General features: G+C 42.9%; 2 protein-coding genes and 2 long non-coding RNA genes across 5 annotated transcripts; 3 read left to right on the top strand and 1 right to left on the bottom strand.

The window, feature by feature from the left end:
* Window positions 1-2,717: 2,717 nt before the first annotated feature.
* Window positions 2,718-22,381, top strand: MRPS31 (mitochondrial ribosomal protein S31). Its single transcript, XM_040543161.1, has 9 exons — window positions 2,718-2,871; window positions 4,608-4,898; window positions 5,260-5,418; window positions 10,294-10,440; window positions 13,458-13,531; window positions 16,826-16,969; window positions 17,785-17,834; window positions 18,242-18,371; window positions 22,056-22,381. Exons 1-9 carry the CDS (start codon window positions 2,783-2,785, stop codon window positions 22,265-22,267), a joined length of 1,296 nt encoding a protein of 431 aa, XP_040399095.1. The 5' UTR covers window positions 2,718-2,782; the 3' UTR covers window positions 22,268-22,381.
* A 1,733-nt stretch (window positions 22,382-24,114) lies between these two features.
* LOC121062880 lies at window positions 24,115-36,688 on the top strand. Of its 2 annotated transcripts, none has more exons than XR_005815717.1 (4): window positions 24,115-25,181; window positions 32,318-32,388; window positions 33,348-33,459; window positions 33,747-36,688. It is a non-coding gene; the product is annotated as an uncharacterized LOC121062880 (long non-coding RNA). The 2 variants fall into 2 exon arrangements; XR_005815718.1 differs by lacking the exon at window positions 24,115-25,181 and adding an exon at window positions 28,655-30,849.
* An 11,420-nt stretch (window positions 36,689-48,108) lies between these two features.
* On the top strand, window positions 48,109-117,952 carry FOXO1 (forkhead box O1). The gene is made up of 3 exons (XM_040543170.1): window positions 48,109-48,967; window positions 107,128-108,484; window positions 108,860-117,952. Exons 1-2 carry the CDS (start codon window positions 48,290-48,292, stop codon window positions 108,469-108,471), a joined length of 2,022 nt encoding a protein of 673 aa, XP_040399104.1. The 5' UTR covers window positions 48,109-48,289; the 3' UTR covers window positions 108,472-108,484; window positions 108,860-117,952.
* Window positions 117,953-254,789: 136,837 nt separating this feature from the next.
* LOC121063637 lies at window positions 254,790-255,759 on the bottom strand. Its single transcript, XR_005816113.1, has 2 exons — window positions 255,632-255,759; window positions 254,790-254,910 (listed from the first exon to the last, which is right to left on the bottom strand). It is a non-coding gene; the product is annotated as an uncharacterized LOC121063637 (long non-coding RNA).
* Window positions 255,760-267,275: the final 11,516 nt, after the last annotated feature.

Consider the following 267,275-nt stretch of genomic DNA (forward strand, 5'->3'; position numbering starts at 1 on the left):
GGATATGGACAGACATTTGCAAGCGATTTGCCGCAGATCAACAAGTGACTTTTAAGATATCACATTTATACTCCTAGATTTTTGGGAATATGGCGTAGGATACAGTGGCTTAAGCAACCATCATGAGGTCTAATATCACTTCACTTCACTGAACCTGTACAAAACTCCATTTTTTTTACCTTTTGGTTAAGAATTAATTGAAATGCTTCCAATCGGGCTTTTCCAAAGCAACGCCCAGTTGAAAACAGCAGGACACTACTGTATTTGCATACATGTATTTGCATGCATCGAGACACATAGAGACATTTTAGCTTAGACCCATAGTGTTTTCTCTCAAATAAAACTGAGCACCCCTACTTTCAAAGCCCAAACCAAGGAAAAAGCATTATCAATACCATAAAGTTAAATGCATTTTTTTTTACCGTCAGTTTAATGAATTGTAGGCTTCAGATATGGGTGATTTTTTCCATACAGTTATCTTCTTGTCAAAAGTCCTTTTAAATGGTTTGGGGCTATTCTTCAGAATGTGGCAATTCTTAAGGAAGAGCAGACTTATCAAATTTTGAATGACTATTGCTTTAGTGTAGAAATAATTGCTGAGTCTGTGGTAAACATTTAGTGACAGCAAATTAATTGTGCATCTCAAATGAAATGAAACACTTAGAGATTACTGTTTACTTGCAAGGAATTTTCAGCTGTGAGTTGACTTTTTTTTTTTTTTAATAGGACTGCAGTGCTGTTGGAAGATCCAATTGGTGAAAATTATCTAACACCTAATGCAGTTGCTGTTTGTCAGCTGAAACATCAGATCTTGGGTGTTTCAGCATGATTGTTCAGAACCATATACTTCGGGCAGACCGTCAGGCTTGGTGGGCTGTAGTTTGGACTCCACAAAAGATGTGAAAGTACTTGACAGGTTGCCTGGGGGAGTTAGAGCTGCGAAATCCACACTGCAATGAGCACATTGCCACCATGTGGCTCCCTGTGTTACCTGCATCCCTTTCTGCTAAGTCAAACGGTACTTTTTGCAAGGATTTCCTTGTAAAATGCATTGCTTTCCATCCTGCAGGATCCCAACACTACGAGCCTATCTCCTGGGCCCACCATCTCCAGTCAACCATAGGCAAACCACTTATTCTCTGAAAACTATTTTGCCTTTCCTAATGCTTAGGGAAACGTTCGCTGTCCAGGAGGATGAACATCAACTCTTCTGAAGCATCCTGCTGGAAGAGCAGCCAAAGCTACAGATATGAGACCAGCAAAACTCACCCAGCACCTTACAGTAGATGTTGCCCAGACTATTTGGAGAAGTGGGTCAACCCATGCAGTGCTGCATGGGGATTGCACAAGGAAGAAAAAGTAAGATGGTTTCTGCATGTAAGGCCATGTTCTTTATTAAGGCCATATTTAGTTGTGGACAGATTTTGTCCAGAAAAAGAAGGTAGTCAGGTCCTGAATTGTTAACATATAGAAAACTAACACAATCAAGCTTTTGTTGGTTGTTTATTTGTTTGTTAAAAGTAATTTGGGATCTCTTGAGGATCTGGAGGGTCTGGAACTGTGATGGAGTCCATACACAGCACAGACCAAAAAAAAAAAAAAAAGTCATTGATACCTTTGCTCTTTTTAGGACTTCAGATTACCCTGTGGGTCCAAGTGGCTGGTGGTATAAATTCTAATTAGAAACTACCCATCCTGAGGAACACAAAAGCTTGAAGTCACTTTTTTTCCCTTCCCTTTGCGGTGTGTACTTTCTGCATTATACATGTGAGCAGTGTGATTCTCATCTGCCATGGATGTGGTAGGAAAGCACAGGTGTAAAAGCCATTACAGAGGCATAAAGGACCTTCACTCTTCCCTGGGTACCTGAGAAGAAGAAAGGTACCCCAAGAAGCAAAGCAGCAAACAGGGGTTGGATGCCAAAACAGTGGAACCAAATGTGGAACCAAATATGTACCACAAGTGCAGAACTGGATGAAACCAGTGGCCTGGTGTCTTATATTTGATGTTTTCAGCACCACAAACTTGGAGAAAGGTGAGAGGCACTTCGATAGGCTGGCTGTAAAGGAAGTTGCTTTTAAATCCCTTAAAACAACTTATGTTCTGAAATACAAGATCATCTGTCCTTCAGAGGGGTTGACCTTGGTCTTCAAATGTCATCACAGAATGGCTTAGGTTGGAAGGGATCTCAAAGATCATAGGCAGGGATGCCACAGCAGTACAGTTCCGGATGTAATCTTTCTGATTTGTTTATATCTTTATTGTTCAAAGAAAAAAAAAAAGGAAAAAAAGACACTTTTGGGAATTTAAATCAGCTGTTGGCAAAAATATCAAGAAATACATACTTAACTCTGGGGGATCTGGTGTTGGTAGGCCATCCTCCCATTGAGGCACAATTGGTGTCTCTATCTCAGAGCCAACTTGATGACTATTCAATGATGGAAATAATGAGAGTTAGCTCATTAATAGAGATATAAATGAACATGAATCTCTTTTCTTCCACAAAATCTTTCAAGGTAGGGCTGCAGACAGAAGCCGGTACAAGCACCCAGTCCTGCAGACTCCTTAACGCTGCACCTTCCCTGAGCACGCCGAGCGTCTGTAGCGTTTAAAAGCTTTAAAAATTAAAAACTTCACACCAATACCCAACCTCTCGCCGTGCTGGGGACAAAACGCGACAAAAACGCGACAGGGCAGGGCGGAACCCTCGGCTCGCGGCTCCTGTTCCCGGCCGGCGGCGCTGCGGCGGAGGCAGGGAGCTCGGGGCCGGGCAGCGGCCGCCATGTGGGGCTGCGTCCCGCCGGCCTGGGGCTGCGGGGCCGGGCGAGCCGCCCGCTTCTCCCTCCTCTTCCTCGCCGGGCGGCCTCGCAGGTACCGGGCCGGGCACCGGGACCCCAAGGCCCGCAGGGTGCCGGGGTTACCGCGGGCAGGCCGCCGCAGCCCCTCGCTCTATCCTTAACGCGGGGCCCCGGGTGGATCTGGCGGCTTTTGGGGCTGTGGGGGCTTTTGTAGGCTGGGTGCCTTGCTCTCTGGGTGCTTTCCAGTGCTGTAAGCAGGGATCCTTGAATGGTTTTAAACACCGCGCAGCCTGAGGTAATGAAAGGCGGGTGTTTAGGGAAGGTGTGCGGAGGGCAGCTCTGTCAGGCAGCAGGGATCCTCACCAACGTGGCTCTGAAGCCTTGCCTCCGTTACCCCGTCGCTTCGCAACAGTGAGGTTTGGGGCTTAGTGTTGGAAATTTAATAATTTATCAAGTGTAGAGTGACTGGAGTAATAGTAAGGTGCCCTCCGATAATGCTAGTTATTTATTACTTTTTGCTAAAGAGAGTTGTATGGAAAAGATGGGCAGAATGGCAAAATTGCTTCGGATCAGCTGAAGTATTTTGAACCACAATTAATATTCCAAGTTTTTTTTTTTTTTTCTTCTTTACTAACTTGAAGGGGGTTCCTAAAAAGCAGTTTCGAATTGAAATATTTAAATACTTCATTTTAGGTGGTTGAAGAGAACTGTTCTTTGGATTTTATGGTAGTTTTTCCTAAGGAATCCAGTTGCATCCGTGTTTCAGCAGTATCCTAAGCAGCTCTCTGCTGCCCCCGGCTTCCCGTGCTCACCTGCACCGTGCCAGTTTTGGCTTCTGTGCAGTGATGTGGTGTGGTCAACTAGGCAGAGGAGCTGTTCCAAATGGAAAAATAACCAAAAGAGCTGTTTTGCTTGTTGCTGGGTGATTTTACTGCAGGATCCAGTTTCTCATATGGCTGCACAAGTGCCTGGCTGCACAATGTGGGGTTTGTGTTTCATGCTTGTAGGACTGTGAAGGTTGGATGTGGTTAAAGGTTGGACGTGGTGCTGAGGGACGTGGTCTAGTGGGTGACATTGGTGGTAGGAGGACGGTTGGACCAGATGATCTTGGAGGTCTTTTCCAACCCTAATGATTCTATGAAGGATCAGTGTGAAAGTACATGGGTGTGAATACACGCTGATGTTGCCAAATTCAATTATTTATTTATTTATTTATTTATTTAATGCAGGGTGGCAGTGATCTCTACTGCTTTATTTTAAAAGTTTCAGTGAGTTTTCTATAGTACTAATGAATTTAAGTATTAGGTACCAGTAATGTGTTTTCTTTTTTTTTTTGAATAATCATGTGATTTTTTTTTTTTTAATCTAGGCTCATGCAAATTCACGTTTATAAGGTCATAGTACCTAGCACAGAATAAAGCCAGCAACAGTGTTAAAATGTGGGGATTTTGGATTGTCTGTAGCCTAATGTAGGGATAGACTTAACATTTTGTTTAAGCTCCTAGATTAATCAGAGTTTGTTTGTGGAGGGAATAGAGTTGTTTATATGCTTTTTGTGCTGAAGAAACCATAAATAGGCAAGGGTTGTAAATAAGAGAAGGTCTTTAGCCCTTCTTGAAGAACAAAAAGTACATTTAATATGTACTTAACGTACTCAGTTTGCACATAATTAGGCCTAGACAGTTGTAAATAATGTTTTTTTGTAGGCTTACAAAATTCAGCTGTGGAGCCTGTTCATAACTTCAGATTTGTTTGTTTGTTTATTTATTTATTTATTTATTTATTTATTTACCTTTCTGTATTATCTAGCAAAATTCAGAAACTCTTCAGCACTACCAGTGTGCTGTCTACTGAGAAAGACAAATCGACCACTTCCCCAGGCAGCACCACTGAAGTGGCATCGAAGAGTCCGGAGGGTGCAGCAGAAACACCAAAGCAGAAGTTGTTAAACATTATTGGTAATATGAAAGTAGAAGTGACCTCCAAGAAGAAATTTCAACAGCTAAAAACACATGCGATCAAGAAGCAAGCCACAGACAAGCAGGAAGGCCTGGACAGTAAAAGTAGCACATTTCAAGAAGCTGCAGAAGACACCCAGCGGTAAAGTATAACATACGCACTTCTTAACCAATTTTAATTTCTTTTTTTTTCTTCCAGATTGTTTTTGTTGTTATCTAGGATAAAATAAAGCATCAACTGGTGTTACCAAATAAAGAATCTTGTAAAGGAACATAGCATACAAATGTAGCTTGTGGTAAATCATAGAATTGTAGAATGGTTTGGGTTGGAAGAGACCTTAAAGACCATCTAATTCCAATCCCCCTGCCATGGGCAGGGACGCCTTCCACTAGACCAGGCTACTCAAAGCCCCATCCATAACTGCCATTTCTGTATTGTTATTTTTTATTGTACTAAGGCTTTAATGCTTTTGTATTTCCATATCTATTGTGTGCCTTAACAGAAGCAAACCTTTGAATCGGGAACTGCTGGAGGCTGTTTCTGCAGTCGCATCTTCCTTACCACGCAGCAAGGAACAGACAGAATCAGAACTACTTGCACAACTAAGAAGACACGAAGAAACCACAGATAAGCAGAGAAGGGGGGGAACTATTAACATACGGTCTGTATACTGAATTTTGTTCTCAGTCATGCTTGAAGTTCTAATTTTGCATTGTCATCTTGAAGGTGGCTGGATTCTGTGTTGGAAAGATGGCCCTAAAAGACAGGTTGTCCTTGGAATTAATGAATAATGGGGTTATCATTGGTCTGCGTTACTCCTTGAATTTTGGCAGAAATCAACTTGTTTTCCTGTCCAGGATCATTATTTCATTATTTTCTTGGATAGACTAGTGAAATAAGGGCTTCTTTCTTTCTTTCCTTTTTTTTTCTTTTCTTTTTAGTTTCAGAAATGTTAACGTAATGGAGGGACTTGTAGATGTTTCAGACATTCTGTCTGGACCGGTGAATTTTCATGACAGCTCTGAAGAACTGAGCTGAACTAGAGCAACTCTATTTATAGCCCCACCCTTCCTTTCAAAACTTTCCAGTCAACCCAAGAAACTCATCTCTTGGCTCCAGTCCGTTTCCAGTGCGGGTTTCAAACAGATGAGAAACATTTGTTTGGAAATTGAAACAGTTGTGCATATTGCTCTTCTTTTGGATGACAGCTAAACACAGACTGTTTTTTTTCGGCTAGTATTCAGATAATTACTCAGAAAATAAGGCATTAAATCCAGATGAAATGCTGAACTAAACAGAAAGCTGTATCTTCAGCAAAATAAGAATGTGAAGCCTTTATTTATGGCTCTTTGCAGCGTGAACTGCAAGATGGTTATTACCTTAGGTTGAATTTATTCTGTGGAAATGAATTTGTCCCAAACCAGGATTTAAGTTTGGCCCATGTATTATTATTTGTAGGTTGCTGTAGGGATTTGTAAAGGATTTGTTTGTGCTTTGTGTGTTTGTCAATGAACTGCAAGCAGAGTAGCCAACAAACTACTGATGTTTGCTGCGGATGTCTACGTTTTAAGTGAGTGCGAACTAAGGAAGAATACAACAGATGGGTGCCAATAGATTGAGTAATTGGGATGCACAATGCTCAGTGAAAAACTTGGTTAAACAAAGTGTGTGTTCTTCAGGGGTTGTCAAAGAGAAAGGGAGAAGCTATGCAAGTTTCCCTTTTAGCCTGAATTCAGGATTTTTCCACCAAGAGTGCTAAGGGTTGTTGTGGAGAGCAGAATGAAATCCTCTCCAAGCATGTGAAGTCCGTGCTATTAGGTTGAAGTATGTTTTTAGGTAACGTACACAAGCATCTCCAAAGGCTGCGTGTGTGCTGTTTTCATAACCTCCTCTCAGTCTGAATATGAGAGACCTTGAGAACTTAACAGAAGTTTCTCTCTCCACAGGCTTTTGGAGCCAAATTGAATAGCTTTGAAGGTTAAAGATCTGAATGCTTTACGTAAAATCAACGTGTTTCTGCATTCTTCTTGTTTTAGTGCAGTATTACCAAAAAATGTGAGACACTTCCTAGTATAAGAATAGTAATAAATGAGGAGTGCTTTGTATAAAGCACATATTCATTATGCTGGTAATTACCCGTGAGGTTATTCCATCTCTGTCCCTGGGGTTTTTGGAAGAGTAGAGTACACACATGCCTTAATAATGGTATAGTCTGTGGGTGGTCAGCTTCAATGTAATTAGAACAGCAATTCCGGAGAAGATGTTGGAGGGTCATGCTGTTACTGACCAAGCTAATACATGCAGTGGCTAACCTCATGTGCACCTGCACCACTTTCTTAAGATCTACACACTGTTCTCTAAATTTGGTTGTTCTGCTTCCTGGCAACGAGGTCTCTCTCTCTCCAGCCACCCATTGCACTTATCCTGAAGGACTTAACGCAGCTGTGGCTGCTGTGGAAAAATGAAAGCGTCCGAGGAAGTTACAGTCTAAGCAGAGAGGCTTTGTTCTGCTGAAAGAGAGTTTAAATTCTGAAGAAATTTAAGAGCTGAAGTCCCTGCCTTGCGTGGCTCTATGCAGTTGATAGAGGTGGTTAGATGTGATGATACTACACTGTCTTTTAACATCGTGTGGATGGATTGCTTTGGTTAGAAAAATGCAGACATTCAAATGTTGCTATGGTTAGAAAAAATTTCCTTTTGCACACAGCCTTTTAGTTGGTGAGGAATGCCACGATGGGCTTGCAGTGCTTTGAGTTGGCAATTTCTTTGACTCCCTGAGCCAGCTTTGTGAACTAGCTTGTTTCCACCTTGAAAAATATATATATTTTTTTAACATACGCTGAAAAGGCAGTTTTCTTCCTTAATGGTTGGGTAACGCTCTGAAACTAGCAGAGGTGGATGGGTTGTCTAGAAAGAGAAATAAATCTTGCTGATTGTCATGACTGAAAACTTGGCTAACAGCAACGTTTCCTGGTTGGACTCTGAGATTAATTTGGTACTTTTGGCTTTCTGGTCAGTATTAAAAATGTTGATTTAAAAGGTCCAGTAGCCCTCAGTCTTGCTTGGGCATGACTTCATTTTCCAAAAGTACCTCTCTCCACACAAAGCACTAAAGTGCCTTTAAAATATTAGAAAGCAATTGCTTTTTTTTTTTTTTTTTTTTTTTCAAATAAAAATCAACACAAAATAACAATGTCTGAATAAAAAGAGAATATGGTCTGTTGAACTTTTTTTTTCATAAAGCTTTTGCATTCAATATACTTATAAATTAAAAAAGATGGTATATATTCCTCCTTTGTTTAAAACAATTTAAAGATGAGGTACCATCAGAAGTGTCAGAACCATATAATGCTCAATTGCAAAAAAAAAAAAAAAAAAAGGAGACCTCTATTGTCATTTTTGAGGGTATGAAATGTGTATTTTCTAGATCTTTTGATTTGTACTGTTTTTTTTTTTCGGTATTGTGGCCTGGCCTCCAGAGGTCTCTGTTGTACACAGTTGTCTCTTTGCCTTGTTTTGTAGCTGTCCCGAGGACAGCCTGTTCACAAGGAGGGGAAAATATTAATGACACAGGAATTTTATTTATTTTGGTGTGGAATGAAGTTTCACTCAGTGGAAATTACAACAGCACTATACCAAAATAAAACCGGTGGCAACACAAGTTGAAATTTCAGCTCCTGTTTTGGGTAAAGAAGATAAGTAATTTGGAGCTGAAGTCTAAAATATATCTTGAGCTTCCTGGATCTTTGTTTTTAGTGTCATAATTAACAGCTGGTAATCAGGATGGAGAGAGAACCAGTGTTTGCTATAAAAGCTCAACCTCTTCCCATCTCTGGAAAGCAGAGAGATCCAGGAACTTAGATTCTTAGCCTCATCTTGGGACGTGAGGTTTTATCATGCAACATCCAAGCACTGTAGATACGCTGGGGCTGGAATATGAATTTATAATCTGATGTTTTTCGTTACAGAAGGCAATAGAAGCGTCTTCGTAATTTTATTTTTAGGGAATGAAGGGGCGCTATTAATTATGGAGTGATGAATATTGCTGCCAATAATATTCCTGTACCAGCGCTGGGGTGACATTGGGACTTTCTGACGAGAAATCTGATGCCGTCGACTGTATGTGCTAATAGATGGGTGGCATAGCGTGTCCAGAAGGAAGGATGACCCCCCATGCAAAACCCCAACTAAATCGAGTTCTGTCATGAGGATTGCTTCTTGGAAGAAGCCTGATCCCCCCATAGCACAGGAACACCACAGCTGGGTCGAGGTTGAGCGGTTGGGCTGGGCCCCGTGTGGCTGACCTTAGGATTTACATTTGCTTGACCCTTGGAAGCGTGTTGGGTCTCTGGCCCTACACCAGCTCACTGCTGCCAGCAGGCACTAACTAGGTAGGGCAATTTGTAGTGTGATAGGTGCAAGTCGTCAGAGGTGGTTTTTCCTTTAAGATTAAAATGAAGTGATTTAGAGCTTATTTTTGGATGCCTTTCTTTCAGAGCAGGTACTTGAAGAGCCGTGCTACTCTTGTTCTGCCATTCAAAACCACATCTAACGCTGAAGACAAAGCCTTATTGCGTTGCTGTGGCAATTAGCTTTTACAATTTTGTAGAAGTATTTCTTGTTAATAAAATCTCTTTTAACTTAAGGTATCAAAAGCATGGTTTGAATTTAATAAAGCTTTTCATAAAATGGATACACAGTATTTTTTACTCAGTCTGTTCTTGTTTTCTGCGACCACCTTGATGTCTTCAAACTTGAGCACTGCAGTTTTGGATGTCTGCACGTTATCGGAAGCAGTTAGGAAAAGAGGAATGATCACCTCGGTCTTTACCAACCCGCAGACACAACATTTAAGGGGGCACGCAGGCTGTATGTTCCATCCTTTACGTTCAGAACAAGCTGCAGTCTGCACTGGAAAAGACAGGAGCGTTTGTTCTTCCTGTATGAATTTGGCTACAGAATTCTGAAGGAAGATGTGGCCTGTTAATGCTGTAATATGATTATGCAATGCAACAGATTGCAGTGGATCAGGAAAGGTGACCTACTTATTAGGGTGGCATGATTGACCCATGTCAGCTGATGTGCGAAGGCGAGCTTCTTTTCAGTCTGCAGCAGCACAGCTCTGTCCCTGGGCAGAGCTGACTCCTCTCCAAAAAACCTGGTTATTTTTACTTCCTTATTTCCGCATATTCCTTGTATCCAAAGAAATTTCTCATGTACTTGAGCAAAACATACCTAATGCACTCTCTGAATATGGGTATGCAGATAAATGATAATTTTCTTTTAATTGGAAATGAATAAGTTTCAAAGAAAGCCCTCATTGTAGGCTAAAATACCACTTTTCATTTAGAATCTAACAACTGAGATGGTTTTAAAAAGTAAGACTTAAGTATTTGATGAGTTAAAAATAGATGTATTTTGTGAGGAATATATAATTATGAAACCTATGGAAAGTAGATTTTCTGATTGATATATGTGACAAGCTTCATTCCCGTGTCAGTTTGTTGACTTTTTACCTTTACATTTTTAATTTCAGCAATGTTATTTCGGAAATGTCAATTAAAAGGCAGTCACCAGCTAGGAGAGGTGTGATGATATCCAATCGCATTTCCTTGGCGATGGAGGAGGATGGGCAAAGATTTAAGCCTGAGAGACTCTCATCTCCTTCTTTTGACTCCAGAAGGTATACTTTTGTTGTGTTATTTTAAATTTAGTCATACGTATTCATGATACCACGATGCTTCAAGTTTTAAAGGAAATTTTAAAGTATTTTTCAAGAAGTGCTGTTAACATTGAAATTAACTTCCGTGAGAACACATTGGTTAAAGTTAACAAGGCAATCAAAATATTAGCCCTTTTCTGATACTAAATTTTAAATTTTTAAAAATGCACGGTGCTGAAATGTAATTGCCTTTCTGTTTTAACCAGTCTAAATTATTCTCACGCACAATATAATTTTATATCGCTTTGCTAACTTTTTGTGGGATGGATGCTTTGAAGTCTTACTTTCGTCTAATGGAAAACTTTGATAAACATTCTGTTCAGAAAAAAAATGAGCTCTGTTGGGGGTTTAAAGAGATTTTGAATGTATTTATTTATATATCTTGATTGCCCATGATATTATAGCTGCCTGTAAATTGAACTTCATAATTTACATGATGATTTCAGGCTACTTCATAAAGTTCTCTTGCTGCCGTTTTACCTGGCATGTCCATTTCTTAATTCATTAAGGAGTGCTTTTTACTCCTATAAGCTGTGCTTTCATGCCTGTGTTCTTTTAATTTTCCCATGGCAGCTCATGATCACGTTCCTTCTCAGAGTCTTCTTTCTCTTGCAATTCTGTTTTTAGTGAGATTAACTTTAATCATTAACATGCAAATTGACACCCTTTTCTTGGGGTTAGAGGCTGGAAGCTGAGGGAATAATTTGTGTTTAGGGTGGATAATCCTGAAGAAAGAATTTACATAACTAAGAAAAAAATAAGCATAAAGTTGCAGGTGAGTAGATGTACAACAGTCTGCCCTTTTTGGCTGAGACATCTAGTTCAGTATTTCATAAACAGAGAATTATGACTTCCCACAAGGAACTAGTTGGAGCTTATGCACTGAGCCATGCAGAACGTGCAGAAACCTCAAAGCGTGTGTGGCCAGTCGTTAGAATCACTTAGCCTGCTTGCTGAGATGTTTCTGCCTAACTTCCTTTTTCTGAGCTACCAAACTGTTAAGGTATGCTATAAGGTGTGAATTATGTCCTGGGACTTCTTGTTGTTATAAGACAGTTATAAGACCAGGAGCATCCTTGTGTGATGTCAAGTGCAAGAGGTGCTTCTTTTGTTGGAAGCTGAAAGAAAGAAGTGGAACGAGGTTATAGACCAAGCCCTTGGTAACTTAGATATTTTCTGCTCTGGGATTTTCATTCCGCTATGAGCTGCCATTCATTCTGCTATGAACTACTTAAGGAGCAAGGGGACAGTCTTCATTATCAGTTGCTGAGTAATAGCTCCATAGATAGATATCTTTAATCTAGGGATAATTACCAGACAGGGTTGGTAGTCAGATGAAAGTCATTTTGTTATTAAGCTGTGATTCTTGGCTGACTGAGAAACAGTTGATTTAAGGTGTTGGATTAAAAGTTTTTCCAAGTTTGAAAGAATAGAAATAATAAGATCTATAAGTATATACTGAAAGCTTGAACTATTACATGTTCATGCAGTATATATTATATCTTTGATAAAATTTTCATTATTAATATACAGCATAGTAAAGCAAATTTCACTTCCTTTTGAGAACATTTATTATATTTATGGTATCTGAGGAGCCGTCTCACCTTCTTTGTGTGATGAAATTCTCTGTGGTATATAACTTAGGAACAATACTTAAAAAAAATATTAAAAGAGTTTTTAACATCTTTGTGATGAACAGTCTCCAATTTCACTCCCAAGTTTCCTTCTGCATCTCTGAAATTCTAGCAGGCGTACTTATCTATTGATAACATGCAAAGAATGGGTTAGGAAGATGATGTTTAAATTGAGTTAGTACGTTTCAATGAACTGGATGATGTTGCTTTATAGTAATGAGAGCTAGTCATTTTAAAATAAATGTTCTTCCAAGCCACGCTTGTATCTTCAGCCAATGTTTTTGGGAGTTACACACAGATAGGAAAATATAATCCCAAATCAACATTCTTTTAAGGCTGTGTAATTAAGACTGCTCTATGCTGGAATAGATCCAGGGTAGTTACATCAGTAAAATGTAATATGACAAGAGCAGGTTTGCAGAAGTGGTTGTGGCCATCAGAAATCTGCAGTAAAACCAGAGAGGTGAAATTTTGTGGTCAAGAAAGGCAGGTGTTGCCAAGGTAGCCATAAATACGTGTTAACGTAAAGTGGGAACTATTAGAATTTCAGTGGAGGTCGGCACAAATAAAGAAGATCGCATGATTAAAAGAATCATTTGTTCTGAAGTTCGGCATGTTTTACAGTAAAGGCATTGTTTTTTTCTTTGTTTCCATTTATATCAGAATTTATTTTGATTAGTTGTTGAACCCTTGGGATTTTTGAACTTATTTTTGAGTATAGGCTAATGCTGAAGATAAATATGTTTAAAAATAGATGGTCAGAATAAAATATTTTTATACTTGGAAAGGAGAGCACCAGGGTGATGCTATTTAGAATATATTGTACAGCTAGGTTTTGTGTGTGTGCCATATGGCACGAGAGGTGGCTGTGTAATCTTCCAAAAAGGCTATTTATGTCAGAAAGCAGGAATTGTATCATTACGCTGTTGCCTTTTCTCTTCCTGAATTGTGCAATAGTATTTACAGAAAAAAACACAAATCACCAAATTCCCTTTTTAGTTGCAACTCTGTGAAATTGTTTAAGGACTGTAGTTTGATACTGTTTAACTTCATTCAGATTTGTAAATATTTAAGTGAAAACTGACTGCGAATATAATTGATTTGTGCTCATTCTTTCACATAGAAATGTTCTGGGAAGCTCTGTTACAGAGTAATAATCCAGTCATAAACACTCTCTGGTTAAAAGCCTGAGGATTTAAAGAGAATCGCTGTCTCTTATTTTTTTTTTTTCTTCTCCAGAGATTTGTTAGATCATAAGAATATTTTGTGCTTTTAAATCTTGTATCTGGCAGTGTTGTGAAGTGTTGTGAAATACTAAATATCGTTTTTCTCTTTTGTTTATAGAAGTCTTAGAGAAGGAAAGAGGCTTAATATATTCACTAAGGCTTCTCCAGAAACGGAAAGCGCGCTGAAAACAGGTTAGTGGAAATTCAATAATGAAAAACCCAATGAAGCCAAGTTCTGAATTTTTAGAATATCAAGGGATTCACTGTTGTGAAAGAGACTCATGACCTGTTAACTTCCTGCTTCCAGACCTGTAAAAAAAATGCTTTAATAGAACTCTGCTTTTTAATAAACAAAACTTCCACGCAGTGTCATACATTAGTGTTTTCTGTACTAATTGGAACGTTCTGTTACTGAACTTTGAAGGGTAAAACCAGCTCTTTGTCACTATGATTGCTTTTGAGAGCCTTAAACCAGTCTGGAGAACAGGTACGTGGGCTCCATTGGTGTGTTTGTTCATTTTGCAAACTTGTTGAATTCGTTTAATGGCAAAGAAACGCAAGGCTGTGGTGTCAGGGAAACAAGCTAGCTCTACAGGTGGCTGTGCCAAAGCAGTGTGGAAACAAACTATACTGTAAGCCTGGTTGCTTTGTGGGCTTCTTTCATCTGGTGTTATGTGGGTTGCTTAAAAGATCCTGTAACGCCCAACAAACAACACCTTGCTTTACCTCCTCTAGCTAGTTTTTCACACATGAATACTTAAAATCCACACCAAATCTCCTGTGAGATTAAACTAAAAGAACACTGGAGAAATGGATATGACCCACCTTCATGTATCTCTGCAGGAAGTGTCTCAGTTGCCACGTAACTGGGATGGATTTCACACGTGAAGACTAGCACTGAAGTATGACTTAGCTTGAACACAGGCTGGGTTTTGGCTAAGGGTTTGTGATTATGGGCAAGAAATTTAAAGTCTCTCCCTCCCTTTTGCTTTCTGAACAATGAAACTGCATTTCTACACTACTCCTTGGTATGCTAATTTCTCTAAACTATCCTGAGATGCTTTGAAAAAATGCGTTATTGCAGTGGAATGGCTTAGAACTGTATATAAAGCTAACACCTGCAGAAGAAATAGCATTCTTCCTCTCTGGTGTCTTAGAAAATGATACTTTTTTTTTTTTCTGTTTCAAGAGTAAGATTGTTCATTTTTGTCAGCTTCTAGCTTAGTAGTTTTCTCCTTTTTTTTTATATTTGAAACTACAGGGAGAAATAAACCAATTAATTTAATTTCTCTAGTAAAATGACACATGGTGCTATTTGCCTCTTTTCAAGCAGCTGTGAGCTTTCTGAGTATAGCCCCCTCAGTGGTGGACTATGAAAGTTGCTTATTAGAATGGAATTCAGTTTGCTGTTTTTTTTTTTTTTTTTAAGGCAGTCGACTTCCTTAAAAATCTGTCTGTATTTCAGATAAAACCACAGTGAATGCTGCAGGATTTGGGTTTTTGTTGTTGTTGTTTTTTGTTTGGTTTGTTTTAGTTATCCTGACCAAAGTGGTACTCAAGTAATTGATATTTGAGTTGAAACAAATTTGCTGAGGTCAAATGATGAGAGTTTAATCTCTCTTTTTTGCATGGCACAGTGTAGACCCACTGTCATATGTAGTCACACCAAATACAAAGATACAAAATTTTTGCATGTTCCAGTTTTGCTAAAAGCAGTGTAAGAGAGCAAGTGGACTTTATTGGCTTTATAATTAGATACAAAGAAATAAGGTTCTTTCAGCTTTTTTATGTGGCATTTCCCTGTTTTATTCCAGGAAGCCTTGAGGAAATCTACCATATATTCTAAGCCAGAAAGCTTATTAAATGGCTTACTGACTAAGCCTGACAACCTCCCCCCCCCTCCAAAAAAAAAGAAGTCTTAATCTCAGGAAATACCAGCATGATACATGATACCTTGATTCATCTGCTTTCACTTTCTTGGCTTGTGTTAGTTGAGATCATGAGTTAAAATTTTATTTATAAATAAACTTCTGTGTTATGTAATGAATATTTATTTTGAAAACGTGAATGTTAACTAAGTAAATTGGCATCCTGAAAAAAATAGTTCATAACTGTTAGTGTAAAATATCAGTATTATTTTCAGTTGCACAGAGGTGAAAATACCATATATTTATGACCTTTACTGCAAGCTTGAGAACATAAGTTTCTGCTTTGCTCTATTAGAAGGTTTATTAGCAGCACGTTGTTAGAAGGTATTATTTAAGATGTGGACAATAATTTAATTCTGGTATCATTTTCTCATGTTGTCTTTTATCTGTTTATTCCTGCCTCCAGCCCTCAAATCAAAGTAGGCAGCTGGGGAAATATAGTTCTGCAATTTTCCCTGCTAAGTAAGAAATAATTTGAAAAAGTATCTTCCGATTTGATGCAAAAAATGAAAACACTTTCCAGCATACAAAAATACTGTTTGCACTTTGAATGTTTTCTTAAAAGGAGGGAGAAGTTTTTTTTTTTTTTTTAATTTAATTGAGTTGTAAGCCACTGAGCCAGAAATGCAATTATATCTTAGTTTCAAATACTTATGAGTAGTAAAATCATAACTGATTGGCCGTAATCCACTTCAAATGGACTGTAACACTTGAATTCACACCAAAATCTCTGTCCTGGGGAGATTAGGGTGAATTGGTAACGGGGAGACAAGAAAACAGAGGGGAGCAGGCCTTAGGCCAGCTCATGAAACAGCACCCCAAGGCACTCCCAGCTGTTCCTCCCTGTCCTGTGGTAACAGCTTGTTCCCTTTGTGTTCCCTTCATTTCAGGGATGCGGTTCAGGCTGGGCTCATGACCAGTTCTCCGAGGGTGGAGGGGCAGGAGCTCCTTGAGAGTGACTGCTGCCATATGAATACACTTGGATTTTAAAAATACGCTTGTATTTATTTATCAGGATAGATATATCCCCAAAGGTGCTGTTGGACTGACAGAGGAGTAGGACGTGAGGATTTTTCAAGCCCAGGAAGCAGAAATCAGGCCTCTTTAAGATGTTTGGGGAAAGGGTTGCCATCATTTGTAGATTAAGAGTTCTCCGTGAAGGGGAGTGGAGTTGAGAAATACCTGAACACTCCTGTAGTAAGCAAGATTGCTGTAGCAGAGTGTACCAGTCAAGTTCAGAGTTTGTCATATATACAAGGTGGAAGACAGAAAGGAAAAAAAAAAGTGAAAAAAATCCTGCTGTGGGTGAGGGTCCTAAAAATAAACTGTCCTTTACCTGTTCAGAGCTGTTTTCATAGATGTTTCCTAATTCAACGAATTTTCATTTCAGCAGAGAATTCTAACTAGAAAAAAGTGATGCTGGCATCTGAGGTAGAAAAATTTGCATAACTGAAAGCACTAGTCTCTGGAAAGGTTAAGGTTAAAGGATATACGTTGTTCTAGCCAACGAGAAATTTTTGGCATGCTTGACAGATCTTTAAAAAAATTTTGTGTTTAGTATCTTCACCAACGATTTGGGATCTGGAATTTGCGAAGGAGATTGCAGCAGTAACTGACCAGCCTCCCCGAAACGGTTTTGAGGAGATGATCCAGTGGACAAAAGAAGGAATACTGTGGGAGTTTCCAATTGACAATGAGGCAGGTATGGGCAGTGTTGACTTTTAATATTTGTCTATATTTATCAGTTTTGAGAATTAGAGCGTGTTACGAGACTTTGACTGTTTTAACATAGTGTTTCAGATGATGAATCATGTATTGATAGTAAACAAATGTAGCTTTCGAACGGTTCCAAGTTGGAGATTCTTCAGATGAACTCATTCTGGCACTCTTCAGGTGAAGTCCTGCAGGTGGTTTGGCTGATCTGAGGGCTGGCTGCTGCCAAGGCCGGGAGGACTCCCTCCCTCCCTCCCTCCCTGTCCTGGTGCTTTCAGCACCAGAGGGCTATTCAAGTCTGTTACGTAACACCTTTTACTCTGAAAAAGAAGCTTCTAGCAGAGGAAGGAGACTCTCAAGACTGCCGTGTGTTTTGTAATGCTTATTCTGTTCTTCAGTGTGGTTCTCGGATACAGCGACTAGCAAGAGCCTAGTCAGCTGTTTGCCAGTTCCATATCAGTACTGGCTGAGTGTTGAATCTGCTCTCTGTTTTATCGGTTTCATAAGAAAAAACAGTCTCAATATTCACTCATTCTGGGCATCTATCTTAACTAGGTATCTCTGTGCATTGTATTTGCTCCTATTTCCATTTATTTAAAAAAAAATCCTATTTCCGTTTATTTAAAAAAACAACCACCACCACTCAGTAAACAAACAAAAAAGCCACGTCCCTGAAGTTAAGCTAGCAGAGAAAAGAGAGAATGTTAAGGAAGGACTACAGAAAGCAAGTGTACGCTTCAGGAATGGGGGTTTCATAATTTCAGGGAGAGCTTGAGTGGTTTCTTTCTTTATTTTTTTTAAAAGACATCAAACAGAACTACTTGAGAGTGATTCAGTCACTGAAAGCAAAACAGGTTAGTATCTGAAGCTGGGAGTCTTTGAAAATCTGTCCTGTACTGAATTGCAAATTGCATAATGTGCTTCATTGTCTCTTAATATTTATTCTCATCCTATTTTGGCAGTTTCTTCACAGAATTTAATCGCTGCTCCCAGAATCGATCTGTTCCATCATGTAGAAGTCCAAGTATATTCTAGTCATGTTTTTGCAAGCTTAAAACCGCTGCGGCCAATGGTTTTTCTGTTGTAATGTGGCTGGAACCTTGCTGTCTGGGGCCCTAAGTGGACCAGGCGGCTTTGGCAGCCAGTGGTTTTTCTGTTGTAGCAGTGTGGCCGGAACCGTGCTGTCTGGGATGGGATGGCAAATGGACAAAGAGCCTTTACATATAGTTAAACAAGAATCTTTATTGATTTGTCCACAAAGACCGGTCATGTGGAAAATTCCGGCGGAGCGTTCCAAAATCTATCACCTCTCAGGTTGAAATATCAAGTCAGTGAATTGAATTCTATCAAACTGCCAGCTCTGTCGTGTCGCAGGCTGTTATTCAGACCAGGTACGTCAAAGTACAGTTGAAAACTTGAGAACCTCGTTCCAATTATTTCCACATACTGCACTGTCAGCGGCTCTGCAAAAGAAAGATGCCCCTTCCCACTGTTAATTCTGCAGTTTGCTAACAGTTAGCTCCCTCGATAGGAGGACGTTACCTCAGCTTGTTCTGTATCAAGAAATGCGTGATTTTTTTTTCTTTTATGCAGAAGCATGGGGCTTTAAAAACATCAATGTAATTAAATTTTCTATTGAGAAAGCTTGCGTGCTCAACTTTTAGCATTATGAAAGCCTTTAAAGTTTTAAATGAAATATGAAAAATAAAGAAGACAGCTTATAACTGCTTTTCTTGGCTTCAGAGCATCTCCAGTGTTCTCATTTGAGTGCTTTACCAAGACACTGTGCTGAGCTTTGAGGCATCGGCAGGGTCATGATGTTTAAAACTCGTCTGGCCCTAATAGGAACATCTGAAGATGTGGCTAGACTTACTGGCTTGCTGCAACAGCCAGTAAGTCTTCCCCCTTGCCCTGTTGTCAGCTCTTGCCTGCGTTTCTTTCCCTTTTCTGATACAGTTGAAGTCACTGTTAGGCAGCAAACTATCTTTTTTTTTTTTTTTTTTTCCCCTTCTCTCCTGCCTCTGATTAATTTTTACCAGATTAGCAAACCAGTAGCATAGCTTGCGTAACATCGTTCTCGCTCCTCCTTCCGTCTGGTTGCCTCTTCTGCTTCTAGCAGGGTTAGCTCTACTCTGTCATTTGCCATGGCAAAAAGTTGGGGAAGAAGTTGATTTCTGACCTTTTAAAACGATGCCTGTGTATTTTTGCCTTGATGACTCAAATCCCGAGGAGTGCAGTGGTTAAAAAGGACAGCACATGTTATTGGTGCTACTTTGCTTTAGCAACCCATCCTGAGGAACAAATGCTTCTGGTACGTCAGAGATTGTTATGGCATAAGTAATAGGCGTAGTGGAAGTCTCAGAAAATTAGTGCCTCGGTTGCCTCTGATGGCTTCTGTAGGCAAAAGATTGCCAGGTCCTGCTCTGGCTGTTTTGCTGAGATGCTTTTCCCGGCATTGGGGCACTTTACAAGAGAGGTGGCAAATGTTAGGCAGTCATTTTAGGGGAGGGATTGTTTTGCTTATTTTTGGTCTGTTCCAGGGACCTACTGTAAGGGCATGATTTATGTGGCTCAGAAAATATTTGGTCCTCTTTATTTACTGTGCGTTTGTCATCAAGACACCCTGTAAGAGTAGACACCCTGTAAGAGTAGACACCCCATTTGCATTTGAGATGTTGCCTTTGCGGGAAGGCTGGTCGTTCCTTTGGAAGGGTTAGTGTGTTAGAGAAATTTTTCCAGACTTTCTCTTTTGTAGTACACAGGGAATTGGAAATAGGACATTGAGAGTGACTTCTTGCTTTGGGGTTGATAAAGAAAATCCTCTACTTCAGGCTCCCACCATGCACGTCCTTTCAAATGAGGTTTCTGAGGACAGTTGAAGAGAGGGTGAGGGATGGGCTTGTTCTTCCCCTGCAGCAGGAGGTATGACTTGCTGGGAGTGGGGCAGTCATGCAAAAGTATCTCATCTAATCAGTTCCCACCGGAGGTCTCGGCCTCTGATGCTTGGGGCAATTGTGGTCTCTTTCTGTGATGCACGCTTTACTTTTTTTGAGGACTGAAATACGTGGTCTAACGGAAGTATTTGGACTTAGCACTTCATCCCCAAACCATATATCATGTCTTTGACAAATGAGAGATCAAAACAGATGATGTAATGTTCCTCCTGACCTGAATTTTTGTGTGAGATTATAAATGATTTAATTTATTTTAGATTAGAGATGAAAATCGGAGAAACTATTAACTAGACATACTCTTTTCCTCTACCCTTTATGTCCAAAAGAAGAGCATCAGAAAAGCCCATGCTTACTGGCAGCATTATTCAGGTTCTTTCAGTAGTGGGTTCATTGGTTTATTTCTCTTGGATTATTGTGACCAACAGAAGCATGAAATCTGGAAAGGATGTTAGCTTGTGAACGCAACCATCAGCATCTAGGTACAGTGAGATTCCACCTTCCTGGGCTGGGGGAAGGTCAGCGTGGGTGGCATGGTAAAAAGATCATCTCTGTGCTTCTCTAAGTAGATGTAGTTTTTCAAGCACTGTAGAAATACAAGTTCTGAAGCTGCTGTGATCTTTTTTTTATTTCTTTTAACATATCAGAAACAGTAGAGAGCTTCAGGAAGAAAGAAATACGCTTTCTCTTTCACAGACGAAGCAGATGAGTGGCGTTTAGCTGGCATTGGTAGACACTGCACGTATTTCTGGGAAAAATGTGCAGGGAAAAATAGACGTGTTTCCCAGCTCCTTCAGGCAGTGCAGTACATAATGTAGGAGAGACAGAATGCAAACTTAGTGAATGCGATACACAGGTTGAGAGTCTTCTCCGTCCCAGTATTATGCATCTAAAATTGAAGAAGCTTTAACATAGGAGGAAGCCTAGGACTGAGGTGGCTTCATTTTCTCATTTTTAATTCTGATGATTTAATGTTGGCAAATAATATATCATACCCTATCTAGTATAGGGGAAAAAAATGTACATCTATGGCATAGACGCCCCACGTTTGTTTTCTCGAAGTGTTCATGTGCAATATTTTTCTCTGATAAATTTTTACCTACAGTTGCAAGTGTTATTTACAAATATATAGCAGATTGGGATCAAATAAAGATTTTCATACACCTCTAACTGAAGGAAAATATTTCAATTGCAAATCCCATTTTTCTGTGTTTCTCCTTTTTTCTTCTTTTTTTTAATCTCAGGAACTGCGAAAGCAACCTTTATTTTCTATATGTAGGAATTTATGCTCTATGTCTTCTCGTGTATCATCATATGAACTACTACAGCTGAAATCCACAGGATGGAGGACAAAAAATTGCCATAGGATCTGAGCTGTATTTGATTAGAGATCTACACTAATCCCTTGTTCTACGTTCCTGTGCAACTAAATGCTTTTGAATGCAACATCTTTTGCATTGGTCGCTACTTACAAGTAGCAGCTGGTGTGATAGACGACAATTTTGCATCAGAATATGCTCACAGATTCAAAAAGCATTAGAAAAGCGGTTTCCCGTACCCATTTGGTAATGCTGGAGTGCTAAAACTGACTTGCAATGAACATGGAACTGTTTTGTAACAGTTCTGTATTAGATACTTCAAGAAGTTGCCTCCTTCGTTCAAGATGAGTTTGTATTCCTTAATCCTCTGCAGAATTAGACAATCTTTTTTTAAAGAATTTATTAAAAGTGTTGAAAATCTAAAAGGTGATACACCTTATGAATTAAAGTTTCACGTATTTAGTAAACTTTTTTATTTTTTTTCCCAAGAAGATTGATTTTTGGCATCAGCCTTCAGCAGGGTTACTACTAGAGATCCTTGTAAATGGGAGCACAAAATGGAAATAATATGGTAGATCAGTAGGATATATGCTGACATTTTTTGTGTGGAGGGAGAAATTAACATCTTTAGAATTCTGAAGTTTCTTACACTTCTTTGTGGTTTGTTTAATGCAAAAGGAATAAAAGGCACAGAACCATTAATTTTACTAATTAAAGGTTTATTTACAAGCTGTATTTTTTTATTTTGTTAAATTTACTGTTATATTATGATAATGACTTTGTCATTTTCTGTTCCTTTTGGTAGGGATGGATGATGATGCTGAATTTCATGAACATATCTTTCTGGAAAAACACCTCAAAGACTTTCCCAAGGAAGGACCTATTCGCCACTTCATGGAACTAGTCATCTGTGGGCTTTCGAAGAACCCATACCTCAGTGTTAAACAGAAGATTGAACATATTGAGTGGTTTCGGAAGTATTTTGAGGAAAAGGAGGAACTTCTTCAAGAGATGTGAGACCTGGGAGAGTGCTTAACCTTGACATGAAGAAAATGAAATGAGTGAAATACTGTTGGTGCAAAGTAGTCGCGTCACCTGAAAGTTGCGTTTTAAATAAAAAAGATCATACTTTCATGTGTGTCCATGCTTATGTAGATGTTTTTTAGGAACAAAAGAAGGAACTGAAAAATATAGATCTGTTAGAACGTGCATTTAAAATATAGTTTATCAGAATCGTCTTTTAAACTTGAAACTAATCTTCTGACCATAGAAGATATTAAGACTAATTCCAGTTCCTACTCACTTTCCATTTGATGTGTGTCTTCACAGGTTTGCTCATCTTTTACGTTCTTGAAAACTTGAAATGCTTTCATAGTTAAAAATTCCTGACAGCTTGAATTTTTAAAAGCTGTTTCTGAGACAGTAACATTTCATTTTGGTAGTTCATTATACACTGGTGTTTGGATGGTATTTGGAATACCATCTTGTTTCATTAATCATCTTTATTGTTTCATTTAAAAAATATTGTTCACTGAATTCTTGCTTGTTCTCTCCCATTTACAACAACCACTTCGGTAGTTATTTGCCCTATCGATATGCCCCTGTCTTTGTTTTTCCCCTGTGTTTCTTTGTAATTGATGCAGGAAGGAGGAAGGTTTGGAACAAAGGTAAAATACTGGCTTCACATGCAAACTATTTTAAATCAGAATTGCACCAAAGCAAAAAAAGTAAAAGCTTTCCTTTTTCTATGATTTAAAGTATTGTTGCTGTGTTATGCTAAGCTGTAGGACATGAGTTTGCCTGTCTGGAAAAGGATAAGACTTGGGTCGTGGAAGGGAGAAGCAGCTCTTTGATTTCTTTCTTTATTTTTTTTTTTTTAAACTCTGAGAGCAGCAAGGTTCAAATTTCTGTGGAAATCTTCAGAGACTTCCTGGCTTTGGAATAGAGAAAGCAAGAATTATATCAAAGTATCTCCATTCAGTCCTAGAATAGTTTTAATTTTCAGTTCAATGCCCAGTTACATTTTACTTAATAAATACCATTCTTCCTACGTGCTAATGATGCTGGGAGCTGCCTGAAGAGACCCAGAAAGCCTGCATGCTGCTCTACTTCAAGTCTTTCTAAAACCAAGGCACGGTCACTAAATTCACCGCAGCCTTTTAGAAATAGCCCATCTGTGTATTTTCTTTGCATCAAACCAGGGTTTGGTACAAAAGACAGGGCACCCTCACAAGCTGTGCTCTCATCGGAAGAGGTTTGGAAGCTTTAGTTGTGTATGAAAGTACTGAATTTTGCAGCACTGGGAGCAAGGTGAATGTTGTTGTTTAAACTGATTCGTTAGAAGGTCACTACTTCGACAAGCTCTTAACAAGAGCTCTTGGTGCTTAGGATCTTTGGAAAGCTGTAGTAATTCCTACTTAGGTGCTTAAATATAGATTTGGGAGTTAATACTAGGCAACAGGATTTGAATAATCAGACCTAGCTGTACGGATGTACGTATGCTTATTGGGGCTGTTCAAAGCATGTTAGCAGAGCCCAAGTGGCAGTGCTTTTATTTATTTATTTATTTTTCTTCTTTTTGCGGGGGGGGAGGGGAAGGTATGCACTACTTGACAGTCTCGAAGTGGTAGGTTTGTAGGAATTCTAAAGCATTGCTTACAGATTTGTCACTTAGAAGCCCCATAAAAGTTACCATTTTTCTTTCACAGCCCAAAGGAGAAAAGCTGGCTGCTGGTGTGTTCAGAATAAAGCTGGTGCTGGAGCCGTGGATTCCCTCAGTGTAGTAGTCATTTGGGGATTTCTTACGATGGCTGTTTTTTTCCTCCTTTGAGTGGCTAGGCGGTGTTACGTGTAACTTAAATGGATTCAGCATTAGGATCTGTCCAACACAAAACAGCATTTGTTACGTACTGCAGTCAGACTTCCTTCTTACTGCGTGAAGCTGAGGTCTTGTTAATGCACTGCTAATGCCATACCTCTGTGATACACCATACAGAGCTATAGCTGCAATGGGAACGTAGTACAAGGAGAGCCTCTGGTTGAGTAGGACTGGCTGAGCCACGACAAAGTTGTACCAGAGGTACAATGGTGTAGTGGGGTTTTCTAGTGCAGTTTCAGAGGGTGTCTGCCCATTTCAGATGAAATGCAGATGCTGGCCATTATGGTTTGGTGTCGGTAGAGTTGTGACCAGAGGCAAGCTAAGGATCTCAGGTGCTAGCAGAGATGCAGTGCCTGGCTGAGTAGAGTGGATCATGAAAATTGTGTGTATTGGAAACATGACAGCTTGTTCCCCTCTGCGCCTGTTCTCATCCTCAAACCAAACCCACACAGACATTGGGTCTGGTGAGCTTGCCTTTGGCCAGAAAATGAGGTGTGGTGGCAGGGTGGTGTAATTATTCTGGGTTGTGTGGTCGTTCCCTTCTCTATTTCAGTGTAGATACCGGAAGAAAACAAATCAAAAACCAAACCATGGACTGAAGGTGTAATGAAGCGGTTCAAGGCATAGGATGTATTACCACCCTGTTTTTGCCATTCAACTTTATCTCTACTTTCCAAGTGCTGATCCTGCCCCCTCAGTGGCCTAATTGATTATTGTAATGAGCTTAAACTCAAAGCACATGGTTGCAACTTAGGGTTAGCTGTTTTTTTAGCTCGTATTCAGGTGGATGAAGTTTGCTGCTCTGGTTTTGGGGTAGCGTACCAAGTAGATACTCCGTGGCGGTTTTTGGTTTGTTTGCTTCGTTTTCCCAGGAATATCAGGCACTCCTTCTCCTGACAAGCCTTGCTTTGTTCAGAGCCTCAGACCGGGTTGCAGCGGCGCAGTGCTGTCTTCAGGGCACAAACGTGTGTTGTCACACGTGAGGCACCCCTTGCTCTCAGCACCCTCGCTCTGCCAGGCGCTCGTGCTCCTGGAGACATCCATCTGCTTACGGTACGTGTGAGCCTGGCCACTTCACCTGTGAGAAGTTGGGCTGGGAAAAAACAGGCTTCTCAGGGCTGGTCCTTTGCCCAAAGGGAAAGGATGAAAGACCCACGAAGGGCTGAATGCTGTGTTAACACAAGGGGTGCCAGGGGGGTGTAGATGCCACCCACTTTGCTCATATACCAACCCAACCCTTGTTGGCACCCTCTGTCTTTTCAAGCCTATTCGATATGAATGGTTTGTTAGAAACCAGATGTGAAGCAGTTTCTTTTCTTTTTTCTTTTTTTTTTAAACCACTTACAGAGTGAGCATAAACAATTATTCCCCAGTGTGGTGTTAGGAGGAAGCTGGAGGAATGATGCTTGGTTGGAAGTCTTAGTCTGGTGTTAACCCCTACCAACCAGTCATACCGCAGCACTGATGCTGCTTCATGCTCCTTGGCTACAAGGATGAACAATTCCCTGAGCACTGGAAGTAACAATTAATTTCTTATAACTGGTTTCTTATAATGAAGGTGACTTAATTTAACCCTTCTGACCCTGGCAGAGGAGCTAAAATGAATGGGGTGAGTATGGAGGAAAATCTTGAACATGTTCCCAAACTGCATGCAGTATATTTTAATTGCTTAAACCATATTTTTTTTGACGAATGGGAGTGTTAAAGGAGTCCTGGAGTGCTACTCAGGTCCATTTTCTTCCAGTGCTTACAGAGATAATAAAATTCCAGCATGAAAATAGCTCCTCCTCGGGAGCTCGTGCTTTGATGTGAAGCCTGAAGCATCATGGCATTTATGAAAGAGGGGCCACACCATTGCTATCAGTAATGATTTAAAAGTAAATAGCTTCATTTTAGCTGGGATTGTGAGTTTAGTTGGCTTAACTCTTCTTCCTGACTGTTTGTGGACAGAGCGCGATGACTTCTGAGGTTGAAGGGCCTGCAGATGGACGTCCTCCAGGCCTGAAGGTCCTCTGGGAAGGCCGTGAGGTGAGACCAGGGTGCCCAGCACAGGGGTGTGAGGGACACAGGTCCCTCAGAGCCCGCTGTGTCCAGCAGGACGTGACAAGGCTGTAAATCTCACCACAGTTCTCAGTGGCTACAGGCATTCTGGTCTTGTGATCTCCACAAGATGTCAGTGTAGATTTATTGGATTAGATAGCAAATCCTTGTGCTGTTCCCCCGGCAGACTGAAGCCAAAACTTGTTTTAGAGCAGCACAATCGGCTTGATTGTGCTCGGGAATGCATTGCCCGTGGAGGAGCGAGGCGGTGTGCGCTGGCGTACCGGGAGAGGTGTGCGTGACACCCCGAAATGAGAGCAGGGCTCTGCAAAAAAGGGTAAAACTTTGGTAAAATCAAAGGTGCCCAGACTGCATCGGGCAATCTGAGCGGGGGAGGAGTCTCGTAGGTGTCACTTGAGCGATAAAGTGCTCTATTTTGTGCCTGAAGTAAAGTTGGAAGCCTGAACAAAATGCGGCAGGGCCAGCCTGGGTAGAGGGAAGGCTCTGAGGGCAATCGGGTCAAGGCACTTGTTTGGGGAAGCTTAACTGTGTGGTAGCCAAACACCCGCTTGGTTTCCTTATGTACATAAAGCCCCCTTATGATGACAGGGACGAGGTGGGACACTGCCAGGGAACCAGGCCCTGTCCTTCCTCACATCCCTTGCAGCCTTAGGGCCGCTCAAACCCAACTGCTCGGCTGTGGGCGGCCCTGCTGCCGCCCGCCCCCAGTCCCAAAAGCAGCAGCAGCGGCCGGGCGGCGATGATTCATTTACGGTCCCCGGCGCTGCACCCTGTCACCCACGAGGGAGGGGAGGCAGCGAGAGGTGACAGTATTTGTCAGCGGTGGCAGAAATAGCCGCCTTTCGGATTTCGCTGGGGAAGTGGGGAGGCAGGGGGAGGGAGAGCAGCGCCGTTCCCAGGCCGGCCTTGCAGCTGGGGTGGAAAACCTGTGGTAACAGCGGTGCCCTGTATTCCTCACAGGGTCCAGCTCCGATAGCCAGTGAAGTGTTAGCCCACCAAAATTTGCCTCTCTGCTCCCCAGCATTTGTATGGAGCAGCTCAGCTAGAGATGGGGGTGCAAATTTCCCCTCCCCTCTACACATTATATACAAGTTCACCCGGTGGGATTTTGGGGAGATCAACCAAGATGTGCTCCTAGGATGGGTGATGCTCTGCAAAGCCCAGTGGTTCCCACCACTAAGGTAATCTTATCTTTGGAGCCGATTTTTAATAAGATGAATCTTGATACTCCGCTCACTGTATAAGGGAAAAGGTGCAAACAAAACAGCTGCCCTGATTTCAGGGCAAAGCTGTGAGCTTGCTCCTCAGGTTGGTGATTAGCCCCCGAAATCAAGGACTGCTCAGGCAAATTACTGTTTTGCATATATGAAGATTTTACTGTGAACTCACTCTAAGCCTTCCTGGAGAGGGAATGTTTGCTGGGTGCTCTCCAGGGAGAAAAACGGAGCTGTAGGCACATACCAAAAGCTGGCCATAAAAACCTCCGAGTCTCTTGGACCAGGGTTATTCCACTCTGTGTACATTAGATATGATACCCACAAGATATCAGGGAACACAAAATTGTTTCTATAAATCTGGTCATGCACGTTTCTCACAAGTGATCAGACAAAAAGGAGAAAAATAGAAGGAACAAATACTTCTAGTTTATCCCAATTTTAAGCTGTAAATGAACATCATAGCAGCATTGGTTTCAATGTGATCAGTAGATGGTTTTTATTCAAAAAGTAAATGAAACATTGTTCTGATTAAATTATTGGATGTTAATTTTTTTTTTCCTCCTGTGTGGAACTTGATATTGCAAATTTTTATGGGGTTGTTTTAGGACAGTCACATGATACGCAGGCCGGAGTGTGGCAGTGCTAAATCAGATTGGCATTGATGCCCAGCAGCACTATCCAGACCCGGATACTGTGCCAGGATCTGCCTTGTGAGGGTGTAAGTTAGGGTTTCCTATGGCTCTGAAAGCCAAAGCGGCTGCCAGGTGCATGATGGAATTGGTTCTGCTATTGTCACAAGCTGTGTGATTTACTAACCAGAGGGATAAAGGCTGCCCAAAGCCACCCAAGGCATAAGCTAGAGCATTGGTGTGGGTGGCTGGGCTGCCCCGCATCCCACTGGGATGCAGCAGAGGTACGAGAGGTCTCCTGTCATGCTTCAGGAGGCAGTGGTCCCACCCAAAGTCCACCTCCCCATCTCCTGGTTTCAAATCATCTCCTACTTCTTAGTGAGAGACTCCTGCAGATGTCTTAGAAGTGATTTGCAAGCTTTGGATTCTACTTTGGAGGTTGATCAGCTCATGTCCTCACCCTATTTAGAGGAAAGAACCTAATTTGAGGAACATTTGCAAGTGTGAAAGTTGTTAACAAACGAAGCCAGGCTACTTTCCTTATCTAGTAATTTTTGAAGACCTTGTGTACAAGAATAGCTCAGTGGTCTTTCCAGGTGCCTGGAGTGCCTTCTCTGTTCCTACAGGGTTCAACTCTACTGAGTCCTACTGCTCACTTAGAGAAGTCATGGAGGTGGCATCTGAGGCCTGACTCTGTTGGTTGACTTGTACAGGAGCTTTGTCATTGCCATTGTTGGTCCCGACATCAATCCCAGTGTGAAAAACGATCAACGCCCACGCTGGGGATTTCAGACATGAGTCACCCCTGCTGCTGGGCTCCTGCTGAAGGAAGGAGACTTTGCTCGTGTCTTGCCTCACATGAAGCTCACCATGGCCAGAGGAAATGTCTTTACAGGAGACCTGTGGTGTCTGCAGTGGCTGACTTGTCTGGGGCATCTCGTGGCTGTGCATGCAACAAGGAGGAGTGTTGGAGGGGGTGAGCCCGCTCCACACAGTGTCGATCCTCTGGTACATGCATACCGTGTAACGCAGGGGTTTGGTTTTGGTGTAACTGCCGCTCGAGGCAGTTTTTCTGCAGTGCAATGATAATAGGACTGACTAAAACTGTAGCTAAAATACCCAGCCCCAACGTTTTGCCATCACAAAATGTTGGGCTGCAGACAGCAGGCTTTCTGAAGCCTCTGCCTGGGCTGGGCTGCGCAGTTGTTCATTTTCTGCATTGAAAACCGGTGGTGAGATAGGGAGTGGGGACAATGTGAGCTGAAATCCTGGACAAACGCAAAGCCCTGAGCCTTGAACCCTTGAAAAGTTTTCATTAAAAAGTCAGTGACCTGTTAAAGGGACATGTTTGGGTCTGGCACTGGGTACCATTGGGTGGGTTTGGGTGTGCGGATGCAGATCCTTGAGTCCCAGCCCTGTCTTTTCAGAAGATTTTAAAAAGGAAATTGGGTTTCTCTCAGCAGTAGCATCACTTGGAGTCTGAAACAGGCTGTGTGAGGCTCGTTTTGATTCGCCCCAGCTGTTGGCAATGGCTTGTTCCTTTTTGCTTCTCCTTCTGCAAGGCTTCCCCCAAATGGGCAGTTAATTAGATGCACATGGGGCAAGCAGACAGCTTTCACCAGTGCCATCACCAGCCCTTGAATACTTAAACCATGCTGTGAGCCAGCATGGGGTCTGCATCCCTCCCTGGACCACCTCTGGGACTCATTCAGGTGCTATTTTGGTGATGGGAGCAAGCCAAAACTCCATCCCTAGGATGCTCTGGCTTGCAGCTTCTCTCCATGCTGAACATTTCCATTCCCCATGCTTGGCCCTGCAGTGTGCCTCTTGTCTCAGCAGGCTGTGGTGGCAGCAGTCATGGCAATAGAGGAGTTTGACACCAAAGAAATGACAGGTGAGGAAAGGATGGCCAACTTGGAGATGGATCGGTGGTCACCTGAAGACTCTTCCAGCTACAGTTGATGCAGCTGCAGTTTTGGAGGCTATCTGAGGGCACATGAGTCCACGTTTTGGGGATGGGAACGGTGGGACAGTCCCAGGTACTGCTCTGTAGGTACCAAAGCTGGAGCAGTGCTTGGTCAGGGGGCCACATGAATGTCTGTGCTCTGCACCAGGATCCAGCCCCGTGCCTCGAGACTCAGCAGCAGCAGCAGTGGGGTGAGCACCAGTACTTTCCCACTTGCTCTTCCCTCTTCCCTGGGGAAAGCCCTGTTAATCAACTCTCACCACCACGTGGAAATGGGGAAGGGAAAACCCGCTCCCCTCCTCTCCTGGCCGTGATGGGAAAGAGAAGCAGCATTTACTTTCCACTGCCTTGTAGCTGGGAGGAGGAGGAGAAAGGAGGATGTGGAAAGGAAGAAAGGAGAAGCTCGTGGCATGGGAGGTCCCTGCTGATGACCACACTGGGATCCACTAAAACCTGAAATTGGCACACGAGCAGCAGTCTGCAGTGTGGCTCCCCTACTTGGAGAAGACTTGGTTATTCAGTCATACAGGGCAAACCAAGAAGGCAACCCAGAGAAAAATCAGTCCCATCTGTGGTGGTTGTCACGGGTGCTGCTGGGTGCTACTTATAACATTTAGTTCAGTGGCCGGAGAAGGCCACTTGAACCACTGCTTTGGGAAAAAAATGGCATGAAGTTGTTTAAAAAATAAATACATAGAAGGGGAAGTCCTGCTTTTTTTTTTTTTCTCTCCATAATTCTACCATTCTCATTTTATCAGGCACTGAGATTTCCTCCACACCTGAGCTGAATGAGAACTGAATGTGGCTGTTAAAAAGACAGGGAAGGGGAGAGCAGGACAGAGATGGAGGTGAGATTGGATTAATCCTTGCCAAATCTTAAAAAACCAACAGCAACAACAACAAAGCCCCAACAACTAAAATTATTAATTTGTCGGTGACAGAAGCTCCAGGGCTATGTGCTTGGAGCAGGGCAAATGCCTCGGGGCAAACAGCCTTACCCCAAGACCCACACCTCGGCAGGAGATGTTGGTTGTGGAGAAGGTGACCTAGGGCAGCAGGTCCGCACACAGCTATGGGGCTGGTGGTGGAGAAGGTGACCTATGGAGGCAGATCTGGATGCAGCTGTGGGGCTGTCACCATGGCTTCTGCCCATGGTGTGTGGGAAGGCTGCAGGTACTGTAAGAGCACCGGGCTCCTCATGGGACCAACCTGACTTGTGTGTGGGCTGCAGTTCTGCCTGGCTCTGCTTGTTTCCCTTTTTGTGCCAACACCATGTACCCAAGACTGGAGGGGTTGTTACTGCTGGAAGAGGAGGCAAAATCAGGCATCTAATGTGAAACATGGGAAGAAATTAAAATTCCACAGCAAGTTTTCTCCTTAAAGAAGAGAAGCTCAGGGTTTTGGGAGCCTGCAACAAGCTTTTAGCTTGGTCTTTTGGCTCCAAACCTATCCTATTATGAGCACAACCCTCATAATTTGCTGGGGTCTGGTGTAACTGGTGTGGGATGTAACATGCATAGCCTGCTCCGGCAGGGTGACGCTGCCCAGGACTAAATGACTCTGATAAAAATTAAATGTTGCTCTTAACATGCCTTTCCTTACTCCGATTCTCGCAGCTGGGCCATATAGAGCAGCTGCTAATTTGAATAGTTTCTGTGGCTCCCTTCAGACAGTCTTTGCAGCAGTTGCGTATTTTAATTGGCCTGTGGAAAGACATTACACCTTCCTGAACCATTTGAGAGACGTACTCACCCCCACAAATGGTGACATATGATTTTTACTGCACAGAAGCCAAATATAACAAATCAACAAATAGCCCATGGTATCTGATAATTCATGTGACGTATGTGAATAATTGCCTAGAAACTTGCAGGAAGACACTCAAACAACTTTTTTTTTTTTTTTTTTTTTCCTTCTGATTGTGACAAATGAACTGTGAGTATCAGGTTGCATGTTTTGGCTTTTAGCAGGAGCAGAGCTAATGCTTTGAGTCCAGGCCATCTCAGACTAACTCAGGTTGGTTCAAAGGTCCCTGCCAAGGGCTTGTCTACGGGACGGATCTGCTTCACCCTCTGCTAACACGGTCCTGAATGGATTTAGCGATGCTGTGGGAAGGTGCTTTTGCTGGGGGTAAGGCTGTCCACACCATGCCGTGCCACCGCAGAGCTCCTGCGCCGACCAAGACCTTTTACTCATGACTTGTGAAGTCAAAGTGTGCCAACACAACCCACTCGTCTGATATCATGTGCAGCACAAGCCAGTTGGCTTATTAGTTTCAACTAGAACATAGTTTTTTATTATTTTTTTTTCCTCCAGAAAAACAAACAAGCAAGCCAGACATTTGGGACTTAATAATTTCCAACGATGGAGAGTGTACGGCATCGCTGGTAAGTTGTTCCAGCGGTTAATTATGCTGATGAAGTCAATGGAGTTACTGTAAACTCGATTTATACCACCAGTGTGACTGAATACAAAATTTGGCCTACTTACCAGAAGGGAGCAGCGCTTTGAAGTCTCTGTATATCTTCAAATAAAATTATTCTCCTGCGGAAGGCATGGAAACGCAAGGCTGCTTCTAAAGAAGCTGTCAATTGGCCTCCAGTACACTGCTGGAATATCACTACCAAATACAAATTGCACACGTATTTAAGGCAGTTAATTGGGTTTCTTTTACACACACAAGCCTGTGTCGTCGTTAGGGCTATATTACTGCTGCCCGTGATAACATTTTTATCTGTTAACTTCCAAGCTGCTACGACTGACACCAGCTACTCACGGAATGAGTCAGCTAACTTTCCTTTTAACCGTTTGTTCTGCTCCCTGAAGGTGTTATGAGTGTCGCGTTATGACAAGCTGGTCGCCACTCGCTCCTTTAAAGCTTGTGTAGCAATTTTATTGTCCCAGTAGGCTGTTTTAAAAAATGGGACTAGGGTTTTTCAGTGGCTGGGCAAGAAGCAGATACCACTTCAGTGCAAGGACCTGAGTGAGAACAATTGTTTTGATTTATTTAAAAATCATCTTACGATGGAAATTAATGTTACGATATCCAGATTTTTGCTCCCGTAGGAACAATTCTTACAGGCTATCTGCTTTATCCAGTAACTGTCAAGGCAGATTTATATTTAAACCGAATTATAAGAAAATACACCGCAAACCACTGCAACAAATCGTTACTAATCGCGATTGATCTACCTGATTAAAGGTCTGAAATCTCTCCTGCAGTTGCATTAACGAATTGATAATCGCATTAAAATTACACTGCAGTTCTTGGTTCCTGCCCCTCACCCCGTGTGTTTGGAGGCTTTCCCTTGAGCCGATGTCCCAGCGAATGTCTTTTCCTTCCCAGGGGAAGCTTCTCAGGAGGATGTGGGACATTTGTCTCCAGAGAAAGAAGGGACGTAGCCTGCTATACCGTAGGGCGACGTTGTCCCCCATGCACCAGTAACACCCCAACTCAGGTAAGATGCTTTCAGAGTGGCTAACTTGTCTGTTCACATTTAAAATGTCTGTGGTATTCTTCTTGACTTCCTGTGCCTAACTGCTGGTGTTATTATTGCTGTGCACGGCCAAGTAGCTGCTCCTTCCCACCCAAGATGCGAATATAAAGCGACCCAGTGTATATTTAACTTTTCTTGGATACTTCCCAGGAGTATTTTGAAGCTTATTGAATCGCTCTGATGGTGTCTGCTTGATGTTTCAATAACCTCTTGTGGAAATGCTCACAAAGGATTATTCTTCTCTCCAGTCCGTGATGATTTACTTGCTCTTCCACCTCAATGTTTACTTCACGGCGAGTACAAGGGCCATAATACCCTGGCACTGACACACATGGTTTCCAGAGGCCACTTTCTCTTTGCTGGGAGAATGCAAGGAACCAAACCCCAGAGGATGTTTCCCAGGGCAGGACAGAGCACGCTTCCATGGGGCTGCAGAGGGGAGTGACAAGGTGCCAAAATCCCACTGTCAGACAGAGCTGAATGGGAGCAGAGGGCCATGAATGCCCTGTTCGTGTCTGACAGCATCTGAGGAAGCCTCCATAAAGTGTAACCCTTAATATCCATCATCTTGGGAGCCAGAAAAAGCTGACAGAGGAGGCGGGATGTGCATGGGAGATGGAGGAGAACATCCCCCCTGGGGGCTGGATGTGAGTGGAGGGAGGCAGGAGATGTGAGCGTAGACACCTGTGCACAAGCCTGGGCACCACAGTGTTACTGCTCACTGGTGTATACAAGCTTGTTTTAGGATGCTTCCTCCCTTTACATGTTTCTTTTCTGCTTAGAGGGGAAGTTCTCAGCCCATCCATGTAGTCAGAAAGCTTTGCGCAGCTCTCCTCAGTGCAGGACAAGGATGCTTGATGCCAGGAAACCTGTGTTCCCCAGGATTCATCTGTCCTCTTGGTTGTCCCATTGCCCGGTAGCCCATCTTTTCCGGCTGCTGTGTCACAATAAACCATGTCTGGAGCACAGCGAGCAGCAGCATCTCAGCCGTGTTTCGCAGCCGCTGGAAAAGGCACTGCTGGGAAGAGCTGCCAGCGCCTGCGTTTGGATGCTCCCATATCCCAGTACAGAGCAGGCGTCCCTCAAAGGCCAGAAGTGACCTGGATCCAGTGCAACACGTCTCCCTGAAGGATGCTGCTGCAAAGTGGTGCTTCGTGATGCAGTTGCTTCTCAGTGACAGGAAGGAGATAGGCGTGATATAATGCACAAGCTGCTCTTCATCACTGTGAGCATCAATGTGGGAGGCTTGCTCTGCTGCGGGTGGGTTTGCCCCACTCCTCTGCTGACCCCCGGTGCTGCAGCATTGTCCCAATGGCTCTGGCCAAAAGTCACCAGAAGCTCTCCTAGCCAATGGTGCTGGTGGTGGTGAAGGAGGCGATGACCCGAACTGTTAAGTGCATTATTTTTTGGAACAGTGGATGAGAAAATATTTGAGGAGGAAGAAACTAGTGTAGGGAGAAGAACCTGTATTTGTCACTGTATCAGGGCTGGGCTAGCAGGCTGATGTGAGCTAGGGCTGTTTCAAGCCAGACTCTTTTAATGTGGCAAAGGGTCTTCTGTAAATGTGGAAGGGCCACGTAGGCCTGCTTGGATTTAATAATCACCTGAAAGGAATCAAGAGCACCTTTGCGAGCACCTCCACAAGCACCCAATGCTTTTGTGAGCCTATGGTTTATCCTTGCAAGCATGCACATGGTTCTGAGTGTGCCAAAATTTCAGCTCATGTGGTGTCACAGAACATTTTCTGCTTCATTTTTCATAGTGTTTGTATGAATTCCCTGTTTTTACCCTCAGGTGTTACTCAGTTAGAGGGGTGGACTGGCAGAGGATATTCATCGTGGACCTGGACTGCTGTTTTAGAGACCTTGTGACTTGTTTGTTCATACTTCTACGAGCCCATGTCCCATGTATATCTTCTCTATGAGAAACCTGACATCAGATCCTAGCATTGCTCCTCCATTTCCACAAGCAGTTTCATGGTTTGCATGTTCAAGGCTGTGTTCTGCCTTTCTGAGTCTATCAATATTCTCTGCTGGAACAATCCTCTAACTCTGAGCCGACCACGAGATGCTGTGTTCAGCACAATGGGGTTTGCGCTTCAAAACCTCTCCTGCTGCCTCTTGGTGCTGCGTTGCTTTGTGAATCAGTGGCTCACTTCTAGCGATGAGGTTTCCCATTCATAGTCAAGATGATGTTTCAGGCACTAAGCATAGCTGCCTTCTGAAGTCTCTCCTGCTCTTGTACCCTTTGTGACTGCGCAGCTTGTGCATCCTCCTGTTTCTGAGTTTACAGATTCTTGCAAAAAGCTTTTACTTCTTTTAAATGAAATAGCTCTTTGAAGAGCCAGGCGCTGCTAGTGTGTGTATTTCTTTCCATGCTTTAGACCGTCTTTCACACCATTTCCTGTAAGTTCACTCTTAGTGCTTCTTGCTGGCATCTCCCTGAATTCTCAGCCTGTATCCCCTTTCTGTGCACTTTGCTTCAAAGTAGTTCTTCCTGTATTCAAGAAAAGACCCTAAAAAAAAACGAACTAACCAACCAACAACAAAAAAACAACCTCTCACAGCAGTCAGTGCATTCCCGGGATGTTTTGGCTCCAGTTGCTGCTGCGTGAGGTTCCCTCTCGGCTGGTTGCCCTTCCTCCCCACCGCTGGTTGCATGGCTGCTCTTTGCCCTGTCTCCACCTCTGATAGGAAATCAGCCTGCTCTGCTGGCCGATAAGGGGAGCCCTATGGCAGAGCTTCTAATGAAGACAAATCGTCATTATAATAACAGGTTTACAGGTAAAGTGGGTAATCTGAGAGGGAGAAACCTATCTTACTCTATAGAGTTGGTAGCACCAACTGGCTGCATCTGTAGCTCTTGCAGGCAAGAATAATCTGGTCTCCTAAGGCTACAGGTGACACTGACTATAACCCACCTAAGGGGATCACACTTTAAAATCAATCTTCTCTCCCTTTCCACAGACACCAGCTCATTTTCAGGTCAATCCCTTTATTTTTAAGTTGCTATTAAGTCTACCGCACTGACGTGGCATTTCAAAGTAAATTTAGTAGCAGAGGTTGAACAATACTCACAGATTAATAATTTATTACTGATGACTAAATTACTACAATCTTCCTGCCCTTTCCAGGAACACCAGTCCAATCCAGGTTCACACTTCAGTTTTTAAGTAACTATTAAGGCTTCAATACTGACATGGCATTCCCAGATTACTAATTAATGTAGCTTTTACCAAAGCAATGTACACAGGTGTTTTTAAATAATAGTGTATTTTATTAATACCACCTATACTGTTATTACACAGTACGATCAAACATACAATTTTAAGTTTAGCTGTGAATTCATTTCACAGGAAAGAAGATGGTTTGTTGTTCTAGTTGAAGGTCTTCCTGGTTAAGATAGTGTTGTATACAGCATGGTTTCGTTTCATAGAATCACAGAGTGGTTTGGGTTGGAAAGGACCTTAAAGATCACCTTGTTTCAACCCCTCTGCCATGGGCAGGAACACCTCCCACCAGACCAGGTTGCCCGAAGCCCCATCCAACCTGGCCTTGAACACCTCCAGGGATGGGGCATCCACAGCTTCTCTGGGCAGCCTGTGCCAGGGCCTCACCACCCTCTGAGTGAAGAATTTCTTACTAATGTCCAATCTAAACCTACCCTCTTTTGGTTTAAAGCCATTACCCCTTGTCTTATCACTACTGTCCCTGACAAAAAGTCCCTCTCCACCTTTCTTGTAAGCCTACTCTAGGTACTGGAAGGGCCACTTCTTCTCTGCAATCATGTGATTTACCTTTCTATAAAGCAAATGCTACGTCTTCATTGCTGTTGGACACCTGCAAGTCATCTCAAAACTTACCAATATGTGAAGGCTTTCCATCCAGAACTGAAGCAATGGCGCTACCCAACATGTTGCTGTCAAGCACAGAATTTGCCTCAAAAGTATCAATTGATATGTGATGTAGACTGGATCCAGAATTTGACAAGTCTTTAAAGAAATGCCAGTTGTCTGACAACCGTGAAGGCAGATAACATTTTTAATACTGCTTTGAAGAAGGACTTTCCTGGTCAATGTCCTGCCAGTCGTGTGGCTGTCAAGTTTGAGCCAGAGCTTACCAACGTGCTCCCTGACATGCCGTGATGTCTCATTTTAGGTAGACAGAGAGGATTGGGATTACCCTTGGAGATTGAACCAATTTGAAACTATTGAAACGGTTGCACGTATTTCTAGTGGTCTACAGTTTGGGCTATTTTTGCACCCAGCTGTAGAGGTTTGAAGGTAGCTCGTGTCCAGGCCAGAGCTCGCTCTTCCAGGTTGTTCCTTTCAGTCATAACAGACAGGCACCACCAGGGGACCGCTCATCTCTCCTGGATTTGGATAAGTGAATTTGTTTTGCCTGTTTTTCTTCCTCAACAACAAACGGAGCCAAAGGTGATTGGCAAGTTTTGGATGCCTGAGTCATGGCAGGTGAATCTTACCCAAACGCTGAACTGCTGGACGGAGCTGCGTGCTCCCCAGAAGCCTTGGCTAGCCCCAAAACGACTTGAAAGCTGCTCTTCCACCTCATGACTGTGAAGATTGCAGGTACTTTCCCCTTTGCCTGGAGATATTGTTAGAAGGCAGCAAAGGCCCGTTTTACTGCCATAACAAGTTAATTAGCTCCATCTTCCCCCAACGAAGCCAAGCAGAGGTTCTGTGGGAGCCACATGCGCTATATTGAGAATTAGGGCTTTTCTCCCGTGTTCTTGCTGTGCCTGCAGTGATATGGCTAACAAAAGCAGTCGTCTTTTCAAAAGGAAAATCACACTTCTGAATCGCTTCCAGCAGCCCGGATTGCTCTTTTGGTTTCTAACTAAACTTGCCGTTTTAGAAGAAATTCCTGTTGCGAATTGCCTGCTTCCCTCACCAAGCCCTCGTGAATCATCTACAAGGGAGCAACGCGGCGCTGCTACCGTGCTGAGCACAGCAGCTGCCAGGCTGCTCGCTTCGTCTGCTACAAGGCGATGCCCAACACGAGCACTCAGCAGCTTCCATGGGTCATTTACACGACTTTCAGTAATTTTGCATTCCCCCCTAATCGATTCAAGGAAGATATGACGCCCATGTTCTGCAAGTTTTCCAAGTAACTCTTTTCATAGCAGAGTTGCCTGTGACAAGATGTGTAAAAAGCCTCTGCAAATCAGGAAGCTGTTCTGTGGTGCAGTCTGTAGAGGAAAAAGTTCACTTTATGCTTTTGGTGCTTGGCTCTGCCAGTGCAAGATTCAACATCTCGCAGCTTCGATTTCTGCGAAGCGCTCTCAAAATATTTGTCACAGACTGCTTTTGCTTGAAATCTATGGGAGCGTAACAAGCTGTGCGAGACAGCATGCCAGCATGCTTGTGAAAAATCCCTTCTGGATGCTTGTCGCTTCTCTGCTTAGCATTTACCTTTGCACTTGCTGCAGCCATGGTCTTGACCTTGCATTTACCTCCATGGCAGTTACCCACTTCCTTGCTCAGCTGCACATCTCGGTGGCTGGCTCCAACGTTGTTGCACAAGCAGCAGGCTGGCAGCTAGACAGTAACCCCACTGAGGAAGAGATGTGCTGATTTCATCTGACATTGGCACATGAGTTTGCTTAAAATATCAAAGGCAGAATCCATTGACGTAGATGTTTTTGAAGACCCATTTGCACGACTTCACAGAAGTTTGTCAAATAGATGCTGGTTTTTTTTCCTTCTTTTTTTTTTTTTTTTCTGACCACTGTAAGAAAATTCTGGGTTCAATCATGGGGGGAGTCGCCACTACCCATGCTGCAGCACCGGTGTTTGGAATTAAGGATTGTGAAATCAGTGTGCCAGTGCTCCACAGCTGATGTTTTGCAAGCCACCCATCTGGCCGCTGAGTTACTTTGGCTGCTGCTTTCACAGCACCAGCAAGTATTGAGTCTCCTTTCTTACCTGCGGCTGGATCGAGCTGAAAGGTACGGATGGAGGTGATCTGGGCAACTCCTCCCGAAGGGACTTTCCTCTGGGCTGCGTCAGGCCACAGAGTAGTCTCCTGTGTCTGGAGAAACAAGAATTGAGGGGAAAGATTCTAATGCAGACCGCCAGTGCTACCAAACTGCAGTAGGACAAAGATATATTCATGAATATTTGTTAAAAAAAAAAATGAACAAAAATGAGAGGGTTTTTGGCAAATCAGAGATATTGGGCACTTGCTGTCTGGAGCCTACAGCTGTCAATAACCAGTCAGCTGCTAAGAAATTCAGTGTGCTCACAGTAAGTGATATGATCTCCCTTCTCAACTAGCAGACCTTTAGAGTCTTTTAGGAACATGATGGCATCTTTTGGGGCTTCTTTGTCCTTCTTCTTTTCTTATCTCAGCAAGTAAGCCTGTTCTTGAGCCACCTTCCCACCCTTCACAGAGACCTCCACCAGATGACTGAATGTCACCTTCTTTGCTCTTTCTCCCTCTCTTCAAGCTTGCAGATGATCGGCGCTGGTTAAAATCAATGCATTGGAGGGGGCTGAATGATACACGAGCCAACACTGTAAGATAAGGGTAAAATGCAATTAGTGTCTATTGTTCAGTCTCCAGGGTGACAAACGGAGATTGTTAGTGACGAACCAAGTCATCTCCCAGCCTTGGAGAGGACGAGAACCTTCTGTGCTTTTTGGGGGGCTGCAGCATGAAACCTGCCTGGTTTGGGAAACGTATTTTAGTGGGTTACTTACTGCTGTGCTGGGTTTCAGGTCTTGAGAAGGTGTACACCTGATTCACATCATAGGTACCCTACTGCTAATGGTGGCGTTGAGGAGGAAGGGTCTAGACAGGGTCAGACTGCTGATTGTATTGCAGTCCTGAAAGTTTTTAACTAGAAACCCTGGTTCTAATATTTAAAAAAATAAACAAAAAGCACCAAAACCACAACTCATTAGGTTCACATGATGAAGCAGCAAAGAAAGTGCCTATTTATGGAGGTTAAGGAGAATCCAGAGGGATGCAGATTGCCGTTATCTGTCTGAATAGTGCCTCCTGACATCACGAGTGGCTGAAGAGGCTTGTTCAGGAACAACGGGGACGGCAGCTGTGCTGAAGCCTTCACACAGTGCTTTCGGTAACAAGAGCTGCATTTCTTGTGTTTTGTGAGAGAGGTATGCTGTCTACATTTGCAGTGAGCCTCATGCACAGAGAGAATACTGCTGTTGAGTCTTGTGGGAAAAGCATGTTCCCTGCTTGTTTCCAAAGTGACTTCTCAAGCACGCCACAGAGATTTGACAAAGAGTAAGATTAGGTGTATAAGTAAAAGAGGGGAAAAAAAACTTGAAGAAATGGATTCACTGAAAAAAAATAGGAAGATATCAACTGAAAGGAAAACACATCTGGCAGATGTGGAAAAAATAATCAGTCCTGCTTTTCTGCACTGGATTTTGAATGTATATTGCAGTTTTGCAACAAAACCGTGTAAGACTCAAGTTTTTAACAAATCCACTTATGTTAAGGAATTCTTTAATATTTGTTTTTGTCCCTTCATTTTATTTTGACTCCTGAGCCCTCCTTTGAGTATCTATCTAAACACTCAGTAACCACAGTTCCTGAGTGCTCCTGGGCACTAGCAAGAAATATACTGATGGGGCCTTGGCATTTATTTAGGTGGGACAGGGAGAGAGCAGCTGGCTGTCCGATACATCACCTCATTGAGTCCCTGGCATCCTTGGGATCATCCTTGGGATCCCTGGCATCTTCATCCTTTTGACCTTGCAATGGTCAAAAAAATGGATCACAGGAAGTTCCACACCAACATGCGAAAGAACTTCTTCATGGTGAGGGTGATGGAGGGAGGTTGTGGAGTCTCCTTCTCTGGAGATATTCAAGGCCCGTCTGGACGCCTACCTGGGCAGCCTGCTTTAAGGAACCTGCTTTGGCAGCGGGGTTGGACCCGGTGATCTCTTGAGGTCCCTCCCAACCCCTCCAGTTCTGTGATTCTGTGATCCTTGGGCTTGTTTGTCTTCTCAGAGATGGAGGTTGATGCTTGGCCTTGCTGAAAGCACGGGTAAGCACAGAGGCTGCAGAGCTCCACAATTACTTCCAGCTCTGGCTCCGTTTACTACCCGTTAACTATCTGGAAGGCAGGCTGTGGAGAGGACTTGCTGCTTCGTGTGCGGGTGTAGCTGGGGTGAGTCCTGTAGGAGGCACACATGAAGACTGGCCAGCCTCCTGCAGAGCTTGCCTGTGGTCTGCCATCTTGCTCATTCAGCACCTCTGAAATATTCTCATGGGTTCTTTATTTTGCAAAAGCTGCAATATGGGGGGCTTTGATACACTGATATCCTGCATCCTCTTTTTTCATGGGCTGGCAGAGTTTCATCTCTCTTCATTTCTTGGTCATTCTCCCCCTTTCTATTTTTTTCTTTTCTTTTTCTTTTTTTTTTTTTTTTTTCCTTTTCCTCTCTTGTGGCTTATTCCATGTTGTGCCTTCTTTTTGTGATGTCCTTATCTCCCCCCACCCTTTCCTTTGTTTCTTTTTTCTCTCTGCTCACCTTTTCCCTTCTCACCTTTCACTATGTTTCCTGTTTTCCAGCAGCTCTGGCACCCACTGGGGAGGATGCAGTCCTCTGCCTCAATGAACTGATCCCCTAACATCAAAGGGGAGATATCAGAATCCACATTGCTGCCTGAGCCTCCACTTCTGTTCTCTTTCTCTCTTTTTCTTTCTCTTTCCCTCTTTCTTTCTGTCTCATGAGCTGCTTGAGCAGCCAGCAAGGTTGGTAGCCACAACTGGAGCTAAGAGTGAAAGTGGGTGGCTTTCAAGGAGCCGCTGCTGATTTCTCTGCAGCTGCAGCAGCATTTCTGTAATGTGTGGGTGTGCAGATCCGAAGGGCCCCTTTGCACCTGATGCTCTCCTTTGCTTTGAGCCCGTTCCTAAAGCCCATCGATGATCCCCATCTCCTCCCTGGATGAGAAGCAACCAAGCTACCTCCTGCCATCTGCCTTCTTACTACTGATGATGTGGCGTCAGCTCATCTGATCCTAGTCAAGGTTCACTCTTCAGTACTTGGCAGATACAAAATTGAAACTGCTGGTTGCTCTTTCTATCTGTTTTCATGCTGGTGTAGGGCGTGCTTCTGAGTTTAGGAAGAACCTGCTGGTGGGACCTCGCTGGTTTCAGTATTGTCTCCTCGCAGACCAGGGCTAAGCAAGGTTTGCATTTTCACCACCAGATCTCAACGCACTTAAACCTGTTAACAAACGGGGTCACAACAGACAGACTGTATTCATACTGGTTTTACAGAGAGGTGTACGAAAGTGCAGAACTACCATGATTCACCCCAAGAGAGTACATCTGCCTGGGTTGTCATTGCTCTGCTGTGGCCCCTTGGCCTCGCTGCATTTATGGCATGGGCAGTATTTGCATGGGATGTACCTTACCTATGGAGCATCCCGTCCACACACTGCCTTCTTTAGTGTCTTAGTCACCAGCAGAGTAGGAATATATGCATGTATGTCAAAATACTCTCTTACTATTATTGTCTACCCATGTTTCCATCTATATAAATCTAGTAGAAAATGTATATAATGATACCATGCATATGCATATGTGCAGCATACGCGTAATGCACTGATTTGTATGCAAATACATTGTAATGCAGATATAAATATGCTTTTCAAGCAAGAATGCAACAATGGAACAACGATTGTTTTTAAGAGTGAGCCTTTATTATGCCACTGTCTCTGTGCTGATTCTGGAATATACATTATTTTTCTTGTTGATGACAGGTAGCTATCACTTTTCCAGTGAAATAAAGGAAAAGAAGATGAAATAGTTGTCAAGCATTGCATTGTGCTGTGCCATGAATTTTCCTTCACACAGGCTCAAGAGAAACCACTGAATTATACCGTAACTGTCAAACATCCTGTTTTTAGTTTGTTGCTCAAACACAATAAAATTATTTAATATACAAAAGCTATCACATGAAGCTAGTCAGTTTTTCCTCAAGCAATATATAAAGGAAAACAACAAACGAGAAAGGCACCTGAAAATGTTGAAACACTGACTGCAGGATGTGGGAGAATATTGTAATGGATCGTATTTACGACAAAACAGAAACCCAACACCCTGGAAAACATACGTGCTGCTCGAGCTGTGTTTACTTCCAGGCACATTGGCCTTTGCATAGGGGTGGCTGGGTGATTCAGCTGAATCTGAAACCTGATAAACTCTTGCCTTCTGTTTTTACATCGCACCCAGTGATTGCACATGACACATTGAAAGCAGATAGAGCTGCTCAGACGCTACCTTTGGTATTTATTGTATTGATCCTGGTAAGGATCGTTTCTTGGGCACATTGCACTTCAGTCTTTCACCTCGGCGTGTGTGCACGTGGGTGTGAGATGATGCATACCGAAATGTTGGGTCTTGGGAGACTGGACCGCCAGAGACCTCAGGGAAGTTTTTGTGTCAAATATTTCATTCGTCAAATATTGCCTTCCTCTTTGGCTTAAGAAATGTGGTAGCAGCTGTGTGGTTCCTAATAATGCACACCTCATTTCAGCTCATTCAGAGAATAGGATTTTGTCCTAATACTAATACTTAGTCACAGCACCGAGCCTGCTGGAGTTCAAGAAGTGTTTGGACAATGCTCTCAGACATGTGGTCTGATTTTGGGGTGGTCCTGTGTGGAGCCAGGAGTTGGACCCGATGATCCTTGTGGGTCCCAGCCAACTTAGGATATTCTCTGTTTCTATGCTTCTAATAGCCACACTCAGTAAGAATCTGAGCTGCATTAATCACAGCAAACAGTAAAGTCATATTATTATTTCTTTTCTTTGACTGGAAAAAACAACGCACTCAAGGAAATTTGAATTCCAATTCCCGCAAACAATACATCTTAGAAATGTTGTTTCCATGAAATCTTGTCCTCAAATCCTAATTGCTCATGTTTTTGCAGATGATGAGAATGAAAGAGGCAACAGCAACATCAAAGGGAATGGTGGAAAAAAAGCACAGTAAATATTTGTAGTAGCAATTTGTAATAAAATCAGTCTTATTTTTGCTAAATGTTTTTTATATATATATATATAATTTATTTATTTCCTTGAAGCTAGAGTGGCCCAACCTCAGCAGCTGCTAGGTCTGTACCTGGATTTTGGGAGCCCACTCCCAGCAGCCCCATCTCCTGGCTTGGTGAGCTCAGTACCATCTTTGTCCCTCTTTGGCAGCTCGCTTTCTGCCCTGGTCGTGGCTGCTGAGCCCTTCTGCCTCCGGGAAGGAGGAGGGGGTTGACTGCAGGTGGTTCTTGCTGCCCAGGATTTCCACCTGTACATAGCAGAGACCGGATAGCTTCAAGTATGCTAGAAACTATTTGGTGGAATGATTTTTTTCAAGCCTAAGGACTGGGACTCAGTGGACCCGGATGCAAAGCCTGTTTCTGCACATGCATCTCTCTGTGGTGCCTGGTTGTCCTGTTAGCCAAATGCTCCGGGGCATGGCCACTATTGAATCCAGGCAGGCTGCAGCCCTTTTGGGGTGTATGGGTTCAGCAGTGTCTCCTGCCCATCACTTCTGGCTTGCACTGGTCCACCAGCCACTGATGGAGCCCTGAAAATCCTGGGAATTTCAGGGGAATTAGTGGTTACACATTTTGCACATGCTACAAAATGTGCTATAAAAGTCAGACACTGATGAGAGAGGGGGGAGGAAAATGAAGGTGCTGAGCTCCCCCATCCTTTGTCTGAAAGCCGTCTTTCTCCCAACACAACAGCTCCTGTGATACCAGGCACAAGAATGATGCTTCATCACAGCTTTTTGTTCTGTTAAAATGTCTGTTCTCTCTCACTGTGCACATACAGGTAGAGTAGGGAGCTGTACATAGAATATGAGTGCTTGCAACTTCATGTAATCTCCTGCTGAATGTGATCAAAACCTCAGAAGGTGAATTATACATACAGTAGTAAAAAGACAGTATAGATCCTTTATTTTGGCTGCCTCGAACCCAGAATATGAATAAGAGGCTATGCTTTTTTGCACTGATGATAAAAGGCAATCTTCAGGTCTTTCATTTGAAAAAATACAAGTTGATGCTAAGGATGATAGGAGAAATTGCATTGTAGAGGAGTAGAAAATGGGAGCAGGAGTAGGAGGAGAGAAATGAAAAGGTGGAGTGTAGGAGGAGGGCTGTGGGAGTAGAAAATGAATTGTGGTGCATCCATCAGCATTTAGGCATTGTGGGAGATGAGATAAACTTAACGCTGTCATTTGTAGATGTGGTAAAATTTCTTGCACTGAGCCAGCGCCGTGCTGAGCTGTTTTGGAAGGACGAAGCCCCCCTCCAGCAGCCGAATGGGACGTTTGGTTTGTGGCAGGGTCTCTGGCAGGTGGTCAGTGGTGGCTGGGGACATGAACACCCCAGCAACGTTTACCTTGCAGAACGAAACCTGCCGTACCGCGAATCGCCCGGCCTGCCTTGCTGAGCAAAGGCAGCGATGTGAACGCTCTGCCTTTCTTGCTCCTTGCCTTGCTGGCCCTCACCTCTCACTGAAGGCTGTTTTCTAACTGTATTTACTGCTGCAAGCAGGCGTGGGGCCTGTGGCACAAGCGAGGGCCCCTCTGAGAAGGGGAGGTGAGCAATGGCAAGGCTATGCAGGGCCAAGAGGGAGCAAGGCAGCGCTCGCCCTGCACGAGGATGCTGAGCTGAGGACACGCCAAGGCTCACTGAAAGCCCATCACAGCAGCTTTCTTCCTGCTTGGCCCAGCTGGCATCTAAGGAAAGCAATTTTTTTCAACATCTGCGTATACCAATAGAGGTCAGGGAACAACAGCTAGATTTTTGACCAGAGGACAAAAAAAAAAAAGAAAAAAAAAAAAGAAAAAAAAAAAGAAAAAGAAAGCAATGAGCACAAGACTAAAAAAACAATCCTTTGAAGAAAGCCTGGTAACAAATCCTTTTCCTTCAGCAGGATGGGTGCCAGCCTGGCTCCTAGATTTTTTTATTATTATTTTTTTTTTTACAGATGCCAATGGCAGGAAAGAAAAAGAAAATGTTTCAGTACTCCTGGACACTTCTTTTGTTTTGGCTCCCTTTTAATCATGCCCAGTTGCCACATGGCCTGGCTGCCTCTCACGCACACCCGCATCCCGTGGTCCCTGCTCCTCCTCATCACCAGGGTACTCGCCTGGGCTGCAGGGCAACTGCAGTGGCGCTGGATAATGCTGCGGGACAAAGCTGTTCCTAGCTGAAACATGGCATGCACGTTATTCGGTTGAACAGGGACTATTTTGCTATTAAAAAAAAAAAAAAAAGCAGAAATAAAAAATATTACTGCTATTATTAATTTTAAATCTCTGGGCTAAGCGATAGATTTGTGGGCTGAATCCTTTATAGGGCTTGGACAATGTAGAAGCAGCTTTAAAGCAACGCAACTCTGAGAACTGACACACAGCCAGCCTATAATAACCACCTTTGGCATGTGGGGAAAGAAACATGGCAAAAAAGATGCTTTCAGATTCGATCAGTTACTCCACACGTGTGCATACGTGCGCTAAGGACATAGCTGGGTGTCATCACGTGCCTTAAAAAGTGTTTTCATAACAGCGCGTGCATGCAGACGTATGATCTGGCAGTAAATTGCATGCCGTGGGCCTACGTCCAGTCTCGTCCTCTCCCTCCTAGTTATTGTTACTCATTTTCGGAAAATATTGGTTGAGGCACAACGGGCTGCAGTTAAATAACACTTCCACTCGCTGCCTTGGTTTGGAGGGACGAGGAACGGGCTCGCCGTGTGGCCCTGGACGGGGACACCAAATGCCCCGGCCAGCTGCAGGTTTTGGGGCTCCCAAGCCTGTTGATAAAAGCCCTCTGCTACTGAAAACAAGGCAGATTTTTCTACCGGGTTTGCCAGTTTGAGGAGAGGAACATCATCCCTGAGCTCACTTGTCTAGGCTAAGGGAATGTCTCGATTTTAAGCACAGCAAAAGTTCTGCGCCGCCTCGGACACACCTCCGGGGGCTTCGGGGCTGGGCAGAGGGGGGCGGCACGTCCCGGACCCTGTGCCACTTTTGGGAGGGGGTACGAGCCTTGGGGAGGGGATACAGACTGAGTGCCCCCGGAGGGAAGTGAGTACGGGGGAGAAATGAAGCGCAGCCCGTCAAGCCTCCGAGTGAGCCCACCCCGAAGCTCCGGCAGCCGCCCCGAGAGCACGTCCAGCCCGGGGCTGCCCGGCGGGGACAGGGCCGGGGGAGCCGCGGCCTCAGGGGGGGCGAGGGTCCCCTCGGGAGCCGTCTTGGGGACTTTCCCCGCAGCAATCTCCCCCCCTTGGGCCCCGCACCTCGCCGGGACGGCACCGGCTACCGCCTCCTTCTCGAGCTGAAGGGCTCTCGCTCCCCGTCGAGGGGAGGGACCCCAAAATAACCCGAAAACACACGCACGCATGCAACCCCCCCGGGAGCAGCCCGGGGGCACCGGCACCCTCCCGCCCCGCGGCGGGGGGCGGCGCGGTGCTGCCATTGGCGAGGCTCGGGCCGGTCCCTCCCCGCCGGGAGGAGGAGGAGGAGGAGGAGAGGAGGAGGAGGAGGAGGAGGAGGAAGGCTGGAGGCGGGCCCGCGCGGGGCGGTCGCTCCAGTCGGTCGCTGCCGCCGCCGAGGAGCCGGGCAGGGCGGCGGGGCCGGAGCCGCGCCGGGAGTCGGCGGCCGCGCCGTCGGGGCCGCGCCGGAGCCTGCATGGGGCGCTGAGCCGCCCCCCAAATCCGCCCCCGACAAGCCCCAAAGCCTCCGCCGAGCTCCCCCCCCCCCCGCTACCGGCCCCGCCATGGCCGAGGCTCCGCAGCTGGTGGACATCGACCCCGACTTCGAGCCGCTGCCGCGGCCCCGCTCCTGCACCTGGCCCCTGCCGCGGCCGGACTTCAACCCCCCCAGCTCGGCCACCTCCAGCCCGGCTCCGTCCTGCGGCGGGGCAGGAGCAGGAGGAGCAGGAGCAGGAGGAGGAGGAGGTGGTGGAGGGCAGCCCGAGGGGGCGGCCGGCACCGCCGCAGCCGTCGCTGCCGCCGCCGCCGCCGCTGCCGCCGCCGCCTCGGGGGCGCTGGGCGCCGACTTCATCAGCAACCTCAGCCTGCTGGAGGAGAGCGAGGACTTCGGGCCGCTGCCCCCCGCCGGCCCCCCGGAGGCTGCCGCCTGCCGCTGCGGGGACTTCCCGGCGCCCGAGGCCGGCTGCCGCCTCCACCCGCCGGGGCCGGTGCCGCCGGTGCCTCCGGTGCCCCCCGCGGCCGTGGCCGGGCTGTCGCCGGGCCCCGTGGCCGGGCAGCCCCGCAAGAGCAGCTCGTCCCGCCGCAACGCCTGGGGCAACCTGTCCTACGCCGACCTCATCACCAAGGCCATCGAGAGCTCCCCCGAGAAGCGGCTCACCCTCTCGCAGATCTACGAGTGGATGGTCAAGAGCGTCCCCTACTTCAAGGACAAGGGCGACAGCAACAGCTCGGCCGGCTGGAAGGTGAGGGGAGGGCTGGGGGCACCGCCGGGACCCCCCCGGGGCTGGGGGTGCTGCGGGGTGCTCGGCGCTGCACACGCCGGCTGTGCTGCCCGCCGCCCGCTTTGCAGCGCGCTTGTGCCTTTCGCGTCTTATTTCATTTTTTTTTTCATCTTATTTTAATTTATTTTATCATATTTCATTTTATTCTACCTTAATGGGTTTTATTTTATCTTTATTTTATTTCATCTTATTTTATTTAATTTTATTTATTTTATTTCATTTCATCTCATCTCATCTCGTTCCGTTTCACTTTTATCCCACTCCATTTCACTTTATCCCACCGCACTTCATTTATTTTATTCCCAAAAGGAAGAAAAAAAAAAAAAAGGAAAAAAAAAAAAAAAAAGAGCCGCTTCTGCCCTCCCCCCGCAGGGCTCGGCCGGGGCCGGGAGCGGAACGGGGGGGCGGCCGGGGCTCGCCTCTCTCCGCCCCCCCCCCTCCGCCCTGCCCCGCCGAAAGCAAAAGTTCACGCCGTGTCACGGCGTCGGCCCCGGGCACAGCGGCCGGATTTTGGGGGCTGCCAGTGTTGAGCCCCCCCCAGTGCCGCGGGGTGCGAGGGGCGCTGCTCGCCCCCGGGACCGCCCGGCCCCACAGGGGGGGGAACGGGCCCGGGGACTCGGGGCAGAGGCAAACGGGGCTGGGGAAGGAGAAGGGGCAGGACAAGGGTTGCAGAAACACCGTGCGTTTAATGAGTAAGCTGGCTTTGCCTGGATGGCCGCGCTGAAGTCGCCGTGCGGGAGCGGCTTCCCTATTAAATTGTGGGGTTTTCTGCGCTCCCAGGGCAGGGAGGACCGGTGGCGAGGAACCTGTTGGGCTGGGGGGGTTTCAGCGCAGCCCAGCTCGGTGTCACTTTGCATGGGGCTGGGCACCCACCGTGGTGGCGGCCACCCCCATCCCCGTGTCACCCCCATCCCCGTGTCACCCCCATACCCCTGCCACCACCCCCAGCCCCTCTTCTCCCTAGCCCCTACCCCAAATCCACCCACGACGGACCCAGAGCGCCTGCTTTTTCGGCATCCCGTTGTTGCGTGAGAGCGCTGTCAGAACGAGCTCCCGCTGCCTGCGTGAAGGCACAGCCTCCTCCTCCTCCTCCCTGCGAAGGATGGCAGCAAACGTGCGGGGTGCGTGTGCCGAACGTGGGATCGGCGTGTTGTGCTGCTGTGCTCCTGACTTGGCTCGTTAGGGCAGTCACACTGCCAGCTGTCGAGTTTTGCTCGCCTCACCTTCTAGTATCTGTAATATTTGCATTTTTTTTCAAGTCAAATCCTGCATTTATATAGATTTTTACTTGCCTAGCTAGGAGTGATTGTTACGTCAGATGTTCGTCAACGTCATGTTTTTACGGGGAGGCAGCACCCTGCTAGGGAAATGCAGATGGATCTGAAACTCATTGTCAACTGAAGGCTTTTAAGACTTTTAAAAAGTAATTTGTTAGTTCCTATCAATGTGTTTGACTAAAAAATTTAAAGGATAATTGTCTGAAGACATCTTTCACGAAAAAGCCTTAATAGGAGGGGAATGATTGATAGCTGACAACTTTTAGATAAGGTAACTTGTCACCTGAAAACGCTGTTTTTTTTCCAGTGGTGTTTCAGTCTGTCAGAAATAAAGCAAGTCGGCTCGAGTGCCTTTGCAGAGCGAGTCGGAGAGAACTGAAGGGAAAACAAACAAAACTAAAATCAGAGCAAAGAACTCCCAAGTTCAAGCAGGCACATCAGGAGCTTTGCTAGCTGCCTAACTTATTAGGTGTTTCTTATTTTATTGCTCCTCTTCCTGTGTTGCTTCAGCCACTGACAAGCCTCGCACACCTCCTTCTGGCAGAGCGGGTGCTGCCGATGCCCACGCACCCGTGCTGTGCTGCGGCGGGGAGAGCTGATGCTGGCACAGCCCTGGGACGGCAATACCCCGTGGCAGGGCGCTGTAGGTACCCCAAAAACACACACGTGCAGCCTACACGCTGCCCTCAGGCCTCCCTTTGGCCACGTTACGGGCAGGTGGCTCAGAAAGCTGCTGTGTTGGATCGTGTTGGCCGCGTGCTGTGTGGGTTTGGTGCTGTGGGTGCCGAGCTCTGAGTGGGGCTGGAGCTGGCCACAGCCCCTCAGAGCCAGAGCATCGCCGGGTCAGTGCCCGGGGTGCACGGTGTGTGGGTGTTCTGCAGCCTGAGAAAGAAAATGTTTTGTTTTGCTTTGCTTTTTCCCTCCTAAATAAAGCTTCGTCTTGTTGGAGCCTGCGTATTTGTAAGTGTAAACAAGGCACCTTTCAGATTATACACAAACTCTGAAATACACGAGGAATTGTAACAGAATGTGCACTTTATGCCTGGTGGCAAGGCTGTGTTTGTCACCCAGGAGTCGAGAGCTGCCTGTTGTAATGCTTGTGAATCAGCACGGACCCCACTTAATATCTGATGTTGAACTGCTTTTTCATTTTTTTGTTGAATAAAGAAGTTCAATGGTGTTGACATTATCTGTTGGAAGCTCGGAATAGCATCCAAGTTCTTCTGAGCAGAAACTTTCAAGTGGAAATGTGATTTTAAATAAGAGTAGTAAGGGTAGTAAGATAAAATTCTCACTGTTAGCTTACTGAAGTAGTTAAAACTGCTCTTGGCTGTACGTGCAAAATAGTTTACTCCAGACTTTCTTAGCACAAACTCTGCTTTAAAAAAAAAAAACACCCAAAAAAACTCGGTTGAGCTCCAGGGGAGTGAGGGCCGCCTGCCCAGCGGCTGGGCCCTGCCAGACCTGCCGCAGGGGTGAACGTGGGCAAGCACCGATAGCGAGCGGCGCTGCTCAGAGAAGGCTGAAGCAAGAACAAGATCTGTTTCCGAGATAACTAAGAAATTGTTGTGAAAGTTGCATGGAAGAATGAAGCTTTTGTCTCGTAGCAGTCAAGTGAAAGCGGTATTTTCTTCTACCTGTGCGAGTGGGAGACTGTGCATGGGGCTTAGGACAGTTTGTAGTCCACAAAGGGATTCATCATGGCCATAGATAACTTTTCCTTTACTCAAATCTGATAACTTTTTGGCTAATCATCATGTGCAAGAAATGAAACACCTTTGTGGCGGGCATATTTCATGATGTCTTTTCTTTACGTCAAAATGGTTGCGCTCTGCTGCGAAGGAGCTATCAGAGTTAAACTTACCTGAATGGCCTCAGGCTTTCAGCCTCCTATTGAAAATGTGTTCAAACCACAACCTGTAATACTATGTTGGCTACATGCAGCGACTGTTTGGACAGAGGTCTTCATTAAGCAGAAAACACAGGGTTTTGGTGGCTCCCATCTCAAGGTGGCTGCAGTGTTTGTTTTTCCCAGCGGCAGGTGTGAAGGCCGCACGTGCATTTACACCTCCTTGACTTCTAGTCCTAAGGAAACTTGATCACCCAAATTTATTTGTTGCCGTTGCTGAAGGAGTGAGGACAGATGGTATTGAGCTGCAGAAGGACGAATGGATGTAGGCCCGAGGACAAAACGGGTACAGGGAAGGAGCTTCGGGTGGCCTCACCATAGGCCGGTTCTGTGGTCTCCTCCGCAGTGAATCGGCCTCCGTGCAAAATTGGTGCTGGGGTGTGGTATATCCGAGTTGAAAGCCACGTGTGTTATCGAGCGTTGGAAGGCTCTGGGAAATCCGGAGTGATTGGTTGTCAAAAGCTTTTGGTTCTAGATCGGGGAATAATTTAAATCAGAGAAATTTGTGCAGAACTCAAGTAGTTAAAGTGGAAGAAGTAGATCTCAGCGAGGTTTTTATCGCACATTTCCACATCGAAATAGAAATGTCACTTTAATTAAAGATTGCCTTGATGAATTGCTCAGTGTTCCCTCAGTGCTGGTTGCACACCTGCAGGTATTTAACTCTGTCCCAGTGTAGTAGATCAGAGGCTTTCCTAGGAGGTTTGTGAACCCTTAGCATTGTGTTACGCATGCACACAACACACCCATGCGTGTGCATATAGGTATGTCTATCTGTTTGCTTCCCTATTTATGGATTCTGCCAGGTAAATCCTCTCAGAGCCATGCCTTTTTACATATGGCACTGGTAACAGCCTTAGCACCTGGAAGTTGCAGTTGTGTCTGCTCTGTGTGAGCTGCTGCGATCTCTCTTCCAGACCAGTTCCTGCCAATGCCCACACAGCTGTGAGTTTTACTTTTGGTGACTCGTGTACCTGCTCACTACCACTATCGGTCCTCGGTGGCAGCCTTCACTGCCTGCCTCTGAGTCACCAGCCTGAATCCTGCTTAGTAAGGGAAAAAAAAGGTTCATGGCTGAAAGTTCACCTTAATCGTTGCAAGGTGCCTGCACCCTCGTAACTAGTGATAAAACTCCATGCTAACCCTTCATCGCTTGTTCCTTTTAAACTTAATTCTCTTTCTCCATCTATATTTGCCCTTTTTGATCTTAAACCTTGCTTGAAGGACGAAGCCTGTTCTGGCCTCAGACCTGTGTGCTGCTGCCCCTGCTTGCGGGCTTGTGATGCATCCTGGCGATCCATCACGGGTAGTTTTGAGCTTCTAGTCCAGGCCTCGAATTATATGTTGAAATTAGTCTTCATTTTCTTAGCATGTTTTCTATTTACTGCAATTGCTGCATGCTTGTTCAGTTTCTTGTCTGATTATGGGCAAGATTAAACGCCAAAACAAAGCACCTGAGAGGCTTTGTATACTGACACAATGAACTAAATCTTCCTGAAGTGACAGGCTTTGAAGAAGTTCAGTACAAAAACAAGGCAACTGGTCTCTTTGCCACTGTACTCCTTACGACATACTTGGCTTCATTCTTAATGTCATTATTTTTTTTATTACATTACTTCACAAGGGGTCAGTGGAGTTGGTGGATTAGGGAACGGGCTTTTGCTGCCTGTATGGAAACAGCGTGGTACAAGAGGATAAAGATGGTTAGGTGACTTTTATTTATTTATTTATTTATATAATGATCAACAATAAAGTAGGCAATTTATATATATAATATATATTTTTAATAATACTCCAGAAATGGTGTACCCTTGAGATGTTTGTTCAGACCCTCTTCAATTTCCAAAGCATAATGCTACCTAAATATATGCTACTCTGTTTACACAACTGGTGAATATTTTGCAAAAAGAGTGCTCGGCTTTTGGAGCAGAAATGCTGATACATTTTGCAGCCACAGATTTGTGAAATATGTAGGGCTGTGGCCACAGCCTACAGAGATTCAAACTTCAGCCCCTTTTGCTTTGGGAGAAAGTTAGTGTTTGAAACAGGGATTTCTCATGGAAATGATTTTGTAACCTTGAGTAGTGAATTCTGAAGTAAGATAAACTGAAGACACCCATTAAATAGTTTGTTTTCCTCTTTCAGAAATATGTAAAAAACGGATAAATTCACTTTATTGTTAACTCCTATGAAGAGAGAACTTCACATTCACTGATGCTGGCTGCAGCTAACTATAGTTAAGCATATGGCAGTGCATACCAATATTTTAATGAATAGTGTTCATAGCTTGTAGCATTCTGTGTGTAAGTCTGGTGTGCCAAAGTGAGTTTTAAATACGGGGGAATACTGCTTTTCATAATGATAGGCTGCACTTCAGCAGTGGATGAAGTGTGCAGGGAAGAGTCACGTTTTGAAGAATGGCATCTGTGCCGCTGCACAGATAGCTTCAGCATGAATTACGTTCACTTCTGAGGGCAAGTGCTATTCACATTAAAGTTATTTCTAAATATATTCATTGAATGTTACTCCTGTGTGTTCATCAAACAAAGCTGCTTCATTCCTATGCTTTAGTTTGTAATATGCAAACACCTTCAGTTAGTGCAGCAGCCGTATTATGCCATTTCTTGGTAGGTCTCCGTTCCTAATGTAGGAGGTGGAGGAATAAAAAGAATGAAGTCAACTGCTTTACTGTACTGATGATTATCTCAGACTAAGAACTTCATTAGGCCTTGCGATTGTGCTTAGATTTTGGTGGTGGCTACTGATCTTTACCAAATAATATCTAAGGAGGCAAGCTTATTTAGTGTGGAAGCACTTCTGCAGTAAATTGCAAAGATTTAGTAGTGCTTTCCCTTGTGATACATGGGATCATAGGGGAAAAGTCTGAAAGTCTTCTGGGACTCTGACAGCTGCTACATCTTGCAGAAAGTTGCTGGAGAAGTGGAGGGCCCCGCTCAGTTGGCCCCAGGCAGCTTGCTGTTGCTCACGGCGTTGAGCATCGCTGCATGGTATCAATGATGTTACAGTCCAGTTTGCAAACACTTCTTGTTCTAGAGTTAATTCAGCCTCAAGGTACAAGTCTTCTCTTGTTCTAGCCTTAGAAAGCTAATTTTTGGGAATGCTAGGAATCCACGCAGCTGGAAATGCTCTCGGTCCTATTGCTGCTCCACGCCAGTGGGCCAGGGATGGCTGTGGTGGCAGCTGAGCAGCCCGTGTTCCCCCGACGTGTTAACTGCATGCTGGTGTGAGCCTGCGGGGCTCCTTTTGCTTTTTGTCCAGGCTGTTTCTGTGGTGTAGTTTAAGTTTTGAAGCCTGGCACATGCATACTTGAGGGAACGCAGTGTCTGTGTGGGGCATACTCTAAAAAAGCACCTATTCAGATTTGACTTTTGATTGATTGCCAAAGAAGTGCTCGCAAGCAGAGGTGTCCTTTACCTATAGTGTTTGCTAACTAAATGCTATCTGCTACCTCTGCTTCGTAATATGTAAGAGCTCTTATTAATTAGCATCTCTATTTTTTCTGAGTATCTGTCATTCAGAGGCCATTTCATGCCAGGCCTCCGTGCATCTCCTGCATCAGGATGTGAAAGGATGAAGGCGACGGCACTCCGCGTCTTGCATGTTGGCATCTCCCTCTAAAAGTGCTAGAGGCTTAACCCCCTGGCCCTACATTTAATTTATTTAGTACCAGAGTGAGATTTTTTAAATCACACCCAGAAATCAGGAAATTAAAAACTTTTTGGAACGAAATGTGGCCGGCGGCCGGGCCCTGCTGTCCTGCTGCACCACTGATGTTGTAGAGGAGGAGGGCAGCGAGCGAACTTTTCACCCAGGGCTGTTCTGAAATCTCCTAAATCTACTTTTCTACTTTTTTTTTTTTTTGCGGGGGGGCAATTACCGTGAGTGGGAAGCAAAGGTGCTTTGCTTTTGCTTTTTTTTGGGAAGGGGAACTCCGGAGCATTGGAGCCCTGACATTCATTTTATGGGGAAAAATGAAAGTGCGGATCGTATGCTTTTTATTTATTTTTTTTTGTTGTTTTTTTGCTTCTTGAATAAGGACTGTTTGCATAGTGCAGAGAATGGACTTCAACTGTCCAAATGCTGTTTGCAGTCTTGCCTGCAATGAAAAAGTTGCAACTTCTTCAGTTTTCTTATGCTTAACTCCAGAAACTGTGACGTGGGTGGAGTTTCACTTACCCATCACTGACTTTTCAAACTACGCAGTTAGATAAGACTGAAGCAACTCGCTATAAATGTGGTGACTTGTTAGACCGCATTTATTGTGCAAATGAGCTTACATCCTGCAAGATCAGCAGAAATGCTTAATGTTTGCCTGGCTGGAAATTAATTAAAGTTTGGCGACTGAAATTAGAGGAATGGATTTGTTGTCCATTGTGTTATATAGAGCTGCCTTTCAGTTCCCATAATATGAATTAGCACGGTTGCAAATGGTTTTTGGCATGTGTGAGTTTCGGGTCCGAGCTGGTGCTGTCTTCTGGCATCTGTAGTGTTTTTAGATTGAAGCAAAACTCGTTTTGTCTTGGATGCTGTTCTGTAATGTGTGTTTGAATGTATCTGAGGCAGCTAACAGGAGTAAGGATATTAACAATCCAAAAAAATATTCCTGTGGTATTGGGGGGGGACTGATTTGCCTGTAGCTTGCATTTGTTTGAAACCAATTCAAGTTAATCTCCTAATTTGAATGTAATTGTTAGAATAAAAAATAAAGTACCTGTGCCATACGTATCTTGTGCATATATCCAGATTCAAATTTTGATTGCCAAAAGCATACTTACAGACTGAGAAATCTTTGGTGTTTGCCAACCGAATTATATCTTATAGCGAGGCTTTGCAATATATAGAAACTCTTAATTAGGTATTCAAAAAATGAAGACGCTGTTATTCAGAGATGCTTCATAGCAGGCCTCCGCAGTTCTCCGCTGTCAGGATGTGAAAGGATTATCTGCTCTGTGCTCCCATTCGCTGTTAACGTGTTGATTTCTCTTTCCAAAAATACTCTGTTCAAATGTGAACTTTCAAATTAGATGAAATTGTTTGCAGCCCCCACAGCCCCTTCTCCCAGAAAGCCCACCTCTGAAGGCATCCTGGTGATGGGCCGAGGGAAGAGGGATTATTCCCGCTGTCGGAACGCCTGAAGAGATGGGGAGGTGCGCGCTGGCGGCTTTTGGGAAAAGCTTGGGGCCTGGCTGCTGCCCCGGCCCTGGCTGGATGCTGCTGTGTGGATTTCTGTGTGTGCTGGAGCTGTGATGCAGTGGCTGCTCCATGCCACAGCCGAGCCCGTCGGAGCCGTCCTGTGAACACTCGCCTCCATCCGTCAGGCCGGTGTGCTGCTATTCCTCTAGTTGTTCATGTGTGAGGAGGAGGAATGAAATCTCCTGTTACCTGTTACAGCAAGAAATGTGTAGTAATTCACCATATATAACACTATCCAAAGATGCTAGGGTATGTATCCCTTGGCCTCTCAGGAGGATGCCCCGCTGCCGTGTCTGTCTTTTGCTGAGGTGCTTCAGCTTCTGAGGTTCAGGGCAAGGAGAGCAACAGTTGTGCTGAAGGGAAAGATCCATGCTGCAAGTATTGTTTATTGATCATATTTTTGATCAAATATTGATCAAAAAATAAGTGTTTATTTATCAAATTCTCTCAGGTGTATTATTACTTTCCTACAGAAAAGATGAGGAGAGGCTCTTTATCAGGGAGTGTAGTGATAGGACAAATCTACCTTATTTTTTAAGCTAAAAGAGGGTAGATTTAGATTAAACATATGGAAGAAATTCTTCACTCAAAGGGTGGTGAAGCACTGGCACAGGCTGCCCAGAGAAACTGTGGATGCCCCATCCTTGGAGGTGTTTAAGGCCAGGCTGGATGGGGCTTGGAGCAACCTGGTCTGGTGGGTGGCATCCATGCTCATGGCAAGGGTTTGGAACTAGATGGTCTTTAAGGTCCCTTCTAGTTATTTGTAGTGTTTGCACCCCTGACACCTCTGCTGCACTTGTCCTGCCTCTGCCCTGCCTCTTGCGACTGAGCTCTGCTCAACTGATGGATCTGCAGGTCCAACCAGAAGGCATTTGAAATTCAGGACGAGGATACAGCCTCATGTGTGACTGATCAAAATACATTATGTAATTCAAACATAAATAAAAATGTACTAAATATTTTTATCTAGCTAGATAAATTTAGGTCTTGATTAATATCTAGAAGTCTATAGCGAAGGAAGCAATACCAAAAACCATACACAATATATATATATATATATATTTTTTTTTTTTCAGATGTTAAAACCCATAGCATGACAGCATGTTTAAGTCTTTAAGCAACTTCCTTTTCTTTGTAGTTATGGTATCTTGGCCCTGCCGTCCGTAGGCCAGCATTGAGGTGGAGCTGGAAGGCACTCCTGCATGCAGGTGACACGATGCTTGCAAAACTCAGAGAGTGCCAGAGACGGGTGAAGTCTTTAACTTTTGGTTGAAGTGGGATGATTATTTTTTTCCCCCACCTTATTTTCCCCTCTTCCTTGAGGAACATGCACAGCCTCGGAGGAGAACTGCACTGTCAGATTTTTATGGCTGAGGGTTTGCCTTTGTTGCAAGAGCTGAACATTTCCTAATACAACACGAGTGCGTATTCTAGCTAGCGGAGCAGTAATACTGGTCTAGGGTCCGGTCTTTGGTGCTGTTGGTGCGTTATGGCCTTGTCCACAAATGTAGTAAATCCAGTAAATGTGCTGCTGAAATAAATGGCAGGAGAGGAGGTTAAGGCAGTATTTTAAAATGCAGCCTGTTGCAATTGATTTTCGGGAAATAAGTAGATGCTATCTTAATGCAGAGTGCTCCATGCTTGTTAGGAAACTTGAGTCGCTCTTGAATAATCCAGTTTGTTTAGTCTATGAAAACCTGATACTGCACTCTTGCCTACTTCTTCTTTACAGTTCTATGGCAATTACATAGCAATAAGCATTAAAAGGAGAAACCATAATCTTCTCTGCTTGCAGTCCAAGCCAACACCAGTCATCTCCTGATGCTATGAAGTCATCCTTTGCTTTGAGGTTGCTCCCTAAAGCCTTGGTGCAGATGTCTGCTCCAGGTGAGCAGTTGTGTTTTACTCCCACTGCATCCAAGCCCTCTGCAGAGCATCCTCCTGGAGCTGGCCCATGGTGGAGGAGAGGAATTCTGCAAAGTTCCTCCTGCCATTTGATGGTCCTCCCTTGGTTCCCCATTCTGGAGCACTGGAACAAAAATGAAGATGTAAATGAATTTGCAATTATTGCACAACCGGGTTATGCAATGAGGCTGACGTGTAGGGCATACACATGTAGAAAACGCCTGTTTGAAGAGATGGCATTAAGTGCAGTTTCACCACCTTCTACCCAGAGATGAGGCTAACTGTGTTATTGGCTTCACCCCCTCCTTGGTTAACCTGGGTATTAAAGCACACAAAATATTCCGCTTCTGTTCACTGAGACATATTGTTGATGGAGCAAAAAATAAATTAGTTCTTATGGACTGTTTATTTTGGAAGGGCTTTTTTAGCTTGGGGCCTGGAGTCCAGGCAATTAACGTTGCAGTAGTCAATCCTGGGGACGTGTCCTGCACAGCAGTGAATTTTTGTACTGTCAGCATAGTCTAAAGCATCTCCTAAGTGTGTGGGGATTTTTTCTAAATGAGGGATGGAGTTTCGGTCAGAGACATCGCGTCCAACAGGTCTGTGAGTGAGCCCTCAGCTGGGAACTACATTTGTTATTTCCTATGTTTTAGTATTTCGCTGGAAGAAGTCGTGCTGCTGGCTCCAGCCCTTCATGTGAAGGAGGGGGATGGATGGCAGGGTGCTGTAACTGCATTTCTGGGGCAGGTTGGTTGGTGAGGCTTTCCTGACACCGAATGGATGCTTGTGTCCCATCCCTGGTGAAGGCAGAACGATACCACAGAAGAATGCCTTCAGCTGAGCAGATCCGTGTTCAGCTCCTGGGCTGGTGTAAATTCTTATCCCAGCTACCCCACCCTGCCAGAAATGGCTGGTGCTGTTGTTAGTGTGATGTGCTGTGGCTCCTGGCTTGAGTTTCATTGTACTTTTTTACTTCTCTGTGGGAAAACAAACTCTGCTCCCTGCCCACCCCTCAGTTGCTCCCCTTCTTGCCCCTGTCTGCATTTACTCCTGAGAGGTGCAACAAATAAATAGTATCTCTGTACGCAATGCTTATTGCTGATTGAAAGAAAAATTCTGCAAAATAAGCAAGTAGACTGACCTGATGACTCCTCATGACAACTGTCTAGTTAAAGTTAACATGCAGAATATTTTTATCCTAGTTTACTCCTTGGAGGCTAATAGAGGGAATGCTGCTAGAGTAATTTTAAGATGAATCATGCCATCTGCCATGCACGGTTTGCTGTTTCAGCAGTAGGGGAGCAGAGGGAATACATACATACGGTGGTCTGAAACAGCATGTTTGCTTTCACTGTAAAACTAATTTGAATTTCAGAGCTTTTTTTTTTTTCTCCTTCTTTTTTTTTTTTTGTCCCTTGCAGGCATTTTATATCCCTTGCTTTGGTTATCAGTTTAACACATGGCTCCAGCACTGATACTGCTCTGTTGGATGGTCAGTGCCAAATTTTTCAGCCTCCTTGTTCTGCTGAGACTTGGAAAGCACACCTGATTTGGCTTGCTAGTGTCTTGAAGTGGGCCACTGCAAAGTCCTTTTTTGAAAATACGGTGCAAATGTTGACCCGTGAGACTGCCAAACGGAGCCAGATGTAATTTGCACCCCATTAAAAAAAGAAAAAAAAGTAGTAGTAGTAGTACTACTACTCATGTTAACAATAATATTAATAACAATAAAGTTGTAGACATATGGAACTGGAGAAGGTAGCTTGGCAGTGTACTAAGGAGGATCACTTGTGGTCTGAATTCTGTATGTCTGATGCTAAGACTTGTTCTTCCAGGAGCTCTCCTGAGCTGGAGGAGGAGCGTCCCCAGCACGTGGCTGTCTTCCCTGTGGGAAAGAGCAAGCTGGCATTTGGAACTGAAAAGTCATAACCACAGCGTAGCATCGAGCGTGTCATGTCTCATCTTGTGTTTTGTCCAGAAGCAATTATTTCAGAGACTGGCGAGTCCGTTAGTAAGGTTCTTGGGTTGGGATTTGGGAATTGAAAGGGGTGGAATCAGAATCTCAAGGGGTTTGTTCTTCAACTTTATCCCGCCTTTGAGGACAGTCTATGATATTAGATAATGCTTTAATTATTACTAGGGTGAGTAAATTCTTCTGTTCTAATATATTAAAAACCCTCCCTTGCTATCTCTCCTAAAGATCTAATTTTCTCATAAACTGATAAGGCTGGTGAACTGTTGCACCGAACAGTACTAATACATTTTGTGCTTTGTTCACGTCTTAAGCTTTTTACAAGAATTTTATCTCATGCACTTGTTCTGAGTGCCCTGACAAACTAGATTTGAAGAAACTGAGAGTAGAATATTGAAGCATGTAGCAATTAAACTATTTTCCTCCCTTTCTTGCATTTCACCCCTGCCCCTCAAGGGAATTATATATCTGGTAAAGTGCAGAATTAATTATGTGAGGTCAGTTGAAGGCCTGAACAATAGCATGCTCTCTTTTTCAGGCAAGAAGGAGAGTTGTTAAATGCCAGGAATTAAGAGCAAAGCTTGCTCGCCTTTGGAAAAAGAGTTGTTGCACCAGATACTGAGCTGACATGCAGGCAGATCTCTGCTACCCTTAGAAGAGGATTAGTTTATGCCCTGAAGCAAATGGGTTATTAACTCTTGTAATTTTATTTTAGCATGTTTAACAGCAGATACTGTTGTTTATAAAATCCATTTAATCCCTTTTTAATCACTGCAAGTTATTTTCCACTAGCTATCCTGCAGCCATGGGTTCCAATGGTTAGTTATTTACTGAGCAAAACATTGCATTTTTGTGTGCTTTTTTTTTTTAAGTCATTCTTTAATGCCTTGAATTAGAGGGTGGTTGTTTTTTATTTTATTTTTCCCCTAAATAAGTTGGGCCTCTACTTTTGCTGCCTTCTCCTCCCTCTTCATTACCCAGCTCTTTGAATATCTGTAGCAGTCCTTTCTTTCGCTCTTTGGACCATCTCTGCAGCATCCTCATTTCATCATTTTGCTTTTCCCTGGCCACTGCTGTTGCTATTTTTTCAGCAGATAATCCTAGCAGATTTTGTTTTCTTGGGCTTTGCTCTGCACCTCAAGGCATTTATTGATAAATAGGGGCCTTGTATTATGGGATGTATAAACAGAAGCATGTGACTGCCCTCTGCGTTCGATATGAGAATGTATGAAACGGCAGCAGTGGTGGTGTCACGATGCTCCTTGGTGCCTTTTAGAGCCTGTGGTACGGGGTGGGGAAAGGCTGGCAAACCTTCAGGTGTTCAGGAGGTTCTGTGTGCCTGAAATAAAAACCATCAACTTCAAGAAGAAAGAAATACATACACCAGAAGTCACTTATCAGGTGAAGCGTCTTCAGCTAGACACGTCTTGTAAAAGTAGCACCAAAAGATGCTTGCATAAAATACAACTCACACCAAGGTCGTTGGGCCACTTACATGAGCTTGTCTATGGCCCTGGGCAGTGCCATGGCTGCAGAGATTTCTTCTGAGGTGGAAATCTCCAAACTGCTCCTGTTCTGACAAACAGCAGAGTTTAGTAATTCACCAGAGTTTAGTAATTCACCTGCTGCATTTGTGGTGGTGGCCAGGGTGACATTTCATTTCCACGATCCAGCTCTTGGGTGATCCATCCTGCAGTGCCCAGTGGCTGGTCGCCCTGCCTGGTGGGGACCCAGTGCAGGCTGCTCATGCATTGACTTTACCTGCAGAGTTTTTGGAGTGAGTGTTGTGAATCTTGTCTCCCTTCTTTGCTGGAGGTCAAGAAATGGGAAGGGAGAATATTGCTATTCTGGATGTTTGGATCCATGTACATGGACCCCTACTCTGAGAGAGGGGTGTCAGATGTGACTGGGAAGTCTCAAGCCTTCTTGGGTTTGTCACACAGTCCTGGTCACCAGGGGATAGTGTGGGATCTTTGGTACCTTGCAAAAATCTGGCCTTTCAGTGCCAGCCACAGAGGCGCAATGTATCAATGCTGCTTTGCATGTGGGGGTGAGTTTTGTGGTCTCTCTGTCAAGTGTATGAGCTGAAATACATGCGTGCACCCTCTGAGCTACTTTCCAATGCAGTGTGAAAGATTACGAATGAGAAGGAGACAGGGATAACATTTATGTCTTTCTGGCCGTAGGAGCTTTGCCTCTTGGCTGTGATTAAGCTCGCGTTTAGCCCATGAATATTTTTTCTTAACGTTGGGAGATCTGCTATTACAAGAGATTTTGCCACTGGGGCTGGCTGGCATAAAGCGAATACCTGACTGACTTGAAATAATTTGATTAGTCTGTCTTGCGCTGGGAGAATCCCTTGCTCAGGCCTATCCCAGGGATAAATGAATCATGCAGAGAAGAAATCGAAATTGCCAACCAAGGCTTTACGTTTGTTGCTATTAAGTGACAGAGAAATGAGCTTTGCTGTGGGAAACATGCCTTTTCCCAGAAATATCTTGAGCTTGATCTGAACTATACTGAAACGTGAAAATTCCTTTCAAATTAAAGGAAAAAAAAATGAGGAGGCAGCATGTGCTTTTGTTGTCAGAATCTTCTGACCAAGTTTATTGCTTGTGTTGCTGCTCTGCTAAAGTACCTCTTACACTGAGTTTTATTACATGAAGTGTAGAAGTAGAGTAGCAAAATGTGTCCATACTGACCTGAATATTCCTCCCCTGATAACATTTTTTTCCCACTTCTATGTAAATCTTGCATTAATGTTCACACAGGTAGCTTCGGTAAGAAAAATAGATCTCATTTAACATCTAAGATACAACTTTTCATCTTCTGTTGGCAACCTGAAGATTATGTGTGTTGCTGCTGATGGAAACCTGTTGCGTGAGAGCCTGATGTGGTTCTCAGAAATTCCTTAGGAACGTCAAAGGTTCATAGTGGGAAATAGAGATTTCTTGTGTGCTCCTGATCAGTTAGCTGGTGTGGAGACCACAGTCCTCTTCTGAACTCTTTGTGAGGTTGCCTGTAGTTAGAAAGCCTAGTAGTTGCCTTCAGTTAAGTCTAGTGGGTCCTTTCCTTGCATTGACCTCTTGACATTTCAAGGAAAGCCTTTGGTTAGACAAAAAGGGGAAAGAAGACAGCAGGATATGATGAGGGTTATATAGTCTCCTTTTGGCTTAAGAGGCTGGGATCCTTCTATTGTCAGCTGAAGGGTGACAGGTTCCTGCTGTCACCAAGCAAAACTTCACCAGGCATAGTGAGTAACTCCTCTAGAAATGAGGCAGCCCTTGTGAACGTACCCACAAGTCCTTTCAGGCTCAAATTGTGAGACACCATCAGCTTAGGGAAAAGGCCAAGGGACACGGCTTCAAGTGCTGACAAAATAACCTTGTCATATTCAAGCCTGTAGTCCTGAGTGCATAGGACTAAGACAGTATCTCAGACCGTGTCGTTTCCAGCTCGTGTGAGGACTTCTGTATTTTGGCTCCATGAGGAACTGGCTCAGTTTGTCCTGTCATGCAGATGTTGAGGGTTTAGAAACCCCTGGATTTCTCTTTGTACAGGCTGCACTTTGGCAAACTGATTTGGAAACCAAGCTCTGTGCTTGTCCGTACCACAGTGGCCTTGGGTAGGCCATTGAAAGACTGGGGAAGAAGGAAGGCTCTCCAGGAAGGATTAAAACAGCAGGAATCTCCTAGTCTGTAGAGAAGTCATGGGTGTCACATGCTGCAGCAACAGCCTGCTCCTCCAAGGAGGTGGAAAGGTGACGGGACTTCCATGAGGTTTAACCAGCGCCCGACTCCCGGCCTGCCAGCACGAGGAAGCCTTAGCCCAGGTCATATAAGACAGAGCCCAGCCACACCATTTACACATAGCACAGGTTGTTTTTCAAATAAATAGCATAATTTCCCACATATGCGGTCTGCAAGGGTTCTCCCCCTTCTCCATTTGAAAGCAAGATGGGATACAATATGCTGTGCATCCTGGTTGCATGGGGTGAAATATGCTCTCTGAGCCAGAGATGGCCAGGATGTCTGTCAGTCCAGCCTCCGGGACAGACGTAAGAAATATCTCAACTGCAAGTTGTTTTGTGCTTACTAGAAAGCCCGCAGAGTGGATGGTTTCAGTATGGGGACAAACGCTATAACATACTGGTAACCTCAGCGGGTTGCAGGGAAATTTCCTCATGTTTGGGTGCAGTAGAGTTTTGAAAATCAAAGCAAACAATTGTGTTTTGGTTGTGGTGTTTATAAGAAAAGGCAACAGAGGAAATGAGAAAACTTTGAAAAGTGAGTTAAATAGGGATTGGCATGAGATGTGTTTTTTCTCTTTTTTTTTTTTTTTGCTTTGTAAATTCCTGCTTTCTCTTGCTGAGGCTTAGTGAGGAAAGTTTTACTTTCTAAAGAGAAGACAACATGTGTCATAAAGAAAAGGAATATCTTAAAGGTACGCAGTCTGTTATGTAATGGAAGATTTTGTTATGGAGAAAAACTGCAACAATAAGATCTTACAGGATTTCCTATTAGTTCAGGAAAAAATACAAACTTTACCTGGAAGCATGAACTCTTCAATAACATTGTAAATACAGAAGTGAATAATAAACATAAAAAGATGTAGAATTAAATGAATATTACAAACAAGCTGAAATTAAAGGGGAATGTAACTTGCTGTGAATCATATTTAAGAAAATGGCTATTTCAGTGCAGAAAATAAAATAGTAGAAGGAGTCAAAGGAGGAGCCTGTGTAATTCAAAGCATGTATGCTTTTTTCAAGTGTTGCTAGTTGTCCAATACAAGGTCTGTCTGCAAATCTTGTTTTTAGACATATATATTCCATGATATTTGGGTCAGAAGGAAGAGATTTTTGCTCTTATTGGTGTGTAATAGAAAAGAGCATACTTTTGCTTTCAGAAATAGTCCTGTGTAATGTCATTGAATGGATCTGTTCACATCATTAGCCAAAACAGCAATAAAAATAATCCAGTAGCTTAAAATGCAACATTCTTCTGTACTTTTAAGGACTGAGATCCAAAGTGTGAAAAGGATTAGAAAATTATAAACGGACATTAATTGATACACATCTGTGTAATATTTGTAAATCCTCATTTCTTGACATTCTAAATACCGGGTGCTTGTGCATCCCTGTATTGTTATTGAAACTGTATCGATTTGTAATGCTTCTTGAAGTGTATCTCTGATGCAAAATGTGGCCCCGAAATTACAGAAACTTCACTCAGGTTCAAATTTTTTTTTTAATGAGTCACAAGGCAGTAATGAATCCAACTTCTGTGCTCGTCACTCTAATATTTGTTATTATGACTAACTGTCATAAAACATAAAAAAAAAAAAAAAATTTCAAGAGCTAAGTGGCCATGCCTGGTATGGCATCTGAGCTCTGCTGGGAGCTTTGCGACCCCATGGAGGGGTGTTGCTGAGGAGGGACTGAAGTCTGTAGGAAACCATGGCTTGGCTTGTGCTTGCATAGCCCGAGTAGATCAACCTTCTGCATGCTGATATTTTCACTCATTTTGACCTGAGTTTTGGTGGAGGACAGCTGAGAGGAGCAACCCTGAATGTGCCAGAAGCCCCACCAACCACCTTACAGAAAACCAGGCTGAAGCTTAGGGAGGCCCAAGAGGAGTGGGATGTCGGTGGCAGTGAGGGCTGGCAGTGAGGGGGCAGCTGAGGAGGACAGGCAGGAGGAGAGGCTGGGACCGCTCGAGGCCTCACGGTGGAACCTGGAGCTGAAGCTGGGGCCGTGAGTCAAAGTCCCATGACTCCATCGCAAGACCATTAGTCCTTTTAAGTAGCTGCATGAGGGGCTGCCAAGAATTAGGGCTGATGGATAGCACAAGAACACAACTCGAATTATTAATTTTTTTTTTTTCTTCAATCTGGAAAGCAGCATGGGGTAAAACCAAGCACTGCTGCATGGCTCACAGGCAGACCCTGGCATGCTGAAGGGTGCATGGGGAGAAAAAGTCTTGCCTGTTGCAGTTGCAGCTCTGAGTCCTGACCATGGTTACCCAAAGGATCTTGTGGTTTTAAAGGTCATGATAAATTTGAGTTACTGAAGCATGCGTAAGAGGCTGCAGAAAAGGCAGGCAAGACGTTGTTGAAATCGTTCATTTGTACATTTGAACTGCATGTTTAAAAACCTTGCAGTCCAGAAACAACCCTTTAAAAGAAACTTTGTACTTTTATCTGCCCTTTTTTTGCTACAGTATTTGGCATTTGGTCTTAAATAACTTAGTAGTTATTGATTAGCAGTTTTGTAGCAGTGATTAATTCCCTCTGGGAATTAACATTTGGTTTTCATACTCTGGTCTACAGCATTAATTTACAGCTTGTTATTCTGTGCATAATGCAGAAAAAGAAATCATTTTTCCCCTACAACAAAATATTGGAGAAATTTTATATTTTCAATACATGTTATTTTCATACAAATAATAATGCATTTTTTAATGTGTAATGTCACTTATTGTGTATTTCAAATATGCAGTCTCTTTGAGACTGTGCGCAGGGGAAATATCCATCAGGGCTGTCTTCATTATATTCACTCCAGATTTTTTTCCTTTTACAGTTTGTGCAACTTTTGGTCTACTCGTATTTTCTACTACTTTTGGTATTTTTCTTTCTCTCTCTCTCTCTCTCTCTCTCTTTATTTTTATTTTTATTTTATATTTTTTAATTGATAATACTTAAGTTATCTATATGTGTATTTTTAATTGATTTTTCTATATCATTCTTATTTTTTTCTATATTATTCTTTTGTTCTAAGGGTTCTATGTATATGCTACTCTGTGTGTATATGTATAAAATATACATGCTCTGAATTTGAACTTGAAATAGCCATCTTAATATGTCTGTGCCTCTGGTCTAAGTATGTAGAATGATGATGCCTATTTTCTTCTACTGGTTACAATTCCTTTAGTTTGTAAATGGTGCGAGGACTGATTGCACCTTGCTTGCAATACTCCTGCCATTATGTATGTCTGTGTTAGGTAAGGGATGAATATTTTTTGGGATGCTGGTGTTCTCTCTCTTTTCATACTCTTCAGTGAGGTTTTTATGTAGTGCATGAGCAGACCTGCCAGAAGTAGGGCCCTATTTGCTTGGTAGCAATACCCAAAGCAAGAGATGGCACCTCTCCTCTAGAGTTTACAGCCAGGGGTCCTGACTCTGCCAATGCACAGTGGAGTAGCTTTGAGCATTTTGCACTGGAACGTGATTAAAGGCAACTTCTTGGGAGCAAAAGTGCAGGCGAGGTTAGAGCCTCGATCCTTACCTCAGCTCAGGCAGCCAGTTGTTTACAGGAGCAAAGTGGTGGAATCACTTTGGCAAAGAGGCTATTTGTCACAAATTTCATATTCTTTGGCTGTTTGGGCAGTATTTTTTCTTGTGTATTTTTCCTATGGTATTGTTTTTGCAGACCATATTGAAAACATGCTTCTTTTTCTTTTCTAATTTGATTGTAATAAGGGCTTTGTTAATCAAAAATAAGTGCAATAAGGCAGAATGAGTTGGTTATTTTTACATTTTCCTGTTTAAAAGAAAAAAAAAAACCAGCCTCAGTAAGTGAGCCACAATGAGCCGTGATGTATTTCCTCCATCAGGATGGAAAATAAGCCATTTATTATTTCAGCTCTGACTCACAGTGAACCTGCTGACACTGAGACATTTTATAATCATAAGGAACAGGTTAGGGCAGTAACTTGGACGCCAGGCTGGGGATTACCTACTTATTACAGTGTTTTACAACCTGGATGCTTTAGGTTTTCTGGCAGAAAGTCCTAAACCTCACACTAAACACCACGTTGTTATTGTACAATTACTGCTTGCAGGTCTTGCTGTAGGTGGTGCCAGCTAGACAGATGCCTTCATTATAATTATCCTTTTTACTATATATAAAGATTTCATCCCTTTAATCCATGTAAATTTTACTGTTCTTGAAAGTGACACTAATAGTTATACTCTGAGCCCTTCCTCCTTGTCCCATGTTACCAAAGTGACTTGGGGATGGGCTTGGTCAATACAGAAATGGGAGATTTCCAAGGAGAGCCCGGGTCCCGCAGGAAGCGGCGCTGATGACTCAGTAGACAGTGCTGGTGGTCATTGCATGGTCCCCTGACACAGGCTGCAAGAATAGCAGTGCTAACTCCAGCGTCCTGGCCAAACTCCAGCTGAATAATTACTTTCTGCCTGCCTTGAATTCCTCCGCAGCTTCAGCTGGAGAAGTTGAGCTTCATTTCCCTTCTTATAAACAATCCCATAGCGTTCGTGTGGAGAGGCTGCTCCTTCACGCCTTGGAGGTAACTGTATTTTGATGCTGGGTAGTGACTTTATCCTTGCACTCATGGATAGCCTGAGAAATGCCAACTCCTAAAATCTCATTTTACTATGAAAAGTATGATAAGTCATCTTGTACTCTACTTTTTTTTTTTCAGTAATAGTTTGTGAATACTATTGCATTTGCTGATAAATGAGGGCGTCTTTGAAATTCATGACCTTTTGACAGCTAGATGTTGAAAAACGACCGAGGAAGGGATAGTGAGATCCTCATTAGAGTCCAATGAGGCAGGAAAACTCTTCCCATATAGCTATTTAAAACCACCTACTGGGTCTTGCTCTTTGACAGGCATCAGAGCTGGAAACCTGTAACTGGATGTCTCTAGTCTACTTGAACCCGCAGCTCCAGATGGACATATGGACAAGTAGGGAGGTAGGTTAGAAAGTGATACCTCTCCTTTGAGAGCTTCTTCCGAAATATGGGCATAGCCAGCACTCTGGTCTGGATGTTGGTGTTCAGAGAGCCTCATCCCACCACCCTGGGAGGAAAGCTAGGTTGCCCAGTGAGAAGGACCAGTCCTGCCTGCAGGTGGGCATTGTGGCCCCTTCCACATATGGAGGTTCTGCCAATATCTCATTTCTCTTTCCTGTAACACAGTGACTTGAGGCAATCCACTAGATTGTTGTTTGCTGGTCAGTTGGTTTATTCTGGTGCCTGGTTAATGCGTTCCCTGATCTGCAAAGCTGACAGACCCTTGTGTCAGCTTGATTTTGTCAGTGAGTGACAAATCGAGTGTGATTCACTTGTGCCTTTACTCATTTAACATGAGCAAAAGTTACCTGAGAGAAACAAACTGCAGGTAGAAGAACTGGTTGACAGGGCTGAAGGCCATGGGCCCCTGATTTTGTGGTGGAGCTCATGTGCACAGAAGCTTGAACTGCTTTCTTGTGAGGAAGATGGAGTAGCTAACCTCGGTGCTGTGCTTATCTGATGGGGTCTGGATGAGCTTCCATTTGTCAGATATTCAGTACATGTTTGAGTACAAATACTAAGGCAAGATGCAGTGAGACTTCCCATGCATATAAGAGCTGCCTTTTTGCTATTTATTCTCTTGAAGAAGTTAGGCTTTGAAAGATCCACTCTTAACAGTCCTTTAATTGCTTCATCCTTTCCTTTCCTGATCAGGAGACTGCTCATGACTTCTTGAAGCCTGCTACTTAACAGCATTGTGTAGTGAACCACCAAATCTTCTTCCTATTGAACCCACATTTTAGCATTTTGTCTCTCTCTCCCTGAGTGCTCAAAAAGTACAGTAGTGATGCAGCATTTGTATCTTGCAATACTGGGTATATGCAATGTTGGATGTTTGATCAGAGTCAAAATAATTGGTTGCTTAACCTACGCAAGTTGCCTACTTAGCTGTGCAGGGTAATTTGATCAAGCCATCAAAAAGAGTGCTTGGTAGGTTCCCGTAACAAATTCTGTTTGCTGGTTTGTTTTGAAACCATCTTTTGAGAGTATATGGTACTTAACGTGTTGTCAAAATCAGGACAAAATAAAGCGTATGGATTAATACTTAGCAGAGAGAATCTGATAGCTTCAGGCTCTGTGGAAATGGCAAAATGGGAGCTGCAAGCACTTCATCAGAGTAGCCCAGGAATTTTTATTAGCTGTGTTTAAGCTCCAGTGTGTGATAGGTTCAATACCAAGAAAAATGGATACTTTCTGACCATGAGTATCTATGATAGCTGAAGGCATCGGATGAGAAAGGAATCTGATAGCGAACATTAAATTTTTATTAATAAATAAATGTTAATACCAGACTTTATAATTTATTGTATGTTAGAAAAGGCAAGTAATGTTATTGGTCTCCTTGCTTTCCTCCTTTTATTTGTGAGGCAGGGAAGCTCTGCGTATGAATTATGTACTTGAAAATGCTTCTTATAAATGCATGATCTCTGCATATTTGCATGCAGAAGAAACTGGACTATGCCATCAGTGTAGTTCTCCTTATATCGTCCGCGAATCCAAAATCTTATCTGTTTTTTTAAAGGATTATCATCTCCTATTGCCACAGGTCCACATAGATCTTCCAAGATGAAGAGGCTATACTGGAGTCTAGGCTAAAATACATACTGGCTTATCTAATCTGAAAAATCCCAGTATGGGAAGAGGTTATACAAAATAGGCAAGTGGAAAGGCAGTGTGGGCCTGAAGGGAGAATTTATATTACAAACGTTTTATTTATCATATGAAGTATGTGGGTAATCTGTTAGTTACTTTAATGAATGATTATTATGATTATTTTTTATTTGGCCTGGAACTTGCATTGAAGGGAGAACTGGAAGGCACAGGTTTTGGGAACGGAGGCTGACTGCATTGTGGCAGAACCGGAGCACGTCTCCCAGTACAGGATTAACATCTCAGTGCCACCGGCGTTCCCGTGTGAAAGAAAGGTAGCAATTTGGGAACCGAGCTGTACTCAGTACGTGCTTTCTTTGGGGTTGTGTGGATGTGTGAGCAGGAAGAGCCGCCTAATTTAAGGAGTTATTTAGAGTAAGAAATTGATTTTGTATGTGTATCAACAAGGAATGGTTAAGTAGGTGTTCTTTGGGAGTTACAAAGTTTTTTTTTTTTTTTTTTTTTTTTCAACTGAGACTGTTGTGTTTGTTGTCAAAATACTTTGTATTTTCTCTCCTGCTGTTACTTGGTCTGGTTGTAGCACGATGTTGCATTTTTGTTACCACAAGTCCTTTTCTAGGCCAGCCACGTGTCCAGCTAGGGTGGAGAGGGAAGGTACTGATTTATGAAGTATTCCCCTAGAAGTATGGGTTAAAGGCTGTAATAAATAAAGGTCTTTAACTTTGACACTGCTAGAAATTTCTATAAGTGTAATTAAGAGAGATTTCAGCTTGATGTTTTCCTTGAAACTTCAAAAGACAGATGCAAATAATTCTATGTAAAGAAATGATAAAGTTGCTATTGCACATGTTTGGGGTGAAAAAATGGTGAGATTAGAACAACTCAGACTTTCAGGGACTGAACTCTATGTACTTAAAAATGCAGGTTGGTAAAGAAAAAAATCAGGGGTCTTCCCTTACAACTTCCCTTAGTAGCATGGAGCTGGATAATGAGCAGCTTTATAATCATAAAGCAGGAATGTGGCGATGATTATATGTGCTAAGCGTCTTTCTACTGCAGTTATTTGATATGATTAGCTTCACACTTATTATGAAAGAGTGGTTTAAGGCTAAGAATGAATGAAATCCTACCAACCCCATCTTCCCATCAGCTTCAAAAGCTGGATTTGTGTTAGGCTCAAGTATGTGGGCCTCTCTCAAGACATTTGCTTTATGATAAGAATTTTTGCTGAGAAACTGTAGCTGAAAATATATGTACGTTTTACCCTATATTTCCGGGAAAACTTGGGAGTGTTCGTTAGGGAAAATTTGAATTTTACAAGTGTTTATAACTCTAAGAACAAGTGTTTATAACTTGACCTCTTCTGGATTTACCTATCCTATGTAAAGAAACTGAAAACAACTCAGTAGACAGTATGTAACAGTATGTTGTCAGAGCCTATTTGTGGCAGTAATCCCAAATATTTAATAGGAAGGGTCTTTCTAGGAAAAATATTATTTCATGAAAGAGACTGCGGTGAGAACACTGATCTTACAGTGCAGAGAAAACCCAAACCATTATGTCAGAAACAAGGTGTGATCCTTGTCTCCAGTCACATCATTTCTTTGAATCACTGCTTGGTCCTGAGTATTCATCTGAGAGGTCTCTGCCCCCTGCAAAGTGATATCCATGGAAAACTGGAGAAGGCAGCAAGAAGTCTCGAGCAGTTGTATTGTAGGAAATACTTAGGTTTGGGTTTAATTCTTTCTCTGTGTGATGTGGAAACACTCCTTTTTTTCTTAACTGTAGTGTGTGCATTGGGATGGAGAACGCCATTGCTTTCTGCAGCTCTATTCCCCTCCCTTTTTTTCCTTTAAATTTAAAAATAGCTTGTTCTTTGTTCTACAGAATTCCTGTTAGCATCCCTCTGCTACAAAATATACACCCAGAAAATGCTGCTTACAGAAGGAGATTGTGAATTGCATTTAGTGGCATTTGCTTTCTAGCTATGGGGAAAGGGACCTTCTAAGCATGGTCTCTGCAGAACTAGTGAAAACACCTCCCCACATCCCCAGGTGCCTGCCCTCAGGTGAGAGTCACTTAGGGGTGTCAGGGCCTGCTGTCACGGGGGTGAAGCCAGCAGGGTGATGGCTGCCGGTGTTGTTTGGACCAGAGGCCATGAAGACAGACCTGGTGCCCAGATGGCTTATTTTGCTTCTCCTCTGCACAGCCCTCTGTTGCTTCAGGAGGAGCAGCCCACATTTTGGTGGGAGGAAAGCCCTCCTCAGCAGCATCAGTCGTCACTGCAGCTTCTTCAGACTTCAGCAAAAGAGGAAAACCGCTTTCCCCATTTCCCACTGCCTCATTTTCCCAAGGCAAAGCAACTCCCAGCCCTGTGCTTGCTCCCCTACTGCAGTGGCCAGAGAGGTGCCTGGCCATGATGAGGGACTGCAGCAGAGCGAGGAGGAGGATGAACAGCTGCTGGGGAAGGACAGAGGCTCTGGCAGATGTGGTTAGTTGAGTCTGGGTTTGAGATGATGGGGTGGGCATGTGGGAGTGTGTGTGAGCTGGATGTATGGGGGATGTCATACTGCAGGGAATGGAAAACACCTTTTGGGGGCTGTCCTCAGCTTACTGCTTGCCACCCTGCTAATGCCACCAGATTCAGTTTTACCTACGCTGTTGAGAAACCTTGAGCTGGTCCTAGGCAAGTATCAGTCATCTGTGTTTTGTCTGGGTCAGGGTCTGATGCCAGAATTGCTAATCGGATCAGGAAGTCTGGGTATGCTTTTTTTTTTGTAGCAATGTGTGGGCAGAATGCCGTGCCTTCTGTTCCCTCGGGTGATTGAACTTGCCGGGTTTTACAGCTTTGAGACTTTGGCCTCTATCACATGTATCAGCATGAAAGTGGTGCCAGGCTAGAGCTTCTGAAAGAGGCGTTTATGTGGGGAGGCTGAGTTCAAAACCACCCTTGCAGTCACTGGCTGGAATTGCATGCTAGAGGGGCTGTAAAGTGCAAGGGAAGCTGTTACCAAAAATAAGACAATATGCACAGTTAAATCCCAGCGTTTCTGCCTTGAATAGTCCGGGCAAACAGAAGTTTCAGCTGAAATGGGATGGAGAAACACAAGTTCAAGTGGTATTTTTATTCCCATATGTATGGGCAAACAAATCAGAGGCTTTGTCAGGATGGGCAGCTTTTAGAGGATTTTAAATTCATGTTTATATTGGAATTTCAGAAACTATAAATAAATGCATGAAGTTAGAAGTGTGGAAAACAGGATAGACACATGACCGAGTGTTTATGAACATCTATCCCGTCCCAGACCTGCAGCACAGCATGTGATGTTGTTGTTTCTCCTCCAGCAGAAGGTGAGGGGAGACTGCAGTCACTAGAGCAGTGAACACAACTTGCTTTGGTGTAACCTGAAATCCTTTTACAGAGATTGCTTTAATTTAGAGCACATGGCATCCTGAATCATTTAAAATAAAGGTGTATATTTTTCAGAGATCCTTCGTAGTCCATTCTGCGTTGCATGCTCCCTGTTGCAACCAATGTTGAGCGATGTTAGAAGACTGCAGCCGTTCACAACTGCATCTGAGTCTCTTGGAAGCCACAAGCCTGTGTTTTGGTTTGGCAGATGCTTTTCTGCAAAGGACTGACTTGTGGCTACTGCTGGAGGTCTTCGGAGGAACCAGAGGAGTCCTTCCTCTGCATAAGGCAGTGCTGAAATTTTTCCCAACTGGAGTGGGAGAGATGCTCGAATACCTATCAAGGTGCTAAAACACTGAAAAGCAGACCCTGGGACAAGTTTTGCAGCAGCACAGAGCCAGGCAAAGTTGACTTTAAAGCTGTAAAGAGCAAAGTACATTTCCGTCTCCTCTTCCCTCCACTGCCTCCTGAAACCTGTGGCTGCAGAGGGGCCCCGTGCTGGCCAGGGCAGGGTCCTGGTCCTGCTATCGTTTCCTGCGTGAACCTCTGCCCTCCTGTCCCTGGGCACTGTAAATCCGCAGCCAGGCTGTCAGGAGTCCTCTTCCTGCGATTGTTATCCCGACATGGGCCCTCGGGTTTGTTTTAAAGCACAATGATGGCTAACGCAGGGAGGAAGGAGCGGGGAGGAGCTCTGGTCCTGAGCTGGTGTCCTTCCCCCCGCAGCATTGCTGTCTGTCCAGGCAGTGCTGGGCCTGGCCTCCTCCTGGGCTAGGGGAAGGACTGAGGGACGGGGGACAGGTAGTACCCCGGGACAGGGGGTCTCTGAGGTGGAGCTGATGGGAACAGGATGTGCTTGACCCATTGTGCTTCATGTCCGGATTAAAACCAGTTCATATGAGTGCACTTACCGCTGTCTGCCTACAGGCTTGGTTTGGTAATATCACAGAATCACAGAATCACAGATTCTGTAGCTGTGGTGTCTGACTGTAGCCAAATTAAAGTGAATTTCAGAATATAAATATGACTTTCACTGGGTTAGACATAAGATCCTTCTTATTTTCCCTGGGACCTGTTGTATTTAGAATTCCCTGTCAAGGCATGTATCTGTCTGGTGAGACACCTTCACATTTAAACAAAGTTTGAATTTATTTTGTAGAAAGTAGGTGATTATAACTTCAAGTAAATGATTAGGTGGAACACACTGCATTTTCAAGTTACATGTGTATGTTCCTAAATAGTATATTTAGGTTTTCTTAATTTGTCGTGTTAGATTAAATGAATACCAAATAATATTAATGATACCACATCAGGTTTCTTAAGTCATTTATCATAGAATCACCGAATGGTTTGAGTTGGAAGGGACCTTAAAGACCATCTAATTCCAAACCCCCTGCCATGGGCAGGGATACCTTCCACTAGACCAGGTTGCCCAAAGCCCCATCCAGGCTGGTCTTGAACATCTCCAGGGATGGGGCATCCACAGCTTCTCTGGGCAGCCTGGGCCGGTGCCTCACCACCCTCTGAGTGAAGAATTTCTTCCTAATGTTTAATCTAAATATACCTTTTTTTTTTTTTTTAGTTTAAAACCATTCCCCCTTGTCCTATCACTCGACCCCCTGACAAAGAGTCCCTCCCCGGCTTTCCTGTAGGCCCCCCTTAGGTACTGGAAGGCTGTTAGTGCCCAGAAATAGTATTACTCTTACTTGTATGCATCATATGCTTGTTAAATTTTGCAAACTGAGAACTATCATGAAGGTGCTTGCTGCTGCTGAAGCTTTCAGTCATACTTCTTATTAAAAAGAAGCAATCATAACGATATTAAAAAAAAAAAGTGAATTCTCTTGGTTGTTTAAAAAAATGCTGTAAGAGTCTGTTGTGGTCTACAATAACTTTCAATAAAACCATTGCAGCTTTCTTAGAAAAGATGTCAACTGCATATTCTCTCAAGTCCTGGAAACGAGAAGGCAGAATAAGGCTGACTTGCATGTGCAGACACGTTGCAAATAGCAGCAAGGACAGAGTTCACTTGTCAGCTGCGAATGGGACTTGTGAAGACAAACGAAAATACTATGGGTTACTTAATTTAAACCTTTGGTTAAATACGAAGTCGGAGCAAATGTGGTACACAAAAAGCAATTGAAAACACGTGGCAGACAAAAATGTTCTAGAAGTTGTGTTGGTATGTACATTGGATGAAAGTAAGTGATCTGAGCCTACCCCTACTGGTTCCTTTGGGGGCTGAGTGGGGGAAAAGGAGGTGACACCAGCTGTTGTGCAATGTAAGGCTGCAGGCTGCCTCATCTAAAGAGCTAAAGATATACATATATATATATATATATATATACACACACACAATCTTGTATATCTATAATATGTTTTATATGTAAAATATTTTAAATATTAGTCTTTAGATGATAACTTTTATATGATGTTTATATGTGCATGTATATGAAAAAAACCAACAACAACCAAACAAAAAAAAAAATCAAAAACATGTAAAGTGGTTGATGCCCAAATAACTGTCCTGCTACAAAGGGAGATACTTTGATTGTATGAAGTCTTTAGGAGACAAGTAGCATCTACATGCTAAAATCCTGTTTCTGCAGCAGTTATCCTTATGTCGTGAGTGTAAACGTGGAGCGAGTGCATTGTGTCGTTGTCTAAAGATCAAGGTGAATCAGACTTGAGACATTTCTGCTGGTTATGAGGTCTTTCGTTTTTGTAGTCTCAATGCTAATTTTCCAGGCAGATACTTTCTTTTTGAATAGAAACTTATGTTACTCTCAACTTTTCTCTGTACCATGGGTCATAGTTATTTTCAATCTGCTGACACATAGTTTAATAAAGCCCATTCTCATAGGAAATCACCGAGTAAGAAATACTGTTTGAAGGGTAAGATTTAGCTCTGATACAGGGCGTTGTTTTCTGTTCTTACGAGGTTGCCACTAGATTTAATGCGCAGCCTAGGAGAGCTGTTTTGAGTAATGTCTACATAAATAAAATGGCTTTAGCAGTATGAATGGAATGAAGGTATCCCAAGACCCAGTTTCATGCTTAATCCATTTCCTCTATTCACTTTTCATTTGGTCGTTAAGGATAGAAGATATTCTGGAAACAGGTCATAATCATGGAACTTGAGAGATGAAGAGGGATTTTCACTGGATCACGTGCCATAAATAAGAGTAACCTATACATTTTGCAGGCAGAATGATCTGCTATCCCAGAACAATGTTCACATGCACCATTTTAGAAGAATCTTTGCAGGCAACAAAGCTTTAGTGCTTGGTGCTGTTAATGAAGCTAATAGCTGATCAACTGATAGTATCTAGAAGACGAATGTCCACTTTGATTTTGACCTTGCAATGTAGTTTTCTGATGCATAAAGAAGAAAATGTCTTGAAGATAAGCCAGTCCTCTCCTCCATTCAAGTTTCTATAGTTTCTCAGACAGTATGGTGGTGGGAGGTTGGTGTGGAATTTCTGTCTACAGATCAATTATGACTTCTAGAAGAAGTCTTAATGGGTGGGTGTAGATGTTTTGGGGAGGAAGGCTTGTTTCCACTGTAGTATATATAGTACATACCATCCTCAGTCTCTTTTTGTAGCCTGATTGTCTTGGGCTGTCAGCTTTTTGGGTGACTGACTCCATAAGCCTCAATGCCTGGCACAATGAGGCCCCTTTCCAATCAAGGTCTCTGGGTGCTACTGCAGTACAAATATTTAATGATAAAACATGCTTATCTCCCGCCAAAAATCTGGCAACATCCTTATCAAGATATTATTAAATTGTCAGTTCAACCATATGCCGAGCGTTTTAGGCGAACAAATGTTCACGCTGGCTCTTGCATGATACGTGAAGACTCAGAGAGACAGGTGGCCGTGTTTGCACCATCAAGTACTGCCCGGTTCCTTACAAACAAAAAGTTACATTAAGTGACTCTTGCTTTATAGAAGCTTAAAAATTTATGGACTTGATATGCTTGAGACAATGTTAATTTGATTACACTTAAAACATTAAGCATAGATCGGTGGAACCTATGCGGTTTGCATATTAAAATTGTCTCTGCATTTCCCATGAAAAAGAAGTGAGAAAAGCAAATTTTTTAGACCTTCCCCACAAAAAAAAGCTTTTTCAATAAAAGCATGTTTTTAAGTTTAATAGTGGTGTTTTTTTCCTCTCAGAATAATTAATTAAAAATGCCTTCATCCATAAATTTCACTACTTCTAGTGTTTAACATTGATACATGTTGAGGAAAATCCTTGTGCTCTTCAGGCATTCTGTTCCACCTTTTCGTCTGCTTTCTCCAGATAACATCACTTATTATTTTACACTGGTTCTTGGAATACGTGAGCTTTAAGATACACAAAATAATTGTCAGTTCTCTCATTTTATCTTCAGTTTGTCTCTTTTTAGGAATGAGAAGTGGAGATGTTGTTCTGTCACTGTACTAGCATTTTTTCCCACACTTTTATTCTTGGAAGGTAGCCTGTCTGGCAAAAAATCAAAATAGTCTGATTTTTTGAACATGCTTGGAATTTTCTTTCAGAAATCTGTAGTAGTACAGCACAGTCTTAGCTGTGGTTAATCAAAATGATATTTTGATTCATTTCAGTGCTGAATAATTTTTTCTCTCCTATGGTCTTGCTTGAAAAATAAATTAATAAATTAAGTCCATTGTGAGAGCTATCTACTATGACAGCTATTTGCGTTTCTTTCACTAAGAATTGTATTCTGTTCTGGGGGCTCACTACAGCTTGTGAGATTTGATTCCTTTTGCTTTTTTCTTTATATTTTCTTATTTGAGGATAAACTTAAAAAATAATCTTTTATTTTATTTATTTTTTTAAAGGATAAACAGTTTTGCCAAACTTCTGTAATGATAAACGAGAAAAGAGGGAGACATTAATTCTTCTTTCTTGTCTTTATCTGATGATGGCTTTTGAATGCATCAAGAGGTAATGAACTGAAAATGAATTAGAGTTTATACTGAACTTTTTCTTTAGAAAAATAAATGTTTTCGGAATGCATAATTCAAAGGACTTTGAAAAAGTTGCTTTATTGATGGATATTACTTTGTAATAATTCTGTTCTTTCTGCCTGTGTAATTTGTTTGGGAGAAAGAATTTCCTATGCCAAAAAAAGTTTATAAATACAAGCATCAAGAACATGAATAATTGCAACCTTTGACATTGTTTTAGGGGAGCTTCCCTTTCCCAAAGCATCAGCTTTACCAGTGTCTTCATTATTTTTCTGACCTGTACAGACTGTTTTGCCTGTGACCATAAAGCTGTGACACAGCTTGAAAGTAACAGGAGTAGTGCAATGAATGCTGTCACCCAGCAGCAGTGGCCTCCTAACACCTGCTTTGCAGGTTGAAGCTAAAAGAGCATGACACCCCCATTGAAAATGCACCTGGATGCTCTGAGAGGAGCCTTGCTGCTGAGGGGCATTCCTGGGGCACAGAGGGAGCAAGGAGAGGCTCTCTGCTGCTTTGAGCAGAGCTCCTCTAATGCATGCCCATAGCTGTTTGGGCCTTTTAGGTTGATTTCATCTTTATCCATATAGCACCTGAAACACAGCTTGCAGTGACTACATCTGAACACTGGTTCCCTAAGTAGAGAGGTGGTAAAGAAGCCCATCTGTTCTTCACTCCATCCTGTGCTCTATGGAGTAGTTGCTGTCTGACTACTGTATTCTGCAGGGGAAATCTGTCATCTCACTGAAACTTGCTGCAGAGCAGTGTAAACCAAAGCTGTGCTGGGCCAACTCTGTTTCAAGGAATAGATAAAGTATGCAGTGACATGGTTTTGGAGAGCTTGGACAGTGATGAGTCAGTGTCCAAGATGGTTTGGGAACGTGAGGCCCCTTGTAATTTTCCATTTAAGTATTTGAAAGCCTTTCTTGCTTTTCATAAAGCACAGGGAGTGCAATTTCTTGCGGGCCAAGTCGTCAAAAGAACACAGAGGCAGCATGGATCAAAGTGCTGTTGCAGACAGGCTACATGGCCGTGCCTCCTGTGGCAGTGCTACTGCCTCCAGGGTGTTCACCAAGACCATCAGAGGAGACAGACTAAAGGAGAGATCACAGAATTGCAGGGTGGTTGAGGCAGGAAGGTATTTCTGTGAGATTGTCCAGTCCAGACCCTTGCTTGGAGCTAGGCCAGCTGGAGCTGTGCTCAGGACTAGGTCCAGACAGGTTTTGAAGATCTCCAGGAAAGAAGACTCCACAGCCTCTCCGGACAACCTGCACTGGAGTTTGATCACCCTCACAGCATAGAAGGTTTGTCTTAAAACAGGGAAAAAATAATTTCGTAGAGAAAAGGGAGGGGGATAGCCCCAGGCACCTGGTGGAATGGTGTCGTGAAAGCAAATGACTGCTTTTGGAATTGTTAACATGTCTGAAGTACATTGCAAACACACTGGAGACCAGTGTTTAGAAGCCAGAGGCTGCTCTGCAGTTGCCCTGTGTCTCTAGCCTTAAGAAAATCACCCTGGCCGTGCTTGTGTCCATTTGCTCTAGTAGCCCCTTCCTGTGCCATGCCACATCCTGCCTAACCACCTCCTTCCCCCTCCTCTGTTTATCACATCAGATCTGGGTGTCTCATCATCCACTTTCAGGGCCTCATTGAACCCACTGTTATTTTCCCTTCCACTTTTACTCACTCTTGTGATGTTCACACGAACCTCTAGTTCACCTGCAGTACCTGTCTCCATTGCCTACTTCTTTACAAAACCTATTTTCGTGGTTTCTCATGTTGGAGAAAAACCTTCAGCAAACCTGCTTCTGTATCCTCATTCAAAAGCCCATTTCAAGTCTTTGTAGTGTTTTAAAGGCCTGGATAACAGACCAGGTTGCTGGTGAGCTCCTGCTGCTCTCTTGCAGGTACATGTTCCCCCATTGAGTCCTTGTTGTCCCTGAGAGGCTACCGATTTTCTCCTTCTGTAGAAGGCCTAATGGAGTGGCATGCAATCCGTATGTTGATGGGATAATTAATAAAACAAGGAAATAATGATAGATCTGTGACCTAGAGACCTATTTTTTTTACCTAGGTGAATTGGGACAAATGGCTCCCTTGTATAGAAGGACCTGTGGCCTAAAGGGTACAGTCAAGCTTGAAGGTTAAAGTGCAAATTTATAAAATGAAAAATCCTTTGCAAAAGAAGAATCCTAAGTACTCTCTCAGGTGAAGAAGTCTGAACTCTTCAAAATGCTGCAGCAAACCTGGCTTTGGTTTGGGTTGGAGGGAGAACGGTTGTGGTGTGATTTGATCTCCACAAAGCTGCTGTGAATGAGTATGGGCAGGATTATTGGGGAAGATCAGTCAGATGAAACCCACAGAAAATAAAACAGAGCAAGGGTGTTTGCTGGGGTTTTGGATGTAACTCCACGTGTCTTTACTCCAGTGTCCTCCATCCCTGGCTTTGGGGCAGCACTGTGGTCCTGTAGCCCTTGGTGTCGTGACCAGCTGGATCTGGGGACTGATGGTGTAACCCTGTCCTGCCTGTGGTTGTGTTTGTAAAGCAAAGCGCCTGGCAGTTGGCAAGACTAGGTGGCTGTGAGCCCTCTGATTGCTTTGCTAAAGTTTCTAGAAGGTGTTTTCCCCCCTTTAAGAGGAGTAATATAGGTAACATCACTATATATAGAACTGGAGTGGTCTTGTGGCAGTAATACAGAAAATGAATGTTTCTTTCTTCCTTCTTAAAATGCATCATCTGTGTATCTGTGGCCTAAAGCAGGAGTTTGTTCTTGCCATGACTGAGATACAACAGAAGCATATGACACCAAAGTGGGTGAATGAGTCCATTTAAAAGCAAAGTCACCTCTATTTGGAAGCAGAAAGATGCCTCCTCACAGCTGTGCTTAGGCGTTTTACTAGCAGTAAACCAAACTTCGGGATACCTTAGTAGTCATACAGACACAGCAACAGTTAAATGTTGGCTTTGAATAGCTAAACTATTTTTTAGTTCTCCATTATGAAATAAATTCTGACCGAACTGACCATTTGCAGCGCTTTATCATTATGATTGCTAGTTTTAATATCCTTTGTAATATTTTAAAGGTTGGAATTTCCAAGAAATATATTTGTGGGTTTTGTTCTTACCGTAACGCACAGAGGCGAAAATAAGAAAGGTTTTAGGAGGTGATTCTTTTGCTGTTAGAAGCTAAGCATACAGCAGGTCACTTGATTGCCTTCAGCTGCCCTATGGACAGTTTTCAGGATGAGTGTAGAGCTTGTGGTGTCCTCTGACAGCTGGTATTTGCATGCACATGCATGCTTCAGGAGTCTGGCTTCTGCTTTTCCCGGTACTGAAGGAAGTCGTCTTCAGTTTATCAGTTTTTAAGCTCATCCAGTGTTGCTGAACTTTGTCCCCAGATGAGATAGGAAGGGAGCAGCATGCAGTGAGGTCTTATTTTATCATGTTGCCATCTTTTCTCTTTATCAGAGAACCTTCTTCCTGCTTTCCTTGAAATCCAGAGCTTCTGAGGAAGAATTTGCCTTTCTATGGGCTCCAGAAGGACTGCAGACATGGCTTTTTATTTTGTGTTGTCACTGAATTTCCCTTTCCTTGCTTCTCTTCCAAAGAAAAAAAACATCAGGGGGATCTAGGGCTGTTTGCTTATCATGGGCCTTTGGGTCCTTGCAGGTTTCCTTGTGCTCGTGTAGTTCCCTTATTCCTTATATGAAGCTGCGTGTTTTGTAGCACAGTTTTTGAATTTCTGATGCACGTCTGTGAGGCAGCCTGAGATGGAAGTGCTTATATACTTTGGCTGAACTACTGCTCTGCAGCTGGCTGTATTCCTCTGCCCTTTCTGTGGATTACCAAAGGGGCGAGCGTGAAGGGAAATAAATATTCTTTGTGCTTGGGAAATCAGACCTGTATTTACTAGATTATAAGAGTGACTCAAAGTGTCTATTTTCAGTTTTCAGTTGACTTGTACATTTATTGAGCTATTTTTTCTCATTTATCCTAATTCTTCGAGAAAGAAGGAAAATCTTTAAAGAAAATATTTTTTTAACTGCGATAGAAAGTTTTGACTACTTTTGCTCGACAAAACTTTGAACTGGCATGCAATGCTTCTTGACCTGAGTAAGCGGGTTGTTTCATAGAGCCGCTGAATGCTTATGTAGAAGACTGACACAGTGAATATTTGGGGCAGAGCGCCTTGCCTATAAATTCAGGCATATCTCTTGGCAGCCAGTACAGACATCTGCAGGTTGTGTCCAGTGGTCTGACCTGCTTGAAACAGTTATATTAGATGAGCATTAATTCAAGCCTTTTTTTTGTGTTTGTGTCTTTTTTCAAGAGGAGTTTGCCGTGTGGCTTAAATAAGCCTTAAATGTGTTGGAAAAATAAAAATTGTGTGCGACTGTTTTACATGAACAAACATATTTGCTTAAAGTACACTGAATATGATGCAGGGACAGTAAAATGCTGGAAAGTGGTAGGGTTTTTGAAGTCATCAGCTTGCCACGTTATTGTTGACTTTCTTGGGAACAGAAACTAAGTTTTGGTCTAATTGTCATTTGTCATAATACTGATAATGGTTATTTTTCTTGAAAGCTCAGGATTTTAAGTTGGAAACTTACACTGTGTCAAACAGTAAATACATTTCTCTGTATTACTTCTTAATTATAATAACATAGTTGTGTACAGTATCTGCTGATGCTATAAGGTGCTGAGTTTTTCTTTTCCTCTTGTCACATTCTTTTGGGCTCTCTTGTGTATGACCAGGCTTTCAATTCAATGTAACCTCAGATTTTTATGTCATCTCGCAAACTTCCAAGAAAAAGTTTTATTGACTTTGTATATAGAGGGAAACATGGAAGGGAAGAAAGGAAAGGGCACCGTTTGCTCATGTGCACCAGACTGAAATGGTCTCTGTTATCATGAAATCTCATTATTCCATTCTTGTTTCACTTCTCCTTTCCCCAGATCCATATCACATTTTTAAGCCTTTTATGCAAAATACGACAAGCCAGTTATTTAATCATCTAACGGAAAAGTTTGGTCTCGGTTGAGTGCCAAATTTCAAAAAAAAATTATATTAGCTTTTTCATGTTAGGCTAAAACTACGTTAATGTGTGCCTGTCTCCTACCAAACATTACTAGTTTTGCATAGCTTTTATGAACAGTATTTGTATATGAAGTTGGCCATTGCTGAGAAAGACAAGCCACCAGTGAAAAGCCTGATGAACGCTTTAGAGAGTGGTGATCTAGATCACATTGACTAAATATAAATATGTCTTTTAAAACAGGCAGCTATTTTCTTACTCTTGTTTCAAAATATCCTGGAATTCCCTATCAGGTCAGTAGCTATTGACACTGAAAACAAAAAATATAGTAAACATGGTTGCCTGGCTGAGTAAAGTTTTCAAAACCAAACAGAGCCTTGAAAGCAATGCATCCCAAAACCCAGGAATTGTTTAAAGAAAAGTCCGTACTACCGAGTGAACTTTGCTTCTGATGCTGTCGCTTATAAAAGGAGAGAAATAACATGCAGTTTTTAAATCTCTCTGTCTCTGTTTATTATAGTAGTCTCAAACATCTGTTTCTGCCACGGTGCAGTCATGCTCAGGTGGCACCCCCTGAAGCATGACATCTCTCTGTGCCTCGGTTCACACGGCGCCCGCCCCGGTGTTTTGGGGACAGCGAGAATTTTGGAGGTGGCCCCAGCTGCACCCCAACAGGCTGCAAGACCCAACCTGGGTCCCCACGTCCCCTGAAGGCAGGCGGGGACGTTGCCGGCGCCGCTTGGTGGGATGCTCCCTCATCTGCTGCAGCTCCGAGCTGCTGTACATGGTCCCCATGCAATTTTAGGTTCAAATCTGTTGACAGCAAAATAGCTGGCTACACGTAGCGTGCTGGTTTCTGGGTTACGTGGCCAGGACGTTGGACTTGGTTGTGTTCCCCCAGTCTCGTGTATGTAGCTATAACTGAGACTTCAGAGGCTTGTGGTTAGCAAGTGCCTTGTGTGTGTGGCGAGGGTGGGACCCTGGGGAAGGACTGCAGTGCCCTGTGAAATGAACATCCAGTTTTTGTTTGAATTTAACTCTTATTTTTGGAACCACGGGTGACTTATTCTTGGAACCCCATTTTTCAGAAACCCATCTGCACGCAACGTTGCCAGGATTTCTGTTACAAATATTTTGTCATTTGCTCTTGAGACAATCTGTTGTTTCAGTCCTGGATGAAGTTTTGTAATATGTTGCTTGAGATATCATGGAAAAATATCTAAGTGGTGGTGTAACCTTCTAGGTGAAAACGCAGGGTTATACATTTTTAGTAGAAAATGAATTGTTTGCTCTAATCAATAAATAAAATCTGCAAAATCGCGGTACGCCTTTTCTTTCCATATCTGACTGCAGCAGTTAGACCAGAGAGATGCGAGCCACCTTTTATTTTGCAAGGAACGTTTGGAGTTCTCACATTTGGTACTCATTTTGCTTCATCCTTCCTCACCGATTTCACTTGCTCAGAGCATTGTGCCTAGAAGCCCATTTGTTTTCATTTGATTTTTTTTTCTCTAGTGACAGAGCTCATTCCCTTCACTATTAGCTTGCTTAGTGTACGTACAAAATCCTGTGTTTGCTCGACAATGATACAGTAGAAAATTTGATGAGAACCTTTAGAAAGTGGAGGTTTAAAACAAGGCATAATCTTTACTTTTGAATGGCAATTCTTATTCTTTATCAGGCTTGTGTAATGCTAGACAAATTTCCCCCATAAGTATATGTACAGAGATGATACTTTGGTGTGCTGTTTCAATAAAATGACACTATACTAAAAGTAAATGTTGTAGGGAACCTAATCTGAATATTCTGAGTCTTATAATCATCACCAGTGCTGGGTTGTCAGTGTTGACACCTCTGGTGTTGCCAATGAGGTGATCCCCGCCTTGAGTGACTGTGTGGGGGAAACAGGAGGGTATTGTAAGGTGGCTTCTCATGGTAACCCCATGACTGCTACATTAAATGGTGACTGGTGAAATTCCTATTACAGGATTATTTATGGGGCTACTAATCTCATAAATGGGATTATTGCAGGATTATTTTTTCACTTTTCAGTCTTCATGTGTTTGTATTTTTCTTTTTTATTTCCATCCCAAAAGAATGAAATGGAAAAGTCCCCTTGTAAGGGCGATGTCAGGATAACTTTTTTTTTTTTTTTTTTTCATGGAGCGGGAAAGAAAAGGAAATAAAAGCGCTTGCAATGGTTGATACTGGAGTCGTCTTGGTTCTCCTGTTTATCTGGCAGGCTCTGAAAAGTTAAATCCCCAGCCTCACAGGTGGTTTAAGATTTCAAGTTAATGGAAAAAAAAATCCTCTTAGTCTTCCAATATAATCTTCTGGAGATGAATCTCATTGAACCTGCAGACAGGCAGTTCCAACACCTCTGGAAGCAGCTCCGGGAGGAGCTTGGAGAAATGGGAGAAAACTCCAAAAGTTTTTTCAGCTTCATACATCAGGGAAAGCCGTGGCGGATTGCATTGTTAGCCATAAAGAGAGAACACTTTCCTCGTGCTCCAAAACTGGAGCATGAGTAGAGTGCTTGCCAGGTTGACTTTGGCATAAGAAGCTCTGGAGGTAGTGGCTGGTGTTAAAGGTATGCTAAGAAAAGCTCCCTTCTGCAGTTTAAGTTTGAGAAAGCTTTGCACACTCACAGAATTCATGTAGAATGATTGCAAATACTGTTCCTTTAGTTGCTCACCCCTCTTCCCATTCCCATAGCTGACCCTAGGTGCTCCTTTCATGGCCATTGCCAAGCAATTCTTTCTCTGGGTGCTTTGCTTGCTCTTGTTTTGCTCTCTGGAGATACCACGTGCCTGGCAAGCTTTCAAGCTTCGGTGAGTCCGTGCAGTAGAGGTAGGCAGGGCTGACAGCACGTAGCTTTGCTGCTGTCCTTAACTTTCACTTGTCTCCTCTGTGGAAAATAAATAAATAATTGATGTGTGAAGGGGAAAAGCGTGGGAGGAAAAATGTCAGGAAATTCAAAGGTGAAGCTATTTCCTCCCTAAGTAATATTTTTTTTTTCTGCATGTTGTTTCTTCTCTTCAAACAATGGGGTGAGTTTGAATCCATTCTTAACTATCAGCCTTGCCATTGTTTATTCATAAATCCTTTCATGTGTGTGACGGACATTAGGAAAATCCCAGACTTGACTTGGGAGTCCTCTGGGCAGGCTCAGCACGGTACAGAGCCAGTCCTCGTTTGGGGTCCCTGGGTGCCACCGCATTCATATTTATGGTGGAGCACAACAACCATGTGTGTGGTTTAAAGGTGTTTGCTGTGAAACTGGATAACACTGCCAAAGCCTAGCTTTTTAAAAAAGGAAGCAAATGGCCCAGATACTCCGAATGAGGATTCCCAATGTTAATTACTTAAGCGTAACGGTGTTTGTTAACTTTGTGTGCGTGCATGCACATACTTGCATTTGGGGGAAGGGGTGTTATGCTGAAACAGGTGAAAGTTAGCTCTGTAGTATAAAACAGGAAGCAGATGGGTACTAATTAAAGCTCTGTTGATGATAAAAAGGTGACTGAGTTTTTGAAGCAGCTGCTTTCCTAATTTTATACATAGTTGGTATGTACTTTATATACGAGCCGGCCTCCCCACGCTTCATTGTTTTCTTGAAGCTGGAGGAAGTGCGTGTGCATGTTCGTGCGTACGGCTATAGCTGAGGGATGGGGCATGCAGAGCTTGTTGTTTGCTTCCTCCTCTGCGTTGGAGAAGATGGTGTTTTCCAAACGTCTAACAAAGGTGCTAGGCACCTTTTCATCTCCCTCCTCTTCCTTGTCTGCCTTTCCACACCCAAGTGGGCGCATTGCTGGTGGGAGCGCCTGCTGGCAGTGGCATTGTGGATAAGGAAGGGCAGCACTCCCCTCGTATTGGAGGACTGTGTGTCTCAATCCAGTTAGGAGAGGTGCATCTGGGAGCCAAAGTTATTTTTCATGCCTTTTTGTTACTGCTCTGTTAGACTTTTGCAAAGTTAGTTGGAGAGTCAACAGCCAAAATACCAGTGAGGGTGTCAGCCTCCTGTGTGCATGACCTGTGATCATCATTATGGACTTTAGTCTTCACAAGTGCCCTTTATTCATCTTTTGCTGCCTTTTATCATGAGGATTGTAGGATGGGTAATAAACACATCCTCAAAAAAAAAGATAAAAAGATTCAAGCATGTTGTATTGAAATGTAGATGAAGGAAAAACACCAAAGCGGTGCAGATCTTCATACAGCAGAACTAGATGTTAATTGTAGTATTGTAATGCCCTATTTTCTATTAAGAAAATGAGTCTTGGAATTAGAGAAATAAATTGTAAAGTTTCCATTGAGTAGTGTAAGTTTTGTCCATAATGAGCACATTAAATCATTGAAACCATTGGGAATTGGTGTAGGGGAATTGGTTTCTTTGCTGTGGAAAATGGCTGTGTTCAGCCCAGGTGTTGGGGATGTCATCATTCCAGGAAATAAAGAAAACTTGGGGTGGGACAGGAGGAGGAAGAGGAAAATTTTGATCAGACACAGGCTTGAGTTGGGTAACTGGCAGGTTCAGCGGATGGCAGCTGTGTGGAGGAATGCTGTCGGTACGGCGAAACTGTTTTTTCATGGGCAACGGGTGAGAATCGAGATTATTTTCAGGTGGAGCTCTTACCAGGATGCCCTCTGGAAGCCCATTTGAAGAAGCAGCCTTTCTATTTTGAAGCTGCTGCCTGGGCTGTAGGTTCCTGATTTCATGTGAATTGACAAAAACTTGTCTCTGAGTGGCAACCTCAGCTCCTACCACCCCTTGTGCTGGAGTGTTCCTTCACGCCTGGCCTGTGACTGCCTTGGTGGAGGACCCAGATTGTTCAGGGAAGCGTTGCCTGGTTCAGCAGCTGACACTCATCCCTCAGCATCGCTGCAAGGATGTCAAGCAGAGGAGGTCTTCTGGTGATGTGAGAAAGGCCTTCAGAGCTGGGAGACTTGTACCGGATCATGTTGACTCCAGCGCCTCAGTCACTTGTACAGTTTAAGCTTTTGTAACTCAGCTTGCCTGGGACTCTCCTTGCAGGCTTCTTGGACAATCTTTGCCTCTTGCCCTAGCCTACTTCACGTAGCTTTGTGCAATTAAACCCTGCAGTCATGTCACGCTAGAGGATGCAAAGCGCTGCTATCTGCTGCGGCTCATAGAGCAGCCATGATGAAGCTGTTGTACAACCCGAATCATGTTCTTTAAATCATTCTCTGTTAATGCTGCTGCTGTGGGTTATTCCTTCAATGACTTTTCACTCTGGTTGCATTACTTCTTTTGCTGCTGGCTTATTTTAAACTGAGGAGAGCAGGAGCTGTTACCTTCCCCGCCGTCCTGTGCTTCTCCTTCCTGCTGCACATCTCCTCCACCATCGGGACATTCAAGGCCTTGGTTTTGGTGTCCAGGCCTGCGTAAACATAAATGTATGGACATAAAATATATCGATGCGGATCGCACCCCAGGTAAACACTGCCATAACTGCCATTAATTACGTACCATTTGAAGCAGTGGAGTATGGAAAGTCTCTTTAACGTATGGTGGTGGTGGCAGTGGTATATTTGTGAAACAGGGGTGGCTGCATTGCTGGTACTTGTGAAATGGTAGGGCTGGCCAGGGTGGCAAAAGGTGAAGTTTCTCGGTGACTGTTGTATGTGATGTTTAAATAAACACCAGAGCATGTGGAGTGGTAAAGATGACCACAAAGAGAGCTTTCTATTCAGGGACCTGCTCTTGTTTGTTGCTTGCACATGAGGGTCCAATAGGTCCCCTCTGGGGACTCACCCCATGGGAGTGATTCCAAAAGCTGCTTGCCCCCATGGCAGGAATGAGAGGAGGCAGCTGAGGAATCCACCTCTTTCGTTGTACCTGTCCCTTGATAACGTTGAGGAGTGGCTTTTGGATGTCCCCTTCAAAACTGCACTCCTCTGCTACTGGATTGCTTCCTCCTCTCCTGGCAGATGAAGGGAGAACCATGGCTCTTCATTAACCCAGCTTGACTGCCAAGAGCGGCCTGGGAAACCAGGCCCAAGGAGTGTGAAGGAATGGTCATGCTGCCTTCCTCCTTGGACAACATGGCTCTCTTCTCGCAGGGTTTGCTTGCTGTGAAGTTGGCTGGGTGGCTGCGTTTCTGACTACGGGCCTGGTGAGCTGAGTTTCCCAGGTGCCAGAACCTGCTCTGGGAGGGCTTTCCTTCATGCACGTGCTGCACAGTTAGGGGTTGTTCTCTGCAGAGTTGGTTTCTTAAATGTTCTGGGTTTTATTACCCTTCACTGTTTGTCAAGACGCTGTTGCTGTCTGAGTGTACTTTGACATTTTACTCACGTTAATCTCCTTTGGGCTTATCCTCTAAATCAGCCTTTTGACAAAGTCTGGGGGCTGGGTTTAATATGAGGTGGTTCTTGCTCTGTTTCTAGGATCAGCAGTTTAAAATCGTTTTTTCTTTTTGGTGGTATAGGATTACAGGAACACCACTGTAGTCGTAGAGGACATACAACCGAGCTCACCTTCCCTAACTTCCTTCTGAAGGCTTTTAAAAGCATTTTACAGGCCTCAAGGGTCTGTTGGGCTTCAAGCTGAAAACAACTACAGTAGAAAGGGTATGTGTATGTCTTGAATAAAAAAAAAATAAATTATAAGAAGTGACAAAAGTGGGCAGCCTCTGTGACAATGAAGAGGAGTCACGCAAGCTGCTAGGCATTAAAAGGCTGTGGTGTGCCCTTAAACTGTGCCAGGAAGCAAACACATTTTCACTGCTGTGCTCTGGCAATTTCTTTCTTAAGGTAAAAGGGCCTTGAACCTGTTTTAAACATGTTTCTGTGGTTTTTATTAGCCAACCATACAGTGCAGAAATTGCTGCAGCTGGGGGATTTGTACGTGTTAGAGACTTTTCTACAATCCTCCTTAGGGGTGACTGTACATCTCAATGCTTTGGCTGATCATGCTCATCCTTGAGTGTTTTCACATTTCAATACTTAAAGAAAATGACAAATAGGTGAGACTTGTTAAAGATTTCATCCATTCTGTTTAAAATCTCACTTCATTATTTTTTTAAAGATGTAGAGCAAGGAAATTTGTATTTTTTGTTGTCAAATCTGCTCAACTGCTGCTCCCCTTGGAAAATCAGTCAAAGGTGTTGAATGTATGTGTGGGGAGGGATGTGGGGGATGGCTGTTGTTTGAGCAAGATAACTCCAAGCTTCCTTATCAGATGTCCCAGAGAGCCTGTCTTTGAAGGAAGTAGGCAGCAGTGGAGGAGTGAAGCAGGGTTCCTTGTATAATTGATGGAGGAGGAAAAAGAAGGATTGAGCCCACATCCCTTTTACCAATTTCCATTATTTGATCCTGACGTGTATAATGAGTTTTTAAGTGATAGCTTCTGAACTCAGCTGATGCCTTGAGGATTTCATTAAAAGGCGTATATAACGTGGTACTAAACCCTGTTAAAACAGTAATTGGTGCCTAGATATTATAAAGGTACTAGGTCCAGATCTTTCACTCACTGCTCCAAAGCTGTTTTGGAAGTACCTTTTTTACAGAGCCTTCCTTGGAAGAAATGTTCTTTCTTTCACCTCCCTCTCCTTACCAGGTAAATGAGGAACATTTAGTTAAATCAGAGCAGTTGCTAACTGTAGTCTCTTTAAGACATACAAACTTGAGCTTGTAGCAAACAATGACTAGCTTCTAAATGTTAAAGCCAAGATTTGGCTCTGTTGTTATCTGCTCTGAATTTATTATTTTTATTTCAGTGGAGGAGTAGCGAGTGGGGGAAGAGAAAAGGGGAGAGGAGGGGTAGGGTAGATAAACTTTACTATTATTATTAAGGCCAAGCACTGTAAAGTGGATACATTAAATATTGCTCAAGTGTAGAAGCAGATAAACTGCAAATATTTATGCTTACTTTCAACTTCTACCAATGTTGTTTTGATGCTTCAGACACCAACTTTGTCAGACAGAGGCTCCAGTACAGTATTGCTTTATTGGTGAGGCTCCTTTGATGCAGTTTTGTCAAGCTGGCGTGATTAAATTTAATTTAACATAAAAGTAGAAGATGGTGATGCCTGATGTTAAGCCTGGCATATGTACAACTGATGGTGGGAGACAAGGAAAAGAAAAATTAGTGGGTTGATGCACATGGTCCTATCTTTAGAAAAACTGTTTTTGCCCCAATTACTATTGTCCAGTTGGCAATAATAATTTGGCTCAGCCCAATCTCCATTTGCTATGCTTCCGGGGCTGATAAAGCAACTTTGTTCATTTAGAGCAAGAAAATGTCCACAAACTATTCTGATTTACAGGCATGCAGATCTGCATCTTTCTTGCAACTCTTTTTGTGCATTTATTTAGTTAAACACTTAAAATCTAGGGAAAGCATTCTGTTGCTGGCTTGCCAGAAATATTCTCCAGGTAAGTCAGTAAGTGTGTTCCAGCTCCAAAGAAGATTTTTGGATGGATGTAGTTCACTGAGATTTGCTCAAGTAGGTTGCAGATGTCTGTGCGAACAGGGGGCTATCTTGCCAAACATCTTCATTTCTAAGTGTCAGAAGTTTTTATTCTCCTACAAAATTTGAGATCTTTCAAAGTTCATGTTAAGAGTGATCCAAAATAAGATGCTTTTAGGTAGGGTTATTCTTTCTGCCCATTAAGAACAGAAAAAAGCTGGTTATCGGAGCCTACTTGTTTAGAGGACTTTAGGTATTAAAATGTTGCTATGCCAAAATTCAAACTCTTAAATGATGAACATGTATTTTCCCCAAAGATGGCCAAAGGAAACATGCAGTGAAATAGTCATGTTTCTTTCTAACGGGGCAGAGGTGGAAATCCTGCTGCATGAGAACTGTATACTTGAAAAATAATGTTCATCTTAGCCCTATTAAAAATCCCTGAGAAATTCTTGAAATGTAATTCTGAAAATTCAGGAGCTGAGATAGTTTTGTATAGATCGGTGTGACTTTTGGAACGACATGTTTCTTTTTGGTAATCCAGAGGGCATGTGCCTAGGAGTCCCAATGGGTCAGTAGCAATGTCAGGAGCAGACTGAGACCTGATGGGCAGTGGGGATGGCATGGAGTCCACAGACTTCCAAGTCTCTTTTCTAACTCTCTGCCTTAGTGTCAGGATGAACCTAGGCAAACAGTGCTGTGCCAGGGCTCTACCTCTTCCAACCGGCCTGTGCTACCTGCAAAGCCTGTGGCTGTGAGCTGACTAGAAGAGCCTTGTTGTTTTTCCTATAATTTTATAAGTCAACCTCCAGCAAATACAGTTACGTTATTTTATTTTCTTTTTACATATCCTATTTCTTTCTCCTTTTTGTTTGTGTTCTGTTTTGACCGGGATATGAACCAAATCATAACTTTGTTTAAATGTTGCAAAGCTGTATAAAGTTATGGATTATCTTCTTGCTGTTAAAAGTCAGCAGTGGACAGGAAGAAAAGTTGAAAATACTGAATAGGCAGCATATTGCTGCATAGGCATTTAATGTTGTTACAGTGTGATATAAGGTAAAATATTGCTTATTTCCTCCTTGCTGTTCAAAACAACCTAAAGCATGTTATGACCAGCATCTACACAATAACTGAACAAGTAAAAACAAACATTTTAGCAGAGGAAAGCATGGCCTGCCAAATACCATGTGTAGTTTATGACTATATGAATAATCAACAAACAAAATACTTGAAGACGCCTGACTTTCCAAGTTGAAGACTTTAATTTCTTTTTTAAAACGAAATGATAATGTGGAAACATTCCCTGTAATATCTTTAAAATTGAAAAGAATCCAAAAAAAAAAGAGGGTTGCGATGTCTGCTGGAGTTTGCCGGCAGCTTAATCAATCTGTGGACATAAATCCATAGATGTATCGATGACAAATTATTACAAAACTTCATAAACAAACTTGGCTAGATAAATAATATTAGAAAACAAGCTTCAGTAAACCTGGTTGCCTTTTTTTCTGTTTCATCCTTGTTTTTAAAGAGGCCCTTATGTGATCCACAGAATAAATAACTTCCTGTCTTGATAGCTATTGCAAATGACAGCTCCAACTGCTGACATTCCTGCTATTTTTAATCTGATGTAAGTTTGTGTCCTGTGAGGGTGGATTTTTTTTAAATATTTTTTTTTATTTTTGAGATGAGTGCCCCATTCTGACCTAGCAAATGCTCTCAGAAAAGAGCTTGTGCATCTCTGGGTCTGAGCAGGGGGCTGTGTGTTGCCTCTCTGAGCATCTGCAAGAGGAAAAACTACACTGCAGTACTTAAGAAAAAGATGTCAAAAGGAGACAAAAACTCTGAGCAAGTCCCTTTGGAGTGTCTTAAGGTTTTCTTGCTGCAGCCCTTTGAATTGATTAGCATACTTCAGCTCGCTTGTCTCCGTTGTGGTTTCACCATAGTGCTTTAGTGCATGGCTGGGGAAAGCTAGAGGAGAGCTCCTCCACCTTCCCGTCTTCATGACAAAGGCAGGGAGGGATGAGTGGACCATGGCAGGCTTTGGTTACCCAGAAATTTGCACCAAGCCTTCCCGGAGGAGGGAGCCTAATCAGAAAGCTGATAAAAGCTTTTGAGGTTAGGAAAGGGGGATGGGAGGCTTCTCAAATTTTTTTTTTCTCTGAACTTTGATGCTTGAGTGTGGTTTTGGATGTTCCACCTGTTCAGCTCAAGCCTATGACTGATTTCCTAGCATCTCCTGCATCTCCTAGGAAGACTCAGCAGTCTTTTTTTTTTTTTTTTTAATTAGGTGAGTGCTGTGGTGTGTAAAGAGCACCAACAGGCATTTGGGAAACTCTTTTTCACTGACAAAGCTCATTTTTGCAGAACAATGTCTCACTCTGCTCTCCTAGTTTGTGTCCAGCGTGTTTTATATTGTCCTCAGTGTAATATTTTCCTTTTTTTTAAAAGTATTTTTGGGTGGCGTGATAAATGCTGATGCACCAAAGCTCTTGGGCTTACTCTATTAGTTCCGTTCTTGTCAATAAAAGACATGCTCTCCTCTTGTCCTTTTTACTCTTCTTGTTTGGGAGAGAGGAAAGCAAGTAAATACAGAGCTGATGGTTTAAATCACTGCTGCCAGATGACATTCTATGGGAATGCGGACTTGCCAGTACGTAGATTGTAAATAGTGCTTTGATTTAATAAGGGTCTGTTAAGTACAGAGTACAGCCTACAGTAGTGAGGAAATAGGAGTGCTTCCAAAACTGGTGTGAGGGAAGAAATTCTCCTTTAGATTTCCCTCCTCTGCGTGCCCAGCTTGCTCTGAGAAACTTGCTCTGCTTCCCATAGACTGCTGAAACCTGGGGTGTGAGTGTGTCCACAGGTAACTTGGTTCATTGTTGGTGCTGCCCGTTGTGCAAGATTGGGTGATCATGGCTTTATAACACTGACCAGATGTCATAAAAAACAGTGATGAGTGCCAGCGTTTCTTGAAACTGCAGTCTGGAGAACGTCATGGAAAGCAGTATTCAAGAGGAAGATGCTGGCATGAACATTGCAACCACCCGTCATGAGTCCTCAGAGTCCTGAGACCCCCTTGAGAGACTATAAACCGAAAACCCTTTAAGTTTAGACCACACTTCATTTGAAAAAGGGGTGGCCGCAACTGGCCAGACAGTGGAGGGGGCAATGTACACATGGAATATAGCTCAAGGTTATAATGAAATTGGGTTGATGGCTTTTTGTGGGCATTGAAGTAGTAAATCATGCTATATAAAATCTGCTGGGCTATGGGACCAAGCTTGGACTGGAAAGAGCTCTCCAGAAGAGACTGTGCTGGTGGTCTGGCATGCTTCCGTAGTGGGGAAAAATGTACCAAGACAAATTGTCTTCAAAGAAGCTGTGTAGAAACACAATACCTAGTATATGTGCTGCTTCTTGAGGACATGCAAAAAGGAGCAATTGGAAATCAGTGCTTGCCTCTTGTAACTTTAGAAAAAAGAAAAATATGAGAAATAAAACACAAAATGAATGAATATTGACTGCATATCATTTGTCTACGTATCTGGAGACGATGCAGTAGTTTAACAAGAACTTAAGTCTGATCCTGTTTCAGCTGTTTTAATAAAAACATATAAATCTGTTTTTTCTACTAATATTTTGTTAACAACAAAACAATACTTTATTTTCTTTTAATGTGCAAGATCGATGCGGGGAGAATTGGTGAGAGGAAAAATAAACAGTAAAAATGCTGACTTCATACACTGGACTGTGCTCATGTACAAAAGAAACCAAAGGGAAGAGAAATGTCCCTGTCTTCTTCCCTCAGTTTCTCTTGGTTACTACAGCAACATCAGCAACACTAGGTGAGGGTTGTTTTCCGAAATGGACACTGTCCCCTTACAAATGTAAGACATTCAGCATCTTTTCCACTAGGTGTGGTAAAGAACCTCTAAAGATGCACTGAAACCAAACAAAACAAATCAACTCTATTTTATTTTCCTTTTTGTAGTTTTGGGGACTACACTTACATCTTGGTAGCCTATCACTGCACTTCATTTAGCCAAAATAGAGATCAAATGCACAGTGAGATGTAGTGTAAGATATTGTTCAGCCTGTAAATGGAAGGCTTTGCCCTTCTTTTTACAAGACTTGCAGTTTCCTTCAGCCAGGGATTTCCTGTGGGGCACAGCTAACCCTGCTGCAAAGGAAGCTTGCTGCTTTCATTGACTCTTTGTTTCTGAAAAACTAGTATTCAGTGACACCCATGTCCAGAGAATTTGGTTCCTTTGCTTGCTTGCTAAAGGAAAAGAAAAACTCCTTCTGTTATACTGGTACCAGTATATGTTTTTGGCTGTTTTTTCTTTTAATCTGCACAAAGTCAACCCAACTTTTTACTTTATGGTAACTGTACGTCCCTTTTGGTGTGTTGCTTCTCGAGGTAAGAAGTACAGGCAGGCTTGGTGGCTTCTCTGCCGAAAACCCCAACACTTCTCTTGTGCTTTGTGGGAGTCACGGGCGCAGAGCTGCAGGTGTGCTTGGCTCTCTCCGCAGACCCACGGCTGGAAACCGGTGGCTGCTCCTTCTGTGTCTCCTTAAGAAGAGGTCTGTGGTTAGGCAGTGGGAGTTGTTGCAGGTGAAACGAGTCTTCAAGCCTCTCCATTGCTCGTAAATTCATCAGTTCATGACAATTACTCTAACCCTCTGGGTTATAGATGGTTTTATGGAAGCAAACGCTCTTAATCCACGAAGATGAAGAGAAGATGTGTGGCTCCCTGGTGAAGCATCCAATTGAAACCAAATATTTAGGGTTAGGTCTGCTTGTGCCTTTACAAAGGCAAGTGGCAAATGACTGCTTTGGTCATTATCCAGGGCCTTTAACATGCAAAGTTTATGTGAATACTCAGGCAGAGGCTTGGATCTTTCCATTTGTTTAACTTAGCCTATTAAAGCCTTTGAAGTAATCTTTTGTAATCTCTCTCTTTTTTTTTTTCTTTTTTTTTTTTTCCTGGAACTTCTCTGAATGTCCACAAAAGCCCGTGCAAAAATTGAGCCCTATTTTTGGACTATGGTTTTTCTCACCTCCGTGCTCTACGCAGAGACTTTGGCCTATTTCTCACCTTTGTGCTGCTTGTTTGTGAGAACGTGTTTCTAGTGCTCCTTATAACATCAGCTGCTGGTCTAATTGGTATTGATATATTTAGCGTGTATACACATTTGTGCCTCTTCATTAGAGCTAACGAATGTCAATAAAAGGCAGCTTAGATTTAAAAAGAGAAAAGAGGGAAGCTTTCTATAAACAGTGCAGCAGTCTTTGTGATGAATTGGGTGTAACCGTGGAGAGTAGCAGAGGTGAAGCAGGCTGTCTGTTAAACAGGAAACGAGTGATTAACATTTTTTGTCCTACCGATCGTAATTATTCCCACTGGCTGAAAAAAAATAAACACCCCTCGATCTCTCTTTACGATAGTCACAGAATGAAATTTGACATTATTAGTCATTCTGGCATCGTATGGATGAGCTGCTACTTTATTACTCCAAATATTTGTATTTATTTTAATAAACTTACAATTGTGATTTGTGTTTACCTTACAATAACCTGTCTGTGCTCTGCATTCAGCAACAGCTTTTGCCTCAAACTATTGCCCCTGCTGCTGTGCTTGCGTCCCCTGCGTAGCTTCATTCATGGTTGCTGTACTAGAGCCTGCAGTGAGCAATTGTAACGGGGCCGCCGGTCTGCTGCAAATCACAGCGGCCTTCCTCATGGCTTATTGCGCTACAGATAATTCTAATCATTTTAATCCCTTTGATGAGTGTGCACTAGAGGCACTGAGTAGTGCTAATCTTGGCTGTGCTGTTATTCAGAGTGGCATCGGGGTATCTGCAGGTCTTCTCTATCTTACCTTTCTTGAGAAAAGTAGTAAATTCTTCAAAAGATACATTTTTTGGTACATGTGATAATATTCTGTGGGGCTATTTTGGAAGGTAATAATCATATCCCTTACCTCTGATGGTTCGTTAATTGAGTCGTTTGTCAGATTTTCTATTATATCACCTGGGACCGATGTCAAGGCATCCAGGTTGTGTGCCCGTCCTCCTCCTCTGCTGCTTTGCATTACTGACGTGTTTGCAGCAGATGCTGGTTCTGAAGGCCAAAGGTCTGAGAAAGCTTTAAGAAGGAGGCAAGGAGGTCCCAATTATCAGGGGAAACTGACTTCAAAATGTCCCTCTTCAGTGAAGCTTTGTCTTGGCTTGCTTTGTCACTAATGAAGTTAGGAAATGTTCCTTCTTCATCAGAAGCATATATGCATAAATATATGCATATACATATATTTATGTTCCATATTTGTGGAGAACAGAACTGTCTATCTATGAACAGGAAGCCCCTTTTTGTCAAACACTTGTCTTTGTCTGTTCTAACAGCAGTCTTAAAGCTTCAGTTTTGCAATGGCAATATTGGGATTTGTCTAGATCACTAAATACATAGTCACCCCTGCTAGCTTTGCATTATTTTTTTCATCTGATATCTGTGTCTTCCCTTATTTTCTGCACTTCACAACTTTTGTTTTATCCTGGTGGTTATTTGCTTTTATGTTTTTATATTACTGTGTTGCTTTCTTAATGTTGCCTTTCTTTCACCGCTTTCATCCCTAAAATTGATAGTTTTTAGACAAACCTGTTATCTGTCTTGGCTTTCCAGATGATTTTGCCAGAGATGGAGGAAGTTCCATTTGACAAACCCCTTTTAAATATCCCTCAATTTTCATATGCATTTTCGTCTGTTGTTTTTCCTAATCAGTGTCACTTAGTTTCCTTGTATTTGAAAGGCTAACAAATGTTTGTATATTTGGTGTGTGCTGTGTTGGTATTGTATCATGCCTGTAGTGTGGTTATTATAGAAATAAATGTATTTATAGACCCAGAGTACAGAAGGGTGGACATGAGAAGTTTGGGTTGGGGGTCATTTCAACTGGAGCAGTCTCCAGGTGTGTGCTAGCCTTGTATGTACGCTTCTTATTTTATGTATTACACAGTTCATGGGTTTTATACTCATCCTTTCTAAATGCTTGTGTAGAGAAAGTAGGCAGGTGTTGCCATTTTATTAGAAATGTCCAAACTGCTATTATGGAAAAGTGCTTTAAATGAGTCTGCCTAAAATGAAGATTAATAATGTATCTGGGAGTCATGGTTGGGAATTACTCAAATACGTGTCAGTAGAGCTGCTGGTTCTGACATGTACGTATGCATAGCCAAGTCCCTTAAACATCCCTGTCTGGAGCTGTGCATGTATTTTCTGTTACTACATATTATGTTTCAGAGGAGAAAGCTCCAGTGGTTGTGAAATCCCCTCCAGTCTCTGATGCCACGTGGGGCAATAGGATGCAACCTGGAGGATGGCCAACCCTTCTACAGCTGTGGAAAGGAAATGCAATAGGGTATAAATCTGCGGACTTAACTGCAGAAGGAGCAGGACTTAGATTAACACCAATGAAATAAGAGGCACAATATGCCTCTTCTGTCCATGTATAGTGATCATACAGTGGTAATATACAGTCTGTTACATTCTTGTACATTCACGCAGGGAACAAGGGATTGCTGAAATCTCATCAAATGAAACAGCCTGTGAAAGTACCTCCATGTTCAGAGATGATGTTTCATGGGTGGTGCTCTGGGAAAGACTCTCGCTATTGCTACTGTCAGTAATGAAAAGCCCAGAGATACAGTACGAGGTCCCCATAGGAGGGTTGAAGTGTTTCTGCACCTTTTCCGGCTGAAACTTCTTAGCTATAGGACAGCGCAGGATAAAAATGAAGTCAAACAAAGGCACCCCCCTAAGAACAAAGGACCTAAAAAAGCATGACCTGTTTGGGAGGAAATCCTGCCTTTCCACCTTCATGCAGCTGCAGGTGGCAAATTGCCAGCCTCTTCTAAATATGACTGTTTGACCTGAGGGTAAGTGACATGCTTTCTGTCCGTGCTCTTATCAGACAACTGAGAAGGTTTCTGAGCAAGAAAAGAATGCAGCAACTGGGTGGCAAAGATAGCTATTCCATTAGCAATTGAAACCTCTGACACTGCAGCCAGATGTGTGGTCATGTTGGTGAACATTGTGGTATCAGGAACCCTCTTGAGAGAGAAATATGGCCTAAGGCTCTTTTATGAACAAGTGTGCTATCATTTGACCAAACATTTTTGGGTGTCAAACACTAGCTCTGAGCCAAGCCTAAGCACGATATACAGTATCTGCGTCTGAACTTTTCATATCTCATAGTTAAGACAAAGAGGATAGCCTTACAGCAGACTGTCATGCCTAAAGATATCCTGTTACATCTGGAGTTATCAATGTGCTCCTTCCCCCTTTGCCTCTTCACCATGCCCTTGCAAACTTGGCAAGATGGTTGGAAAGCACAGCAAAGGGGTTGCAGGCATCAAAACTATTCCAAGCAGACTTGCCTATTCTGCCAGGCATGGTCTAACCTAGCCTTGAGCAGATGCCACGTGGTGCCACTTGCCATGGTTAGCCCCTGCTGCTGTCTGGTTGTTAATGCTGAAGGAGCCCTGAGCATGTCCTGACAGTCCTTTGCATACTTTCCTGGGAGGTTTTTTTATGACTTATTGTAGAGTGGCTGAGGCTCCAGGAGGAGGGTGATTGGAACATCTGGAACTGCTGTGAAGTTTCAAGACACAGACCTTGAGAGACGGGTCTGATGTCCTCTGTGACAGCATAAGGAAATCCTGGGGTCTCCCTTTTGCTTTAGTGCTCTTTCCACAGAGGGACTCTGCTGCTTCTGCTTCCTTCTGTAAGATGTCAGTAATGTTGGTCACTGACACGTATCAGCCAACAGTGTTCATGGCATGCAGCTCTCAACAGTGATAACGTTAATTGATGAGTCGATGAACTTTCATCCTACCAGTCCTCAAGCCTGACTTTCTTACCAGGCATGTTCCTGTTGCAATGTTCTCCTACTCTTAATTAAAATAAATAAGCAATCTCCTGCTCCACCTCATTCCCCCCCCTCCCCCCCATTTACAGTTATCTGAGAGGGTCATAGCAAAAGCAGTCTTGAAGTGTCATATTTACTGACAGTTTCTCTCCACATTCCAAATCTATTTCAGATTTTGTTTGGAGAGATATGAGAGTTACAGTCAGATACTGTACCCCAATCTGCATTTGCAGCCATTTCAGCCAATGGCAGTGCACACTGACTAGCAGCATGTGCAGACCATCCCCTTGAATAAGGCATAGGAAGCAGTGGACTGCTGAAATGTCTTCCGAATGAAAAATTGGTCGGCAACTGGGACAGCTGATTTTAATACAAATACTTGACCTGTGTATTGCGGATGCAGTGTTCCTCTTACCTTACTGTCTCCCACTTCGTTACGACTGCATCTGCCTCCAGAGGTCTACTCTTTCTGCCTTTGTTGATAGTTACTGATGAATATATTTTCCAAGATGCTCTGGTGTGCTTTATTGCAATACCATGAGTATCTGCAGCTTGATAGCAGATCTGTCATATGAGATATCTGTGATATGAGATTGTTCTTGTAAAAAATGCCAACTGTTGCATCCGTTCCTTGCTGTCCCTTTTTGGTGGCCATCACAGCACTGTAGTTGAACAGGGAGTGAAGGAGGCTCAGTATGGACCCTCATGGGATTTTCCATCACTTGAGTCTCACAGCTCAACACTAACAGATACTGACAGATCCACAGTCTGATCCTGGGGAAGTCTGCAGTGAGCCTGGACTATTGGTGAGGTCTACAGTAGGTTTACACAGGAGCTCTTGCTCTGCTTTCCTCTCCCATGCATGTTTGAAGGAATGCGGTGGACAAAAAATGGCCAGTGTGACTGCCTGGGCTCTCTTTAAGTAAAGGCCTACAATGTTATCAAGTTCAATAAAGCAACTGTGTTTTCAAGTGTTTCTTTTCAGCAAGGCACCAAACCAATTAAAAAAAAATAGATACTTCTACTTCAATTTTAAGAGGGATAAGACTTTTTCAGCAGTTAGTCAGGGTAACCTTAGGTTGCATGTTTTAATATAAGTACCTCTTGAGTTTAAATACAGTACTGGACATCAGCATTGCTACTGACATCCAGGGATTAAATGTCTCAGACTTTTATTACTTTAAATTGTAAAGCAGTTTGAGTTTATTTGTTGTGTAGAAGAACAAGCTGGGTGTTCTTGCTACAGTGTGGTTCAGCTTCAAGAAATGTTGGAAAAGCAGATGACCGATATAAATGTGTAGATTCAAATGAATCATTTTCTTGGCCTCATTAGTTTTATTAGCTGGTATGTGCTCATTACACTACATTTAGCAAATATTGGTTTTGCATATTTTGGCTCTTAATCAGCAAGGAACGATAATCATATCCATAGCTGATAGTCATTCTGCTGAAGTATGACTGAAGTATGAAGTACGTGATGAAGTTTGAAGGCCAAACAGGAGCAGAGGCTCCCAGAGCTTCATCTCAAAGACACAAACTCAGTCCCAGGAAACACCCCACAGGTGGCAGCAGTCCTGCTGGAGTCGTAACGTGGGTCTGATAAAATTCCAGCGGGGATGCTTTCGGAATGACCTGGCACGCATTGCCAGCACATGGAAACCTGGCGGGAGATGCAGCCGATTGCTTTCTGTATCCTTCAGGTAGGCTTTCAGAGGCTTTGCTTCAAAGTCCTGCCGAAAGCCGCGGTCTGAAGCGTCTTGCAGCGTGCTGAGGCGGCAGGGCTGTGGCTGGCGGTGCCGCTCCTCCGGCTGCCAAGATCCACTGCTGAAACTATACTTTTTTATCAGGTCATGTTTGCGTCTGGCAAAGATTTGTAGACACAACATCATTAACAGCAGTGCATATTTTCACAAGATTTACCTCTTCAACACTTTTTTCCAAGTTAGTAAATTATAGCTTCTTTAATGTCCTGCTGGCTGCGTGAAAAACAGGAATTTATGTAACAAGCTCTGGGCCGCAAACCTTTTCCTGTTAGGAAAATTTTTTTTTCATTGTTGGCAGTGTTAGGAGACAGCTCTCTTACTCAAAGAGCGACCTCAGATGTCCTCAGTACAATAATACCAGATTATGATATTTTTGATGACTAAGGAATAGCAGTAATTTCTTAAATATTTAACACTTCTTTTGCAGAGGAGAGAGAGTTGAGCACTAGCATGGGATTTTTACTGCCTGATGTTTTGCGTGTTCGATATGCTTATTTTGATAGTAAACAGTAAGCCTGAGCCAACTGGGTATGTTTACAAAATACAATAAAAAAATGAACTGGCGCAGGAGGTTTTTTAATCAACAGACGTGCAGAACAACTTTCTTGCGACATTGCTAAATCTGGAATTGTGTCAGCCTTTAATTCAGCTGTGGCCCTACAGTGAAAACAAAGGGCTGGTGGGGCTGGCTCCCAACCCTCCCTGGCCCTTTCAACCACAGCCACGGGCAGGTCCAGAGACGGATTTTGGGGCTTACCCTCCTGACACGGCGCTAACACTGCATTACTAAAACGTCAGGTGGTGGAGAAGGCGGATGCTTGCCTTGAGCCCTGTGAGGCACTGAGCATTCGCAAGCCTAAAGCTATGCAGAGGCGAGCCCCAGATGATATTTTTACAGGGCCACATGTTGTGAAAATAAAATTTCAAGGCCTTCCCTAATGCCCTGTCACTAGATAGAAGATGAGTTTTTGATTGCAGGGTTAGTATAGACTGACTGCAGTGAAGAGACACAGTCCTGTGGCAATTAGTTAATATCAGAAAGATTGGCTTCCTTTCAAAATTAAATGAGGAAATGCTGAAATCGTCACTGGTGTTGATTTAACTGGGATAATTTGTTAAAGATGGTTCTCTGGATGGGAAGGAGAGGTTGGAAAGGCTTCTGAAGTTAGGCAGATGCTTTGACTCCCTGCTGTGCTGGTTGAACCACACTGTGCCATAAGGTTGCTTTCTGCCATCTTCTGCTGTCCAGGAGGGCTATGTGACCTGTTTGGTGTGAGGCTGCATTCCTCTGGGGGTATTCTCAGGGTACTGTTGCATATAAGGTGTTACAGTCCTGTCCGGGACTTCTTGCTGCCTTCATCTGCTGAAGGTCTCCTCTTTGACCCCAGAGTAAGCTTTCTTGTTGAGCTCTGCAGATGGTCAGGCCTGCTTTGGCCGATTGAGCTTCCACAGTCCACAGTGTGCCATGGCCATGGCAGAGAGTTTGAGCCTCAGGTCTCTGGTTGGAGGCAAGCCCCATTAGATGACCATTTTCACCTGGCATGGCTCCTTCTTAGGGTTGTTGCTGCTTTCCTTCTGTCAGCTGGATGTATTGAGAATGAGGCAAGATGTGCATATTGGCAGTATCTTCGAGAAACTAAGTGTGCACAGGAGGACAAGTAGAATAGAGAAGGTGAAGGAAGGCCCATTTCTGGAGATGCTCCTGTCACAGGTGGCATTCTGGGCTCGGGAAATGCAGGAGATAATGAAAAGCTCGAGTACTCCCTGGTCAGTCTTGGCACAAGATATCTTGTGCCGTCAGATATTACAAGGGTCAATATTGCTTGTTAAAATGTTGATTTTGAAAGAGAAAGATGGTTTTAAGACTGAAGTTTTAAATGCAGTTTTGTCTGTGCTATTTGCATTCCTTTCTCCCTCATGATTTCTTAGGCAATTTGTGATTTTTACATACAAAAATTAGAACTTAGTCCTCAACTGATTTTCTATATGTTTTTTCTCACTTAACACAAGTAATATAAGCCTCAGTAATGTTCAGTGGCAATATGTATGGGCTGGCATGTTTGCAGGGTTTAGAGTTGTGCATGATGAGATCCCATTATAAAGACCATACAAAAGGATCTAGCATTCCTGAACATTGCATAAAATAATAATAAAAGAAATCTCTAGACACAATCAGGTTCAACTCATCAGAATGAAGCTGATAATGAGATCTTCATTGGTCTTCTTTGTCTTCTGATATATTTTGTCTCTTATATGAGGGATCTGTAGTTCCTCCTGTATGAGGAATCAACTACTTCAGTACTTTTATTTAACTTTTTGTAATGTCAGATGTGATCTAGCCAAATGGCAGACAAATTAATTTGGCAACTCTCTGCAAGATTTAGCCACTTCTGAGTGGTGCACTGATAGAAATGTTTCCAGACTGGCATGTTTTACCATTTCACAATTACCCCTATGTTTTCTAGCGAAATGAGAGTATGTTTGCAAAAGCAAATAAAAACATGCCATAAAAGAAGCATCTTTTCTTCATTTGAAAGAATTAAAACTGTGCAAGCAAGGGTATTAGCATGCTGTGGAAGTCCTGTTCATTGCAGAAGGTTTTCTTGTAAGGGGAGTTGATGTGAAAGACTTTCCTGAAATGTATGTAATATTCAGCATGTTAAGTATCTCCTTTTGTACAGATGAATATATAACTGGGGACCACGGTTAGGAATATGGCATTCGGAAATGTAGCTGAATGAAAGGATTCAGTTCTGAAATAATTTTTTTTGAAGTGCCTCTTACACATGTAACATTATAAGAGGCCTCTCTTTCAACGCCCTCAGAAATGCATCCTGTGCTCTTACACCTTATTTTGTTTTTCAGAATTCAATCCGTCACAACTTGTCTCTGCACAGCAAGTTCATCAGAGTGCAGAATGAGGGAACAGGGAAGAGTTCCTGGTGGATGCTCAATCCTGAAGGAGGAAAGAGTGGCAAGTCTCCGAGGAGGCGAGCGGCATCCATGGATAACAACAGCAAGTTTGCAAAAAGCAGAGGCAGAGCTGCCAAGAAAAAAGCATCCCTTCAGTCTGGTCAAGAAGGAAATGGTGACAGTCCTGGATCGCAGTTCTCGAAGTGGCCTGCAAGCCCCAGCTCGCACAGCAACGATGACTTTGATAACTGGAGTACATTTCGACCTAGAACTAGCTCTAACGCTAGTACAATTAGTGGAAGACTTTCTCCTATTTTGCCAGAGCAAGATGATCTTGGAGACGGGGATGTGCACTCCATGGTATACCCATCATCAGCCACCAAAATGACTTCTACTTTACCCAGCCTTTCAGAGATGAGTAATTCAGAGAACATGGAAAATCTTTTGGATAACCTTAATCTTTTGTCACCTAATACGTCAATGACTGTGTCAACCCAGTCTTCATCTGCTACCCTGATGCAGCAAACACCAGGTTACTCATTTGCATCCTCGACCACAAGTATAGGTTCACCAAATCCAGACTACAGGAAATTTACGTATGCTCAAGCTAGCATGAACTCTTTGCCCCAAATTCCTATGCAGACTCTTCAAGACAGTAAATCAAGCTATGGATCGATGAGCCAATATAACTGTCCTGCAGGACTTCTGAAGGAGTTACTGACTTCTGATTCTCCTCCGCACAACGATATCTTGGCATCAGTAGACACTGGTGTTTCCCAGGCTGGTGGCAGGGCGCTGGGCCAAGGTGTGCTGATGGTCACTAACTCGGTGATGCCAGCTTATGGCAGTCAGCCACCCCACAACAAAATGATGAACCCTAACACCCGCCCTCACCAAGGACATAACCAGCCAACACCTGCAGTTAATGGTCGTGCCTTGTCACACACAGTGAACCCCATGTCACATACTTCAGGTCTAAATCGCTTGTCGACAGTGAAGACTTCTTTACAAGTGCCTATGAGTCATCCAATGCAGATGAATGCTATGAACCCATATGCCCCTGTTAACAGTTGCAACGGCTATGGAAGGGTGGGAATCGTTTCCCTCCACCAGGAGAAGCTTCCCAGTGACTTAGATGACATGTTAATTGAACGGTTGGACTGTGACATGGAGTCAATTATTCGTAATGACCTTATGGATGGAGAAACGTTAGATTTTAACTTTGACAGTGTATTGCCTAACCAAAGTTTTCAGCACAGCGTAAAGACAACCACACACAGTTGGGTGTCAGGCTAGGATGTAGTAGGAGGTAAGCTGTGCTTTTTATAATAAATCTGAAAAAGAGCTTAAAGGGAAAAGAGATGTCAAATGCTTAAAATCTGGGTGATCGCCCGTGTTGGCATGTGAAATGCCTCTGTTATAGTCAGTGATTTTCCAGTCCTTTATGAGTTTGTAAAGCAGGTTTGCACTGGTGCATTAGGATTGCCACGTACTGACTTCTGTACTTCCAGCAATCTTTTGCCATTAATATTTTAAACGAAAAAACTTTCTGGAAACTAACAATTAATGAAAACAATTTTTCCCCATTTAAGTTATTTTAAAGCTAGTTTGCGCATATTTTAGTAGAATTAATCTTTTGGTGTGAATGTTAATTTGTTGTTGTTGTTGTTGTTCTTTTTCCTAGGCTACGGTTAAATTCTCCAGACTTGTCTGACAGCAGGAACTGAGAAAAGCAGTACAAAGATGTCCTTCACCTTCCTTTTTAATTTTCTTGACAGAGCTGTGCGCATGCACTAGCTTTTTTTTGTGTCCTTTTTTTTCTCTTTTTCTTCCTTTCGTCAGAGTTGGCAGCAGACAGAGTATTTTCCTGTACAGGATGTTTGCCCAAGGTTTGCAGGTTATGTGCTGCTGTAGATAAGAACTGTGCCATTGGAAATTTCATTACTCTGAAGTGCCAAATTCACTACACCATATAATCACAGCAAAGACTCTTACTTACATCATGTTGTGCTTTCGGTTTTGTACAGTATGATCTGTAGAAGAAGAATTGTTTTTTAAGACTATCTGTTTTGGTCCAAGAAAAGTTTATAAACTTTTGTAAGAATACTGTGATGATCTCATGCCCTAAGTAAGTTTAACCTTCATTGATGTTACCTGTGTTCTGATGAATTGAGATAACTGTGGACTTGCCTTGCAGCAGTATGAACTGCTTTATTTTACTTAAAATTGCCACACATTTCATATGGGAACAGAACAGCCTGTTAATATGATCCTAATAAACTCACTGACTATTCACAACAAACAGTAGGTTAAATGCCATTTGGTAAGTTACCTGTATTCATGTAAATTTATGCAAGAATATATCTGGATTTCATTGTCAGACTAATGACTTTGTTGTTGGATTTAAGATAATTTTTGGAATACTTTCCAAGCTATTTTTCTTATAATTAAAATCTACTTTTGTTACATAGGCAACTTAAAAAAAATAATTCTGAGATCGGGCAGCATTCATAACCTATTCATTTTGTACAGTATTTTAACTGGATTAAGTACATGTTTTTATAAATTTCCCTAGCACTTGGGAGTGCTAATAAAGGAAAAGCTTAATAAGTATCTTGAATACAAAACATTTCTGTCCCTTTTTTGTTGTGTGATGTATAAATATAGACAACTTTATGTTTAGGAAATATTTAATCAGTTTTATATATGCATTTTTAGAAATGTCATCTGCTTCTACTATCATTTTAACTCTGACTACCACAAAGTGTTAAGTATTCATTGTTAGGTGCTTGTACAATGCTTCTCATTTATATTTATTTCATGGAGGTCTCATAATGTTTGTACACTCAAGAGCAGCACCATTTCGAGAAAATTCATAATTTTAGTAAAATTAATGACAAAATTGCCATTTTTATTAATTAGCACTAGTTCTAGTGTTGGTGTTTCTTTTGACAAGTGGTATGTTTAAGGCAGCAAAAGTACTGCTTTTGAATGGAAGTCTAAAATTTGTGTTGCCCCCTGTTCCAGGAGAAAAAAATATTATTATTATTTTTTTGAGTAAGAAAGAAAAAGTAGGTCGAAAATACAAGAACTTTAGAGAGAGCATTAATGGTAGAGGCCTTGTTCCTGTGGAAACACTTGCCCTTGTTTGAGTAGGCACATTGACCAGAGCATTTTCAGGGTTGCATCTTGGATAAGTGATTTCTGACTTTTTTGCAATTAAATGATGCAGTTTTCAAGGATGTGTGGAGTATGGGCCTCACCTGTCTTTCCATTGTTTGGTACATTTGTGTTAGAGAAATCTTTGGAGCCGATGGGATGAACATTAACAGTTTTTGTGCTAGGGCTGGCTGTTGTGAAGCAGGGGAATAAAATTTTTTCACTGATTTTTGTTTTATCTATGTACCCCACAACTGGAAAATGTTCTAACTTAAACTCTTCTTTCCTGTAGTGATGGAGTATGGTGGAGAAAGAAATGGGATGTGCCAAGAAAATGAAGTTTAGCAACAAGCCATATATTTAATGATCCTGTTATGACTTTCCTAAAACTCTTCAATATATCTATTGATGTGCTAGCATTTAGCTCCCTGTCAGGCTTAAATCACTACTAATTACAGCTGGTCTGAATTTTTAGATATCTTATTACAGTTGTCAGCAATTCCAGAGGCTGATGTTAGGCTGTCTTGTGATATAGGATCTCCCCCAGTGTGGCAGAGGTCTTTGAACTTCTCTTGAGCAAAAGAAATGTTCGTAGTGCTGAAGCCTCAATGAAGCATCGTGCTTTTACAGCAAATCTCTCTAATAGCATCTCCACCATCAACTTTGTAGTCTCTGAGACTCGATGGTAAATCCTGGCAATGGAACAAGCAGAGGGCTCACAAGTAGGTTTCTGGAGACCATTCTTTCTGCTACATGTGCAAAAATGTTTGCTCCCACATGGGCACTGATACACATAGGCCAACATAGTCACAAAATTCACCTTTGTGTGCCAAGAAAGCAGCACCTAATGCTAATACTCCATGGGGTTGCAGCTGAACATGCTACATTTAACAATATACCTCCTGTTTATTATTTACTGCTACTGTATAAATTCCTGCATACAGATATTTTCTTTATTTCCTTTTATAACTATGAAAAACATAAATGTAGCCGTTCCTAAGTTACAACAGTCTGTAGGAAGCCCCTTTTAATTACTGACAGAAAACAGTTGTAGATAATCAGAGGTTTTGGGTTGTGTGGTCAAATTTATTTTCTTTTGTGTGGTGCCATTCTAATATTTTGCAATTGTAATTCTGAATACTGTGAAGTCTGATGAAGGGCATATTGTCTGCCTTGAAAAAAAACATTATGTGACCTCTAGTAATAAATCCTTTTCCAGTAAAAGTACCAAGTTTCTGGAGTAACTTAGTTTGTCAGAATTGTTGTAAATGATTGGTTTGTGAATTGTGCGGATGATCTTACCTATGCAGCCTTGTTTTTGACTTTTCTCTGGTTTGTACTGTTATTAAAAGTTTATTGTATTATAGAGCTGTTCAGATATTTTAAATATAAAGATGTATTGTTTCCATAATATAGCTATATGATATATGTTTAGGTAGTAGATGCATTAATTGGAAAGCTCTGCTTTGATAAACTGACAATTTGCCTACACTTATAAGCAAAATTCGTATTGCTTATTATTGGCTTAAGTCAACAGAGCATCCCTAAGAAGAGAAGATAAAATTGGACCAATTATAAAACAGTATAAAATTTGCACTTGTTAAACCACTGGATGTATGTTAGTACTTTTTTATTTTTTTACTGATTTGAAATTCCTATTTTCATTATGAAATTGCTAGGATCCTTAATTTATGACTGATTTTAAATAAGGTATTCTCATTGTTATTATTTTTTTTTTTTTGGTAATCATAATGTAAAATGCAGCATGGTTTATGCAAACAAAAAACAAATTACTTGGCATTAAAACTGGCCTCCTTTTTGAGGGTGTTCCACAAACCAGCAATATCATGAAAGATTGGCATGTACATACTGCTAGCTCTACATGCGAGTGGTGTGACAGCTCTTCAACGCTTCACTGCTCTGACTTAGTCACATTGCAGAATTAAAATTCAGTTACGTGGATATTTTCAGAAAAGTGCCTGATGTACTTTTACAGACACATGAGAACAATCCCTGACAGTTTGTTGTATAAAGCCATAAATGTATATAAATTATGTTTAAAAGGTTTTGTGTCCTTTCTTGTATACGGAGAATGAGATTTGTACCGGGATTCTACTTGTGATTAGTAATCCTTCTGCTCAGATGTTGTTGTAATCACTTTCCTTACCACGTAATCTTTTTAATGATGATGATCCCATTTGGACAATCCTGATGGCATTAGCAATTTTATACGGAAAAATACCTCATGGTACCAAGTCTTGTGTCTGGCAAGATGATACCATATTAACAAGCAAACACTAACTGCAGAATAGTTAAACAAAATTTCCATTACTTGGTATAAAGGAATTTGTCTTGGAATTACTGCTGGAATTGGAAGTGTAGCAGGTACAGGAACCTCATAGGGCTGCGTTACAAGTGTTTTATCACAACATAGAGTGCTAAAAGTAACTTGTTTACAAGTCGTTGAGACTAAACGCAAGAAGAATCCATGCCTGACTCTTAGAGCTCATGAGAGATTTTGTGTAGAGGCACTTTGTTACTGGACGCCGCGTTATACAGCCTCAGACCTTGTTGCCAGTGCTTCAACAAGCCTAGTTCAGAGAAAATTACAAAAAAAAAAAGAAGCCCTGAAATCCTTTCAGAATGGGTATTTGTAAGTATAAGCTCTTAATAAAATTGCTATGACATGAGATGGTAATTAGTGTATCAGAATGTTATGTAATACATTGTTAAAGAAAAAATAAGGGCGGGGGGGGTGACATGACACTACCATCCATCAAACCACAGGAAAGAATTAGTCTTTTAGTCCAAATTACATGTTAGATCCTAATGCTACTAAATGTGGGAGGGAGCTGTCTCTGGAGAGACATTTTTCTCTTCCCTCTGCTCATATTAAAGTTTGACGCTTCACAAAGGCCTCTTAGCCCTCTTTTCCCTCCTTTTCACCTCTTGCCTTCCCCTGTCCCTCCTTCCTTTCCAAATTACGTACTTTCCCTAGAAGTAAGAGTTTCTTTGCCGAGCATTTGCTCTATGTAGGCCAACCTGCACGCTGCTGCTCCTTTTGCAGCCGTGTTTTACGCTGCAGGAGTGCTGATGTGAGCAGAGAGAGCAAGAACGTCTAAATTTTTTTTTTTTTAATTTAGATTGTGTTTCAAAACAGAGCTGGAAGAAAGGAGGAGAGGCTGCCAAAACAGACAGCCAATAACACCCACGCCACAATAGTCTTGTGAGGCCCAGATCCCAGCTTGCCTGCAGGTGGGGAGGGAGAGGGGTGGTGGAGAGCAGGGTTCTAATGAATTGCTGGCAAAAATGCCAGTTTGATCTTAAAGTGAGCAGAGGTAGAACTAAAAAGGGTGAAAGAATGCAAGAGTATCATTGCACATAAAACCAGAAAGACCTTAAGATATTTTAAAAGTAAATTTTCCTTGTATTTTACATCTTTATTTTAGCTCTGCCTCTTTTTCTTTGGTATATGTTTTGGAGGGTTTTTTGCACGTTGGGGAAAAACAAGAAGCTGAGGGTACCTTCACTGACATTTTGAAAAGCATCACTTCTGGAATGGGAGGGTAGTTAAGATCCAAAGATACTCCGTCTGGTCTGCGTGTTTGTGAAGCCGTTGTTGGAAAGGATGTGCATCTAATTGGTACATGAGTAGTTACTGCTGTCGGGAGAGATAGTCAAAGCTTGTCTCTTGGGAAGGGACCGGTGAGCAATTTATGCCAATCTGGCAAAGAGGGATTTGAATTTGCTGATCAAGCATAGAAACCTCAAAGCATCCTTGTGCTCTGAGTCAGTCCTGCATCAAGGTAATAAACATGTTTTTGTGCAGAAACATCAGCTATTATGTCATGTCAATTGATAATGCAATTAAAAGTACAAATAGCTGTAGGTGTTGCAGCCAGTTATTGTTCAGCTGGTGTGTGAAGATGGGTTTTGTGAAGATCCTGAGAAGGAAAAACTTGCACCAAGCAGTGCCTGTGGTCATGACCACTGGTGGAATTGCATGCAAATCCCTGTTCATTACCTGCTGATGTTTTTGCCCGGGGTAATGTTCTGGCATGTGCCAGAATGACAGCTAAAATGAGGAGGCAGTGGCAGCGCCCCATCCTATTTTATTTTATGTTTTTCTGCTTGCTGTTGGACCCTGGGGCGTTCAGAAATTTTGCATGTGTTGTTTTGCGAGTAAACTTCTTGTGTGGGTGTTTATCACTGAGATGGTGGGAAAAGGGATAAGGGCTTTGTGCAGTGCATCTGGAGGAAGCTTCTGATGGGCATAGGGCCGTGGAGTGAAGAATCAGACAAAGAGCCTGTTCATAACTTGGAGCCTCAACATCTTACATCCTTGCTGTGCGCTCATCAATAGCTGCTGTTGCTATCCTTAAATGCAGAGGCCTTCACAAACGGTTGTATTTCCTTCTCAGTGCCCTAGAGTGACATTACCTGAACAGGCAACTGCACAGAGCATGCACAAGAGCTTTGCTGCATTCCCAGGGAAATATGGAGTTTGGCAGGGATACGTAAATTGTTTACGAAGTATTCAGTTGCCTTCAATTTTGCTGTAGCCAGAGGATTGCAGCTCAACATAAAAAAAATAAATAAAAAATCACAGAAGTGCATGTACATGAATTGCAAAGGAGTGGGGGGTTGAGAATTTTTGCAAGTGTTCTAAGCTCTTTCCTGGCTGACGGAACAGGGAAAGTGATTGTTTCAAAGGGGAGAGGAGGCTGGATTTCTCTGGGGTGAAGGGCTCAAACCTAGAAAAGAGCTTAATTTCTATTTCTTTTTGAAGTTGTGTCCAGTAGCAGCCACACACTGCACAACGTCCTGGGCCAATGTGTTGCTTGGGACTTTCTGACCAGGTGAAAACAAATGATGAGCTGTGAAACCCTCTGAGAGCTGGAGTCTCATTTCAGGAGTCCAAATAAGTTACCACTTCCTGCTCCTCCCTTTCTACCCCCTTCACCCCAACAAGTTAGAGGAGTATTTTTTTTTCCTTCCTTCCCCTGCTTAGAGCAGTTCAGCTATGCAAGACCTCAGGCCCTTCTTTCAGCCTCAACCATGATGGCTGACCTGCCGTAAGGCGGTTCTTTGCCCTCTCCTCCTCCTTCAACCTCCTTGACAGAGCTATCAAATTAACAGCCAAATGAGCCCCAAAGCCAAGGTCGATTCACTCCACAGGTGACTCCAGGAGCCCTTTGAGGTGAGACATCTTGTCCCACCCACCACGGGCCGTCTCCCACGCTGCCTCAGTGTGCTTTAACCCTTGCACTGAGCCTTGGTCTGTGCAGTGGGGCTTTCACTGGAGGGTTTTCAGAGCTGGGTTTCTGCGGGCCCTCTCTTCCAGAGGACGGCCACAAAGATGATCAAGGGGCTGGAGCACCTCTCATACAAAGAAAGGTTGAGAGGGCTGGGGGTGTTCAACCTGGAGAAGAGAAGGCTTCGGGGTCACCTCATTGTGGCCTTTCAGTACTTAAAGGGGACTTACAGAGACGTAAGGGGGGGGACTGGTTTTAAGCTAAAAGAGGGGAGATTTAGATTAGAGGTTAGGAGGAAATTCTTCACTCAGAGGGTGGTGAGGCACTGGAGCAGGTTGCCCAGAGAGGTTGTGGATGCCCCATCCCTGGAGGTGTTCAAGGCCAGGCTGGATGGGACCTTGGCCAGCCTGATCTAGTGGGTGGCATCCCTGCCTATGGCAGGGGATTTGGAACTAGATGGTCTTTGAGGTCCCTTACAACCCAAGACATTCTGTGATTCTATATCTTGTTCAGCCACAGACAGACTGCTGGTATAAGTCCACATGTCTGAAAGTTTGTTTTTGATGTAAAATAAGTGCGGCTCTCCTGACTACAGACTTCTTGAGCAGTTGGTTATATTCATCACAGCTGTCCTGTTGTGGCAGGTACAGCAAACCGAGTGCCTGCTGGTGACCAAGCAGAACAACAGGTAAATGAGGCTTATATTCACTCCAAAAATAATTTTGAATAGTCATATTGAATATAATAACATTAAATATGCTGGACTTCAATATAACTGCTGCAAGAGCTGTTGCTTAGATAGGACTGAGTGCCAGATAAACAAAGTAAAAAAAATGATGATGCCAACCTTTGGAATGGGTCCTAGCATGATCGCAGGAGCTGGGTTTGACTTCCACACAAGGTAACTTCACAGAACGTGTAACACAGAGTTGGCAGCATCATGGAGTGATGGGGGAAATGGCAGCCATGTCTCTGCTGGAGCGGGCTGTGCTTCACAAATGTGGTAGAGTCAGAAAGTATGAGAATAAGGGTGATCTGCATAACCTGTGTGGTTTTCCAGTGTCTTCAGGAATTTCCCTCAGTGAAGTTCCTGAGGGAAATGGGATGTCATGCAGGTCCTCTCAGCACCTGCAGCTGGTTCAGAGTGCTGTTCAGTGAGTTCGAAAAATCATCAGCAGAAGCATTTGATGACCTAAATTGCTGAGCATCATATAGGACAGGGAAATGTTGGGCTGTGCCAAGAATTGTGGAAGGGTTCCAGGATATTCTGCGACTAGGTGATACAATGGCAGATAGGATTAAGTGTTGATAAATGTGAAATGAGGCTCAGGGGAGAAGGGAGAAGTGAGCCTAGCACATAAGGATGCTTAATGAACCCTGGATGAGCTGCTACAACAGTTAGAGTCATTAGAAAGATGTGAGTCTCAGCTCACTGTTAGCTGTGGACAAAAAGAAACAGGAGAACTAAGTGTGTGGGACAAGAATGGAAAACCTCTGTTGTGCCACACTTTGCATGCAGAATGTGCCTGGATCATAAATACTGTATGCCATTTGATTTTCAAAGATGGTATTGTGGGGCTACAAAGAGTCAGGAATAGAGACTAATAAGAAAAAAAGGAGTGAGGGTGAGTACAAGTGAGTGAGGTGGTAGAGGTTTGTAAAACTGTGGAAGCTATGGAGAAGGTGAATAGAAAAATGATTAATCAGTATTTTTCAGGACACAGATGGAGGCACCCAATGAAATGATCAGGCAACAGGTTTAAAACAAACAAAAGGAAGTAATTTTTCACAGAGTACATAATTATATTTTGTACCTTGTAGCCATGGGATGTTGTGGAGGCCAAAAGTATAAATGGATTCAAAAAAGGATTATATGAATTAATAGAAGATAGGTCCATCGGTGGCTATTAAACACAATGGTCCGGATGCGGCCTCTAGCTCAGGAAGTCTCTAAACAGCTAGTTGCTGGAAGCTTGGAGCATGTACCAGGGAAGGGATTACTCAGTCCATGGCCAGTTGCTTATGCTCCTTTCACCTACGCATCCGCTGCTGGCCACTACCAGGGGCAGGATATTGGTGTAAGTGGACCTTTGATCTGACCTTGCAAGATTGTGTTCACCTTCTTCTTTGTGCTGGGAATAGGTACAGCCAAAAACAGCTGCCTGAAACCCTTCTGCGAGGAGGTTTCAAACATCCACGTGGACTTTCTCAGGTCTCTGGCAGTGGCCACAGACTGGCTGTCTCTGCACTGGGAGACTTATTTGATACCTTTCATGGAAAGACACCAACTGAGATTATGTTGTCACCCTACCAAGTTGCGATGTAACAAATGCAAATTATCCAGCTAGATTTATAAGCTTTTAGGGAAAAAAAAAAAAAAAAAAAAAGCACACAAGGAAGAGAGAGGATCAGGGAAAAACAAAATCTGCATTCTTCCCAAGCAATTCTCAAGGCAAGGATAAAATCTTGTGTTACATATCCCAGCCTCTCCCCTACACTGATGACTAAAGCACTACTTTTTTGCTTTTGTACGTATGTAAGGGGTTAAAGTCATTCATGTGGGCACCTGAAAGCCTTTCAGAGATAGCCAACAGTGATATTGAACAGTAAGCCTAGAAGAACCGGTCTGGAAGTAATGGTGTGTCAGTGGTAACAGCTTCTCCCGTGCTGACAGCTGAGGTCAGCCAGAAGAGAAATGTGTGTGAAATATGTAGTTTTATCTCTTTCTAAATATTTTAATGATGTAGAATGGAGTTCTCCTGGAGGAGAGAACAGCATTTTCTTGCTGGATCCATAGTTTGAGCTCTTTACTTTGCATGTTAACAGAATGACACCAGGCTTGTTAACTCACTGCAACTGATTAAGAAATGCTGACCTAAAGATGCAAGGAGAGAATAAGGCTTGTTATCCTGCCTATAACTGAGACAGTCTGTTATAGGACTTCATGTGAAGAGATATTGAGTAGACATCACAACTGAGTCTTGAATGCCAGCAGCTATAAATACTGGGTGAGAGTGAATTTATGCTGTAGCTCACCAGCCAACATGCAGGAAATCACAGACTTCACTCAAGTGTTGAAAATATAATGCTAATGGACTGCCATATGCATTGCAAACTTAGCTTTCTTTCCTTAGAACTGTGTCCAAAGCTGCTTCCTCTGTGAAGCTTTGAAATGTGAAGTTTGATCAATGCTGACTCTTCTCAAAACATTCAAAAAGAATTTTTAAGAAAGCTGTCACCTCTGTATGTTCCCTTCAAGAGCAAGTGGTTATTTTCTCTAAATTTCAACCATTAAAAGTGAATGTAGTTATCTAAAACTCCATAAATGCAACCTGTAGGTTGTTTCAATTGACTTAATGTTTGGCACCTCAACTGACTGAAACCTGGACTTTTTAATGTATTTCAAATTGAATAACAGAGAACCTTGCAATTTATAAAGCACTACTTAGGCTTTTGAAGCAGATTCCTTTGCTCTTCTGTCTTTTTTTGTCTCCTTGATGGTAAGTTTGGCAATGCCTTCATGACCCCCAAAACATGTGCCATGTCACAGACTGGGCATCCAGAGCTGCTTCCTATTTATATTGCCATCTACTATCAATTAGCAACTTCTCTTTTACTTGCTTTTATTAGCAGTGTCTACAAGATGTGAAGCACTTTCCAAGCATGATAAAAATGTTCCTGTCCTGGAAAAGCTTGCAACTTTGCAAATTTGTAATAAGTAATGGGTTTTCTATGACTGGTTTTGAAGGTTGCTGTGTCTCTTAAAGTTTTCTGGTTTGTCCTGAACCCTGTTTCAGCTGCATTAGCCATTAGAAATGTTAGGATGTGTTGAGGTCATTGTGAGAGATTCAGGAAGCTCTCTGCCACCCACTCAAGAAGCTGTGCAGACACTCTGAGGCTATTCCAAATGCATAGTGAAAAGTTTGAGCCTACTCCCACTAAACAACCTTAATGTAGACGTGATTTATATCAGTTCATTTTTCTTCTTCTTTTTTTTCTTTTATTTTTTTTTGCCCATGGACAATGGTGTGGTATTCCGACAGTCATTTACTGCGGCTGTGTGGAGAAATGGTAACTTCTATCAAGCAGAATTATGACTTCTTGTAAGAGCCTCTGGCCACATAAAGGGAACTGGTGACGCAGCTGACCATGACAACCCCCTTATTCACCACGTTTCTGGGCATTTTCACAATTCGACTGAGGAAGGCCTCGTAATTCTCCACTGTAGGAGGCATTCGCATACCAACCTCCCAGTTGTGTTTTGCACATTAGTTAACTGAGTGATGATATGAAGCTGTTTCTGGCAGCTAAGGAGATAAGCCCAGCTGTCAGACCTGCCGGCGCGGGGTCTCAGGCAGGCAGCTCTCCTCTCTCCACGTCTCTGGCGCTGCTGTGCTAATTGCTGGAATGCGACTCCTACCCATGGGGCAAGGGCAGAGCATGAACCCTGGCAAACGAAGGCTGCCCAGCTCACTGCCAAAGCCTTGGCCACCCCTGGCTTGAAGGGCTGCTCCACTTTGGTAAGCCGTTCCTCCAACGCAAGTGTTCAGGAGCTGCCCTGCGAGAGCCCTGACTCTCGGCACAAAGGTCTCGATTTTCTGTTTTCGTCCTAATGATTTAACTCACCCAGTTGGAAAACACTCATCAAAGTGTAGGCTGTAGGTTGGATGGTCCTTGATTCTGCATGTTCAGGTTTTGATTTATAAATTGTGCTCAGCGGTTGTGAGAGCAGCCTGCAACTTCAGGTTCCAGTCGCACTGAATTTACAGGCTGATCTGGGAATATAGCAGCCAAATTTTCTTGGGGTGCTCTCTGTTGAAGAAAATGACCCATTTCTCCAGGGGACTCTCATTTTCAGTGGTGTTTTAAAACTCTAGAAGTGTTAAGTTCAGGATGCACTTACCATGTTTTAAAATTGCTCAGGTGGAATGGATTCTGATATATTGATAGGAACAGGTTTAATGAGAAGGCAGGGGATTTTTCACTGATTTTTCTCAAGACGAGAAAAAAGCATGTCTCTCTGATCAGTGAATTTAAATAAAAAAAAATCTGTATTCATTCAAGCTCTTTTGGGTTACAGACAATTCTGAAACATACTTTAGCTGTGTATTTGAACAAAGTACATCTTAGTTACTAGGTATATGGAGAGAAATAGTCAACTTTTAGCATGACTCATGCAGAAAAAAATCCATCAGTAATGTGGAGCACAGATATGAACGTAGTTCTTGACAGATGATGGAAATCAAGGGGTGCTAGGCTTTTTGATACCTGGTTTAATTCAGATTCCTATGATCCTTCCCTCTTTGGAGAGTTTTATAGCACTACTTTTCAACATCGTATATGGCAGAATGGGGCCCCACTGGGGTGCATGTTGGAAAAATCTGCTCCAGGAAATCATTTCTGACTTGCAGCCTTTATGGTCTTTGTTGCAAAAAGGGAAACAGGGTGGGAAAAGGGAAAACAAATAAATTGATTTGAGTAGCTTGCTGGCAACAAGTGTTATGATCCAAATCTTTTTTATTTGTATTTGGTACGCGTAGCAAAAAAGAAGTTAAGGGGAAGGAAGACTGTAAGGGCATGAGTTGCAGAAAGGAATAGAAGTAAATGAAATGGGGTTAGGAAGGTGCAGACTTGGAGGGAAGAGGCTAGGGCAAGCTGCTGGTCAGTGCAGAGCAGAGCGAGCTGAGGAGAGGTACCAGGTGTTCACCCAGTGGCTGGGCAAGATGTCCCTGGTCTGAGAGCTACTGTGGTGCAGAAAGCCAGCAAAAATTTCTGGTGCAGCATGCTCTCAAACACAAGTCCAGGCAAAACAGCTTCTGAGGCAGTTGCTCCCATGTGGTGGTGTACAGTTTTAATGCCAAAGCTCATATTGCACCCAAAGCAATGAGCTTGATACATGTATTTGTAGCTTATGTGTGACTGTATAATATTAACGAGTGCATTTATTAATATGTAAAATGAGTAGTCTAGATTAAGTATGGAAATTGTGTGGCCACCAGGCTACTGGGAAACCAGGAATCCCAGCTCCTGGAAGCGTCCTTAATAGTGTTTGTGTGGTTAATCAGGTGTGAACCTTTCCAATCAGGTGTGCACCAGGCAAGTGACCACATTTTTAGTTGCTGGAAGAATATGACACTGGGTAGGGACATTCACAATGTGGGAGTGGTACCAATGGAGTGATTCAGCCAAAAAATAACTCACCGGGGAAGAGGGCCTGAGCATTACTGAGTTGGAGAAGAGTAGCTATGGCTTAGTGACGGAACTGTGCTAGGTCAGCATTTCCTCCAGAGCAAGGCACAGGGAAACCTAGGCATTACTACCCAGTCTACAAGACAGGTGCTGAGACCTACACTGTGACCTACATGTATTTATGACTGTGCTTGTGAACGTAAGTGACAAAGAGCGCTGGCCGAACAAGGAAGCTTTCACACTTTTGAGAGCCCATAAGGACTATGGTTTAAATATTACTTCAGCCATGCCCTCCACTTTTTTTCCTCTGCAAAGTCATCTCCATTCGATCAAGAGTACTCCAACCAGCGCTTCTGGTGTAGCAGCTTTGGAGTAATTTGCTCTTTTTTTCCTCTCACCAACCTATTTCAGTTGAGAGTGAGATGGCTGTAACCTAAACAAATGCTGAATCTGAGCCCTTAAAACTGGAAGATATTCGTGGATTTAGCATATTAAATTTTCCAAGAAACGTATTTCTGATTTGGGGTTTAAACTTACTCTTGGGATGGGAACTCCCCAGTGCTTGTTCTTCCAATGCTGCTTTGTAAAGTTCAGCCCTGTTTATGCTGCTGGCCATCACATTCCCATTTGTTTGAGAGAATTCATGACAATTGACATGCCCTCCCTCCTCCCCCTCCCCCATAAGGCCTCTGGTTCACACAGTTTAACCCCCTAGAGAAATTACGAGAAACAAAGACATACATACTTTGCTATGTAGAAGGATTTCTAGGAGGCACTTTATTTTTCAGAAGTGGTTGGAGCCATGCAAAATAAGACTATTTGTATGGAGCCCAATGCTCAGATTTACCCCCAATTCTTCATAATTCTTTTGGAGATAAAAGCCTCCAAAAAAGGAGAAGACTAAGGCTTTTTCCTCCTCAGGTTCCTTCTCCAGGAGTATAACCAGGTGTAGCAAGCTGCTGTTTCCAGTCTAATGACCTGTTCAAACATGACTTTGTGATAAGGCATGAGCATGCCCATAACACATGATACTTGGAATAGGTCACTGTTGGGATATTTTGCTGTGCTTTTATTAAACTGGCTGATGTCCTCAGTTTGAACTGTCTGGTTCTAGCAATAAAACTCAGCAGCTGTGAAGTCTATCAGGTGCTGAGGGACCTTTGGGCATAGGTTAAGCCCAATGTCTTTAGGTCTGAGATGTTCAGCTTTGGAGACTTTATGCTATAAAACTGCATTTGTTGGAAAATTTAATCTGCTAAATCCACAAATGTGTTCCAGTTTTAAGGGCTCACATTCAGCATTTGTTTAGCTTCTAGCCAGCTCACTCTCAGCTAAAATGGGATGTTAAAAGGAAAAATGAGTATAAATGATTCCAGAGTTCCTACAGTGTCCTCAAGGCCGTGGGTGTTCCTACCTATCTCACAGAAGGTTTTAGGAGCTTAATTAATGAAGGATTCTAAATGTTTTGAGTTCTTCAGATGAAAGCACATGTATATTCCTGTATGTTGTTCCTACAGAGGCCACTTCCTTAGACGAGGAAGCTTCCCTCTCTTTGTACACAGAGTAGAGAGGTGGTTGGTATGGTACAAGCACCTTGCACCGAAGAAATGAAGGAGCCTTTGGCTAATCCCTGATATTTCCAAGGGACTGAGATGATAAATGCAGCAGGTGAGCAGGTGTTTGAGCTAACTCGCAGTTTTGAAAAAACACGGGGAAAAAATGCCTGAAAACGCCTCAGCTTGCAATAGAATATTTTTTGTCACCTGGCAATACAGAAAGCGACCAGACGTCCTCTGTTCCAAGCAAGTTTTCTTCGTAACACTATCCTCTCCCTGTGGCGGCTGAAACATTTGTTAGTGGATTTGTCTCTTGGTCAGCAGCTGTTCTTATTTGGTATAACAGTGACCCAATGAATCGAAGCTACACGCTGCACTGAAGAGCAGATTTCACTTGGTAGTTTGAAACTAGACGTCACTTTTTTTTTTTTTTTTTTTTTTTTTTTTTTTACCCCATTGCTTTATTATCTTTGTTCCTTGGGCTGCCGAGACAGTGAGAGTCCCAGTGCCAAGCTAGCTTGGAGAGGTCAAGCCGATTGCCTCTTGGTCACACATGGAGCTGTAATAGCCCTTGACTGGGTTTCAGAAGGCAAAGGTGTGCAATTCCATGGCAGCTCCACCCCAGCCAGAGATGAGGGAATTATTCTCCCTAATTTACAGCAGTGAGACCAAGCGTTCCCTCCCACAAAGTTGCAACACCAGAAGTGAACTGGCCTAGCTAACTCCTGCTTTCCATCTGGCCTCTGCCTTACGCCGAGGTGGAAACTGAAGAGCAGAAAAACAAGTAACTGGTGTGAATGTTGTTATTGGAGATGCTAGGCTGGACTTTGTAAGTATCTTCTTTAAAAATCTCAGTTTTTGCCAGGAACATGGACAAACCAAGAAGAAATGATAAAAAGACCTTATGTCTAGTTGCTGACATAGACAGTGATTGCAAAAGAATTTGAATAGTCTTTTTTTTTTTTTTTTGATGTGTTTCTGCTGTAGCTCCTGCCTCTCTGGGTTGAGGAGAATGGTCACCACTTCAAGGGGGGGCAATACACAGTATCCACAAACCTTACTTTTTTTTTCTTGTTCTGCGTATTAGAAAACGGGTACTTGAACACTGCAAGTGTCTAGGTGGAAACTGCTACTCTTCTGAAGCAAGGATTGGCTTGATGAAGGAAGACACCAACAGCCTAGATCCAAGTGTACCAGAGTGAACAGACATCTCTAGCTTGCTCATTACTGATCAAGATTCAGACATAAATGTGAAAACTAAGTGAGAGTGTGCGTGTATGTTATATGTTTTTGTATGTGTATACAGGCACACAGTGTTCATTTAAATCTGCATAGCATAGACACTATTTCATGGCAATAGGCAGCGAACAAAGGTTGATGGTGTAAATAAAGGGAATCGCTCATGTGAAGAATTCAAGCTGCCTTGCATGAAATTTAGCCAAGCAGGGACTGATGGAAGGCCAGAAGGAAGCACCGCAGTAGTGCTGTCTGTCCACCTCCACAATGCAGCCATGGGCCTTGTCAAAACAGCAGTGTACCTTCTGACCCCAATTTAGATGCTGTTGCTGAAGGAAAATCTACTCTGCCCCTTGGTATGTTGTCCCAGTGCTTAATAGTTGCCAAAGCTGAATCTGTTTTCCGTTTTGGCTAAGTGGGTTTTCTTCCTCCTAGATCCAAGCTTGTTTCCCTTCCAGATTCTCTATCTGGTCAATGAAGAGATATAAGCACTTTTGAGGTATAATATATTTCATCCTAAATTAGACCTACCCCCTAAAATGGGGGTAGATGAACTGCGTACTGTAAGACCATATGTTGATCTGTTGACTATAAAGGGATTCTGAATTGACCAACCTTGATGTAGATGCTAGACCAGTTGCCTAATCTCTGCATTCAGCCCTTGTCCTAATATTTTCTGATAGAGTGGATAAATTTCCATTCCCTGGTAAATACTGTGGTTTTCTCACTTAACCTTCTATGAGAAACAATTTGGAGTGATTGACAGGATTCGTCATAAAGGCACATTTTTGAAGCTTTTTAGTTGTTCTTGGAGTTCCTCTCTGATTTCCAGTGTTCCCCTTGACATAAGAGCTGAGTACACTGAATCAGCAGCAGTCATATGGTTCACAGCATGGATGTTGTACAGGCCTGTTCATACATCCAAATTGTACATGTGTTTTGGCTGAAGTGTGTTACTGCAAGCTTGCATCATCTCTCAGAGTCACAGATACAGGAGGGGTTTCTCTGCCTATGGAGAATTCCTTAAGACAGTTGTTTGATGGTTATTGACATTGACATTTTGACATTACCAGTTTTCGTGAAACTTATCATGCATTTTATTGATTTTATCATATTTTTTATTTATTTCGTTATCTTTTGCCTTCCTGTGTCCAGCAAAATATTTTATATACATTTAAGTAGTTCTACCACACCTATTACTGCTATGAAAAAATGTGTCATGTTAGGACATCAATTTAATTTCATGGGATTTATTTTCCATAGATCCACATTGATTATCATTAACTAATAATCATTATATAATTCTACGCCATTCTCAATCCTTTTATCAAACACTCCATTATTTTACTAGGGTCAGTATCAGACTGATGGTGTTGATTTGCTTATTTACCCTTTAGACTGGGGAAATAATATGACATTGCAATTTGTCCATTCTCTGCCTCTTTTTCTAATTTTCTTCCATCTTTGAGTGCCAAGGTGTTTTGAAGTCCTGATGCACCTCTGTCTTCAGCTTGTCTGATACCTGTATGTTCAAAATTTCTCACTGAAGTGTGGAAAGGCAATACTCAACTCTGAGTTGAGTCACACACAGAAGTTATGGCATGAGGTAATCAGGGATATGACCATTTGGACTTTCTTGATTATCTTACTCTACAAACATCATTGTTGCTGAAGACTTGTAGTTTTTAAGAGTTTTCTTCCTCTGGTAACATGAAAATATTTGGCTGAAAACTTGGAAACTAGGCTATAAAACAGGAGCAGTGGTTTTAAGGAACGTTGTTGTTTGTCTGCAGATCCATAAAGGTAAATATTTTTTACAAAAATTTAAGCCATGTCTGGACTGTCTGTATTAATAAAGTCCACATTAAGGATTCCTGAATGGATCTCTGAGGCTGTGGTGAGTACCCTTTGTATTTCACTGGCACATCGTATTTGCCAGCTGCAATGCAATGTCTTATACTGGGGAAGATGATATGATGCTGATGTTCACGCTGGTAGTAGTCCACCTTCTTCAGCCCCTTTGAACACTGCCCCTTCGCTCTGTGGCGCGATCACCTGGGACCTAGGAATGAGCTCTGAACAGCAACAAATTGTGTGCCTTAGCTCTTTCCAGCCCATAGACCTCTGCAAAACAGGCCTAATTATCACAGAACAGTCGCTTAGAAGCACTGAAAGGCATTGCTGTTTGCTGTAAAAAAGGGTGTGGACCAAGATATACTGCTAGATTTTTTGGAGGCATAATTAAGAGGCCATCTACAATGTAAACAGTACCAACAAGGTAGGCAGAGTCACTGCCAGAAGCTAAGCAGTGAAAGCCAACTTAGCTTATGTTAGCCCACTGACTACATTAGCTTATTGTCCTGAAGTTAAATCATTTGCAAAGGATTTAATGATGTTGTGTATATTGGATTTTTAGTTGTGCCTTTGGGTTATAAGGGTGTATCGGGCTAAAAAGATTTCAGAAACAAAGGAAGAAACCTGTAGACCTGTCTGACTGGTTGATCTTGGAGGCAGCACAGCTATCTAAATGAAAAATATCCTTCTAAGGATATTTTATGATGGAAATGGAGTTGTTTAGTGGGAGGAAATGGATATTATCCGGTGGAAGCTATTGCCAAGGTCCTTCCATTATTCACAGAATCAACATATTCCTTGCTCTAGGGAGAGGTACTCCACCAAACAGGGTTATAATCCAGGAGTTATTTCTCTGGGAACAATAGGAAACTCAAAAATGTCGCAAAACCTGCAGAGGGGATGGGATATTTGCTCTCCAGGATAGTTGTTTGTGAGCAAGTCGGGTGCTCTCCGTGGGAGGCACCAGGCGTGTCTCTGCTAGAAGGAGCCAAAGCGCATGTCACCCTGCACACCTACGCAGCTGGGTGTTCTTGCCAGCTGGGCACTCCAAATCTGGAGGAAGCCTCTGGTACTGGGCCTGTGCTGTGTGTGTGAATCCAGTGGGCCATACCCACCTGATTTTGCCCTGTTAGGGCTAGCCGGGAGAGCATTCTGCTCCAGCATAAGGGCTTTTGCCACCTGTATCACTTCTGGCTCACTACACCATGATGCGCAGTGTCAATTGCCACATTGGCCTGCCAAGACAGCAAACTTAGCTCTGATGGAAAGATGATGGCAAAAAGCAAACCAGACAATGAAAAGAGCCATTCAGAGCCTCCAAGAGCATATCCATGTCTGACAGATAATACTCTGAAAGCCTTCATTCACTTGAGAAGCGTTTTATGACTACCTTGGTGCTGATTTTCAAACCAGGTAGTAATGGTGCATGATAGTAGAGACAAAATGGAAAAAAAAACACCCTTAAAACACACAAACCTTTTAGAAACTGAAGGGTTGCTGGTGCACTTGTGTCTCTGCTGTGAATTTTATGTCTGCCTGTAGATCAGAACAGGAAGCAAGGCTTTGAGAGCTTTTGTCAGAAAACCTCAAAGCTTTTGATGGTATTATAAATGTCAACTATATTTTAAAAAGGAGGAAAGTACCAGACTCTGTTCTGTGCAAGACAATAGGGACTTTATAATATTACAGGAAGCTACATGTGAGAATTGCAAAGAAGTTAAGGTCTGTGGTATTAATGTACAGTAATAACTGAGCTCTCAATACATTCAATTTATCCCTCTTTTGGTATATTCCCAGGCACATGCAGTATCACACTGATTGAACTGTGAAGTGTAGACTTGTCATTTAAGAGGCACTTAAAGAGAATTTTCCTCCAAGTTATGGTCCTCTTAAGTGAAAAGGTTAAAATAAAACAATAAAACCCAAGATTGTACATCAGATAAGTTCGTCATTAAAGAGCATTTTCTTTACCTGCTGGTCGTGAAAAAATGAGAGAAAAGGTGATGTTAGGAGGCCTGAGAGTGGGAAGGTAGATTATTTCTGGACCCTACATGAGGGGTGAGCTGGTAATTGTTCATATTTCAAAGACATTTGAAGTAATCATGGAAGTAAAAATTTCTGTCTTGGACCTGGAGATGTGCTGAACGTAAAGAGCTAAGATTACAATATGTTTGGACGTATTGTAGGAAGCTCAGAATAAGAAGTGACCCTGAAAATACTTCAGCAATCTTTCACTCCTTTGCTGCTGGCCTTGTACCAAGCATCTACAATTCCGTCTTGGCTGAACTGAAGCAGAACCTATTATAATCCACCCAAGAGTAAATTGTCTGCAGATAATTGGACAGCAGAGAAACTGAATTATGAAGTACAAATGTATCCATGGGAGAATATAAAAAACACATTAAGGAGTCCTGAAGGAGTGTCCTATCTACCTTATTTGGCAGCCTTTTAAGAGAGTTCTTTGTTCTTCGTTTCTTACCATAGATTGTTGTGGGGAAGATTTCTGAGCTGATAATATACACGGCCCAAAAGCGCTATGTTAAGCCTTTCAGAGAATTTTTCTCTTTTATACCAGTAGGCCAATATTGACTCCGTATAAAAATGGATATATGTAATTAACAAAAAAAAAAAGAAAAAAAGTTGTCTTTGTAAGCTGAGAGAGAGAATAACAAGTGGCATGGACTATCAGAGCTCACTGGGGCTATTTCTAGGCTTTGTTTTGTTGCTGTGAAATATTTATCCAGTCTAATGAGTAGAAGGGAGAGAAGGTATCCTGTAAGCTTAAGGAACTTCTTGTAATTTCTGTAATTTATGGGCTCAAGAAGAACCCCCGCTTTGTCACCTTTCTGAAGTATTATCCTTTCCTGCTAGCCTTGCTGGAACATGCCAAATCTCTCAGACTAATAAATTAGAGAATTGTAGAAGTGGTGAGGATAAAATTTCCTGAATGACTGGTGAGCACAAGGCTGAGCTGTCACTTACAGCTGCCTTGTGCTTTCTCTGCAGAAATAAATGACAGGCTGCAGCATGGCTTGGGAGCCCCATTACTATTTTTCCAAGTATAAAGATCAGTTTTGGCCAATGACTTTTTTTTCTGGTCACATCCTTCTTCAGAAGAGAGTTGTCACCTTGGTGGATTCAGTTACCTGATCTGCCCTGCTCCTTGAGTACTTGTCTGTCCATCCCTTATGGACCGACACAATGCCCAGAAGGGAACTTACCAGCCTTTTCTGACAACTCTCTAAAAGTTTGTTTGTCTCTGCCTGTATTTGAATCTCTGCCTGAATCTGAAGTAGGAATCTTCCCAGGTATAACCCAAGGTCTGCTGCAGCCAGTAGCAAGCCTTGCTTGCAACGTGGGTCCTTTCCTGCAGCCAACTGAAGCGTGTGCATGACAGGTCAAGGCCCAGGGATCAGACGTGGACGTATCAGAGGGAGATGCCTGCAGGTCAGTGAGGACAGGGCTTTGCAAGAGAAGCAGCTTAAAAGCAAGTTTAGATTGGTGCAAATTCAAATTCATTTACCAGCTGGTATCATTGTGTGCTTGTGTGCAAGGGCACATGTACGTGCTTCTCTAACTGTGTCTTTTGCTGCTAGAGAATGAAGAGGAGAGAGTCAAAAAAAAAACCCGTGCAAAATTTTCAGGAACTATTTTGAAGTGTTATAAAACTAACCTTCTTGTAAGTCCAGGAAGTTGAACTTCACAGAGATATTTTGATAATTTATGTTTGCGTCTTGAGATTTATCACGGCAGAGACTTGCACTTGCTCAGTATTACTTTACTAACTGTGCTGAATCTCAATATCTTTACATTTTATTAGTCAGATCAAATTCCTGGTGCCTTGAGTAGGATTTGTGTAGGCAAAGAATGAGGAAGATTGAAGTCTTGGTAATCATTATTATTTCAGCTCTGCTTTCATGCCTTCGGAGGTCATAGAAATCATCCCTTGCTGCAGATATTATTTTTCACACACTAAAAGGAAAGATTAGAGTAGATTTTTTTTTTTTTTTTTTTGTGTCCTGGACTTAGTGAAAGACTTTCAGGAAGTATATTTCCCTTTCTCGAAACAAAAATATGGGGTGATTGAAATGCAGGGAATCATTTTCATATTGTTCATTTCCCACTGCGGCTCAAACAGATCACACTTCGGAGCTTCCCAGATCACAGAGGTTTTGATAACGTTAAAGATATGCTCAAGATCCAGTCATTCTTGAGTTAAAAGGATGCAAACTGTCTCGCAAACATGGCATTTCCATAGGAGATTTGAATTGGTTTGCTTTTGTAGTGCTGTTGCAAAACAGGCACACAGAACCACCTCACAAGCAAAACAGAGGCATCAAAAAGACAATATACCTTCCTTCCTGAGGCAGATATTTCAGGAGTTGGGGAAACACAGTTTCCTGTGTTCTCACACAGATTTAGATAATGAAACTCTTGGCTGGTTCAGGAAGAATGAAGCACTACACGGTTGCTTGAAAATAGTGCTATGTTATTGTACAATGTGCCGTAGCATTAAACTGCCAGCTGTAGTGAAATCTTCTGTGTACATGTCCTAGAAAACAATCCTAACCCCTAGGCTGGGGATGATGTTTCCACAGAGTACTCAGGCTGGGATGGGAGGTGCTGGAGAAGAGTGGCAGACAGGAAATAAAAACCAAAACCGTATACCAATAGTGAGCAATAAAAAGGTTAGAAATGACCAGTTCATTTATATTCTTTTAAAGATGTGATTGTAGGTGGGGCTGGTAGCTTTAATTATTATTAAAGTCATGTGATACCTGGCAGTTCCAGACTGTTTTTAATTATTACTCACATCCTCAAAGCTCAACGATGTGGGCTGAAATTTTCAATGCAGTGTGCCTGCTGCCATCAGGTAAGTATAATAAGAAATTGAGACCAGGATTTTTTTTTTTCAAAGACAGTTCAAGATAAATTCAAGATTTTTAAAAACTTATTAACATTTTAGTGATTTTTGAATGCTCTCATTTCCATGCTTCCCAGTGCTTTGTAACAGAGATTCAAAATGCAGTAGGAAATTGTTGCGTTTCTGTCAAAGGTGTCTTTTTTTCCATCCCTGTGAAAAGTCTCTCCAGGCTTGATCAAGTTATAAGCCACTCGGAATGTGCATTTTCCTCAAATTTGATGAAGAAACTTGCAGGCCTTTTTAGGGTTCAGATCTCCTGAGGACATACCTATTCCCCACTGGCCCTGGCCATCTTCTAGCCCTGGCAATGTCTCACATGCATGCTCCATCCCCACAGAGCACTGAGTTTGTGATGGGTTGGAAAGCATCTCCCATAGCTGTGTCTTGAACTGCTGTGGGCTGAGCTGGGAACAGCAGCTGGAAGTGAGAGTGGAGAACTGCTTTCCTGTTCATGGTCTTTTCCTGGCACCTCAGCCATAGGGAGGAGAAAGCTGTCTTGTCCCAGTGTGAAGGGGTAAAATAAGGACCTCAGCAGGTACAGGTGACAAGGGGAGAGAAGCAGTGTTGGGAGACTGAATGGGGGAAATTCAGTTTAGGAGGACGACGGAACTAGCAAAGAGGTAGGTGGGTAGGAAGGCAGTAGGGGTCAGATATGTGGCTGAAGAAAAGGGGAGACTGGGACTGATGATCAAGGAGAACTGGAACCACTGAAGGGAGGTAGATGGTCTGGAGTACAGACTAGGACCATTGGGATACAGAAGCATGAACTGGGTAGAGGAGCATGATGTAGCTTGAGTCAAGAGTACAGAAGACAGGCTGGGAAAGAGACATTTTGGAAGGGTTTGGAGGAAATTAACCAGTATATTCACAATCCCATTCAAAATCAGCTGTCCTGCTACTGGTAGGTCATTTCTGTGCTATCCAGTCTGCATCGTTTCCACTTTTCACTGCTCTGTTAAACTGGCCTTATACTGTTCAGAAGGAAGAAAAGTTCTACACGATTTCAGACTTTATAAACCTTGAGTTCTAAATAATACTGATATCACCTGAAAGCTCATGGTGTGCAACTCTCTACCCAGCATATACCATACTGTGCAGATAGATGGGTCCTTCTGCAAATTTCTTTCCATCCAGAAGCAAGATGAAACGAGAGACTTCCCAGGGAGGTTGTGGAGTCTCCTTCCCTGGAGATATTCAAGACCCATCTGGAAACCTACCTGGGCAATTTGCTCTAGGGAATCTACTTTGGCAGGGGCGCTGGACATGATGACCTCTTGAGGTCCCTTCCAACCCCTACAATTCTGTGATTCTGTGAGAGACTAATGCAATGAAAAGGATGAGGAAGTGGCTACAGGATACAGCAGTGGCTACACACGTGGTGGTGGCAGTATGCAACTGCAGAAACAACAAAGAGAACTCACAGGATGACCATGAGCCTTGACGGTTAAGGTCCATTTGGCCCCAGTGTGATAGAAATGTTCAGTGTCCAATGTTTGATGGATTCTTCCTGCTGTGAATGAGGCAACAGTGAGGGCCTTTCATCTTCAGATAGGAGCCTGACCTGGAAACATTGGCTCCTTCTCAGGCTCCTGATGAAAGGGTCACTATTCAAAATAGCCACCATTTTCTCAAAGCACGTGAGAACATGGAGAACCATAATGACACTTGCTAATATGGATTTGGCAATAAGACCTCAAAATGTTGGTTTGCCAAGACAGTCTGTGGATGCCCCATCCCTGGAGGTGTTCAAGACCAGGTTGGATGAGGCCTGGGGCAACCTGATCTAGTAGGAGGTGTCCCTGCCTATGGCAGAGGGTTGGAACTGGGTGGTCTTTGAGGTCCCTTACAACCCAAGCCATTCTATGATTCATTCTATGAAAACACCTGAGAGTTTCTCAGTGCTGGATGGCATTTTTGCAGTACTTTGGGAAAACAGCTGAAAAGATAAGCTCTGACTGGAAATGAGTTCCTAAACCTCTTGAAATATTTCCATTTACTGCTGATATATCTCTGTAAGAGAAATGGGTATTTTTGTCTTCCACTTGATTCATGTCAGAGCCTTGCTGGAAAGAACACAACACAGCTGTTATCAAGAGGTTTGAGTTCATATTCAGTTGGAAAATTTGGTGTATGTGGTGCTGAACAGTGCTGAGCAAGCATGGCATCAGTGGCACTGCCTGTCACGCTTGCCCACTGCCTCTCAGCATCAGGCCTGAGACAGCTTTTGGGTAAAAAATTTGTCTTGTCTTTGAGAGCATTGCAATGTCATGTTTCTTCTTGAATAGAAACAAGATCTTGCTGAAAAAAGTTACTGAACTTTTGTTAATAGCAAAAACATGGAACTTTTAGGCAATGGTAACTGAAAGATTGCCTCGACAAACTAGGTGAAGTATAGCCAGGTAAAGTAAGACTGCACCAGTAATTTGCTGGTGGGAACATGAGCCTATGGGGGTTGGAGTACATCTAATTGTAATGGGGGCTTCTATCAGCTAACTCTGCTGTAGAATGATGGTCCCTGTTTCAATTTTTTTCTCCCATTTCCTTTTTCTCAGTTCAACAGAATTAGAACTGATGTGTAAAGTGCTTATATTACTAGGAACAACAGTAGGAAACCCTTTGTTAACCTTAATTTCCCATCTAATATTTCTCTGCAGCGTCAGCCAGTCTCCAAGGAGATAGGGTTGTTGACAATAACTCCAAATTGCTATGTAACTGTCAGATTGTGCAGCTTCTAAAAAGCAATTTGTTAATTTTACCCTTGCTCTTTTTTTTTCCCCATTTTCCCAAGAGATCATACAATATCCAGAACTTTTCTCTTCACATCTCTTGAATGTTAAGTGAATGAAATATCTGATTTTCCTAACAAAGAAACAGTATAATTCTATTTCTATCAAGGGTTAAATCCAGCATGTTGCTGAGATCCTACTGTAAAGCACTGAGTGTCCTGCACTTTCTAGGAAGTCAAGCAGAGGTGAGAGCACCTAGTATCATAAAAATTACACAGTCTGGTGCAGGATCTGGAATTTGTCATTTAAGATAGGTTTGTAGCACTTCAGTTGAAATCCTAAGATATACAGAAACCCTGCTTGCCGGCCAGAAAACCTGAAGGCATCCAGCATGGTACAAGGTCCCATTTCTGGACTGTATGGAGATGGTTTTGTGAGTCCATGTTGGAACATACCCAGAAGAAACGTGGGTATGTCATGTTTTTGAAACTCTCTTGCTAATTACAACACCACAAAGTGTATACTCAGTTTTGCTGTTTTACACAGTCCCATTGATGAAAGAACCCCGGCATTTGAATTTCATATTCTCAGGATGTGTTCATCAGTAAAACAGTGAGTTTTCAAAATATATTTGGTTCGACAACTGAAATCTTCCAACAGAGCCTGTGTGGTTTCCCCTCACCACCCTTCTTTCTTACCTATGGTCTCTGCTTTCCAAGGCTATTGGTGTGACTCTCATTCTCCTGGCATTAGGAAGTGCTAAGACTTTGAAACTCTCAGATGCGTTTTTCATTTGGGAATGGTAACAAGGTAGTCAGCTCAGGTTGTTTTATGCTTTGCTGGGCCATGATAGCAAAGCACAGACCCAAATTAAGAATGTGTCTTACCTCTGTGGCAGAATGAAGAGCTCTTCTACCCACTGGAAGAGTGGTAGGTGAAACAGGAGAAAAACATGAGTCCATATTGTCATTCAAGCTCCATCCTTGAAAAGCTTCACAGGAGTTACATTTTACGTGTATGAAAACACAGGCAGGTTTACCATTTTGATCTTTTAACTGCTTTTAGCCATTAAGTAGATTTATGAAGACTGAAACTTTCAAACACAGGTTTGGAACATCAACATACTCTTGGAAAGGAGAAATAATATATATAAGAACATGAAAAGAGAAAGATGCAAAGTAAGGAACAAAACAAGGTTGAATTTTTTTTTCTTTTCCTTCACTTCTGAAGGCAAAAAAAAAAAAAAAAGAGTGAGGCAATTCATAGAAACAGTGACTCAGAGCAGTAATGATTAGTGAAAGAAATAATTAGTTTATGATTAGCCTTTTTTCCTGTGTGTTCTCATGTTTGGGTAGAGCATATTGTTCTTACAAATGTTGAGCGGACATTTATCACATCCTCTGTCATAATTATTAGTGACAAGTCAAGTCTCAATGAAAACAAATGGAAGAAGTAAATGTTTATCTCACTGCGAATTCTTTCTGATAAGGTCTCGTGAAATTCTTTCCATCTTGTATTTGCGGGAACTGAAAGAAAATTTTGGCTCTGGGACATACAGGGTGTATTACCATCTTTAATTGAAAAGGGCATCCCCTTTAACTCTTCTAACTGTAAAAAAAGAATAATAACAAAAGGACAGCTTTATTCCTGGGAACTTTGTACCTCTATTGTTTTCACATATTTTTTAGTTGAATTGTACTTAGTTGGATAGTACCAGACATCCATTTAGCACCTGCCCTGCTCATAAAACACCCAAAAGTGTTTCCAAGTTTCATACTTGGAGAGTTAAAGCTGACAGAGTTTCCTCCCAGTATGAACTGGTTTTCTAGAAGAGGAAAACTAAGAGAGGATCTAGGATTCCCTCCGGTGGTGTGAGACCAATGTTTTGAAGAGTACTCCAGTGTCCTAAAAAGTGAGAACAGATGAAGCCTCTGGCATTACTGGTCATTCACAACCTTTTTTACTAGTGGTGCATTGGTGCTGGGAGTTGTATTGTGTATCAGCGGAGGAAGGAAACAAACCTGTTCAACAGAGAATTGGATTAATGCTATTACCATGTGTTTGCTCCCAGAGACTAGACCGGGATAGGACAAAGAGGGTTTAAAGGTTGCGGGACATTCAGAAGTGCTCTGTGATGGTCACTCCTTTTGACCTCTGTGGTAAAAAAAAAACACATGGATTTCAGAGGTAGTTTTGTCCTGAGGATAATTGTATAGGAAACTTATCCTAGGAAATACTGAGCAGTCTTCGTTTCTGAAGTCAGCTGGCCCTGGGGCAACCAGGATATCACAGCAAAAGACTCCAAAGTTGCATGAAAGAAAACTGCTTGTTTTTCTTAGCGTTTGGATAATGTGCTTGAGGAGTTTCGTTTTGAAATGCTCTAAGGCATTTTTACTTAAGGCACAAGCTGAACCAAAATTTCCCAGGGGTTAAGGAATGCAGTACCTGAGCATTAGGTAGTATGCCTGATAACCAGGAATGAACTTGGGTGTTTTTCATGCTGTTGCATGAGAAACACTGGAGACCACTGTCAGGAGGGTTGTGACACTGTACATACTGCAGGAAAATCATGTGAGTTTAAGCTGATCATGAGTCCTCTTGGGCTTTGCTTACCTCTTTAGAGCAGGACTGCTCTCCAGGACATGTCTGTTGGACTGGGAGAACACAGAGACTGGGGGAGAGGCAGCAATTTCAAGGTGCTTTCCTATGCTTTGGGAAATGAACCCCCACAACCAGCTGTTAAAGGCAGTCTCCCTTGCAGAGAGAAGGACAGTTTTGTAGGCAGGCCCAGAAAAGCTGCTCTTTCCCTGTAAAATGTGCCAAAAGGTACAGTTATCTTCATCTGCTTTGATACATACCAGTCAACATGAAACAAATCACCAGATTTCTGCGTTGATTGCTCTAGCACCAAATGACTTAAACTCTGCAGTCTTAAATGCCTCAGGAGCTTGGTTTGGGCTCCTGAAAGTTGAGTGCAGCAATAATAAATTAGATCATTTTTTTAAAGTGATGCTTTTGTCCTTGGCATGTTAATAAATTTCCTTGGTGTACATTTGGGCACAATGCTGACTTCTAGATGCCTTGTTATGGGGTGGGGTGGCTGAGACGTGGGGATGTGAGAGTAGGGATCCTGAGTATAAAGCCTGAAGCTTCAGGAAAAGGGAGCCTACGCTGCAAGACTGCGATTTAGATGCCAGTTTGAGCAGGTTAGGTGGAGGACATCTGCCCAGCACACAAGCATGAAATCTGAGTCCTGCCCAGCATAGTGGGCTGATCTGTAGCAGCGGAATCAGGTGGGTCAGTATGTGGGTAGTCTTGGTTGGACTCTAGAGCATGTGGTGAAAGGAACCACTGCTGGGACTCAGCTGCTTGTCTTGATGCTTTCGGACCTCGGTATAATCCTGTCCTCTGGTTTGGAGGGTGTACTGGTTTGCAGAAATGTTGTGCCAGCAGTATGTATAGGCAGTGGAAACTTTGTTGGAGCTGCTTCTGCTGTCTTTTCTTGTACACATGTATGAATCCGGGCACTTCTTCTTATGATCCTGCTCAAGAGCAGCTCTGAGATTTCTTCCCCTGCATTCATATCCTCCTATATATAGTCATAGTCAGCGTATTGCAGGTGATTAAGGTGACTGCACTTGGTCATGCAGCTTTCCCACGTCAAAGCCAGGGCCTGACCTTGGCCCACATGGAAGCGTTGGGTGGATGCCCTCCAAGGAGCTGGTACTGGAAGGGTGCATGTGCAAGGCTGGCAGCCAGAGTGGTTAGAGAGAGGTGCCAGCCCAACCCCAGAGCAGTGGCCCTTACGCAGGGGTGACCACAGGTTGAGCATGAACTTTTTGTCTTTAAAAGCCAGCTGCATTTAAGTTGCTTGCTTTTAGGGAAGTTGCCTCAGCAGATGAATTGAACAGGGAAAAGAAAGTGAACTCTTCTGGTTTTAGACCACAGCCACTCTGGAAAAAAACAGGGGAGAGAGAACTATTTCATGGCAAACTGTCTGAGGCTGAAATCAAAGGTGTTTCAGGAGCAATGAATTTGACCGTAGCAGCTGGTCATCCTTGGTTAGTCTGTGGCACTGCACCAGATTGGACTGGGCAGATCTGTATTTCCAATAATATGTCACATGAGTCCTTAAATAGGCAGCTTTCCCAAGGTGAATAAACTGAGATTCCTTTTAGGTCACTGTGCTTTCTTTTTAAATTTTCAGTCCTTGGTGAGCTGAAAATACAGTAAAAAATATTTTTTTTCATGTGGCATTTCACTATTTTCCCTCCTTGTCTGAACAGAGGAAGCAGAGAAGAATAGGAAAATAAATAAAATCAAGTAAGGTTTTTCTGGAAGATCAAAAGAGTTTTATTTGAATTTTTGGGCAGAAGCTTGAATCACTTCTTATTTTCTATGAGTTTATTTTCCTTCCACCCTGGCTCTGAACACTGTGTACTTTCAAGATAACATTGTTCAAAATCCTATGAAATTTACACATAAACTGTCTTGAATGAAGGGGAATATTTAAGTTTGGAGATAGTTGTAGAGTGTCATGATCTAATTACAATAGCATTTTTGAAGGATAACAAGCGTCAAAAGAAATAAACTGGATGTTATGGAAAATAAAATTAGGGCCAAGAATCCAAGGCTAGTCAAAGAAATTAAACATTGAGGCTTTTCCTTTAGAAGGTTTTAAATCAATTTAGTGTTGGTGAAATGTGCCAGATTCAGAGCAGAGGAAAATGATGCCTTTTATTTATTTACAGGCGAGGCTGGCATGCGCCAGTGGCAGCATCTCTTCTTTAGGTGAACGACGTACTTTGACGCTCAGCTGAGCTGACCACCAGGAAAAGCAGCTGAAAAGTCCTTCTGTCTCTCTCCCCTTCTGTCCTCTGAGCTTGCCAGCAGCCTGACTACATGTTACTTATGAAAGTGTTTTCGGTCATGTGGATCTATCCATCAAGAGCTATGCCGAGACAAATGACTCCTCGCGTTCAAGTCCAGGAACAGCTGTTGGATGGTTAAAAAAATCACAACTTTTTTTTTATTTGCATGCAAATTCAAATGCCCGTGGATTAACTGATGGTCTGGGGTCAGAATTTATTTTTTTTAGCACACACGTTTCATGCCTAGGTTTATTCACAATGTGTTTCCACCATGCAGTGGGAATACCAGTCAAGGAGACCCTCCACAAATGTCAGCTGCCCTGCAGCGAGGCAACGTGAAGAAGTGGCTAAAGAAAGAAAGTGGTGTTTTTCAAATTGCTTGTAAAGAGCACAGATTGTGACGGTAGTAAATACATCTTCTCTTAGTTCTTCAGAGCAGTTTTCTTACAGGGCTGAGCCTTCAAAATTGGCTAATGCAGCAGTATCTGCAGACTTTGTGCAGTCCCTGTGGGACTCCTTGTGGGAGTCCTCAGATGGTAAGTTAAGTTGGAAGATCAGGAACTGTTCCATAAAATCTACTTTTTATGAGGTTTTACCTCCTGCTGAATGTAGCATCAGGGTTGAACGAGGGAATTCATTTTTGCTGGATGTTTGGTGAGCAGCTGAAAACAGAGTCCTTTCATAGGGCCCTGGTTTCAGAGGTGGGGGCTCGATCGCAGTGGAGGAGTGCCCAGCTACCTGGCTGCCCCCTTAAAACCCATCTCCTTTCCAAAACGCACAAATACAAACATCCATAGCTCACACAGAAGGTGTTAAGGTATCGATCACATCTCATTTTGGGGGAGATTACCAGCCCTGTGGTCTCAGACTCCACGTAGCTGACTGCTAAGGAATCAGGTCCGAGATGCTCAGTATCTTCACATCAGTCGTCGAGTTGCATGTGGACGAGGGGAAAGCCGGCAGTGCCTGTCTGCAGCTGCAGATGACACGGCTTTGAATCATCAGGGCTACTGGGATCCACTGACTAATTGAGTGTTTACAGTAGGCAGGCACTTGCCAGGGAGGTGAGGAAAGGGAAGGTCTATCAGGAACTGGTCTCCCTCTCTGGCATGTGGTACCACGGATGCTGCGAAATTTGGCTTGGGATAAGTCAGGGCAGTTGCACAGAGCCTGTTTTGCATCTGTGAGCCCAGGGCCTGGGTATTACAACAAAGACCGAAAAGGAAATGGTGATCTGGTTTGAAAATAAAACATGATAATGCATTGCAAGGAAAGACTGGAGGGGAAACAAGTGCTCAGAGGGCTGTTCCTCAAACAGCTGAAGTCAAATTCCTAGGATAAGGGCAAAAATAAAGAGAAGGGTGAGGGAGCTCTGTGACTTGTTATGGCCCTGGTATGGAGGATAGAAGGGACGCTGGCCTCAGGTTTTATGTTCCTGATTGCAGCCAATGGTAGGGTGATGCCTGCTCCCCATCCAGCTCCCCTGGACCCCAGCCCCTTCCTGAGGAGTTTCTGTACTGCTGCAACCCCGGCAAACTCCCTGTGACTTGTGGCTCGGGGAATTGCTTTGATATGCTGAGCAGGGAGAAAGATCAAGCCCCTGATTCCTGTGGGTGGGTGGCTGGCTAGGGATGGTGCTGAGAGCCGGCTGCCTCTTAGTGGGGTCAAGTTTGCAAACAGAAATGTCGCCTCTGGGTCTTTCAGGAGGGACAGATGTCTCCCTGAAGAATTCAAGAGGAAAACATGAAAGTATTCCCCCTGCCTCTGATAATAAACTTGACATAGCCAGAGGAAGAAGTACTTAGTGGTCACAAAAATGTTTGGCTCATGGAAAAACCCTGGAGACTGCAGTACTTCACTGGTTTGTATAAAGGCTCTGCTCTGGTACAAGGGCTTGCCAGCTTTCATGCACTGCCCCACCAATCTAAATTAATTCGAGATCTTTGGGACTGACTCCAAAGGTGATAAAGTCGGTCCGCTTTCATTTCCTTTCATTCTTTGATCTCTCTCCTGAGGCTGCCTTCAATGAAACGTAATGAATTGATTTTATTGTTATTCCTGATGATGAGATGACATGGCCCCAGTGGGACTAGAACAGAAATCATGATTTTTTATTTTTTTTCCCAGACACAAGATTTCAAGAATTTTAATTTACTAGGACTGTATTTTAGGGAGGCTGCATTGCTCTCTGCTGATCTCTTTTCATTTACATGGAAGATGGTGGTTTTTTTGTAAGGTGTCTATAGCTGGGTGCTGTGAAGCCCCTGAGACTCTGCAACCTAGTTTTTTGTCCATCTCTCCTCTATTCTTGAGAGAAAAATACAGATGTTGATTACCAAACCAGGATCTGGATGTTTCTCTGACTGGCAGAAGATGATGCTTTGGAAAAAAACATTTGTTTTCTGCACTGAACGTATATATCAAGTAATCAAATAAAAATTTTATTCAATGTTTAAATGCATTTTTGTGCACGCATCTTATAGAAAACTTACATTAGTTTTTCATATTTCATATTTTCATATTAAGACTATTTAACAAAATTTATCTGTAGTCAGTTCTAAATCTTTGCTCCTCTGGAAACTGGAGTTTGGCTGGATGATTTTGGCACTAAAACACAGCCTTATCACTACTGTTGCAAATCTGAGTCTTCAGAGGTTGCCAGTGATGTTAATGAAATTGGCAAATGCTTGACAGCCGAGGTAAAGAGAGTTTTACAGGAGTGGAGTCTTTCGAATCAGGATTGCCATCTCTACTGGCACTTTAGAAAGGAAGACTTTTACTGTTCCTGCCTGTGATACAGGATCTCTTTGAGTATACGGAAATGTCTCCTCCCAGTTTTCTGACCTCCCAGGAGGAAAGAAATGCCTTAAATTTGCCTTACACTTCTCTGAAATGTGCTTTCATTATGCTGGTATATACAACAATACCTTTTACTATTTAATTCTCCAGCATGTATCCTCTAGTGTTCATATATCAAGTGAAAAGGAAAACTGTGAGCCTGAGGACTTGTGGAGACTTCATTTTTATTTTTGTTTTCTTTAATGTGGTAGTAGTCTGAGGTTTTATAGACACTGAGGCTGGGGAAAAAAGAAACAGCAAAGAAACAACAAACAAACCAAAGACCTACCAAAAAGCCCAAACCAAAAATCTTTGTTCATCCATCCAGTGCTTAGTTCCATGCTTCTGTTATCTGACCTACTCTAATCTGGGGTCTTTGCAGTAACGCTTCCTCTGTCTACACAAGGAGCATGAGGGGTTTCGTCAATCCACAAATAATTGCTTAAATGATTTAAGTATTTAAAAAGTATTGAATTATTAAAATGGTTGGGGATTATGTAACCTGCTCCTCCCACCCCTACTTTGCTCTAAGGTAGAAGGATTAATGTAGGCTTCCTACTCCCATGTACCTCCCAAGCAAATTCTTCATCTGGTAATGGCTCGTTCAGACAGGGAAACTTCCCTCAGTAACCAGCAGCCAGCTTGCCAGCCTGTCTTCATTCCTCTGCCTTCCCCGCTTTGTGCATGTTGTTGGTAGGTTTCCTCATCTCTACATGCAAAGAAAACTACTCCATCCTAAATGAAAACAGCATTGCCCTTGGGAGGGTCTAAATGGAGCCGCAGAGGGAGCTGGTGTGAAGCACCTCGTATGTTATTAAATGCATACCTAGGTGGGGCCTTCCTGTGTTACGAATCTCCCGGTACTGCAGGCAACCGTCCTTTCACGAACTGACTGTGCTCCGTCTGGGAATGAAGTTCATTTTTACCCCTTTCTGCTGAAACACTGCTCCAGAATCTCTCAGTCCCCAGCTTTCTTTTAATTACTGGTCTGAATTTATCCAAGCCTAATTTGCACCCAGACCCAATTTACATCTTTATCCTAACAATGTCTTTTGTCCTCAATAACTGCTCCTTGCCTGGTGCTATCATCAGTGATGTGTTCAGACAGAAATCAGACCTTTTCTTTTAACCTCAACTTGTATGATGGACACTCCATTTCTCTCATTATCTTAGACTGATTCTATACTTCAGTACTCCTTCAAGGTGAAGCTAATGTTTCTTGGGCATGGATGACTGAATCAGATATGCAAACATCAGCTTTATACTCATCAGCAGCTTAAAAATTCCGTTAAAGAATGAAAACAAAAACAAAAACAAAAACAAAACACACACACAGAAAAACATCCAGATCAAACATAGCAACTATTTGGAATGGAATAGAGAACAAAACATCTTTATGCCACTATGCCATAGACTAGCTATGTCTAAATCTGTAGCTTGACCATGCCTTGAATGCTTAGTGTAAGTAATCACACTCTTCTTAGCTTCAAAAGGGTGTATTGAAATGATTAAAATTCAGGGAAGGGGACCAGGGATGATCAGGGATATGGGGTGACTGAATACATGGGGCATGTTCAGCCTGGAAGAGAGGCTGCTTGGGAAGATATGCTAGAAGTCTATGAAATTTGGGAAAAGGTAGTTGTGTGTTGACTGTTCCCTGTTTCATCCAGCACAAGAATTAGGGTCCACCCACTAAAACAACAGGGGACTAGGTTCAAAATGAAAAATAGGGGTTGATTCTTCATGTGATAAGCAGTAAATGTGAGGAAGTCCTTGCCAAAGGGCACAGTGGATGTAAGGAATTTACAATGGCTCAAGGGTAGAATGAGAATCATGTGGAAGAAAAATCCATTGTGGGTTGCTTAATAGTCAAACCACAACTAGCGAAGGAAATCCCCTGAGCTGAAAATGTTTCGAGGCTGTGAGAGTATCAGAGGGAAGTCTTACAAGTGCTTGTCCTATTCTTATTCTTCCTGTTCTTTCTCTGGCCACTGTTGAAGATGGGGTAATGGGTTTGGAGGACCCTTGGTCTGAAGTAGCACAGCTATTTGTATGCTGTTACTGTTCCATGTTGCTCCACTGTTTTATGCCATGACAACTGTTACCTATCTCTTCTGGAAATGCATTGACTGACATATCCTAAGATCACATTTGCTTTTTCTTACAGTTGCATCACTCAGTAACTTAAGTCATCCTATAATTAGCTAATACTCCCAGCTTCTTCTCTTCCTCAGTCATCTCCAGTTAATGAGCTCTCAGCTTATGGTAGCAGTTCTCACTATTACTCCGTGAGTATATGATCTTGTGTTGAGTAGCTTTGAATTTCACCTCATTTTTGTTTCCAGTCATCTTGCTCCTCCAGTTCAAGGAGGAGCCTTTGGAAGCTTCCCCTAAGGAAAGTGGGACCTTTCTCCTTTATGCTATGAGCTAATAGCAGCAGCACACTCACTTTGTTTATCAAGGTCACTTTCAAACACATTAAACAAGACAGGGCCAAGGCTGCTCCCTGAGTAATGCTCTTGGTAGCTTCTCTATGGACTGATAGTTCCCCTTTCATCAAAAAACTCAGTGCTGTCTTTTCTTTACCTACTTCCTTCCCACTTCAAACTTCTGCTATTTGGGCCATGATTTTGCACAACCTGTCAACCTGTGCATGTGGAGCTCAAGGACAGGGCCTTCTGGGCTGGGTCTTCAAAGGCTGGTAGCACTACCTTAACTCTGCTTCATGAAAATCAGCAGCGGTCCCCCACAGCCTTGACTTCAGTGCTGGTGGTGATGGGCCAACATCAATATCACAGAAAAGTGCCACTCAGGTCTTTTTTGAAAAAAGCAGATCTATTTTTGTAGCCAAATATTTGGTTTCTTTCATGCAAAAGCATGGAAAACTACGTTAGATTCAAATTACTGTGTTTGCTTCTCTCCCATTTAGCAAAATTACATAGTGGCACTGATAACCTTTGTTTAAAACTTACTTCATTCGCTTCTGAACTACGTTTACCTATGCGACATTAATTGGTGGGCTGTGGTTAAAGCCAGAAGGCTTTGCTATCTGATTGCTATGATTACATGGAACAGGAGGCAAATTACAGGGATGCTGCTAGTTAATTCCTGCAAGTTAAGAGAGATTTTTGAGGGAAACACACCCCCCTTAAAAAAGGGTCAATAATAACTGACTGTTTTTGCAGATGAAGGTGAGGACAGCACTTGTGAAGATGTCACCCCTGGGGAGTGAAGTTGACTTCGGAACGGCTGCAAAGTATTTAGCAGATGAAGGTGCAGGAGGCATTTTGGTGTTGGTGGTTCCATGGGCCTGACTTCAGTGAGAGGGGAGCACCATTGTGCTTTGATTCCCATTCCCTTTCTTTCAGCCTTTTGAATACTTTTTTAAGTTGAAAGACACATTTGAATTTGTCTCATAGGTCGGTGTGTAGCTATTTCTGTGCACACAGAGTAGCACTACTCAGGCACCAGCATTGCAGGGGTCCGCATCAGAGGAATGGCAAGCATGGTAGCGCAGGCATTTTCCAGGATACTAATTTCTAGGTGCCTCTCCTGAGGGGTTGCTCCTAGCTAAATTACAACTCATCTTTAAGACTGTTTGTTAATGTGCAGAACAGGACCAAGGAGTAGTTTCAATGTAAAGAAGGCAGTGTCACTCTTTGTCTCAGCAGGCTGTTCCATGTTTCTTGAAAAGTAGGACTTTGAAACAAGAGAGTTTGGCAGACCTGGGGCCTACAGCAAGGCACCCACTCCCCAAATCCTTATTTACAGGAAGCAGACAAACAAAAATTGACTTTTGATGGAGTTGCCAAGAGAAGTTACACAGGGCAGGACCAGTGATGCAGTCAGATAGCAACTAGAACCCTTTAAAAATTCATCATGTGTCAGCTGCTTTTTGGCAGGAGTGTGTAACATACTTGTAGCTTCAAACAGTGAGCTCCGTGGAAGCATGATGAAGGAGGTGAATGTTCCAGAAATGTCTTTTGCATACAGGGGCATAGCTGCAGTGGCTGCCCTCCCAGCCAGCCTCACTGCCTTGCCAGTGCCACTCACTCTGTGGAGACTCAACAGCATGGCTCCAGGGAAAACTAAATTACTTGCAACTTATCAAAAGTTTGCTCAGCTACTTAATCATTGTAATGGCTCACTTGCAATTTCCTCAACCTGTGGTATGCATGTTTGCATATTACGGAGACTCAAACAATGATATTCACATTGTTTATAATTGGATGTCCCATTGGCAAAAATGGACAGGACACTGTGGGCTTTAGGATATGCACTTTTAAGGAGCAGTGCAGGGTCTACAGTTTAAACCTTCTGCCTGCAGAGAAAGGGAATTTTTCTACTGTCTATACTAAATAATTAATTGCCCTGTGGCCTTTCATTGATTGAATACAAACCCATCCATTTGAGAGTGCTTGCATTTAATTTGCAGGAGTGTGATAGGAGCTGTTTAGTTACATTACCTGTCATTGCTGATGTGCACAGCAAGGATTGTGGTTTTACTGTCCCTAGTTTAAAAGCAATTGTTTGGAGCGTTTAGTGCTAGAGGCAGTGATTTCTAAACAGCTTTAGAAACAGCATTTCTTCCTCTCATAGCATCTGGTCAAGGGTGATTTACAATTATGCTTTCAGTGAGTGAATGAGCAGGAATTAATGTTTTCCTTCTCTACTCATAGTAATGCTGTTTTCTCACTGCTAAAGGAAGTTCCAGCATGGTGCTGATGTCTCTTTGAAGTGTTATGATCCCTCAGCTAATACTTGGTACTTATCTCATATTTTTGTGTTTGTAGATCTCCAAAGAGGGTAAATATTTTCACCTCTGTGACTGAATCTGACAGAGACCTATTCAAGTCAAGTGACTTGTGCTGGAAAGAAAACATACTCTTCCCGATGTTTATGCGCTTGCCATCACCTCTAGCTTACTGCGAATCCCAGCTCAGCTCCTTTGAAGTGAGCTGAAGAGGATGGAGCTCAGCACTTTACCTTCTGTGGTCCCTTATTCTTAGCTATCATGAAACAACATCTAATGGAAGCAATCTTTCCTGATGCCAATAGGCAAAACTATATCTTGTATGTAAGACAACAAGCAATGGCCAGTGCATCTCTCCTCTCCTCTCCTCTCCTCTCCTCTCCTCTCCTCTCCTCTCCTCTCCTCTCCTCTCCTCTCCTCTCCTCTCCTCTCCTCTCCTCTCCTCTCCTCTCCTCTCCTCTCCTCTCCTCTCCTCTCCTCTCCTCTCCTCTCCTCTCCAACACATGTATGGAAAAATTGTCCCTAATTCCAACAGTACCTGTGTAGGCACTTCCTCACCTGGGAGGGAGGGTAGTAGCCTTGTACTTAATAGCTGCCAATGGATTATATTTCTTTTTCCCCAAGCTCTCCAAGTTTTCACAAGTTTTCTGAACTTGTTTCATTGCTTTTTAAACTCATGTAAATGTTTGGCATCCACAACAACCACTTGTGAGGAGCACAGCTGAACTCTGTGTGTGTTTGTGAAGTATTTCCTTTTGTTTGTTTTGAATCTGCCATCTGCTAGTTTCATAAAATGACCCCTAGCCCTCTGCATATGAGGGGGAAATGAAGAAGAAAAGTTCCATGTTTTGTCTATACCATTCAGGATTTGATTTATGTGTCATTATATATGATGTCATATTCCCCCCTCAGTCCCTGTTTTCCCAGGTTGATGTGTTCTTGTCTCCCTGGTCGTTACTTATACAGAAGCTGCTTCATTTCTTTGCCTTTATATCAGTCCTTTGCTCCACCGTTTCCAATCCTACTGTATAGTTTTTGAGATGGAAGGGCCCAAATATGCCATGGTATTCAACATGTATCTGCATCGTGAACATGTGTAGCAAGGGTCACGCTGACTAAGTAGGCTGAGAGGTCCCCATAGCCTGAGTAGGTAGGTGGTGGTTGGGGAACAAGACCTGGAGGGTGCACAGCCAGGAACACCTTCTCACCCTGAGCAATTGCATTTGATACCATCAGCAGTCTGCAAATCACTGCGGGTGCTGCTCCTTTACTTCTGTTTAATCCATTGGCTAAGGTAGATGAAAACCATGCTTGGAAGTAGATAAAATGATTGAATCCTCTCCGCTGATCATGGTGCAATGAAACTAGGTTCCTTGCTGTCCTTGGGTAAAACATAATGCCAATTGATGTGTCCCTCTATAGAACAACTTCCTCATTCTTTCAGCTAGCTAGAAGAGCATGCTGGGTTTGCTTTTCTTTTGAAAAAGACAGGATAAGAGGAGGAAAACCTCTCATGCCCATGCACAAAGCTGCCAACTCAACTTGATAGCTTAGGCTTTGCATGGTAAAACAGACTTTGCTGTGTTCTGAAGCCCTGGACTTGGAGATGGGGACCTGACCCACTGTTCTGAAATGCATCTTGATCTCATTAAAGTATCATTTTCACAAATACTTGTAGTTATAACACAAATTAGGCACACCGTCTTTTCTGCAAAGCATAGTATTAACTGAGGAAAAAAAGAAGTGATTGAAAGTGAAGAATGAGCTTTGTGGTGAATCATCTGAAACTATTTAGGGCTCTTGTGTTTTTGTTCCAGATTTGGTCTATATTAGATAATTGCCAATGCTAAAATCATTAATGCCAACAGCAGCAATCTTGCCTATGCAGCAAGAGGCTGGTGTGTAGAGAACGTACCCCCCACATTTCTTAGCTATGCAAAGGAAATATTTTATGGAAAGCTTAATTTAAACAAGATTTTATTTGATCCAGTATTTCGGATCACTTAACAGAGGCCATTTGGCAGAAAATCTGCAGAGTTTCAGGTACCAAAAAATGTATTGTCTGTATGTCAGGAGACAATAGCTCCTAGCAGACACCATTAAAACTGATTCTGCTGGTGTGTTCCCTAGAAGAGAAAGTCTTGGAGAATAGAGCAAGCTCTTAGCTAATTCAGATGAATGCCAGGCCTGACTCTAGGTCAGGTGAACCACAGCCCTTTTCTGTCTTTGCTTCTTAATCTGTAAAATGGGACAAATAAATTTCTGTGCAGGAAAGAGTTGGTGCTGTTGCTCATATCAGCAGGAAATGACTTTTTTCTTGACAGTTAAATCCACCCAGCTGAGGCTGTACTTGAGTGATTCTCACGGAGCTATGGTGAGCAGCTGGCTAACGTGGAAAGTCTCACTGAAACCCAAGGTCTTTTCTTTCTGCTTGTCTGGGTCATGCAAAGCTCTTGGGGTGGCCTGGCACCCTGGTCACTGCAGCAGGACATCTGCAGTGTGGCACCAAGGAGACAATTCATGACATACAAGCAAAGGGGAGGAAAGGGTTTGTGCTTACTTTGGCTCGTCCATTCCTCTGCCATTGCAAGGGGTGGTGTTTTGTGTGTGTGTGTGGTGGGGCTTTGGGCAGTTATGGTTTGCCTGCCCAAAATAACACCATACTTCTTTTTCCTGCTATCATGTGTTCTCTAAATATACATATTTCCATATAAACACAATGTGGCTAAAGAGCTTCTCTCGTTAACACAAACCTTGAAAGTCAAAGCGGTAACTAGGAATAAGTCACGGGGAGTCTACGTTATTTTTCAGCCCATATGACACCTGCAGACCATGCCCTTCCTGGGTAAGAGGCAGGAAGTCTTCATAACCAAGCACACCAGCTACATGCTCACCCATTCTGCACACTATTGGTGTGACTTTCCCAAAAACACGTTGTGCAGTTGTTTTGTGCCGACATGGCAGGGAGGGGATAAGCATGAGAGGTCTGGCTGTAGACTGCAAACAGCAGCAGTGAGATGGGTTTGGCTGCAGCGTTGAGGTTTGCACCGGTGAGGTTAGCAGTCTTGCAACCTCACCTCTGTGTTACGAAAGGTTTTGTACAGTAACTTGTCATATGAGTTTGCAGCTAAGCTGATATTCACACAGATAGCATACCACACATCGAAGCAGATCCTTCACCAGACGCGCTTCTTTTGTAACTGCCTCATCTGTGCTACTTTTCCCAAGCATGAGATTGTCCTGCCAAAGCAGTTTTGTTTCAGCATCATGCTCTTCTCTGGGCAGACCTTTTAGTTTGGCAGGATTGAACAGCTGAGGCCTTAATGGGACCATTTTCTAAGTTTCTCTTATTGCTGAATCTTACTTTGCTCCTGACAGCAGCAAAGGTGCTCGTGTGTTTTCCTTGATAGCGGTGGCTTATTTGTATGCTCAGGAGATACAGACCCTCTATAACTCATGCAAATTTGTCTTTTAAAGTGGTCAAAGTGACGGTTCTCACAACGCCCTATGCAGAAACTTCTGTTTCTACCAGATGATGAGGTAGCAAAAACTGCAACCTCAGGCTGCTGTCATGTCCCCCTCGCCTGAAACCTCAGGGTAGCCTCTGACATTTTGATGGGCTGGAGCACAGAGCTGGGAACTGGGATCTGGACTAAATTTCCTCTCATTATTTCACAGGGCCATGCAGCATGGATAATTTCTCAGGAGGGCGAGCCCAGTGCTGTCAGAGCTGCACAAAGCACTCTGGCACCTTTTTGGCTAGTGACATCTCTCCCAGGAGGCTCTCGCATCAGGTGCAGATGCTCTGGACCACTCTGTTGTGAAGAGCTTGCTCCCACAGCCCCTCCCAGCCGTGCGGTTTGTGGTTTATCAGGTCTGCTGGCAGCAAGGGGAGGAAATGCACTTGCTGCTCAGTCTGCCTCCCCCGAGGTTGCAGACCTGGTCCTCAGATATGAAAAAGCGTGTGCCTCAGACAGCACGTTAAGGGTTGGGTCCCCCAAAACTTGCCAAGGGAACCCCCCAGCTCCTTGCAGGCTGCTCCTGCTCATGCAAGGGCTGCACCTCAGCTCCCTTTAGCTCTCTATTAGCTGCATAGCTGTTTTCCAGAGACATGCCAATGGGAGATCTTGGTGGCAAGAAGGGAGTTGTTTTTCCAGTAGCTGCCCTAAGTGAGATGAAGCTGTTGCTTTTGTCATACAGGGAGGGCTGGAAAGTGTGGTACAGCCTGTCCTGGCAGCTGGCAGGTCTTGCTTTTGAACTCCCTGGGTGCGATGTCTGGAGAGGCAAAGGCACAATCCTAACATCAGGACAGTCTCAGTCCAGTGCCCAGGTTCCAGAGAACCTGTATATAGGATGCATTTATCCTCTCCCTTGCCAGCTGCCTGAAATCACCAGGATAGGTTGCTGCAACTGGGGAGCCTTTTGCTTTACCTGTGGGCTTGCTGCAGGCTGGGGAGCAGCAGTAGCTGAAGGACCTTGCCCATCACAGTGACATAGAGTTAAGTACTGCCGGGACACAGGGCTGCTTGCAGGTAGGGCTTTTCATCAACTGGTCTTCCTTTTATGTGTCCCTAGCAGAGTAAGCCCTACTGTTCAGGGTATATTTCAGTAGATGAAGTATGGTGTAGGTATAGTTTCTATGAAGATCAAGGGAGGGAAGGAGGAGTAGTGGACAGGACTGGGGGCCTGTTACCTTGCCTGTCCTAGTCATACTGAGAAAATCTGGTCCTTTTGTAACAAGTGGCACCTTTAATCTGCCATGGCAGATGAATCTGGTCATTAACTTTATCAACTTCACATGGAAACAGTATGAGCAGCGTGGGGTAGGGGCCAAGATGGCTCTTTCAGCTGGCCACCTGCACTATCCCAGCTCTGTTCTGGCCAAGCTGCAGCTCACAGTAGTGACAGTTCCACCTGGAAGAAAGCACGAAGCAAACACTGAAGCAGGGGGAGCACTGGCAGTCAGGACCTGTGTGCCTCACGGCTGTGAAGAGAGAAAGTGTCACAAATGAGAGGCAATAAAGGATGTTTTCCTAGAAAACTGCTGATGTGAGGGGCTGGACCGAGATCTTCTCTGTGAGGTGGGAAAGCACACCTGCAATCCATTGGATGGAAAAAGGGAGGAGGTAGGTCGTTGACTAACACAGTATTATTTTGTACTGAGTAGATTGCTTCTATGGGGATACTATTTGCCATGATCACTAAGCTTTACCATACTCTTGCTGTAGGAATGAATGGGTATGTTTATGCTAAGATGCTTAGCATATTCTAGCAGCTCTTTATAAAGATCATTATCTATAATTAGGTAAGTGTGCATAACTGTTATTGCTCTTGTGCTAAAAATTGCTGCAAATGGAGCTGAGGAGGGAGAGGATTATAATTTAGACATCAGATAATTGGACTTAATTTGCTTAAGAGAACTACTGGTTGTGGCCACTTGAAACAGTAGGTCTTAAGCTCAGGAATAAAATGCTTTTCTAAAAGTATTTAGTGTTGCTGTTCGTATCTGTGTCAATATTTCCATTAGAGATAAGTGGTTTTGTGACTGAAACTTAGCATGTGAAAATGTCAGTCAGTGCACTGCTGAACATAATAGTCCTGATTTTGCCTTTTCTCATAGAAGTCTGAAATTAGAAGCAGGCTGCTGTTTCCTAAACTTCAGCCAGCTCTGTTGATCTGTTGTGAAGCTCACTTGCCCCTTTCACACTGATTAGATTTCCAGGCAGGGCTTAGAGTTGCAGTTGCTGCTCCTGTGGTCGCAAGTGTGGTAAGAGTGGATTCAGATGGGGCTATTAAAGGCACTATGAAGTTAGTGCGTGTTCCCTAAAGGCTGAACTTCATCTCTCTGTACTAGCCTCGCCCTAGGTCTAGATTTCACCGATGTTTTGTGAAAGGTTGTGCTGCCTTTTCTTGCTTTCAGAAAGGAATTGCTAAGCAAATGCAACTACCCACAGTACCAACTGCTGCACTGCACCAGTACCAGCTGCCCTTACACCTTCTGAATCCGAGCTGGGACCAACACTGCTCCTACATGGGCTGACTGCAGCAAGTGCAGTGTTAGGGTTACAGGGTGTGGTATTCAGAGTACTCAGGGCTGTGTGGACTGTGGGCTTCAGTGTAGCCCAAATTTGCTGTAGATGTCTGCACAAGGCTGAATTTTCCTCTTACTCTCTGTCCTCCAGGTCTGTAGCTTGTTCAGATACCTTTTTTCAGGATCCTGATATACTTATTTCCAGAAAGAACGTTTAGCTGGTTCTTTCCTGCTTTCTGTGTCGTTTTAGCAATTCTGGAGATGGAAATCGACAATCTTAGTTGACAAGTGAAATTAGTTAAAAAAAAATAATACAAAAGACATGCTGCTTATACAAAGCTGACAGTGTATAATATTCAGGGCTTACTGTTACCCCCTGGATGTGAGCCAGTGCTGACTAAAGAGTTGATAATTTTCTTTAGTTCCTAACTAAAGAGGAACTGCTGGAACCTAACCTCTGGAGTGTGTGGGCAAGATGGGTTGATGGGCTTCATGGACAAGCCAGTGGTGGACACTCAGTGATCCCCAGGGATACCGGCCTGCTGCAGGCTGTATCCTCCACAAGCCTTGTGGCAAAGGCATGCTCCTAACTTCAGAATGAGTGAGAAATCCTGTAAATATGAACCCAAAGTTTTCACAGAAGATTATTGCAAGGAAGTGACCCATAGGGACCAAAGCTCTGTCACTAGGTAAGCAGCCATGGCATGAAAGCCCTAGAGATTGCTGAACAGTACTTGACATGGTGCCTTTCCTGCTATTACTGCCGTCGTGCACGAGGCCTTAAATCTAAAGGTCCTCCAACAACCTTCTGTTGGTGTCTTCAAAATCATGGCTGCTGACCCTCCAAAATCAAGCCCTAAGCATGCACATAGGAAGGGCATCTTCAGGTCTCTGCTGACGGGTGCTAAGCTGCCTTCTGTCATGATGCAGATACACTTTGGTCAAAACTTAAGTGTGTGCTCAGTGCCTTGGTGAAAGCTACGCATCCATCAGGCAAGAAGAACAGAAGCCTGGTAGTTAAAGACATCACCCCTCGGCTTCAAATCCTTCTATTTGAAATAAGAAAATAAGTAAATAAGAAGCTGAACCTTTCAGAATGGAGAATTATGGCACAAGGCTTTCTTAATCTTACTTGTTGAACACTGTACAAATGGCTTCATAAGGATCTGAAGGAGGATCAGTTGAGGAGGATCTGATCTGAACCTGTCTCTTGTATCTCAGATGAGAGCCCTATTGAGCAGGTTATATAGCCAACCACCAACAGACAAGAAATAAAGGAGGAACAAGTGAAATGGCTCCAGTTTGAAGCTCACCCTGGAGTGTCTGAAAGCTTAAATGGAGATATGTTTAGTCTCTTCCAGCTCAGGTAGAAGAATCTCCTACAGATCACCAGGTAAGTAACCAAGGAGATTTCTGTGCAAAGATAGATTTTTTTAAATACCATCTTCTAATAAAATTATACAAAAGTCATCTGAGAATATGCAATCATATTCTGCATATATGCTTGCTAGCTCTCCTCCCCCATTAAGTTTTAAATTCATCGTCTAATTTCAGCCAAATTCAGTAAATAGAAAGAAGTCTCAAAGGTACCAAATTACTTAATTTTTTTTTTTTCTGTAGTGCCTTTGCACTGTACAGCCAGGAGACAACTTGTGGCTCCTAGAGCCATTCTTTTGCTCCATGAGAAGAGGTTGATAAGCTCAGCTGGAAGTCAAGAGAGAGCAGCTGGACAGACAGTACATGTGTGAATGCTCACTGGACACACTGCTGACCAACTTAGCCTCTCAGTTGGTGTCTGTACTGTTACTACTGTGCTTGCATTTTGTCTTGTTGGATTTGAAAACAAAGGTATCAGATGTGAAGTAGTATACATGCAATATGGGTAGCAAGGAGACCAAGATGCAGGAGTAAGCACGGGAGCTAAGCTTTCAGATAATGGAGACAACCCATATGTACTTTAAACATGACCTCTTTCCTCTGTGTCTTTGCTAGCTTAAGTGAATCCCTTGGCTGTTTTCCCAGAACCTTTTTTTTTTTTTTTAGACCATCCGTGCTCCGTGGGAGTTACGTGTACCTGGGGATAAGGATTCCACCAGAGTGGGGTTCTCTGGGGTCAGACGTTAATAAACATTGTGTACCTTTGAGGGCATAGGCTCAAGCGAATGATGGTATGAAGGATGTGAACATAAACATTTAATCTAGAAAAGAAGCTGCATATTTTTTTTTTCCCCAGCAGTGATTTCATAATGAGTCTTAACGCCCTGATTAGGTGTGGCTGTAGCAGAGAATCACCAGCCAGCCTGAGCTATTGCAGCTCAGCAGAGAAATGACTGAAGACATAAGGTAACTGTCTACTCCAGAACCAGTGTGTGTTACCACCACCTGGGGAGCAGGGAGATACAACTGAGTATCCATCTGCAATAGTCATTGTTGGCTTATTGGCTTGATTATTCTCCTTGGATATGTATTCACTCAGCAGATCACAGCAACCCCAAAGAGGTTAATTACGTGTATTTTTAAATTCCCTAAGTGCATATTTGCATAACTAGCATTTTTAAATATTCATAAATACATATTTGCTTGATAGATTGTACCGGCATCATTTGCAGCTTCAAAAGAGACATTCACTTAATCAAACCAGAAATGGTAATCATTTCTTGAGGCTCAGACATATGATCAGCATATTGTGGCACAATAAATAGATTGAGCATCAGCTGGGGCATGGTAATTGAGTGCATGCTCCTGGCCTATGGCACATGGGAGGAAATCTGACCCAGCTTAACCACCTACCACTGTGGTTTAGCTGGACCCTCTTTGCATTTACTACAGACAGAAAGCAGACTCATAAATTACTGCCATGGATCAGCTCATTTGGGTTAAGTGGATTGTACATCCTTGCTCATACTTGCTATCTCTGCTTCCCCAGTGAAAAAGCCTTGCAAGGCCACTGCTGTGGACATTTCTGCAGCGGGTGTGTGCCCACATGGCCCTGGCACGCTCAGCCTCAATGGGTATGTCCATAGTGTTAAATAGAAAAGTCAGGAAACAAGCATGAACCCTCAAGTCATAATTGACTTTACTGCTTAACCCGTTCCCTGTCTTTCTTTCAAACTCCTTCAGCTATCTGAATCCAAGGCACAGCCCCAGCAGAGTCCTGGGGACAGCTCATAGTGCCCACCCGAAGTGCACCAGGTGTGAGTGCCTTCACCCTACACGACTGTCCAGCGCTATCTCCGAGGGCTTTGTGTCCTCACACACTCCCAGATACCTTCATGCCACACCAGGAGTACACAACATGGATTCTCAGTGCCGTAACACCATGCCACTAGGGTGGAGCAAAGTCCTCACTACTTCAGAGTGGAAAAAAGCATAAGAAATCATGATAATACTGTTACAGGGGACCACAGTGATGGAGATCTAGGGTCTTGTGCTCTATAGTATAGACACTGTTGGCCATAGAGGTCCTGGTCTCCAAAGACGGTGAGTGCAGGCTGGTCTGTGCCATTTGGGCTCCCTCCACTGCAGTACAGCCAGAGCTGCTGTAGCCCAGAGCAGCTGAGGGTGCTTGTATCTCAAACTGACTGATTTGCAGTTCCCTGGTCCCCACTCAGCCTGGCTATGTGCTTATTTAATTCTGATTGCAGGGAAGTAGTCCTGATTGTCTTCAACTTGAGAGAAAGGGGAGTGTAATTTTTATTCATGTGAGCAGATCATGACCAGGTGTTACAACCAGAAGGGCTTCCCCCCTGCCCCCCCCATTTTCCTTTGCACTGCTCTACGAAGAGTCTTTGCAGTATCAAAGCAGGAAACCTCAAAGCAGGGTGACAAGGAAGTTAACTCCTTCCGAGCCTGCCTGCGAGGTGGTGAGTCAGACGTGAAGGGTGGTCCCTTGGCAAGCAACTGAAAAGAAAAAAGAAAGGCAACAGCTGTCCCCACCAGCTGAGTTTTGAGCTCAAGTTCAGGAAGAGAGGAGCACGAATTCATAACGCGCAAGCAATGCCAAAGTTCAAGCTCACATCTAACAGCCCTAGCCCTCGTGGCTAGGAGGTGCAGGAAATGGGGCCCCAAGAAAGGATTAAGAAGCGCTGCTTGCTACATGGGTCTGGTGGCTGTGGGGAGCAGGGGGAAGGCAGGACAGCGGTTTTGGAGGAGGGAAAGAATAACCCAGAAAGAGGGAAGGAGAATGATTCACACGCAACAACAACCCTGAGCTCACGGAGAGGGGTTTGTGTGTCTGGGCTCTTGGTCCTGAACCCACGGGTGCTTTCTGCTGTTGGTAATGGCTGAGTTCCTGCACATCTGCTGTCCTGCCCTGGGTGTAGGCAATGCAGCACCCCGAGGATCTGCCAGCTTGCAGGGTGTTTGCCTGGGAAGAGGAAGGCCACCACGATGGGGGAACCAGTGACCTGAGCTGGTGCGTGATCCCTCCTCAGCAGACCACATCCCTGTAACTCCGTTCTGCTGAGTCAGTGCGGGACATGTGCGCTTTGAGTTTTTCCGCTGGGTGATATTGCATAAACTATGACATCTACACCAAATAAGATCCTCCCTGCCTTGACAAGTGGGAAGCGAGGCTTTGAAAGCAAAGCCTGCTTGGCAGGTTGCCCCCAAGTCAGCCTGATGTCCCAGTGCTTGTATTTTGAAACACTTTTCAGCTTCACATCTTAGCAAAACTGATCTCCTGACTTTTATCATCCAGGGCAAACTCATTTTTGGGTCCAAGTTTATTTGAGTCTCAGTAGCTAAGAGTTGAAATTCCTTTTGAGAAATTATTGTGGTTTGGTTCATTGAAAATAAAAGACAAAATGCAATTAAAAGTATATCATTTTATTTAAAAATGGATATTCCTTTGTGGCTGGATATCAGCCCCTGCTCATTAGAGTATCCCCTGTAGCCATTTAGTTTAGAAGCGCACAAATTCCAGTTAATCTTAACAACAGTTTGATCACTGAGAAATAAATAAACTTTTTATAGTAGCTGAAGGCTAATCTTAGCAGGTATCTGCATTTGAATACATTTTTGTCAGGAACCTGCTGGCCTTTTAAACCTCATAACAGGGTGGTGGAAGATCCTGAGGCATCAAAGTTTCTGTCATTTGTATTTCACTGCCAACAGTTCCTTTTGAGAAGGATAAAGCCACCTCCATTTTTAATTGGAGCTGTAAAGAAAACCTACCCCTGCAGTTTTGGATGAGTCAAGACTGTGATGGCAATGAATGATTAATATTAATACCTGCTTCAGTGGTACTGGAATAAGCACCCTACATCAAAGCGGAAAAGCAGCCACACATGGAACAAGCCCATCCGACCAGACCTCAGCAAAGAGCAGAGGGAGAAGAGAGTAACAAAGTGGGTTGCTTTCTAAATTTATTTTTGTTGTTGTTTTGTTGTTGTTTTTCCTCTCTCTGTACAGGTTTGGTATCTCTGGATATGTAAACAGGAGTAATCTGGTGGTGGATAAAAAGGCTGCGAGTTACCAGACCTATTAATTAACCTTTGGGTTCCCACCTGACTAGCTTCCCTTTGGATGTATGTATATACCTGTTATAATTTTGATGTGGCTGAAACCTTGGGGGACCAAAGAGCCCCTGCCATGTCAGACTTGAAGCTGGGCTGGTCTTAACCAAGGATTTAGGGAAATAACTTAATGTCAATTGTTCAGCATAAACTTTTTGGAAATTGTGATTATTTTTTTTTCTTTTGTCCACTCTAAATCCTCCTAACTTTCTGCCTTAACAGATTTACTTTTATCATTAGCAAGTAATCAGGGTGCAAGATGAAAGTGCACATAATTATTCTTTCTAAAATAAGTTATTAACTAGCCTTTATTAGGATAAGGAACCTGCTCTGGATAACTTCATGGTGGAAAGGAAAAAAAAATAGACAACTTCAGTCATTTCTTTTTCTTCTTTTCCTGCCTATTAGTGCCAGGGCAATTTTTGCCATTCAATACATGGAAGACAGAGCAGTTAGCAGTTCTAAGCTTATAATCTTTAGTTATATTTTCCATCAATAAAATTTAATATCCCTGTCTAACCATAATTTCTAGGTCTGTTTACCATCAAGAAATAAGCTCTCATGACAGTGCACAGGTTGGTAACACAAAGCTTCTCTTAATCACTCGTCATGACCAAACCAAGATTAAATAATACTTCTTTTTATTTTTTTTTCTTTTTATGGTCTCAGTGGTTTGGGCAAAAGAGCATCCCTTGAGTGGTGAGGACCCTCTGCTTTCCCTGCACTTGCATCTCATTGCTTTTCCTTTTTGTGCTAAGAGGAGGTGACTGGGATAGCACCAAGGACAGAGATGACGGGTAAGGTGCTCCCAGACCTACAGCAATGGGTCTGCCCTGGTGCTCAATGGGGAAAGCCACTCAGCTCAGTGGGGAGCTTGCTCCCCACCTGGGCAGCAGCTGCTCCAAGGGCAGGCTGCTTGGCAGAGCCCGCTCACCCAGAAAGTGGCTTTCCCAGCACCTGGGGCTGTGCTTCCCCTGCAGGCTGCACGGCCCCGGGATATGCAGGCAGCCACTCTCTTGGCAGCCCTTTGCTGCAGCCTGAAATACCAGCCTCAGGCTGGAGACAAGGAAAAAGAGGTAGTGTGACAAACAACTGAAAAACCACAGGCTGAACCGTACTGATCCTGTGATTGCTTGTCCTCGGGAGCCCAGAAAGGTTGAATTTAAAAGATGTGGAGATGTTGCCACAGCCTCTCCAGGCCACAGCCTCAGTGCTGCAAAATGAAGAGAATTTTGGTTGCAGCCAACCATAAGCCCTCTTAAAAGATCATGTCTGCAATATGTGAACACTGCTAAAATGCTGACTAGGTTCCTGTTGCCAGAAAATGAGAGGTTCAATTGAGAACATGGGACACATTTTCTGGGGACAGTCTTGACTTTAGTTTTTTAGATCCTTGGTGAAGAAACCAGAGGAAAAGTCACATGGAGACACATATATGTGCTCAAACACACACATAGCCAGAAAGCAGACTCTTACTGGGTATTAGTTCAGTCATGCTGCAGGATCTGTGTTATAGACATATTCTGATCACAGCTACAGAGATTAACTGATCACCCTACCTGCCAGGATGAGGACTAGATGGCCCAAACCAGACAAAGCTACTCTGAATGCTCCATGTCTTTGTGGTTACATCTGTTTTGTAGAAGTAATTGTCTGAAATACCTTCAGAAGGAACTTCCCCAGTGGTTCTTTTATTGCCTTTTTTTTTTAAGGTGAGTCTTAAGGAGACAGGATTACTATGTTGTCCAAGTCCTGGAGAATCTCAAAGGGGTGAAAAGTCCTTTCTGCACTCTGCACTCAAACTCTAAACTTTCTTAGAGGTTATTTCTTAAAATAGTTTATGGGTCTCCCCACGTCTTCCTAGGTTTCTGTGTCCCTCAATTACCAACACAGTGCAAAAGGTGCCTAGCAAAACGCCCTATTTGCATCCCACTGTGCAGTAAGCCCCGACTGCATCCTATCTAATTTTGGACACTAAAGGAAGTTTCTAATTGAGGAGCCTGAACACTCCAAACTTCCCCTGCTAACAGTGGTGGAAGAGGGAGACCTCTGTGAGCAATGCAGGTCCTGGGTGGGGCAGGAAATCTCTTTCTCTGTTGACTACTGAGGTCACCAGAGGTGAAGGGACACTTCAGTTACATGCCTGAGTTGGAGGGGTTGAATTCAGGCATAGGTTCCCTGGAAATCCATTGTGGGACCACCAAAAAACACTGCAGTATTTACCTTCTCTCACATCTAGTTTGTTTCATGTGCCGTCTGGTTCTTCCTTGGAGTTGTAAGGTTTTCCTGTATGCGTAGCTTCCCTGTACATGTTTGAGCCTTCACACAGGCACAGGGCTTGCTGGTTTTCCTGCCGCCTAATGGAATTAAAAAGTAGGTGGCTCAGTGTGCTGTCTCAGCTATCATTTAGATGAGGACCAAATGAGTGCTAGGATCTGAACAGAATGAAATTTTAATGGATGGCTTGTGACTGAAGCTTGGAGTTTCTGTTTTGTTTTGTTTTGCTTATTTTTTTCTTTCTTTTTTAACCCTCATTATCTGGTTTCCATGGAAAGCTTTTTCAATAGAGTAAGAGAACAGCTTCAATATTTTTCTTACAAAATTTAATGAAGAAATAAGATGCATCTCAGTCTCTTTCTTTTCTCAGGAATTTCAGGCACGGAAAATTGAATTAGCTAAAATGGATGAAGAGATCAGTTTTTTGCAACTTCCATTCCCCTTATGAAATGTGCACACCAAATAAGAGCTGCTGGTCAGAACATTGTTGGAAATGGCTTTCCTCTTGCACCATTAAACAACTGCTTTATTTTTCTTGCATTTGAACAGCCATGCACAAAATATGCATGCATTCTCTCGACTGCCTGTCACTGAAGTTATGTGATTATGTTGCAGGGAGTGCCAGTTTAAATTAAAAACTCAGCAGGCCTTCTTGGAAACTTCTTCTCGCTCATTGGCAGTAAAAACTTGGAATATATATTTGGCCTAATCCAGTCTAATCTGATCTGTTTCACAACGCCATCTGGATCTCATTGGGAGCTGGATGCTTTCAGTATTTGATCCGGGCACTTCTCTTCTCTTTTCTTATTTTTTTTTTCCTTAATGGCTATTCTTTAAGAATTAAGTATTTTGGAGATGTGCTGGAACCAGTTCATTCCTATTCATTGTGTGGAAGATATCCAGCAGCAGCCACTGAGATATTTATTGCTTCTGAGGAGCCAATGGCTGATTGAATCTGAATCAGTTGCTATCAGTTGCTGCCTTGGGAGTGGCTCAAAAACATTTCTGTATCTTTCAAGGATGGTGTATTCCTGACCAAATGTTAAGCGTAAGTAAGCACCTGGTGGATTTGGGTGATAGCACAGCATTATCTCAAAGCATTTTTCAGCAGCTATGATATATCTTCCAGTAGATGATCCTACATAGTGGGAAGAAGAGCTTTCTAATGATAAGGATAGTTATGCCCTGGCACAGGTTGCCTAGGGAGGTGATGAAATCTCCATAACTGGAGATTTTTAAGAACAGGTCAGACAAGCAGCTGCCGAGAACCCTTGACATATAGTCAATTCTGCCTTTGGGCAGCAGTAGATGACCTCTCGAAAGCCCTTTGATTTTTTTGATCACTGAGCTTAGATCTGTACAATGAACCAATCCATAAGAAATCACAACCAGGGAATTGGAACAAATATTTCTTTTGTGTGTGTGTTTTTGTGAGACTTAAAATTACAAATGGAATAAAAAGCATACTTTATGTATGACATTCCATTAAAAGAAAAAAAAAGAAAAAAAAAGAAACAAAAATCTGAATCACCAGAGAAAGAGGCATTTACAAAGATATATACCTAGGAAGTTAAGCACAAATGTGGGAAACCCTCCTTTCCTATTCCTTTTTGTGTTTTCCTTTATCTTTCTCCCTTTTTCTTTTTCCTTTCCTTTCCGTTCCCCTACCCCTACCCCTATCCCTACCCCTTTCCCTTTCTTTTCTCTCTGTCTTTCTGCTCCCTTTTCTCTCCTTCTCTCCCTTTCTTTTTCTCCCTTTCTTTCCCTTTCTCTTTTCCCCTCTCCCTCTCCTGTAAAGGGCAAACGAGGGCTGTAGGGCTCCCCTGTGAGGTGAGGCCAGGGCTGCCCCATGCAGGACACAGCCACATCTAGCTGGCTCCAACAGCTCTGCCTCAGGGCCCAGCAGCCAAGACGGTGACGCTTCTGGGAAAACATGGTTAAGATAGGGCCAAACTGCCAGATGAGCAGAGTGAGGAAAAGCAGTGACAAACAAAAGTTTGAACACCAGTGAGAGGGAAGGAGGCATGGGATGAGGTGGGCCAGGCGCTGGAGCCTAGTCCCCTGCAGCCCGTGACGGACCCTTGCTGGAGGAGAGGAAAAGTGTGTGGAGGATGGAGTGGCAGAGAGAAGCTGTTATGGACTGACTGCAGCCCCCGTCCCTTTGTGCTGTCCTGGGGGTTGCTGGTGGAAGAGTTGGGGATGAAGATGTCAAGTTCATCCTGGGAAAAAGGACAGTGGAATGAAAGGTGTTGGTTTAATTTTAGTAGTTTTTCACCATCCAAGTCTATATTAACTGTCATTAAATTAAATTAATTTTCTCCAAGTTGAGTCTGTTTGCTTGTGATGGTAATTAATAAGTGATCCCCTTGTCTTTATCTCAGCTCATGAGCTTTTTCATCCTATTTTCTCCCTCAGTCCTGTGGAAGAAGGGGACTAAGAGAGTGGTTGGGTGGCTGTCTGACAACCAGTTATGGTCAACCCACCACACTCCTATGGGACACCCAAGCAGAGGGCCATAGAGAGCTTTGGGTGTTGTTCCTGTGCATGGCCACCCGCACAGCAGTGCCCTCCTTTTATCCAGTGCTTGGTGGAAGGAGGTTCTGAGTGACACAAGCAGTGACCCAGTGCTGTGGAGATCTGGACAGACTCCTGCTGGTGGGGCAGGGCTTGCATGGGGGCTCAGGAGCAACCACGTGGCTGTGCCAAGGTGGAGAAGGCAGATGTAGGTGCATGTCTTCATCCCTTTCCCTTCCACAGAGCAGGTTGCACCTCCAGGATGGACAGAGGCAATTTGGAGGTGCAGACCTCTTCCAGCTTGGGCAAGCAGAAAGCACTCCCTGGCTTAGGAATTTTTCTCTTTTGCTGCATTCCACTATCCATGCATATATTTTTTGCAACCTCTAAATAAAGAGTTTCAATACTTCAATCTCTTGTCAAAAATGGTTAACGTGGTTGCCTGACTATAATTATTAGCAGTGACCAGAATGTTTTTTTTTTCCTGCTCCTTCTCGCTCATCTCTCCTTAGTCCTGACTGACCTTAGCAGTTCTTCCCCATGAAAAGCACAAATCCACATGTTACCATGTTGCAAGAACCAGGTCCTGCACTTTCAGGATAGCTTTTCCATTCCCAAGTGAGGGTTCATTACTGTCATTAAGGCTTCTCACTTGCATATGTCCTCCCAGAATGATCCAGCAGTAAGGTTGAGACATATGTGTTGTAAATGATGCAAAGGGAAGACAAATTTAAGAATAGCCATGTGATAAACATGACAGTTTAAGAGTTGGGTGTATAATACGTGGCTTCATAATTCAGGAGATTTTGTTCATTTTTTTATTTTAGGTAACCTCTGTTGCTTGCTTTGTGTGAAGGCCACAGCAGTAGGACACTGAAGAAAGATTTAGGTGGCAGGGTGGCTGCACTCCAGCAAACCAGGAAAGGGCTGAAATTCAGTGTTTATGGCTGGGGATATAACATGGCAAAACTTCACAAGGAGGGAAAGGCAAAATCTTACTGCTTTCAAGCTTCTTCATGCATTTTCACCCAGGAGTTTTGCAAAGATAATGAAAGGTGCTCGACAATATCTGTGTATTTCTGTTCAGTTACTAAATAAGTTTTGGCATGTAAAAAAGTATATCTCGTTCTCCCTCCTCTGACTAGATGGCATATTTATGTTTGGTACAGTGCCTGTTCACTTGCAGGCACAACCTGAGCTAATATATTTCTGAAGAGTCTGACGGAAGTCCAGATGAACTGTGTTTGCTTCAGAAAGCAAATTTTGGCCCCATGAGAGTTCTCTGCCTCTTTCATCCCTACTGTTTATTTATTTATTTTACATACAGAAAATATTTGAACAAACTACCCAGATTCTAGTGCAGATAGGAATATGATCTGTTTTTCTACTCATTAGCATGGGCACAAAACTCTCTGTTAGCATTTCTAAGATGATAGTGTCTCTCCATACAGATTCTTCATTCTTTTTTATAGCCCTACTTTCCTTTTTTTTTTCCACAAATTTCAGAAAATTTTAAATTTTAAATACCCATTTTGAGGGGCCAGATTCATGACCAAAAATGTGTAAACGTTTGTGACTTGAAAGTGGAATAGGAAGTCAGAAGGAAAAAAGAAGTAATCATTTTCGTTACTGGTTGGATCTAGGCCCAGAGACTTAGCCAGGGTGTGCGTGAGCACAGCTTCTATTTCACTTAGCAGGTGCATCTTTTTATCTTGCATAAAGTGCTGGTCCTATCACTTTGGTTTTCACTCAGATGGTGTAACGGCCCATCTGTAAACCAGAACAGCAATTCTCAGTCAAGTTTCACTGTTTCCTCTCTTCCACATAGATTTCCATTCAATAACAATTCAATTGGATAATAATTTCCATTTCAATAATTTGTCATCCTTCCTATAATCCTCTCTCCAGTCTCCATCTTCCCCTATACATGACATTTCCCTGGGTGTAGCAGTCAGAATCTACTCACACCACTTTCTCTCCATGCAGCAATCCTTGAATTTCTGTTCTGGCAAATCCCTGTACGAGCCTGACCCCACATTCCACAGGAAGAATGGAGATGGGACTGGTCTGTGGGCTGGCTGCAGCACCCATGCCATGTCTTTGGGCCCGCTTGCCTCCAGCTCCCTGTGGCTCAGCTAATCCTTCAGGGGGCTGTCAGGGAGAGGGAAAGAGGGTTGGGGAAATTAAGTCTGTATAGTCTGCTCCAGGGGCTTCTTTCCCCTCCTTCTCCATTAAGGGGTCCACTGAACTAGACAATTCTTCACTGGGGTGGTTGTCTTGCTTTAACATCTAAGATCCTTGGCTTTCCTTAGAAAAGGTATTTAGGTTGGCAAAATGCATAATCTCTTTTTATTTGTTACTTCTGTTTAAGATGGAGGCACTTAAATGATTTCTTCCAGTGTGTCAGTGACCCTCTTTTTATTATATTGGAAAAGCATTTCTATAGACTGACAATGTCATCTGTATTGCACTGATTTATAAGATTCTTTCCTCAGCTCTTACTCTGTGTTTATCCAGACCTCCCATTGACTCACTGAAATCAATGTGATCCAATGCTTTTTTTTTTTTTTTTTTTCTTCTTATCCTTTCATATATTTTTATACCTCTGAGGACTGGTTGTACAATGGAACCTCTCTGATTAGGCTGGGTCTAACTAACTACACAAATCTCAGAAACATGTAGGAGCAGGTCCGATGGGAATTCAGCTAATTAGTGGCTTAAAATATGTCAGAGTTTAGCATGAAGTGGATAAACCATCTAAATAAATGGAAATGAAGTGTAATGTGGGAGAAGTATTGTTGCAACACTGAAAACATATTTTAGGTGCATACCTCTTATTTGAGCAGTGTAAAGGCGTAAGGGGTAATGTCACATGTATTCAGTGGCTCATGAGGAGGGTGCTCTGGTCCTGGCATCACATTTAGATCAGTGGACCCTAACTGTAGACTGCATTTTGTCTCATAAATCTTTATAATCAGTTCATTTGTGCACTAGCTTTCCTAACTCATTCATGTGGTACACATACATTTCTTAATATTGTAAGATTCAGACTAGAAACATTTTGGAGATTAAAGAGATCTTCTTTTTACACGATGGAAAATTGAAATTCAGAATTATCAAAGGGTTGCATATGTTTCCACTCAGTTTTATATCCTGCACAATTTGTTGTAATTGATGTGATAATAGGGGTAAGAGGTGATAGATTTGTTTTACAATCTGTTGCTCTTGTAATCAGCTGATCAAGGACTGCAATTTGCAAAGACCATTGAAATGAAATCAAATGCTTTTATAGATTATACATAATTATTGCTTTTAATTAGCAAGCAGAACTGGTCTATGTTTAAGGCATAGATCAATTGGATTACTTTATCTCTTCTTCCACATTAAGTCCCATGCCTTATGAATCAGTCATGTCTTAAATCCACACCTACAGTTTGAAATAAATGTGCCAGTATCTATTAGCTTTCTTGCTGCCTTTCATATCTTTGGAACATATTGCTTTCCTGGGATGTGTAAAGCTTTGACACAGAAAATGTACAGAACCCTGGCAAGTGGATATTATGGGGCACAAATAGATATATGGGAGTGAGGACTGTAGCAAAAGGTCAAGAATCAAATAAGAACATTAAGAAGTGGAGGGATAGTGAAACCGAAGATTTTGACAAGGAAAGAAAGCTAACTACAAGGAAAGAAAATTGAACAAGAAACCATTGTGCAAGGGCTGTGTCTGAATGAATGGCTAGAGACAGGAAAGATGGTTTTGTAGGTTGGGTCTGTGCCCTACCATACAGTTCGTACAGCTGGTTAGTTCCTCAGTTTTCTATCTGTAAAACATGAATGATAAAAACCTTTCTAACTCATCAGGATCTTTTGCAGCCTGTTTGTGCTATATAAGAAACAGAGTGGGGAAGAAGGGTCACCAGTGTGACAGGAAGAAAGGAAGAAACAACCAAAACTAAAGAGAGAAAAAGGAGAGAATGAAGCTTATGAAAGACTGAATTAAGCCAGGCCAGGGGAAATCTGGCTGGAAATCACCAACCTTATTATGGATTTTTCCTCCCAAGATATTCCACACGCTCTGTGTGGCTGCCTTGCAATGACAGCTTCTTTGGGGGGAGAGAGAGGGAGGGTGGGAAAGTCAGGGCACTCGGCAACTCAGCTTTTGCTTCACAATGCACCAAAGTCTTCTTGAAAGCAGGGAAACTTGAGAAAGTCTCAAGGCTGTTGCTCTCCCTCAAAGATCTTATGGATTTAACTATTTGGAGCACTAAATCCTTGTTTCTTTTCAGCAACAGCAACCATTGCAAGTTACGGTTGTTATTCCCCTCTTTCAACCCTCCTGGCTTCCCTTTCAGCTGACACTGAAGATTAGCTTCAAGCTCTAAGATTGTAATGTCTTTGAGGAAAAGCCTTAATGAGGATCTATCCTTTTAAACTCTGATCTAATTACTCTTCGAGCAATGTTTCTATTTTGGATGCTGCAAACAGATCAAGTTTGCATGTTTGAAGGTGGCACCATTCAGTGGACAAGAAGTAAACCCCACCCTGTAGGTTAAATAAATTTTCATACATAAATAAAAACATGAATAGCACCTATGTAAAGTAGCTGGCATTATTTCAGAGAATGTTTGAGAGCTGAGCCTGGGAGCTACTGGAATACAGAAAGATTTTTTTTTCCCCTTGCTCTATGTTTACCAGTCAAACGGTAGCAGAGGATATTTGAGGCCACAGTGGTGTAATCCATTGAGTATATCAGCAGGGAAAAAGGGCAAAGAGGACTGGAAACTACAGACCCAGCCATAAAGAGTGCTCCAGAGTTGCACAGAGGCATTTCCTTGAGCATTATTAAAACCTCATAGGCTCCAGCCCAGTGATAGCAAAGAAAAGCAAGCTGAGTCCTATAAGCCAACACTTTCACTTGATCTGTTGTTGCAGTTTCAGTGTTTTGCATGCTTTTGTCATGCATTTTTATCACCTCAGTCAGCCACTGCTGTGATTTGAATCTATGTGCTGAGCTCCAGCCGGTGTTTGAAGACTGGTTCCCCTCTGCTGTCATGTGCATTGGGCAGCTTTGCCCGGAATGGAGCAGATCTGGGCAAGTACCTGCAGAATGAGTGCTGGCAGAGAAGAGCTATCTGAGAGCCTGCTGACCTGGACATGGTTGATTTACAATCTTTGCTTGAATCCCCCCATGCTTTCTTTAAGAGATGGAAGAACATTGCCTGCTTTCCTGGCTGTCCTTGCATGGATCCCTGTGCTGCTGTTTGGCTTGGCTGGCAGCCTCCTGAGTGTCAAATGCTACCACTGGCAAGTCAGGTGTGAAGCGAATGTGCCATGTTCTGCTTAATGGGGTGTTACTGTAACTTCAAACCTTTGTGGTGACCACTTCTAGGTTAACATCCTTCAGTAACTAACCAAAACACAAACATTAAGCAGGAGGAATGTTAAAATGTGATTACGAGCCATGGTTTTGTCCAATTAGCAGACTGTGCTTCAGGCTTGAGTCAAGTGGCTTGTCTATATAACGATGTATTAGTCATTTTCTTTTTTTATTTTTTTGACCATAAAAACAACAGATGTGATGCTCTGCGGTCAGCATAGATGAGAATGATTCATGGCTAGGCATATTTAAACCTCCACTAGAAAACTATCCATCTGAGACCCTCTTCACCTCTTCCCCCTCGTTCCAGACAACCAGAGCCAAAAGCACCTGTCACATGATACATCTCAAAAATTATCAGTGATTCTCTCCATATGTCTTAGTTTTGAGGTGGCCAGGAGACATCAGCTGCTCCTGCCTACTCTCTTGGGACTGCATGGACTTCAGCAACACTAAGATAGCAATAGAGAAGAGGCTCCTATGTAGTGTTGATGTGGGTGGCCATAGGAGCTGTTATGGCTGGGCAAGGATCAACTCACACATTGTAACTTGGTCTTGTGTAAGGTGGCAGGCTGGGTTTCCATATCTGCTCTGGAGCCATCTCTGGAGCACTTTGGAGAGGAATTCAGCTAATGCTGGAGTCAGTGCTTTCAGCTGGGGATGTGGGAGTGGGATGGGCTCAGAAAGTAAGGAAAAGGGTCTGTGGACATGGAATATGGAAGAGGTCAGCAGTCAGGGCTTCTTCTGTAAAGTAATTGCAAAGGAAGCAGGAATCATGGAAGGGGAGCTGTGTGTGGAGCAGTAGAGGTTTGGGGAATGAGAGAATCAGAAATTCTCTTCTGTATGGCTTGGGGATCCTTGCATGGGGAGCTGAGGTTTGGGACGGAGTAAGAAGAAAGCAGGAGAGAGGAAAAAGCTGTTATCTCATGAGCGTTTTGGTGACAATGTTGAGGCTGCTTGGTTATCCTTAATCCATAGCCAGATCTATGTGGAATGGCCTGGAGCCCCATGAAGAGTGATCTGCCCAGGCTGGATGTGTCTGTGCAAAACCAGCCACAGTACAATGAGCTTGGTCTTGCTTATGAAGTGGGAATGGAAAGCTGGAGCTGGATGTACTGTTGCCCTTTTAGTACTGCTGCCAGGTCTGTACTCCTGCTGCTTCAGTAGTCCCTGGCTCTCTGGTGGCCTCTGAGACAGGCACACCAAGGAATGGCCTGCTAAGAGCTCTGCTGAATGGTAGCTCACATCTGAAGGTGCCATCTCCAGAGGAAAGTAAACCAGGACTCCCACTGATCTGAGCCCAAGAGAGGACAGGGAATAAGCAAGAGACACATCAGCATTTAAAATGCTTGGAAAACATAGCACAATGAAGTGCAATGTAGGTAAAAATAAACCAGCCCTCTAAAGGTGATGTAAGGTCTCCTCCCACAGAAAGGAGAAACTGGTGGAGCAGTAAGCTTGAAAAACTAGGATGGGGGACAGGTAATGGAGATGAGGCAGCCTCGATGAGCCTTGTCTGACAACAGATCAGGTGTGAGATTAGGTGCTGTAATCTGGAGCACAAACAAGACAGGCCAACGAACTTTTTCAGCTGAAGAGTCAGAAGCAATAAATCACAAAGAAAGAAAGCCATGATTTTGTACTCTTGGTTTCCGTCATAGCATAGACTGAACCTGTCCTGTGCTATAAAGTACAAATGTGCATGTGCACAAAGCACATTACAAGAACTCTGGGGCTGCAAAATTCAGCTGTTCCAAATTAAACCAGGAATAAAGGCTCCTTTTGGATTTTTAACTTAATAGCAATTTACTGTTGTCTCCTGTGCCTATCTCCTGGCACAGTCTTTAACTTCCTGATGGTGGGCTCAGAAGCACTGCTTACTTCGGTGTATGGGATCAACACATCCTTCTGCTTTGTCCTGTGCCAAATCTGGCTGCCTGTTCCTTTTCTCCATGCCCAGCCAGCTTCCTTCCCTCATCTTCTGCTCTCCTATCCCAAATACCAGCTTCCTTATTCACCAGGTCCTGTGATGACTTCCCACCACAAATTCCCCAGGCGGTTTTGACTGGAACCATTCACTTCCACCTGCCCCTGCAGCATCTTCATGTTGCCACCAGTTTTCCTTTGTCACTGAGTTCTACCCTTTTATCATTCTCCCTCTTCATTTGTGCTCCTGGTCATTTATCCAGATTAGCTCCATGGGTTGGTCTCTCACTGGGGCTGCTTGTCTAATGTCTGTGTCCTGCCCCAGTGTGAATCTGCCCAGTTAGTCCCAGTTCTCATATTCAGCACAGCTCCTTGTCAGGGCATCCATTGCCATTTCCTCAGATATGAATCTCGCAGTCAGTCACGGGAAGGGAGACATTCTCCCTGTCTCTTTCTCCAGCATCAGGCTTTTTTTCTCATTGTTTTGCTTCCTGTTCTTCCTCTTATTTTTCTGCACTCTTTCAGTTTCTCTCTCTCTCTCTTGCTCATGCCAGTCGTCAAGACATGAGGACATTTGATAAAGCCTTGCAAAGGAAAGGGCAAGGCTTTTCAAAGTGGAGAAAGCAGTAGGTGAAATTAAAAACCCATCCTCCCCTTTTCTTGAGAAGAGCAGATTTCTCACTATGCATCATTTCTAATGCTAGTAAGGTTCCCTGGATTCCTTGTGGTCTGTACCCACTTGGGTGAGCTCTAAGCGAAGACCCTGGAATTTGGTATTGTGGAATTTGCGAAGTCTACAGAATGACTGCTGGCATGAGGTTAGCCCACAAACCTGCCACCACTGTGTTGGAGGCAGTGTCTATATGATTAGTGAAGCATTTAGTAGGGTCTCTATAATGACTGGAAATGCATGGTTCTTGCCGAGATAGGCAAGAACCTATCTCCATAGGCTGAGATGATCTTCCATCTCTCCATTCTCATCTTCTTCTAGATGAGCCCACCCTAGGTCAGCTGGTAGGTTAATATGTTTTACCAACATGTGGTGAGTCCCTGAAAAACAGCCAGGTACTTACCCAATGCAGAGAGCTATCATTGACCAAGATAACTCAAGAACTGAAACTGGACAGAAAATTTGGTGCTTGAGCTAGTTAATCCTAGAATTATATTTATTTGCTAAGGTCCAGGGCTGGGCTAACATGACTTTACTCCTCTCAGTAGCTGTGCTAATGTTGCTAACACACTGTGCTGTGGGGTTGTATTTGTTTGGTCAGGAAGCTCGTGGGGATCTCTGAACTGTGCAATGAGAATGGGAGTTCCTGCAGTTATCAAGTCTCTGTTAACTAAACTGTAGAGAAATCCACACAGATGATACCAGTGATAGATCCTAAGCTGGACACTGTTCAATGACATGGAGTTCATACAAGATGGAGAAATGTGAGGTCCATTCTCTTGTAAGTGCTTGCGGAAAGAAAGCCAGAAAGAGAAAAAAATATTCCAAACCCAAGAAAAAGCTGTCTTGTAAAAGTAATTTTTATGTAGGTCCCGAGACTGTTTATAGGCTGAGTTGACAATTAAAATTACTTTTTACTGAAGCAACTTTCTTCGCCTTGTTCCTTTTCAGGCACACAAACAGCAACTCTGCTATAGCTTTTTTTGTTTGTTTGTTTTATTTTATTTTTATTTTATTATTTTATTTTTATTTTATTTTGTTTTATTTTATTTTATTTTATTTATTTTCTGTTTCATGTGAGTTGACTAGTTGTAAATGAAACTATTTTGGGTTCTGATACCTGGCAGAGGAAGTTAGTTAAAACACCTAAGGGCACTTTACTGATCCTATATGAAATGCACTTCTGTCTCTTGTCCCCCATAGCTCTATTTCATACACACTGGCACTGCATCTCTTCTGGGAGGCTGAGACCCAGTCTCAGGTGAGTCCCAGCTCTAGAGGCCTTTCTGTTTTTGCATGTGTTCTTTCCAGTTGTTGCCAAAGTGATTTGGGGCATAAAACACTCCTTACTTTAAAATTTATTTCATTTGCTGTTCTTGTTTTTAATACTTCCAAAAGCAATTTCATTAAATCTTGGTGGCAGGGTGAAGAACCACAGTTTTGTCTTTGTTGATTGCAAAAGCTGAAAACCAGTCTCAAAGGCACATTTATTTTTAGTTTTACAGGACATAGTTTAATCGATCAGAAATGGTTGTGATCACATGAAAACTGTTTGCCTTCCAAATCTATGCCAATAACATAGCGAGATGGCACTCAGGACCTTGAATAAGCTCTCTGAATTGCTCTGAAAAGACTTGTAAGTGCCTGTCAGTCCTTATTGATTCTAGATACAAACTTAACTACAATCCCACTTTATCTGAATGTGGCCCTTCAGGCAGTATCCTGTCTGCCTTTTAGCGAACATCACACAGGCTTAGCTGACATGCCAGTTACAACTGGTATGTTTGAGAGAACTGAGAGCTGAAACAACCTGCTTGCTATCCAGGGCTGCAGAGTTGGCTTTTTATCCAGCCAACAGAGACGTAGGGGCTGTGTTTTCCACCCGGTGCTTATAAAGTGCGTGACGTGGACACTGTGTCTATTTATCTCCTAAGGCTCTGTGAGGAGCCAACCCAAACCAAATGGCTCCGGCTCCCTTGAGCTTTGACTCCAAAGCTGGAGTGTTTGGTGCTATTTTAGGTAGGCTGAATATAGTCCTAAGCAAGTGTTTGTTATAATAGCAGGCAGTAAATGTTTGGAATTAATAATGGTACTAAGTATGAGCTGTAGTTTTTATAAGCTTTCGGAAGTCCACAATTAACCTAGTACTCTTGGAGTTTAAAAACATAAATAAAAATATACCAAGGTGACCACTCCTTTCAATCTGGCCTTTGGAGAGAGTAGGCAAAGAATGAAGACAACGGCTGGGTGCTTGAGTTGGTGTAGCCTGAGAGATAAACAACAGGGCAGATGTATCAGATATTACCTGCTTGACAACCGGAATGTTTGCCAGGTATCAAGAATGATGAATATACAACAACCAGTTAGGTTAATTGTTTTTATTTATCAGCAAGAAAGCTTACTGCGCTGTTCCATGTCAATAGGCTACTGATGTAACATAAAGTGAGTTTTGTTTTCATATGCAGGTGGTGACATCCCCCATGCTCCTCCAAAGAAGCAACAAACAACAACAGGAGGCAGCAGGAGGCTGAAGTGAGCATGGGGCCTGCAAGCAACAGGGAAGCCTGAGCAGGTCTCCACATCATGCAGCTCATTTCTGCAGGGGCAGCTACTTATCTTCCTGAGAGTCAAATTAAAAAGCAGTCTGTGTTACCAGCCTGACAGAGACAGCGTTAACTGCCTAAAGGCACTCTTTTGTTTAATACCCTCCTTGGTGAGTCCCAGAGATAGCAGCCCTGCTGCAGAAGGCCCTGGCTGGGAAGCATTCCATGAAGGACCCAACTCAGTGGCTTGGAAACAGTGCTGTCCCCGCAGTATCCAGCATAAGACATGTCTGTGGACAGGTAGGTTAGCAGTCCTTGGTGGATGGCCCCTTTCCATGCTGTGAAATGGGGCCATACTGTGATATGCACAGGCAGCCATGAACCAAAAGCACGCCAGGAACCATCCTCATGGGGTAGTCACTGAGTTTCTGTGCCTGGGAAAGTTCCCTGTTATATCAGTGTAACCTGTGCGTCACCATTTGCAGGGCTGCAAGGACAGAGGAAGCTCTTGTATGAAACCTGTATATGAACTAGACTTTGAACTTCCCTAAAATTGGAGTTATTCAGGTCTGAGGTTTTGCTTTGGGCCCCTCTCAGTGTTGACTTTTTCTTGCATTTGGACTGTCTAGGTCAATACAGGATCATTAAACTCTTAAGAGCACCTATTTTTAGTTACCAAAGGAGACAGTTTTGTTTTATTTTTAGGAAAAAAAGGTGGTACGAGGAGAGGTTTAAAGCTGTCCATCCAGATACTGTGGATAGTGCCAAAGTGTCCTTTGGCAATAAAAGTGTCCTTTGGCACTATTACAAATAGATTAATGCTTGGTGTGCTGATGTTTGTCAGCCTTTCTGATGACCCACTAGCAAATGAACAGTTCCTTCACAAGTGACCATCGATTTGTTCAGCAAATAGCGATGAAAGCTGATGGGACTGTTGCCTGTATTTCAGCTCAAAATGCAAGAGGTTTCAGGAGTCTCCATTTTGAAAAGTCAGTTATAGCTTCATTGCACTTATTATTACTTTACTCTTATAATTATTGCTACTAATAATCTGTAGGAATTTAAGGTAATGGCAGTATAATCAGTGCCACTTTTAGCTTTATTGAAACATACTAATATTTTAAGTATCCTAATATATTTTCAGAGCATCTGGAGGTCTCAGCTAGGTTGGGACATCACAGCATGTGATATTATTTAAACAAACAGCAAATTCTGATTTCTGCTACAAAAATCTTGTGATCTTTGCTTAGGCTTTGTTATGCAAAGCCTATAAGCTTATCCCTAACTCTGACTATGATGTTTTTCAACTGGGGCAACATATTTGTCTTAAAAAAGAAAAAATCTTACTGCATTTGAAACAAGATAAGTGCCAACTGGAGGACAAAACTGACAGGTATTCCTTTGTAAAACACTTCTGGCAAGGATGGGAAAGTGTTTCACACAGCTTTTAGGAGAGGTAGTGTCAATGGAGTGCTGGCAGATGCCTGAGAGCCCTAGGGACTGCTGCCCCAGCATCTCCCATGCTTGCAGCAGGAGCTGTGGCAGGTCACAAGGACCATGAGCTCTCACCAGTCTCTACTGTCATGCAAGGAAGCAGCAGCAGGAGGAGGAGGACATTGCTATAATGCCTCCACCTCCCTCAACTCCCTGGCAGTGGGAGAGGAGCCTGCTTCTGCTCTCTGCAGTTATCGTCAGCTCCATCTGTTTCCAAAAGCTGCAGGTGGGGATTGGGCATTCCCCCTCCCTATCCACTCCCTCCTTTCCCTGGCCAATAATTTAACAATGGAGAAATGCAGTTTTGAGCTGACTACGACATTCTGTAGATTTGACTGAAATTAGTGGAACAGATGTGATGGAAAACCTTCCTTTGGGAGATACACAAAAAGATGGGGTGACAATGTGCCACTCTTCATCTGCCAGCAGTGGTTATTGCTCCCTCTGCTTTCCTATGGGACTGGGGTGCTCGTCCTTCCAGTTGAGCCCTTTGGGAAGGGATTGGAATTGGAATAATATTGTATTCTCCCTCTGACAAAGGAAATTCGAGGTGTGTCTGAGTGTTTTCATTGACAATCTGTCAGTCAGTACGAGTTCCCTCTTGCAGTCCCATTGCGCCAGCATCTACGGTGTCCTGGCAGCCCAGGTCACTCTTACGGGTATCCTCCCTGAACTGCCTGCACTGCTGCTTGGCACACTTATCAATAAAATGACTCGATCTCTTTCATTTGAATTTCATGGAGTAGATTGATGCTGCTGTTCCTAAAAGTAGATTTTCCTCAGATAAATTGTGGAAAATGATAGCAGCAAAATGTCAAATTTAGAAGAAAGTGGGTGGAAACCTGAATTTTGTCACTTCAACTTACTGCTTCAGCTAGCAATAAATTGGAGTTTTCAGCTCCCCGCTCCCTCCCTCACCTCCTTCATGGCAGGAGAGTGTGACTGTGCCTAAATTTGATGCTGTGAAAGGGTCACGGTGAACTCCTCTTCCCGCGCCCAGGTGGAACACGGCGTACGGAAGTGCTGTTGCACAAACATGAGCTCCTAACACTCGCAAATGTTACACCCAGCTACAGTTACAGGGGAAGGGTTTCCATGATGCATTCCTGGTCCTCTGACATAGTTGCGGCGATTTATATGCATGCAAAGGTGAGGCAGGGGAGTTTGGGTGAGCAGCAGGTGTTTTGGGGAAAGCCGCTTCCGCTGGCTCTGACCCTGTAGCCTCAGCCTGGCTCCTCGTTCCTTGGGAGTTTTTTTTGCTCCAAGACAAAGGTTTTTGTGTGAGGTTTGGAGAGATTGCAAGAGGCGATTTGGGAGTATTATATAAGCAGAAGCGGGGATACGACAGGCCTTGTAGTTTGAGAGGGTGATGTGAGGAGAGGCTTGAAGCCCACTGAAAACCGGTAAATGTAGCCACACCAAGGGTGTGAATGCCCAAACAGAACCACTCGGCAAGCTTCCCTGCTGTGGTTTATGGTCCAGATAAAGGAGCCTGACTGGTGCCATTGGGTGGGGATTGCCAGCTCCCAGGGGAAATCTGATGGGTATCCTCTGCACAAGGCACTTGTTCTACATGCCACGAACCAAAAACTAACTGCCCTCCAACCATTTAGTGACCGGTCACACCATGGGACCTGCCTCTCAGCCAGCTCCTTGTGAAGGTGGTCCAGGGTGCACTCTGCTGGCCCTCCTCATTCCCTCCTGAATGGCACATTTGCTTTTCTTGTCTGCCAGGAAGGCTAAGTGCCTCAGTTATAATACTTCTTTATGTCTGCCATACAACCATGACAGAGATATAAGAGTCATTGAAATGACCTACACCTCATGGCCAGGCATGTGTGGTTATGAACTTGATATGGTGACGTGCTGTGACTGGCTTGGAGAAGTCTAGCCTGAGATGCTCCATCAGTCACTCACCCTGCCTAGCACTAGTGGATCCTCAGCTATGAGATACATCTGGGTTTGGAAACTGGGCTTCATGACAAATGTACACCAGTCAGAGGGAATTCAGAATAGAGCCATGTTAATGGTCAGTGGTTTAGAAAATCTGGGTTGTGGAGAAAAACTGAATGACTGGGGTGGTTTGATGACAATAAGAGTACTGGGGAGCAGAGGGGATTGTAACAGCCTTCAGATATCTGTAAGACTGATGCATAACAGAAGGAAGCAATCTGTTTTCCATGTCCACGGTGAGGAAGATAGGTTGGGTTTAAACAGCAACAAGGGATGTTGAGGTTAGATCAACATTGGGGATAGTGAAGTACGGGAGGGAGTCGGGTGGGGAAGCTGTGGATCCCCATCTTTTCGTGTTCTTAGGTATAGGTTGGACAGATAGAGGTATACAGTTAGGAGTGATCTTGCCTTGGAAAAGCTTCATGACTGGCCCTATGACACTTGGAGAAAAATGACTAATGTGACACTGAGTGTAAGGTTTCATAGGTGTGGGAAGTGAACAGAAACTGAATCAGGATGCTGCACCAGAACACAGGGAGCAGCTTCACAGGCTCACATACCACAAATGATCCTTAAAAGTGTATGAGGATATCCTCCTAGCTTTTCAATAGCTTTCTTTCATGTCATACTTACATTTTTTTAACAAGTTTTGATAACATTACTGTGACTTCTGTGGAAAAGGCATGTTGTGTGCCACTGTGTTCAGGTACCGAAGCCATATACAAAATACAGGCTGTGTGGGCTTAGCATTTCAGCTCACTCACATCTACTGAATCAGACCCAGCAATAAATCACGTAAAGACCTGGTGTGGGCAATTTTTTGACCTTGTTTATCTAAAGTTTGGTGTGGTTGGCTGTAAAGTCCATCTCCGTGTGAGAGCAGAATTTGTCTGTTGGAAAGCAGGGGCAGCAAGTCATTGGAGCTTTGGAGCTAAATGAAATTTCTGGGTAAATGATGCTATGCTGTATTTTATTAGCTGTGATTAGCAGTGTGAATAGCCCCACTATTACAGAATTTGATGGAGATAGTCCTGTTAACTACACCAGAATTTCCTCACCTGCCTCAAGTGTTTTACTTTGTCTTGGAAGGACATGAAGAAGGAAAACAAACAAACAAACAAACAGACTCATCCATTTCCAAGAGGATCATGGGAAAAAAAATAGTTTCATCCACATTAAAAAGCTCTGGTGGCCTTTTCTCTAAGAACATTTACCTCCCCTGCAATGGGACATGGATTCAAAATTTGACAGGATGGTGGTCTCACATTAGAGTTGTACCTTTGTATCTATGTGGAAATCTGCCTGTGACTGCAAAACTCTTATCCCTTTATAAATAGCCAGCTCAGTGAGGCTTTGTGACTTAAATCCATAAAGGCTTTGCTCCTTTCCACATGGTTTTGCTGAGGGGTGCAACTGAGTCAGGGAGCCTGACTGCTCCCTCCTCTGCCACGTTCCTGCCCAAACACAGACATGGGAAGTCACAATTATATTTCTCATGTACTCTCAGTGTTTTGCCAACAGGGGAGCAGAAGCAAGCTTTGGGCGAGCTGGGTGAGGAAATTTGGACTATGTGGATGGGATAGCTAGTGGGAAGGGACTGAAGAGGAAAGGGGAGATCTAGGAGGAATCACTGCGTGCCTGAAAGGATAGTGGGTTGCAGGGTGACTGAGGATGGAGGAAGGGTAGAGGAAAGAAGCGTGGTAGCTAGAAGGGAAGGCAATATGAGCTGTGGGTCTCATTGCTTGAGGAGAATTCTCTTTTTCTCTCCCTTCCTTTGATCCATTAAAAAAATAAATTAAATATAAATAAATGCTTTCCCTGAATATGTGCACAGGAAATTAAGGAGCTAAAATAATTGTAGCTAAAGCAAACCAACCAACCACCACCACCACCACCACCAACAACAAAAACAAACATAAAGTGGGTGAGACTTTTACTATTTTCTTAGATGACAATAATAATAATCAAAACTCAGTTTTTATATTGCATTGTTCTTGGAGAAGATGTATCAGAACAAGGCAGGTATCATTATTGCTGGCCTGTGGATGAAACTGAAGTGGAGAGAGACTTGCCAAGGGTCAGCAGGGTTGGAATTAATCTTGTATAACCATACATCTTCACCTGAACTAGACACCTACACTCCCTTAGTAGGAATAGAGAGCAATTGGTACTTCTTGAGACTGACTCACTTGACCTATTTCAGACACCTACTTTAAGATGAGGTGAATCTCATCTTAGAGATGGTTGTTTCCCTGCAGTGCGTACTAAGGGCAGCCCTTGGGTGAGATGTCACCTGGAAATGTCTCTTCTGTAGAGGTATACAGCTAGGTGAAACAAACCCCATCCCTCAGTCAGGATCAGTGCCAAAGCCATGGCAAAATGGTGCCCTAGGATTTTGGCATGTGACAGCCAAAATCCTAGAATAACCACGTACTTCTTTCCGTAGCCACCACTCGGTACAGAAAGCCTGTCAGGCTGGCTTGCTCTTTTCCAGCTCCTGGTTTTTATGACTTGCACACTGATAGTGTAGGAAACCCTGGTGTTAGAAACACAGGATGGGATGCTTCCCTCAGCAGCACCTGGGTCTTTTATTTTTCTCTGAGATCCCTTTCTCGTTGCGGAATCACCTCTGCTAAGGGATTGCCTACACTGCTAAATTCAATTCAACATAAATGTTCAGAATAGGGTTCAAACACAGTCATGTTGGCCTTATACCCAATTCAGTAGAATGACTCCACTAAGCCAAGACCACTCAGTAGAATAAAATCTAGCTATCTTGGTTCAAATGGCTTATAAGGAATTTTCCGATCTACCAGCTCCAGAAATACCACGATCTGGGAATGGTGCTTGCTTTCCCTCTCTTTCTTTGTATGCATAAGGGGGAAAAGGGAAGTAGAGACCTGTGTGCAGTCTTGTACTCCTTGTTATTCTTGCATTTGTTTGATATTTTCCATTAATTCCTGTGTTTTGTGTTTCAGTGCCTTTGTTTTCCTTTCCTCTCTTTTGAGGAGGCTGATGGTGAGCAGTATGTTATTATTAGGTTTGGCATTACTTGATTAATTTTTTTCTTCTCTGCGTCTCTGTGATTGGGATTAAGTTTTTTCCTGCCTCTACATTGTAATGTTATATTTGTTTTTACAGTCAGCACCTTGCTGTGCAGTTGCTTGAAGGAGGAGGAGAGCAGGCACGTTCCTCAGCTCATGTTTTGCAAGACATTTTTAGTCCTCTTCCATGTGTTAGTAACCTTGCCTGCTCCTGCCTCCTGCCTCCTGGCCTGTTCCCATTTTGACAGAAGTGAAAAAGCCTCCTCTCTGGGACCGTGTCACTGTTAGGGCTTTCAGGTTTGACAGGGTTGAGTCAAAGTAATGGTTGTTGAGAGACGTGTTCCTCTGAGAAATGCCACCATGAACACACCGCAGCAGTTTGTAAGTAATAGAAACAGCTTTGACGCTTGGGAAGCAAAAACCTGTGACATTTTGTCATTATTCACTCCAGTTGAGATGATTTATGAGCAATCAGACAGCTAGAAGCTGCATTTCAGGAGTTAAATGAATTTGCCCAGTTCTGTTCCCCCACTTGCAGCTTTGGTCTTGCAGGGCTCGAAGGGAGTGCTGCTGCCTGCATCTCCCTCACACCCCCAGAAGCAGGACCACCCCAGCTCCTCCCCAAACCAGCTTTTTTGGCTCCACACTCATTTCACACTGCAGAACAACACGTTCCCTCTGCCAGCCCAGCCCTTGGGTCTTTGTACAGCCAGCCTTCCACTGACGGCGGTACGAGTCTCTTTGCATAGCGAGTGGGTGCGAGAGCCTCCCACTCCCAAACCTCTCTGTGGATGGGTGCCAGCCTCCTCTGTAAATCATGGCTCTTCTCATCCCCGCCCCTGGAAAAGCAGCCTCCCTTCAGACCTCCTGAGCACTGCTGGGGGCTGAGCCTGCCCTGAGCAACCCAACAAGTCGCGTCAGCACTGATGCAGCCCCGCTGGTTGCTAGCTGCAGAGAGACTGCCAAGGTCGGTTACCTCTAGGCGCTCTGAGCAGTCTAGACCAACTCTGAATGGAGCCAGGACATTGCCACTGGAGTAAAATTTCCTGTATTTGCAAATCCATCTACCTACTCGGATGACCCTAATCACCGTACATCTGTATAATTAAATCCTCTTTCTGACTTATCTTTTTCTCAGCCCAGCTCAAGCTCCTTGCTCTGCTTGACTTCTCTTCTTTGCCTATCAGCTATCATTTGGCTGAATGAAGTACCTGGGAATTCAGTTTTTAGGAGGTGAAGTGTATATTGTCCCCCCAAGGGAGGGAGCTTGGGGAGGCAGGATGGCAGCCAGCTCTTTCCTGGCAGCGATGGGAATGCCGACGTGGAGCTGCCAGTCGGTGGGTGGGCGTAGCACAGCTGCCTCCTTTGGTTGGATCCAACCCCTTTGCAAATGCGGGTGAGGGAAGGAGGCTCTGGGTGACCAGTTCTCCCTCTGTGCCACTGCTGAAGTCCATTTTTCCCCCCAGCTCCTTTCTGGTGACAAGCTGGTGTCTGTGCTTTGGTGCATCAGAGACATGTAAAGTCAAAACAAAATAACGATTTTCAGCAAAAAAAGTTCTTTGCATGGTGAGCGTGAGTGGCACAGATTTCTCTCCCATTTGTCCCAAGCCGTACGTGTCAGATGTGGTTTCCATATGGCATCTATATCTCTCAGTACACCCACACTGGATGTATGCATTGGTATACCAGTGGCTGTGCTGAGCCGCAGATAAATGTTTAGCATTCCTTAGTCAACTGGAAGCTCTGTGTGTATGTATGGGGTGTGCGTGGGGGTGAAGCCCAAGGAATATAAAAACAGGCATATGGCATTTTTTAACTCATCACACAGATAAAAAGGAGAAATAAATATAAGGCAACACACTAAAATAGCATCAACATCTTTGAAGTAAACCCACTAGTAAGAGAAACCGAAGCGGAGGCTGCTGCATCATCCCACAGCTTGAAGCCCCGGGCCTTGTCCTTGCATTTTTTGGTGCCCCACGTATGCTGAGATTTCAGGCTGTGCTCCCCTGAATGGGGAACCTTGGACTCACAGCACTTTCTGCCTCATTGGCACAACCATGGTTTGGACACCCCAGAAGTGAATTTATCATTCTTCCAAAGCACGTGGACAGCTCTGGTTCATTTACCGAACTGAGGTTGTATTGAGTTAAACACAAGACCAGCGCTCTGTATCCTGCCCTAGGCAAGATGCCTGCTGCATACATCCCAGAGACCCGATTCAGTTGTTTAAGCCTAAGCAAGCAGTGTTGCCTGAGGCACCCTCGTGTTTTGGCATGTCCTTTGGCTGCCTTTCCAGTAGGGTATGGCTGTCCCTGTGCTGATGCTTCAGACATTGCAGGGAGCTGGAAATAACACTGCTCACCTGTGCAAGTGAGTTAGCAAGTGAGTCAAGCTCTCAGCCTTGACATAGTGGCTTGTGCTAATAGAGAGGCTGAAGTTCATCAGAAACTGAAGTTCATCAGAAAAAATGCTCCAGTGAAATGATGGTCCATGAAGAGTTTCACCAGAAGGTCTTTTTCCAAAAGGTCCAGAAATGCAAACAAAAAGGCCACTGAAGAAGCAGGGTCAGTCCCTTCCCTGACAATTTGTTTAAGTGTGAATTTTTCTACACCACATATGAAATTCTAGATAGACATGCTATCACTATTCACAGTATTGCTACCTTGTCTGCCTGGAGATATCCCCGTTCCCCCTGCTTGGAAATACCTTCAGCACGTGTCCTTGTAAGGTGGAAAGATCACCTCGCAGTGTGGTCTTGGATTGAGTGGTTTGAAATGTGGGGAAATTCCTTCCTCCTCCAGCATGGGAGGAACCAGGAGAGAGTGCTTATAGTTAGAAAGATGGAAGTAGCCTGAGCAAGGGTGGGGAAATTCCAGGGCAAGAGCAACCCCAAAAGGTTCATGGGATTCTGGGTTTGCCGTGGTGGTGGCTTTCTCCGAGGGTGCCCTGTGCCTTTCTTCCCTGGCCACCCTTCTCCTTGCAGACCCTGTACGGAACACATGGGGAAACCTGAAAATCAGCTCGCTATTTCTGGGGAGTGAACCTTGGACTGTGGGAGACTCCTGCACCTCTGGAAGGAGGACCTTCAGCCTGAGTCTTTCCCTTGAAGGGGAAAAAGATGGCCTTGTCTGGCGTCTTCCTCTTCCTGGTTGTGCAAAGACCTTTGTCTTATACTACTTTAGGCATTACTTGGGTCATTTTGGGTTTTACTGGCTCAGGGCTAGCAGGGGGAAGAACCCTTTGAACAATGGCCTTTTATCTTAGGAAATACTCAATTCATTTTATTCCTTTGGAACAAGTGAAGCTGTTGGTGTCTGTTAGTAGATTTGACATAGCAAAGGGAATTTTTTTATTTTTTATTTTTTTTGCTTTTGCCGTGGAACTGTTTTTCTAGGCAGAGTTCGAGATTCAGATATGGGATGCCTGTGTGAAGAAATAGGCAATCTGTGTAATGAAGCACTGGCCTGTGTTATGATAAATGCAAAATGATTAAGAGGTGAGAGGAAATAGACTTGGGAGAAAAAAAATAAAAAGACAATAAGAGACAAGTGTTTTTTTCTGTCTTGGGGGGCAATGGGTTTTTATTACTTGTTGAGGGTCTGTTGCAGGGCAAGGTGCCAAAACCTGAATGCTTTCCACTATCTGGGTAGGGTAGCAAGCTATCAGAATCTTGTTGCCCAGGGCACATTCATTCCTCACACGTGCTGGAAATTTGTGCGGAGATGAAAGAGTGTGAGAGAGAAGGATGCACCGGGAAGCTCGGATCCTGATGTCAGTGACACCCCTGGGGACAGGGCATGTTGTCCCTGGCTGGCCATGAGGGCCAGGGGCAGGCAGGACAAGCCACATGGGAGCTGATAACACTGTTGGTGTCCGTGTTTCCCTCCTCAGCTGATCCCTGTGCTGTTGGGACTGCCAGCATCCCTACTGGAGCTGGCCCTGAGCTGTGGCCTGGAAAGAGGAAACTTTCCAGTGGTAGTGTGGTCATGAAACCACGAGCAGATGAGTGTGTGTGGGTGTGATTACTGTCACAAACAGACTAAAGTTGGAAACGTGCCCTCCTCTCAATTCAGGGCTGCAGGGCTGTATTGGGTTTGGGGCTCACAGCTGGGAGTAGTGTGGTGCACAATGTTGGAGACAACCCTACTGCAGCTTGGGTGACAGCATGACAGCATGTCGCACGGGGACATTCTGCTGGTGGTGCAAGAGGGTGCCACCCCCTGGGCAGGGTTGGAGAAAGCCCCCAGTCAGTCTGTGTCCAGAATATGCAATTATTAACTCGTACTGTCTTATTTGGTTAATGCAATCAGCAATAATGCATTACAACTTCAAATGCAAAGCACTGAAACCTTAAATATTTGTTGTTGCTCAGTAAAGCAGTATGACTTCAAGAGCATCGATGAGTTGGTGGGCCCATATGGAACTCTTCGTTGGAGAAATGTCGGAATGTTTTTTTTTCTTTTTTTGTGGTATGTGATTTGGTCCATTGCAAGCAGCTGGAAGATTTGCAAAATCTCAGAGCAAACTCAGATGTAATGTCACTCACTGGTGCCACAAAAAGTCATCAAAGGTAATTGTCCATGTGTGCATTTTCAGCCTTAGACAAATATAAGGTATTTTGATCAACTGACCTTAGCTCACAGTGAAAGAGGACTCAATCAGATAACTTTGCGTGTACCACTGGCCAAAGATGCCAAGTTAACTGATTTCATGCTAGTCATGGCTTGATCTTGGGCCTGAGCCTGCAGATTTATTTCTCCAATTTTGTGTGAAAAATTAGGTGTTTTCTTTACTTTTGGGCAAACCTGCCCATCAGCCAGGTTCATTCAGTAAGTTTGAAACCTTTGGTGAACCCATGTGGAGACTTGCTTCTGAGTTTTGAGTTAGCAAAGCCTAAGCTTTAACGTATCCTGAAACGATTTCTTGAAGGGTTTGATCTTTTCAAAAACACACTGATAACAGTTTGGCATTGAGCTCACACACAAAAAATCTAATAGACCAATACGTGATACAGTCATTTTTTTCAGAGCAGTGGTTTTCCTGTTTGGAAGAATTTTTCTCACATACTGGCAGTTCTGCCTTTTGCTGGAGCAGCTCCAGGACAGACAAGTTAATGCCCTGTGTAGTTTGTTTTCATATTGAGCAAACCCTGCTGAGAAGCTGGAAAATAGTGATTTGAACTGATAAGCTTGCAAAAGACAGCTGACTCATCAAGTGCCATGAAACAAGGATTCCCACACTGTGATACACCTGGAAGTGTTGAACTTGTACAAACCTAGTCCCCCACCCTTCTTCTGGAGGTGTTGGGGAATCACCAGATGCTTCTGCTTGGCCAGGGTAGAGCTGCTACCTCCCTGTCACAAGTCCTTCCTTCTAGCAGTTGTGCCCAAATGAAGGTGACCCAAGCCACAGTGTTGGTGCTGTGTTTGCAAATGCAGATGGGACTAGACAGTCCAGCAAGCCCCATACCTACTTTGGATGAGAACAGGGTCATAGCAGGTGACACTATTTGATTTTAGGTCTAATCAAAGTTTCGAGTGGGATTTTGGGGCTAAAACATGTGAAATAACTTCATTCAGAGTATATCCCACAGGGGATACTAGGTTGCTGCTTTGAAACAGACCCAGTAAATACTGCTGTCATTTTGCTCTGCACCAGAAGACCACTACTTTAAAAAAAAAAAAAAAAAAAAAAAAAAAAGTAGGTATGGATCTTGTCTGAAGTGTAGTCTGAATTCCAATGAGAGGGCATTCTCTCAACTGCCAAAATGCCCCTGCCTTTTTCTTGATCTCACTGGAGCAGACTCTCTACTTCCATGACAGAGGATAGATGGAGAATGTTTGGGTTCATAGTCAAGACTAGGCTTTGATTCATAAATGAGCAAAATGGTGGCATTTTGCTTCAGCATGCGGAGCTTGGTGGACATGACCAGACCCTGCACCATTCACATTCCTCTGCTTATGGTTCCTTCTCAGAAGGGGGGACACACACCTTCCAGCAGGTGTGGTCAGCCTGTGGTCTTCTAGCCAGCAGCTGGCTTGCTGTAACTTGGTCTTGCTCCTTTCTCTGGAAGTGTTGCTGTAGTGGAGGGCCAGGGAAAGCTCTTTGTCCTCTGGGAATGTGCGAACATCTTCACTTATGTGCTGACAGTTTATCTGGGTTGTTAGCACATGGAGAGGAGGAAAAGCAAGCCTATGCAATGGGTCATGACATACAGAGGCTTTCCAAAGAGGCTTACCTTTTTCCACAAAATATGTTAAGATTTTGACTTTTTTTTTTTTTTTTTTTTCTTAAGGCCAAAGTGCAGCTTCTTCTGGCATGCCCTTTGGAAGTCTTCCCTGTGACACTACGGGTACAGGTAAATCATGATCCTGGACAGAATATACTTCTTGGGACAAAGTAGAGATTTTCTGCTAGATATGTTGCTGGCTCTTTTCCTGATCACACGTGCATTTAAGTGCCTTCACTTCACGGTATCGTGATCCAGAGTGAAGCTATCAGCACTTAGTGCTGGAGGAGGCCGAAAGCCAAATGTCTGTGAGAGGGAACGCTACAAAGTTCATAACAGAATGAAGTTTTACTTGGAAAATATTCTGCGATTGAAAAATTTTGCTTGCAATTTTTTTCCACTGAATTTTGTAAAAAGATTGTACATTTTATGCTTGAAAATCATTTTTCTCTGCTTGGCAAGAGCGACGATTGCCTAACAAAGACATGATGGATGATTGCCGGGCTCCTGCATCTTTCCTTACAGCACCTGGTTATGGCCATTTAGCTTCCATTGTGCATCTGCTGGGCAGCTGTCAGACTGTTGCAGAGCAAACCCATCAGCGGAGGTTGCTCTGCCTACCCCATACGTCTCACTTGTAAATGAGATCAAAGAGAAGAGAAAAGGGGAAATTAACCCCAAAAAAGTAAAGCCTGAAATTGAACAAAACTGATACAGGCCAAGTTGTTTAAAGATGTAATGAGAGTTTGTAAAGGAAATAGAGGCCAGGGACAAAACTATCAGTGGACACATGCACGGGGCAGCCCAGAGCAGAGGAAGCAGCTCTGATTCCAGACCCGTGCTGCTCCCACAAAGCACCACCAGCTTGACTAGTCCCCAACCTATGAAGAATCAACAGTGACCTATGTTGTCTCTACTGTCTGCAGTGTCTCTATACTGACTTGGTGAAAGGGAGAAAAAATGCTGTGTTTGGTAAGGGATATCTCTGAGTCATCTGCCACATCAAGGTGTGAGAAGATGGATGGTATTTGAACTCAAATTCTCCTGTAAGATGCAAAGTGCTTTTCCTTTACTTTGTAGTATGCTCTTACCTCCAACAACTCCTCAGAATTTACTGCATGAGGATAAGTTTTTTTTGTAAGTACTTTGTTGGTAATGCAGGACACCCTGTCATGTTATCCTTGGGAAAACTCAAAATTACATGTCTTTGGTATTGTTTTATTCATTAAGTCCAAAGTGTAAGGTGCTCCCAGAATTTATACAGATGGCAGCAACTTCGGTCAACTTCTAAATTGGATTATGTTTGTGCAAGGAAGGAGAGTGACGATGCTAGTGTCTGAGGGGCCCGTGAGATCCCTCACGGTTATCTGCTCTGTGGAGGACATGCAGTCACCAAACCCCTACCCAGTAAATGCACCTCCTAGATGACAGACGTTAATTAAAAGCCAAACCCAGTTTAAAGCCACTTGAGACAATGACTAAACTTGTGTAGAACAGCCTGTTGACACCTGAAAGTGGCTGAGCACAGCCAGCCACCCACATGCTGAGCTGTGCTGCTGCTGTGGCATGCCTGGCACACTGCGTGGTGTGGTGAGGTGAGGAGGACCCCTGGCAGCCCTTGGCATTGGGATGTGGCCCTCCAGCAAGGACCTTTCGGCTGCACACCCTGATGAGATGCATCCTTTGGCTGTGGCTAGCTCCATCTGCCCGGTTTGGAAGTTATAGAGTGGGACAGAGGCTCCAGCACTTTGCTGCAAGTCATAGAGGGTATTCCTTGCCTTGGGGAACCTGGTGTCAGTGCAGTAAATGATGGTGGGTGTTGTACAAAGGATTTCATGCTATTTCCCTGCTTCCACAACAAGCAGTAGATGGTAGATGGAAAACATTTTGTTTCTGAGATGAAAGTAATCTGAGTTCTGAGTATATTATAATATGCAGGTTTATAATTCAGCCTTCTTCAGGATATTGGAACATCTGTTTAAAAAATGCACGAGAAGGAGGGAATATCTGTTTCAATGTTAGTACTGAACATACTGGGAGTATATGTGCACAGAATTTAATTATCTAAAAGATTAGGACACATGGGAGGTTCTGAGAGGTTTGAGAGGTTCTGGGAGGTTTAAATACCACTGCTTGGATTCACTTGCTGATCTGTTACCAGATGCACTGATGAAAACTGGAATAAGATAAAATGTGAATGTGATCAATTACCTGTGCTTGTAGACAGAACCACACGTCCCTATGCTTCAAGATATAGTTGGCTGTGTTTGAATGACTGCCCATTTTAAAAGAACACAATAAGGCATTATTTCATGGTGATGGGATGTAGAAGTGGGTGGAGATTATGGATAAGGAGGCCACATCAATAGACAGGCAGCTGATTGCATATTCCTCCTTTAAGGCTCTTGGTGGTGACAGTGGTGACAACTATCAGTGTTTTTTCCAGTGTCCCAGGTGGAGGTAAGCAATGGGGTTTATGTGTCACTGTGTGCACAGAACACTAATGTTCAGCTGAAGCTTCAAAATATTGTTGAGGAAAACCAGGCACCATAGGGTATCAGACAGCCTCCTGACAGGTTCCTAAAACATCACTGGCTTCTGACTGTGTTCACCAACCAACATTGTCTGAGTCACTGGCCTGGAGAAGCTCACAAGGTCTCAAATGGAGGTATGTCATCTCCCCAGCTGGATTTCCTTTTGTCATTGTGCTTCTGCACAGGGGGAACCCTCCTCCAGTTATCAATAGCTGATAGAAGATGTAAGCTGATTCTGAGATGTCTGTGGACTGTAATCCAGCCCTAGCTGCTGTTCCTGGAGGGTTTATTCACATTTTTTGTATCACCAGTTCCTCTAGCAATGGCTAACCATTAATTCCTCTTCCTCCATGCTCTCCACTTTATGGCTTGTGTGTTCTAGTCCACTGGGGAGGCAGGGAAGGCAATGTTTTGGAAATGCAGGATGAAAGTGCAAACAGCTGATGATGACGGGATTCTGGAGTTGTTTTCTTAATTGCAATTAGGACTCTGATGCATTTGCTTGGAAGGTGGGTGGTTTTTGTGTCTGTTTCTGTCCTGAGTCACTTTTATGTCACAGCGACCTCACTCCAGACAAATCAGTGACGGTACTGAAAATAGCACAGTGCTGTTCGTGATGAGGACAAAGAGTGGGCTTTCGCAGGGAGGCTGCCCTCATCTCTGCAGTTACCATGGATGAAGGACAACCCTGGCATCTGGAGTGCCAGAAGATACGTGATATAAATATGTATCTACTTGTTTCTTCCTTCTTCTCTCTTCAATGGCTGCTGAAGCCATGTACTGTTTTCTTCTCATAAAAATGTTCTAGGAGGGTACAGCATAGGTGGAAAGGGAAGACAAAACATTGGAGCCCAAAACATGGATTTTGGTGCTTCTGCTCAGGCAGTGTGAATCCATCAGCTTGTGTTCAAAGAGCATGAGAGGCTTCTACAGAAAAAGGGCTTCCAGAGAAGCAGAGGGACAGTGAACAGTGGCAGGCTCCTGCCTGCCCTGGAGCTGGTGGGTCGTCTTCTCCCTGTCGCCCTTCAGGGAAGGACACTGCTACGAGCTGACCAAGAACAGTGGAACTACCCAGCAATATCTACCTTATGTGTTAAGACAGGTGAGGGCACAGAAAAAAGGTGGGTGTCCCAACCGGTGTAGCACTGGATATCTGATATGTGTACTTTGTGCCATGCCTCCTTTCAACTTGGTAGATCTGAGCAGATTTGGTCCTGAAAGAGCAGGCAAGTCCCTGTGAGCCAATAGGTAAGGTGCAAGGCAGGCCTACTGCTTAAAAACAGAAAAGGTGCTAGCAACAGCTGGTGTGCTCCACTGCATTCCTGAATTGTATTCATGAAACCTCTTTCCGGATGCGCTGGGTTTTCTGCTGAATTAAACTCAATTGAATTGACCATCCATTATAACCACTTAAACTACAATTAACATTTACTCTAGAAATAAAGGAAAAAATAACAATAAACTCCTCCTTCCTTCTTTTTCTTAGCAGAGGTAATTTGCTTTTCTGGGAAATCTCAGTGATCTGTATTGGAAAAAAACACAGAAGCAAATTGTGCAAGACATCCCAAAGGAACATCAGTCCAAGCTTCTGACACACCATGTGCTCAGCGGCTGCAACATATTTTACACAAAACCTATTAGAAAAATGCTCAGAGTCTTTTTAAAAATAGCATTTTCCCACTGTTTTTTTTTTTTTTCATGTGTCTTACTTTCTAAAAGCCAACCCCACCTCCCACCCCCCCCTACATCCCAGCCAGCTATCTCAATCTGGCAGGGAATAATGGTTTATGGCCAGTAAAATATTAGCTCAAAATAGGTATCAAAACTTTATGTGTATGTAATAATATTACGGTTTTAAGGTCTACTAGATTTGTCACCTGAAAAAGTGTCTTCCATTGCGAAAGGCGTTACTTGTCTGTGAGAGATTCCTTTCAATTAAAATAGACTCGTAATTCATTTAAAGGCTTTCCATTGCATTTTTGGAAGTTCTAGGCAGAAAAAAAAGAGTTCTAAAGCAAAGAATTTGCTTCTTTCATTCACTTCTGGTCTCATGTCTGATTAAGATCTCAGGACCTATTCCGATGCTGATTAGCAACTTGTGCGTAGTGGAGTACTGGACATGGAGTACTGCTTGACTTCTATAACACTGTGAGATACTGAAATGGAGCAAAGTAAATCTTGGCAGGTGGTTATTTTTCTTTATATGATTATTAAATATGAGCAATTTGAAGCTGCCCAAACAGAATACAATGTAAATGGATTAGTGTACAAAGAGCAGGTGAGGCAGTCAAAAATCAAGTGACTTGTTGCACTACTATGCTGTGTATGCCTTTAACCTCCATAACCACAAAGAGTATTGCAGGAAGTAATTTGTTCTGCACAAATATTTATGCTGTTTTTATATAAATGCATGTGTAAGTATGTAAGCATATTTATCTATAATTTTAAATGGATGTATATGTGTTTATCTGTAAATATACGGCATATCTATAATATGAATTGAATGTATGAAACATAACTGCCAATATACTTACCTATGCCATCTATATTGCTTCAGCTTGGCATACTAGCTTTTTCATGAGGCAAAGCATACTTTTTAATAAACTTAACCTTACTTTACAATTTCTACTTAACCCTCAAAAACGTATTTGGGAAATTCTATTGAAGCACAGTCCATTGCATAAGGGAAAAACACAGCTCCTGTCTGAAACAAAGTTTTTGGTGCATTTTGTTGAACTGGGAATTGTATCCCAGTGAGTGGTGACCAAAACTTCACATTCCGGACATAGCAAACCTTCCCGTTTGTGGCAAAGAGGCAAGGAAAAAAACAAGAGGGAATCAGGGGAAATAGCTTCAAACTAGAACAAATTGCTGGATAACTCTGCTGTCAAGAGGTCGCATTCTTTCCTTAGGCAAACCTGCACAACTCTGCTGAGGCCAGAAGTAGGAGTATGAGGAAGAGGAAAGCATACCAAGGAAATAATCCTTCCTGTATGACCTCTGGGTGCTGCTGCTTGACCTGAGTGCAGCACAGATGAAGAGAAGAATGGGAAGGGAGCGCACACAGCACTCTCAGATGGTGAACCTTCTGAGAAACTTTCATCTGCTTATAGAAATGTTGATTGGAAAGGACCTCTCAAGCTCATCCATTTCAGCTGCCTGCTTAAAGCAGGACTATCACTGGTATTAGGTTAGGTTGGCTTTCTCCAGCCAAGCCTTGAAGACTGCCTGAGATGGAGACATCAAGCCCTGTCTCGGTAGCTTGTTCCAGTACTACCTGACTTCCCCAGTTGAGAAAGCTTTCCTAATGTCTTACCTTGAACCTTAGAAGCTATGATTTTTGTCTGTTGCCCCTTGCTGTACCATCTGCCACTACTAAAAAGTTTGGCTCCATCATCTTGGTAGGTATCCTTCAAGTAGGCTGCTATTAGGTTGCACTTTAGCCCTCTTCTGAAGATGGCTATTGAAGGTGACTGCAGAAGGCAGTCATGGGACTGCTCTGCCAGCCCTGGGAATGATCTTTCCTCCCAACAGGCATTTGCTGCAGCTAAACTTTTCTGAGGTGGTGCTCACAAGTCAAAGGTAAATGGCTGGGAGGTTACAAACATAAAGAAAAATCATAAAATGGAAGATGATGGAAAATGAATCTGCTGTGTGAGTACAGAGAAAAGTGTTGCTACTCTATATCAAAATATATGTGCTACAAGTATGGAAATACAAACTTCAGCATGAAATATTATGTCTACTGTCTAACAATCCATATCTGGCTGGTATACTGCCATCTACACCTATAACTACTCTTTACAGGATGATTCTCTTGCATTTGGGTAAACTGGCATTCAGCAACCTATGTCCATGCTGTTATACTTTCTTATCTTCCAGAGAGAGACTGCATCCAAATTCCCTGTTGGGAATGGATCCTGGCTTATCCTAAGTCTCAAATCAGTCTATGGAGAAGGTTATTTGGCAGAGGCCCGAGCCAGGCCAGTGGCTTCTAACAGCAAAGATGAATAACTTCTGATGTTTGGGAGCACTCCCTCGCACTATTTAATGTCTAGACATGGCCTCAGTGTCTAGTTTGGTTGACAGAAACATTCTTTGTTTCCTGTGCTGTGGTTGTCTTAACATAGGGATTGGTTTTTCATAAAAACTTGAAGTCTCCTTCTTGTCCATATTAAAAGTCAAGGTCTGGCAGGATGTTTGGTGATTTAAATGTGGACCCTTGTTAGTGGAGATCTCTTTTGCTGTAAGGAACTGTAAGTTCTGACCGAAGCAGGGTTGCGTTTAAACTGGGCTCACCTGCCTCATGGGTGCACATGCAACTGGAAATGAAGGATGGCTGGCCTCAACAGATGGGACCACAGCAGCTGACTTCTTCCAGGAAGATCTGTCAAAGACCTGTCAGTGGGCAAAAGGGTAAGACATTGCCAGGAGTCATCTGACTCAGCTGTGCCTTCTCCAAACTAATTGTCTGTACTCCCTCTGCAATCAATGGATACATGTACCTCCAGGGGGTGGTTCATCGTCCTCCAAGGGGTGTCTAAAAGGGACAGAATGAGTTGCCCTCTGAAAATACCTATTTTTCTCCATCATCTGTAGAGAAAGCTTTTAAATGGCATGCTTAAACTAGCCACTTAACTTCGGAAGTGCTAGCTTTAGGTGAGGCAGATCTCTCCCATCTGAACTGGATGAATACCAAAGAAAATATTTGCAAACAAAGATTTGCAAACTTGTATTGGCTTTCAGAACCTCTTTTATCTGGTTTCCATAAACAATATTTCTAGTAATATTTTATATGAGAATATTTTACAAGCAAATGCATTATTGTGGTGCAAATACTTGCATGATCCCTGCCAAACTGCAGGTGAAAGCTTGGCAGTTGGGGAGGTTTGCAAGCTCTGTTGCTGGATATAAAAATTGGCTTCAGTTCTACCCCCTGAAGAACTCTGGAATTTTTACCATCCGAGTCAGGGAGGAGGAAAACCATTGTGAGTCTCTGAAGGCCAGTCTCTCTCTGCAACTTGCACGTAGTGAATTCTTAAGTCACTACCCACAGTGAACAGGCTGACATTTGCTTGTGGAAAATATTTGCTGGGTCATTACGGATAACACGCCATTTTCTAAAAATCTACGCCCTCTTTCTCATTGCTACTCGAGTAGAAGAGGCTAGCTTAGTTAGATATGTGCAAGTGGCTCACCTCACCTTTGTTCTTGCTAACCTTGTTTCTGCCTGATTTAGTTACTGGGAAAAGATGACTACTTCATCTCTGAAGCCATCTGTCCTTACTCCTCCAGATATTTTTATTAACACTTTTTATTTTATTCCATTTTATTGCATTTGATTTTATTGCATTTTATTGAATTTAAAATCTGTCAGAGTGATTGTTCTCTTTGTAAAATGGATCATTGCATTTTCAAAATTTAATACCTCCACCGTCCACACACAGTCTGGAATTTAAAGCAGCTCTCTATACTCTGCGCTAGTAGATATAATTTTCATGATTTCTGAATAGATGTTGGTGTTGAGATAAAATAGGAAATGTAATTGCTTCCAATACCACTACCATTGTGTATGTACTTTGTTGAAACTAGTTAGTGGTAATATCTATCTGTTTTCATTATGCCCTTATTGCATTGATGGAAATAACTCATAAATGACACTAGAATCACCAGTGTTAGAATCAGTTTAGAGAAGGGATTTCATTTCCCTGGTGAAAAAAAAAAAAAAGAAAAAGAAAAAAACCTATAGTCTCTGAACTTCTGAACGTTTTTAAGCTGCTGTTAAGAAAGCAAATACAAATCCATACATAATCCTACTCTGAGTTGCCAAAGCTTCCCTTCTTTCTCCTTCCGTTCTGTGACCGATCTTGCTTTCTTTTGGGGAATGCTATACCTTTTTCAGCTAAGATCTTGCAGGCTTTGATGGAAATTTTCTCAGGTATGTTTTCTTGGACTGGTAAACTTTATCCTGGTGAAACATAATGTAAAAAAAGCCTATCACCAATACCTGAAAATACGTATTACTATTTTATAAGATCTGATGAGGTTCTGGTCTTGTGTCCTGTTCATTCTCAAGCTGTCTGTGCTGAGAGCTGTCCTGGTTAGTTTGGGGGTTGGATCTGTTACTTCTTTCATGATTTGTATCTTCAAAACACATTTCATCAAAAAGATTTTCACTGTTTTCTAGCAAATTAAAATTGTGTTAAATTCTTCAGCCACACATTTCTTCATCAAGGTCTGTCTGGGGTCCTTCCGCCCTTCCCCATCCCTTCCAAATCCATCTCCTTGTCAGCCCTGCTTCCTCTTTCCCCCAAGGCTCCATCAACCGGGTGCATGCCAAAGGCTTGCTCTATGGAGCTACGCACTTGGTGTTCAAACTGCCGTGGCAGTACTTCTCAAACCATGGGAGGAGAAAGCAAGTGGTTGAGTGTATCTCATGGATTAAAAAAAAAATATCTCTGAGAGCTGTTGACAGAGGACATTGTAGTCTTCCAGCAACTAATCTGCGGCTGAGACAGATAAAAAGACATAAGAGCCTCATGCTTTTATTTTTTGCCAAGTTTTTCCTTTCACTTAATATGCATCATTGCTACTTTGGGAAAAAAAAAAAAAAAGCAGCAAACACCAACAAGCGAGACTCAGAATAGCAGTTTCACAATATTTAAGGCTTCAGTGGCAATCCCTGCTTAGGCAGTTCCCTCCCCAGCCACTCCTTCTCTCATCAAAGTTTGCCTCCCTTTTTGTCATTTTCATCTATAAAAGAAAAAAAAAAAAAAAAAAAAGAAGAAAAAAGGCAAAGAGATCATAGTTTAACCTGGATTATGTCATTCATCCAGGGCATCACATCGCTTTACAAACAGTTGTGTTGGCACAACCGAGAGGTCAGAGAACTGCGTTGCAAAGGCAGGAGAAGGGAGAGGGGAATTTCTTAAGCAGATACTGCCGCCAAAACCAAATTATTGTGAAATTGCACTGTCGCATTCCAAAAAAACACTTTCTCCTAAACCTTATGAGACTATAGCAAATGGTGAATATTGGTGGAGAAGACCCCTTTGGACCAGGCTGAATGCTGTTTAAAGCCTGATGGTGGCTGCAAAGTGGACCAGGATTGTGAACACCTCTCACAAGCTCCTGCTGTTGGTGGTCATTCAGTGCAGAATAAGACAACATGAATCCTGACCCCTTCAGAGCAAAACCATGGCTCACACAGCCCAGTTCAACTCTTACAAAACTGAAAAGGGTGAATTATATTCTTGAATACACACACGACCACCCAAGTGAGGTATTCCCACTGGTTCGAGCTGTGCAAATGAGGCCAACATCTGACCATAACAGCGTAAGAACTGCCAGCGTATCCAATTAGCGGGATAAAAGTAACTGCCCTCCTGGCTTACTAATTATTTTCAGAATACACAGTGTGATGGAAACCCTTCCAAAAATCAAATCTGTCTTACAGCAGTTTGACTTACAGGCGGTGCAGAATGGAGCGTTTCTAAGTGCATTGCAATTAATTATGCTTTCAAATGCACTGACATTCCGCTTTGCAATTAGATAAATAATAACTGAGAGGAAAGGTTGTATTTTGGAGTTACATGTCGCAGTAGATGAATACGCCTTTTGCCCCAGCTGTTTGTGCCTGTGTCATGGCAGACATCTTGCTGTGAAGCCCTGTCTGTTGCAGATGAAATGCCTGTACAAAAACAGCTTCCACGTCCATTTAAATGTGCAAGAGCCATACTCATGCACTCAGCACAAGATCCTCCTTTAATTTCTTTGCGTATCTGCCTCGAATATCAAAGAGGATGACATTTCGTCAAAACTACGACCAAACCAGTAACATCAAAGAGCCTGACTTGGCAGCCTCCACCCTTTTCAGGCAATATTGACTCAAGTAGTGGATGTCACTGATTTCAGTCCAGGTGTGCCAAAGTGACAAATTGGAATCCACATGCCAGAGCCCTCCATGCTGAGCAAATGGGTAAAGGTGACTGACACACACACAAAACATTGCCTTTTCTTTTTCTGCCTTCAAATTACCCTTCCATTAATTGTGCAATTCCTAAATACAGCCAATATTAAAAATGGCCCACAGCTGTTCGACAAACAGCTTTGAAAATACAAATTGAAATTATTGGTTTAGCTCACAAGGATATAAGCACTCATGGTAGGAGCGTATCCTTGGCTAAAGGGGAAACCACAGTGATGGGAAACAATGTCCCTATCACTGGAACTTTCGTTTGTGGATTCCCACAGGAATCGTTCCTTTTCTTACCTCTTTTTAATATTCGTGACCACCCACAAGGTGAAATGCTTCACTGATATTAATTGAAGTGCTAGAAACTGGGGGCTGAAACATGTATTAGTTGCATTTACGGCCACCCTGGTAACCTTGTGCCTTCAAAGGGCTCAGCTGCAAGTGAAAACCAGGTGGCAGAAAGTGAACTTGAGCAAGTGAGTGTTGGTGAGCAGTTGGAGCGCATTTCATAGCCTTGGTGAAGGTTTGGCTGGAGGAAGGGCATGCTGGGGACTGTTGATCAGCTCTGCCTATAGTAAAAGGATAGACACAGACACAGACACAGATTTCTAGGTTGGAAGAGACCTCAAGATCATCGAGTCCAACCTCCGACCTAACACTAAGCACTCCACTAAACCATATCGCTAAGCTCTACATCTAAACGTCTTTTAAAGACCTCCAGGGATGGTGACTCCACCACCTCCCTGGGCAGCCCGTCCCAATGCTTAATAACCCTTTCGGTAAAGAAGTACTTCCTAACATCCAACCTAAAACTCCCCTGTCGCAACTTTCGCCCATTCCCCCTCGTCCTGTCACCAGGCACGTGGGAGAACAGACCAATCCCCACCTCACTACAGCCTCCTTTAAGATAACTGTAGAGAGCGATAAGGTCGCCCCTGAGCCTCCTCTTCTCCAGGCTGAACAAGCCCAGCTCCCTCAGCCGCTCCTCGTAAGACTTGTAAATGTGCTTGAGCGCTTGATGCGCTTGAATTCCTGCCTTCACGAACCAGCATCAGTGAATAACACTTCCCATGAGCTGGCTCAGAGCCCACATCCCACCCTTGTCAATAATAAGCTCACTTCAACTATTCATGGTTTTTCTATGTCTTGGATGGACTGCAGTAATTCAGATGGGCTGGGGATGAAGCCCTCTGAACCTATCCCTGTGCCAAACATAGCAGGGGGACTCTGCACAGGCAGCTCAGGTTTTGCAGAGCCCTTCAGATCTGCTCTCCATTTTCTCCACTGGCTTTGCATAGATCGTCAAATCAAGCTCGAAGTCTCCTACTGAGACCCAGAAAGGTACAGAGATCTACTGACTACTACAGAAAGACCAATTCCCACTGTCCCCAAGCACGGGATTAATCACTCCTCCTTTTAGCTGCCAAACAGCTGGGCATCTTGTTTAATCCAATTCTCCATAGTCAATAGGTAGAGGAAGAGACATCTCCTCTCTCTTTGGGATAGGGTAAGTTGTTCCCTAAAGAAACCTGTCTTTCTCCATGGACAGTTGGGAAAGCTTAGATCCTGAGTTGAGGTGAAGCACCATGCTCTGAGATACATAAAATTAGGTGAGAGGACTGCATCCCAGCTGAAGTATGGTTGAAGTGCCTAAACTTGCTCTTTCTGGACGCGTTCCTTGGTGCCTCTTGAAGGCTGTTTGAATTGCTGAAGTTCCCAGATGGTCAACCTTTTCACAGATTTCACTGGTGGAATAATAAAATACCTGGCCATTCAAACAAGCTTCAGCATGTTATCTGAGCATCTAGAACGAACTGCTCTGGGAATTAGGTCATGTCACAAATCGCACCTCCTTCTGCTCCAGGTGGAAGCGCCATTTATTTGCTTGGTCATTTCTTTGGCCATCTCTTTCATAAAGGCACAACATGTCAACAAAAAAAGAACCATGTTACCAGTACTAGACACTCTGCTGCATGCATTTCACCTGCAGAACGGATGAAGGAGAAAACACCTCAGGACTAGTAATAGCAACACTGCTGAAGGTCTGATGGGGAGGTACGTACGTGCAGTGGAAGAACTCATAAAAATGGAAGAGGTACTGAAGAAGGAAAGGTGCTTGACATCTTTCTATGAAGTATGAACTGGCCTGGAATATACTTGAATTTCCATGAGTAGTTTCAGAGAATGGTTTTCACTACTTGCATGACTGGCAGCTCTCTCTAGATCTTACACTTGCAGCAGTTCTGACTGAAATGGGTAACTTTGAAGTCTTTTCCTGAATATTACACTTTTATTTTGAAGCTTAATGAGAGTCTGTCTAATTCCGTATCTGTGGAACACGTTTCCAGGATGAAAAATGTGGAAATGCGTGAAAAAAAAAACACCTTTGAGGTAGACTTCTTCTCTACTGCAAAGCAACACTAGTGCTTCTAATACTATGACGAGGAGAAAGCTCTGGCTGCTTAACTGCTGCTGAGCACTTCACTTTAAAAATGCACAGATTTGGACCATTTCCCAGATGTCGCATTGTCACTTCTGAATGACACATTGGAAGAGGAAGTCGAACGAGGAAGCGGGTTGAGGAGCAGAGTGTGCAGTGGGTCCCTCTTGCGTGTGCGGGCCAGCCAGGAACCTGGCAGCTGGCTGGGGGTGGGAGTGGGGGGCTGCAGTCAGCATGTTGATTTTAGATGCCTAACTTAGATGCCTTCTTTTCTCCATTGCCTTTATAAGGAGTAGAGTCTGGCAGCCACGGAGCGTGGGGAGCCCGAATTACCCATCACTGTCTTACTAGTTGTCATGGCAACTCAGGCAGGCACCTAGAGGAGATGGTCTGAACGTGGTCCCAGCCGACTTGCGAATAGATGCCGCAAGGTGTGCAAGGAAGGCAGCTGTACACGTCCCAGCTCACAGCTGACACTCCTGCACACCAGTGACTGAAAGGAGATGGGGCTTGAGGCGGCCCTTTGTGAACCTCAAGCAACAAATCCTTGTCTCTCCACCTGGTTTTGCTCAGTGTTTTGGGCAAACTTGGTCACTGAGGATACCTGGTGCTGCAGGAGGCAAACTCCATACAGGGCAGTGCTCCTGGAGCTGCATCACTGATGGGAGGGAAATGAAACTACTTTATTCATGGGACACACTCCTACCTTGGGAGATACCCTTGTGAAGCTGGCACTGCATCCCACACCTTCCTTTGTAAATTACAAGGTAGGCTTTAAGCTCCTTAGGGAATTGATCAGTTAATTAATCAGTTTATCCGCCTCTGTCCTACATTTAAATTTAAATCTTTGTGGAAATTCCATTCAAATCTCCTAAGCTTTGCTAAAAAAAATCAGTAAGCAGAAGAATGAGTACCCTGCAAATTACTTCTCCCACGAATCAGATCCATTTCAGTTATTGAACCATTTGTGTTATTTGGAGATGCTGTTGCACCTGCAGAGGCTAAGTTCACTCTAGATTATTGGAAGAATTGTGCAAGTGGCGGAATTGGGCAATTTCATAGTGATGCAAACTGTGTAGTTTTCTATGAAGTCATTAGCAAAGAGTTGCAGGCATTCAGAATTAATTTCAATAATGAGCTGGGATTTCAAACCTAAATATTCAGTTTCTAGCTGCATTGCAAATTCATCCCCAGAATCTACTTGATATTACTCATCACCTTTTGCAGCCTTTAACAATAGTAATAGATTTCTTTTTAATATGCACAAAATAGCAATACAATTAGATTTTAAGCACTGCTAGCAACGCGCTTGAGATCAGCTATGAGCCTGATATCTAGAAAGTGCTAAAAGCCAAGATTTTTGTTTTGTTCAATAGTATATTCAGGGAAGAGCCATGAAATTCAGAAGAGAGGCTCAGGTCATGGTAGGAATGTTGAGACAGGTGTTGAGCTTTCAGCTGTGCTTGTATCTCTTGAGGAGCCTGCACAGCTCTAGTGGGGGCTGTAGATTTTTCCTTTCTGCTTGCTTTGGAGCTGTTTTCTCACCTGTATTAGAACTACATCCATCTGAACCAAAAATCTAGTGTCTGATTACAAAGTTTGAATTGCAATTAATCAGTTTTTCAGAATAGTTTTTTGGTTATTAATGTGCAGATCATTGTTTCCAAAGCCCTAGAACACTGTGTGCAGATCCAGTTGAGATATTACTGTAGAACGAGATGCAAGTGTTCAATGGCACTTGCAACAAATGCCATCTCTCAAGCCAGGAAACAGGGAATAAAATTTTCAGGCTAGTACATGTAGAACTCTATAAGCCTGTGAGAGATTTTTGTCTCTTTCTTGTGTATAGATTACCAGGTTTGTTGTTAACCATTTGGCTCATTAATAACTGATTTACATTTCCCAGACAGCAAATTGCTATCTGACACAAATTTATAAAAGAGCTTCATATTATGAAATTCCCGTGTACAATGATTCCTTTGTGATTTTAGCTTAAGGAGTTTCTGATTAAAATTTTACTGTAATCATTGCAGTCTCCTGGGTTGCTTAAGAAAAAGCAATTCTTATTTCCTGCGTCTTAGAGCTCATCGCGGTGATTTATTTTAAATGCCATCAGTGAGGTTCTCTCTACTTTGAGAGATAAAATAAAAGTCCCTCAAAACAAGTAGAGAAGCTGAGGGATTCTCAGTCTCAGCTGAGGCATGAGGACTAACCTGTTACATGGTGTTTCATGTTAGCTATGTGAGCCAAATTGTCGCAGCAGGCTCTGCAGTACACTGCAAAACCAAGGATAGGAGGGGTAGGGAAAAGGCAGGTGTAAAGCTCCATTCTGCCCCCTGAAAAAGCAATATTTGGTGGATACTGGCCAGCTCACCTGATTAAACCAGATCTTGGTTTGCTGCTTACATCCACAGCAGCTGCTAGCTCGGACCAGGGCTTAGCCAGTAGCTGGGGCTAATGGATGATCTTGCCATGCTGCCTTTTTCCCAGCCCTTGCTCTCCACATGGGTTAAGAGGGAGGTGGTATGGGAGTTGTCACTGGAGGTGATGCTTCCCATGGGAAATCCTCCAGCAGGCAGATCTTAAGATCTAGCTTGTGTTACTGAAGCCATTCTAGCTCTCCAATTGGGACTGATGACCAATTTAAGAAACCAAGTGCTATTGCTTCATTTATGATGCCTTTGTTCTACTCATTCATGGTTTTTTGTGAGTTCTGTCGTGACTGGCTCAAATGTGTCCTTTCTGGGAAACTGTAGGAGGATTTCCTGTCCACAGCTTATTCTATGATTCTACATGACATTCAAAATCCCAAATGCTTGTGACTGCTCTCCTAACGCCATGCTGTCCTGCCAAGTGAGGGAATAGTTGAATGTAGCTATTCAAATACTTTTTGCAGTGCATATTCAGTGTTATTATTAGCTATGGCAGCACCTATAAGTGTTGGTCAGGATTGTTGCTTGCAAAACCAGTGTTACATTTATATGTGAATATATATATACCTGCAAGCTGCTCAGACTCCTATTGCACTGTCTGGCTTGGTCTGTGCTAGAAACCAAACAGGACAAGGGCACCAGTTTGAGGATTGTCTCATGAGTGTCTGTACTGCTGAATGATTGGCATGTTCCCTGGCACAGGTTTGGCTGGAGCTCACTGGTGCATTCCCTACCAACGCCTCGGCATGGCTTGTGGGACAGCAAGGCTTGTATGGCTGAAGCCCTTGGGGAAAGGGTGTTCAGCTTTGTGAATGCAAGCTCTGCTTTTTCATTTGCATTTAGAGCCAGAGACAAACCCTGGTCCTGTGTCTTTGCTACTATAGATGTGGTCTTTGAGTCCAAGTCCTTCGGGATGATTTTAAACCTGCATTTAGACAACTAAGGCCCCTGTGGAGGTCCTGCTCCTTCTGTTGCATAACTACCTCAAAATCTTTTAAGAAGAATTGTTCTTGTAGGAAATGTCTTGCCTTTTCTTTCTCTTTTCTCAAACCAAAAATACTTGTCATGTTTCATTGGAAAATACTTTTTCCTGAAATTCAAAATCTCTTGTTTCCATTCATTTTCCCTCTCCTTTCTGCAGTGGCAGATGGCAACAGGAGATAGGGATTTGGAGTCAAAGAGTAGGAGATGTATACACAAAAGCTTTCCAGGTTTCATCTCCTGCCAGAAGCTGTGTGTCCCTCATTGCAGTCCTGTTAAGTAGTTCTCCAAGTAATAACTATTGTAGGATCATCTTGCAGAGTTACTGTGTGCTCTTGAGGAAATTCAAGAGAAATGATGCTCAGGTGCAGAAGTAACTGGGATCCTAACATGGATGTGGGAGGGACTGACTTGCCCCATTGTCTTGTCATGTGAACTGTAGCAAGGTGGAGCAGAGGATACAGCTAAGCTGCCCTGATTGTTATCAGCTCACAGCCAAATACCAAAAGCACCATTTCCCAAGGCTCACATACTTTTTTTCTACTGTAAATATTGACTTAAAAAAAAAAAGTCTTGAGAAAGCAATTGGATGGAAAATGAAATGTCTTTATGTTGTTGCTTACACATGCGAACGTTGTTGTTTTCATCAAAGGTGACTTTTTAGCAAGGTAGTTAAGATATCTTAATGAACTAAAATGGAAAAATAGTAGATTTTAGTTTGGAAGCTGGTGGCATCTTCACTGCAAAATGGTACCACGTTTTACCTATTTATCATGTTTGAATATCCTGAACATGGTTCCAGTCAAGTTTCAAGTACGCTGAAATTGAGCCAAGAACATAATTTTCAAGTTGCATTATCGTGGTCATGTCACTTTCCAAAGTATCACTAAATTGTTCCTTCATTTTGTCCTTTGCCAAAGAGGTAGGAGACTGTGTTGCTCTCTGGAAAAATGCCTGCCTAGAAGTAGAGGTCCAGATCTTTAACAAGGGTAAATTGGCAAAACCCCACTGATTGTAATGGAGCAATGCTGATTTTTGTCAGTTCGGGATCTGGCCCATCAGATTTTCAACTGTTATCACCACAGGCAGAATTCAAATTGACACAGCGTGGGCTAACATGATTGAATGCAGAGCAGGCTGCCTGGTTTCCTAAATTATTTTAATAACAGAAAGAATGTAGCTGGAATGCCAGGCTAAGATCTCTACCTGGATAAGGGCCCAGATTTTATTTAATCTCTAAAAGTCTCTCTCTCTCTGCTATTTTTTTTTTATTATTATTTTATTTTTTTATTTTTTAATAAATAAGCCTGTTGCAAAGTCATTACTTTTTCATTATGGAGATTGTCATGACAAGGTGCCCAGGAAGAAAAGTCTCAGATTCCATTCAATGCTGCATAATCCGGCAGCTTCAGGTAGATAGAATAGGTCTCGTAGAATAAGTGAAAAATGGAAACAGAGAAGGAGCCTGCCTCCCTCCAAAACCCGTATTAGATCAGCTACTAAATCCAGCTTTTGTACATACCCAGATCAGCTATTACATTTCAAGGGACTTTGGTGGGTCTCCACTGCTGTGAACCACCCGAAGATGTGTGGGATCCTGGTGTCCAGTGGCTGGCCGTGTCCTCATGGGCATGTTTCCATCTCAATTGCCTGTGGGAGCTGAGCCGCAGTGCCGCTGAGAACCAGCCTTGGGAGCCCCCATCCAGCGTGATGTGGATGGTACAAGGAGGGTGGGATGTCCTTCGAGATGGGTGGGCAACAGGTGGACGGCTGGAATATGTGCCATCTCTGCTGACTGACTGCAAGTCTGTAGGAACGGTGATAATCCGCACATGAATAAATGTGCCCATTGAAGGAGCCAAATTAAAAACAAAATCATAACCATTTGATTTCTCCCCTTAGGAAAAAAAAATGAGTCGTGTTTTTTTCTCACATGAAAGAATTTAAACATTTTACTTTCATCTGCTCTTGTTGTGCCTTAACAAAGCTAGCTGATCACTTGATATCTCGGCTCTGATTTTGGGGGGTATTTTTCATTCCTCTAAGAGATTCAGAGGGTGGTAAAAAGCCTCATTGAAATTCAGTAGTTAGTATGTCTCCTTCTCTTGACCAGGAATGCAAAGGTATCCTTTTCTGTGAATGTCATTTTCTCTCTGGGCTCTTGTGCTTTAATTTCTTAAATGTGAAAACAGGAACAGAAGATGAATTAGGTATTGAAATGAGAGGACATGAATACGACTCTGTTCTCCTACAGAACTTTTTCTTTTGAAGAGAATAAACTTTTATAGTTAAGCAAAACAGAATAAAGGGCTTTATAAATCAATTGTAATGAACCAAATGTTTTCATCCTTCTAGAACTTTATTCAGGAGAAAAAACTTCATTTAAAGAAAATCTGAAGCTTTAGTGCACTAAGTTCTTGCATATTTTCTCTTCTCCCACCTACTCTCTCAGCAATCTGGCTTTACTTCTCAAGTTATTCATCTGGGTTCTGTGGTTTAGGTGGATAAATATTCTATCCACCAAATAAAATGTTTATGCCTAACACAGGAGTGCTTAATAAGTTAGTGATGCACAAGTATTAAACTTAGAAAGGCAATGTTTGGTACCTGGATGAAGGGGTCCTAGGTGAGAGGAGCTTGTCTACCTCTGCTTTCAAATGCACAGGAATTAGTTCGAAAGAAATTAAATATGTCCACTTGATGAGGGAGGGAACTCATACATTGCTAAGATTTGTTTTCTTGGCTATATATATATATATATATATTTTTTTTTAAAGGCATATTTGCATTCTGCCTTTCCCAGTTTCACGGGGGGTCTGTCTCATCCAAGCTCCACCAGTGTATTGCCTTTCACCACCTGCCCGACGATGGCCGAGCTGTTGTGAGATCGAAAGCCCCAGTGCTAAAACACTGTGGGCAGTGTGTGAGAAGGACACGTGCCTCCCTCAGCACCGCCCGCCTCTCCTCCTCTCCGTCCCTGGCCTCCCTAACACTGCGGTGCAGATGTGAAGACTTCACCTTGCTTTAAGGGTTGGCTTCAGGATTTTTAAAGGATTGCTTCATGTCTAAATAATCCTTCATGTCCCTGAATCATGCTGAATCCTCACAGGAGATGATTGTCTTGCCGGTTGCAGCAGAGATCTCTTTGTGAAGGAGTTGGGCTATTCTCGGGGGTACCCCAAGGATGTGGAACTCAGCCCAGAATGACCGCAAATGTCGCTGCTTTCCGGCACATAAAAGTGATGCCTTTGCCCTCCCATCCTCCAGGACCAACAGGGGCTTGCATTTTTTTATTCCAAGGACTGGGCTGGGACCTGACAGACCCTCGTCAGTTCTCTGTGTCTCTTCTTTGGAAGGTGCTTGCATCTGGGACAAAGACCTGAGGAGACGACAGGAAAAGGCACCATCACCGCTTCGCTCGGCCGCAAGTCCCTTGGACGCCTCTGAGCATGCCAGATGCCTGGGTGCCAAGAGCTCTGCTACTCATCCCAAGTCCTTGTCCTACTCATCCGAAGGCTTCCTGTGACGTCTTCCTTGGTAGTCAGAGCAGGGAGTATTCACAGCAATGCTGCTCAGTAAACACTCGTTTCATGGAAAAAAACAGAGGCTTTTTCTTTTGTTGGAAATTTTTCATGAATTATTTTTGTTTAGGAAAACATGATATCATTCTGATGGTAAGAAAACAAACCAGCAGGCCAGCTTTCTGTTACTCCTAAAATATCACCTCCTATTTTTCATTTAGGAATATAAAAGAAGAAAGTGGAGAAATGAAATAACCAAGACCAAACCTTATGTCTGCTTCTTAGCTTTTGCTTCTTTTTCTGCCTTTGGCCAATGCATTTAAAAAATAAAAGTGAGAAAGAGAGTGTGAAAAGAGTATTTTTTTCCCCTTGCAATTTGAAAATGTAAAAGTCAAAAAAGGGTGGATTGCTTTTTATTGTAAAGTTATTTTTTTGGAGGAGAAAATTTCTTTTAAATCAACCCCCTATTTTTCGGTGAAGACATTCGAACCAGTTTGGCTCACCACATTTCATGGCTCTGCCTCCTCAGACCACAAATTATAGATGTCATAACAAATGTCAAAAAATACAGCAGGACATAATAAATTATATATGCACAGACAAAAGTGCACTCAGTCATATGTACACACATATGCATGTGTGTATATACATATATATATATGTATATATAAAGTCATCTGTCTGTGTATAAATGCATGCTTGTATGTGCACAGATGTGAAGTAGACCTGAAGTAGACTTGCAAGCCAAGGAAGTCCCTGAGAGGTCCTGCTTCAGGAGGGTCTCCTTTGTCTATTAGGAAGATCCCTTTCCGTACAATATTTATCTGTGCTCTCTTCTGTTTTTACTGGTTTTGTCAAATTCTCTGATTGAAATAGTCTATCCAGCAGCACATGTTGAGGCTGTGTTTCAACCAGCTGCTGGGTGCGTGTACAGACTGTATGAGGAAAGCCCAAAAGCTTTGCTTGTGTCACAAGCGAGCGGCAATACCACCTAGACATCACACCTGGGGTGCGATACAAAAATTCATTCCTTAGAAGAGAGCCTTTCAAATTGGAGTGGGAACACTTCACACCTGCCAGTGCATTTCATTAGGCCACGTGGTGACCATATGAAGGAGGGAGGATACGTGATATCCAAGTTCCTCCCCTTACACTTCCTCCACAGGGCAGCCAAGGCACATCCTGTGCCCTTCTCATCTTCCAGGCTGGCTCCCAAGGCCTGGGTGGACCAAGGCAGCTCAAGGCACGTGCATTGCAGAGCATGATGTAGAAATCTTTGGCTGAACACCAAGTGACCTGGTGTGTCCTCCCAGCATGACTCTAGGCAAATGGGTCTCTTGGCAGGGCTTTTTCCCTCTGGTGCAACTTTGAGCTGATGTGTTTACACTGCCTCCAATTTCACCGCCACTTCTGTGGCAGTTAGTCCTGGGATGTCTGCTCTGCATGGCACTGTGTCTGCAAGCCTCCCCTCTGCTCTGAAGCCACTGTTTAAGCTGGGCCCAGTTATAATGCCAATTATGACAGTTATAATCCCAAAGCACTGGTGAAAAGCAAGCTCTGAAGACAGCTTCTGAACATTGTTTTATCACTGTAGGGATGTCTTGGTCCTAAGGTAATGGCTTCCTACTTGGGTTTCAAAGAGAGACATCAAGAATGAAGAGGTGACTTGAGATGCTGTCACTTTCTGCCCTCTTCCAGTCTTACGTGCTACTCCAAACTTTGCAGCAGTTCCTCTGCACAACAACAGGGCCATGACTGCAGACCCGCTTCCCACACTGCCATCAAACACAAGTCCTGCAAATAATGACAGATCAAAGGTGCCTGCTCCCCACCCAGAAGCTTTTACTCCTAGATCCTTCCTCAGTGCCCAGCAAAAGGGGAGGTGGTCTTCACAGCATGATCTAAAGAACGTTTGGGCTCCGACAGCCCAAAGGGAAGTGGAGGGATGAACATGTACTTAAAACGAATGGCCTGCATGCACAGCTGGGTTTGCAGCACTGTTACGGTCCAGAATATTCCTGTGCCAAAAAAAAAAAAAAAAAAGCTCCCTTGGTTAATGATTCTGCTTCACGTTTATTTAAGCCTTGTAGTTTGTTTTGCAACCCTCCATTGACAGATGTGCTCACAGCATTTAGGGTGTAAGCCCGGTACTTTTTATCCCTGTTAAATATCAAAGAGGGACGTGAAATGCAATCTGTTTTTAAAAGACATTCGTTGAAGTCTATTTTTGTTGCTGCTAAAAATATGTATTTATTGTGTGTCTAGGAAAGAACTTCTTGATCTGGCTGAGCAGCTGCTCTAAGCCATCTGTAAATGTGTTCTCAGCCTCAGGTACAAAGCAGTGGCCCAGGGACTCTGGTTTGCCCCTCCAGAAGTCATCTGAGCAGTTTGGCAAGTCTGCAGTACAGCTATGGCATTTTCCCTCCCAGTGAACTACTTTAGCTACTCAAAAGGAGTTCCTGCTGCAAGACAAATGCTTCAGTTCCGAATGTGACCTCCTATGTGTAAGGTTGGTGCAAACCTGCTGGAATAAATCAGGCTGGCCTTGGAGCAGCAAGGAAGGTTCGCAGCGGTCTGAGGACAGGAACAGCCATGTGGAGGAGGAAGTTCAGGGCTTCAGGAAAGAAAGAAAAGAATACTTACCATGCAAAGTCATCCCCCCTAGAAATGCAGACAGGCATAGCTTCCAGGTGTGTTGTTGTGGGGATGACATCCTCCACGAAGCAACTGAGAAGGTCTCTCCCCAACACATAAGATGTGGTACAGGCTATGAGCTGTGCTGGGTGGGACTCTAGGGAAGAGGAACTGACTATTTCACCTTTCTGACTCTCATTCTTGGGAGCTGGTGTCGATCCCTGTGTTTTGTCTGTCCTTCACACTTCACAGAGCAGGTGCATCTGCACAAGGGCTTAGGGACACAACAACATGCAGGCATCTCCAGCACCATTATGTTTGGAGTGGGACTCATACGGACCTCTTCTGCCATGACATACAACTCCTTCACGGTTTTCCTTGTTTTCCTACTACACTTCAGGAGCACCCAAAGATCCATCCCAGGGAGGTACTGGGCAGGTCCTGTGAAAGTATTTTTCATCCCCTGCCCTCAATATATAAAAAAAACCAGCATAGTCACATACTGGCAAAGAGACCATGTCAGTACCTACCCAAAATCATCCATGACATAGTCATCTTGTTTGGTCAGTAGAAGGAGTTCTCATTTGGTCTGAAGATACTGTATTAATATAAGTGGCTGACAGACCTTTTTATTTATTTTATTTTATTTATTTTTGTGTGTAGTTAAATAATCAGGTTGTGGAGTCTCACCACTGTAGCAGAGCTATTTATAGCCCTTTGCAGTGAGAATGAGTTTGGTAGTTTGACATAAGTGCTGGGTCACACTTGGGATTTGTTTCTTTCATCACACCTGGATTGTTGGATTTGCAAAGTCAGCTGTGATGGGTGGTGCTTTTAATTAACTAAATGCTACGCTGCTGTCCAGTGCAAAAGGCAGTTTCACTCTATTGGAAGGGGTCCTGAGTGGCTCGGGTTAAATAATGCTACCTGATGTATTCCTTTGCTAAATAATCTCACAGCTACTTCTTGCCCCAATTATATTGCTTTAACATCAAGCAGCAAGCATTGCTTGTGGTGCTGAAAACTAGTTTTTAGTATTTCCCATAAGCTCTCTAATACTTATATTTTTAGAGATTTAAAACAGGTTGCTCCTTTCAATGTTACATTTTGAAGGGGATGAATCTGCATGGGAAGGCCATTTGTGCTGTGATGTGGCTGGACTGTGAACCTTATAACACATAGTTTGCTTCACTTTTCACTGACAGCTCTGATGCAAGAGAAAAGTCAGAGGGCAAGACACACATTGTATGCAAACAGGAAAATCGTTTCTTCTGGGATCTGTTCATAAATGGTAAATGGTTTCACACCTTTGCTGTAATGTGTTGTCAGCAACAACAGGGTGCGATGACAAGAACTGTACACAGAGAAAAGTTTTTGGATAAATTAAGCCTCTGTGAGTAAGAGAAACCCAATATGCTACCTGGCTGCTCAAAGACAGAGGCACATCAAAGGGAAAAACTGGAAAATGAAGAACACCTAAAAGCAACTCGTGTTGGCTAAGACCCCACAGTGAAGAAACAAGCCTGGCCAAATGGATTATGAAGGGATAACTGAGAACAAAATCTATTTAGTTTTATAATTGTTTTTAAATTAAGTTAGTTACATACTATTTTACTGAGAGAGGAAAAAAAGCAAAGCAAAACCTGGCTTGAGATATAGAAAAACCACTCTGCTGGGACACAGGACAGTCCCAGGGTTATTATGCAGAATAAATTTCAGTATTTTCGTGCTAGTGGGGTACTGGTTGGAGCCCTGGAGAGAGCTGTGGTCAAACACTTGGTGAGGTGGTCACAGGCAGGCTTTTGAAGGAGCTGTAGCTGAAAGTAGCCAAAGTGTGAGCCAGGCTGTGCCCCTCAGCCTGATAGGATGGAGAGAGGTCCTGCATGGTTTTTAATTTAATGCTACAGGCATAGACCATCTGACCAGTGTTCTTGTGACTTGTTTGAACTCCCTGATCTCAAGGAGATCCCCCTGATCTCAAGGAGGAGCTCTCCTCCTCTCCCTCTTCTCTCCTACAGGACAAAGGAGAAGAGTGTGTCATTTGCTGCACAGACAAGGGCCAACCCAGCTTCATTCCACACATCAGAGGGTTGAATCGGAAAGGAAAGGATTAAAGTTGCTCAAGCAAAGCTAAATCTGGCATTTCTTAATTTTGCATGTGAAATACTGTTCTTCTGTGTAAGCATTAGCGTTACAAGTGCTTCGCTGTGCAAGTGCTGAGTATGAGCCCAGACCCTACCTTACAGCTTGACCAGGCAACGCTTTGTCTTTGATGAGCAAGTGTTATTGCTTGAGTCATTCTGAAACAGATAAAGGAAGCAACAGAGAAATCACTAGGGAGGATGCGAATAAAGAGCATGGGTCACTTTTGGGTTCCCACAGATTCTGCAAACATGAGGAGCTTGGTTTTGGTGCCCTTATCTAGAGATATGCCTTGGATGCCTGCTGCAGCTTACCTGGGGATTTTAAGCCCAGATGACATCTGAGCGGTCCCTCTTTTTTTGTGGAGACCACAGTTTGGGATGGCAGAAGCGACTTTCTGCACACCATGGTTGCACCCTACTATAGGGTCTGGATGTAGCCGGGGTATGTACTTGAGTCTAAGTCCTGGGGAGAGCAAAGTTTGGTATGATAGGGTGAAGCAGGAAGAATAGCAAGCTGTTGTTTTTGCTGAGTCCCTTGCTTTCTGGTAGAGCAAAGTCCTTAGACAAGTTCAGCGTGAGTACTGGTCACGAACTTAGGAAAATTAGCTTTAGTATAAAACAACACTAATGGTATTCTGTCCCTTCCACTTCCTTCCTTTACTGCTGTGTTAAAAGGTCAAGGACAAACGTTAAAGCACTGAAGAGTTTGTAGCAAGTGTTTCCTTCTCTCAATTTCACCCCTTCAATGTGTTTAGGCCTCTTTATGTAACTGAATGACTTGCCAGAAGCTGCTGCAGTCTGTGAGTAGCAAGAGATCTGCTTAGAATTGGTTTGTGAATACAATTTTGGCTTTTGGTTGAAACCAACCAACCAAACTGAGGTAACACAAATTAGTGTGGGCTTTCTCAGAGTTTTGGCAAAAATTGATACAAAATTTATTTATTTATTTTTTTTTCCCCTAAGGAAGTTCTGAGTTTGGACCCAAAACTGCTTGGGTTTGGCAATTTTGGGGTTGCAGTTTTTCTTTTCTTGACATTTTCAATTTTTCATTGGGAAAGCAAATACTATGCTAGTTTTTGTTAAGATGAAAAATACCCTTTCCTGTGGTAGTAATTTCTTGTATGGTCTTCCTCAAAGATCAGTTGGCAGGACTTCTGACATGGGGCAGGTGGATGGGAAACCCTGAATGCTTGTGTCTTAAATGTTGGCAAATAACAAAACCCTCAAATGGCTTTTGCTTCCATCTTCTCATCTGACACAGAGACCCTTATTCTGTTCCCAGCTCTTCAGCTGATCCAGAAAGGCATGAAGGTAAATACAAACCAACCATTTATTTAAGGTTACAGTCTGCTTTCAGACTCTTTAGGGATGATGTACTTGAAACTGTTCTCCAAAAATTCTGATATTTAAGAGTTTGTCCTCCAAATAGATCCAGAAATAGGTCTTAGTAATGGCCCCTGCTAGCAGTACATCTCACTCCTTCAGCGTTGGCTTACCTTGGCCACCAAATGGTAGCGTTGGTCTGGATTTTGACTGAAAAGTAGCTACGCTGGGAAACAACTGACATGAGAATGGGTATTTATTCCTGTGTCCTTGAACCTAATCTCTAAATAGTTTTTTTTAGGTATACGTATATCTGGATCCTCTGTTCTGAACTCTGTTCTCTGCTTTTACTCCCTGTTACTCAAAGTGCAGCTATTCAACCTACGGAGTAAGTCATTGTGAAGGTGAATGGATTAGCCAGGGGTGCCGTCTTCATTTCTCCTAGCTCACCAAAGCAGACATGACTAAGACAGCGTATAGCAAATGAGGCAGGAATCATGAACAAATGTAGGACTTGAACTACTGACACCCAGCATGGACCTGTATTGCAGCTGTGGGAAGCATGATCTCACACAGCCAACACCTTTCTCCTCTCCTCATACCCTGTCCTTGGTAAGGCACTCCACTGACAGACTGTGTCATCCATGGGGTGTTGCCCTTGGTCGTGTTTGATTTTTAAAGGAAGTTTGGCTAGGTTAGCAGAAATCGGAGTGGTGGAAATTCATTATGACAATGTCATGGGAATATAATGTCATAGCTTGTCAGAAAACTTGTGCTAATAGACTTTGCTGGATATGGAGAGGTCTGTCATTAGATGTTCACATAGCTTTGAGTTAGGAACTGATGTGGGTAATGATCTGCAGACAATCTAACAGAGAGTCATCAGGAAGAGGAAAGAAGCCTTCTGACTTCTATACTACTGTTAACTCTCTACGCAGATCTGCTCAAAGGGAAGAGGACTACTTCAGGCACTCTAACTTGTCCAGTTAACCTCGCCCATACTCACGTTTTCCTTGTCCCTTTTAGCTATTCAGTATAACCCCCCAAAATGAAGCCTCTCTTAGTCACACCTGCTTTGGGCAGCTAGGATAAATGAAGATGGCACCTTATGCCATTAACCCCTGGCTAACCTGTTCCTCTTCACAATAACTCACTCCATAGGTTGAATATCTGCACTTTGAGCCACAGATAATTTCTAATCTTTTTATGCCGTCTGCTGTATCTCTGTTTTGTCCCCGTGATTTCTCCTTGGGGATCTGTTGTCCTGCTTGTCCAGCATGTGAAACAGGAGTCATAAAGGTAATCTGGAAAGCCTGGACTACTGTTGGAGGTGAGCCCAGATTGAGCACAACTGAAATATACTGGGAAAGTAAAAAAAAACTAGGGGGCTAAAAAACATCCCTGCAACAGAGGGGCCATTCCAGTGAAGAAGAATGGTTTTACCTTTCTTGAGTGAGGTCTGCATGAGTTTCCATGTTTTTTCTCAATCTTTTTTCAATTCAAAGTATATATCTATACTGAACTACATCTCTAACTTTCAGATCTCAGTTCTTTTTTTTTCTGTGCTGCCCCAGATTCACCACTGTCTGTGTGGGTGCCCCTCTTCTGTCAACAGAATACTGTTGTCAGTGGGATTTGGGGTTGGCCTCAGTGGTCAAGAAGACAGTGTACTCCTTGGCTTTGTTTAGATGCCTTCTATTTCTTCTTTGGTACTGATCTCAGAGATGACTGTGGCAGATGACTCAGACAGCATGGTCAGTATCCTCTTGCTCAAGTGGTTTTGGGAATAAAGAGGTGACAAATTTAGAGAAAACACTGATAATTTTTATTTATTTATTTTAAATCTACACTGTACCTTTTCTACTTTCTCTCATTCTTATTTTTTAAAATAATTTCCAACTCTCTCTTTTTTGTTTTGTTTTGTTTTGTTTGTTTGTTTTTCCCCTGGTGGTGTCTGAGCTTGCACTTATTTTAAAGCCAAGCAGCCACTTACATGACAGACAGTTGTATCCTCTGGATGTCTGTTATCAACCAGCACAAACAGGCAGCAATGCAAATCTGCACACCCCGAGGGAGTACTCTCCTCACCTGGATGATCACAAGTGCACGAGGGCATTCTTAGCCTGCACACATCACTTCTCAGGAGGACTGGGCAATGTGCAATGTTATCTTGTACCTTGTACATCATGCCTGCTGAACCATCATGCATTGTGTTCCCAAGCTGTTGGTTTGTCAGCCTCTGGCAGCACGCTGTCTTCAAGCGGATTTAGGATCCTGGTGATTACTTCCAGGTCCTGACTACTGCATGAACTCTGTGATACATATTTGGGGGAAATAATTAGCTTGTATTTTATTGCTGTCTGCTGGATGGCAATCAATTGACATCGCACTTCGATCACGTAGGATTCAATTCTTCCCACTTGACTTCTGATGTAATTACAGACCTAAGTTGCCTCTATGGTTGGTGGGCATTGACACTTTGAGTGTGTCTGATTTTGAGATGAGAAGGCTACGCTTCTCCTTTGGCTAAGAAGGGGCCTGGGTCTGCCTGTATCACCATGCTGACAGCCCTGCCCTCTGCAGCAGAACAACTCACTGAGGAAAGTGTAAGCTAGGAAGGAGGGCAAAGGCAGCAGGGCAGTCTTTGGTGATTTATGCTGAGGGTGAAATTGAGCTTAAATCTACATGCAAGAGGAATGTCACAAACCTGTGCAATGCTCTTGATGGTCACACAGCTGGGTCCTGCCTTCTGTACCCCAGCCTGAAGCTGACACTGCAGCACAGCCTCTCCATCATCCCTCCATCCTGATGCAGCTGCTCTTTGGACGCATCATCTACCACTTCAGGTCAATTGACAGGGCCCATCCAGGGATGTGTTTTGAAGGGTCTGTGATACCAGCTCACAGGTGAGGATGAGTCGCCTGGCTGCCAGTCCTTACCAGCTGCCTTCTGCAACTTAGCCCCTCACACGGTCTGAAGTACTGCATCCATCATGCTCTGTGGAGTACATGATGCAGGGGTCTCAGACATGAGGAAACCTTGGAGGTCTGGAGAAGGAAATAGGCTATAGGGAACCTTCTCCATCTTCCCATCCAGGTCTTTTGCCCTGGCTAGTTGATGCTCCAGCAGTCCTTCCTGGAAAAGATTGGGTGTGATTCAAACAAAAAGCCTTCTTAGACACTCTAGACACTCTTTGCAGTGCAACCTCTGTGTCTGCCAAAGGGGTGCAGTTAATGAGGTGAGAGAGAAATGATTTAGGGTAATTTTTTTTTCCTTTTTTTTTTTTTTTTTTTTTTTTAACAGAAAGAAGTAGTTGAACTAGATTAACAAAGAAGACAATACAAGCTGAATATCACAGGGGAGAAAAGTCCTGGCTGTGAGACTTCTCTAAACTTCCAAGGGAAATGGTGGAAACTGTATCACTCAGGACATTAAAAATAAGCAACGAAGAGCACTACAAAAAAATGTTGTTGTGAAATACCCTTAATTGACAAGTAGGTGGACCGAAATGGCTTCATGTATCTTTACATTTATCAATCCTTCTCAGAGCTATCCTCAGCATCCTAAAGAAATATCCTTTGGCTGCGAGCACTTTGTCTCACAAGTAATTAAGTAGAAATGAGTATATCACTAAGTACATTTCAATGTGTGTCCTCAACTGGCTGGAACTCAACCCGGGGATTCAGGATCTGCTTGTAATTAACATTCCATAGTAAGACTCCACACCCTCTATTTGTCTCTTCCTAATTATGTGTTGGAAATGCACATTTCTCCTGCCATTAGAGATTTCAGCAGAGGAGTTCTAGCTGGGCTTTAAATTGCCTTCTACCTCAATTTAAATATTCCCTGTTATTTTAGGTTTGTAGACATTACACAAGTAAGCTTTTTCTCAAGGCGTCACAGGAAAACAAACCACTGACTCAAAAAAAAAAAAAAAAGAGAGAAAAAACGACATAAAAACCAAACCAAAAAACTGCTGAACTGCCTCTTGGGTTGGCGATATCACGAGTTTACGCTGCGATCTGTTAGTTCTTGTGGATTTCAATGCTGGCTGTTAAATGTATTACTCCCAATTAGCACAAGAGCCTGTGGATGCAAAGGGCAGTTGTGAATGGGGCTGCTCAGGGTTCTTCTTTCTGTGAAACTGCTTTTCCTGCCAGTTCATCAGAGGAACATTTTCATGGCAATGTATCAGCTGGCAGGGCTTGTCATTGGGAAGGTTTGACTGCGTTAGGAAATGGAGAGATGGAGCGCTTCAACTTAGGCTGAATGGAGGCTTTAACTGGGGGTTGGCTGTAGGAGGCTGAATGGCTAGTGCTCCCTGAGCTTGCTGTGCCCAAAGGAGTATGTGGAGGGCTGGCACATCTGGCTGGGGACCGGCTGATAGCAGAGCGGCAGCAGTAGCCCTTACACCACACCTAGAAAAAGCCTGGACTAGCATCTCTGGATCAGCAGAGAGACACACCACCCCTGTGCATGTCTTATGAGGGTCCCCAGGGAGACGGGAGGAAGCAGTGGCTTCGTCCCTCCATCTAGCAGGAAACGAAGGAACCCCCCCCAGCAGAGCTCCTCTGGCTGGGTACCACTACTGCGCTGCTGCCAGGGCCATGGTGGGATAATGCGTGTCTGAGGGAAACCAAAACAGTTTGTTCCCAGACTCCACACAGCTTCTAGTGCCCTTGACTGTAATGGTAATTAAAAGCAAACAAATCTGGATGAGCCCTGTGAGGCTGCCAGATCCCCACAGAGACACCTCAGCTTTCCTTTATGTTTTGTATGGTAATGGGAGGCCTGGTGGTGAGCTCCTCGCTGCTACTAGTGAATGGTGACATGCGAGATGTCATCCTGGAGCCAGTGGACGAAATTGTGGCTCTGCTGAAGCTGGTGGCAAAACTCCCATTGAGTTCAATGGAGCCAGAGCTTTTTGTGCAGTTATTTTCCATATATAATTCAATCGGGGGATATCCACACACACACAAACCAGCACCTTTTTTTTTTTTTTAGTGTTCTCTAATGAGTTTTTTTTCTCTAATAAGTTAACAATAAGAAAAAGGCTTTTTATTTTTTCATTTTTTTCTGGAATGGTTCATATTTGGGAAATCCAATTCTGACCTACTAAGGCTGCTCTGACTGTTTTAGCCGTGAGGCAAATTTGCAAACTGGCCTAGGGAAGCTGGTACTTGTTATTGTTGCTTCAAAGACAGTCTATGTGGGAGAGGGAATGAGATGTGTTGGGATTAAAATACCCTAGCCGTAAAAAGCAGTAATAATTACCTTCTACATGTGGGTAAGTCAAAAGGGGTTATTACCAAAAGAAATTTAAACTCTTTCTGTTTGCAGAAAAAAAAAAGCATGCCTAAAATCCAGCATTATTCATGTGTGCAGCATAGATTGTTTTTGAATGCTGTGTTCTTCAAATGTCATTTTTGTGAGGCCAGTTCTAAATGGATCGAGATGACATTAAAACATTTGGCACCAGGTAAGTGAGGGTATAAAGGGAATTACAGAGAGCCCTCGAACATGGTGTGCCAGTGGATTCACCCCTGTGAGAGGGCACAGCTCTCCCCTGAGAGGCAGGCTGTGGACTCCAAATCTCACCTAGATCCTGGGTCTTGATAGGGTCAGTACGTGCACTGAGCAGCACATCTTTTAGTACCGTATCTTGCTGTCCTCTCCTGAATCCAGGTCAGGCAATCAATAGATTGTTAGATTTGTAAAGGACCATCAGAAAATCTGGTGTGACTTCATACAGATACTGTGCACTTCCATATATCCCTGCCTGGATTCCAGTAACTTGTGGTCGAATAGTTCGTGCCTTCCCAAAACACGTTCATCCATCATGTGAGAATACTGCTGATCAGTACACCTCATAATTTCATGCTGATTAGTTTTGCACCCAGTGTCTTCTCATTGACTTTAGTGAAAATGTTCCTCAGAATTAGTAATAGAAATTGGAGGAGAATAAAATGTCTGCGAGGATACATTCTAATGGAGAGCACTTGGCTTTGTGCTGTCCCGTCTTCTGCATGTACTTTGTCAGAGATTGTAACAGATCTGTTATTTTTCTGGGTTTTGGGCTGCTCTGCTTGTTAATAAAGTCACCAGTCCAACTCCAAACATAAAGATTGGTCTGTGTGGTTGAAAATACGAACTGAAAATGTTCTGATTATGAAAAGAAGGACTTCTTCTTCTGCTGTAATTAATAGGACAGTTTCCTAACCTACAGTTGCTTGTGTGAGAAAATTCCTTATGCCTGAAAAATCTTGGCTGGGGATGCCACATGCCATTCCTCTAGCCTCCAGTTTTGTGTTAGAAGTTGAAAGAGTGTGAAAGAGTGTGTGTGTGTGTAATGCCACCGCTTCATTATAACTTTTACTCATAAAACGTCATGCCACAATTCTGTCAGCTCCAAGATTAAGGCATTTAATAGCGTCATTTGGGTTGTGTCTTATACCAAGATTCAATCAGTTCTTTGTTGCATACACTGTTGGCTATCATTTGATTGGGCAATGCCTGAATGTACATTGGTTTGGAAAAGCTGTTGCACAATGCTGTATTCCCTGTTGCTTCATGGAAACTTGGACTTCCTCTTAGCTTCACTTTCTGTGAGTTACACGCTGCTGGGGAGCTGTCGTTGAACCAGAAACCAGTCATGATGAGAGCATCTGTTTTATTTGTTTATTTATTTTTTCTATTCCAGGTCCACAGACTCACTCCAGTTACACATGGGTTTCATTTATATGGTTATCAAAGCCTATTTCTCCAGTTGCTTCCTGGCTGTACATGGGGCAGAAGCCAGAACATTTTCCTTCCTTAAGGCCCTCTTATATAAAGTTTGGCAAATATCTTTCTTTTATTTTACTGTTAGATGTATCTTTTTCTTGCCATCTGTTGAAAAGATTTTGCTTATATAACAACTGTTTTCATCATTTATATCACCACAGAGTAGAAATCGCCTATAGACAGAATTTTTCTTGCACTTGCTAGCTATTTCACACCCACCTGTTTATGAAGTGGTTCGAGTATGTATATCCTCAGCAGCTCATGGATCCAAAAATATCCAGCTGCTTTACAGATCTAATGAGAGCCACACTCGTGGACATGAAGAAATACCGCCCGTGAATTTTGCTACGTTTTCATGAGTCCTGCTGGTTCACGCTGGAGTGACCCCAGAGGTTTCTGAGACTGGCTGACTTCCTGACACCCTCTTTTCTGGCAGGGTGAAGGGTTTCTACTGGGTGCTGAGAGGGGATGGGTGTGCCATGGTCTTGCTCTTGCATCCCCATGAGTGCTGCTGCCTTCTGTGCTACTCTCTGTGGAGAGAAATAACACCTCTTGGGGACAGTTTATCACATCTTCGTGCAGATGTCCAAAGAAGACCAGATGGCTTGTGTGCTAGAAATGATCTGTTTCACTACCAGTGATTATAAAGGGATGCCAGGCCACTGTAGTCATCGATGTTGGCATGTTAAACTGAATGAGATGAATACTGCCCAAGTATCCCAACTGAGTAGATGGCTCTGTTACCTCCAGCAAGTGTCTGTTTATTCCTTACACTACTGCTAACAAACTCACGGTTGCCCCTGTTCCTGAGGGACCACAGAGCATGTGGAGTGCACAGTCTAACTCATGGCAACTGTTGAACAACAATTGAACTGGGAGGCCAGGAGCATTCAGAGAAGGTAATTTCATCTGGTAACCAAGGCAATCTTTGTAGTGTGATGACTTGAAACCATCTGATGGAGATTTTACTGAAAGCAAACTCGATAGGTCTCCGTCCAATCTTCTGCTGACCAGATTTTGTCTCCAAGGCAGCTCCGTTCTTCACTGGACTTTGATCTGTGTAAGTTGTAGGCACCACTTCTTCCACACAGCTTTGGCATTTTGAGGTTTTTCTTTCCTCTTCTGGGTGCCATAGCAGTGTGTGGTTATGATGCACTGGGATTTCAGTTGGCCTGACAACCTTGTCCTGGGTCTCTCCCTTTCTATCTGTACTCTGCGAAGACTCTTCTCTGGTTGTCACTTGCAATATCTCTTGTTCCAGTAAGTGATTTCTTACAATACAGAAAAGCTGCCAGTAGGTCCCCAAGGCGATTGATATGTTTGTGCCATCATCTGAAAATTGCTTAAATGGCCCAAAAATCAACACTTGCTGCCAGCTGGTCACTTTGAAATCAGCGGGGCCTTTAAATCAACAAACATTTACGGCCTCTTGTGTTTTCCCCATGCCATGAGCTGAGAAGCAGCTGTTTGTTTTTCCCGTTTTCTTTCCCAGCTTTTATTTGCTGCCTTGCTGTGCAGTTGTCAAGGCACTTGTACTACACCTATACAAGCTCTTTCTTTGTCCCAATGTGGCAGCTCTCCTGGATACTGACGGCTGAGCTGCAGTAGTTGACAGGCTGGGGCATACCTTCTGCTGTAGGCAGGAGGAAATTCTGAATGCAGGACAGAAATGTGGCAGCTGTAGGTGTGCACCCTTGTGGCATGAATTTGTTCCTGAACTAAAGAGAAATGTGTATAGATCAACCGTATATATACAAGATCCTCTTTTGGGATCAGGGAGATGGACCAGATGGGCCACCTCTCTCTAAATCCTTCCCCACTCTGTGGTTCAGTACCATGTTGATGAATGTGATCTGGGCTTCCTGATGGTCTAATGAATGTTAACCTTAGAGCAGAAGTGGAAAAATAAAAAAAAAAAGTCCATTACTTTAATATCGAGTGCTCCTAACTTGAAACTTCTGGCTGATGAAAACAAAAGCATATGCTGCTGCTCTTGCTCTGCACATTCTGCAGAGTCAGGGTATCCCTAGTGTGGATTGCTGAAGGCCAGGATATTTTAGTTAAAAATAAACCCAGAGCAATCATGACAGGCTTGTAAATTAATGTGGTGCGTTCTCTGAGCACCAGCTCTCATCAGGGTTACTCCGGTGATCTTTCAGTGTCGTCCATCACCAGGGCCCTATCGCTCTAATGATGCATTTCATATTAAAGTGGCTCCAGTTGCTGGGAAGAGATTCTGCACACTCAAATTGTAAAAAGTAATACTGTTGTTAACCTCAAGTGTTCTCCTTTTTCCAATGGTGCCCTGGAGAATACAGCAAATAGCTTCCACAGACAGAAATCCTATTTATTCTTTGGCTGCATTTAAAGCAAAACGTTTTCCTTTGCTGCAGCCTTTCAAACTCGGTTGAGAATTTCTGATGATTAAGTGATGAACTGTTTTGTAAAGCCGTTGCTGCCATCCAGATTAACTTTTATTAATATTTTTTTGGGCTGGGCTGAAATAATGCAATCTGCCCTTGAGACGGGGGCAACCATGTGATTGCCTAGGCCAGCAGCGCCATGGGAAGCGAGTAGTGACTCAGAGTCTTGCTTTGGTGGCTGGTTCCCCTTTGTTCCCAGGGGAATTCCTATATATTAGCTCCTTCCCAGCCGTGACTTACTTCCCTCTTTGCACTGGGTCTGCCTGCTGGTGGAGTTGGCTGTGGTTTTCCCCTGCTCCCCCCTTGCCGCTTGTAGCCCTCCTGGGCTCTCCATCACCTCTGCTCGGGTGCATGTGGTATTATATCAGTGTAGGCTGCCACATGCTGTTTCCACTCCTTTAGACAAAAACATCTCCTTTGTACATGCAGAAGCAGGAAGTCAGACGTCTGAGTAGTCTTCCCACAAATTTCAAGAATTACTCACGTTCATTGTCATTCTCTCTGTGCTGCACTGCCCGGGGCGGCCTTGAGTTTTGCCGAGATCTGAGGGCACACCCATCAATGTGAGGAAGAGCAGAAACCTGTTTATGCCAGGCAGACATCAGCCACCCGTCACTCGCAAGCCCCAGATCTTGTCCTGCCTCTGATGCCCGACGCACACTGGATCCACACGCCCTGGGCCTGAGCTTCCTCCCAGGACACCTTTCCCACCTCTCTACCACTCTGGGTGGTGAAGAGTAGGCCTGAGGGCAGGCTTAAACATGTTTAAACATCTTACCCTTGTGTTTTCTGCCTGCACTAGATTGGCCACAGCTTCTCTGTTTGTGGCTTGGCTGCATGGTTCCTCTTTGTGCTGGGAAAGACCCCTGCTGCCTTGCTGTGGAGGGCATAAAGCCCTTCTCAGAATGGTCATTTGGGGTGGGATTCTTACCACATTGCAGGGTCAGGTTCCTGGTCTAAGCTACTGGCGTGGGATAGCTAGGCATGTAGCAGGGAGAGATGGGCATCTCTGGAGGCCGGTTCCTCCCACCTGCAGCAGGTATTTGTGTTGGAGTGGAATGACTCACCCCCTGGACATGCCTCTTACCACCGACTACAAGGAAAAGCTGGACAACTGGCTAAGGCAAGACACCTAATGTTTTATATGGCTTTATTTAAGTCAGATGAATCCCTGCTCTAGGTGTCGTAGGATGCCTGATAACAACTTCATCCCAAGCTGTCTTTGGCCTGCCTGTGTTTGATCCATCCAGGCTGACTGGATGGGTGATCATGAATCTACATACGGCATGGACACGCTGTGGCGCCTCATCTCCAACGTACCACTAACAGCATGAGCAGTGTGTAGGTCTGGTCCTCAGAGCAGGCTTGGACCAGAACCCGTGTTTTTTTGTGACCCACTCAAAAGTGTGGGCATATGTGTAAACACCCGCTTGTTCTGGTCAGTTCATGTCATGCCTGCCATCTTACCTCTAAATCTTCCGGGCCAGCAACACTGATCATCCTCTTCAGAACATACTAGTGTTACTTCAGAAACAAGAAATGGCCCAAATAGTTACTGCAGAGCTTCTGGTTGCCCTCACTGGCTCCCTGCTGGTTGGGATAGGTCCAGACTTGAAGAAATGTGAGGTAAATGTAGCCTGAGTTTCTACTGTGGTCTGTACCACAGATCTGGACAACGTGCAGCTGATCATGGCTCTGCATACCAAAGGTATCTTCCCTTCGGTATTCTGAAAGACCAGCTTTCAGAGAGAAGGTTAACTTCAGACCTGCCATGTGTAAGGCATGTGCTGACTAGTGTGTGTGAAGTTCAGCAGCAGTTCGTTTTATACATCACGGAATTAAGCCAAGAAGCTCCTCAGCTCTGTTTTGCAGGCTGCTTTCTCCAAGTAATCAGGTATTTCAAACTTCTAATAAACACGATGATGGTAGAAATGGATGGTGGCTGAAGCCTGTCTCCTGGTCCATTTTATTCTCTGTCTCTGAAGCTTACGTTGACGCTCTGCTACCTTTTGCTTGAGAATCAGTTTGTAAGCTACTTGGGGTGCAAGGTATTTTTATTCTATATTTGTCCAGGACCCTTCACAATGACCCTACCTGGGCCCAGTACATGGGTCCTGAACCATGCTGTTAGAGCAATATAATTAATAATCATTTAAAGCTTCTGAACCCACGGAATGAAAACCACATGCAGTATTCGCTATACAACTGTTTTGGTTTGAGAGATTCGGTTAAATACTGACTCAGTGATTAGGATATGTAGGTTGGGATTAGGGTGATAAACAGTTCAGCATTACATCAGTTAGTCATAAGCAGCAATGAAAAAGGGCCCACACTATTTCTAATGCTTCCCTGATGTCATTTAATTGGAAGGAACTGGGTTGCCAGAATGCATGTTGAGATGGTCCGTGTTTAGTCTCTGGCGGGTCAGAGGGAGATTTCTACTTTCATACCATTGTTTTTGACACAAATAATGTTACCAGTGACTCCTTTTTTCTCGCCTATCAGTTATGTTTTGTATAATTAAAGCTAATTACTAGGTATGAATAAATCTAATTCTGGTGGGAGTAAACTGCATTTACCATATTTATTCTCTCCATGACTGACCTTTTCTGTGAAAGACTTTATAAATCCACACTTCTGAGGCATGGGGAAAAGTGTGCTTGCTTCTGTGTTGACTGATTTGCAATGCAGTTCAACGGTACAGAAACGCATATAGCCTTAATGACTCCAAATCACAGTCACTGGAGTGTAAAAAAATCCTGTTGAGATCAGATCTGAAAAGAGAAGAAAGGTAAGCGAGACACTTGGTTCTCATCTACAAGAAGGGCTCTTAGGTGCTAGCCTGGGAAGCAAAGCTGGTTTGCTGAGGGCTTTCTAGCTGTTTATATGTCTGCTTTCCATTTCCAACTACTAAATGACATGAAAAGACAGCTGTCAATAGGGCAAGTATTTTGCTTGATTAGCGTTGTGTGTGACCTGGGGCTGTTGCCATCACTGGGATATTATCCCTTCACTGGGGAGACTGTGAATGGAAGAAGATGTGGTAGAGGGAGAGAAGAGGAGGATGCTCCACATTATGCTGTCTTTTACAAAAGACGTTTTGGCACCTGACATCAGTTAAAAAAAAAAAAAAAAAATCAGACCCGATCTTACTAGGGCAAGTTGTGGAGGGGATACCTTTCTGGGGAGAAGATGTTCTGTGATGCCTGACCTAGTCCTACCTTGTCACCAATGGGTGAAGTCTTTGCTGCACCCCATTAAGGATGAGCTGTGTGTGTGTTATGGGGAGAGGGAAGGGCCATATCTATACAGCTAAGGCCTTAAGCTAATTACTTGGCTTCTCTGCATGCACATATTTTCACAGAATATCCCCAAAGTATCCTGAAATAAAGTCTGGAGTGAGACAGGTATTTCGGGAGCATTTTTTTTTTTTGGTACTAGACACATCCATTTCCTCCTGCTTTCTGAACATGGTAAACAGCCTTCAGGTGGAAGCTACAACTGAACCCAGGAAAGACTGAGAAATTTTGGCTGGGCAAGCAAACTCCCAGTCCTCTCACCCACTCAGTTCACACTGTCTTCGAGGTGGCCTTTCTTTCTCCGCCACACATCCACTCCTACATGGGTTCTCTCAGTGCTCAAGGCCAAGACCCATGCTGACTTTTGCTCTCTCCTGGTTTAAACTGCGGAGTTCTGAGCTGCAACTCCCATTTGTTTAGACAGTGGAGAGGTAAATATGACATAACCAATTCACCTCACTGCCTGTAAGCACAAATGGTTCCCAGGAGGTAGAGACAGTGTTAGGGCTAGCAGGTGAAATCTTGACTGGTCCCAGTACTGGAACCACCTGTGCATCCAAAGCAGCACTCCTGGAAGAGGGTCTCCTGGCAGACCCCTCACTGTGATGGTGGCTGCAGGTGGTCTTGCAGCTCTACCAGCCTCAGAGTGGACCCAAGGACCGTTGGGCTGCACCTTGGGGCTGAGTGTGCTTGTGAAAGTCCTGAGCAGGCAGATTGATGCTCCTCCAGCCTGTTTCATTTACTATAACAAAGATCACTCTGTAGGAAGAGAAGGAAGCCTCTTGCCTATTCAGGAGTTTCACAAGCGTGGTGCACTCATGTTTCTAGTTGTGGGAAAACCCCAGAACGTGGGTTGGGTTGAAGGGACTGTGCAGGTGATTTTACAGAAGTCCTACCTAAGTCCCTTAGTTGCATAAAAATCTCATTTTTCTTTTAGGTTTGCATGTGTGGCATTCAGACATTCAGTGACTATGAGGAATAACTCATGTGTTTGTCCATAAAACACTATCCGACCTGTTAGCTGGAGAACAGTGAACCAGGAGGAGATCCTAGGTACTGTTTTTTTGAGAAAGACACCAAATACAGGAAATAGGGATGGTCAGAGCTGAGTGCAGCCTCAATGACAACGGTAATGCTGCACAGACCCTTTATCTTCCTCCTCTGCTCACCCACTGCAGCAAGTCTGCATTGGACACAGCACTCGCACTGACCATGTCACTTCAGCGTGAGTCAACAGGATGATAGGAGGAAAAGCACGAGCTGCAGAAATAAATTTGAACACCTAGAAGCTGTATTACACTGGATCTTGTAGCAATATGATGCATAATGCACAATCTGTTACCTGTCCAAAGGAAACTCACATACACAGAATCATAAAAGGTGGTTATTCCTGAAGAAGTGTTCATAAATGACCACCCTTAGTACAGCTCACTGTGGGCTGGATTTGGGGCCTGAGCTATTCCTATGGACTAACATAATGGAGGTAAGTTACCTCTGAAGCTGCTGTTCATAAAGTGTACCTTTGGTCCAGGGCAGTCGCTCTCTTCTCCTCTCCTCCCTCTTCGAAAAGAGTTTGGGGAATGGCGACTCTAAGCAGGAGCTGTGCAGACCTATTAGGTGCTCTGAACTGCTGCCAAAGCAGCCTCTCACCCTCCGTTGACTACAAAGGGAACCTGTGGAGACTAGCCTTCACAGGCTAATGTTAGCCTTTGCGATTATTGCCCTAGGCTCCCACCATAGTTACTGAAGAAAGACAGCAAGCCACCTTTGAGTTACTCCTTCCCGACCTTTGGAGCCTTCATGCCTCTTTTTTTTTAGTATAGGGGGCAATGCTTGGTGAAGGCACCTAAGCGGGATCCCCCATGTAGGTATTGTGATTCCTCCCTCAGATCTGTTGTGGATGCTTTGGATCTGCTTGGTTCTATAGATCAACTTCCAGCCCAATTTAATTGAATAGAAGGGATTTTTGTCTAAATGGATGTTCTGGAGGTTTCAGGCCAGGAGAGCAAAGCAGGTGCCACCATGACGAAGAGGGTCAGAGAAGGGAGAATTTGCTGGGCCATTTTCTTATTTTAGCTTTCAAAGCAGAAACAGCTTCTGGATCACATCATGTGGAATGGAAATTAGAAGCACTAAGATTTCCCCCATCTGTCACCCCAACAAGCACAGCTCTGTTGTTTCATCAGTCCCAACTTCACTACTGCACTTCAGCCACTAAGGGACAATTTCAAGCTCCAAAGTGCATAACAGATTGTGTCATGTATGTACGTAGGGCAAAGTGGCTTTCGCCTTCAGGGGTAGTTCTGGAAGATCTCAGAAAGACTCTGAGGAGGAAACAAGACCCAAAGAGTGTCCCTGTCCTGATTCAGCTCACGTGCTGGGTCTGAAGAACACGGTGGTTGGTGTTACATCAATTTGCTTTTCCCCCAGTGTTGGGAGGCTGGTGCTGTTGCAAGCAGTGGAGACAGTGGCATTCCCATGCCTTCGAGATCAGTGGAGCCTGGTGGAGTGCGATTTCCTGGGGTGACCTTTCAGTCTCACACATATCGAGTCCGAGTTCACAACATAGTCTGCTCCATAAATCTTGTGTTTACTTTCTGGTACATCCCGTCCCCAGCAGCCCATGCACTTCCTAACGTACTGCTGCAGAGGGCAGCTCTCAGACAACAGAGGAAATGTATCTTAGGCATTCCTTTCTCATTCCCATCCCAAAACTTTTCCCCAATTTTGATCCCTGTGGTTTGGATTCCTTAAAATTCTCTAGAAAACCTCATCCTCTGGTGCCTCCCAGGACTCCTCTCCCAGGATTTCAGGGGTTAATATCCTTGGAGCATCACATTGGGAAGCAGCACAAGTCTGTTCATGCAGTTGACAGTGCCCTTTTATTATTTCTTCTATCTCTCCTATCAGATGTCTCGCTCTTAAACAGGGTTGTTATTAAGATAATTAGTTAATGTGGGTTATTTTATTATGGTAGTCTTATTTGGTTTGATTGCACGCTCAGCTGACACATGTCATAAAAGCAACAAAAGCATTAAGAAGTTGCATAATTGGCAAAACTGAACTGTCAGTGTTGTGGAGTTCAGAAAATCGCGGAGGGGAGAAATGTACAGACTCCATAGAGACGCGGGTCTTTCAGTGAACCTTGGATTTCTCCTCCGAGCATTTATTAGTCAGGAAAATGACTGGCATTTCCTCTTCTGTGTTTTAATTTTCTGTGCTTGTGCTGTATTTTCTGATCTTTGCTTCAGCCTGAAGAGGAAGGCAGCTTAGTCTTGTTTATCTTTGCCAGAGATTCCTTCGTTTTGGGAACCGCATCGGAAATAACTTTGGATGAAGGCAGACGAAAGGCTTTAAAAAGCATCTATCAAGTAATCAAGTGGGTCCGTGTGTCATATTTCCTGACCATCTATTGCCTTGGTATCTGCCGCTGGCACACGTCCCAGCACCGTCAAACTAGTGCAACCATATTTTCATTTATATCCAGCATTCCTCTATCCGAGTACTTTATCCAGCTTCATCAGTGTAAAATCCTGGCAACTTTCATCTCCTTAATCTCGTGAGTCTTCCTTGTGCACCCTCCTGACATACAAGCTGGGGAAAAATAGTGTGTTTCCAGCCCTGGTCTGAGAAGCTGCATTTCAGTGCATCCCAGCACGGCTCTGCTCTGATCTCTGACCAGTGCCACCATCTCTTTGTTTGTGTCCATCTTCTCCAGGCTCAGACTGGAGCTGCAAGTGGAACACTCCCAGGCTGCTAAACTCTGACCAATTTGCAGCCATGTCGACCTGCAAATATTTCCTCCAGAGTTTGAGATTTTTGGCATCCCAAGTTTCCTGGATGTGCTTACATCATCCCTGTGCGGAGGAGGACTTGGCCGTATGGTTAGAATGTGCTCTGTGTAATTGAACAAGTTCCCTCAAAAATACCCCAGCAATTTTACCAGTTCTTGCCCTGGGTTATGAGGCATGTGATGTAGTCCTCGGGGCAGGAGAGGAAAAAGCCCTCCCAAGAGGCATTTCCTGAGCTGATTTGATAACTTTGGGGTTTGAAATGGCGGAGAAAGAAAAATCTCAAGCAAGAAACAAGCTGGTAAAGCAGCTTGGACATATAAAAAATGTAGAAAATACATCTTGATGTTTCAGAGCGTGGCCAAAGGAAATTGATCCCTAGTGCATTAAACTAGCGCCAGTGGATTACGAGCAGTCTATATCCAGAGAAACCGCGTTCCAACCATGGGCACTGCTGCAGCGAGGGTTTGGCCTTTGAAGTACCCTTTTGCAACTGCTGAAAGAGGGATATTAGGGACAAGCGCTGCTGCATACAAAGAAAGCCTGAAAGTCCCTTCATGCACATTGCTCTTTCAAGGTGTTTCTACTGCGGCACAAAACACCGGAGAAGAAGGCTCCCAACAGCTTTCTGAGACACCGAACATCGGGCATTATGTTTTCCAGGTCATCACTTAAAATCCAAAAAAGCAGCAAGGAGGGCACACGAAAGTGTTCTAGTTGGAGCTCTTCTCGGTCTCCTGGAAGAGACAATGGGAGCAGTTCACGAGCAGAGGCACACAGCTGCAGAGTGCTCGGCGGCTTGCTGCACACAGGGTAGAGATCAGAATGCAGAACCATTAACCAAGTCGCCTGATTGTTACCGACAGATTAGAAAAAAAACACCCTTCTGCCAACTTTACACATTCACGGCCTCTTGTCTTTGTGAGCCAGGAGGCAGTTCCCGTCGAGAGACACACACGCTCTGTAGTACAGGATGATTTTTGGCAAAGTCTGGGTGATCGTGAGCCAGATGGGGCGGGGATGGCATTCCAGTTTTATAACACAATTCCATAATAGGAGACAGCATTCTTTTCATATTAATGTTCATACAATAGGAATTTTAAACCCCAGCTTTTGGGTTATGTGGGAAAAAAAAAGTCTTATTTCAATGCAGCAACAACATTATTTTATGTCTCAATGGAGAGAGCTGCAAGTGGACCAACCACTCAGAGTGCAGTGGGCATTTTATAGGATGCTTGCATTTCAAGAAAAATCAAACTGGAAAGCACTTACGTTGTTATGTGCTTGCTACTCCACCATGATGTCCTCCTTGCATGGTTTGCACGTGCTCATTCCACCTGCTCTGGCCCTTGGGGGAAATCCATGCCACTGCTCTCTGCACACTCCTTGTGAGCACGGTGAAGCACTACCATTGCTGCTCCAGAGTTTTCAGGCCATCAGATGTGCAGGCATTTCCGTGCCTTTTGGTAGCACATGTGGCTGCTTCAGGATAATCTCTCCATGCACATCACCACAGACACTTTCTACCTCACCAGTTCTGATGGTCCAGAGAGGAACTTGAGGCTTTTCAAGATGTAATTTGTGCCCTGACTTAGATATCACAGTGCCTTGCTGGGACTGTAGAAGGTTTAAGGGTAAATTTCTCCTCTTGTGGTTTTGAATAGTCTTTGAATTTCACAGCAAAAATAACCCTGTTCTTCTGAGAGTCATCACAGCTCTTAACTCAAGGCCCCTCACTGTAACTCAGATACCTCACTGCTGGCATCAGTGATAACGGGTGAGGAGGGTGAAGAGACTTTCCACCTTTTTCTTTTTCAGTCTGTATAGTAACAGGAAACTCTTTAAGGCTTCCAGAAACACTTTCGACCCTCCTGATCTCTGTTAAAAAGGAAACTTCATAAAAACACAGTTTTGGCCAGCAGAATGCCACCCCTTAAACTAGCATCTGCCAATCTGCCAGTTTCCAGCAGAGCAGAGAAAAGGGTTATATGAAGTACCTTTTTTCACTCATGGCATCTTACTGAGACTTTGCAGAGGGCTTTCACAAAAAGTTCACGTTATCCTAAACTAAGCTATTAAATTCACCAATGCTTTAGATGAGCAAAAACGAATGCTCTGAAAAGGGTAGAGTTATCAGTAGTGTTTGGAGACACACTGGTACACCCAAAAGAGCAGAACAGGGCTTGTGAACGTCCTGAGAGGTTGTTCTGCACCTAGCCTGAGCAGCCGAGGGACTGTGGATGTCAGTGAGGGTAAGCACGTGTTGGGGATGAAGTGACCCCAGGTTAGGTCTGGTCCTTGCAAGAAAGGTGGGGTGGCATTTAGAAACAGTGAGAAAACCTCATTAAGCACATGCATGCAGATTTGGTAGGTGCCAAGAACGCTCTGACGTGTGTTTTCACATACAACACTGATTTCAAGGGGAAGGTTTAGTGGGGGCAATTTTATAACAACGGTTTGATATTTGGAGAGAGTCCAGTGATAAACAGAAGTCTTCAGGACATATGTTCATGCAGGAGAGTGTGTCAGTAGGGTTTGGCAGCTACAGTTTCTGGTTTTCAGGCTGGGTGCTGTGATGTACAGTACTATGGTATGAGTGCAGGCACCACTTTGGGTAGGTAAGATTTTGGATTGAGGTAATACAGAACCCAAGCCTGTTACCGAACATCATCAAAGGCACTGCGATCTCCAAGCCAAGGATGGCAGCCCTGTCCTGGGCTGAGCTGGGGACAGACAGCCAGGGAAAGAGACATCTCGGGACACTGACGTGAGCATAGCCCTACTTTAAAAAAAAAGAGACTTCCTGCCTTAGTAGAAGTGTTGAAACGTCTCGGTGTGTTTCCCTGCCTTCAAAAAAGAGCCCCATGTGCCTGACGTCACTTCCCCGGGCTGCTGGGCCGATAACAGGATGAACCTGAACTCCCCCTGAACCAGAGGTTCCACTGTGTCACCACTTATTGTGCTCTACCGTGGGGCCGGAGACTTAGCTACCAGCATTGTTTTTGTAGCTTTACGCTTCACGCACACTTTCCCCCCGCTCCTCCCCAGCAGTTTGGAAGGAAGCGGCATAGGAACTTCTGCGATGTGCTTGCAGGCACATACAAGCAATGTGACTCATCAATAGACAGGGCTTTGGGAGCCGGTGCCTGTTACGGCGTGAAGCCAGCCTGCTTCTTCACAGAGCTCCGAAAGGCAGCTGGCTATGTCAAAAGGGCAGAGAATAAAGCGCGTAGTGTAAAATGGAGACACAATTAAGCAAAGATTAAAAAAAAAAAAAGCTATAAAAATTTTCGTTTCTTCTCAAAGTTCCCTCTGGTGGGATTTGCTGAAACAAATAGTTCTGCAGATTGTTACTGTAAATAGTGGCACATAGATTTTGCAATAGTGCTAATTTATTTTTAAACTTCTGAATGAGGAATCATATAACATCTACCTTTGCATGCACTGTGCTTATCATAGGATATGTCTTTATCAGTTGGTAGCACTGAGGAAACGGCATTTACGAGATATCTCTATAAATCTTATCCTTCTCAAACCTTCAAATGTTTCTACCTCATTTCAGATCTTGTACTATATGCTAGCCAGTGTGGATGCAGTGGATAATTTAATGCAATTTATCAGTGTAGTCACAGGAGCTTCAATATAGTTTATGTTTCAGACCATTTTACAGGGATACTTGTGTAGCACTGTCTGCATTTTGAAACCAGGAAAATTGAGGCACTTTCTCTGGAAAGGCCAACAAGATTTAGATGCCTCTATTTGGTTTCAGGCGTATAACCTCAGAGAAGTTGCTAAGCTTGGGCTCTGACACCATTGCTTCTGCTTATCTAAGACGCGATATTGCAGTCAAACCCAGTAATTTGTTTGTCTTGGATTGTGAGGCTGTGCCTGTAGCTATGGATTTCTTTTACACCTTTGGAAGTCCATGCTTTTTCCACTCACTAATAGAACTTGGAATAAATGGAGGAAAATGTATGCCAAACCTTTGAAAACTAATACGATCCTCCAGCCTGACATTGCTTGAGACATTGAGATTAGTCTGAAATGACCACAAGAGCCAGAAAGATGTAAATTCTGACATTCCTGATTTCAGAGTAGTCAGTTTTATTTGTGTATATGATTGTATTACCTGATTTCTAGAGAAATCAAATTTCTACTTCTACTGAGATGACAAATTCACAAAAACAAGTGCCCTTGTTATGTTCCCAGTTATAAACTATGTTGTTCTAGTTACAATGGCTGTATTCACATGTCATGGGATGGCAAGGTCAAGTAATAAATACGTCCTATAGACATGCCCAAGGTTATCACTCTTTGACTGGTTATCACTCAAGGTCATCTTCTGTTTGTCATTATAACAAAACCAAGCAAAATTGTCTCTTTAAGAATAAATAAGAATAGCATCAATTCTAATAATTCCCCTTTATTTGCTGAACTAGTTGCACAATTTTCCAAATTTTCAAGTATCCATTAAAAATAAAAGACAGCCTGCTTCCTGCTCACTTGAAAGGACAAGTGTCAGGCTGCTCTATTTCTGGACACCCTAGACAGTTTGTGATCCCAGTGCTTTAGTGTGGTTAGCAGTCCTGTGCCTTTTGTACTGTGAATCACTAGATAAAACTCTTCACAAGATCCTGAAATATTCCACTGTGAGCTATGCTGAGGCTTGGCACTACCACATAATAAAAAGAATAATTTGAATGCTAGGAGAAAATATTGCTCATGAATAAATTACCTGATATGACAAATGACAAGGTCTGAGACAGATTAGTCATCTAGTTCCAGTCATCACCTTGGTTTCTCCTTCTGACAGCTTTTGGAGTGTTTCTGTGGTTATGTAAAACTGTCCACAAGCAATAGTTGGTTGAGGCTTGTATCCTCAAGACCTTTTTCTCCTTTTCTTCCCCAGAGCATAGTTAATTTTCCATCACTATAGAAAACAGACCCTTTGAGTAAGCCTATCTATCTTTCTTAAACTTCACAGCTTTTACTTCAGTTTTATTTTCTTTGAAGGATACCTTTTTTTAATATGTTTTTGTCACTGGGACTGGGGAAAATTTACATTGACAAGTAGTATAAAATTCCACTGGTAAGCAACTTAAACCTAGATGCTTTCCCTGGAGAGCGTGAAATTATGTGATTATACTGTATATTTATGTACCCTTGCAATTTTTCTCCTTTTATAGTCTCCTGAAATTCCCTCTTGATCCCTTGAGATAACTTAATGCTACCCACAAAGGAGCACGTCCCAGATGCATCTGCACACAGAGTGTGACAATGGTACTCAGCTGAATGCTGAGTTCAGTGAGTTAGGGACCAAGGAGTCTCTGTAACTCTCACATTCTTGTTATTCATTCCAGATTTATGTGTGTCAGTCCTACTTTGGTTAGTAGTCTTCACAACAGAGATAAAGGAGGGGAGATGTTCCTGACATGGTGAACTTTCTGAGGATGTTCACAGGGGTTTGTGAAAAGAAATGAAGGTGTCTTTTACAAGAATGAAGTCCTCAAAACATTTGAAAGGACAGGTGCAGAAAATTTCCCTTGGACAGGTATTTTCCTTTTAATTTGTAGTGTAATTCATTTAGGCAATTTATTAAGGATGTGTTGGAAGGCGAGTGAGAAATGGAATTATTTTCCTGGTTTAAAAACAGCTTGTTTAACATTTATGCATGCTGGGCTGGGTCTCCAGATGGTATAAACTGGCATAGATCCATTTAATTTCAATGGATCTATGCCAATTTCCAGCAGCTGAGAATCTTGCCCAGTAAGTCACTTTTGGTTGCATGACTTTGATTCAGTGCTAGCAAGATCTAAAGAGTCAGTCCCTGAAGTGATGACTTTTTTTTTTATTTTTTTAACTTTACCAAAACGAACCATTCCTTTTTAATGATTGTCATACAGCTGAGTGAGCACACACATAATCTATTCTGAACAGACACAAGTCCATTTTCCCATCTACCTTTCATTACTGGTGGTGTGATAACTAACTGTGTGTCTTTCTTCTTCAGCAAGATCTAAATGAGAAGATTTCCACATGCATTAGTTTTGTTATAACAGCTGAGTTTCATACGGAGAGCCTGAGAGTACAGAGCCTCTGAACTGTGCTCCCCCTTGGGAGATAAATGGGGAGGTACCCACGGAGTTATAGCCTTTAGTGCATACATGGATCTAGCTTATACAATGCATCTGCATTAGGAACTCACCTGACCATCACAGCAATATTTGATCATATTAGCTTTTAATGTATTCAACTTGAGATATTCACTGTGTGATTATAAAGACAATGCTATGCAGGCCATTAATGCCAGGCTCTTCTGTGATAAAGGCAGGCTCTAGCATAATGCTTCAGTGTCTTGAACAAAACGTTGGAAGAGGGGCAGAGACTGAAGATTCAAACCACACTTAGACTTTTGAAACACTATTTCCTCCTGAAAACTTACTGCTATTGAATGCGTGGTGGGGGTGACCCTGGCTGGCAAGCACCCAACCAGGTGCTTGCTCATTTCCCTCATCAGGACCGTGGGGGAGAAAATAGGAAGAAGAGGAGCAAGAAAGCTCATGGGTCTAAATAAAGGCAGGGAAATCACTCACCAGCCACTGTCATAGGCAAAACAGAATTAACTTGGGGAAATTAATTTAATTTAAAATGTTTAATTACTGATTTGGGTATTGGGAAACAAAGATGACAAACATTCAAACGCTTAGGGAAAACACCTTTTCTCCCCCTTGTCACCCACTGACACTGTTACCACCACAGGTGGTATCACTCAGTCTGCTTGGTGAGGTGATAGGTGGTGCAGGACATTTAGATCAGCGTGTAGCAGTTTCTTTCTGCCACTCCTTGTTCCTTACTCTTTTCTTCTGCTGTTCCTTCTTTATTGTTTCCTCTGCTCTGGCATAGGTTCTCTGTGGGCTGCAGTCCCTTTGGGGAACTGTTGTGGGGTCAGCTAGAACTGGTTGTCTGGCACAGGGCAGACCCTCACCTCCCACAGATGTATACCAAGTCGTGCCCCCCCCTACTCCCACCCCTGACTGCCAAAACCTTGCCACAGGCACCCAATATGGTCTAGAAGCTATCTTAGTATCTGAGCAGAACACCTGAGCCACAGGTAATTGGGTGGTAAAAATATCACTACATGCTTCATTTGTGCTCTTCATCAAAGGCCTGCTGTTGGCCCTCTTATGAGACAGGACACTGGGCCACTTATATCCTTGGTGTGACTCAGTTTGGTTTGTTATTTTACTTAAAATTACATTATGCTACATTATTTCAGTCGTCCACTGAAGGTTAGCAGCCCAGCATTTGTGTAGCACAGAGCAGAGGAACACACAGATGTCGTTGGAAGTACAGGGACAGCAGCTCCTCTGAGACCACAGGGTTAGCAGGATTCAAACTCAGCAGCTCCATTGTAAGGCTATACTGATGTGTTATTTTCATTTTTTTTTTTTTTTAATATGAATGCTAGAATGAAAAAGAAAATCTTAAAAAAGTTTTGCCATCTTCATCCCCATGATCAAAAATTGCAGCCATTTCAATAACATTAATCTGCTGAGATATTAAGCCATTGAATGAGTAGTTTTGATTTAATGAATTTCTCTCATCTCAGCTTATTTTCTACTCCTCTTCTAGCTTTAATAGCTAGCTGCTTAATATGAGAGCTGTTCCATTTCATTACCTTTCTCCTGTTTTTTTCGTGAGGTGGAACTAATGCAATGCAAATTATGATGCCTGTCTCTGATTTTTCTATTAGGCAACTTAGGATTCCATACAGCCTGTGTTACTGAGTGTGGAGTTAGAAATATATTAGAATTTGTGATGAAACCCTGGAGTTTGCAGTATCTCAGGCTTGGGGATTTTTTTTTCAAATAAGTAATGATATTCAATGATACTCAAGTTCTTGATGAATGCCTTTTCTGCAAAATATGTTACACACACACACACTTCAGTTCTGTTATTTCCACCTGATGCAGTTTCATATCAACTTCATAATTCATATAAAATTTCTTATGTAGAGCTAAGCACAGTGTGAGCTCAATCATGCACTAAAGCTGCAACAGTGCAATATGAACTAAGGAAGACTGTGTTGGACTGTTGGTTAGGGTTGGCAAAACCAAGTTTAGGAAATAGTTGAATGAGTTGTATCATGCCAGAAGGAATGGGAAGGTAGCTATTAACACACACTGGTTCCTGAAGAGCTAGAGTTACCTTAGCAATCAGAGCAATTTCCTCTTTGAGTAAAGAGGAAATAATCTTTGGATTAAGCTCTGTAACATATGCATATGCTCTTTGACTATGTAGTCTGTGCAAGAGATGCTGCAGACTGCTGCTTTTGAAAATCTTGTATGTGGTGTGTGTCTCAGTTAACTTTTGCCTCATTAGTTCCTCACTTTTGTTTTATTTCAGAGAATAAAACTTGAAGGGATTTCCTGGGCAGTTGTCATGGTCAGTCATACTAAAGAGTACCCCTTTCATGTCTGTCCTGAAACTGTTAAGTCTCTTTACCCCAGTATTTTGAAAGATGGGTTGTTGTGCAGCCTCACTTTCCTGATGATTAGAAGTTTTATTTCTAAGTGAGATTTTCAGTGTATACATAGCCAGCCTCTCTTTACTTATATATTAGTTATTTTTTTTTCTGCAGTGAATTTATGATGTTCTCCCTTTAGAAGTTTGATTCCCTTTTCATAGAAAGAGGTCCTACCCCTTGTCTGCATTTGCTTTAATGCTAAATGAGCCAAATTCTTTTCTTTTCCCACTCTACTGTAGCAATGCTCTTCCTGAAAGTAGCAGAAGCAATTGGTGTAGTTCCCCATCTGGATTACCTAAGATGCCTCCCATCCCTCCCAAGTGGAAAGCAGATTTTTTTTTTCCTCCCCAGAATGTTTTAATTTCCTTTGCTGACCTAGATCATCCTGAAACTATGCTTTCCTGCACTCTCTGTCTGATGAGATGCAGCTTTCTTTGCTGACTGCTGCTTTTCTTCCATTCCTTGCATGTTATTTGCTCTTTCTAATAAGTTACAGAGGAGTTTTCTCATCAGTTTAGGTGTCTAAACCTCTTCTAAAAGTTTATTTCCTTTTGTGGAATATGGGTATCTTTTCCTGAATTAAACTTTAGTGCTCCTTTACTAGACTGTTTCCCTTATCACTAGATACAACAAGGGATGCCCGTGAGAAAATGACCAAGTCACGACAATGGACAGCAGGCAGCATTTTATTGGTCAGGAAAGGGAAACTCTAAGGAGGTTTGGGAAAACCAGCAGAAACAAAACATGCATAGAATACAGGAATTTGCAAGGGAACAAAAAGTGTTACTATTTCCAGGAAGTAAATTTTTGGCTTGGTGGCAAGGCCACTAGGAAATCCTATAGAAGTGTTAGACCATGAACATATTTGGTAACTATGCCTGAAAGGAAACCCTCAAGACAAACTTGGCTTGTGAATACCCTATGAAATTGGAGAGAACCTCAAATAACCCTTGTGATTCAGGAAATATCCGAGGATACAGATGTTGCATGAATGAATTGGTTGAGCGCCTAAAAGGAGGATGAGCCTGATTCTTGAATGGGACAATCTACTTGATTGGAAGAGAAATAATTGCAAGGAAGAATTTTAAGAAAATATGTCTATTTTCACACTGAGGTCGGGAAAGACCTGTGTGTGTGTGTGTGTGTGTTTATATCTTGCTTTAAGGGATTCCACTCTAACATGTCAACATTATAATCAAGTACCAGAGAATCTTTTTTTTTTTTTTTTTTTTTTCTCAGAAGAACATGTGGTGGGCTTTTTGTTAGGTTAAATGAATAGATAGTTTGGGAGAATTGAACTTGTTTCATCTTGTAATTGTGATAATTGTATTTTGTTTTCCGTCTGTATGTGTGAGAATGGAAAGAATGGGCAACATTAAATTCAAAGGTTTGTAAACAGGTAAAATGGGAGTGGAAAAAGTATTAATGGACTAGTTTCTTATTTAGCTTAAATATTTCTCAAATCTTCTTTCAAGAGCGAAGAGACAATCCAGATGCAACCTTTGGCTCAGAAAGTCTGTATACTGACTGGTGTGGAAATGATCTCTATTCTGAAGATGTTTGTTTACTCTGTCCCTAAGTGTTCAGTGCTGTCTATTCTCAGAAGATATTTGCCAAACGTACTTTTTGTCTGGCCAAGTACAGCTGTTCTGATACAGCATTCTCAAAAGTCTGTGGGGATACATGCTTGCAGATTTGGTCTACGTGATAAGCTCTAATGCCTTGGAAGGAGCATCTTCAGTATCTGTAGAAACTGCTCCAACTGAGCCATGAGGTGGGGTGTTTATGGGTCTCAAATATCAAGATTACTTTTGAACAGTGGGGCTTGCAAGGTGGGAATGCGGAAGCCATTCTGCAGAAGCCAAGTCCAAGACTCAGGCAAGTCTTAAGGAACAGTGGAATAAAATTCTAGGAAGAGATTAAGGAGATCTGGAGAAATGCATGTGAGACCTTCCAAGCTACAAAGGCACACACAGTGCTTTGTGATCCATATTTTTTTTGGCCGAAGTTACAGACCAAGTAGTTGATTTGTCCTGAGAATGCTTCTAATACTAGAGTTCTAAAACAGTACAATATAATGTGGCAATGAGTGTAGGTAGCTACGCCCAAAAGATCACTTTTGTGCAGGAGTGATTAGTTTGACAAGCTCTGACTCATACTGAAACCACTGCGAATACCTGGAGAAGTAACTGGTTACTAACACAAGTAAAGACTTTGAAATTTGCATCCACTGTCCCATAACTTGGTTCCTATCTGGGATACTTTTTGAGTCCTTGGTGGTTTTACTGCTCATGAATAATGTGACCTTCCCAAACATATGGTGAGAAATTTTAGCCACTTAGTTTTTGCATCAGTAATTTGTAATTCATGTATCACATACTTTTCCATATTTGATCTAATCTAATGTGTTTAGGACGTTTGTTTAAAATAAATGATTACTGAGCTACAAAAAGTAAGCTAACATATTTGTTAACTTTCCACATATTCCATGATTTTAATGCTTTTAAAAAATCTGTCCAGGATTTTGGATCCATATTGATTGAAACACTTGCTAGCACAGTAGGTCAAAAAACCCTGCTGAAATTTGTCAAGGCAAAACACATAACTCATCTTCAATTCTAGCAAATGTCACAATGAGTTTTTACTAGATTCTGAAAAGTGTGGTTGTGGTGTTTTTTTTTTTTTTTTTTTCCTTCCAGATTAACCAAAGAGGTGTCAGAGATGTTTCTTACCTGACATGCAAGTCAGATACCAGATGCCTAACAACACCAGTGCTCTGAAACCCCAGCCCAAGCATCTCATTAATGCTTTCCTCAAGTTTTGAATAAAGCTGGTTTTCAAAATTTGGCTCTGGTTTATCAATGAAAATGATCCTTTCTGATTCTGGGTGTTGAAATAACATAATCAGGCCTGCCAATTTATACAGTGATAACACAGAGATTATTTGGGGTTCAAAATGAGGAGATGAAACCATGGTTCATATGTTGCTGTTTCCATGACTTTTGACCTGACCACCTGGTGACATGACACCTTGTAAGAAATGCCAGAGCAGAATTACAGTCCTAATGATAATTAAATGCTGCTGCTTTACTTTCAGAAAATACATTTTTTTCCCTTTTATTTCATTTCCTAAAAAGAGAGACACGGGAGGAAATTGCTAGAGGCAGGTTATGATTTTTAATGTGTAGGACACATACATTTGTGCTGAACTATCACCAGGTGACCTATGTAGCATGTGAAGCATATTATAACATACTCTACTTACTGGAGATGCTGCAACAATACTGTAATGTTGTTTGCTTGAGAAGTTGTGTGTAAAAATTACTGAAATGAATATTTATAAGAAGTGATGGTCATTATCTATCTATATTCTAAGAGTCCCTAAGAATGCAAATTAAAGCCCAGATACCTTTTGCCTTAGGCAATATCTCTTCAGTCTGAGGATGTGTGACCTATGGTCACAAAATCACAAAGGCTGCAGTGCTGTTTCTGCAGCAGTGCTTGCACAATTTAACCTTGAATTTCTTCCCAATCTTACTGCTGTCCATGCTAAGGTCCTCCATTATGCCAGTTCAGCCTGCAGTCATTGTTGCTACAGGTATAATTTTGCTCTTGGCTTTACTAGAGTGTCTTAAAAAATCAGCTGGATGGATTCCACTGACTTCTCTGTCTTCACCATTATCTGCTCTTTCTCCCATCACCATCATGTACAAATTTTGCCACCAGTAGTTCCGTATTAAATCCTAGGTTGTTGTCAAAATGTTGTAGAACATTATGCCTGTCATCCACCCTTATAAGAACCTTTTTTCAATGATCAGCATTCATCTCCATTCATGACTTCTTCAGATTTTCCCTCCATTAATCCTTTGCACATTTATCATCACTCTATTCATATTACCATAGAATAACTTAGCTTGGAAGAAATCTCTGGAGCTCATCTGATCTAACCCCCACTCAAAACAGGGCCAGCTATTGAAGTTAGAGCCAACTATTGTGCAGTACTGCTATTTAATGAGCATGTTGTGCTAAGTCAAATGGATTATGGTCTATCATATGTGCTGGGTTACCTTCATCAAGCAATGCTTCAATGAGAATATGAACCCTTAGAGTTCCTTCCATACCTACTTTTTTGTGTTTCTAGTGATTTGAGAGGTGTTAGGGAAAACCTATTTTCCATCATCTATTAGAGTGTCATTTATTTTATTTCCCACTAACTGATTCTCATAGCAACAAGTAAACAGAAAACTATTTGGTGAGAAAATTTGCACTCGTTTAGAAACAGAGGATTTTTTGCTCTGCATCACCCTTTGTTTCTCTCCTTCTTCCCTGATATTTATGAGTTTTCTATTCTTTTCTCTGCATTTCCTTCCCCTGGTAACTCTTAATTCCCTCACCCTTTGTATTTCATCTGCACTCTCTTTGGACGCACCAGGGATAAGCTGATATGATCTAAATTCTGTTTACAATGTATAGTCTATACTATGCACCAGCTCTACAGCTGTAGGTGTTTTACCTATACACATATAACACATATGTGTGTATACTTTATTTTCTCTTTCTGAGAAGTGATGCTTGGTTTTGGGGAGAAGCTCTTGCACAAGCATTTTCATGATTTCAATTCAAAGAAAGTCACAAAGCAAAAAAAGATGAAAAGGCCAGAAATGTGTTTGTGAGTTGGGGCAGGGGTTGCACTTTTAGGCCTGTGTAACAGCTCAAGACTTGGTCTTTCCCCTAGAAATAGGCTGTGCTATTTAACTTACAATAAACTAGAATAACTGAGGTAACACAAAATGCAAGAAAAGGTGTAAGAAGCTGTAAGAGAGGGAAGAGGGAACAATACTTCAATGGGGTAATTACTGTGCTAGTAAACTACACAACACTCGGCCAGAGCAATTGGCCTAACATGGCTCACATCTCTTCAGCTCACTTTTTTCTATCCAGAAACATGTTGGTCTTGTCCATATTGCCTGGTGGCAGAACTAGTCCTCAAGTCCTACATTTTCATCTTATTAAACTATTAGTTAAGGAGTGGTAGGATTTCCCTCAGTGGCTGACCTAGACGTTATGTTACCATGGTCCTTATGGTCCTTACCTCCAGCTTTTGGTGCTGGAAATATCACACAATAGCCCTCTTTCCGACCACTTCAATTAGTGACAAATTTGTGATCCAGCCGGTAGTATGAACTTCTGTTGCCATCTGGGTCTTCAGAAAGTTTCTCTCAGGAGGATATCCTTTATGTAATGTGTATAAAGGATACGTTATTACCCGTGAATGTAGTAAGAGGATTAATTTATACACCTAAACACACTACGCATCCTGTACAAGATGTATTTTGCCCTTTGCACTTCTAATCTGCAATAAAGTACACATGCAAAAGAAAATGCAGTCATTTTGACTGAATCCTGTCTGCATACCCCTTTTCTAAAAGGCCTCTTCCTTTCACTGTCTTCTCAGTGTTCTTTCTTTCAAGATGACCAGTGAGAAAATTAGATTAATGTGCCTAACTCTCAGGTATCACAATTGCAAATATAATTTTGGTTTAGTGATAGTCTTCAATTTCATTGAAAAAAATCAAAGACATGGATGGAGGTAGATGAGTTCATAACAGAAGCTGAGAAGATGACAAGCTGGAGATGTTCTTTGATGAAAGTCGTTAGCTGTCATTCCAGTTCCAACTTTCTTTCCAACCATGTTAGCAAATTTTGTTCTTCTTTTAAGGGCTACGCCTGGACTGTGCTATTTGCTTGATTCGGAGAATATGGAAGAGGTTGAGTAGATTCTCATCAACTGTCTTTTTTTTTTTTTTGGCACTGAAGCAACTTGGTTAACATGCCATAGCTTTTCGGCGGGGTTGGTACAGAGTATTCTGGCTCCAGCTTGTGCCTTTAACTTTGCCTCAGGGTCTGAGGTGTTCTTACAGCCTTTTGAATATCTGTGGTTAGGACAAAATCTTGTCATCATGGTACACCATGGAAGTAGCTGGTAGATTCTGAGCCTGGTAATAATCAGAAAAAAAAAAAAGAATAATTAGGCAGCTGAAAGAGAAAAAATGCATGTTGCTTAGAAGTGGTAGACTTTCACCTCTTGGTTGTGTAGCAGAATTCCTATTAACACAGAGGAGTGAGTTTATTACCTCCTAAAGCAAGAGAGGGCAAGTTCAGGCTTGAACTTCTTTCATTTTACATAGGCCAGAGGCACAACTTTACTGGAAGCTTTTTTAATGCTAGGTGTGTCACAAGGATGGGAGGCATGAGAAAGGGTGTGTTTTGGAAAACTGTAGTGGAGTTGGGCAAGGGCCACTGGCCAGCTTCCTTTTCATACCGAAAGTGCAGCTGGCTTGTCATATGGACCTATGGCCAGATCTGGATTCAAGCTGCTAATAATATGTTATTTTTCTCCTTCAGGCCCCATTTACAGCTTTAATTAAATAGTACTTGCAAAATTTTGCTTCCTGGCATTTGCAGTTGTGCCTGTTCAAATGCTTTTATGCAAGCAGAAAAGTTTCAGGCCTGCTGTACCACACTTGTAAAGGCATGGGCCCAGCTCATCTAGGCAAGTACGAGGAGTTAGTGCAACCACAGAAGTCTTTGGCCCAGAGGTGGATTTACCAATAGAGGAAGATGGGGAGGAAGAAAGAGTGGGGAAAAGGGACTAAGGTGACAAGCTATCTCTATCTATACTCTATCAGTACTGGGTCACAAGGAGCAATGGACCATCTACCGCAGTATCCTCCAGTCTCCATACAATCACATTCTACTCTACAGAGCTACTAAAAGCTTCTTCTCTGTCAGAACACCTCTATTGCTTACTGGAGAAACACTGAGTTTCCATTTGCACAATCATTCAGGCCTTGGTCACACTGATTATGCCTAAAAAAATTAATTGGAGCAGATTCAGGCCACATCATTTACCTTTGGATATATACAGAGCAGCGTTAGATTGTTATGAATTTCAGGAACTGGCAGCCAGAGTGTATTTGAGGTGAATGACCTAGAAACAAGCTCCGTATCTCATTACTCTCAGCCATCCAGTGTGATTTACTGAGTGGGACAATTTTGGCCCACCCTGCTTTCTGAATCTGTCAAAATCTAATATTTTTGACACTGACCTGTAAAGCATGCAACTGATACTTTAAATGAGGAACATGACAAAAATAGCAGAGAAAGCTTTTAATTATATGGGATTATTCTTAACATACTACTTTTTCCATAACCTCAGGCTTGGGACTCAGCATTTCTGATTTCGGTAATTTGCAGTCAGATAATACTATGTCTGTGGGCAGGAGGGATAAATTTAGATCTGAAATGAATGACATGCATTGTAATGAGGTGCAGGCAAGGTAAGGGATCATCAGCAAGGAGTTATTTAGGGGAAGATGAACTGGAGGACAATCCAGGAAAGAAGAGGCAAAACACTCTGAGGATAGAGATTCCAGTCACTTCAGGAAATAATGAGTAGGCATTCTCTTCAAGATAATGTGAAAAGTGGCTGGTAAACCATTTTCAAAAGATGGTTGTGTAAGTGGCAAGGAAAATGCAGAGCTAAACATGTGGCATTAAGGAACCAGGCAGCTCGAGGTTGAAGGAGAGCAATGGCAAAGCAACATATTTACTTTGCAAATCTGCAAGAACAGGTTGATGGAAGGGTCAAGCAAATATGCTTCCAGATAGGACAAATTATTTAACAGTTTAGCTGGATTTTCTCTGGGCCCAGTAATAAAATGGACCTTTGTGAATCAAATGACTGGCTCTCCTGAGCAAAAGCCAAGTCAGTTTGGTTCATGAGACAGCTGTCATCTTTTTGAGTGCTAAAGAAAGAGTGACCAAACCATTGCAGGAGCCAGTGAAGAAGAAATCTCAGGTTTTAATATTTTGTAGTAACAGATTTCAGATTCATTTATGTTTCTTACCTGTGTCTAGTATCATACTCAGTTGTCTTGATACTCAGTACCCACAAAACTATATCGTCCTCTACCAAGTGAATTTTCAAGTAGTATGAAGACTATCATTATGAGTAAGTCTGAGCTAAAAGATCATGTTGAAAGTGGTATTCTTCAGAGAAGTAATAGACTGACAACTCCTGGATCTGTAATGACTGTGATGTCAGTTGAGTGACAAACCTGAAAACTTAGCATCCAACCTTTCCCTTCTTTGTATGTCACAGTGTTATTAGCTGACTTTCAGTATCGACACAGAAAGTGAAGAACTACCTATCAATTACCAAAAGGTTTCCCCCTCTGAATGTTCATGCAAGGAGTGTTCCAGGTGACTTTTGGATGATTCGTCAGTTATCACTGCCTGAGTCATGCATCCCTCTGAGTGGGTGAGGCTATGAACTTCTTTGTCTTCTGATATTGTAATTTGCTATGACAAAAAATTACCTGCTGGCATTCAGGTTTTACAAATCCATGTGAGGACTGAAAATGGCAGAAGGACTGAGAAACAAAGTCCATCAGGGACAGTCACAAGAGTTTTGAAAGGAAAGATAAATGTTGATTGAACATGCCAAGACAGCATCTCATGACAGTTGGGTTTTAGCATGTGTTATGTACTAGCAGTTATAAAACAAAGCAGGTGCCCGTGCAGATAATTCGATAAAGGGACAGCTGTAATGGCACTCCCCCTTGGGTGACTCTTCTTTAATAACATATCTGTAGTTGTAGATCTCGAAAATCAAAGTCAATAGAGCAGCCCAGAAAGGTGAGACTGTAGGAGTGGATGGGAATTTTTCATTTACTGTCTATTCTCTTTATTAAAAAACAAAACAAGCCAAAATAAAACCAAACTAAAACATTTGTAAAAATGCAGTGTAGTTTTATGAAATACGAACATTAGATTTACTTATCATCTGCTGTCTAAGAATAGGAGCTTTAATTCCTGTCACTCAGCACTCAGGCTTTTCCTGTTATCGACTGATTTATTTGCAACTCATGTGAAAAACACAAATACTTCCATTCATTGGTACTTTTGCATCAACACAAATGTTGCATTAATAGATAAAATGCAGAAATACTCCCCTCCTCAGTGGTAGGCACTACTGGACTGCACCTGCAGGTATTGATTTCATCCTGGGACACTGCAGCGCTGGCTGTGGAAAGACAATGACCTGGAGGTGAATTTGTGCTTTGTTGGGGTTGACCTGTTATCTGCCTGAGAAGCTCAGTACCCCTGTGTGAACGTGACTGTGGTGGTGGCAATGAGAGGTCTGGTACAGGAGCAAGTCTGAGAACCTCTGACTGAGAGCTTCTTATGGATAACACAACAAAACCAAGTTTTATTCTCAGGAGAGGAGGTTGTGCTGGCTCTGCTTATACTGGGCATTCAGGGTTTTTAAAGATAGAAAGTTTTCTTTCACTTCATGGGAGTCCACATCATGGAAGGACTTCACTGATGTAAAATTGATAAAGGGGCAACAGGCACTAGCCCAGTGGCAGAGGCAGGCACGTAGTTACAATTGAAGTAGCCTCCACTCTGTCAACTGCCTTGTGCCATTAAATATATGGCAGAACAAAGAAAAAACTTGCTGAATAACCTCTAGAGTCCAAGAAATATTCAGAACGGTGCAGTACTCAGGGAGGTGAGGCATACATCTTAAGTCTTTGTAAGAAATACTGAAAAAATAGCAAGCCTCACTGCGTAGGCTGTCCTCTGTACTCCAACTTGATCACTTTTGGGCTGATCCTACAAAAAATGTCATCCACGGAGCAGGAAAATGTATAAATGTTAACAAGAACAACGTTGTTCTACACATGACTACTATCTACTAAAATATGCTGCTGAGGCTTCAGAGCTGGAAAATCATGCCTTACACCAATTTACACTGTATTCACTGACTGATAATGGGAAAAAAATTGCAGTGAATATCATGAGCAATGGGAAGATAGCATCCTTCACCTGCAGTGGTTAGCTGGGAGGGAAGCAAGATTTTCCATGAATGAGTGGCCAATTTTGGGGAGAGGTGGGGAAGGGGAAAAGGGGAGAATAGTGCTGTTTGTTTTGCTAAAAGAAACATATATAATTTATCTCATATTTACCAGTCACAGTTTTTGGCTTCACAAGATTCTAACAGCCACGAGATATGGCATCTGTTAACTAAACAAAGTCTTCTAGCACTGAGGTTCCAGCTACTTCTCTAAACTTCAAGAAAGCAACAAGATGTGTAGGTTTGTTTATGTCTGTTTGTAACTATTTTGATGGTTTCTAAGTGGTAATAATTTGAAATATTATTGCTTTTCTCCATATAATTTGCCTGTAACATAACAGCTAAATATATCTTTTCTCTCCCAGTATACAGGGTAAGGCTGTTGCTGTAAAAGATGTCAGCTCATAGAAGAGTTCTGTGATGATTTTCCTGCCTCATAGAGCATTTTGCATTCACCCTTTTTATGAGAGGCCAGGTGTGTAGGGAGAGGTAATAGCTTGTACTAACTGACTGATGTTCTAGGGAAAATGACACATTTCTAGGCACACACATCCTTGACTTTCATAGTGACTTATGAGTAATAGATCCAATACCAAAAGAAACAAGTGACCAGCCACTAAAGGTTGGAAGAAATTATAAATGAAACTTTTTTTTTTCTTTGTCTTTATTCTGGAAATTTACTGTAATTACCTGGTTGGGAGGATAGTGCATGCATAGAGCCAAAACTTGATTAATGTTAATTTTAGAGCAAACAGAGCCAGGAAAGGCCAATGTGCTTCACAGCTAAAAATACACTTTCGTTGAGGGATGTGACATCTGTGGATTTACAACCCAGTAATTATTTGTGAATAATGATTAGCTGTCCTCATATAATTAACTTGTGAGGCTTCAGCAGTGTCTGGTTATCCTTAGAGGCACCAATCAGTGTTGATTTTCAAATCAGAAAAGCTAATCCAGAAACAACTACAAACCCAGGTGATCCTGCTTTCCTCATTGGAACCAGCTGGTTAGTTTCTCTAGGACGTAGGACTAGAACAGTGCAGTAAAACAAGGCTATTTTAAATATCGTTCACAAAGCTGCAAACACTTAGCTTTGTGTCAAAGAAAACCCCAAAATTCAGTTTTGCTGAATTAGAGATGTATGGATTTTGCTCTGACAAACTGTCCACTACTTTATTTGATGCTTTGCATATATTCATTTGCTCTGAGGGTTACCGTTGTATAAACAGAACACTTGTTCATAGATAAGAGGTAGAGATAAAAGCTAGGGTGGGCTACTCTTCAGTCATCTTGTCTGACCTTCATAATCTGGGAGACGTGATTTCACTAATATTTCCTGCACTGCGCTAAGGTTTTGATGTTGGATTAAAGAACATCTCTTAGTCTTGGGTTTTTGCACGACAAAGAACCCTCCATGTCCTTCATTAATTTTGTTCCAAACCCCCATGGAGGTATGTATAATCAAATCAGCTGAAAGCTTCTTTTGGTTAAATTAAATTCATGGAGGGCAGCATAGGTGCTTGGGATGAGTTGTATCTTCGGCTACCTAAACTTCAGAAGGATCTAGTCGAACGTAGTTTTCTACAGTCCTCCTGCAGTCAATGGGGAAAGATGATTCATTCAGAAGATTACTCATCCAATTCATTTTAGACACTTCTTTCAGGATGAGATGAATCATTCTCTGGAGACACCTATCTGCCTCCATGGACTGCATTTCTATTTTAGACTAGGTACCTAGCTTTTTGGTGGCTGAAATTAGGCGAGATGACTCTCACCATCACTGTTAGCCATAACAATATCCTTTTTTTTTGAGGGTCAGAAAGAGTTTTATGACCCTTTTGAAATATGTGCATCAAAACTGCATAGAATTTGTAAAAACTGTCTCTCTATCATGAGAAAAAAATCTTAGTATTACTTCCCTACTTCATGATCTTTCCCAGTGCGTATACCCAAGGATAGATGTACATCCCTTAGGCACCACATTATGCTAAAAGTTCATGTTCTATTAAATATTGGCCAAGATTCTTGGGTCCATGTCCCAGTCATTAACCTCAGAAAATATTAGTGTTATATATTCTCCACTTCTATTGAGGCTATAGCATGCAAAAATAAAAAGGCTGCATTTGTGAAGGAAAAAGGCAAAGTAAAGGAAGCAGAGTTTAATTTCTTTAAATTAAAAGAACATCATTTACCTTCCCCTTCCATATAAAATACACCATACATCTTATGGACTTCATTGTCTAGTTTAAAACATGCCAAACTCAGCCACAGATTAGAATATACTTTAGAAATATATCTGATTTAACAGTTCCTAGCTCTTTCTGACATAAAGAATATGGAACAGAAGTTTTCCTGTTCCTACTTTCAGGGATTAAATGACTGGCCTAGTGAGTTGGACCAGCATCAGAATTAGAGCTCATCTGCATAGTTGTTTTTAACATGCTATCTTTTCCCTTGAGGAAAAAGAAAAAAAAAAGATTTTTTGTCCTTTTTGTACTCAAATGCAAAACAACCAGTAAGAGATGTCAGAGGGAAGGATAGGGAAGGATGCCCAAGTAGATTCAGCAGGGCTTAGGGGCAAGCATCACAAGCAGTGGAGAATTCAAACAAAAGAAAGGAGTAAGTAAAAAGCAGATATTCTTTGGTTTAACTAATAGAAAACCTGCAGAAATTCATTAAAACCTGTTGGTTCTGAGCAAATCTAACATTTGGATTTTTGTGTTCATCTGCCATTTATGTCACTAGAAAACATTTCAGCTTCCTAGTTGGGTAAGATTTATACCATGAGAATAAATACTGAATAGTAATTCCTCTAACACAGAGGTTAAGCCCCTTGTTTATTGTAAATGCTGATATTCAGTTAGTTTCCAAACATGTATGTGAAACTAAAAGTTGACTTCAACTGTGATTTGAACATACATTTAAATATTCTTTGCAGTAACATGACTACATATGAAATCTGTGAAGTTGGCATAATAATTTTCATCTTGAAGCCAATGTTGTCTAAAACTTAATCACCAAGAGATAAAGAAATCTCATTCTGGCCTGTTAATCTGGCCTGATTGTAAACGTTTTGCCATTGAGAAACAGTTCTGGTTGTCAAGTCCTAATCACCCAGTGATCACCTAAATCCTAATCCTAATCAGGGATAGAAAAACAAAAAATCTGTGGCATTTATTGCAAGTGTTTGAACGTGGAAACTGGGTTAGTGCTAGGAGAGCTAGGGGTACTTGCCTTTGAGAAGTCTACATTTTAGCCTGATCTCTTTCTTCTGCTCCTCAAAGGAAGGAGTTTTCATGCTTGCAGCTACTTATTTCACCGTCAGACTTGTAGCCCTTTGATGCAATCAGACATGAGCACTGTGCTCAGACCCTTATACTGCCAGGGAAATTGATGGAGAAAAGAAGCCAGCGGAGCTGGAAATTGAATGGCAGGTCTCTGCCTACCAGAAATTTTCAGGGGGTGGGGACCTTTGCCTAGAATTGAGGTCCTGCTTTCTGACCCCTCTGAGCCATGAAATTAGCTTTAGCATGCATATTTTTGCTTCTGAGTTTTTTAACTGCTAACCCCAGGAAGAACAGAGTCAGTATTTTAGATTGAGAACACTGGGCTCTTCCTTCCACATCTGTTTTTTCTGCTGTCAGATGTCAGCCCTTGCAGCTGAAGTCACCTGGTTAATCATTCCTGCCTGGCCAAATGCTCCCTGCTTCTCTTGACTTGGGGTGCAGGACATATAGAAGAAAAATCAATTGGTTGAAACAACATTGGTTCTTATTAGAGAAGTGATCAAAGCAAATGCTGCTATTTCTAAAGATCCATTGCTATGTTTGATTTTTCAATGAGTTGTTTCCCCTTGGTTAGCATTCTGAAGTGCTGTACCCATATCCTGTGGTTTGGTTTCATGCTGTTGGTGCAGGGTAGGCCACTGAGGTTTACGGGTCAACATCTGTAGCCTGACTCCGAGGTGCTGGCCAGGCCAGAGAATAACAGCTCTGGTTTTTCAAATGTGTGGACAGCTGAAACTTTGATGAAACCCTTCTGTCTTCCACCCCTCTCACTCTCCTGTCCCTCCGCTCCAGGAGAGACCTGCAGGGGAGTTTGCACCCCCTCAGCTAAAGGAATTTCTTACATGATAGAGATCTGGTCAAGAGAAGTAAGGACTCAGCTGACTGAAAGATTGGGCAGTTTCCAATTATGAACTCATTCTGCCCAGATAAAATCATATTGCAAAACCACTTGCAGCTGCTTTCTGAGGCTGGTCATTCTTGGACTGTGTCTGCGAGTAGCCTTTTCCGTAGGTTACTCAGACCTAATTAGCAAATTCCTGTTAAGAATGGACATACGCAATGTTAGCCCTGTTGACATTTATGTCCAGGCCTGAACTCACAGTACGTTTGCTGAGACATTTTATAAGGCCCCGCCGCACACCCAGAGCTACTCCTTGCTTTCTCTATCCCCCTTGGTGAGCCTGGCACAGCATCCCCACCAAGACCCTTCATGGCCTGGGTAAGCCACCCACAGACACAGGAGGCTGATTTGGGCATATTGTGGCTCCCCAGCTCATGGGTATGTAATATGGAAACACTGTGTTTTTTAATGGTACAGTCGCTTCATTTTTCCTGCAGCTGCTCCTTAAAGTCAGGCCTCAGGCTAAGTGATTAAAATCTTTTCCTCAGCCTGTGTGTAAAAAGTCCAAACAGCACATGGGGTTTGTGTTGGCTGTGGCTAGCAGTCAGTGAGCATAAAGTACCTGAGCATCTGGGTGTCAGGCCCACACAGGGCACCTCTTGTTCTGGAGTGGTCTCACTGGTGGTACCTCATCTGTTTTGGTATCTGAGGACATCCTTTGGAGAAGGTAATACTGGAAGATAGAAGGTGTCTGAAACACAAGGAGTCTGAACTTTTTAGCTTCTTGTGCAAAATAAAAACCTGTCATTAATGAGAATTTGTGTGAATTATTGCCATGGAGGTGGATGTTGACCCCTCCGGGTCCTGCCCCGGCACTCATCCAAGGAGGACATCCAGGGAAAAGTATCCAGCGCAATTACTCTTGACCCAGTCTAACAACAAATTCTGTGGAGGACCTTGCAACTCTTTTGTCACAACATCATACTTTACTGCCCAGCACTCTCCTGTGCCACACCAGCATATTTTTAACCTCCTCCATCCTGCAACATCTTGCAGACACTGCTTTCTCAGGGTTACCATGTGAGCTACGTGTCATGGAGTACGGGGCTCAGAAGCAGAGAGAGCTAGGACGTAGGGGTGGAGAAAAAAAGGAACCTTGACAGCTAGACAAAGGTAGGTATGTGAGATCAGGGATTAGTAGAGAGGTTCTTGGTCTCTGTTCTCAGAAGTCTCCAGCTCCACTGGCATATTCCCCACCAGCAGCCTTGGTTTGTGGTCCTTCCTCATGTGTCAGCCTACCAAGCTGCACACATCATAGAGAAAAGCAACCTGAGCAATCTGACTGAAATGTCAGCATAGATAATCAGATGACCAGCCTGTAATTAAGGTAGGTTTTACCTTTCCCAGAGTTGCAGGAAGCCTATGGAGTATGCTTTTTGTCCGAATAGATCATCTTATCATTCCTCTTATGGCCCACTGAGATAAATAGGGCTCTTGTAAGACCAAAAAAAAAAAAAAAAAAGAATCTCATTATAGTGAATGTCCAGTGTTTTGCACCCTACAAGTGCATATGGTCCTCTACTGACTATAAGGAAAGCCTGTTCTGATTTAGATATTTGCATTTAGCCAGGTGAGTTCTGTCTTGTAAGTCACTGGTTTTCTCTGCAAATGTCTCTGAGGTGCTTTGACTGTGGAGGCTATGCTAAACACTTAGCTCAAATCTCCAGTGATGATCTGGTATAGCTTTAAAAGTTCACTGTTGTTTTTAGAAGAATCTCATATTGGACCCTTACGATCAGCCCTAGCTTCTCAGAGGACGGCCTTTAAAAATGCCTTCATATTTCTGGACCAAAGGTTTATTTCTGCTCTGTGAAAGGGGCCAAGGGCTACAATACAGAAGTACTTGTAGGGCCTGAAGGACTGTGGCATTATATGGCTTAGAAACAGTAACAAACTGGCAACATAAATAAATCCCTAACTCTAAGCCTAGCTAAAGAGTACATAAATCAATTAACTCCTGGAGGAAGGGGGAATCATAATATCAAAGAGTCACAGGATGGTTTGGGTTGGAAGGGACCTTAAAGATCACCTAATTCCAACCCCACTTCCATGGGCAGGGACACCTTCCCCTAGACCAGGTTGCCCAAAGCCCCATCCAGCCTGAACACCTCCAGAGATGGGGCATCCACAGCTTCTCTGGACAACCTGTTCCAATGCCTCACCACCCTCATACTAAAGAATTTCTTCCTAAAGTCTAATCTAAACATCTAATCATGCAGGGTAATGCTACTAGTTGGAGAGAACTGAGATTCATAGCAACCTCATTATACAGAGCAGATGTCAGCAGTTTCTGGAGTGCCAACAGAAACTAATCAAGAAGTTGCTCATCCCATTCCTATTCCCTTCTGCAACCTGGATGGGATGTTATGCATGTGGAGAGAGTTTGGTATGGATGAAGACTTAACTTTTCTTCCTGGAGAAATGTTAGCAGAGAGAGGAGATAAAACTGAATCCAACAGTTCTGAGGAAGTCTGCTGTTAAAAATATCTAAGGAGAAGAAGGTAGAGTAGAAAGCTTATGTACTGTGACACAGAGAAAGCTAGATATTTAGCATCATCTCATCACACTTCACTGATCATTATTTCTGTAAAAAGAGATTGATTTTATAAAAGCTGCCAGGAAGATCAAGGACAGTACTAGGGAAGGCAACCGGGTCTGGCAAGGAGATAGTTAAAGATGTGGAAGCTTGAAGAAGGGAGGAAGATAAAAATGGATGCACAGCAGAGAGCATTTGGGATGGTATACAACCGGACAGCATTCACTCTGTCGAGAAAAGGAATAAGGTTGAGGTTGTAGATGAAGGAAATATGATACTAGATATTTAACACAATGGAACAATTAAAGCAGAGATCTAAGTGTGAAGGAGAGAGCAAGAGCTTTGGGGTGTCCAGATAGATTGAATTATTAACATTTAACTCCAAAGGAAAATGTATTCTTGTTATTTCTTGGACACAAGGCTTGCACTAATATTTTGGAAGCTTTGTGAACTGCTGGGACACATGGCAAGCCGCTAGGGACACACAACAAATCCATCTAAAACCATCTTGTAGCAGATCCTCTAATTTACACTATTGTTGAATAGCTGTGCACATAAGCTGCCTTTCCTCCAGTCTGTCAAGTCCATGACATTCACTCAAAGGCTGTGTATAATTACTCATGGATTCGTTGAGCTGAAGCCAGACTAAATAGCCTTGTTTCTGAGAAAAGTTACTCACAGTCCTGCTCTTCGGCTGCTTATGACTTGGGCAGTTTGGCAGTATCAAAAACAGGACTTCTTATGTGTTGCATCTGAGGCGTTTGCAGAGATTCTTGACTGAGACTGGGAGGTTTTGTATGTGAAGAGGGGCATCATCTGGGCACGACCTGTGTGTATGTGTGCAAATGCGTGTTTCCGTGTTTGCAGGCACGTGTACACAAGCCATCTTATGTAATTCTTCCCAGAACTCCACCGCTCATCTGCTCCATGCAGACATGACCACACAGAGGCCTTTTATTGTGCTTTATAAATATGTGCCCTTGTTGTCTTATCCCCATTGGTTCTGTTTCCAAGAACAGGATGGATAACAAACCTTCTATTCTCTACTTCTTCTTCTTCTTCCTTTTTTTTTTTTTTTATTTATTCTTGGATCTCTTGAGGTTTTTGTCCCCCTTCTGTTTTCCAAAGAATCTAAAGCATTTTTGTGGTTCTCCTGTAATGATACCATGTCTAAAGTGGAGTGCCTGGCAGACCACAAGATATAATATACAAACAAAGGGTGCATTTGCTGTAACAATCACAAAAACTTTAATGACATTTAACTAAATTAAAGCCATTTTTCCGAAGTCGATGTCCTATGTCAGCAATTTCTTCAGCTGCAGTATCTTCAACACAGCCAGTCTGAGGACCAAAACAACACTACCTGTTGCACCGTGCTTTTTTCATAGTAGACACTCTCACCTTTGATGAAAACCTACCCATAATCTTCATGTTTCTTGCTGTGTCCATGACAATTTAATGGATAACCAGTTAATTTCTTCTGTTTCAAAAGTTATATAGAAAAGTCATCAATTCACCTTCTGAACAATTTTCCATACAATTAATACGTTTATCTGAGAACTACATAACCTATGCTTGAAAAACACATGACATTGGATGTGTCCATTAACTAACTAGTTTTTGCTGCAGTTTGATGTCACTTCCCCTCCCTCACTGGAGAAACATTCATATAAGTGTATAAGCACCTTTTTCCTCATAGTGGCAAGAAATGTGGGAAAAACAATAGATCCCATACCATGTAGGAGAGGCAGAAAGGATGGCTAATGGCACAGTGGCAAAAAGCCAAAGAAAGACAAGGGACAGTCCTGCCTACCACTTGGTGTCAGAGATAGGGATAGGCATAATGTAGGCAAGCTGCCTCAGATGAAGTTTGGTTGGTTGAGGATAAAGTAACCAGAAGCTGGGCCCCCGATATTCAGGAACTAGGCCTGATCAGGTAGGAAGTCCTGTTTTTCCTAAATATATCCCCACTTAGCCAAACTGTCGCAGTGATACAGCGTCCATGGACTTGTCTCTGGTGCCTGTCTGTGGACCAACCCTGCTCCAAGCCCTGCTGTGGTACCTGCAGCATCGCGAGACTGGGCTCCAAACAGCTTCTGATTCTCTGGGACGAGAGAAGTAAAGGGTGGTCAGCTGAGCCACAAGCTTGTTTCCAGGACACTGTGAAGAATGTTTGGACCTTGCAAAGACAGGCAACCTAGTTCACACATCCTCAAAGCCTAGATGTGTTATTTCAGTTCTCCCTCTGTCTGTATCTCACAAACTGCTGCAGAAAGCATGTGTCTGGTGACTCAGAGGAAATTTGTTGTGCAGGAGGAACTTAAATCTGTCTCTTGTGTGTCCTGGGCTCATGCCTTATCAACAAAATTTTACTTTTTGTTTCTCTTTTTGCTTAACAGGTTGTAACATGCTTTTGTTTTTCCACAGAGCTGGTTGCATTTGTGCCTGCATAGTCCACTTCCCTGTTTTGTCAAAGTTCTGCCTTGCAATCAGCCCTGCCTTTGCAGAAAATCATAGAAAAAGTCTGTGACACAGAAATTCCCTTTTTAGAGCAGGGAAAGATGTGAATATGGAATTAAAAGAGAGAGAGTGAGAGGGAGAGAGATTGAGAAAGCTATGATTGTCTAAGTGTTTCATTTTGGTTTTGATGTGATGGTGCATACATACAATCATTTAAATTACAATTTATTCATTCATTACAGTTGAATGATATTAATCAGGAAGAGGCATATTGTGAAGCAGAGCCTAGCAATACAGCTTCCTAAGCCTTTTTTTTTTCTTTTTTTTTTTCCCTTTATACTGTTTAAGTGCTTTTGTGTAAGTCTTGCAGAGTCTTGCACCTTTCTCTTTTGTAGCTCAGAAAAGTTTAATATAGAGAAAAATAACTCTTCTTTGTATTTCAGAGAGTGAAAATGAACTCCATACCTCTGGGATATCTAACAAAATTTGTTAAATTTGCTGGAATCAAATAAACTAAATTGAAATGGTAGGGGAAATTAAATTTTAAACTGGTTCAGATTAGGATGTTTTAGGAAGTTAATAGAGTATCATAGCATCAAGAAACCTATACATTTAAAAGAAATACAGAAACATTACCAAACCCTCTTACAGTTTACTTCTGCGTGAAAAGCTTTCTAGTAAGTAGATATACCTGAGTACTGAAATGTAGACATGCACACACACACACACACACAAATATTTTAGATAACTTTTTAAGCTGGATCTCCTTTCCATGAACTTTTAGGACACTTTTAGGAGATCTCTCAAAGGTTCTGTGGACTACGCCAATTTGTGATCGACTATCTATACGTTAGAGTCCATCCAGTAATGCATCTATGGTGAAGTTTATGAGGTAACGCTGTATGAGATAACAGAGTAAAGATAGGAGTTGTTGGGAGGGTGTCCAGAGATTTATCAGTCACAAAGAGATGTGAAGGATATTGTCACCTGCTGCAAGCATCTTCTGTGATTTCTGACATCTCAAAGTCAGCCTGACTCTCCTGGGGGCTGAGCCCTCACCTCCTGAAGAGATGCTGTAGCCATAGACTGACCAAGTTCTTCTGTTTCTGGACAAGAATCCCCACCGGTGTCTGTCCCGGAGTTCTCCCCAACTCAGTATTAATCTTCTTGTACTTTCTGAAAGATTTTCTTATTATCAAATAAGTAGTGTTCTGATGCCTTTTATTTGGAACTGGGAGGACAAAAAGGACACTGGAAGGAAGTCATATACTACCAGTAGCTGAAAAAAGTTTTCCACTAAAAACCCCAGGCTTTAGTGTTAAAGAGAACCAAAGGATTTCTGTATCTATTTATTTATTTAATTGTTTCCAAAAGGCCTTTTAAACTGTCTTAATTTTACAGAATGAGAAACATACTGTGGAACAATGAGAACTTTGCAAGATGTTTTTTTACTCAGTGCCTGAAAAATATAACATGTATATAGCATGCTGAACTGAAGCCATGGATAGAGAAGGAAGTAACGTACAATGCTTGGCAGTGACTCTGTCCACAACTGCAACAAAACAAAATACAAAAAATACAAAGAGCAACCCCCAGAGAATATGAGGTTCATCAGTTTGCTCATCAGAAGGATGGCCTGAGGCCATAGGAAGTTCTTTTTGGGCAGGAGCAAATTAACAATAACCACAGAGTCCGTATCTACACAGCCACATGAAAGAGGATCAGAGACTGATCCTGACCCCAAGGTCACGTGGTGCATACTAGTCCACATCCACACTAGCCAGGGTCAACCTTATCCATAGCAGATATGGTTTGGGGAGAGCCACTTGAAACTGTCTGAAGCAGAGCCAGGGAGAGCTGACAGCTGAACAGCATGGCCAATAATAATCCCTTTCTTAAGTTAGTATTATAGATGTATCCAGAAAATAACTGGACTTTTATTTATTTATTTATTTATTAGCATTAGAGATGTATCCAGAGGAGGCAACAATATCAGCACCAGGTAATCACCATCAGGTTCAGTTACAGTTGGAAATATCCAAAGGCGTCTGAGAGATCATTTTCCTTACAATCTGGATTCGAATACTTAAACACTGAGGCACCAGTTTACCACAAACATGGCAAAATAAACTTATCTGTAGCCCAGGTTATGTTCCTCCCAAGAAAGTAGCTTATCTTTCCTCTGTGGATGAAGTCCATTATGGTGTGTGAGCCCTTCATGAATGAGGTATCTCACAAGCCATTAGAGAAGGATGATGCTACAGTTCAATATCCTGCCCATGGTGCCATTTGGTAAAGATGGCTGGCTCCTTCTCTAAAACCTGTGCCAAAGGACATCTTGATCTTCATATGCCCCCTCTCCTTTTCAACACAAAACAACGTATTTAACACATACAGTGTTATAATAGTTAATTAGAGTTTGTGGCATTTTCATGAGGAGCAAGAAATGATGATAAATACATGAATAATGACCTGGGAATGGTTCAGCTATTTTATCATAAATGAATGTCAATGAAGTGTAATTTTCTGCTTTAGCAGGATTCCAGCACCTGGTAATGTCCTTAATAAACATTAATTAAAAGGTTAATCTGTTGTAGAAATTGCTTTTCTCTGAAGCCACCTGAAATCAATTTGAACCCAATTACAAGTGGTTATCTATTGTTTATGTGGTTAAAGATTAGAGAATGCATTCCTGCTTGTCAGGACCCATTGGAGCAGGCTTTGAATGTCATGATCAGAGGTGCTCCTGAATATTTGAATGCACTTTAATGAGCATAGAAAAACCATTAGAAAATGTAATCAGTCATATTTGATGACTTGACCTTGGGACTTCGATAACAAGGGATCTAATCATTTCTGTCTTAAGCGCCAACAGGATTGCTCGTGAAATCGATTGACCATTGCTTGCTCACTGAGAAGGTAATCTTCCTTGGCAAAGGAGTATAAGTTTCAAAACTCCAGCAAGTTATATAAGTAGGTTCAGAATACCATCTCTCACAGCTTCATGAAATATGAAGTGCAGCTGAAAGGTGATCAGAGGGTAACAGTCTCCAGTGGAGTTTAGAGGTATGAGGTGCTTAGCTAAGTTCTGTTCTGTTCACGTACAGATGACTCCACTGATCATTTGAGCTGTAACCCACTCTGCAGCAGTAAGTGTATATGTTGCTTTATTTTAATGGAAACGTGATTGAGGTTGATAAAATATGGCTCGTATAATTTGCAACCCATCTATATGTTGATTGGAACTTGCTCTTCCTGCTGTACAGGAAGACCTGCACATTCATGGATAACTAATCTGGCTACAGGAGCCAGCAAAAGAAATAAAGGAGTATGTCTTAATACATTTTCCCACAAAGGATATGTATAAATTTGTGCCTTTCACATAAAAGTTACGCCCACATCTCTTGCTCTTCCAAGCAAATGCTTGAGCTTGAATGTAGTTTCACCCATATGAATAAACCATACTGAAGCCTGCATATGTACTTGTTTAAGCACAGAGCTTATCCCAAGTGACTTTGAATGTTTGAAAATTTAGGCATTCCCTCCATCATCAATGGACAGAGAGAGTTGCAACTCCAGAGAGCACTCCCCTTGCCCAAAGACAGATGTTAAATACAACTGGAAGCAATTTCCCTTTGGAGATCCTTTTTCCTTTTTCTGCTTTGTTAACTATCAAGGGAATCTAGAGGAAAGAGGTTAAGATCTGGTTGTCTATAGGTGAGATTTGCAGGACTTAGATTCATTAGCACCACAAAATTCAGTCTTTCTGCATTCCCTGATTCTTTGGGATGACAGTTTTGAGAAGTCAGTAAGAGTTAACTAAGGCATATGAATGTAAACAAGAGATGATCTCAGGTATTCCCAGCTAATTATCCTATGGAAATGAAAGGGTCTCAAAATAAATGACTGCCCACACAGAGTGAATAATGGTGTTTTGGTATGTAACCATCAACAAGTACTCAAACATATACATTAGAATTATTTTAATGGTTTGGTGTACTCAATAGTAAAAGATACATGCCGTAACTGTTAAAATACATTTCCATCGCATTTATGAGAAGGTGAAGAGGTTTTCAAATTTAAAATCTATTTTTAGAGTCTTCCTATACAGTCTTAACAACCCCTTCCCCAAACCTCTGAACACAGTGAAAGGCAGTTTTCTTTGAAGATTTCACACTGCATTTCGTGACTATTTCCAGCAGTGAATCCTGTGTCATTTGATATCATTTGTAAAACCCAATTAGATTCTTAGCTGGAGAAATGATGGTTAATAGCTTCAAAATAAGGAAGATTTTGCAAGATCATATTGAGTTTATTGATGGTAAAATTTTCCATTCTGTAATATGCTTCCACCCAGAATGTTGAGTTTCCATTAAATCAGACTATAAAATTTCTAATTTAGATTGTAGAATGCTGGAGTTGAGTAGAATAATTCTGAATTATCCATTTTTTCTTTCATTTTTTTTTTTCAAAGGAAACATGGGAATGTTCTTGAGCAGTCTGAGAGACAACTTCAATGAGTACATGACAACAAAAATAAGTACAGATTGTACTTTAATTCAAAATGGGGAAGCACCCCAAACATTATAGAGGAAGGGGGGGAAAAGCCAACATTCATTTCTAAGAATGAGTTTCCAGTTCAAAGTGTCTGTGAGCTTTACAATGATTTTGCTAAAAAGTACTAGAATTCATTTCACGCAAATCTGTGTAGGTGTAAATTGTTAGCTGCACAGCTCATGGACAATTCACTGTTGTTATGATTACAGAACGCGTCTTTCATATACTTGTATGCTATAATGATGATGACAGTATAAACAAATAGATGGACTTGATAGCCTTTTGTTCTGTATTCAGTGAATGGCTTAAATAATATAGGCTAATGGTCTGCGGTGTTAACTGGGGATGAGAAAAATTGAAGGGAATTTAAATGGTAAACTAAAATTCAGGATATCCAAACTAGATTTCAGTATCTTCCTGTCACCTGTTAAAAATATTAAATTCAAGACAGTCCCTAGAAAGTGAGCTAAAGCATGTCTAGTGCCAGTACTGTGAGCACTTTCTCCAGTGACTCCTTTCAGGACAATTAGTTCGTTGTAGCACAGTGTCACGGTGCCATGGTGTTAGGTAAACTTCTTGGGAGGCTGCTAGAGCTTGTCAGCAAATTACACTTGAAAAATTACATGAGAAACTCATCCCTCTGGCGTGTGTCTGTTCTTGGGAGCCACAGTGGTGGTATGTCCCTGGATGTGGTCCAGCACAGGGACCGAGGGGACATTCCTTGCTTTGTCAATCTGGTTGTTCAGGGTTTTTGGTGAAAAAAAGCGTCTTTTTTTTTAATTAAAATTTCAATAAATTACATATATAGAATGAAACAGAAATTTGGGGAGAAGTTACCTACCCTCTTTGCCAATATATTAACAGAGCTGTCCATCAAACTCCATCTTGTTTTAGTCAATAGGGCTGTTGTGTACAATTACCAGTTTTAATTCCACGTAATGTTTTTTGGTTTAGTATGAATTAAGTTGGTAATATCTTGAGTATTGCTTTTGTGATGTTAAAGTCCAACTACCTTCACATTGCCATTATAATGCAAGTTTTTAGCTGATTCTGTAGCCCTGCAGGGCTTTTACAGTTTAAGTTTATATTTTCCATTCTGAGCGCCTGTCTCAGATATTGCCAAGCACTTCTGAACCTTTAAGAGAAAACTTTCTCTGTATTGTGTCCGGGTGAAGTTTTTATTTCTGAAGTGCTTGCATTCATCAAGAGAAGGGGTAAAGGTTTGAAATTTGGCAGGAGGAAGCCTTTGAAGTAGGAATATACAATTTTGCTATGTCCAGGAAAATCTGCCCAAATTTGGCCAAGTTATGAACCTTTGAAAAATAGTTTGTAGACTGCTGGCAGTAGAGGACTCTGACTGCTCAGAGTATGTTCCCCCCCCAGTGGAAGCAGGGACTGAACACACGTTTCCCTGCCGTCGTCATCACAGGCCACACTGGGGTCATTGTAGGTCTCTCCAGATCTTTCCCACCTTCTCTCTGTGCTCTCCTTTTTCCTCTCTTTTGGCTGACCCCCAAGCATTGAAGAAGAGAGAGATGTGGAAAGGAAAGCCAAAGAGGTCTGGGGTGAATGAGAGAGATGAACTGTAAATTGGTGTAGGGCTGGGAGAAAACAGCAGGGAAGAGAAGACAAGTTTGGGACAGTGACAGGCTGAAAGTGAGGGGAAAGAAAGAAACCATCTTGGAGAGACTCAGGCAGAAGGTTGCTGCTGTAGAGCAGGAGCACTGCAACTCTGCTGCAGCGTTGTGAATAGACCCCCAAATTTTTGGTACCATCATTCTTCTGCTGTCAGCTACAATCTGGAAAACACCATGGCCAGACTTTGTCTCCCTAGGAACACAAGTTGTTGGAGGGGCAACAAATCCCTAGTGCTGTCTGTCAGCCCTCACAGTAGGGGTCTGGACAGGCGCGCAGGAGGTAGGGCCTGGCCTGGCCTGGTATGGACAGTGAGTGCTCAAGGGAGCCTTTTGCCTTTCCTGTCTGCTTCTTTCCCATTTGGTTGAGGAAAATAAACACACAAAATGGCCTGAGAGAACATTTATTAAGGTCAAACATTTATTCAGGCCGTAAAGTCAAGCATTTCAGTGCTAGAAAATGCTGCAAATACAGTTGCTGGGCAACCATAGGCCTGAACCTAAATTAGTGCACACACCTTAGCAGCCAACCATTAATTACATGATCACATGCTATTTTCCCCCCAACAAGTTACAAGAGATTAATTGGCTGAACAGTCTTGAGCATGTTTTATCCAGATTCCTTGGACTTCAGCCAAGCTATTACCAAAGAGAGGTGTACATAGCTATGGGCTTGTCCTAGCAGTTGAATCTGTGTTGATCATGCAGGTAAGGGTTCATCCTACCACACTCATTTCAATCCCAATCATCCAATTCTAGCTAAAAGGATGTGCAGTATAAGAAGCTGTCTTTAATCATGTTTTCCGAGGGGTCTGGGAGGTTGCAGGTAGATTTGTCATCCCAGGAAACCCCCTTGAAAGTAGTTGTTGGTTCTCTTGCCATGAGAAAACCTTGGAGCTGGAGCCAGGAGCTATCTGGCTGGTGTCCCCTGCTGCTCCTGCTGCTGTACCAGCAACACGGTAAGGATCTGGTCAGAAGAGGGGGTGATCCCAAGCTATTGCACTACATCCTCAGTTAAGAAGTTGTCAGCAGCAGTTGGGTGAACTCAGCATGACCTAAAGGGATGTCTGAAGAGCCAGGGGAGCTGTTACACCCATGGAGCAGTATGTACTGAAGATCAGTCACAGTACTTAGTACTGTGTGCTGGGTCAATCTTTGATGTGCTGTAGTATACAGAGTAAGTGCACAGAGGAGACTTAGAAGTGAGTGAAAGCTTGGAACTGGTAGATAGTAAGTAAGATTTGATGTGTAGGGGGTAGGATGTGTCCTCCCTGTGGATATTAATCTAGCTTGGGTTCTCTAGCATTTGCACCACTAACCACAGTGTCTTCATTCAGGTTTCTCTGAATCTCCTGAAGGTCTTTGCTCCTTCCAGCTGCATACTGAGTGAGAAATCCCAGCCTTGCTTGCTCATGGTTGAGAAGGGCTTGTTATCAGGTAGCATCCCTGTGTGTAATGCAAACATGATCATCAGCTCCTGCTCAGTCAACCAGGGTACGTGCTGCAAAGATGCCAAACCATCAGCTCTCTGACTGTGGGTTTTCTGTTAGTCAAATACACAGGTTGCAGACAGATCAAAATAAATAAATGCATAATTTCACTTGCACCTATCCTATAATCTGAGTCAGGTCCTGAGCTTCCTATTGCAAACCATCCTGACATTGTTCCTGCTCCTATCTCGTGGGAGGTAAACTTTGCTCTGCCCTCTCTCCTAGGAGTGGCTCCACCCATCTGTCCTGCTTCCTACCACTTCTGTATCATCTCCTGAAAATCATGTTACCGATCCTTATCTTGGCCACAGACTACATCACTTTTCCTTCCCCTTTTTCAGCCTTACATCCAGGAGTAGAGGAAGAGGGACAGACACTGCTGCTCTCCATCCCAGGCCTTAAAATGGCCTCCCACTCTCCTCGTCCCTTTCTGTACTCTACTCCTGAAAAAAATGGTGTATAAGAGAGAAAATTCTTCTTGTCTTTTTGCCAAAGAAGCAAGAAAAAATATTTTCAACAGTTCAGCCCAGGGATGCCTTCTGTGTTTCACTCCCTCAGTAGCTTCTTCTGTGATTGACTGGTTTCACCTGGTCTTGACAGTGGGGTATCTGTGAAGACAATTAAATTCCCATAAAAGTCACCCCCAGCTCTGGTAACTGGGGACAAGAGTGACCACTCTTCAAATATCTGCAAGATTTTTTACTCCTACTTGATCCTTTCAGGCAATTTAGTTTTGATTGAATAAAATAACCCCTAGTGTGCTGCCAAAACAACTCAAATGGGAAAGGCTCTATGGGGGAATGGAGAATTTTACAGATATTTCTGGAGGAAACAGCAAATCTTTTTATAATGTAATTTTAAGCCCTTCAATGGTGAGACACAAATCCTAAGGCACTGTGTTCTTCATTGTTTAGCCGATGGTATTTCTGGATGGAAAGAGCCTGCACCTTTATTACCAATGATGAGACAGATCATCTCAAGTTTTTAAAATAAATCTTCCCTTCTCTCTGTCACATTCTTCTGAAATGGTGCGTATCCTTGAAGCATTTGTTTCTCTGGGAACATGAGGTACCGCCAGAAAACTACTTAGATCATTTATTACTCCTGAATATTTAGAAATCGTTAACCTTTGCACACTCCACCCAAGGAAACACTGGGAGAGGCTGTAACACTTTTTTAACTCTTTCACTTCTATTCCTCCTTTTTGAACTCCCATTCTGTTGCATATCTGCTTATGACCAGGCAGTTTAATGCACGTTTTAACGACCTGGGTGATTCTGCAGGGGTATATGGATAGGGAAGCCATATTTTTGCTTACAGGCAGCAAGATCTGTATTGAGGGCTGTTTCCACTGTTTAAAGTATTTACATATCCAGATGTTACCAGAAATGGTGAAGAGGTCCAGCTAAAATGCAGAACAGATGGGATCTTTGCCCCAGGCTCTTTTAGGGTCAAAGACCAAATCTATTCCCTGTTCTGCTTTTTCATATGGAACCAGAAATGGAAACAATAGAACATCTCAAGAGGCTGTTTCCCTCTATTTCTAACAGACAAAACCGGGAGACAGAGTTAAGCCCAATAAACCCCATATGCAGTTAAACTTTCCCACTGGCTGATGAGCAGTGGAAGACAAAAGTGGGCTGAGTGAGTAGCTCCTTATTTCCTGGACCTAAGTCTGGTGATTCTTCCCAGACGTGCACTGTTCCCGGCACCGCACAGCTGGATCCCCCTTGCCGCATGCCTGGTGTGAAGCGGCACTGCCTGCAGCTCAGCCACGGGATCCCTGTTGCAAGCCCGCAGTGCATTGGAGTTGATGCTTGCTCGTTGGTCCTGTCTTCAGGCCACGTAAGGACCAAGCCAAAGAAAACACCTCTCTCCTACTTCATCCTGTGCATGAAGTATTATGAAGAGAAGAGCTAAATATTCCATGGGAAGGACCTCGTTTTGAGAAGACATTAATATTAAGAATATAATTGCCTAAATGACATAATTTCCCTCCCTCCGCCCCCGCCTTTTTTTTTTGTGTGTGTGTGTGTGTGTGTGCGTGTTCCAGGCATGCAATTCCAAACAGTAGGTAAGTAGGGCCAGGTGAAATCCTTGGGATGATATTTTGTGTTGTGCAAAACTTTTTGTGAATTAAACATGAAATCTAGCAAGCAGTTTCATCCAAAGACTGAGAGCAATTCTGAGAAATTGCAGTCAATGCAGTCTGCTGATTTCAAAGTGAAACAGTTCAGCTTTTCAGTGTGAAACAACATTTGTTTTTGTTTTGAGGTTTTCCTGCCTGCAATAAATAAAAAGGGGTGAAAAGTTTAAACAGAAAAATGGCGTGTTTTGTTTCAGGTCGAACCAAACACTTTGCTCTATCCAAAATGGAATTTTGGGGTTTTATTGTTTTACCAAGAAAATACAGTTTGATTTCCTGTCAACCCAAATGAAACATTTTTCGTAATTGTAGGGTTGCTGTTCTGAATTCAAAAGCCAGTTATTCCTACTGCTCTTCAGGAAAAAAGTTTGGGGAATTATTTTTTTCTGGGAAGTGAGGTGAGCTTTCACAGGACAGTGCATGTGTGTGTGGGAAGGTGATGAGTGACTGGAGCTGAAGAGAAGACGAGCAATTGGTGAAGGTCCAAATATCACTGTAAGTATGGGATTATGTCTGATCAGGTCTTGAAGAAATGCTGGATACTTATTTGTCTTCCAGAACGAGAGCAGCTAAGGGCTAGAATCCTTTTGCAGAGCTCAGATGTGGGCCAGCTGAGTGAGCACTGCTGATCTGCTCAGGCTGTGTTTGCCATAACCTTTTTTGGGAAAGACAGGGTTGTGACCTGTGTGTGTAGGGAGCTTCTGGTGCTCGTAGCCTTGCTGCCACCAGCACCTGCTCTGCATCCCCAACCTGATCCTGTCCTTAGTTATGAATCTGATGGAGTGTGTTGGCTTACTGAGCTTGTGGCTTTGGTCCCCAAAAGGCAGGATGGCTGCCTTTGGGGTACAGGTTATGTGGTGTGCAGATGTATGTGGGTATGTGGGAAACAGTTGTGTATTGTGCTTTGTTGTTTTAGTTGGCCTGATATACTATAAATTAAATAATTTCACATTAATATCTGTTGGGGATGTCCCTTGGAAGTTCCTGTGGCCTCTGTAGTAAATTTAAATCCAGCTCCTTTCCTGAAAGAAAGTGTCACAATCTCTCTAAATGATTGATAAAGTGAGTAAATGTATCAGTGGGCTCTGACTGTAGTCTGATCCTTTGAGCAGCTGGGGAAAAACGCCACTGAACAAAAGTACAGCCGAGGGCCTGTGCTGCAGCCCAAATGTATCTCATAGCTCACTTTCAATTGATGAAGTATTTGGGATTATGCATTACCCTGTAGGGCACAGGGAATGGTATACTTCTCAAGTGAATTCAGCCGATGGCATTGTAATTAAGCTAATTATACCATAGCCTTCAGTTAGGGTAACAAGTTGCTGCTACGCTTGCCTGGAATATGCAGCACTGTAATACATGCTACAGTATTTCAGTGTGTGTGTAACCCATGCTTCCTCTTGTTGCACTTCCAAATGG

The sequence above is a fragment of the Cygnus olor genome, chromosome 1 (genome assembly GCF_009769625.2).
Source record: "Cygnus olor isolate bCygOlo1 chromosome 1, bCygOlo1.pri.v2, whole genome shotgun sequence".
Classification (NCBI taxonomy): domain Eukaryota; kingdom Metazoa; phylum Chordata; class Aves; order Anseriformes; family Anatidae; genus Cygnus; species Cygnus olor.

Excerpts from the sequence above, each read along its gene's own strand:
- MRPS31 (XM_040543161.1), top strand. The coding sequence starts at position 2,783 with ATGTGGGGCTGCGTCCCGCCGGCCTGGGGCTGCGGGGCCGGGCGAGCC. Across the intron at positions 2,872-4,607 it reads CTCGCCGGGCGGCCTCGCAG|CAAAATTCAGAAACTCTTCA; the intron begins GTACCGGGCCGG and ends TGTATTATCTAG. Across the intron at positions 16,970-17,784 it reads TCCAATTGACAATGAGGCAG|ACATCAAACAGAACTACTTG; the intron begins GTATGGGCAGTG and ends TTTTTTTAAAAG.
- FOXO1 (XM_040543170.1), top strand. The coding sequence starts at position 48,290 with ATGGCCGAGGCTCCGCAGCTGGTGGACATCGACCCCGACTTCGAGCCG. Across the intron at positions 48,968-107,127 it reads ACAGCTCGGCCGGCTGGAAG|AATTCAATCCGTCACAACTT; the intron begins GTGAGGGGAGGG and ends TTTGTTTTTCAG.